This window comes from Phyllobates terribilis, unplaced genomic scaffold, assembly GCF_046119375.1.
Source record: "Phyllobates terribilis strain yellow unplaced genomic scaffold, ASM4611937v1 Scaffold_2__4_contigs__length_985480577, whole genome shotgun sequence".
Taxonomy (NCBI): Eukaryota; Metazoa; Chordata; class Amphibia; order Anura; family Dendrobatidae; genus Phyllobates; species Phyllobates terribilis.
The window spans coordinates 76,217,454-76,437,086 of NW_027362762.1; the positions used below are offsets into that span (position 1 = coordinate 76,217,454).

Sequence of the window (219,633 nt, forward strand, 5' to 3'; positions counted from 1 at the left end):
TGAGGGGACCATGCATACCAGGATTGGGGGATGAGGGGTACCATGCATACCAGGATTGGGGGGTGAGGGGGCCACACATACCAGGATTGGGGGATGAGGGGGCCACATATACCAGGATTGGGTGATGAGGGGGCCACACATACCAGGATTGGGGAATGAGGGGGCCACACATACCAGGATTGGGGGATGAGGGGGCCACATATACCAGGATTGGGTGATGAGGGGGCCACACATACCAGGATTGGGGAATGAGGGGGCCACACATACCAGGATTGGGGGATGAGGGGTACCATACATACCAGGATTGAGGGATGAGGGGGCCACACATACCAGGATTGGGGGGATGAGGGGACCATGCATACCAGGATTGGGGGATGAGGGGACCATGCATACCAGGATTTGGAGTGAGGGGACCATGCATACCAGGATTGAGGGATGAGGGGGCCACACATACCAGGATTGGGGGATGAGGGGTACCATACATACCAGGATTGGGGGATGAGGGGTACCATGCATACCAGGATTGGGGGATGAGGGGGCCACGCATACCAGGATTGGGGGATGAGGGGTACCATACATACCAGGATTGGGGGATGAGGGGTACCATGCATACCAGGATTGAGGGATGAGGGGTACCATGCATACCAAGATTGGGGGATGAGGGGTACCATGCATACCAGGATTGGGGGATGAGGAGTGCCATGAATACCAGGATAGGGGATGGGGGGTGCCATACATACCAGGATTAAGGGATGAGGGGGCCACACATGCCAGGATTGGGGGATGAGGGGAACATGCATACCAGGATTGGGGGTGAGAGGACAATACATACCAGGATTGAGGGATGAGGGGCCACGCATACCAGGATTGGGGGATGAGGGGTACAATACATACCAGGATTGGGGGATGAGGTGTACCATGCATACCAGGATTGGTGGATGAGGGGTACCATGCATACCAGGATTGGGGGATGAGGAGTGCCATGCATACCAGGATTGAGGGGTGAGGGGTACCGTGCATACCAGGATTGGGGGATGAGGGGTACCATGAATACCAGGATTGGGGGATGAGGGGTACCATGCATAACAGGATAGGGATCTGGGGGGGCCATGCATACCAGGATTCGGATGAGGGGCCATGCATACCAGGATAGGGATGAGGGGTACCATGTATACCAGAATAGGGATGAGGGGTGCCATGCATACCAGGATTAGTGGTGAGAGGTGCCATGCATACCAGGATTGGGGGGTGAGGGGTGCCATGCATACCAGGATTGAGGGTGAGGGGTGCCATGCGTACCAGGATTGGGGGTGAGGGGTGTCATGCATACCAGGATAGGGATGAGAGCAGCACATAACAGGATGGGGGAACAAGATGGGGGCAGCACAAATACCAGGATGGGGGCAGCACAAATACCAGGATGGGGGCAGCACATACCAGCATTGGAGACCATATACCAATAAAAATGCTCGCCACCCGGGCGTAGAATGGGCTCAATAGCTAGTTGCATATAATTGTCATAGGCAGGACCAACACTAGAGACCCCCAAATCACTCCAATCACTCTTGCCTTGACTAACTCCATCTGTCTGTATATGACATAGTCATCCATTTATTTCTAATCCCACTATAGCCACCCATCTGGGGGTGAACTTGTTGCCCAAAGCAGGGGTTTCAGCATTAACCACAAGACCCTCTACCCTTTCAATAAAGCATAATGTAGTTTGAACTCGATTGACTTATGTCTACCTTTAACCTTAAAAACTAAGAACTATAATAGTTGTCAGATATACAGTCACTCATTTAATTACCCCATGTCTTCCCTCTTCTCCATCAATTCAAGTAGTGATGTACAGCACTGCCCCATGTCTTCTCCCTTCTCTACTAATAACAAGTAGTGATGTGTAGCATTGCCCTATGACTTCCCCCTTCTCCACCAATACTTGTAGTGATGTACAACATTGTCCTTCTTCCCTGTGCTCCAATTAGTTGCACAAAAACATTTAAAGACCATAAGTCCCCATCTCAATAGCGCCCTAGACAGCTGCCCTCTTTGTCTACTCCTTTCAACATGAAATGATTGATAAAAGAAAATCTTAGATTGCATTCAGACAAAATAGGTGTAGTGTCCCTTTAATACATATGAATGGAACAGTGATGATGCGATGAAATTACTTACTCAGTGTCATCGCCAGGAGGAGTAAGAAACCCCCTGTGCCACCTGTAGCCAGGAGAGAGAAGGGTAATATCAGGAGGTCAATGGAGTTATGAAGAAGGACCACTGCCAGTGCTGCTCAAATCATTAAACCCTGACCAAAATTACAAAAAAAAAAAAAATCATGAAAAGCAAATCCAAGATCCAAGCAGTGCGCAGAGGGCGCAGAGACTTTGGAAGAGACACACTGCAGAGACAGACATCCAAACAGTGACCTCTCCTCCAATCTGGAGCGAACCCTGGAGTTCTGCTGCACAGTGGAAACTTGGTGCCAGTCTCCTGCCCTGTGAGAAGAGATCGGTGCCTTCCTTGCAATCCTAATTTACTGCACACAAAACAAGGCAGTTTTGGAGAAGCGCAAACTTAGAGCCAGTATTCTGCACAGTCAGAAGAAATCAGTGCCAGCTGTAAAAGTCTACAGCTCTAGGGTGCAGACAGAGCATTTCAAGAAATCTCTGCAGAACCATCTACATATCAGGCACAGGAAGGAAAGAAGAGCAGCTATAAGCAGCAGACACAGGAGGAGAAAGTCCTGCGCAAGCAACAGGCAATACAACTTTTATCTGGAGAGCTATAGAGTAAGGAGGCAAGTATATACCCAGAGAGAGGGGCATTGGAGGACTGGCTCCTGGTGTTCTGCCAGTAGGAACTACCTGAAAAGTGGAATTCTCTGACTTTATGATAGATTAGTTGCAAACATGGAGGATACAAATAAGCAGAGTCCTGGGATATCTCAGGGTCCAGGGAAGGAGGACATCAGATACTTAGCTAGAGGGTCCAGAAGCCAGATGGACTTTTTGCAGGAAGTCACCGAAGACCTGTCATTGGATAGTCTTCTATATGAGAAACCAGAAGACTCCTATGAGAAGAGAGGAGGACCATCTCCTGATAACAATGAGCTGGATAATGTCCTGGAGTGCATCCTGGACTCTTCTACATCAAGCCACCACCACCACCACCACCTGTGGTCTGGCTGTAGTATTCCTGAGGTACATGACATAGCAGATGTTAAGACTCTAGCTGAATCCAAAATTGGCATGGTCGATATCAAAGTTTGGACAGAAGCCAAAGCATCTGGAAAGAAAATGACTCAAGAGAAAGCCAGCCTGGAGGACTTTACTGGAAACGGGACATCTGTGAAAAGTGGTGTCTTAGGAGTTGTGCCCAGTAGACATCCAACCCTGGCACCTGAAGTAAATCTCATAACTATGCCAAACTTGGATATGAATGTATTATACCTATGTACTCAGGAAACTGAGTTGGTGAAAGCCGAAGGTCATGACCAAGGGTCTTCACCCCCAATCCCATCCCAGCAGTTGTCTCCATACACATCACAGAGCTCCAGTTCACACCCTGAGGATGCCCAGGTCAAGCAGGAAGGACCCGAGGGCTTATTATTTCATCCTAAAGAAGAAAGTCCTCTGCTCCAGGATTATAAATTATGCTCCTCTGTTCCTGCCACCCCTGAAACTAACCAGTCTTTGGACTTTATCCTTTGCAAAGCTGAGTCTGCAACAGTGTATCAACCCTTTAGACCCAACAGAGGTAAACCAGCTGAAAACAAAATCCATGTTGTACCTTCTTCTTCTAACCCAACTCAAGGCATCTACCATCTTTCAAGTCTTAATGGACAACAACAGCATGGGCATGGCTACCAGGCAGGAGGGATGAGAGAGACCTTCCTACCCCAGATTGATCTACCATATGTCCAGTACATCAGGTAACTAATAACTTGTGATTTTTAATATTGTTCATTGTGTTCGAAAATATTGACCTAGATTATTAGAAATAACATCATGTATTATAATATATTTGTCATTTCAATTCACATAATACATTTGAAAAATTAAAAAAATCACTTTTTTAAATAATTTATTTTATTTTTCTATAGTTTTTTTTTTTTAATGCTTTCGCTAAGGAGAAAATATTAGAATGGTGAGATCTCTTTTACAGGGGTAGCCAGGCTCTTTTTTTCTGATTCAATGGCATCTATGTAAATTAAAGGCTTATCCCATCCATTCTGGGCTCTGATGACCAGCGCTTGGTTAAAATATTAAAATCAGATGTCACTCACCCTCTCCCAGAGCAGCGCTGTTTACTGGCTACAGCGGTGACATCACGACTATAGCACACATCACCGCTGCAACCAATCACTCTAAACAGTGACTTAGTTGTAACACACACATAGCATAAACATCTCTTGAGAATCTCAAAATCATGTCTTATCTCAAAGATGGTGGTCATCTCATGCCAAAAGGAAAGGTAATAAAGGAGACATTGGCACATTCCCAATAGGACAGCCATAACTCCCATAGACCAGGGTTGCCAACCGTCCAGAAATTGCAGGACAGTCCGTAAAAATTGGTCACTTTTTTGCCCAATCCATAAAAGAAATTGAAGGGTTTTTTGTGATTTTTTTTTAAGCTGAAGAAACTTAAAGGGGATATCCAGGACTTCGTGAAAAACAAAAAATGTGCCCAAGCACTAACAGGCAGGTAGTTGCTACTTACAGACCGCTCCTGACGCCGATTCAGCAGCCTCTGCTGACGTCATGTCAACATTGCGGCAGCTTCTTTTCCACTCCGCTCCGTGCCGTTGACGGCGTAGGACTTCAAAGTCGTTCTGATTGACCACCAGATTCCCGTTGCCCAACTGGGGGAGCCGACTGTCAATCAGAATGACGTCGGAAGCCACGCTCCGTCGACAGAGCTAGGCGGAAAAAAAGCTGCTGCTCTGTCGACGTGACGTCATCATAGGCAGCTGAATCCCCGGCAGAGGATGAACGGCGCAGGGCACAACAGATAGGTAGGTAGCAATTTCCCGACTATTAGTGCTAATGCACATTTTTGTTTTTCCCAAATTTATCCCCTTTAAACAGATTATTTTGACTCCAATTATCATCAGTTTACAGTTTATAGTGAATGCAGCAAATGTCTTCATATCAAAATTATGGGCTGTAGCCATGATCACTTATAATCAGAATGATTTATTATGGTTTTCCAATGTCAATATAAAATAATATTGTCTGTCCATGATTTTTAGGTAAGCTGTCCAGAAAAAATTAAAAGTCAAGTCGTCATCACTGCTGCCATAGAGTGGCAGCGCTCAGTGAGTGTCAGACCCCCAGTAATGTAAGATTTAGCAAATCTTTAAAATAAGTCCTGGAGGCAGATTGTCAGGGAGATCTATGTCCGGCCCATAGATCTTAACAGCTCATATACATATTAAGAAAAACATGGATTTCTCTGGAATAAGACATCGGATCGCAGATATCAAGGTATCATTTTATTCAGCCTCCTATGACCTACATGCCTATATAGACGGCTTAATAGGGTTGATTCTCCTGACAGATTCCCTTTAAGGACCAAGTAGATTTTATTGTTTGCTCAATTGTCACATTCCAAAAGCCATCGCATTTTAACTCCTTCCTTATGTTCATTAGTTTTTTTCCTCACCCCTTCTTCCAAGAGTTAAAACTTTTGTGTTATTTTTCCGTCCCCATAGACATATATGCAGGACTAGTTGTATTTTCAATGGCACCTTCACTTTAACCGTATCATTTACTGAAAAACAAAAGAAGAATTATAAGTGGGGAAAAATTGGGCTAGAAATGCACAATTCTGCCATAGCTTTTTCAGCTTAATTTTTACGTCATTAAATAATGTACAGTAAAAATAAACTAACAATGTGAATCTCCAGCTCAGTTCCATTATCGTGATAGCAAACTTATATTTTTTCTTTTTTTTTTTTTTTTAACTGTTTTTATTATTATTTTTTTTAATCTTTACAAAGTATTGGTTTGTGTCCCAGAATTTATTTTTCATTTTTTGTTGATAGAGCTGTGTAAGGGCACTAGTTTGTATAAGCAACATTTCGGAGGTACATGCCACTTATTGATTGCTTTGTTTTGCATTTTGTTTAGGGAGGTGCAGTGGCCAAAAAAAAAGGAAAGTCTAGAATTTTGATTTTTGTTTTATATTATATTGTATGGCTTAAATGTTTATTTTTATGTACTTTGATGTCATTTAATATTTCCATTTCCATAACACTAGGTAATAGGACATCTCTTATGTTAATGTTTGAACATGGTAATTAATATTGTTAGTGCACACAGTGTCCACTTTCATATAACTGGCCCTTTGTTGCCTTACTTTGTTTTGTTACTTTATAGCGTTATTATTACATTTATTACTATTTAGTACTATCATTTTATGTGCATGCAGCAGTTTTTCCTATTAATACTATTGGTTTGCTTTATGTATCCATTCTTTTCATCTTGGGGCCATAGGTGGTTGCCTATATACTCTCCACTTTTGACAGAGGATGTGACTTATCATTTTTGTAGCCTTCCATGTCCCTACATTGTTTATTTCTATAATTTTCCCCGCACAACCTGCTTAGCATTGTCTTTTTTGGGCTTTGCCCCTTTAACCCATACAGCTAGAATCTCACCTCTTCTCCATTTGTTTACTACATACTGTGACATAGTCACTGGTAAAGTGCTGGAGGGGAGATATGTTTCCCTGAGGCTATATGCCTCAGTGAATTAAAACCGTTCAGTTTCCTCCAGCATGTTATGTGCAAGGAGGGGTTAAGTCACCATTGGTAAAGGGCATGTTTTTATGAGCACAACCATAGAGTGGGCGGGAGGTTGTTCTCCATATCTCCAACCCAGGGTGTGGTCTGGGGGGGTTTAAATACTCAGCCTGCTGAGACATTGGGTGGTCAGTGTCTGGAGAAGTAAGCTCCAGTGATGAGCTTGTGTTTGTTTTATCTGAACCATGTGGAGTTGCTGAACTCTCAGCAGGCGGATCCCTGCTACCACAAAGACTGTGCTTTTGTGTTACCATTTTGCTTTGTTTCCCTGTTTTGCCATGTTTTCTTTATTGGACTCAGTGTTGGTTTATGCTGCATTTTTAATAAACCAGAAGTTTTAAAGACACAGTGTTCCTGTGTCTACCTCTATGTGCAACTGAGTGAGCGATCTACCACAATATTTAATGTTCATCTATAAATTTATACCTTGCTAAATTATTTTCAGTGTAATTTCTGTTTTTGGACAGGACTTTCCTATTTACATGAAGGAATTCCCTATACTATGTATTTTAGTGGAACATAGGGCAGCTGCAGACAAATGTGTAAAAAAATCTTTCGAGTTTCATCCAGAAAACTCAGTCGGTTTATTTCTAATTTTCATCCCTGTGCCATGTGTATCCGTTTCTTACATCAGTTAGACATGGATATGACGCCGATACGGGCGGTTAATTCATACTGAACATGCTGGGCCATGTCTGTTCTCTTTGATTGGTGAGCCACGTAATAATCATTATGTTACACCTCTGATCAATACATGGTGACTAATGTATTATGCACTTTATTAGATATTCCATGTATGTTTTTATACTTGGGCCTCTATTCATTAAAATGTTTTCACCAAATCTTTCATTAAAGTGTTTTCTGGTGTGAAAACAGTTTGAAAAATTGCAACTTGAAGTTGCACGAAAATGTTGAGACTTTTGGCGTTTTCAAGCCAGTCCTGGTAAGAATAGGCAGAGCATAGGATGGAGGGGGCGTGGTGAAGCCCACCCAATAAATTCTTCAAAAGTTACGCCACTAATGCTTCTGAGCCAAAACATTGCCATTGTCTTTGTGGGTCATTAAGCCACCATTTTTTTTGCATTGTACCTTGCTGGGAGTGCTGCCTACAGTTTTTTAAATTTTAGATTGGTTGATACTGTGAATAGATTCCGACTCCGGTGTTTGCCGTGTGGTTTATCTGTTGCTGAGCTTCTTCTATATTTTACTTTTATTCTGAACGAAATGAAGACCAGGTCACTCTGCCACTTGATCTAATGTGATTCTTAGTATTGTTCTTGACTCCTCGCCTGTGATAACTTTCACTGTGCAGAACACAGGGACCCAGGATAACGGCACGTGGTGAAATTCTCCTATTACACAATGATCTTCCTCGATCACTTTTTAGCGCTTACATATTGTATCTATATCAAACTCCTTATAATACTAAAAGTAATATGATCTTATTAGATAGTTCTAACTCTTTCATATGCAGGGCGCACAGTTTAGAATATTGGTGACACTGTAAGAAGGAAGACTTGCCTAGGGCCAGGTGTGGAGCTTCGGCGCCAAAACTGCCAGGGTCCTGCCCAGTGTGCCAGGGGACGGGATTAAGAGTGCACGGGGGACTTCCTGGACAGTGCTGGGGGACAGAGGAGAGGGACGGAAGAGAGGAAGTCAGGTGTCTGGGTTCGCGCGAAAGAGACAGTTGGTTGTGGAGAGCAGACCCGCAGTTGGGGAGAAACAGTCGGACCTGCCGACAACGAGAGAGAGACGTACTGCCCTGTCCTCGGTGAAATAGAGACGTGCTGACCTGTCTGCGGTGTCGGACGAACGGGTGGCACAGCTTGCGGCAAAAACAAAGGACGTGCGGTCTGTACCGGGCCTACAGAAAGTGATCGTTCAGTTACCCGCATCACCACAGTTTTCCAGACATCTGACGGTGACCTACGGGTGAGGACGCACCCGGGATTAGTGATCCTAACGCAGTTTGTTGTACGCCGGAGGAGCTTGCTACAGCTCTTAAAGGAGTCGTGACTGCGGTCGTGTGGTCAAAGGACTGGGGGCCCAGTGTGTGAGACCCGAGACCGCCCACTGCCGCCAGAAGACAGACACCCTCCGGAGTGAGTGTCTGAAGACGGACGTAGTTATTGCTAAAGGACATATAAGTGCAAGCCTCCAGTAATCTACCTTCTCTTATTCAGCCTGAAGTTCTGGGACTGCGCTGTATTGTTCATCCTTTCCTTTTATAGTTAAACCACAATCGTTTATTGTCCGATTTTACCGTTTTATTGTTGTGTTACTTAAATTTACCTCCATGCGTGGAGAAACCAAATCTTGAATTAAACCTCTGCCATACTCTCTGCGTGCTGTGTGCGGCATCCGAGCCTTTTAACATTTGGCGTAGTCGGCAGGATGTCGTCCCCAGACTCAGTTGCAGGCATGGCAGACCAGGCCAGCGCGAGAGCCCCTACAGCTAGCCTACCCCTGGGCGCCATGTTGAATAATCTCCCAAAGTTTACCGGAGACAACATGATGCTGTGGGATTGGGTAGAACGGGTTAAGAGCATGTTACGGATGCACCCAATGACCCCTGATATACCAGCAGAGATAGCTTTGCTGGCTTTAGAAGGAGAAGCTCGATAGTCAGTAATGTTTTGTTCCCCCACTGACCGAAATACGGTGGAAAAAGTGGTACGGATCCTAGAAGAAATGAATGGGGACCCTACTAATGTGGCAGAGTTAAGGATGCGACTGTTCCAACAGGTGCAAAGGGAGGGGGAGACTGTGACCCAATATGTCAACGCCCTACAGAGTGTGTACACTTACATCACTAGGAAAACGAACCTAGAAGACGTGGGAGTGGGGCCCCCGGACCTAGTACTTAGGGACCAGTTCGTAGCCGGCCTCAGAGATGCGCAGCTGAGACAGGCCTTGCGAGAGCGCTTGCACACCAACCCGCGTATGACATTTCTGGAGGCAGGGGCAGAGGCCCACGTGAGGGAACAGGAGATGGGGGTAGTGACCCTGGCAGGGATGGTCCGGGGCAATGCAGTGCCCCCGTCGCCCACGGCCGAACCAGAATGGGCCCGAGAGATGCAGCGGGAGATCCAAGAAATGCGAGAAGAGTGGTACAATATTCGAGTGGCTCAATCAGTGAGAGCCGGAACAGTTGACCCGAGACCCCCGGGCGAAGTAAAGGACAAGCCCAGACCCCTGGTTGGAACAGAGCCCAATCGGGTGGCCCGACGACCCCCTGCAGACAGGGGACCAACGTGTTGGAATTGTGGGGGCATGGGGCATTACGCCAGGAGCTGTGCCAGTCGAGGAAGGCCTCTGTCCCGGCAGCCGTTAAACTGATGGGCTCCGGGTGTGAGGGACGCAACCCGGAGCGGAGGAAGGCAGTGAGTCCCGAAGACTTAATATCCATTGTGGACCGAGCTTGGCGGACAGGCGGTTCACTGCTTGATCGACACGGGATCTCAAGTGACCACCATGGGAGAAACTTATTTCCGTCAGCGGTACCCAGAGATGGCACAAAATGAAAGGAGTCCCTTGATAAAGCTCACAGCAGCTAACCAACTGTCCATTCCGATCACAGGAGTAGTGTGGTTACGCATCCGGGCGTGCAGACAAGATGTGGGAAGAAAAGGAGTCATCCTGACAGGCGGAGATGCCGGCCCAGGACCACCAGTGACCCTCGGTATGAACGTGCTGAAGGAAATCGGGCAGATCCTGATTAGGGAACCACGAGAGCTCATGCTAGGGCAGTGGAACTCTAGAGCCCCTCAAAGGAAGGCCCTCCAGCAGTTGATCAGGGTTTACTCAGGCGCAAGAGACCTCGTGTGGGGGAAAAGTTCTGGGAAAGGTGATAATGCCCGACACCAACACCCTCACCTTACCACCAGGACAGACAGTCCTCACTTTGCCCATCCGAGCCTGCACCCCACTAGAAGGGGTAGTGATTCAGATCGAGTCAACCACCGTGGACAAGGTGCCACCGGGTCTATTGGTAGCGCGGACCTTGGCTACCGTCCATAAGGGAAACGTGGTGGTACGATGCGTGAACCTGAATCCGAGTGAGCTCATTCTTCCTGCCAGGACCGAAATGGCCCAGATCCTGGGGATGCCAGAACAACTGGAACCGCCAGATGCGATACAATTGTCAGCCATAAGAGGGGATCCCTGGACCCTGGCGATCACCGTACGATCGGGGTCTCCTCGACCTCAGACTAAGGATGGTCGAAGGATCCTAGAACAGATGCGTGCTGATTTGACAGGGCTCACGACGGAACAGGTGTACCTGGTCGAAGAGATGCTGGGACGGTACCAGGACGTCTTTGCCCGACATGAGGACGACTTTGGATGTACCGAGGCCATCACCCATGAGATCCCTACGGGAAATGCTGCTCCAGTACGGGAACAGTATAGACAGATACCCCCGCAAATGTACCAGGAGGTGAAGGAAATGCTGGCCCATATGATACAGAACGGGGTGATCTGGGAAAGCCAGAGCCCGTGGGCGGCTCCAATCGTCCTGGTCAGGAAGAAGGATGGAACCCTACGATTCTGTGTGGACTACAGGCGGCTAAATGCTTGCACCGTAAGAGACTCGTACCCTTTACCCAGGATCGAGGAGTCTCTATCCGCCCCCAGGCAAGGCGAAATAATTCTCCTCCCTGGATCTGGCCAGCGAACACGACTGCGCCAAGACAGCATTCGTGTTGCCCATGGGACTCTTCGAGTTTAATCGGATGCCTTTTGGCCTAACCAACGCTCCCGGGACCTTTCAACGCTTGATGGAGAGATGTTTAGGCGATCTGAACTTTGAGGCCACACTGATCTACCTTGATGACATCTTCGTCTATGCGTCTACCTTCCAGGAACATCTACGACGATTGGAGCAAGTCTTGAGTCGCCTTCGAAATCACGGCCTGAAGGTGAAGCCACAAAAATGTCATATATTCCGCAAGCAGGTTGAGTACCTCGGGCACACAGTGTCCGGTGAAGGAGTCAGGCCCACTCGGGAGAAAGTGGCCGCCGTGCAAGAGTGGCTCACCCCGAAGACTGTAAAGGACGTGCGGGCCTTCCTAGGACTCGCAGGGTATTACCGCAGATTTGTGAAAAATTTCACGCGCATTGCTAATCCGCTACTGGAGCTCCTTCAAGGGATACCTGCGGGCTCGAAAAATCAAACAGTGAAATGAGGAAGAGAACAGGAGGAGGCCTTCAGGGCCTTGAAGATGGCCCTGACGGAAGCTCCCATACTGGCCTACGCTGACTTTTCTCAGCCCTTCGTTCTTCATACCGATGGAAGTCTCCTTGGTCTAGGGGCCGTGCTTTCGCAGGAGCAGGAGGGGAGAGAGCGGGTGATAGCATATGCGAGTCACTCCCTCCGAGACTCGGAGAAGAACCCAGACAATTACAGCTCCTTTAAACTGGAATTGTTGGCCCTAGTGTGGGCAATGACAGAAAAGTTTGCGGAGTACTTGTCGGGGTCTGAAGTGTTGGTGAAGACAGACAACAACCCGTTGGCTCATCTGGAGAACGTGAAGTTGGGAGCCCTGGAACAACGATGGGTGGCTCACATGGCTCGGTACCGGTATAAGATCACCTACCGGCCTAGGGCTGAAAACACGCATGCTGATGCCCTCTCCAGGGTGACCCATGAGCACCCCGACCATGACCGAGACGAAGAACTGGAGGCCGAAGAGGTGCCCAGCTTCCGGAGGGTTGGCAGCCCGTTGTCCGCTACGCAGGGACAGATCGGGGAAGTGAAAGAAGGACACATGTTGGGGCGGCCCAGGGACGAGTGGGTACGGATACTGCAAATGGATGGAGAGATTGCGCGGTTGCGACAGTGGGTGGCTTTGAAACAAGTCCCTAACCGCGAAGAAAGGGGGACCCTGACGCCAGAGGGGCTGAAGATACTGCGGCAGTGGGAGAGACTGAGCCTGCAGGACGGCTTGTTGTATAGACGGGTCTAGTTGGTACGGGAGTTCGGCCCCACTTGGCAAGTAGTGGTTCCAGAGAGTGTGATCGGGACACTGGCCAAGGAAGCACATGAGCGGGGAGCACACTTTGGACCCGAAAAGACCTTCCAGTGGCTGCAGAGACTGGTGTACCACCCCCAGCTAAGAGTTGCAGTGGAGAACGTCTGCCAGAAGTGCCGGAGTTGTGAGTTGGTGAAAACCCCAGAGCAGCGGGCTCCCGTCCAGACCATTGTGATGGCTGCTCCCTTAGAGGTGTTGATGATCGACTACCTGACCATTGGGCCGGCGCATCTCGGGTATGGACATTGCCTGGTCATGACTGACCACTTTACGAAATTCGCGGTGGTAACTCCTACCAGGGATCAGACAGCTGAATCTGCTGCCCAGGTTATCTGTCGGGACTTCATCAGGGTCTATGGCTGTCCGAAGAGAATTCACTCCGATCAAGGAGCCTGTTTCCAAGGACAGGTGATGGAGGAGCTGCACCGGCTATACAAGATCGAGAAGTCTAGGACCACCCCTTACCATCCGCAAGGGAATGGGTCTTGTGAACGCTTCAACAGAACTTTGATCCAGATGCTTCGAACCTTGGAAGAAGATCGGAAGGTACGCTGGCCAGAGTTTGTGGCCGAGCAGGTGTGGGTCTATAATAACCGGGTACATAGTGCCACAGGGTTCACCCCCTACACCCTGCTGTTCGGACAAAAGGGTAGGGAGATCACCAAGCTCGAACTAGATCCCGTGGAGGACTGGCCCCAGACGGGTCCATCTACCTGGGTCCTGGAGCATCGGCACCGGTTGCAGACTCTTCGGAGGTTGGTGCAGCAGAAGTTTAAGGAACATAGGCACCATGAAACGCCACCTCTTTGGGGGACAGCCCTTAAGTCGGGAGAAGGGGTGTTGGTACGGGACAAGAGACCCTGGGGCAAGCTGAGTAGACGGTGGAAGTCGACCCCGTATCGAGTGAAACGGAAAGTTAGTCCTGAAGGACCGGTGTATGAGGTTCAACCTGAGGGGGAAGAAGCGGCTCCAACTAGAATCGCTCATCGAAGCATGTTACGGCCCTGTTTGTCTAGCGATGAGGAAAAGAAGGAAGAACTCAGCACAAGGATGAGAGATCCCACACTCAGTGCACCCGTCTACGATGATGAGGAGGAAGAGATGATAGTGGCTGCGATCCCCAGTCTCACATCGCCCACAGCTTCCCACACGAGAGAGGAGGGCCCAACGCTCTGTCAGGCTGGGCCGGGCGAAGTTGGGAACCCAGCGACTCTCAAGTACCCTTTTCTCCAACTGCGTTACACCGGTCCGAACGATCCACAGCTGGTGTGCCGCCTATCCGCTACAATCAGGATCAGTTCATCTGGAAACGTATCATCCAAGAGTTCAGAGAGTGTGAGCGCCTGGTGAAAAAACTCTCGCCTGTGGAATGGCGAGCTCAAAGGGAGCGGGAGTGTAAGAAGGAAGACTTGCCTAGGGCCAGGTGCGGAGCTTCGGCGCCGGAACTGCCAGGATCCTGCCCAGTGTGCCAGGGGACAGGATTAAGAATGCACGGGGGACTTCCTGGGCAGTGCTGGGGGACAGAGGAGAGGGACGGAAGAGAGGAAGTCAGGTGTCTGGGCTCGCGCGAAAGAGACAGTTGGTTGTGGAGAGCAGACCGGCAGTTGGGGAGAAACAGTCGGACCTGGCGACAACGAGAGAGAGACGTGCTGCCCTGTCCTCAGTGAAATAGAGACGTGCTGACCTGTCTGTGGTGACGGACGAACGGGTGGCACAGCTTGCCGCAAAAACAAAGAACGTGCGGTCTGTACCGGGCCCACAGAAAGTGATCGTTCAGTTACCCGCATCACCACAGTTTTCCAGACATCTGACGGTGACCTACGGGTGACGATGCACCCGGGATTAGTGATCCTAACGCAGTTTGTTGTACGCTGGAGGAGCTTGCTATGGCTCTTAAAGGAGTCGTGACCGCTGTCGTGTGGTCAAAGGACTGGGGGCCCAGTGGGTGAGACCTGAGACCGCCCACTGCCGCCAGAAGACGGACAACCTCCGGAGTGAGTGTCTGAAGACGGACGTAGTTATCGCTAAAGTTCTGGGACTGCGCCGTATTGTTCATCCTTTCCGTGTTATAGTTAAACCACAATCGTTTATTGCCCGATTTTACTGTTTTATTGTTGTGTTACTTAAATTTACACTCCCTGCGTGGAGAAACCAAATCTTGAATTAAACCTCTGCCATACTGTGCTGTGTGTGGCATCCGAGCCTTTTAACAACACCATAAATACTCCATGTCCCAGCAATCAAAGTGCCATAGATGACCATCTCCAAGAGGTGCCCCCTATAAACATACAAAGCACCAAATTATTCCATGTAAACAGGTTTGTCATTTACGGTGTTTATTGTATGGTAAAAATTATGTGACCACATGATACTGCTGGCCAGTACGATTATAGAGAAACCAAGCTTGTATAGTAATAAAAGAAAAATCAGAACTTTGCAAAAAAAATTGTTTTTTTCGTGTTAAACCTTATATTCCTCAAAATCTTCATCAGGTCATGACCTGGAATGGCTTCCAACAGTCTTGAAGGAGTTCAAAGAGGTGCTGAGCACTTGTTGGCTGCTTTCCCTTCACTCAGTGAACACTCTCAATTGGGTTCAGGTCGGAATATTGTGGCGGCCATGTCCTCTGAAGCAGCTTCTATAGCAGCCTCTATCCCTCTCATTCTTGGTCACATAGCCATTACCTAACCTGGAAATGTTTTGGGTCATTGTCCTGTTGCAACACAAATGATGGTCCCCCTAAGAGTAAACCAGATGGGATGGCATGTGGTTGCAGAATCCTCTGGTAGCCATGCTGGGTAAGTGTGCCTTGCATTTAGAATAAATACCCAACAGTGTCACCAGCAATGCCATCGCACACACACACTCACCATCACACCTCCCCCTCCATGCTTCCCAGTGAGAATCACACATATAGAAACCATCCGCTCACCTTCTCTGCATCTTACAAACATATGACAGTCGCTACCAAAAATCACAAATTTTGACTCATCAGACTACAGTTCAAATTTCCACTGATCTAATGGTCAGTCCTTATGTTGTTTGGCCCAAACAAGTCATTTCTTGTTTGCAGTCCTCAGTAGTGGATTTTTTTTAGCAATTTGGCCATAGAGGCTGCTTCTTGGTCTCCTCTGGACAGTTGATGCTGAGATGTGTCTGCTACCAGATGTCTGTGCATCATTTACGAAGGCTGTTATTTGTGGTGCTGTCAATTTGTATTTTCTGAGGCTGGTAATTCTGATGAACTTATCCTTTGCAGCAGAGGAAATTTTTGGACTTCCTGTCCTGTGGCTATCCTCATGAGAGCCATTTTCATTATAACGATTGATTGTTTTCATGACTGAACTTGAACTTGAGGACACCTTCAGGTATCTAGCAATTTTCCAGATTGACTGACCTTCAAGTCTTAAAGTTGTGTTTGACTTTCTTTGTCTTTAGTGCGTTTAGTGATCCGTGCCAAATTCTGGCTTAGGGCACAGCACTGTATGGAGCTGTGTACCAATGCTGCCTCTGCAAAACACACGTCATGGTCATAAACACTTTCTGGAGGCCACAAATGAAATCCACAAATTAATTCTTGATAAGGTATAACTGTTCATTAGAAGCCATTCCAGGTGATTACCTGATGAAGTTGTTTGAAAAAAATGTCAAATGTGTGTAATCATCAGAGTAAAAGGGGTGATGCCTATTTTTATATCCAAAGGTCCGAAGATCCTGATCAAATGTCACAATATGGCTTTGACTCGTTACCACAGAAGATCTGTTTAATTTGTGGAGATGAAGCCTCTGGATGTCATTATGGGGTCCTCACCTGTGGAAGTTGTAAGGTGTTCTTTAAGAGAGCCATAGAAGGTAAGAATTCTATTACATTATTTTTAGATTTGAAATGAGTTTTCTTGGCTTAAAGTATTGACGTCTTATCCTTAGGATAGGTCCAACATCTGACACTTCCACCGATTAGCGGGTGACAGCCATATGTAAACAGTAAATGAAGTGGAACACCACAGCACCATTCACTGTGTAGTCGCTTTTCTTGGGTCCTGCAGCTTACTTCAAATCCACTTCCATAGGAGTTGAGCTGCAGTACCCAGGAATGGCCACTAGACCGTGAATGCTCCATGTGGTGGTGTTAAAGTAGAACTGCAAATAGATGACCATTGGGGATGCCGGTTGTCAGACCTTCTCCAGCCTCGGGTAGGTCATCAATATCTTAATAGAAGATGAAGAGAGTCAGTTCACCCACTGGAGGATTCGGAGGCATGGAACAATTGGTGCCTACACTGGTAGCAAAGATTAGGAAAGAAAGGTAAATCCAGCTTGCAGGATGATCAATGACTAAAGACGATTGTGTCTGAAACCCGTCTGCTTTTACAATTGTTATGTAGTTGCAGTTTTTTAAAAATAATTTTTCTAATAAACAAAATTTGAATTTTTAAATGGATGTCACTGGAAGCTGGATTTACCTTTACTAATCAACATCTTGAGCCTCGAAGCCCCTTTAATCTATGATGCTCAACCATTTTTTTTTCATCTTCCCTCTTTTTTACAATGACCACGAAATAGTGGGATCCAAATTACAAAAGGCATCAGGGATAAAGCTTGCTAATCAAGCATGTCGGGCACCAACCGTTACATTTTCCCCGTGGTGGCGTTGCAAGGAAACCCCGTTTACCTGGTTCTATTGCTGCTGATTACAGCAGTCTCAACAGTTTAAGCAAAAATATATAAATAAGTCACATTTTTATTATCTAATTTTTATGGGCCAGTAATGGACAGCCCCTTTAACTATTCTTGAATCCTCATAAGAATCAATATTTAGTTGCTTCTACTTTGTTTTAACCATATAGAAATGGGTTTTATAAACTGGACAACTTCTTTAATGAAGAGTGACTGTGCGTATCCCTTGTCATCTGCCAAAATTTACGTCCTTGGCCATTTTTTTTAAGCTTAATTTAGTTATGACACAGTTCGCTAAATATGTTACTTGTAATCTGCACCTTGAGTTCTTCAGAAAGCAAACTTTCTGTGATTTTCAAGGATGATTGCAATGGTAAGCACATTCCTCTGGAAGCAGATATGGTAGAAAAATAAGTTTAAGTAAAAGAAAAGTTCACTGTGATTGCGGTCCTTTTGGTCATGGTCTTGGACATAGGTAGTTGAGGCTGCGTTTACGTGTGTGTAGAAATATATTTTCCTTGGTTCATGAATTTAAGATGTTTCTTTGCAACTATATGTGATTCAAGCTGTGGAGTTTTATTTCCTTCTTTGTCTTTTGTGCAGGAAAGTAAATAACTACTTCTGTAGATGAAGTAGTGGCATGGTCAGCTTGGTCTCCCAAAATATTATTAGATCTTCCATAAGCCCAGGCTTTAACGCAATAATGGTCTCCTCAGTTTCAGCAACTATTATTCTCGCGATCACTGGCCAACTGAAGATACCAATGAACTACATTGGAGTGGAGGAACTTGAGCGGGGGTGGGACCTATTCATGAGGTTTAGAACATTGGTGAACAAGGGAGGATAAATCAAGAACAGGAGAAACCTCCATCACCCTTCTCTCCCAAAATACATGGGTAGTAAGAGGGGAGATCTAGCATTGGACACTAATGGCTGCAAATGAGAAGGAAGTGATGTTATAAATCAACAAATCAAAGGGAAGATATGTTGCTCATTCTTTTCTTAGGACTCATCTGGCTTGAATGATTGTAAGGGACTGGGAAAGATGTTACCCTCATTTTCTGTTTCCAGCAATGTAATTCTTCATTTGTGTAAGGGGGCAGTAAGACGACCGTATAAATCGGAAGGAGATCAGACCGCAGTGCACGGACTGGCCGGCGGCTCTCCCAACCCGAGTGTGACAGCTGCATAGAAATGCATGTAGCTGTCACGCTCAGGGTCAGGAGAGCCACTGGCCAGTCCGTGCACTGATCTTGTTCCAACTTATACGGCCGCCTGATGGTGCCCTTACGAACCTTAGTGCATCATTCTGCGAGATGTCTCCTGTGGATTTACATACAGTGCCGTGCAAAAGTTTTAGGCAGTTGAGAAAAATGATGTAAAGTAAGAATATAATTTATGTATATCAGTTAACAAAATGCAAAGTGAATGAACAAACGAGAAATCTAAATCACATCAATATTTGGGATGACCACCCTTTGCCTTCATCAGGGACGTAATATCTGACCAACATGTAGGTGGGGGCCCAGGTCAAAATTTTGCTCCGGGGTCTACCAGACTCTAGTTACTCTACTCGTCTTCATCAACAGTTTTAGGTACACTTGTACATGTGTAGCACCCTGAGGATTCGGCTGCTACAGGGGTATTACGCCTCAAGCCAGAGGTGTGATATTCCACTCCCGGGTAAGGATGGAGTGTGGAACTGAGCTCAGTTAGCTGCATGCACTACACACATCCCATTTCCGAGGAACAGACCGATGGTACTCCCACTAGAGAAATGTGCAGGTACGACAGTGTCTGTTCCTGGCTGGAGTGGGAGGGGGGTGGAACATCCCAGTAGTGTAGGGGCAGATAGGGGGAGCAGCCTGGGTAAAGTTAGGAGCTCATTGGGTGCTGGTCACCTGAGCTCACACATAGAGGGAGTATATAAGGTGGGCACCATCTTAGATCAGGGTCAGTAAAGAGTTGGCAACAGGGTACCGGATCCCAAGCTGGCAGAGGCTACAGCACACCTTAGCCAGGAACCGGAGGTCGTGGGCAGGATCTGCCACGATCACCCACTAAATCCACCCGGAAGGCAGACCACGAATAGGGTCAGGGAACCCAGAGACAAGGGTTTACCACCAAGAGGCCCGAGGGAGCCGGACATAGGTGGATCCCTGGTGGGGAAGGCCAGAGAAGAGGACAGGACAGAAAGGGAGCTCAGGACCACGCTCCAGAATCACCTGGGGGTTGGCCGAGTCCAGGACCTGGTGGACGCAGCACGGCTCGGGTGGTCACTTAAGGCCGGAGTGACCAGAACAACTGCAGTAAGTAAACAAACCCTGAACTGCACAGCCCGACTCTGAGTCTCATTTCCATCCCCGCTGCACCACCACAACCCCCATCCTCTGCGACTGACCCCCTGAGGCTATACCCCTCCCGTTGGGGGTTATACTACCTGAGCTGCACATACATCACCAGCCTCAGCGGACCCTGCTGCAGCGGCGGCCGTACTGACCGCAATTCAACGGGTGGCGTAGTCGACACAAAAGAACATCTAGTAACATCATAAGGACTGCCACACACTGAGCTTGACACCCTGGGCACGGACCGGGTCACAGCCACTCGGAGACTACAACCCCCATCTGATCCGGCTCCGGGTATCCGGGTGGCCCAGGGGGCGCGTCACATGTACATAGTTTCATAGTTTTTGAAGGAACTCAGCAGGGAGGTTGTTCCAAACATCTTGGAGAACGAACCACAGATCTTCTGTGGATGTCGCTTGTGCAAAAGTTTCTGTCTCTTCATGTAATTCCAGAGAGACTTAATGATGGTGAGATAAGGGCTCTGTCACTTCCAGGACTCCTGTGAAAAAACAAGACAGGCACCTGAGGAGCAAAAGTCAGGAAAGGACTCCAAGGAATGAGTAAAGGTGGGTGGTTGACCTATTGAGACTGACAGGAGACAGGGAAGATGTAGGCCTGTGTGTTGTAGAGTGTGGCCATCTTGGGATTGTGACGTCAATGGAGCAAACCTCACTGGGTATGGGGTGTGGAAACTGTGACAAGGAAGGTTGCTACTTAAGTCGGCATACTGGGTGTCACTAAGGAAAAGCTGGGCCTGCAAAGTTCCAGAAGTTATTTATTCTGTTACATCTGTTTATTGGAAGACTTTGTAAATACATTTCAAGTTATTTTAAAGACACTTCTTTGTCACTTCGGTGGCTTTTTAGGGAGCCTTTTAACCTCTGGCCATATTCCTCCTTAAACTATGATGAAATTGTGCCAAACCTTATATCTCTTGACATTGAATTTCCTTTTGACATTGAGTCTGTGCTTTCTACTCAAATTTTAAAATAATCCACATTTGCCAAAATGCAGACTTTTTGGTACTTTGTTTCTGTGCGGATTCAGCGAAATGGAGGTTTCTGGCCGCCATTTATCTAAACCATAATGTTCCATCAAATAAATTAAAAAATCCTCATCTCACCTCACCACTCACCTCTCCAGGCCCTCCGCTACTCACCATCACCTGTCCGATCCTTGTTGCATCTTCTCATATCCCGCCACTCGTGTTGGAATCTTAACACACTGCGTAGGACTTCCAGGTGTCATGGCTCCCGGGAGGGTTCTGCGCAGGCGATGCAAGAGATCAACGATGTCATTGCATTCTTTTTTCTTGGTAAATTGAGAGTGAAAGATTAGTCCCAAGAGGACAAACTAGCAGATTTCTTTGATGAGACATTTTACAAAATTGCCTATTTTGATGTGTACTTGATTTTGAGCTAAAAATAAAAACAATTATCAATCTTTAAAGATTACCTGTCACCAGGTGTAAAATAACCAGTTTTTGCTCTTATTTGAATCCCGCTGTTCTGTGTTTTTTCTTTTTTTTTTAATTCACCATCCAGAGATATGGGCCTTTTTATTTAGTGCTATTTTTATGGCCTTTACAAATCAGAGTGGCGCTAAAGGTAATAATGCAGAGCAGCCTAAAGACACGCCCCAGAGGATCCCGTGATCACCTTCTAAGGAGAATAAATAATTGTACCAAATAAAAAACCTATATCTCAGGAAAAAAGAAAAAAAACAGGTTACTAAGATGAACAGTGGAAATAAAACGAGAGTAAAAACTGTCTACATCAGAAAAAGGCACAAAAAATCAGCTCACCCTTGAGAAGATCCTTTGCACAGATACTTGTACAAGAGATCAGCAGAAGCAAAATCGATTTTCTAGTATCAGATTCCTCTGTTAAAAGACACAACTTTATTATACAAAAAATATATATTTAAAGAAGTTGCAACTTCACATCCAAAAAATCTTTAAAAACTAGTGCAGACGCATTTCAGACGACTGTCCTTAATCATTGCATGTTAAAATGTGAGTAGGACGGCATCTTAAGTCATATCCTGTGAAAACACCTGACTGGAAGAAACCAATCACCTATAGAACCAGCAAAGAGGCTGATATGACAGATCATTTATAATAGAGTTTTTCATATAACTAAAAACAATATCAATTAATGTAATACAGAGCTCTAAGAGTTAATCATAATAGTATATTAAATCCTGTTGAATATTAATGCCTAACGGAGATCTTGTTTGTAATACGTATTGCAGATCCACCAAGTCTCACGATTTAGTAGCTTGCGTTTGAAGTCTCCTACTCTATTATATTGTTTAACTTTCTCTATCGCGGTTACTTGCATTTGTACAGTGTTTTATTCACGGCATCTGAAAGGTGACTCCATATACGAACCTAGTGAAGACTAGGGGAATATAAATAAATAAATATTTTTAATGATATGTTTGGAGTGACACGATGTAGCATACAAAGTAGAATTAGTGGCAGTAGCTTTTCTGTAGGGAGAAATATTAATCACTCCTTCAGAAAAATTATGAGTCAATGTTATATCCAGAAAATGAATAGTTTCATCCTGAATAAGAGATGTAAATTTTAAGTTCATGTCATTTTCAGTAATGTATTCTAAAAATTCTTATGCCAGTACACTAGATCCACCCTATATTAGGAGCAGGTCATCAATATAACGACCGTACCACCTGATATGGGAGGAGAAGGGTTTGGCGTCGGAAAAATTAACCCTGAATATATAAGTATTAGTAATAGAAGGAGAGAAACCCGCCCCCATTGGTGCACCTTGTTTCTGGAGAAAAAAATTTCTATTGAAAGAAAAATAATTGTCTTAGGAATTCCACTGATGTGACCATAAATTCTTGTATTTGTGGAGAATAAGAACCGTATTTGAAAACATTTTTGATAGTGTTTGTGACGCGCCCCTGGGCCTGTGTCGCGCTGCGTTGCGCACGCGGGAGCTTACCCGGAGCCGGATCTCTTGAGGGTTGTAGTCTCGTGGCGGTGACCCGGTCCGTGCCCAGGGAGTCAAACTGGACGGCAGTAGATGTAGTATGACTACGCCACCCGTTGAATGCAGCTTATGGAGCTGCCGCTGCAGGACAGTCCGCTGAGGCCGGTGGATGGATGGTGCAGCGGGGATGGTATAACCCCCAACGGGAGGGGTATGGCCTCAGGGCAGCCGACGTGGATGATGGGGGTAGCAGGAACCACTCAGAGACGGTGCGGTGTAATTCAGGGTCTTTACTGGTAACAACGATAGACCCTCCCGGAGTACTTGCTAGCGAACGGGGCCTGGTCAGTCCTTGAGCAGATGGGATCTCCCCTGGCCAGGCGGAGTTGTAGGCCTCCCAAACTGACTGTACTCTTCTGGCTACCTTGCTAGAAGCGGATATAAGTAGCCCACGTCCCTGAGTGTACCGTGTGGTGCTCACCCGTATGGCCGGTGACTCGGGACCTTCTAATGGCTTCCGCTCCACGATGGCGGTGCTGGTCCCACGCGTGTGACCGTGCCTTCGGGCTTCTTGGCCAGAGGACCTGAAATCCCCTGCCTGACGGATTCTGCTGCTGGGTAGGAATTAGTCCCCACAGCCTCGGACTCCGGGTCCGGTAAGAAATCTTCTCAGTCAGGGCGAGCTCTGCAGCTGCCAGCCCCTGACTCGTAGTAGTATTGCTCCCACTGAGCTTCTGCTGTTTCTTCCTATGCTGCTTCTTGTCTCTACTCTCCTTGACTGCTCACCCTGCTTCAGCCCCGGGTTTATATAGGGGAAGTTCTTCCCCTCCCAAGACTGGGCAGGAGGTGTGGCATGCACAGGATCCCTGACCAAAGGACCTCCCACCTGCTCTCAGACATAATATCTCTATCACTGTGGCAACCAGACCCCTGGGGTGTCACATTCCCCCCTAGTGAAATTTAGTACTCCGGGACTAAACATATTTTAGAAAAACATAACAAGATATAACAATAACAATACAATAAAGAAACACATAAAGGTGGTCACGGCATGTCCGTAACCGGGTGCAGTCTTTGAAGAAAGCAAGGTGTCCATTTCACCAAAACAGGGAGACGTAACCAGGTAGGGGTCTGTCCTACCCCGAGTCCTTAACAGTCTCTAGTCCATCCTGGGTTACGCTCCAACTATGTACAAGGATTCCCGGTAAATCCACCAAGGATTCCTAAAAATAACTGGAAACACAAAATTATACACAAGCAACAATACACAGATAAACATAAATAAAACAATTTATACACTTCAAATCCTCCAGCGTGCGGGTAACTGGCCCCTAGTGGCCCTAGTGGACCTACGGAGCTGACTGTCTGGCCCTGAACTACAGGGTGTAGGAGCTGTCAAGGGTAAACTGGGCAGCTGTCTACCGGCTCTTTGTCTCACTAGGGGTACGGCAGGCTCACTATAAGCAGAGGGTTGATCCTCCTGTTCTGCTTGTGTGGAGTCTTCTGCCTCCTGGACCGGCTGCTCTACCAGCTCTACCTGTTGCTCCGTAGGTGCTTGGGATGCTGGTTGGAGGAAGGTGAGTACGGGTACCACAACTGCACCATTGACTTGAGTCCAAGACCGAGGGAAGTCCCCGAGCACAGTACTAACCATATCTTCCCTTTCCTCTACGGGTCGATGGTCTTCTTGTTCCTCTTCAGGGTTCCTCAGTTGTTCGGGACACTTCTTCAGGTGGTCCCGGGATACAATGGCTGTAGTTTCCCCTCCGTCTTTACTGATGGTACAAACCTTTGGGTTCTCGTGGCTTGAGGGCAGTACGGTGTACGGGTCCTTCTCCCACTGGTCGTCCAACTTGTGGAGCCGTCTCTTCCTCTTCAAGACCTGCTCTCCGGGTACCAGGGGAACAGCGGGAGCATACTGGTTGTAAGTTTTCTCTTGTCTTTCCCTAGCCTGACAGAGACTTCGCTCCACGCTCTCCTGTACTCTCCGGTACTGCTGCTGCCTCTCTGTGTCCCAGTCTGCTTCTGGTGAAGTGTCCTCGGGTGTCAGGACTCCCATTTCCAGGTCAACAGGTAACTTACCAGGTCTTGCCCTCATTAGGTAAGCCGGGGTACAGTTGGTGGAACCTACCGGGATGTGGTTGTATAGGTCCACCAGATCGGGCAGCTTCTCAGGCCACAGACTGCGTTCTTCCAGTGGCAACGTTTTCAGAAGATCCATTACCACCTGGTTCATTTTCTCACAAAGTCCATTAGTTTGCGGATGATAGGGTGTCGTCCTTATCTTCCGGCAGCCATACAGAGTGCAGAATTCTTGGAAGACCTCCGCTTCAAAGGCAGGTCCCTGGTCTGTCAACACTTGGTCCGGGTACCCGTGTGGACGGCAGAAATGCCGCTGGAAGGCTCTCGCTGCTGTTCGAGCTGTTAAGTCCTTGACGGGGACGACAACCAAGAACCGGGAGTAGTGATCCACGATGGTTAGTGCGTAGACGTAGCCACTTCTGCTTGGGGTCAGTTTTACATGATCCAAGGCTATCAGTTCCAACGGCTGCCGGGTGACGATGGACTGCAGGGGAGTCTTCTGGCTGGCACGATCCTTCCTTCTTAGGTTGCACGGGCCACAGTCTCTGCACCACTTCTCAATGGTTCCCCTCATGCCTACCCAGTGGAATCGCTCGCGCAGCAGGAACTCCAGCTTCTTCCACCCGAAGTGTCCAACTCCGTCGTGGTATGCCTCCATCACCATGGCTGCGTCTCTTCGTGGCACCACTACTTGCCAGAGTAGTTCATGCGTCCGGGAGTTAACCATTCTGCGGCACAACTTCCCCTTGTAAAGGAACAGTCGACTCCTCTCCGCCCATAGTTGTTTGGCTTCCTCCGGAGCGTCTGGTTCAAGGCAAGCCTCCGGGCGAGTCAGCATCTCCTTCACCAGTCGGACGGCAGGGTCGCTGTCTTGCGTTTCCGCCCAGTTGTAGTGAGGTAAGGGGTTCAACGTAGCAGCCTGCTTACTCCTTACCCGGTGGGAGTACTGGATAGTCCCATGACGGTGGAACGCAGGGAGTTCAACTTCTTCCAGTCCCTCCGGATCTTCTCCTTCGTCCGGCAGGTTGGGCATCCTGGACAGGGCGTCCGCGTTGGTATTGGAGCGTCCGGCCCGGTATTTGATTGTGAACTCGTAGTTGGACAGACGGGCCATCCACCTCTGCTCCAGGGCACCGAGTCTTGCCGTGTCCAGGTGTGTCAACGGGTTGTTATCCGTGTACACGGTGAACCGGGAAGAAGCGAGGTAATGCTTAAAGCGCTCGGTGACTGCCCATACTACGGCCAGGAACTCTAGCTTAAATGAGCTGTAATTCTCGGGATTCCTTTCGGTGGGTCGCAGCTTTCGGCTGGCGTAGGCGATTACTCGTTCCTTCCCCTGCTGGATCTGGGACAGTACGGCTCCTAGCCCGATGTTACTGGCGTCGGTGTAGAGGATAAAGGGCTGGCTATAATCCGGGTACGCCAGGATTTCGTCCCCCGTGAGGGCCATCTTCAGTTGGCGGAAGGACTCTTCTTCGAGCTCCTCCCATTTGAAGGGCGGCTTCTGGTTCTTGGCCTTCCGGGACTGGCCTATCAGGAGGTCCTGCATAGGTGCTGCCTTTTTGGTGAAACCGGGAATAAACCTTCGGTAGTAGCCTACCAACCCGAGGAACTGCCGCATTTCTTTTACGCTGGAGGGGCTTGGCCATTCCTTAACTGCGGTGATCTTATCAGGGTCGGGAGCCACTCCGTCAGCGCTCACCACGTGTCCCAGGTACTGCACCTTTGGCTTCAGGAGGTGACACTTGGAGGGTTTCACCTTTAGGCCGTAACTCGCCAGAGCTTCGAACACTTCCGCCAGGTGTTTCAGGTGGTCCTCATACGTCTTGGAATATACGATGACATCGTCCAGGTACAACAGGACCGTCTCGAAGTTTCTGTGGCCCAGACAACACTCCATTAGTCGTTGGAAGGTTCCTGGTGCGTTGCAGAGTCCGAACGGCATGCAGGTGAACTCGCTAAGTCCCATCGGGGTGGTGAATGCGGTCTTCTCCCGGTCCGCCTCTGCTACAGGAACCTGCCAGTACCCGCTAGTGAGATCCAAGGTAGAGAAGAAGTTAGCAGATCTTAAAGCAGCCAATGACTCCTCTATCCTTGGTAAGGGGTACGCATCCTTGTGTGTGATACGGTTGATTTTCCGGTAATCTACACACATCCTCATGGTGTTGTCTTTTTTTCTGACTAAGACTAGTGGAGCTGCCCAGGGGCTACAGCTATCCCTGATCACCCCAGCCTCCTTCATGTCTCTAAGCATCCCCTTGGCATGTTGGTAGTGTGCAGGGGGTACGGGTCGATACCTCTCTTTTATGGGAGGATGGTCTCCCGTGGGGATGTGGTGTTCTACCCCCTTGACTCGCCCGAAGTCTAACGGGTGTTTACTAAACACTCTCTCGTACTCTTGAACCACCCGATAGACTCCCTGTTTCTGATGTGAGGGAGTGGAGTCAGTACCCAAATGTAGTTGCTGACACCAGTCCTCCTTTGTTTTCTTAGAGCCATTACCTTCCTCCGGGTGAGATGGAGGCAAGGGTTCCACAGATTGTATAGCATTTTGGTTAATGGTATATAATTTGGCTAGCGTGGCATACCGGGGCAGGTACACTTCCCTCTTCCCGATATTGATTATGCGAACGGGCACCCTCCCATGGCGTACATTAACCACCCCCCGTGCTGTCAAGATGGTGGGCCTACTGTCTGAGTAAACTGGTTCTACCATTGCCTGGTAATCTCTACCTCTCAGACCAATAGCTGCCCGGCACCAAATCATCATTTCACTTTTTGGGGGCATGGCAATAGGAAAAGGGTCACACATTCTTACGCTACCAATCTCACCGCCGGAGAGTTCCACCTGTTGCCGTCGCATCAGTGCCCGGATCTCTTTCTGGAGCACCCGCTGCTCGCCGGAGCTGGCGTTCTTGGCAACCTGCTGTAAAAGGAAAATCACCTCTGCAAGACAATTTTCAATTACATTAGTTCCTAGAGTTATTTTTGGGTGACTCTCATGTTTGTCAATATCTACAATGATCAGTCCCTGTGCTGCCAGTTCGACTCTACCGATTTTGATGGTCACCTCTTTAAATCCGATCTGTGGCACGGGCTGGCCATTGCTGGCGATGATACTCAAGTCGTCGTCAGGGTAGCGGGTAATATCCGAGTCATTCCAGTACTGCTTAAAGAGCACGTACGGGATGGTGGTGACCTGTGACCCGGTGTCCAGTAGGGCACTCATGGGAATGCCATCCAGTACCACAGGCAAGACTGGACGTCCTCCCACATATCTGTCGCGCCAGTTCGATGGGCCTGGTGATCTTTTTCCTGGGGGTTGGCCCTCTACCCCAGGTTGTGCCCGTTTAAAGAACAGTACCTTGCCATATGTCCGGGTTGATTGCAGCGGCGGCAGATGGGTCGTCCGTCTTCGCTGTATCGGTCACTGGGTCTTCCTCTGGCCGGTGGGGTCCTCCTTGGTCAACGCCACGGGATGTCCTCCGGTCCGGATGCCAGCTGGATCTTCCCTGGGGTGGAAACCTGTAAAGACTGCACAGTTCGGGTTAGCGCAGCAACGCTCTTAGCTAGCTCTTGGACCTGATGGTGTAGGTCTGGAGCCGGGTCATTGTCCAAAGCCTGCGCATCAGCTCCCACAGGCCCTGCCGACAAGGGCGCCGCCTCCTGGTGGTAAGTGATAGCTGGGCGCCTGTGGGTCACAACGCCACCCGGTGCCGGTTCTCGGAGCACCCGGATGGCTCTGTCCTTGAACTGTGCAAAGCCCAGATGGGGATCCTGTAAGGCCATCGCCCGCAACTGGGTTCGGTGGGCATTACAATATAGTCCCTCTATAAATTGTTCGGTCAAGAGCCTGTCCTCGTTTCCCACTCCATCAGGGTCGGTCTGCTTAATGGCCCTCAGGGCCTCTTGTAGGTTTAGTGCATAGTCCCTTATACTCTCATGCGCTCGCTGCTTGCACCCGTAGAATCTAAGCTTAATCTCGGCTGAGGTGCGGGTATCAAAGGTGTCCTTCAGCCGGGTTAGTATCCCTGCGACAGTCTTCCTCCCAGGTGGCCAGGATTTTACTTCCCTTTTGGCTGCCCCGGTTAGTTGAGCCACCAGGATGCTCACTTTTTGCTCTTCTGTGAGGGGGTACACCTGGAAGAGGCTATCCAGCTTTTCTCTAAAGTCATGCAGGGTATGTGACTCCCCTGAGTACTGGGGTAGCCAAGCTGCTCCCGGGATATAGGGCATGGTGAAGGGCATAACTGCAGCAGCGGTGGCGCTGGCGGGGGTTGAGGCAATGAAGCTCTCCTCCGCATCCGACATCTTCCTCCCCCCTAGTGGACCGTGGCCTACCTTGCGATGATCCTGTTCCGTAGGCCGCGGCTCCGCAGTAGATCGTCAGGGTTGAGGACCTTCCGTCGCGCTCCGGTGACGTCGGCGTCTGCTGGGCTCCTTCCAGGACCTTACGCAACGTCCGGACGTGAGGCGGGGCTTCAGTTCTCGCGCGCTTTCGGAGTCCACGCCCCTCTTCTTCCCGCGCGGCGTCCTCAAGATGGCGTCCAACGGCGGGAAAACTCCACGGATGGCGGGAAGAAGGCTGAAGATGGCGCCGGATGGCGGGAATCTTCACAGATGGCGGGAAGAAGGCTGAAAATGGCGCCGGATGGCGGGAATCTTCACCGATGGCGGGAAAACTTCACGGATGGTAAGTTTTAAAAGTCTCTTTTTCAGGCACGCAGTACCCGGTGGTTGCGGGCACGAAATCCTGCCGACTACGCCAAAGTTGACGCGCCCCTGGGCCTGTGTCGCGCTGCGTTGCGCACGCGGGAGCTTACCCGGAGCCGGATCTCTTGAGGGTTGTAGTCTCGTGGCGGTGACCCGGTCCGTGCCCAGGGAGTCAAACTGGACGGCAGTAGATGTAGTACGACTACGCCACCCGTTGTATGCAGCTTATGGAGCTGCCGCTGCAGGACAGTCCGCTGAGGCCGGTGGATGGATGGTGCAGCGGGGATGGTATAACCCCCAACGGGAGGGGTATGGCCTCAGGGCAGCCGACGTGGATGATGGGGGTAGCAGGAACCACTCAGAGACGGTGCGGTGTAATTCAGGGTCTTTACTGGTAACAACGATAGACCCTCCCGGAGTACTTGCTAGCGAACGGGGCCTGGTCAGTCCTTGAGCAGATGGGATCTCCCCTGGCCAGGCGGAGTTGTAGGCCTCCCAAACTGACTGTACTCTTCTGGCTACCTTGCTAGAAGCGGATATAAGTAGCCCACGTCCCTGAGTGTACCGTGTGGTGCTCACCCGTATGGCCGGTGACTCGGGACCTTCTAATGGCTTCCGCTCCACGATGGCGGTGCTGGTCCCACGCGTGTGACCGTGCCTTCGGGCTTCTTGGCCAGAGGACCTGAAATCCCCTGCCTGACGGATTCTGCTGCTGGGTAGGAATTAGTCCCCACAGCCTCGGACTCCGGGTCCGGTAAGAAATCTTCTCAGTCAGGGCGAGCTCTGCAGCTGCCAGCCCCTGACTCGTAGTAGTATTGCTCCCACTGAGCTTCTGCTGTTTCTTCCTATGCTGCTTCTTGTCTCTACTCTCCTTGACTGCTCACCCTGCTTCAGCCCCGGGTTTATATAGGGGAAGTTCTTCCCCTCCCAAGACTGGGCAGGAGGTGTGGCATGCACAGGATCCCTGACCAAAGGACCTCCCACCTGCTCTCAGACATAATATCTCTATCACTGTGGCAACCAGACCCCTGGGGTGTCACATTTGTATGGCTAAATTATGTGGTATTGAAGGATATAATGCAATGACATCCACATACAGGTATCAGGCCACAGCGTTTCAAGTGATGAAATTACATGCGTCATGCATCTGGATTCGAACCCTTGGTTCTGTGTTCTGTGGTCAGCGTCTCTTTCCGCTGAGCCAAAGCAGATTCACCTTTTCTTTGACTGTTTTAGTTCTGTTATCTTTATTTCTGTCGGTTTTGGGTATCAGGTGTTTTTCATTTACTCTGTTTGTCTGTCCAATCACCTTTTGGGTGCAGCTTTAAATACCTTCCTCTACTGATGTTTCCTGCTGGTGATAGACTTTGTTGGATTCATTCACTTTGCTGTGGTTTGTATTGGCTGCAGTTGTTTTTTTGTGTGATTCATTTATACCTCAGGGAATTGCTATAGCCATTACATTACATTATCTTAGGGTGCCAACCTCCGCAGTCAGCGAGGGACAAACCAGGGTCAGAGAAGGGCTTTCTGCTAGTCTGAACTGGGACCTGTCATCTTCAGGTATTTGTCTTCCTGGTTTGTACATTACCTGTGTGAATGTGCTTTGGCAGTCATAATATTTGTTTGGTGTTTTTAATATGTCCTGGTAAATTGGAGACCAAAGGATGTAAATGTAGAACTAAGAGGAACTAAGTTTGTCACTATTGATCTCAATGGGGGAGGAATTTTACTTTTATGAATTTTGGGTAGGGAAACAAAAATAAGAATAATGGGAAATTGTACTAATAGATCTTCAGAGATTTTCCTGTCTAAGGCTCCTGAAGCTAAACCTTTGAAAGAAGTCGTTTTCTCCTAAAAAACAGTAGTGGGCTAGACTAGAGATGAGCGAACATGTTCGGAAAACATTCGCCAATCTCAAATTCGGCATGGACATTGCTCATTCGGATTCCTGAGCATTTTGGGCAAAAGTCGGCCCGAACCCGAACATTTCTGGTTTCCCACGTTGCTATCTGCATAACATAACATAGTTACCGCCAGTCACAGCGCTGCAGGATCACGCTGTCAGATGTCAGCGTGATCCCGCAGCTGTGACAGTGACCCACGGTAAAAAGCTTTCCAGGGGTCACAGGCGCCAGCTGATGAGACTACTTCTCCCATCAGCCGGCGCCTGCTCTCACTGTTAATAGTGAGTGCAAGCGCCGTTAATGAGAGGAGTAGTCTCTCGTTATTTAAATAAAAATAAACACCTAAGGCTAGGTCATCAATGTAAAAGTAGTGGACAACCTCTTTAAGAGCCATCTTAACAACAAGGAGTCCTGGAAGTGATGATCCGGCCCCCACAGAGGCCTGATCTCAACATCATCCAGTCTGTCTGGGATTACATGAAGAGAAAGAAGGATTTGCACAAGCGGCATCCACAGAAGATCTGTGGTTAGTTCTCCAAGATGTTTGGAACAACCTCCTGCTGAGTTCTTTTGAAAACTACGTACAAGTGTGTCTAGAAGAAGTGATGATGTTTTGAATGTAAAGAATGCTGCTGACACCAAATACTGATTTGATTTAGATTTCTCTTTTGTTCATTCACATTGCATTTTGTTAATTGGTAAAAATAAACTAAACTTCTATTTTTTAAATCATTCTTACCATGCATAATTTTTTTCCACACCTGCCTAAAACTTTTGCATAGTACTGTGTATGAAACAACTTCTGTAATTAAAGTGATCCTGTCAATAATTTTTAACGACTTCTTGCTCTAGAAGATGAGGCTAGAAGACAACATTGACTGAAGGTTGTAGTGCAGCGTGTGCCATCATACTCTCAGTCATCTCCTTTTGTTATGACTTATGAAAAGTGCTGAAAATCTGTACAAATCTTCTCGTGTTGCCTTCAGGTTCTTGGTCACTACCAAAGGTTTTAGAGCTTAAGAATAGGAAGTGAATATAAAGTGACTGAAAACTTAGGTTACTCCCCTCTCCGAGAACTGGAGATCATCATCCGCTCAGGGATCTCTGTTTTTTTCCACCACTGATGATTATTAATGCAAACTCATTCTCTCTATAATCTGACAGCTGCGGTGACTGTCGGCTCATGCTGCGTAGTAGCCGCACCATTGCATCAAACAGGTCGCTCCCTGTGATCTAACCCTATATAAAAATAGCCAAGTTTTTCTAAACCTTAGAAAACTCTTTAAATTACTCCAGAAACATATTTTAGTATTATCAATCTCTAGCAGTATTCTAGATTGCACAATTATTTAAATAAGAGTAATATTACCAGTAACAATATCAAAATCTACTGATTCTTATTCTTAATATCCTCAAAAATGTCCTTATAGTCTGAGACTACAACAAATCACCTTCTTCCCTTCCAATAGCTAAGTGCAGTGCTGAGCTCAATTATTCTGCAAATTTCACTTTGTTCTACTTTCAGCTGGAATTACATGAGAAAAAGAAAGACTCCAAGAGTCGTATCTGCTCATAAGTGTGCTGACGTATTAATCCATTGTTGCAGATCTGGAGGAATGCTGCATTACAATGAATCAATTAATTTTTTTGTGTGTGTTTTTATGCTTGGTAACAAGCTGGACTAGATAGATAGATGATAGATAGATAGATAGATAGATAGATAGATAGATAGATAGATAGATAGATAGATAGATAGATAGATAGATATGGGATAGATAGATGATATATAGATAGATAGATAGATAGATAGATAGATAGATAGATAGATAGATAGATAGATAGGTAATTATTATTATTATTTATTAGTTATTATTATAGCGCCATTTATTCCATGGCGCTTTACATGTGAAAAAGGGGTATACATAGCAAACAACAAGTACAATAATCTTGAACAAAACGTGACGGCGACTGGTACACGAGGAGCGAGGACCCTGCCCGCGAGGGCTCACAGTCTACAAGGGATGGGTGAGGATACAGTAGGTGAGGGTAGAGCTGGTCGTGCAGCTGTATTGGTGGAGCGGTGGTTACTGCAGGTTGTAGGCGTGTCAGAACAGGTGAGTCTTCAGGCTCCTTTTGAAGGTTTCCACAGTAGGCGAGAGTCTGATACGTTGGGGTAGAGAGTTCCAGTGTAGGGGGGAAGCACGGGAGAAATCTTGTATGCGATTGTGGGAAGAGGAGATAACAGGGGAGTAGAGGAGATCTTGTGAGGATTGGAGGTTGCGTGCAGGTAAGTAGCGGGAGACTAGGTCAGAGATATATGGAGGAGACAGGCTGTGGATGGCTTTGTATGCCATGGTTAGGGTTTTGAACTGGAGTCTCTTGAAGATCATCAAGAGAATGCCAAGAGTGTGCAAGGCAGTCATCAAAGCAAAAGGTGGCTACTTTGAAGAACCTAGAATATAAGACATATTTTCAGTTGTTTCACACTTTTTTGTTAAGTATATAATTCCACATGTGTTAATTCATAGTTTTGATGCCTTCAGTGTGAATGTACAATTTTCATAGTCATGAAAATACAAAAAAATCTTTAAATGAGAAGGTGTGTCCAAACTTTTGGTCTGTAATATAGATACATATGGATAGATAGATAGATAGATAGATAGATAGATAGATAGATATGGGATAGATAGATAGATAGATAGATAGATAGATAGATAGATAGATAGATAGATTTTTTGAAATCCTTCTCAAAAATTCAAAACTCCTAAAAAAAATTGTAGTTTTTAATCCAAAAACTCAGCGAGAAGACTAAGCAAATCCTAAGGCTATGTTCACACGTCACTTTTTTCCAAAGTTGTTTTAGCCAAGACTACAACATTTTACTATCCCAACAAAGTGAATGAAATTTCTGAAATTGCACACATATTGTTAATTTTTTTTTCTTGCTGATTTGAGCAGTTTCATATTTGCAGCATGTCAATTCATTCAGCATTTTAACAGAGTTTTTCAGACATGTAATGAATGAAAAAACCCCATAAAAAATGCACTCAAAAGTGCAGCAAAAAAGCACATAATTTATGCAGAGATTTTTCTTAGGCTATACAATCAGGCTATGTTCAAATGGCAATAAAAATACTTCATTTTTTACTGGGTTTTTTTGTAGATTTTTTGGGTGTTGAATACATGTGTGCTTTGTCTACAGTACATGTTTAATAAACCTAGGGGTTTTTTTTTACCAAAAACACCACAAAAACCAATGTGAAAATGAAGCAAAAACGTCTGTTGACACAACTGACATCTATAAGAAGTGAGAGTTGAGAAGAGGTTGTCCGTTGTCCGAGTAGTGGAAATTGGACAACCTGTTTAAGAATGTGTTGTTGTTTTTTTGAGGAGCTCCTTTCGCTGAAATTGGAGTGGAAACTGAGCAATTAGCTGAAAGTTTTTGAGGAGTTTTGGAGGAATTTTGATGAAGATTTTGAACATGGCGTCTTTAAGACACTGGCACAGCCGTTGAAGTTTTTGGACACAAAGTCACTTCAGCAAAAATCCAGAGGTTTTGTGGTTGTTTTCACGGCGGCTTTGCTGTTGGCGGCTTTTTACTATATAAAGCAGAACAAGGACAGCCATAAGTTTTTTAACCACCCCAGAATATAATATAATTAAGACACAATGTGATGACTAAAAAGACTTCATAATTTATTAAATATATTCAGAAAGACACACATTGCATAAATTCCATAAAAATACGAGACAAAACATACGAGACCGCTGCCCCCTGAGGAAGTACGGAAACACGCGTCGGGGCCTTCCTGACACTATTGGTTATCTCCTAGCTTTCCTAGCTTTCACTAAGTATGACCTATTCAGCTTAACCTGTGTGATATTTGCATTATTGTGTGATGGAATGTATGACTTTTGGTCTTTTGCACTGACTTTACATAGGTCATATGACTAATGTTACTGTGACTTTTTCAGCACACATGCTATTGTTACCAATGAATTGTATTGTTTAAGCTATGTGACTTCTGTTGCTACACCTACCCATGTTATGTCTCGTATTATATGGAATTTATACAATGTGTGTCTCTCTGAATATATTTAATAAATTATGAAGTCTTTTTGGTCATCACATTGTGTCTTAATTATATTATATTCTGGGGTGGTTGTCCTTGTTCTGCTTATTTGATATTTAGTGGTATGCCCCTTGTTTCCCATGAGGTCTTGTTCTCCATTGTCATTTTGTGGCTTTTTACTATATGTTCCATAAAATAAACCTGATACTCCTTTTAACAGGGTTTCCAAACCCTGAAGTGGTTAAAAGAAGTAAAAAAAGACTGAACATGTGTACAAGGAGTCATTTTTTCATGGACATGCCTATGTTCATTTTTTCAGTGTGTTAATAGGTTTACAGACACTTTCTTACTTCACATTAATGTAACAGCTACACTGTGATAGTGAGAGATACACGAATGGCCACTGAATGGCTGTCAATGACTGTCATATATCAGCAGGGCGAATCCTTTGGACTTTTCATCTAGGCGCTTCTGTCCACCGCAATAATACAATGCAGGGGCATCAATTATCAAAACCATCTATAAATAAATGTATCTTTCTTTGTCAATCAGAGCTCAGCTTTCATTTTATCAGGGCTGTGTAAGAAATTAAAGCTCAGCTATGATTAGTTCCTGTAGGCAACAAATATTTATTATCCCTGTACTGTGACATCACTGTGTGTATTATCCCTGTACTGTGACATCACTGTGTGTATTATCCCTGTACTGTAACATCACTGTGTGTATTATCTCTGTACTGTGACATCACTGTGTATTATCCCTGTACTGTGACATCACTGTGTGTATTATCCCTGTACTGTGACATCACTTTGTGTATTATCCCTGTACTGTGACATCACTGTGTGTATTATTCCTGTACTGTGACATCTCTGTGAGTATTATCCCTGTACTGTGACATCACTGTGTGTATTATCTCTGTACTGTGACATCACTGTGTGTATTATCCCTGTACTGTGACATCACTGTGTGTATTATCCCTGTACTGTGACATCACTGTGTGTATTATCCCTGTACTGTAACATCACTGTGTGTATTATCTCTGTACTGTGACATCACTGTGTATTATCCCTGTACTGTGACATCACTGTGTGTATTATCCCTGTACTGTGACATCACTTTGTGTATTATCCCTGTACTGTGACATCACTGTGTGTATTATTCCTATACTGTGACATCTCTGTGAGTATTATCCCTGTACTGTGACATCACTGTGTGTATTATCTCTGTACTGTGACATCACTGTGTGTATTATCCCTGTACTGTGACATCACTGTGTGTATTATCCCTGTACTGTGACATCACTGTGTGTATTATCCCTGTACTGTAACATCACTGTGTGTATTATCTCTGTACTGTGACATCACTGTGTATTATCCCTGTACTGTGACATCACTTTGTGTATTATCCCTGTACTGTGACATCACTGTGTGTATTATTCCTGTACTGTGACATCTCTGTGAGTATTATCCCTGTACTGTGACATCACTGTGTGTATTATCTCTGTACTGTGACATCACTGTGTGTATTATCCCTGTACTGTGACATCACTGTGTGTATTATTCCTGTACTGTGACATCACTGTGTGTATTATCCCTCTGCTGTAACATCACTGTGTATATTATCCCTGTACTGTGACATCACTGTGTGTATTATCTCTGTACTGTGACATCACTGTGTGTATTATCCCTGTACTGTGACATCACTGTGTGTATTATCCCTCTGCTGTAACATCACTGTGTATATTATCCCTGTACTGTGACATCACTGTGTGTATTATCTCTGTACTGTGACATCACTGTGTGTATTATCCCTGTACTATGACATCTCTGTGAGTATTATCCCTGTACTGTGACATCACTGTGTGTATTATCTCTGTACTGTGGCATCACTGTGTGTATTATCCCTGTACTGTGACATCACTGTGTGTATTATCCCTCTGCTGTAACATCACTGTGTATATTATCCCTGTACTGTGACATCACTGTGTGTATTATCTCTGTACTGTGACATCACTGTGTGTATTATCCCTGTACTGTGACATCACTGTGTGTATTATCCCTGTACTGTGACATCACTGTGTGTATTATCCCTCTGCTGTAACATCACTGTGTATATTATCCCTGTACTGTGACATCACTGTGTGTATTATCTCTGTACTGTGACACCACTGTGTGTATTATCTCTGTACTGTGACATCACTGTGTGTATTATCCCTGTACTGTGACATCACTGTGTGTATTATCCCTCTGCTGTAACATCACTGTGTATATTATCCCTGTACTGTGACATCACTGTGTGTATTATCTCTGTACTGTGACATCACTGTGTGTATTATCCCTGTACTGTGACATCTCTGTGAGTATTATCCCTGTACTGTGACATCACTGTGTGTATTATCCCTCTGCTGTAACATCACTGTGTATATTATCCCTGTACTGTGACATCACTGTGTATATTATCTCTGTACTGTGACATCACTGTGTGTATTATCCCTGTACTGTGACATCACTGTGTGTATTATCCCTATACTGTGACATCACTGTGTGTATTATCCCTGTACTGTGACATCACTGTGTGTATTATCCCTGTACTGTGACATCACTGTGTGTATTATCCCTGTACTGTGACATCACTGTGTGTATTATCCCTATACTGCGACATCACTGTGTGTATTATCCCTGTACTGTGACATCACTGTGTGCATTATTGTAACGGGTCTGGGAGGCGGAACCTCTGGGCTACTATACAAGGGAGCGGTCCTTGTAAGGGAGCGGGTGGCGACCAGGCAGGCAGTCACAGCAGGTGACCGGGACAGTCTCTGGGTGTACGGGCAGGAGGTCACGGCAAGTGATCAGGGCAGTCTCTGGAAGAACGGGCTGGAGGTCACGGCAAGTGACCGGGGCAGTCTCTAGGTAAAGGGTAGGTACGACCTGTGATGGCTGAACCTCCAGGTAGGCTAGCAAGGCAGATGGAGGATGTGTGCTCCCAGGTGAGCAAGCGAGAGTCTCTGGAATAGCAGGTGGTCACAGCACGTGACGGCGGAGCCTCCAGGTAGGCAAGCAGGCAGGTAGCGGAGAAGCGCTCCCAGGTGAGCGGGCAAGAGTCTCTGGAATAGCTGGTGGTCCCAGCACGTGACAGCGGAGCCCCCGGGCAGGCAAGCAGGCAGGTAGCGGAGAAGTGCTCCCAGGTGAGCGGGCAAGAGTCTGGAATAGCTGGTGGTCACAGCACGTGACAGCGGAGCCTCCGGGCAGGCAAGCAGGCAGGTAGCGGAGAAGCGCTTCCAGGTGAGCGGGCAAGAGTCTGGAATAGCTGGTGGTCACAGCACGTGACAGCGGAGCCTCCGGGCAGGCAAGCAGGCAGGTAGCGGAGAAGCGCTCCCAGGTGAGCGGGCAAGCTGGTCCATAGACAGACTGACCGGAGTTGTAAGGCAGACCGTCGGACCTCAGGCAAGCAGGCAGGTAGCTGATGTGCGCTCCGAGGTGAGCGGGCAAGTTGGTCCTTAGACAGACTGACCGGAGTTGTAAGGCAGACCGTTGGACCTCAGGCAGGCAACAGGAAATCAGGCAGGATTAGGACAGCAAGCTGGCAGGAATCTGGCAGGTAACTGGCAACGGGACCTGAGGGCTGAAGCAGAGTAGAACGGTGCAACAACATTGCTCGGGCACCTCCATTTTGGAGGAGGTGCCTTATATATGGTAAAGTCCTCCGGCCATTGGCCGGGGACTCCTTAGGACGGCGCGCGCGGCCCCTTTAAGAGGGAGGAAGGGTGCGCGCGCGTGCCCTAAGCACAGTGGCCGGGAAGGAGCGCGCGCTGCCAGCAGAGCGGGAGAGGGACGCCGGGTACGGAGCAGAGCGGTGAGGGGAACAGCGTCCCTGCCTAGCAGAGGGCAGGGACGCCGGCACTACAGTACCCCCCCCTTTAACCCCCCCCTTTTTTAGGCCAGATAGAAATTTAGCTAGGATGAGAGGGGCATGGATGTTCTCCCGGGGCTCCCACGTTCTCTCCTCAGGACCAAACCCCTTCCAATCTACCAGAAAAAAGGTCTTTCCTCTTACCCTTTTGGTGGCAAGAATGTTCTCTACCTCAATCTCGTCCTCAGCAGAAACCGGAGCAGGAGGCGTACCTGTAGACTTGGAAAAAGAGTTAAGCACCACGGGTTTGAGGAGAGATACATGGAAGGAGTTAGGGATCCGTAAGTTGGCCGGGAGTTTCACTTTATAGGCCACCGGGTTGATCTGACTGATGACCTCCAGAGGACCGATGAACCGAGGCCCTAACTTGTAAGAAGGTATCTTGAGTCGAACATATTTAGATGAGAGCCAGACTTTATCTCCTGGACGAAATTGTGGAGGATCCAGGCGTTTTTTGTCAGCGTGTCTTTTCATACGCTCGGATGACAGAAGGAGTGCGGACCGGGTACTCTCCCATATGGAGGAAAATTTGCTAACGAGAGATTCCGCAGCCGGGTTGTCCACAGAGGTGGAGACAGGAAAAGGAATCCGAGGATGCTGACCAAAGACTACAAAAAACGGGGATTTGGAGGAGGATTCGCTCTCGTGATTATTATAAGAGAACTCGGCCCATGGTAGGAGATCCACCCAGTCAGAATGGTGGGCATTAACGAAGTGCCGGAGGTAACTGGTCAGGTTCTGATTGATCCGCTCCACTTGACCATTGGACTGTGGGTGGTAAGCGGAAGAGAAGTCCAGGGTGACGTCTAGTAGTTTACAAGTGGCTTTCCAGAAGCGTGAGGTGAACTGTACCCCACGATCCGACACGATGTGGAGGGGCAGGCCATGAAGACAGAAGATGTGGCGGATAAAGTCTTTAGCCAGCTCGGGTGCAGACGGAAGGCCTGGCAGGGGAATAAAGTGAGCCATCTTGGAAAAGCGGTCAGCGACCACCCAAATGACCGTACAACCGGCAGAGACGGGGAGATCAGTTATAAAGTCCATTGCTATATGCTGCCAGGGGGCAGCAGGTACAGGAAGCGGAAGGAGGCGTCCGGCTGGCAGATGTCTCGGGACTTTGTTGCGGGCGCAGGACACACAGGCAGAAACAAAGTCTATTATGTCCTTGTGCAGGGTAGGCCACCAATAGTGCCGGGCAATAAGCTGGAGGGTCTTTTTCTGACCGGCGTGGCCAGCTAGTTTAGACGAATGGCCCCAGTGTAGGATCTTCTCCCGATCAGGTACTGAAACAAACGTCTTACCGGGAGGGAGACGATTTAGACTCACGGGAGCCACCTGATTTACTCTGGCGGGATCGATGATATGTTTAGCTTCTTCATCGAGATCGGACATCAGAAAGGATCGGGACAAGGCGTCTGCTTTGACGTTTTTGTCAGCCGGGCGAAAATGAAGAACAAAATCAAAGTGAGCAAAAAACAAGGACCACCGGGCTTGGCGCGGGTTAGGTCTCTGGGCATGCTGGAGGTAAGCCAAGTTCTTGTGGTCAGTGTAAATTATTACCGGATGAAGAGCCCCCTCGAGTAGGTAACGCCACTCCTCCAACGCCAGCTTGATGGCCAATAACTCTCGGTCTCCTATGGAATAGTTGCGCTCAGAAGAGGAGAAGAGTTTGGAGAAGAAGCCACAAGTTACCATTCTCCCGGAAGATGATTTTTGAGTAAGTACCGCTCCGGCTCCAGAGGAGGAGGCGTCAACTTCCAGGAAGAACTGCTTGTTGCCGTCCGGGCGATGCAGCACCGGGGCGGAAGAGAAGGCCTGTTTTAGGGAAAGAAAGGCCTCCTCTGCTTCGGGCGGCCACTCTTTGGGATTAGTACCCTTACGGGTGAGCGCGGAAATTGGGGCAGTCCGGGAAGAGAAGTGCGGGATGAAGAGGCGGTAATAGTTGGCGAAGCCCAGGAACCGTTGAATAGCCTTCATCCCCTCTGGTCGGGGCCATTTCTCGATGGCAGACAATTTCTCAGGATCCATTTGTAGGCCGGTCTGAGAGATAATGTAGCCCAGAAACGGAAGCGAGGTCTGCTCAAAGAGGCACTTCTCATATTTAGCGTAGAGATGGTTCTGCCTGAGCCTGAGCAGGACCTGACGAACATCCCTCCGGTGAGTCTGGAGATCCGGAGAGAAGACCAAGATGTCGTCCAGGTACACCACTACGCAGGAGTAGAGAAGGTCCCGGAAGATGTCATTGACCAACTCTTGAAAGACGGCAGAAGCGTTACAGAGGCCAAAGGGCATTACCAGATATTCATAGTGGCCGTCCCGGGTGTTGAATGCCGTCTTCCATTCATCCCCCTGACGGATACGAACCAGGTTGTACGCCCCACGGAGGTCCAGTTTGGTGAAGATTCTAGCCCCCCTCAGACGATCAAATAACTCCGGAATGAGCGGAAGGGGGTACTTATTCTTCACCGTGATCTGGTTAAGGCCTCTATAGTCTATACAGGGATGGAGAGAGCCGTCCTTCTTTTTGACGAAAAAGAAGCCTGCTCCCGCCGGGGAGGTAGATTTCCGGATGAATCCCCTGGCCAGATTCTCCTCAATATATTCGGACATCGACCGGGTCTCAGCAGCGGATAATGGATAAATACGCCCACGGGGAGGAGAAGTACCAGGTAACAGGTCGATAGGGCAGTCGTATGGTCTATGAGGGGGTAGTGTCTCTGCCTCCTTTTTATTAAAGACATCAGCATAAGACCAATAAGGAATCGGAAGTCCAGGTAGATTAGCTGGGGTAGGAGAAGGACGGACGGGATGAACGGGAACCAGACAGGTCTTATGGCAGCCCTGTCCCCAGCGAAGGACTTCTCCGGTCTGCCAGTCAAGAACGGGTGCATGTTTCTGGAGCCAAGGTAGGCCTAGCAAGAGGGCGTGAGAGAGTCCAGGCAGAACATGGAAGGAGATACTTTCAGAATGCAGCATTCCCACCTGCAGAGTAATGGATTCGGTGATGAGTTGGATGGGGCGTGGTAAGAGCCCCCCATCCACGGCAGCAACAGACAAGGGTACAGCCAGAGGTTTGGTGGGGATGCGGTATTTCTCTACCAGGGACTGTGAAATAAGATTCCCGGCTGCTCCAGAGTCCAGTTGGGCTAGTTCGAAATAACGGTTCTCCCCGTAGACGATTGAAACTGACAACAGCAGGGATGGAGAGGATTTATTCTTGTCTAGGTGGACCTCTCTGAGCGAACCTAGACACAGGCGTTTCCCGACCTCTCCGGGCAGGCACGGATCCGGTGCTCCTTACTGCCACAGTAGAAGCAGGTCCCCTCGGCACGGCGTAAGTCCTGACGGGTCTTGACCATCTTGGTCTGGTCGACCTGCATAGGCTCAGGAGGGTGTACCTGGTTAGAGACAGAAGGAGTGACGGGTTTCTGAAAAGTAGGAGCTAGACGTGGTAACCTCCTCTCACGGGTGACCTCTCTGGCACGCTCCTGGAACCGTAGGTCAATCCGGGTGGCAAGAGTTATTAAGTCATCGAGAGTGGTAGGAATGTCCCGACCGGCAAGTTCATCTTTAATACGGCCGGACAGACCCTCCCAGAAGACGGAAACCAGAGCGTCGTTATCCCAGGCCAGCTCCGAGGCAAGGGTACGGAACCGTATGGCATATTGGCCCATGGTGAGACTTTCCTGACGGAGGCGTAGCAACGATGATGCGGATGAGGTCTTCCGTCCGGGTTCGTCGAAGACTTTCCGGAAAGCCGTGAGAAAAGCAGGCAAGTTGGACACCAGGGGGTCTCCTTTCTCCCATAGAGGATTTAGCCAGGCCAGGGCCTCCCCGGTGAGATGGGACATGATGAATGCAATTTTGGCTCGGTCGGAGTTAAACTGGTGGGACAATAGTTCAAAGTGCAGGGTGCACTGATTTATGAAGCCCCGAGCCTGGGCTGAGTCGCCTCCGAAGCGAGGAGGTGCAGAAAGCCGAGGTCCGGGGTAGGATATCATGGTGTTAGTGGACAGCGGAGCTGCCGGATTGCGAGACATGGCACTGGCGGAGGTTGTTGGTGGAGCAGTCAGAGTGTTCAGGCGAGTATTGACATTCCGCAGGTGACCCAGGATGGACTCCTGTTGGGACCTTTGACGGGACAGTTCATGACACAGGTCCGAGAGCGAGGGAGCTTGGGTGCCACCGGGTTCCAAGGCCCGAGCAAACTGTAACGGGTCTGGGAGGCGGAACCTCTGGGCTACTATACAAGGGAGCGGTCCTTGTAAGGGAGCGGGTGGCGACCAGGCAGGCAGTCACAGCAGGTGACCGGGACAGTCTCTGGGTGTACGGGCAGGAGGTCACGGCAAGTGATCAGGGCAGTCTCTGGAAGAACGGGCTGGAGGTCACGGCAAGTGACCGGGGCAGTCTCTAGGTAAAGGGTAGGTACGACCTGTGATGGCTGAACCTCCAGGTAGGCTAGCAAGGCAGATGGAGGATGTGTGCTCCCAGGTGAGCAAGCGAGAGTCTCTGGAATAGCAGGTGGTCACAGCACGTGACGGCGGAGACTCCAGGTAGGCAAGCAGGCAGGTAGCGGAGAAGCGCTCCCAGGTGAGCGGGCAAGAGTCTCTGGAATAGCTGGTGGTCCCAGCACGTGACAGCGGAGCCCCCGGGCAGGCAAGCAGGCAGGTAGCGGAGAAGTGCTCCCAGGTGAGCGGGCAAGAGTCTGGAATAGCTGGTGGTCACAGCACGTGACAGCGGAGCCTCCGGGCAGGCAAGCAGGCAGGTAGCGGAGAAGCGCTCCCAGGTGAGCGGGCAAGAGTCTGGAATAGCTGGTGGTCACAGCACGTGACAGCGGAGCCTCCGGGCAGGCAAGCAGGCAGGTAGCGGAGAAGCGCTCCCAGGTGAGCGGGCAAGCTGGTCCATAGACAGACTGACCGGAGTTGTAAGGCAGACCGTCGGACCTCAGGCAAGCAGGCAGGTAGCTGATGTGCGCTCCCAGGTGAGCGGGCAAGTTGGTCCTTAGACAGACTGACCGGAGTTGTAAGGCAGACCGTCGGACCTCAGGCAGGCAGGCAGGTAACAGGAAATCAGGCAGGATTAGGACAGCAAGCTGGCAGGAATCTGGCAGGTAACTGGCAGGTAACTGGCAACGGGACCTGAGGGCTGAAGCAGAGTAGAACGGTGCAACAACATTGCTCGGGCACCTCCATTTTGGAGGAGGTGCCTTATATATGGTAAAGTCCTCCGGCCATTGGCCGGGGACTCCTTAGGACGGTGCGCGCGGCCCCTTTAAGAGGGAGGAAGGGTGCGCGCGCGCGCCCTAAGCACAGTGGCCGGGAAGGAGCGCGCGCTGCCAGCAGAGCGGGAGAGGGACGCCGGGCACGGAGCAGAGCAGTGAGGGGAACAGCGTCCCTGCCTAGCAGAGGGCAGGGACGCCGGCACTACAATTATCCCTGTACTGTGACATCACTGTGTGTATTATCCCTGTACTGTGACATCACTGTGTGTATTATCCCTGTACTGTGACATCACTGTGTGTATTATCCCTGTACTGTGACATCACTGTGAGTATTATCCCTGTACTGTGACATCACTGTGTGTATTATCTCTGTACTGTGACATCACTGTGTGTATTATCCCTGTACTGTGACATTACTGTGTGTATTATCCCTGTGCTGTAACATCACTGTGTGTATTATCTCTGTACTGTGACATCACTGTGTGTATTATCCCTGTACTGGGACATCACTGTGTGCATTATCCCTGTACTGTGACATCACTGTGTGTATTATCCCTGTACTGTGACATCACTGTGTGTATTATCCCTGTACTGTGACATCACTGTGTGTATTATCCCTGTACTGTGACATCACTGTGTGCATTATCCCTGTACTGTGACATCACTGTGTGTATTATCCCTGTACTGTGACATCACTGTGAGTATTATCCCTGTACTGTGACATCACTGTGTGTATTATCCCTGTACTGTGACATCACTGTGTGTATTATCTCTGTACTGTGACATCACTGTGTGTATTATCCCTGTACTGTGACATCTCTGTGAGTATTATCCCTGTACTGTGACATCACTGTGTGTATTATCTCTGTACTGTGACATCACTGTGTGTATTATCCCTGTACTGTGACATCACTGTGTGTATTATCCCTCTGCTGTAACATCACTGTGTGTATTATCCCTGTACTGTGACATCACTGTGTGTATTATCTCTGTACTGTGACATCACTGTGTGTATTATCCCTGTACTGTGACATCACTGTGTGTATTATCCCTGTACTGTGACATCACTGTGTGTATTATCCCTCTGCTGTAACATCACTGTGTGTATTATCCCTGTACTGTGACATCACTGTGTGTATTATCTCTGTACTGTGACACCACTGTGTGTATTATCTCTGTACTGTGACATCACTGTGTGTATTATCCCTGTACTGTGACATCACTGTGTGTATTATCCCTCTGCTGTAACATCACTGTGTATATTATCCCTGTACTGTGACATCACTGTGTGTATTATCTCTGTACTGTGACATCACTGTGTGTATTATCCCTGTACTGTGACATCTCTGTGAGTATTATCCCTGTACTGTGACATCACTGTGTGTATTATCTCTGTACTGTGACATCACTGTGTGTATTATCCCTGTACTGTGACATCACTGTGTGTATTATCCCTCTGCTGTAACATCACTGTGTATATTATCTCTGTACTGTGACATCACTGTGTGTATTATCTCTGTACTGTGACATCACTGTGTGTATTATCCCTGTACTGTGACATCACTGTGTGTATTATCCCTATACTGTGACATCACTGTGTGTATTATCCCTGTACTGTGACATCACTGTGTGTATTATCCCTGTACTGTGACATCACTGTGTGTATTATCCCTGTACTGTGACATCACTGTGAGTATTATCCCTGTACTGTGACATCACTGTGTGTATTATCTCTGTACTGTGACATCACTGTGTGTATTATCCCTGTACTGTGACATTACTGTGTATTATCCCTGTGCTGTAACATCACTGTGTGTATTATCTCTGTACTGTGACATCACTGTGTGTATTATCCCTGTACTGTGACATCACTGTGTGCATTATCCCTGTACTGTGACATCACTGTGTGTATTATCCCTGTACTGTGACATCACTGTGTGTATTATCCCTGTACTGTGACATCACTGTGTGTATTATCCCTGTACTGTGACATCACTGTGTGCATTATCCCTGTACTGTGACATCACTGTGTGTATTATCCCTGTACTGTGACATCACTGTGAGTATTATCCCTGTACTGTGACATCACTGTGTGTATTATCCCTGTACTGTGACATCACTGTGTGTATTATCTCTGTACTGTGACATCACTGTGTGTATTATCCCTGTACTGTGACATCTCTGTGAGTATTATCCCTGTACTGTGACATCACTGTGTGTATTATCTCTGTACTGTGACATCACTGTGTGTATTATCCCTGTACTGTGACATCACTGTGTGTATTATCCCTCTGCTGTAACATCACTGTGTGTATTATCCCTGTACTGTGACATCACTGTGTGTATTATCTCTGTACTGTGACATCACTGTGTGTATTATCCCTGTACTGTGACATCACTGTGTGTATTATCCCTGTACTGTGACATCACTGTGTGTATTATCCCTCTGCTGTAACATCACTGTGTGTATTATCCCTGTACTGTGACATCACTGTGTGTATTATCTCTGTACTGTGACACCACTGTGTGTATTATCTCTGTACTGTGACATCACTGTGTGTATTATCCCTGTACTGTGACATCACTGTGTGTATTATCCCTCTGCTGTAACATCACTGTGTATATTATCCCTGTACTGTGACATCACTGTGTGTATTATCTCTGTACTGTGACATCACTGTGTGTATTATCCCTGTACTGTGACATCTCTGTGAGTATTATCCCTGTACTGTGACATCACTGTGTGTATTATCTCTGTACTGTGACATCACTGTGTGTATTATCCCTGTACTGTGACATCACTGTGTGTATTATCCCTCTGCTGTAACATCACTGTGTATATTATCTCTGTACTGTGACATCACTGTGTGTATTATCTCTGTACTGTGACATCACTGTGTGTATTATCCCTGTACTGTGACATCACTGTGTGTATTATCCCTATACTGTGACATCACTGTGTGTATTATCCCTGTACTGTGACATCACTGTGTGTATTATCCCTGTACTGTGACATCACTGTGTGTATTATCCCTGTACTGTGACATCACTGTGAGTATTATCCCTGTACTGTGACATCACTGTGTGTATTATCTCTGTACTGTGACATCACTGTGTGTATTATCCCTGTACTGTGACATTACTGTGTGTATTATCCCTGTGCTGTAACATCACTGTGTGTATTATCTCTGTACTGTGACATCACTGTGTGTATTATCCCTGTACTGTGACATCACTGTGTGCATTATCCCTGTACTGTGACATCACTGTGTGTATTATCCCTGTACTGTGACATCACTGTGTGTATTATCCCTGTACTGTGACATCACTGTGTGTATTATCCCTGTACTGTGACATCACTGTGTGCATTATCCCTGTACTGTGACATCACTGTGTGTATTATCCCTGTACTGTGACATCACTGTGAGTATTATCCCTGTACTGTGACATCACTGTGTGTATTATCCCTGTACTGTGACATCACTGTGTGTATTATCTCTGTACTGTGACATCACTGTGTGTATTATCCCTGTACTGTGACATCTCTGTGAGTATTATCCCTGTACTGTGACATCACTGTGTGTATTATCTCTGTACTGTGACATCACTGTGTGTATTATCCCTGTACTGTGACATCACTGTGTGTATTATCCCTCTGCTGTAACATCACTGTGTGTATTATCCCTGTACTGTGACATCACTGTGTGTATTATCTCTGTACTGTGACATCACTGTGTGTATTATCCCTGTACTGTGACATCACTGTGTGTATTATCCCTGTACTGTGACATCACTGTGTGTATTATCCCTCTGCTGTAACATCACTGTGTGTATTATCCCTGTACTGTGACATCACTGTGTGTATTATCTCTGTACTGTGACACCACTGTGTGTATTATCTCTGTACTGTGACATCACTGTGTGTATTATCCCTGTACTGTGACATCACTGTGTGTATTATCCCTCTGCTGTAACATCACTGTGTATATTATCCCTGTACTGTGACATCACTGTGTGTATTATCTCTGTACTGTGACATCACTGTGTGTATTATCCCTGTACTGTGACATCTCTGTGAGTATTATCCCTGTACTGTGACATCACTGTGTGTATTATCTCTGTACTGTGACATCACTGTGTGTATTATCCCTGTACTGTGACATCACTGTGTGTATTATCCCTCTGCTGTAACATCACTGTGTATATTATCCCTGTACTGTGACATCACTGTGTGTATTATCTCTGTACTGTGACATCACTGTGTGTATTATCCCTGTACTGTGACATCACTGTGTGTATTATCCCTATACTGTGACATCACTGTGTGTATTATCCCTGTACTGTGACATCACTGTGTGTATTATCCCTGTACTGTGACATCACTGTGTGTATTATCCCTGTACTGTGACATCACTGTGAGTATTATCCCTGTACTGTGACATCACTGTGTGTATTATCTCTGTACTGTGACATCACTGTGTGTATTATCCCTGTACTGTGACATTACTGTGTGTATTATCCCTGTGCTGTAACATCACTGTGTGTATTATCTCTGTACTGTGACATCACTGTGTGTATTATCCCTGTACTGTGACATCACTGTGTGCATTATCCCTGTACTGTGACATCACTGTGTGTATTATCCCTGTACTGTGACATCACTGTGTGTATTATCCCTGTACTGTGACATCACTGTGTGTATTATCCCTGTACTGTGACATCACTGTGTGCATTATCCCTGTACTGTGACATCACTGTGTGTATTATCCCTGTACTGTGACATCACTGTGAGTATTATCCCTGTACTGTGACATCACTGTGTGTATTATCCCTGTACTGTGACATCACTGTGTGTATTATCTCTGTACTGTGACATCACTGTGTGTATTATCCCTGTACTGTGACATCTCTGTGAGTATTATCCCTGTACTGTGACATCACTGTGTGTATTATCTCTGTACTGTGACATCACTGTGTGTATTATCCCTGTACTGTGACATCACTGTGTGTATTATCCCTCTGCTGTAACATCACTGTGTGTATTATCCCTGTACTGTGACATCACTGTGTGTATTATCTCTGTACTGTGACATCACTGTGTGTATTATCCCTGTACTGTGACATCACTGTGTGTATTATCCCTGTACTGTGACATCACTGTGTGTATTATCCCTCTGCTGTAACATCACTGTGTGTATTATCCCTGTACTGTGACATCACTGTGTGTATTATCTCTGTACTGTGACACCACTGTGTGTATTATCTCTGTACTGTGACATCACTGTGTGTATTATCCCTGTACTGTGACATCACTGTGTGTATTATCCCTCTGCTGTAACATCACTGTGTATATTATCCCTGTACTGTGACATCACTGTGTGTATTATCTCTGTACTGTGACATCACTGTGTGTATTATCCCTGTACTGTGACATCTCTGTGAGTATTATCCCTGTACTGTGACATCACTGTGTGTATTATCTATGTACTGTGACATCACTGTGTGTATTATCCCTGTACTGTGACATCACTGTGTGTATTATCCCTCTGCTGTAACATCACTGTGTATATTATCCCTGTACTGTGACATCACTGTGTGTATTATCTCTGTACTGTGACATCACTGTGTGTATTATCCCTGTACTGTGACATCTCTGTGAGTATTATCCCTGTACTGTGACATCACTGTGTGTATTATCTCTGTACTGTGACATCACTGTGTGTATTATCCCTGTACTGTGACATCACTGTGTGTATTATCCCTCTGCTGTAACATCACTGTGTATATTATCCCTGTACTGTGACATCACTGTGTGTATTATCTCTGTACTGTGACATCACTGTGTGTATTATCCCTGTACTGTGACATCACTGTGTGTATTATCCCTATACTGTGACATCACTGTGTGTATTATCCCTGTACTGTGACATCACTGTGTGTATTATCCCTGTACTGTGACATCACTGTGTGTATTATCCCTGTACTGTGACATCACTGTGTGTATTATCCCTGTACTGTGACATCACTGTGTGTATTATCCCTATACTGCGACATCACTGTGTGTATTATCCCTGTGCTGTGACATCACTGTGTGCATTATCCCTGTACTGTGACATCACTGTGTGTATTATCCCTGTACTGTGACATCACTGTGTGTATTATCCTTGTACTGTGACATCACTGTGTGTATTATCCCTGTACTGTGACATCACTGTGAGTATTATCCCTGTACTGTGACATCACTGTGTGTATTATCTCTGTACTGTGACATCACTGTGTGTATCATCCCTGTACTGTGACATCACTGTGTGTATTATCCCTGTACTGTGACATCACTGTGTGTATTATCCCTGTACTGTGACATCACTGTGTGTATTATCCCTGTACTGTGACATCACTGTGTGCATTATCCCTGTACTGTGACATCACTGTGTGTATTATCCCTGTACTGTGACATCACTGTGTATTATCCCTGTACTGTGACATCACTGTGAGTATTATCCCTGTACTGTGACATCACTGTGTGTATTATCCCTGTACTGTGACATCACTGTGTGTATTATCTCTATACTGTGACATCACTGTGTATTATCCCTGTACTGTGACATCACTGTGTGTATTATCCCTCTGCTGTAACATCACTGTGTGTATTATCCCTGTACTGTGACATCACTGTGTGTATTATCTCTGTACTGTGACATCACTGTGTGTATTATCCCTGTACTGTGACATCACTGTGTGTATTATCCCTATACTGTGACATCACTGTGTGTTATATCCCTGTACTGTGACATCACTGTGTGTATTATCCCTGTACTGTGACATCACTGTGTGTATTATCCCTGTACTGTGACATCACTGTGTGTATTATCCCTATACTGTGACATCACTGTGTGTTATATCCCTGTACTGTGACATCACTGTGTGTATTATCCCTGTACTGTGACATCACTGTGTGTATTATCCCTGTACTGTGACATCACTGTGTGTATTATCCCTATACTGCGACATCACTGTGTGTATTATCCCTGTACTGTGACATCACTGTGTGCATTATCCCTGTACTGTGACATCACTGTGTGCATTATCCCTGTACTGTGACATCACTGTGTGTATTATCCCTGTACTGTGACATCACTGTGTATTATCCCTATACTGTGACATCACTGTGTGTATTATCCCTCTACTGTGACATCACTGTGTATTATCCCTGTACTGTGACATCACTGTGAGTATTATCCCTGTACTGTGACACCACTGTGTGTATTATCCCTGTGCTGTGACATCACTGTGTGTATTATCTCTGTACTGTGACTTCACTGTGTATTATCCCTGTACTGTGACATCACTGTGTGTATTATCCCTGTACTGTGACATCACTGTGTGTATTATCCCTGTACTGTGACATCTCTGTGAGTATTATCCCTGTACTGTGACATCACTGTGTGTATTATCTCTGTACTGTGACATCACTGTGTGTATTATCCCTGTATTGTGACATCATTGTGTGTATTATCCCTGTACTGTGACATCACTGTGTGTATTATCTCTGTACTGTGACATCACTGTGTGTATTATCCCTGTACTGTGACATCACTGTGTGTATTATCCCTGTACTGTGACATCACTGTGTGTATTATCCCTATACTGTGACATCACTGTGTGTATTATCCCTGTACTGTGACATCACTGTGTGTATTATCCCTGTACTGTGACATCACTGTGAGTATTATCCCTGTACTGTGACATCACTGTGTGTATTATCTCTGTACTGTGACATCACTGTGTGTATTATCCCTGTACTGTGACATTACTGTGTGTATTATCCCTGTGCTGTAACATCATTGTGTGTATTTTCTCTGTACTGTGACATCACTGTGTGTATTATCCCTGTACTGTGACATCACTGTGTGTATTATCCCTGTACTGTGACATCACTGTGTATTATCCCTGTACTGTGACATCACTGTGTGTATTATCCCTGTACTGTGACATCACTGTGTGTATTATCCCTGTACTGTGACATCACTGTGTGTATTATCCCTGGACTGTGACATCACTGTATGCATTATCCCTGTACTGTGACATCACTGTGTGTATTATCCCTGTACTGTGACATCACTGTGTGTATTATCCCTGTACGGTGACAACACTGTGTATTATCCCTGTACTGTGACACCACTGTGTGTATTATCCCTGTACTGTGACATCACTGTGTGTATTATCTCTGTACTGTGACATCACTGTGTGTACTACCCCTTTACTGTGACATCGCTGTGTGTATTATCCCTGTACTGTGATATCACTGTGTGTATTATCTCTGTACTGTGACACCACTGTGTGTATTATCTCTGTACTGTGACATCACTGTGTGTACTACCCCTGTACTGTGACATCACTGTGTGTATTATCTCTGTACTGTGACATCACTGTATGTATTATCCCTGTACTGTGACATCACTGTGTGTATTATCCCTGTACTGTGACATAACTGTGTGTATTATCCCTGTACGGTGACATCACTGTGTATTATCCCTGTACTGTGACACCACAGTGTGTATTATCCCTGTACTGTGACATCACTGTGTGTATTATCTCTGTACTGTGACATCACTGTGTGTATTATTCCTGTACTGTGACATCACTGTGTATTATGCCTATACCGTGACATCGCTGTGTGTATTTTCCCTATACTGTGACATCACTGTGTATTATGCCTATACTGTGACATCACTGTATGTATTATCCCTGTACTGTGACATCACTGTGTATTATGCCTATACTGTGACATCACTGTATGTATTATCCCTGAACTGTAAGATCACTGTGTGTATTATCCCTTTTCTGTGATATCTCTGTGTGTATTATCCCTGTACTGTGACATCACTGAGTGTATTATCTCTGTACTGTGACATCACTGTGTGTATTATCCCTGTACTGTGACATCACTCTGTATATTATCCATGTACTGTGACATCACTGTGTGTATTATCCCTATACTGTGACATCACTGTGTGTATTATCCCAGTGCTGTGACATCACTGTGTGTATTATCCCAGTACTGTGACATCACTGTGTGTATTCTCCCTGTACGGTGACATCACTGTGTATTATCCCTGTACTTTGACACCACTGTGTGTATTATCCCTGTAATGTGACATCACTGTGTGTACTATCTCTGTACTGTGACATCACTGTGTGTATTGCTCCTGTACTGTGACATCACTGTGGTATTATTCCTGTACTGTGACATCACTGTGTGTATTATCCCTGTACTGTGACATCACTGTGTGTATTATCCCTGTACTGTGACATCTCTGTGAGTATTATCCCTGTACTGTGACATCACTGTGTGTATTATCTCTGTACTGTGACATCACTGTGTGTATTATCCCTGTATTGTGACATCATTGTGTGTATTATCCCTGTACTGTGACATCACTGTGTGTATTATCTCTGTACTGTGACATCACTGTGTGTATTATCCCTGTACTGTGACATCACTGTGTGTATTATCCCTGTACTGTGACATCACTGTGTGTATTATCCCTATACTGTGACATCACTGTGTGTATTATCCCTGTACTGTGACATCACTGTGTGTATTATCCCTGTACTGTGACATCACTGTGAGTATTATCCCTGTACTGTGACATCACTGTGTGTATTATCTCTGTACTGTGACATCACTGTGTGTTTTATCCCTGTACTGTGACATTACTGTGTGTATTATCCCTGTGCTGTAACATCATTGTGTGTATTTTCTCTGTACTGTGACATCACTGTGTGTATTATCCCTGTACTGTGACATCACTGTGTGTATTATCCCTGTACTGTGACATCACTGTGTATTATCCCTGTACTGTGACATCACTGTGTGTATTATCCCTGTACTGTGACATCACTGTGTGTATTATCCCTGTACTGTGACATCACTGTGTGTATTATCCCTGGACTGTGACATCACTGTATGCATTATCCCTGTACTGTGACATCACTGTGTGTATTATCCCTGTACTGTGACATCACTGTGTGTATTTTCCCTGTACGGTGACAACACTGTGTATTATCCCTGTACTGTGACACCACTGTGTGTATTATCCCTGTACTGTGACATCACTGTGTGTATTATCTCTGTACTGTGACATCACTGTGTGTACTACCCCTTTACTGTGACATCGCTGTGTGTATTATCCCTGTACTGTGATATCACTGTGTGTATTATCTCTGTACTGTGACACCACTGTGTGTATTATCTCTGTACTGTGACATCACTGTGTGTACTACCCCTGTACTGTGACATCACTGTGTGTATTATCCCTGTACTGTGAGATCACTGTGTGTATTATCCCTGTACTGTGACATAACTGTGTGTATTATCCCTGTACGGTGACATCACTGTGTATTATCCCTGTACTGTGACACCACAGTGTGTATTATCCCTGTACTGTGACATCACTGTGTGTATTATCTCTGTACCGTGACATCGCTGTGTTTTTTTTCCCTATACTGTGACATCACTGTGTATTATGCCTATACTGTGACATCACTGTATGTATTATCCCTGTACTGTGACATCACTGTGTATTATGCCTATACTGTGACATCACTGTATGTATTATCCCTGAACTGTAAGATCACTGTGTGTATTATCCCTTTTCTGTGATATCTCTGTGTGTATTATCCCTGTACTGTGACATCACTGAGTGTATTATCTCTGTACTGTGACATCACTGTGTGTATTATCCCTGTACTGTGACATCACTCTGTATATTATCCATGTACTGTGACATCACTGTGTGTATTATCCCTATACTGTGACATCACTGTGTGTATTATCCCAGTGCTGTGACATCACTGTGTGTATTATCCCAGTACTGTGACATCACTGTGTGTATTCTCCCTGTACGGTGACATCACTGTGTATTATCCCTGTACTTTGACACCACTGTGTGTATTATCCCTGTAATGTGACATCACTGTGTGTACTATCTCTGTACTGTGACATCACTGTGTGTATTGCTCCTGTACTGTGACATCACTGTGGTATTATTCCTGTACTGTGACATCACTGTGTGTATTATTTCTGTACTGTGACATCACTGTGTGTATTATCCCTGTACTGTGACACCACTGTGTGTATTATCCCTGCACTGTGACATCACTGTGTGTATTAACCCTGTACGGTGACATCACTGTGTATTATCCCTGTACTGTGACACCACTGTGTGTATTATCCCTGTACTGTGACACCACTGTGTGTATTATCCCTGTACTGTGACATCACTGTGTGTATTACCACAAAGTACTGTGACATCACTGTGTGTAAAATCTCTATACTGTGACATCACTGTGTGTATTATTCCTGTACTGTGACATCACTGTGTGTATTATCTCTGTACTGTGACATCACTGTGTGTATTATCCCTGTACTGTGACATCACTGTGTGTATTAACCCTGTGCTGTGACATCACTGTGTATATTACCCCTGTACTGTGACATCACTGTGTCTATTATCTCTGTACTATGACATCACTGTGTGTATTATCCCTGTACTGTGACATCACTGTGTGTATTATGCCTGTACTGTGACATCACTGTGTGTATTATCCCTGTACTGTGACATCACTGTGTGTATTATACCTATACTGTAACATCACTGTGTGTATTATCCCTGTACTGTGACATCACTGTGTGTATTATCCCTGTACTGTGACATCACTGTGTGTATTATCCCTGTACTGTGACATCACTGTGTATTATCCCTGTACTGTGATATCACTGTGAGTATTATCCCTGTACTGTGACACCACTGTGTGTATTATCCCTGTACTGTGACGTCACTGTGTGTATTATCTCTGTACTGTGACATCACTGTGTATTATCCCTGTACTGTGACATCACTGTGTGTATTATCCCTGTACTGTGACATCACTGTGTGTATTATCCCTGTACTGTGACATCTCTGTGAGTATTATCCCTGTACTGTGACATCACTGTGTGTATTATCTCTGTACTGTGACATCACTGTGTGTATTATCCCTGTATTGTGACATCACTGTGTGTATTATCCCTGTACTGTGACATCACTGTGTGTATTATCTCTGTACTGTGACATCACTGTGTGTATTATCCCTGTACTGTGACATCACTGTGTGTATTATCCCTGTACTGTGACATCACTGCGTGTATTATCCCTATACTGTGACATCACTGTGTGTATTATCCCTGTACTGTGACATCACTGTGTGTATTATCCCTGTACTGTGACATCACTGTGAGTATTATCCCTGTACTGTGACATCACTGTGTGTATTATCTCTGTACTGTGACATCACTGTGTGTATTATCCCTGTACTGTGACATTACTGTGTGTATTATCCCTGTGCTGTAACATCACTGTGTGTATTTTCTCTGTACTGTGACATCACTGTGTGTATTATCCCTGTACTGTGACATCATTGTGTGTATTATCCCTGTACTGTGACATCACTGTGTGTATTATCCCTCTGCTGTAACATCACTGTGTATATTATCCCTGTACTGTGACATCACTGTGTGTATTATCTCTGTACTGTGACACCACTGTGTGTATTATCTCTGTACTGTGACATCACTGTGTGTATTATCCCTGTACTGTGACATCACTGTGTGTATTATCCCTCTGCTGTAACATCACTGTGTATATTATCCCTGTACTGTGACATCACTGTGTGTATTATCTCTGTACTGTGACATCACTGTGTGTATTATCCCTGTACTGTGACATATCTGTGAGTATTATCCCTGTACTGTGACATCACTGTGTGTATTATCTCTGTACTGTGACATCACTGTGTGTATTATCCCTGTACTGTGACATCACTGTGTGTATTATCCCTCTGCTGTAACATCACTGTGTATATTATCCCTGTACTGTGACATCACTGTGTGTATTATCTCTGTACTGTGACATCACTGTGTGTATTATCCCTGTATTGTGACATCTCTGTGAGTATTATCGCTGTACTGTGACATCACTGTGTGTATTATCTCTGTACTGTGACATCACTGTGTGTATTATCCCTGTACTGTGACATCACTGTGTGTATTATCCCTCTGCTGTAGCATCACTGTGTATATTATCCCTGTACTGTGACATCACTGTGTGTATTATCTCTGTACTGTGACATCACCGTGTGTATTATCCCTGTACTGTGACATCACTGTGTGTATTATCCCTATACTGTGACATCACTGTGTGTATTATCCCTGTACTGTGACATCACTGTGTGTATTATCCCTGTACTGTGACATCACTGTGTGTATTATCCCTGTACTGTGACATCACTGTGTGTATTATCCCTATACTGCGACATCACTGTGTGTATTATCCCTGTACTGTGACATCACTGTGTGCATTATCCCTGTACTGTGACATCACTGTGTGTATTATCCCTGTACTGTGACATCACTGTGTGTATTATCCCTGTACTGTGACATCACTGTGAGTATTATCCCTGTACTGTGACATCACTGTGTGTATTATCTCTGTACTGTGACATCACTGTGTGTATTATCCCTGTACTGTGACATTACTGTGTGTATTATCCCTGTGCTGTAACATCACTGTGTGTATTATCTCTGTACTGTGACATCACTGTGTGTATTATCCCTGTACTGTGACATCACTGTGTGCATTATCCCTGTACTGTGACATCACTGTGTGTATTATCCCTGTACTGTGACATCACTGTGTGTATTATCCCTGTTCTGTGACATCACTGTGTGTATTATCCCTGTACTGTGACATCACTGTGTGCATTATCCCTGTACTGTGACATCACTGTGTGTATTATCCCTGTACTGTGACATTACTGTGAGTACTATCCCTGTACTGTGACATCACTGTGTGTATTATCCCTGTACTGTGACATCACTGTGTGTATTATCTCTGTACTGTGACATCACTGTGTGTATTATCCCTGTACTGTGACATCTCTGTGAGTATTATCCCTGTACTGTGACATCACTGTGTGTATTATCTCTGTACTGTGACATCACTGTGTGTATTATCCCTGTACTGTGACATCACTGTGTGTATTATCCCTCTGCTGTAACATCACTGTGTGTATTATCCCTGTACTGTGACATCACTGTGTGTATTATCTCTGTACTGTGACATCACTGTGTGTATTATCCCTGTACTGTGACATCACTGTGTGTATTATCCCTGTACTGTGACATCACTGTGTGTATTATCCCTCTGCTGTAACATCACTGTGTGTATTATCCCTGTACTGTGACATCACTGTGTGTATTATCTCTGTACTGTGACACCACTGTGTGTATTATCTCTGTACTGTGACATCACTGTGTGTATTATCCCTGTACTGTGACATCACTGTGTGTATTATCCCTCTGCTGTAACATCACTGTGTATTTTATCCCTGTACTGTGACATCACTGTGTGTATTATCTCTGTACTGTGACATCACTGTGTGTATTATCCCTGTACTGTGACATCTCTGTGAGTATTATCCCTGTACTGTGACATCACTGTGTGTATTATCTCTGTACTGTGACATCACTGTGTGTATTATCCCTGTACTGTGACATCACTGTGTGTATTATCCCTCTGCTGTAACATCACTGTGTATATTATCCCTGTACTGTGACATCACTGTGTGTATTATCTCTGTACTGTGACATCACTGTGTGTATTATCCCTGTACTGTGACATCTCTGTGAGTATTATCGCTGTACTGTGACATCACTGTGTGTATTATCTCTGTACTGTGACATCACTGTGTGTATTATCCCTGTACTGTGACATCACTGTGTGTATTATCCCTCTGCTGTAACATCACTGTGTATATTATCCCTGTACTGTGACATCACTGTGTGTATTATCTCTGTACTGTGACATCACTGTGTGTATTATCCCTGTACTGTGACATCACTGTGTGTATTATCCCTATACTGCGACATCACTGTGTGTATTATCCCTGTACTGTGACATCACTGTGTGCATTATCCCTGTACTGTGACATCACTGTGTGTATTATCCCTGTACTGTGACATCACTGTGTGTATTATCCCTGTACTGTGACATCACTGTGAGTATTATCCCTGTACTGTGACATCACTGTGTGTATTATCTCTGTACTGTGACATCACTGTGTGTATTATCCCTGTACTGTGACATTACTGTGTGTATTATCCCTGTGCTGTAACATCACTGTGTGTATTATCTCTGTACTGTGACATCACTGTGTGTATTATCCCTGTACTGTGACATCACTGTGTGCATTATCCCTGTACTGTGACATCACTGTGTGTATTATCCCTGTACTGTGACATCACTGTGTGTATTATCCCTGTACTGTGACATCACTGTGTGTATTATCCCTGTACTGTGACATCACTGTGTGCATTATCCCTGTACTGTGACATCACTGTGTGTATTATCCCTGTACTGTGACATCACTGTGAGTATTATCCCTGTACTGTGACATCACTGTGTGTATTATCCCTGTACTGTGACATCACTGTGTGTATTATCTCTGTACTGTGACATCACTGTGTGTATTATCCCTGTACTGTGACATCTCTGTGAGTATTATCCCTGTACTGTGACATCACTGTGTGTATTATCTCTGTACTCTGACATCACTGTGTGTATTATCCCTGTACTGTGACATCACTGTGTGTATTATCCCTCTGCTGTAACATCACTGTGTGTATTATCCCTGTACTGTGACATCACTGTGTGTATTATCTCTGTACTGTGACATCACTGTGTGTATTATCCCTGTACTGTGACATCACTGTGTGTATTATCCCTGTACTGTGACATCACTGTGTGTATTATCCCTCTGCTGTAACATCACTGTGTGTATTATCCCTGTACTGTGACATCACTGTGTGTATTATCTCTGTACTGTGACACCACTGTGTGTATTATCTCTGTACTGTGACATCACTGTGTGTATTATCCCTGTACTGTGACATCACTGTGTGTATTATCCCTCTGCTGTAACATCACTGTGTATTTTATCCCTGTACTGTGACATCACTGTGTGTATTATCTCTGTACTGTGACATCACTGTGTGTATTATCCCTGTACTGTGACATCTCTGTGAGTATTAGCCCTGTACTGTGACATCACTGTGTGTATTATCTCTGTACTGTGACATCACTGTGTGTATTATCCCTGTACTGTGACATCACTGTGTGTATTATCCCTCTGCTGTAACATCACTGTGTATATTATCCCTGTACTGTGACATCACTGTGTGTATTATCTCTGTACTGTGACATCACTGTGTGTATTATCCCTGTACTGTGACATCACTGTGTGTATTATCCCTATACTGTGACATCACTGTGTGTATTATCCCTGTACTGTGACATCACTGTGTGTATTATCCCTGTACTGTGACATCACTGTGTGTATTATCCCTGTACTGTGACATCACTGTGTGTATTATCCCTGTACTGTGACATCACTGTGTGTATTATCCCTATACTGCGACATCACTGTGTGTATTATCCCTGTACTGTGACATCACTGTGTGCATTATCCCTGTACTGTGACATCACTGTGTGTATTATCCCTGTACTGTGACATCACTGTGTGTATTATCCCTGTACTGTGACATCACTGTGAGTATTATCCCTGTACTGTGACATCACTGTGTGTATTATCTCTGTACTGTGACATCACTGTGTGTATTATCCCTGTACTGTGACATTACTGTGTGTATTATCCCTGTGCTGTAACATCCCTGTGTGTATTATCTCTGTACTGTGACATCACTGTGTGTATTATCCCTGTACTGTGACATCACTGTGTGCATTATCCCTGTACTGTGACATCACTGTGTGTATTATCCCTGTACTGTGACATCACTGTGTGTATTATCCCTGTACTGTGACATCACTGTGTGTATTATCCCTGTACTGTGACATCACTGTGTGCATTATCCCTGTACTGTGACATCACTGTGTGTATTATCCCTGTACTGTGACATCACTGTGAGTATTATCCCTGTACTGTGACATCACTGTGTGTATTATCCCTGTACTGTGACATCACTGTGTGTATTATCTCTGTACTGTGACATCACTGTGTGTATTATCCCTGTACTGTGACATCTCTGTGAGTATTATCCCTGTACTGTGACATCACTGTGTGTATTATCTCTGTACTGTGACATCACTGTGTGTATTATCCCTGTACTGTGACATCACTGTGTGTATTATCCCTCTGCTGTAACATCACTGTGTGTATTATCCCTGTACTGTGACATCACTGTGTGTATTATCTCTGTACTGTGACATCACTGTGTGTATTATCCCTGTACTGTGACATCACTGTGTGTATTATCCCTGTACTGTGACATCACTGTGTGTATTATCCCTCTGCTGTAACATCACTGTGTGTATTATCCCTGTACTGTGACATCACTGTGTGTATTATCTCTGTACTGTGACACCACTGTGTGTATTATCTCTGTACTGTGACATCACTGTGTGTATTATCCCTGTACTGTGACATCACTGTGTGTATTATCCCTCTGCTGTAACATCACTGTGTATTTTATCCCTGTACTGTGACATCACTGTGTGTATTATCTCTGTACTGTGACATCACTGTGTGTATTATCCCTGTACTGTGACATCTCTGTGAGTATTAGCCCTGTACTGTGACATCACTGTGTGTATTATCTCTGTACTGTGACATCACTGTGTGTATTATCCCTGTACTGTGACATCACTGTGTGTATTATCCCTCTGCTGTAACATCACTGTGTATATTATCCCTGTACTGTGACATCACTGTGTGTATTATCTCTGTACTGTGACATCACTGTGTGTATTATCCCTGTACTGTGACATCTCTGTGAGTATTATCCCTGTACTGTGACATCACTGTGTGTATTATCTCTGTACTGTGACATCACTGTGTGTATTATCCCTGTACTGTGACATCACTGTGTGTATTATCCCTCTGCTGTAACATCACTGTGTATATTATCCCTGTACTGTGACATCACTGTGTGTATTATCTCTGTACTGTGACATCACTGTGTGTATTATCCCTGTACTGTGACATCACTGTGTGTATTATCCCTATACTGTGACATCACTGTGTGTATTATCCCTGTACTGTGACATCACTGTGTGTATTATCCCTGTACTGTGACATCACTGTGTGTATTATCCCTGTACTGTGACATCACTGTGTGTATTATCCCTGTACTGTGACATCACTGTGTGTATTATCCCTATACTGCGACATCACTGTGTGTATTATCCCTGTACTGTGACATCACTGTGTGCATTATCCCTGTACTGTGACATCACTGTGTGTATTATCCCTGTACTGTGACATCACTGTGTGTATTATCCTTGTACTGTGACATCACTGTGTGTATTATCCCTGTACTGTGACATCACTGTGAGTATTATCCCTGTACTGTGACATCACTGTGTGTATTATCTCTGTACTGTGACATCACTGTGTGTATTATCCCTGTACTGTGACATTACTGTGTGTATTATCCCTGTGCTGTAACATCACTGTGTGTATTATCTCTGTACTGTGACATCACTGTGTGTATTATCCCTGTACTGTGACATCACTGTGTGTATTATCCCTGTACTGTGACATCACTGTGTGTATTATCCCTGTACTGTGACATCACTGTGTGCAATATCCCTGTACTGTGACATCACTCTGTGTATTATCCCTGTACTGTGACATCACTGTGTATTATCCCTGTACTGTGACATCACTGTGAGTATTATCCCTGTACTGTGACATCACTGTGTGTATTATCCCTGTACTGTGACATCACTGTGTGTATTATCTCTATACTGTGACATCACTGTGTATTATCCCTGTACTGTGACATCACTGTGTGTATTATCCCTCTGCTGTAACATAACTGTGTGTATTATCCCTGTACTGTGACATCACTGTGTGTAATATCTCTGTACTGTGACATCACTGTGTGTATTATCCCTGTACTGTGACATCACTGTGTGTATTATCCCTATACTGTGACATCACTGTGTGTATTATCCCTGTACTGTGACATCACTGTGTGTATTATCCCTGTACTGTGACATCACTGTGTGTATTATCCCTGTACTGCGACATCACTGTGTGTATTATCCCTATACTGCGACATCACTGTGTGTATTATCCCTGTACTGTGACATCACTGTGTGCATTATCCCTGTACTGTGACATCACTGTGTGTATTATCCCTGTACTGTGACATCACTGTGTGTATTATCCCTGTACTGTGACATCACTGTGTGTATTATCCCTGTACTGTGACATCACTGTGTATTATCCCTGTACTGTGACATCACTGTGAGTATTATCCCTGTACTGTGACACCACTGTGTGTATTATCCCTGTACTGTGACATCACTGTGTGTATTATCTCTGTACTGTGACATCACTGTGTATTATCCCTGTACTGTGACATCACTGTGTGTATTATCCCTGTACTGTGACATCACTGTGTGTATTATCCCTGAACTGTGACATCTCTGTGAGTATTATCCCTGTACTGTGACATCACTGTGTGTATTATCTCTGTACTGTGACATCACTGTGTGTATTATCCCTGTATTGTGACATCACTGTGTGTATTATCCCTGTACTGTGACATCACTGTGTGTATTATCTCTGTACTGTGACATCACTGTGTGTATTATCCCTGTACTGTGACATCACTGTGTGTATAATCCCTGTACTGTGACATCACTGTGTGTATTATCCCTATACTGTGACATCACTGTGTGTATTATCCCTTTACTGTGACATCACTGTGTGTATTATCCCTGTACTGTGACATCACTGTGAGTATTATCCCTGTACTGTGACATCACTGTGTGTATTATCTCTGTACTGTGACATCACTGTGTGTATTATCCCTGTACTGTGACATTACTGTGTGTATTATCCCTGTGCTGTAACATCATTGTGTGTATTTTCTCTGTACTGTGACATCACTGTGTGTATTATCCCTGTACTGTGACATCACTGTGTGTATTATCCCTGTACTGTGACATCACTGTGTGTATTATCCCTGTACTGTGACATCACTGTGTGTATTATCCCTGGACTGTGACATCACTGTGTGTATTATCCCTGGACTGTGACATCACTGTATGCATTATCCCTGTACTGTAACATCACTGTGTGTATTATCCCTGTACTGTGACATCACTGTGTGTATTATCCCTGTACGGTGACATCACTGTGTGTATTATCCCTGTACTGTGACACCACTGTGTGTATTATCCCTGTACTGTGACATCACTGTGTGTATTATCTCTGTACTGTGACATCACTGTGTGTACTACCCATTTACTGTGACATCACTGTGTGTATTATCTCTGTACTGTGACACCACTGTGTGTATTATCTCTGTACTGTGACATCACTGTGTGTACTACCCCTGTACTGTGACATCACTGTGTGTATTATCTCTGTACTGTGACATCACTGTATGTATTATCCCTGTACTGTGACATCACTGTGTGTATTATCCCTGTACTGTGACATAACTGTGTGTATTATCCCTGTACTGTGACATAACTGTGTGTATTATCCCTGTACGGTGACATCACTGTGTATTATCCCTGTACTGTGACACCACAGTGTGTATTATCCCTGTACTGTGACATCACTGTGTGTATTATCCCTGTACTGTGACATCACTGTGTGTATTATCCTTGTACTGTGACATCACTGTGTGTATTATCCCTGTACTGTGACATCACTGTGAGTATTATCCCTGTACTGTGACATCACTGTGTGTATTATCTCTGTACTGTGACATCACTGTGTGTATTATCCCTGTACTGTGACATTACTGTGTGTATTATCCCTGTGCTGTAACATCACTGTGTGTATTATCTCTGTACTGTGACATCACTGTGTGTATTATCCCTGTACTGTGACATCACTGTGTGTATTATCCCTGTACTGTGACATCACTGTGTGTATTATCCCTGTACTGTGACATCACTGTGTGTATTATCCCTGTACTGTGACATCACTGTGTGCAATATCCCTGTACTGTGACATCACTGTGTGTATTATCCCTGTACTGTGACATCACTGTGTATTATCCCTGTACTGTGACATCACTGTGAGTATTATCCCTGTACTGTGACATCACTGTGTGTATTATCCCTGTACTGTGACATCACTGTGTGTATTATCTCTATACTGTGACATCACTGTGTATTATCCCTGTACTGTGACATCACTGTGTGTATTATCCCTCTGCTGTAACATAACTGTGTGTATTATCCCTGTACTGTGACATCACTGTGTGTAATATCTCTGTACTGTGACATCACTGTGTGTATTATCCCTGTACTGTGACATCACTGTGTGTATTATCCCTATACTGTGACATCACTGTGTGTATTATCCCTGTACTGTGACATCACTGTGTGTATTATCCCTGTACTGTGACATCACTGTGTGTATTATCCCTGTACTGCGACATCACTGTGTGTATTATCCCTATACTGCGACATCACTGTGTGTATTATCCCTGTACTGTGACATCACTGTGTGCATTATCCCTGTACTGTGACATCACTGTGTGTATTATCCCTGTACTGTGACATCACTGTGTGTATTATCCCTGTACTGTGACATCACTGTGTGTATTATCCCTGTACTGTGACATCACTGTGTATTATCCCTGTACTGTGACATCACTGTGAGTATTATCCCTGTACTGTGACACCACTGTGTGTATTATCCCTGTACTGTGACATCACTGTGTGTATTATCTCTGTACTGTGACATCACTGTGTATTATCCCTGTACTGTGACATCACTGTGTGTATTATCCCTGTACTGTGACATCACTGTGTGTATTATCCCTGAACTGTGACATCTCTGTGAGTATTATCCCTGTACTGTGACATCACTGTGTGTATTATCTCTGTACTGTGACATCACTGTGTGTATTATCCCTGTATTGTGACATCACTGTGTGTATTATCCCTGTACTGTGACATCACTGTGTGTATTATCTCTGTACTGTGACATCACTGTGTGTATTATCCCTGTACTGTGACATCACTGTGTGTATAATCCCTGTACTGTGACATCACTGTGTGTATTATCCCTATACTGTGACATCACTGTGTGTATTATCCCTTTACTGTGACATCACTGTGTGTATTATCCCTGTACTGTGACATCACTGTGAGTATTATCCCTGTACTGTGACATCACTGTGTGTATTATCTCTGTACTGTGACATCACTGTGTGTATTATCCCTGTACTGTGACATTACTGTGTGTATTATCCCTGTGCTGTAACATCATTGTGTGTATTTTCTCTGTACTGTGACATCACTGTGTGTATTATCCCTGTACTGTGACATCACTGTGTGTATTATCCCTGTACTGTGACATCACTGTGTGTATTATCCCTGTACTGTGACATCACTGTGTGTATTATCCCTGTACTGTGACATCACTGTGTGTATTATCCCTGGACTGTGACATCACTGTATGCATTATCCCTGTACTGTAACATCACTGTGTGTATTATCCCTGTACTGTGACATCACTGTGTGTATTATCCCTGTACGGTGACATCACTGTGTGTATTATCCCTGTACTGTGACACCACTGTGTGTATTATCCCTGTACTGTGACATCACTGTGTGTATTATCTCTGTACTGTGACATCACTGTGTGTACTACCCATTTACTGTGACATCACTGTGTGTATTATCTCTGTACTGTGACACCACTGTGTGTATTATCTCTGTACTGTGACATCACTGTGTGTACTACCCCTGTACTGTGACATCACTGTGTGTATTATCTCTGTACTGTGACATCACTGTATGTATTATCCCTGTACTGTGACATCACTGTGTGTATTATCCCTGTACTGTGACATAACTGTGTGTATTATCCCTGTACTGTGACATAACTGTGTGTATTATCCCTGTACGGTGACATCACTGTGTATTATCCCTGTACTGTGACACCACAGTGTGTATTATCCCTGTACTGTGACATCACTGTGTGTATTATCCCTGTACTGTGACATCACTGTGTGTATTATCCTTGTACTGTGACATCACTGTGTGTATTATCCCTGTACTGTGACATCACTGTGAGTATTATCCCTGTACTGTGACATCACTGTGTGTATTATCTCTGTACTGTGACATCACTGTGTGTATTATCCCTGTACTGTGACATTACTGTGTGTATTATCCCTGTGCTGTAACATCACTGTGTGTATTATCTCTGTACTGTGACATCACTGTGTGTATTATCCCTGTACTGTGACATCACTGTGTGTATTATCCCTGTACTGTGACATCACTGTGTGTATTATCCCTGTACTGTGACATCACTGTGTGTATTATCCCTGTACTGTGACATCACTGTGTGCAATATCCCTGTACTGTGACATCACTGTGTGTATTATCCCTGTACTGTGACATCACTGTGTATTATCCCTGTACTGTGACATCACTGTGAGTATTATCCCTGTACTGTGACATCACTGTGTGTATTATCCCTGTACTGTGACATCACTGTGTGTATTATCCCTATACTGTGACATCACTGTGTGTATTATCCCTTTACTGTGACATCACTGTGTGTATTATCCCTGTACTGTGACATCACTGTGAGTATTATCCCTGTACTGTGACATCACTGTGTGTATTATCTCTGTACTGTGACATCACTGTGTGTATTATCCCTGTACTGTGACATTACTGTGTGTATTATCCCTGTGCTGTAACATCATTGTGTGTATTTTCTCTGTACTGTGACATCACTGTGTGTATTATCCCTGTACTGTGACATCACTGTGTGTATTATCCCTGTACTGTGACATCACTGTGTGTATTATCCCTGTACTGTGACATCACTGTGTGTATTATCCCTGTACTGTGACATCACTGTGTGTATTATCCCTGGACTGTGACATCACTGTATGCATTATCCCTGTACTGTAACATCACTGTGTGTATTATCCCTGTACTGTGACATCACTGTGTGTATTATCCCTGTACGGTGACATCACTGTGTGTATTATCCCTGTACTGTGACACCACTGTGTGTATTATCCCTGTACTGTGACATCACTGTGTGTATTATCTCTGTACTGTGACATCACTGTGTGTACTACCCATTTACTGTGACATCACTGTGTGTATTATCTCTGTACTGTGACACCACTGTGTGTATTATCTCTGTACTGTGACATCACTGTGTGTACTACCCCTGTACTGTGACATCACTGTGTGTATTATCTCTGTACTGTGACATCACTGTATGTATTATCCCTGTACTGTGACATCACTGTGTGTATTATCCCTGTACTGTGACATAACTGTGTGTATTATCCCTGTACTGTGACATAACTGTGTGTATTATCCCTGTACGGTGACATCACTGTGTATTATCCCTGTACTGTGACACCACAGTGTGTATTATCCCTGTACTGTGACATCACTGTGTGTATTATCCCTGTACTGTGACATCACTGTGTGTATTATCCTTGTACTGTGACATCACTGTGTGTATTATCCCTGTACTGTGACATCACTGTGAGTATTATCCCTGTACTGTGACATCACTGTGTGTATTATCTCTGTACTGTGACATCACTGTGTGTATTATCCCTGTACTGTGACATTACTGTGTGTATTATCCCTGTGCTGTAACATCACTGTGTGTATTATCTCTGTACTGTGACATCACTGTGTGTATTATCCCTGTACTGTGACATCACTGTGTGTATTATCCCTGTACTGTGACATCACTGTGTGTATTATCCCTGTACTGTGACATCACTGTGTGTATTATCCCTGTACTGTGACATCACTGTGTGCAATATCCCTGTACTGTGACATCACTGTGTGTATTATCCCTGTACTGTGACATCACTGTGTATTATCCCTGTACTGTGACATCACTGTGAGTATTATCCCTGTACTGTGACATCACTGTGTGTATTATCCCTGTACTGTGACATCACTGTGTGTATTATCTCTATACTGTGACATCACTGTGTATTATCCCTGTACTGTGACATCACTGTGTGTATTATCCCTCTGCTGTAACATCACTGTGTGTATTATCCCTATACTGTGACATCACTGTGTGTATTATCCCTGTACTGTGACATCACTGTGTGTATTATCCCTGTACTGTGACATCACTGTGTGTATTATCCCTGTACTGCGACATCACTGTGTGTATTATCCCTATACTGCGACATCACTGTGTGTATTATCCCTGTACTGTGACATCACTGTGTGCATTATCCCTGTACTGTGACATCACTGTGTGTATTATCCCTGTACTGTGACATCACTGTGTGTATTATCCCTGTACTGTGACATCACTGTGTGTATTATCCCTGTACTGTGACATCACTGTGTATTATCCCTGTACTGTGACATCACTGTGAGTATTATCCCTGTACTGTGACACCACTGTGTGTATTATCCCTGTACTGTGACATCACTGTGTGTATTATCTCTGTACTGTGACATCACTGTGTATTATCCCTGTACTGTGACATCACTGTGTGTATTATCCCTGTACTGTGACATCACTGTGTGTATTATCCCTGAACTGTGACATCTCTGTGAGTATTATCCCTGTACTGTGACATCACTGTGTGTATTATCTCTGTACTGTGACATCACTGTGTGTATTATCCCTGTATTGTGACATCACTGTGTGTATTATCCCTGTACTGTGACATCACTGTGTGTATTATCTCTGTACTGTGACATCACTGTGTGTATTATCCCTGTACTGTGACATCACTGTGTGTATAATCCCTGTACTGTGACATCACTGTGTGTATTATCCCTATACTGTGACATCACTGTGTGTATTATCCCTGTACTGTGACATCACTGTGTGTATTATCCCTGTACTGTGACATCACTGTGAGTATTATCCCTGTACTGTGACATCACTGTGTGTATTATCTCTGTACTGTGACATCACTGTGTGTATTATCCCTGTACTGTGACATTACTGTGTGTATTATCCCTGTGCTGTAACATCATTGTGTGTATTTTCTCTGTACTGTGACATCACTGTGTGTATTATCCCTGTACTGTGACATCACTGTGTGTATTATCCCTGTACTGTGACATCACTGTGTGTATTATCCCTGTACTGTGACATCGCTGTGTGTATTATCCCTGTACTGTGACATCACTGTGTGTATTATCCCTGGACTGTGACATCACTGTATGCATTATCCCTGTACTGTAACATCACTGTGTGTATTATCCCTGTACTGTGACATCACTGTGTGTATTATCCCTGTACGGTGACATCACTGTGTGTATTATCCCTGTACTGTGACACCACTGTGTGTATTATCCCTGTACTGTGACATCACTGTGTGTATTATCTCTGTACTGTGACATCACTGTGTGTACTACCCATTTACTGTGACATCACTGTGTGTATTATCTCTGTACTGTGACACCACTGTGTGTATTATCTCTGTACTGTGACATCACTGTGTGTACTACCCCTGTACTGTGACATCACTGTGTGTATTATCTCTGTACTGTGACATCACTGTATGTATTATCCCTGTACTGTGACATCACTGTGTGTATTATCCCTGTACTGTGACATAACTGTGTGTATTATCCCTGTACTGTGACATAACTGTGTGTATTATCCCTGTACGGTGACATCACTGTGTATTATCCCTGTACTGTGACACCACAGTGTGTATTATCCCTGTACTGTGACATCACTGTGTGTATTATCTCTGTACTGTGACATCACTGTGTGTATTATTCCTGTACTGTGACATCACTGTGTATTATGCCTATACCGTGACATCGCTGTGTGTATTTTCCCTATACTGTGACATCACTGTGTATTATGCCTATACTGTGACATCACTGTATGTATTATCCCTGTACTGTGACATCACTGTGTATTATGCCTATACTGTGACATCACTGTATGTATTATCCCTGAACTGTAAGATCACTGTGTATATTATCCCTTTTCTGTGATATCTCTGTGTGTATTATCCCTGTACTGTGACATCACTGAGTGTATTATCTCTGTACTGTGACATCACTGTGTGTATTATCCCTGTACTGTGACATCACTCTGTATATTATCCATGTACTGTGACATCACTGTGTGTATTATCCCTATACTGTGACATCACTGTGTGTATTATCCCAGTGCTGTGACATCACTGTGTGTATTATCCCAGTACTGTGACATCACTGTGTGTATTCTCCCTGTACGGTGACATCACTGTGTATTATCCCTGTACTTTGACACCACTGTGTGTATTATCCCTGTAATGTGACATCACTGTGTGTACTATCTCTGTACTGTGACATCACTGTGTGCATTGCTCCTGTACTGTGACATCACTGTGGTATTATTCCTGTACTGTGACATCACTGTGTGTATTATTTCTGTACTGTGACATCACTGTGTGTATTATCCCTGTACTGTGACACCACTGTGTGTATTATCCCTGCACTGTGACATCACTGTGTGTATTAACCCTGTACGGTGACATCACTGTGTATTATCCCTGTACTGTGACACCACTGTGTGTATTATCCCTGTACTGTGACACCACTGTGTGTATTATCCCTGTACTGTGACATCACTGTGTGTATTACCACAAAGTACTGTGACATCACTGTGTGTAAAATCTCTATACTGTGACATCACTGTGTGTATTATTCCTGTACTGTGACATCACTGTGTGTATTATCCCTGTACTGTGACATCACTGTGCGTATTATCTCTGGAATGTGACATCACTGTGTGTATTAACTCTGTACTGTGACATCACTGTGTGTATTAACCCTGTGCTGTGACATCACTGTGTATATTACCCCTGTACTGTGACATCACTGTGTCTATTATCTCTGTACTATGACATCACTGTGTGTATTATCCCTGTACTGTGACATCACTGTGTGTATTATGCCTGTACTGTGACATCACTGTGTGTATTATCCCTGTACTCTGACATCACTGTGTGTATTATCCCTATACTGTGACATCACTGTGTGTATTATCCCTGTACTGTGACATCACTGTGTGTATTATCTCTGTACTGTGACATCACTGTGTGTATTATCCCTGTACTGTGACATCACTGTGTGTATTATCCCTATACTGTGACATCACTGTGTGTATTATCCCTGTACTGTGACATCACTGTGTGTATTATCCCTGTACTGTGACATCACTGTGTGTATTATCCCGATACTGCGACATCACTGTGTGTATTATCCCTGTACTGTGACATCACTGTGTGCATTATCCCTGTACTGTGACATCACTGTGTGTATTATCCCTGTACTGTGACATCACTGTGTGTATTATCCCTGTACTGTGACATCACTGTGTGTATTATCCCTGTACTGTGACATCACTGTGTATTATCCCTGTACTGTGACATCACTGTGAGTATTATCCCTGTACTGTGACACCACTGTGTGTATTATCCCTGTACTGTGACATCACTGTGTATATTATCTCTGTACTGTGACATCACTGTGTATTATCCCTGTACTGTGACATCACTGTGTATTATCCCTGTACTGTGACATCACTGTGTGTATTATCCCTGTACTGTGACATCTCTGTGAGTATTATCCCTGTACTGTGACATCACTGTGTGTATTATCTCTGTACTGTGACATCACTGTGTGTATTATCCCTGTATTGTGACATCACTGTGTGTATTATCCCTGTACTGTGACATCACTGTGTGTATTATCTCTGTACTGTGACATCACTGTGTGTATTATCCCTGTACTGTGACATCACTGTGTGTATTATCCCTGTACTGTGACAACACTGTGTGTATTATCCCTGTACTGTGATATCACTGTGTGTATTATCCCTGTACTGTGACATCACTGTGTGTATTATCCCTGTACTGTGACATCACTGTGTGTATTATCCCTGGACTGTGACATCACTGTATGCATTATCCCTGTACTGTGACATCACTGTGTGTATTATCCCTGTACTGTGACATCACTGTGTGTATTATCCCTGTACGGTGACAACACTGTGTATTATCCCTGTACTGTGACACCACTGTGTGTATTATCCCTGTACTGTGACATCACTGTGTGTATTATCTCTGTACTTGGACATCACTGTGTGTACTACCCCTTTACTGTGACATCACTGTGTGTATTATCTCTGTACTGTGACACCACTGTGTGTATTATCTCTGTACTGTGATATCACTGTGTGTATTATCCCTGTACTGTGACATCACTGTGTGTATTATCCCTGTACTGTGACATCACTGTGTGTATTATCCCTGGACTGTGACATCACTGTATGCATTATCCCTGTACTGTGACATCACTGTGTGTATTATCCCTGTACTGTGACATAACTGTGTGTATTATCCCTGTACGGTGACATCACTGTGTATTATCCCTGTACTGTGACACCACAGTGTGTATTATCCCTGTACTGTGACATCACTGTGTGTATTATCTCTGTACTGTGACATCACTGTGTGTATTACCCCTGTACTGTGACATCACTGTGTGTATTATTCCTGTACTGTGACATCACTGTGTATTATGCCTATACCGTGACATCACTGTATGTATTATCCCTGTACTGTGACATCACTGTGTATTATGCCTATACTGTGACATCACTGTATGTATTATCCCTGAACTGTAAGATCACTGTGTGTATTATCCCTTTTCTGTGATATCTCTGTGTGTATTATCCCTGTACTGTGACATCACTGAGTGTATTATCTCTGTACTGTGACATCACTGTGTGTATTATCCCTGTACTGTGACATCACTCTGTATATTATCCATGTACTGTGACATCACTGTGTGTATTATCCCTATACTGTGACATCACTGTGTGTATTATCCCAGTGCTGTGACATCACTGTGTGTATTATCCCAGTATTGTGACATCACTGTGTGTATTCTCCCTGTACGGTGACATCACTGTGTATTATCCCTGTACTTTGACACCACTGTGTATTATCCCTGTAATGTGACATCACTGTGTGTACTATCTCTGTACTGTGATATCACTGTGTGTATTGCTCCTGTACTGTGACATCACTGTGGTATTATTCCTGTACTGTGACATCACTGTGTGTATTATTTCTGTACTGTGACATCACTGTGTGTATTATCCCTGTACTGTGACACCACTGTGCGTATTATCCCTGCACTGTGACATCACTGTGTGTATTAACCCTGTACGGTGACATCACTGTGTATTATCCCTGTACTGTGACACCACTGTGTGTATTATCCCTGTACTGTGACACCACTGTGTGTATTATCCCTGTACTGTGACATCACTGTGTGTATTACCACAAAGTACTGTGACATCACTGTGTGTAAAATCTCTATACTGTGACATCACTGTGTGTATTATTCCTGTACTGTGACATCACTGTGTGTATTATCTCTGTACTGTGACATCACTGTGTGTATTATCCCTGTACTGTGACATCACTGTGCGTATTATCTCTGGAATGTGACATCACTGTGTGTATTAACTTTGTACTGTGACATCACTGTGTGTATTAACCCTGTGCTGTGACATCACTGTGTATATTACCCCTGTACTGTGACATCACTGTGTCTATTATCTCTGTACTATGACATCACTGTGTGTATTATCCCTGTACTGTGACATCACTGTGTATTATGCCTGTACTGTGACATCACTGTGTATTATGCCTATACTGTGACATCGCTCTGTGTTATATCCCTGTACTGTCACATCACTGTGTGTATTATCCCAGTACTGTGACATCACTGTGTGTATTATCCCTGTACTGTGACATCACTGTGTGCAGTATCTCTGTACTGTGACATCACTGTGTGTATTGTCCCTGTACTGTGAAATAATTGTGTGTATTATCTCTGTACTGTGACGCCATTGTGTGTATTATCCCTGTACTATGACATCACTGTGTGTATTATCCCAGTACTGTGACATCACTGCGTCTATTATCTCTGTACTGTCACATCACTGTGTGTATTATCCCTGTACTATGACATCACTGTGTCTATTATCTCTGTACTGTCACATCACTGTGTGTATTATCCCTGTACTGTGACATCACTGTGTGTATTATCCCAGTACTGTGACATCACTGTGTGTATTATCTCTGTACTGTCACATCACTGTGTGTATTATCCTGTACTGTGACATCACTGTGTGTATTGTCTCTGTACTGTCACATCACTGTGTGTATTATCCCTGTACTGTGACATCACTGTGTGTATTATCCCTGTACTGTGACATCACTGTGTGTATTATCTCTGTACTGTGACATCACTGTGTGTATTATCCCTGTACTGTGACATCACTGTGTGTATTATCCCTGTACTGTGACGTCACTGTGTGTATAATCCCTGTACTGTAACATCACTGTGTATTATGCCTGTACTGTGACATCGCTGTGTGTATTATCCCTTTACTGTGACATCACTATGTGTATTATCCCTGTACTGGGACATCACTATGTGCATTATCCATGCACTGTGACATCACTGTGTGTATTATCTCTCTACTGTGACATCACTGTGTGCATTATCCCTGTACTGTGACATCACTTTGTGTATTATCTCTGGAATGTGACATCACTGTGTGTATTATCCCTGTACTGTGACATCACTGTGTGTATTATCTCTGGAATGTGACATCACTGTGTGTATTATCTCTGTACTGTGACATCATTATGTGTATTCTCCCTGTGCTATGACATCACTGTGTGTATTATCCCAGTACTGGGACATCACTGTGTGTATTATCTCTGTACTGTGACATCACTGTGTGTATTATGCCTGTACTGTGACATCACTGTGTGTATTATCCCTGTACTGTGACATCACTGTGTGTATTATCCCTGTACTGTGACATTACTGTGTGTATTATCTCTGTACTGTGACATCACTGTGTGTATTATCCCTGTACTGTGAAATCACTGTGTGTATTATCCCTGTACTGTGACATCACTGTGTGTATTATCCCTGTACTGTAACATCACTGTGTGTATTATGCCTGTACTGTGACATCGCTGTGTGTATTATCCCTGTACTGTAACATCACTGTGTGTATTATGCCTGTACTGTGACATCGCTGTGTGTATTATCCCTGTACTGTGACATCACTATGTGTATTATCCCTGTACTGGGACATCACTATGTGTATAATCCCTGCACTGTGACATCACTGTGTGTATTATCCCTGTACTGTGACATCACTGTGTGTATTATCCCTGTACTGTGACATCACTGTGTGTACTATCCCTGTACTGTGACATCTCTGTGTATTATCCCTGTACTGTGACATCACTGTGTGTATTATCCCTGTACTGTGACATCACTGTGTGTATTATCCCTGTACTGTGACGTCACTGTGTGTATTATCCCTGTACTGTGACATCACGGTGTATTATGCCTATACTGTGACATCGCTGTGTATTATGCCTATACTGTGAAATCGCTGTGTGTTTTATCCCTGTACTGTGACATCACTATGTGTATTATCCCTGTACTGGGACATCACTATGTGTATTATCCCTGCACTGTGACATCACTGCGTGTATTATCCCTGTACTGTGACATCACTGTGTGTATTATCCCTGTACGGTGACATCACTGTGTGTATTATCCCTGTACTGTGAGATCTCTGTGTGTATTAGCCCTGTACTGTGACATCACTGTGTGTATTAGCCCTGTACTGTGACATCACTGTGTGTATTATCCCTGTACTGTGACATCACTGTGTATTATGCCTATACTGTAACATCGCTGTGTGTATTATCCCTGTACTGTAACATCATTGTGTGTATTATCCCTGTACTGTGACATCACTGTGTGTATTATCCCTGTACTGTGACATCGCTGTGTGTATTATCCCTGTACTGTGACATCGCTGCGTGTATAATCCCTGTACTGTGACGTCACTATGTGTATTATCCCTGTACTGTAACATCACTGTGTATTATGCCTGTACTGTGACATCGCTGTGTGTATTATCCCTGTACTGTGACATCATTATGTGTATTATCCCTGTACTGGAACATCACTATGTGTATTGTCCCTGTACTGTGACATCACTGTGTGTATAATCCCTGTACTGTGACATCACTGTCTGTATTATCCCTGTAATGTAACATCACTGTGTATTATGCCTGTACTGTGACATCGCTGTGTGTATTATCCCTGTACTGTGACATCACTATGTGTATTATCCCTGTACTGGAACATCACTATGTGTTTTATCCCTGTACTGGAACATCACTATGTGTTTTATCCCTGCACTATGACATCACTGTGTGTATTATCCCTGTACTGTGACATCACTGTGTGTATTTTCCCTGTACTGTGACATCACTGTGTGTACTATCCCTGTACTGTGATATCTCTGTGTGTTTTATCCCTGTACTGTGACATCACTGTGTGTAATATCCCTGTACTGTGACATCACTGTGTGTATTATCCCTGTACTCTGACGTAACTGTGTGTATTATCCCTGTACTGTGACATCACTATGTGTATTATCCCTGTACTGGGACATCACTTTATGTATTATCCCTGCAATGTGACATCACTGTGTGTATTATCCCTGTACTGTGACATCACTGTTTGTATTATCCCTGTATTGTGACATTACTGTGTGTATTATCCCTGTACTGTGACATCACTGTGTATTATTCCTATACTGTGACATCGCTGTGTGTATTATCCCTGTACTGTGACATCACTGTGTGTATTATCACTGTACTGTGATATCTCTGTGTGTATTAGCCCTGTACTGTGACATCACTGTGTGTATTATCCCTGTACTGTGACATCACTGTGTGTATTATCCCTGTACTGTGACATCACTGTGTATTATCCCTGTACTGTGACATCACTGTGTGTATTATCCCTGTACTGTGACATCACTGTCTGTATTATTCCTGTACTGTGACATCACTGTGTATTATCCCTGTACTGTGACATCACTGTGTGTATTATCCCTGTACTGTGTTATCTCTGTGTGTATTATCCCTGTACTGTGACATCACTGTGTGTATTATCCTTGTATTGTGAAGTCGCTGTGTGTATTATCCCTGTACTGTAACATCACTGTTTGTATTATCCCTGTACTGTGACATCACTGTCTGTATTATTCCTGTACTGTGACATCACTGTGTATTATCCCTGTACTGTGACATCACTGTGTGTATTATCCCTGTACTGTGACATCGCTGTGTGTATTATCCCTGTACTGTGACATCACTGTGTGTATAATCCCTGTACTGTGACGTCACTATGTGTATTATCCCTGTACTGTAACATCACTGTGTATAATGCCTGTACTGTAACATCGCTGTGTGTATTATCCCTGTACTGTGACATCATTATGTGTATTATCCCTGTACTGGAACATCACTATGTGTATTATCCCTGTACTGTGACATCACTGTGTGTATAATCCCTGTGTTGTGACACCACTGTCTGCATTATCCCTGTACTGTAACATCACTGTGTATTATGCCTGTACTGTGATATCGCTGTGTGTATTATCCCTGTACTGTGACATCACTATGTGTATTATCCCTGTGCTGGAACATCACTATGTGTATTATCCCTGCGCTATGACATCACTGTGTGTATTATCCCTGTACTGTGACATCACTGTGTGTATTTTCCCTGTACTGTGACATCACTCTGTGTACTATCCCTGTACTGTGATATCTCTGTGTGTATTATCCCTGTACTGTGACATTACTGTGTGTAATATCCCTGTACTGTGACATCACTGTGTGTATTATCCCTGTACTCTGACGTAACTGTGTGTATTATCCCTGTACTGTGACATCGCTGTGTATTATGCCTATACTGTGACATCGCTGTGTGTTTTATCCCTGTACTGGGACATCACTGTGTGTATTATCCCTGTACTCTGACGTAACTGTGTGTATTATCCCTGTACTGTGACATCGCTGTGTATTATGCCTATACTGTGACATCACTATGTGTATTATCCCTGTACTGGGACATCACTATGTGTATTATCCCTGCACTGTGACATCACTGCGTGTATTATCCCTGTACTGTGACATCACTGTGTGTATTATCCCTGTACTGTGACATCACTGTGTGTATTATCACTGTACTGTGATATCTCTGTGTGTATTATCCCTTTACTGTGACATCACTGTGTGTATTATCCCTGTACTGTGACATCACTGTGTATTATGCCTATACTGTAACATCGCTGTGTGTATTATCCCTGTACTGTAACATCATTGTGCGTATTATCCCTGTACTGTGTTATCTCTGTGTGTATTATCCCTGTACTGTGACATCACTGAGTGTATTTTCTCTGTACTGTGACATCACTGTGTGTATTATCCTTGTATTGTGAAGTCGCTGTGTGTATTATCCCTGTACTGTAACATCACTGTGTGTATTATCCCTGTACTGTGACATCACTGTCTGTATTATTCCTGTACTGTGACATCACTGTGTATTATCACTGTACTGTGACATCACTGTGTGTATTATCCCTGTACTGTGACATCACTGTGTGTATTATCCCTGTACTGTGACATCGCTGTGTGTATTATCCCTGTACTGTGACATCACTGTGTGTATAATCCCTGTACTGTGACGTCACTATGTGTATTATCCCTGTACTGTAACATCACTGTGTATCATGCCTGTACTGTGACATCATTATGTGTATTATCCCTGTACTGGAACATCACTATGTGTATTATCCCTGTACTGTGACATCACTGTGTGTATAATCCCTGTGCTGTGACATCACTGTCTGCATTATCCCTGTACTGTAACATCACTGTGTATTATGCCTGTACTGTGACATCGCTGTGTGTATTATCCCTGTACTGTGACATCACTATGTGTATTATCCCTGTGCTGGAACATCACTATGTGTATTATCCCTGCACTATGACATCACTGTGTGTATTATCCCTGTACTGTGACATCACTGTGTGTATTTTCCCTGTACTGTGACATCACTGTGTGTACTATCCCTGTACTGTGATATCTCTGTGTGTATTATCCCTGTACTGTGACATCACTGTGTGTAATATCCCTGTACTGTGACATCACTGTGTGTATTATCCCTGTACTCTGACGTAACTGTGTGTATTATCCCTGTACTGTGACATCGCTGTGTATTATGCCTATACTGTGATATCGCTGTGTGTATTATCCCTGTACTGTGACATCACTATGTGTATTATCCCTGTACTGGGACATCACTTTATGTATTATCCCTGCAATGTGACATCACTGTGTGTATTATCCCTGTACTGTGATATCTCTGTGTGTATTATCCCTGTACTGTAACATCACTGTTTGTATTATCCCTGTATTGTGACATCACTGTGTGTATTATCCCTGTACTGTGACATCACTGTGTATTATTCCTATACTGTGACATCGCTGTGTGTATTATCCCTGTACTGTCACATCACTGTATGTATTAACCCTGTGCTGTGACATCACTTTGTATATTACCCCTGTACTGTGACATCACTGTGTCTATTATCTCTGTACTGTGACATCACTGTGTGTATTGTCCCTGTACTCTGACATCACTGTGTGTATTATCTCAGTACTGTGACATCACTGTGTGTATTATCTCTGTACTGTGATATCTCTGTGTGTATTATCCCTGGACTGTGACATCACTGTGTGTATTATCTCTGTACTGTGTAGTTGCTGTGTGTATTATGCCTATACTGTGACATCGCTGTGTGTATTATCCCTGTACTGTGACATCATTATGTGTATTATCCCTGTACTTGGACATCACTATGTGTATTATCCCTGTACTGTGGCATCACTGTTTATATTATCCCTGTACTGTGACATCACTGTGTGTATTATCCCTGTACTGTGATGTCTCTGTGTGTATTATCCCTGAACTGTGATATCACTGTGTTTACTATCCCTGTACTGTGACATCACTGTGTGTATTAGCCCTGTATTGTGACATCACTGTGTGTAATATCCCTGTAGTGTGAAATCACTGTGTGTATTATCCCTGTGCTGTTATATCTCTGTGTGTATTATCCCTGTACTGTGACATCACTGTGTGTATTATCCCTGTACTGTGACATCACTGTTTGTATTATCCCTGTGCTGTTATATCTCTGTGTGTATTATCCCTGTACTGTGACATCACTGTTTGTATTATCCCTGTGCTGTTATATCTCTGTGTGTATTATCTCTGTACTGTGACCTCACTGTGTGTATTATCCATGTACTGTGAGGTCGCTGTGTGTATTATCCGTGTACTGTGACATCACTGTGTATTATGCCTATGCTGTGACATCACTGTGTATTATCACTGTATTGTGACATCACTGTGTGTATTATCCCTGTATTGTGACATCACTGTGTGTATTATCCCTGTACTGTGACATCGCTGTATATATTTTCCCTGTACTGTGACATCACTGTGTATATAATCCTTATACTGTGACATCACTGTGTGTATTATCCCAGTACTGTGAAATCACTGTGTGTATTATCTCTGTACTATGACATCACTGTGTGCATTATCGCTGTACTCTGACATCACTGTGTGTATTATCCCTGTACTGTGACATCACTGTGTGTATTATCCCTGTACTGTGACATCACTGTGTGTATTATCCATGTACTGTGACATAACTGTGTGTTTTATCCCTGTACTGTGGCATCACTGTGTGCATTATCACTGCAATGTAATATCACTGTGTGTATTATCCCTGCATTGTGATATTACTGTGTGTATTATCCCTGTACTGTGATTAGCTGTGAGTATTGTCTCTGTATTGTGACATCACTGTGTGTATTATCCTTGTACTGTGACATCAGTGTGTGTATTATCCCTGTACTGTGGCATCACTGTGTGTATTATCCCTGCACTGTGACATCACTGTGTGTATTATCCCTGTACTGTGACTTCGCTGTGTGTATTATTACTGTATTGTGACATCACTGAGTGTATTATCCCTGTACTGTGACATCACTATGTGTAATATCCCTGTACTGTGACATCACTGTGTGTAATATCCCTGTGCTGTGACATCACTGTGTGTATTATCCCTGTATTGTGACATTACTTTCTGTATTATCCCTGTACTGTGACATCACTATATCTATTATCCCTGTACTGTAACATCGCTGTGTGCAATATCTCTGTACTGTGACATCCCTGTGTGTAACATCCTTGTACTGTGACATCACTGTGTCTATTATCCCTGTACTGTGACATCACTGTGTGTATTATCCTTGCACTGTGACATCACGGTGGGTATTATCCCTGTACTGTGGCATCACTGTGTGTATTATGCCTATCCTGTGACATCACTGTGTGTATTATCCCTGTACTGTGACATCACTGTGTGTATTATCCCTTTACTGTGACATCACTGTTTTCATTATCCGAGTACTGCGACATCACTGTGTGTACTATGCCTATACTATAACATCACTGTGTGTATTATCCCTATACTGTGATATCTCTGTGTGTATTATCCCTGTACTGTGACATCACTGAGTGTATTATCTCAGTACTGTGACATCACTGTGTGCATTTTCCTTCTACTGTGACATCACTGTGTGTATTATCCCTGTACTGTGATATTTCTGTGTGTATTATCCCTGTACTGTGACATCACTGTGTGTATTATCCCTGTACTGTGACATCACTGTGTGTAATATCCCTGTACTGTGATGTCACTGTGTGTATTATCCCTGTACTGTGACATCACTGTGTATTATTCCTACATTGTGACGTCACTGTGTATTGTTCCTATACTGTGACATCGCTGTGTGTATTATACGTGTACTGTGACATCACTGTGTGCATTATCCCTGTACTGTGAAATCACTGTGTATTATCCCTGTACTGTGACATCGCTGTGTGTATTATCCCTGTACTGTGACAACACTGTGTATTATGCCTATACTGTGAAATCGCTGTGTGTATTATCCCTGTACTGTGACATCACTGTGTGTATTATCCCTGTACTGTGACATCACTGTCTGTATTATTCCTGTACTGTGAAAACACTGTGTATTATCACTGTACTGTGACATCACTGTGTGTATTATCCCTGTACTGTGACATCGCTTTGTGTTTTATCCCTGTACTGTGACATCACTGTGTGTATTATCACTGTTCTGTGACATCACTGTATGTATTATTCCTGTACTGTGACGTCACTGTGTGTATTATCCCTGTACTGTGACATCACTGTGTGTTATGCCTATACTGTGACATCGCTGTGTATTATGCCTGTACTGTGACATCGCTGTGTGTATTATCCCTGTATTGTGACATCACTATGTGTATTATCCCTGTACTGTGACATCACTGTGTGTATTATCCCTGTACTGTGACATCGCTGTGTGTATTATCCCTGTACTGTGACGTCGCTGTGTGTATTATCCCTGTACTGTGACGTCGCTGTGTGTATTATCCCTGTACTGTGACATCACTGTGTGTATTATCCCTGTACTGTGATGTCACTGTGTGTATTATCCCTGTACTGTGACATCACTGTGTAATATGCCTATACTGTGACATCACTGTGTGTATTATCCCTGTACTGTGACAACGCTGTGTGTATTATCCCTGTTCTGCGACATCACTATGTGTATTATCCCTGCACTGTGACATCACTGTGTGTATTATCCCTGTACTTTGACAACACTGTGTGTATTATCCCTGTACTGTGACATCGCTGTGTGTATTATCCCTGTACTGTGACGTCGCTGTGTGTATTATTCCTGTACTGTGATGTCACTTTGTGTATTATCCCTGTACTGTGACATCACTGTGTGTATTATCCCTGTACTGTGATGTCACTGTGTGTATTATCCCTGTACTGTGCCATCACTGTGTGTATTATTGCTGTACTGTGACATAAGTATGTGTATTATCTCCGTACTGTGACACCACTGTGTGTATTATCCCTGTACTGGGTGATCACTATTTGTATTATCCCTGCACTGTGACATCGCTGTGTGTATTATCCCTGTACTGTGACACCACTGTGTGTATTATCCCTGTACTGGGTCATCACTATTTGTATTATCCCTGCACTGTGACATCACTGTGTGTATTATCCCTGTACTGTGACAACACTGTGTGTATTATCCCTGTACTGTGACATCGCTGTGTGTATTAACCCTGTACTGTGACATCACTGTGTGTATAATCCCTGTACTGTGACATCACTGTGTGTATTATCCCTGTACTGTGGCATCACTGTGTGTATTATCCCAGTACTGTGAAATCACTGTGTGTATTATCTCTGTACTGTGACATCACTGTGTGTATTATCCCTGTACTGTGACATCACTGTATGTATTATCCCTGTACTGTGACATCACTGTGTGTATTATCCCTGTACTATGACATCACTGTGTGTATTATCCCTGTACTGTGACATCACTGTGTAATATGCCTATACTGTGACATCACTGTGTGTATTATCCCTGTACTGTGACATCGCTGTGTGTATTATCCCTGTACTGTGAAATCACTGTGTGTAATATCCCTGTTCTATGACGTCACTGTGTGTATTATCCCTGTACTGTAACATCACTCTGTGTTTTATCCCTGTACTGTGACATCACTGTGTGTATTATCCCTGTACTGTGACATCACTGTGTGTATTATCCCTGTACTGTGACATTATTGTGTGTATAATCTGTACTGTGACATCACTGTGTGTATTATCACTGTACTGTGACATCACTGTGTGTATAATCCCTGTACTGTGAGATCACTGTGTGTATTATCCCTGTACTCTGACATTATTGTGTGTATAATCCCTGTACTGTGACATCACTGTGTGTATTATCACTGTACTGTGACATCACTGTGTGTATAATCCCTGTATTGTGGGATCACTGTGTGTATTATCCCTGTACTCTGACATTATTGTGTGTATAATCCCTGTACTGTGACATCACTGTGTGTATTATCTATGTACTGTGACATTATTGTGTGTATTATCCCTGTACTGTGACATCACTGTGTGTATTATCCCTGTACTGTGACATCACTGTGTGTATTATCCCTGTACTGTGACATCACTTTGTGTATTATCCCTGTACTGTGACATCACTGTGTGTATTATCCCTGTACTGTGGCATCACTGTGTGCTTTATCCCTGCATTGTGATATCACTGTGTGTATTATCCCTGCACTGTGATATCACTTTGTGTATTATCCCTGTAATGTGACTTAGCAGTGTGTATTATCTCTGAATTGTGACATCACTGTGTGTATTATCCCTGTACTGTGAAATCACTGTGTGTAATATCCCTGTTCTGTGACATCACTGTGTGTATTATCCCTGTACTGTGACATCACTGTGTGTTTTATACCTGTACTGTGACATCACTGTGTGTATTATCCCTGTACTGTGATATTATTGTGTGTATAATCCCTGTACTGTGACATCACTACGAGTATTATCCCTGTACTGTGACATTATTGTGTGTACAATCTGTACTGTGACATCACTGTGTGTATTATCACTGTACTGTGACATCACTGTGTGTATAATTCCTGTACTGTGAGAGCACTGTGTGTATTATCCCTGTACTCTGACATTATTGTGTGTATAATCCCTGTACTGTGACATCACTGTGTGTATTATCACTGTACTGTGACATCACTGTGTGTATAATCCCTGTACTGTGGGATCACTGTGTGTATTATCCCTGTACTCTGACATTATTGTGTGTATAATCCCTGTACTGTGACATCACTGTGTGTATTATCTATGTACTGTGACATTATTGTGTGTATTATCCCTGTACTGTGACATCACTGTGTGTATTATCCCTGTATTGTGACATCACTTTGTGTATTATCTATGTACTGTGACATTATTGTGTGTATTATCCCTGTACTGTGACATCACTGTGTCTATTATCCCTTTACTGTGACATTATTGTGTGTATAATCCCTGTACTGTGACATCACTGTGTGCATTATCCCTGTACTGTGAAATCACTGTGTATTATCCCTGTACTGTGACGTCGCTGTGTGTATTATCCCTGTACTGTGACATCGCTGTGTGTATTATCCCTGTACTGTGACAACACTGTGTATTATGCCTATACTGTGAAATCGCTGTGTGTATTATCCCTGTACTGTGACATCACTGTGTGTATTATCCCTGTACTGTGACATCACTGTCTGTATTATTCCTGTACTGTGAAAACACTGTGTATTATCACTGTACTGTGACATCACTGTGTGTATTATCCCTGTACTGTGACATCGCTTTGTGTTTTATCCCTGTACTGTGACATCACTGTGTGTATTATCACTGTTCTGTGACATCACTGTATGTATTATTCCTGTACTGTGACGTCACTGTGTGTATTATCCCTGTACTGTGACATCACTGTGTGTTATGCCTATACTGTGACATCGCTGTGTATTATGCCTGTACTGTGACATCGCTGTGTGTATTATCCCTGTATTGTGACATCACTATGTGTATTATCCCTGTACTGTGACATCACTGTGTGTATTATCCCTGTACTGTGACATCGCTGTGTGTATTATCCCTGTACTGTGACGTCGCTGTGTGTATTATCCCTGTACTGTGACGTCGCTGTGTGTATTATCCCTGTACTGTGACATCACTGTGTGTATTATCCCTGTACTGTGATGTCACTGTGTGTATTATCCCTGTACTGTGACATCACTGTGTAATATGCCTATACTGTGACATCACTGTGTGTATTATCCCTGTACTGTGACAACGCTGTGTGTATTATCCCTGTTCTGCGACATCACTATGTGTATTATCCCTGCACTGTGACATCACTGTGTGTATTATCCCTGTACTTTGACAACACTGTGTGTATTATCCCTGTACTGTGACATCGCTGTGTGTATTATCCCTGTACTGTGACGTCGCTGTGTGTATTATTCCTGTACTGTGATGTCACTTTGTGTATTATCCCTGTACTGTGACATCACTGTGTGTATTATCCCTGTACTGTGATGTCACTGTGTGTATTATCCCTGTACTGTGCCATCACTGTGTGTATTATTGCTGTACTGTGACATAAGTATGTGTATTATCTCCGTACTGTGACACCACTGTGTGTATTATCCCTGTACTGGGTGATCACTATTTGTATTATCCCTGCACTGTGACATCGCTGTGTGTATTATCCCTGTACTGTGACACCACTGTGTGTATTATCCCTGTACTGGGTCATCACTATTTGTATTATCCCTGCACTGTGACATCACTGTGTGTATTATCCCTGTACTGTGACAACACTGTGTGTATTATCCCTGTACTGTGACATCGCTGTGTGTATTAACCCTGTACTGTGACATCACTGTGTGTATAATCCCTGTACTGTGACATCACTGTGTGTATTATCCCTGTACTGTGGCATCACTGTGTGTATTATCCCAGTACTGTGAAATCACTGTGTGTATTATCTCTGTACTGTGACATCACTGTGTGTATTATCCCTGTACTGTGACATCACTGTATGTATTATCCCTGTACTGTGACATCACTGTGTGTATTATCCCTGTACTATGACATCACTGTGTGTATTATCCCTGTACTGTGACATCACTGTGTAATATGCCTATACTGTGACATCACTGTGTGTATTATCCCTGTACTGTGACATCGCTGTGTGTATTATCCCTGTACTGTGAAATCACTGTGTGTAATATCCCTGTTCTATGACGTCACTGTGTGTATTATCCCTGTACTGTAACATCACTCTGTGTTTTATCCCTGTACTGTGACATCACTGTGTGTATTATCCCTGTACTGTGACATTATTGTGTGTATAATCTGTACTGTGACATCACTGTGTGTATTATCACTGTACTGTGACATCACTGTGTGTATAATCCCTGTACTGTGAGATCACTGTGTGTATTATCCCTGTACTCTGACATTATTGTGTGTATAATCCCTGTACTGTGACATCACTGTGTGTATTATCACTGTACTGTGACATCACTGTGTGTATAATCCCTGTATTGTGGGATCACTGTGTGTATTATCCCTGTACTCTGACATTATTGTGTGTATAATCCCTGTACTGTGACATCACTGTGTGTATTATCTATGTACTGTGACATTATTGTGTGTATTATCCCTGTACTGTGACATCACTGTGTGTATTATCCCTGTACTGTGACATCACTGTGTGTATTATCCCTGTACTGTGACATCACTTTGTGTATTATCCCTGTACTGTGACATCACTGTGTGTATTATCCCTGTACTGTGGCATCACTGTGTGCTTTATCCCTGCATTGTGATATCACTGTGTGTATTATCCCTGCACTGTGATATCACTTTCTGTATTATCCCTGTAATGTGACTTAGCAGTGTGTATTATCTCTGAATTGTGACATCACTGTGTGTATTATCCCTGTACTGTGAAATCACTGTGTGTAATATCCCTGTTCTGTGACATCACTGTGTGTATTATCCCTGTACTGTGACATCACTGTGTGTTTTATACCTGTACTGTGACATCACTGTGTGTATTATCCCTGTACTGTGATATTATTGTGTGTATAATCCCTGTACTGTGACATCACTACGAGTATTATCCCTGTACTGTGACATTATTGTGTGTACAATCTGTACTGTGACATCACTGTGTGTATTATCACTGTACTGTGACATCACTGTGTGTATAATTCCTGTACTGTGAGAGCACTGTGTGTATTATCCCTGTACTCTGACATTATTGTGTGTATAATCCCTGTACTGTGACATCACTGTGTGTATTATCACTGTACTGTGACATCACTGTGTGTATAATCCCTGTACTGTGGGATCACTGTGTGTATTATCCCTGTACTCTGACATTATTGTGTGTATAATCCCTGTACTGTGACATCACTGTGTGTATTATCTATGTACTGTGACATTATTGTGTGTATTATCCCTGTACTGTGACATCACTGTGTGTATTATCCCTGTATTGTGACATCACTTTGTGTATTATCTATGTACTGTGACATTATTGTGTGTATTATCCCTGTACTGTGACATCACTGTGTCTATTATCCCTTTACTGTGACATTATTGTGTGTATAATCCCTGTACTGTGACATCACTGTGTGTATTATCCCTGTACTGTGACATCACTGTGTGTATTATCCCTGTCTGTGACATCACTGTGTGTATTATCCCTGTACTGTGACATCACTGTGTGTATTATCCCTCTACTGTGACATCACTGTGTGTATTATCCCTGTACTGTGATATTATTGTGTGTATATTCCCTGTACTGTGACATCACTGCATGTATTATCCCTGTACTGTGACATTATTGCGTGTATAATCTCTGTACTGTGACATCACTGTGTGTGTAATCCCTGGACTGTGAGATCACTGTGTGTATTATCCCTGTACTGTGACATCACTGTGTATTATCCCTGTACTGTGACATCACTGTGTGTATAATCCCTGTACTGTGATTTCACTGTGTGTATTATCCCTGTACTCTGACATTATTGTGTGTATAATCCCTGTACTGTGACATCACTGTGTGTATTATCACTGTACTGTGACATCACTGTGTGTATAATCCTTGTACTGTGACATCACTGTGTGTATTATCTATGTACTGTGACATTATTGTGTGTGTTATCACTGTACTGTGACATCACTGTGTGTATAATCCTTGTACTGTGACATCACTGTGTGTATTATCTATGTACTGTGACATTATTGTGTGTGTTATCCCTGTACTGTGACATCACTGTGTGTATTATCTATGTACTGTGACATTATTGTGTGTATTATCCCTATACTGTGAGATCACTGTGTTTATTATCCCTGTACTGTGACATTATTGTGTGTATAATCTCTGTACTGTGACATCACTGTGTGTATTATCCCTGTACTGTGACATTATTGTGTGTATAATCCCTGTCCTGTGACATCACTGTGTGTATTATCCCTGTACTGTGACATCGCTGTGTGTATTATCCCTATACTGTGACATCATTGTGTGTATAATCCCTGTACTGTGACATCACTGTGTGTATTATCCCTGTACTGTGAAATCACTGTGTGTATTATCCCTGTACTGTGACATCACTGTGTGTATTAACTCTGTACTATGACATCACTGTGTGTATTATCCCAGTACTGTGAAATCACTGTGTGTATTATCCCTGTACTGTGACATCGCTGTGTGTATTATCCCTATACTGTGACATCATTGTGTGTATAATCCCTGTACTGTGGCATCACTGTGTGTATTATCCCAGTACTGTGAAATCACTGTGTGTATTATCCCTGTACTGTGACATCACTGTGTGTATTAACTCTGTACTATGACATCACTGTGTGTATTATCCCTGTACTCTGACATCACTGTGTGTATTGTCCCTGTACTGTGACATCACTGTGTGTATTATCCCTGTACTGTGACATCACTGTGTGTATTATCCCTTTACTGTGGCATCACTGTGTGCATTATCCCTGCACTGTGATATCACTTTGTGTATTATTCCTGCACTGTGATATCACTGTGTGTATTATCCCTGTACTGTGACTTAGCTGTGTGTATTATCTCTGTATTGTGACATCACTGTGTGTATTATCCCTGTACTGTGAAATCACTGTGTGTAATATCCCTGTACTGTGACATCACTGTGTGTATTATCACTGTACTGTGACATCACTGTGTGTATTATCCCTGTACTGTGACATCACTGTGTGTATTATCCCTGTACTGTGATATTATTGTGTGTATATTCCCTGTACTGTGACATCACTGCGTGTATTATCCCTGTACTGTGACATTATTGTGTGTATAATCACTGTACTGTGACATCACTGTGTGTATAATCCCTGTACTGTGACATCGCTGTGTATATTATCACTGTACTGTGACATCACTGCGTGTATAATCCCTGTACTGTGAGATCACTGTGTGGATTATCCCTGTTCTCTAACATTATTGTGTGTATAATCCCTGTACTGTGACATCACTGTGTGTATTATCACTGTACTGTGACATCACTGTGTGTATAATCCCTGTACTGTGACATCATTGTGTATTATCCCTGTACTGTGACATCGCTGTTTGTATTATCCCTGTACTGTGACATCACTGTGTGTATTATCTATGTACTGTGACATTATTGTGTGTATTATCCCTGTACTGTGACATCACTGTGTGTATTATCCCTGTACTGTGACATTATTTTGTTTATAATCCCTGTACTGTGACATCACTGTGTGTATTATCCCTGTACTCTAACATTATTGTGTGTATAATCCCTGTACTGTAACATCATTGTGTGTATGATCCCTGTACTGTGACATCACTGTGTGTATTATCCCTGTCTGTGACATCACTGTGTGTATTATCCCTGTACTGTGACATCACTGTGTATATTATCTCTGTACTGTGACATCACTGTGTATTATAACTGTACTGCGACATCATTGTGTGTATTATCCCTGTACTGTGACATCACTGTGTGTATTATCCCTGTACTGTGACATCTCTGTGTGTATTATCCCTGTACTGTGACATCACTGTGTGTATTATCCCTGTACTGTGACATCACTGTGTGTATTATCCCTGTACTGTGATATCACTGTGTGTATTATCCCTGTACTGTGACATTATTGTGTGTATAATCCCTGTACTGTGACATCACTGTGTGTATTATCCCTGAACTGTGACATCATTGTATGTATTATCCCTGTACTGTGACATCGCTGTGTGTATTATCCCTGTACTGTGACATCACTGTGTGTATTATCTATGTACTGTGACATTATTGTGTGCATTATCCTTGTACTGTGACATCACTGTGTGTATTATCCGTGTACTCTGACATCACTTTGTGTATAATCCCTGTACTGTGACATTATTGTGTGTATTATCCCTGTACTGTGACATCACTGTGTGTATTAACCCTGTACTGTGACATCACTGAGTGTATTATCCCTGTACTGTGACATCTCTGTGTGTATTATCCCTGCACTGTGACATCACTGTGTGTTATCTATGTACTGTGACATTATTGTGTGTTATCCCTGTACTGTGACATCACTGTGTGTATTATCCCTGTACTTTGACATCACTGTGTGTATTATCTATTTACTGTGACATTATTGTGTGTATTATCCCTGTACTGTGACATCACTGTGTGTATTATCCGTGTACTGTGACATCACTTTGTGTATAATCCCTCTACTGTTACATTACTGTGTGTATTATCCAAGTACTGTGACATCACTGCGTGTATTATCCCTGCACTATTTCATCACTGTGTATATTATCTATTTACTGTGACATTATTGTGTGTATTATCCCTGTACTGTGACATCACTGTGTGTTTTATCCCTGTACTGTGACATCACTGTGTGTATTATCCCTGTACTGTGATATTATTGTGTGTATAATCCCTGTACTGTGACATCACTACGAGTATTATCCCTGTACTGTGACATTATTGTGTGTACAATCTGTACTGTGACATCACTGTGTGTATTATCACTGTACTGTGACATCACTGTGTGTATAATTCCTGTACTGTGAGAGCACTGTGTGTATTATCCCTGTACTCTGACATTATTGTGTGTATAATCCCTGTACTGTGACATCACTGTGTGTATTATCACTGTACTGTGACATCACTGTGTGTATAATCCCTGTACTGTGGGATCACTGTGTGTATTATCCCTGTACTCTGACATTATTGTGTGTATAATCCCTGTACTGTGACATCACTGTGTGTATTATCTATGTACTGTGACATTATTGTGTGTATTATCCCTGTACTGTGACATCACTGTGTGTATTATCCCTGTATTGTGACATCACTTTGTGTATTATCTATGTACTGTGACATTATTGTGTGTATTATCCCTGTACTGTGACATCACTGTGTCTATTATCCCTTTACTGTGACATTATTGTGTGTATAATCCCTGTACTGTGACATCACTGTGTGCATTATCCCTGTACTGTGAAATCACTGTGTATTATCCCTGTACTGTGACGTCGCTGTGTGTATTATCCCTGTACTGTGACATCGCTGTGTGTATTATCCCTGTACTGTGACAACACTGTGTATTATGCCTATACTGTGAAATCGCTGTGTGTATTATCCCTGTACTGTGACATCACTGTGTGTATTATCCCTGTACTGTGACATCACTGTCTGTATTATTCCTGTACTGTGAAAACACTGTGTATTATCACTGTACTGTGACATCACTGTGTGTATTATCCCTGTACTGTGACATCGCTTTGTGTTTTATCCCTGTACTGTGACATCACTGTGTGTATTATCACTGTTCTGTGACATCACTGTATGTATTATTCCTGTACTGTGACGTCACTGTGTGTATTATCCCTGTACTGTGACATCACTGTGTGTTATGCCTATACTGTGACATCGCTGTGTATTATGCCTGTACTGTGACATCGCTGTGTGTATTATCCCTGTATTGTGACATCACTATGTGTATTATCCCTGTACTGTGACATCACTGTGTGTATTATCCCTGTACTGTGACATCGCTGTGTGTATTATCCCTGTACTGTGACGTCGCTGTGTGTATTATCCCTGTACTGTGACGTCGCTGTGTGTATTATCCCTGTACTGTGACATCACTGTGTGTATTATCCCTGTACTGTGATGTCACTGTGTGTATTATCCCTGTACTGTGACATCACTGTGTAATATGCCTATACTGTGACATCACTGTGTGTATTATCCCTGTACTGTGACAACGCTGTGTGTATTATCCCTGTTCTGCGACATCACTATGTGTATTATCCCTGCACTGTGACATCACTGTGTGTATTATCCCTGTACTTTGACAACACTGTGTGTATTATCCCTGTACTGTGACATCGCTGTGTGTATTATCCCTGTACTGTGACGTCGCTGTGTGTATTATTCCTGTACTGTGATGTCACTTTGTGTATTATCCCTGTACTGTGACATCACTGTGTGTATTATCCCTGTACTGTGATGTCACTGTGTGTATTATCCCTGTACTGTGCCATCACTGTGTGTATTATTGCTGTACTGTGACATAAGTATGTGTATTATCTCCGTACTGTGACACCACTGTGTGTATTATCCCTGTACTGGGTGATCACTATTTGTATTATCCCTGCACTGTGACATCGCTGTGTGTATTATCCCTGTACTGTGACACCACTGTGTGTATTATCCCTGTACTGGGTCATCACTATTTGTATTATCCCTGCACTGTGACATCACTGTGTGTATTATCCCTGTACTGTGACAACACTGTGTGTATTATCCCTGTACTGTGACATCGCTGTGTGTATTAACCCTGTACTGTGACATCACTGTGTGTATAATCCCTGTACTGTGACATCACTGTGTGTATTATCCCTGTACTGTGGCATCACTGTGTGTATTATCCCAGTACTGTGAAATCACTGTGTGTATTATCTCTGTACTGTGACATCACTGTGTGTATTATCCCTGTACTGTGACATCACTGTATGTATTATCCCTGTACTGTGACATCACTGTGTGTATTATCCCTGTACTATGACATCACTGTGTGTATTATCCCTGTACTGTGACATCACTGTGTAATATGCCTATACTGTGACATCACTGTGTGTATTATCCCTGTACTGTGACATCGCTGTGTGTATTATCCCTGTACTGTGAAATCACTGTGTGTAATATCCCTGTTCTATGACGTCACTGTGTGTATTATCCCTGTACTGTAACATCACTCTGTGTTTTATCCCTGTACTGTGACATCACTGTGTGTATTATCCCTGTACTGTGACATTATTGTGTGTATAATCTGTACTGTGACATCACTGTGTGTATTATCACTGTACTGTGACATCACTGTGTGTATAATCCCTGTACTGTGAGATCACTGTGTGTATTATCCCTGTACTCTGACATTATTGTGTGTATAATCCCTGTACTGTGACATCACTGTGTGTATTATCACTGTACTGTGACATCACTGTGTGTATAATCCCTGTATTGTGGGATCACTGTGTGTATTATCCCTGTACTCTGACATTATTGTGTGTATAATCCCTGTACTGTGACATCACTGTGTGTATTATCTATGTACTGTGACATTATTGTGTGTATTATCCCTGTACTGTGACATCACTGTGTGTATTATCCCTGTACTGTGACATCACTGTGTGTATTATCCCTGTACTGTGACATCACTTTGTGTATTATCCCTGTACTGTGACATCACTGTGTGTATTATCCCTGTACTGTGGCATCACTGTGTGCTTTATCCCTGCATTGTGATATCACTGTGTGTATTATCCCTGCACTGTGATATCACTTTCTGTATTATCCCTGTAATGTGACTTAGCAGTGTGTATTATCTCTGAATTGTGACATCACTGTGTGTATTATCCCTGTACTGTGAAATCACTGTGTGTAATATCCCTGTTCTGTGACATCACTGTGTGTATTATCCCTGTACTGTGACATCACTGTGTGTTTTATACCTGTACTGTGACATCACTGTGTGTATTATCCCTGTACTGTGATATTATTGTGTGTATAATCCCTGTACTGTGACATCACTACGAGTATTATCCCTGTACTGTGACATTATTGTGTGTACAATCTGTACTGTGACATCACTGTGTGTATTATCACTGTACTGTGACATCACTGTGTGTATAATTCCTGTACTGTGAGAGCACTGTGTGTATTATCCCTGTACTCTGACATTATTGTGTGTATAATCCCTGTACTGTGACATCACTGTGTGTATTATCACTGTACTGTGACATCACTGTGTGTATAATCCCTGTACTGTGGGATCACTGTGTGTATTATCCCTGTACTCTGACATTATTGTGTGTATAATCCCTGTACTGTGACATCACTGTGTGTATTATCTATGTACTGTGACATTATTGTGTGTATTATCCCTGTACTGTGACATCACTGTGTGTATTATCCCTGTATTGTGACATCACTTTGTGTATTATCTATGTACTGTGACATTATTGTGTGTATTATCCCTGTACTGTGACATCACTGTGTCTATTATCCCTTTACTGTGACATTATTGTGTGTATAATCCCTGTACTGTGACATCACTGTGTGTATTATCCCTGTACTGTGACATCACTGTGTGTATTATCCCTGTCTGTGACATCACTGTGTGTATTATCCCTGTACTGTGACATCACTGTGTGTATTATCCCTCTACTGTGACATCACTGTGTGTATTATCCCTGTACTGTGATATTATTGTGTGTATATTCCCTGTACTGTGACATCACTGCATGTATTATCCCTGTACTGTGACATTATTGCGTGTATAATCTCTGTACTGTGACATCACTGTGTGTGTAATCCCTGGACTGTGAGATCACTGTGTGTATTATCCCTGTACTGTGACATCACTGTGTATTATCCCTGTACTGTGACATCACTGTGTGTATAATCCCTGTACTGTGATTTCACTGTGTGTATTATCCCTGTACTCTGACATTATTGTGTGTATAATCCCTGTACTGTGACATCACTGTGTGTATTATCACTGTACTGTGACATCACTGTGTGTATAATCCTTGTACTGTGACATCACTGTGTGTATTATCTATGTACTGTGACATTATTGTGTGTGTTATCACTGTACTGTGACATCACTGTGTGTATAATCCTTGTACTGTGACATCACTGTGTGTATTATCTATGTACTGTGACATTATTGTGTGTGTTATCCCTGTACTGTGACATCACTGTGTGTATTATCTATGTACTGTGACATTATTGTGTGTATTATCCCTATACTGTGAGATCACTGTGTTTATTATCCCTGTACTGTGACATTATTGTGTGTATAATCTCTGTACTGTGACATCACTGTGTGTATTATCCCTGTACTGTGACATTATTGTGTGTATAATCCCTGTCCTGTGACATCACTGTGTGTATTATCCCTGTACTGTGACATCGCTGTGTGTATTATCCCTATACTGTGACATCATTGTGTGTATAATCCCTGTACTGTGACATCACTGTGTGTATTATCCCTGTACTGTGAAATCACTGTGTGTATTATCCCTGTACTGTGACATCACTGTGTGTATTAACTCTGTACTATGACATCACTGTGTGTATTATCCCAGTACTGTGAAATCACTGTGTGTATTATCCCTGTACTGTGACATCGCTGTGTGTATTATCCCTATACTGTGACATCATTGTGTGTATAATCCCTGTACTGTGGCATCACTGTGTGTATTATCCCAGTACTGTGAAATCACTGTGTGTATTATCCCTGTACTGTGACATCACTGTGTGTATTAACTCTGTACTATGACATCACTGTGTGTATTATCCCTGTACTCTGACATCACTGTGTGTATTGTCCCTGTACTGTGACATCACTGTGTGTATTATCCCTGTACTGTGACATCACTGTGTGTATTATCCCTTTACTGTGGCATCACTGTGTGCATTATCCCTGCACTGTGATATCACTTTGTGTATTATTCCTGCACTGTGATATCACTGTGTGTATTATCCCTGTACTGTGACTTAGCTGTGTGTATTATCTCTGTATTGTGACATCACTGTGTGTATTATCCCTGTACTGTGAAATCACTGTGTGTAATATCCCTGTACTGTGACATCACTGTGTGTATTATCACTGTACTGTGACATCACTGTGTGTATTATCCCTGTACTGTGACATCACTGTGTGTATTATCCCTGTACTGTGATATTATTGTGTGTATATTCCCTGTACTGTGACATCACTGCGTGTATTATCCCTGTACTGTGACATTATTGTGTGTATAATCACTGTACTGTGACATCACTGTGTGTATAATCCCTGTACTGTGACATCGCTGTGTATATTATCACTGTACTGTGACATCACTGCGTGTATAATCCCTGTACTGTGAGATCACTGTGTGGATTATCCCTGTTCTCTAACATTATTGTGTGTATAATCCCTGTACTGTGACATCACTGTGTGTATTATCACTGTACTGTGACATCACTGTGTGTATAATCCCTGTACTGTGACATCATTGTGTATTATCCCTGTACTGTGACATCGCTGTTTGTATTATCCCTGTACTGTGACATCACTGTGTGTATTATCTATGTACTGTGACATTATTGTGTGTATTATCCCTGTACTGTGACATCACTGTGTGTATTATCCCTGTACTGTGACATTATTTTGTTTATAATCCCTGTACTGTGACATCACTGTGTGTATTATCCCTGTACTCTAACATTATTGTGTGTATAATCCCTGTACTGTAACATCATTGTGTGTATGATCCCTGTACTGTGACATCACTGTGTGTATTATCCCTGTCTGTGACATCACTGTGTGTATTATCCCTGTACTGTGACATCACTGTGTATATTATCTCTGTACTGTGACATCACTGTGTATTATAACTGTACTGCGACATCATTGTGTGTATTATCCCTGTACTGTGACATCACTGTGTGTATTATCCCTGTACTGTGACATCTCTGTGTGTATTATCCCTGTACTGTGACATCACTGTGTGTATTATCCCTGTACTGTGACATCACTGTGTGTATTATCCCTGTACTGTGATATCACTGTGTGTATTATCCCTGTACTGTGACATTATTGTGTGTATAATCCCTGTACTGTGACATCACTGTGTGTATTATCCCTGAACTGTGACATCATTGTATGTATTATCCCTGTACTGTGACATCGCTGTGTGTATTATCCCTGTACTGTGACATCACTGTGTGTATTATCTATGTACTGTGACATTATTGTGTGCATTATCCTTGTACTGTGACATCACTGTGTGTATTATCCGTGTACTCTGACATCACTTTGTGTATAATCCCTGTACTGTGACATTATTGTGTGTATTATCCCTGTACTGTGACATCACTGTGTGTATTAACCCTGTACTGTGACATCACTGAGTGTATTATCCCTGTACTGTGACATCTCTGTGTGTATTATCCCTGCACTGTGACATCACTGTGTGTTATCTATGTACTGTGACATTATTGTGTGTTATCCCTGTACTGTGACATCACTGTGTGTATTATCCCTGTACTTTGACATCACTGTGTGTATTATCTATTTACTGTGACATTATTGTGTGTATTATCCCTGTACTGTGACATCACTGTGTGTATTATCCGTGTACTGTGACATCACTTTGTGTATAATCCCTCTACTGTTACATTACTGTGTGTATTATCCAAGTACTGTGACATCACTGCGTGTATTATCCCTGCACTATTTCATCACTGTGTATATTATCTATTTACTGTGACATTATTGTGTGTATTATCCCTGTACTGTGACATCACTGTGTGTTTTATCCCTGTACTGTGACATCACTGTGTGTATTATCCCTGTACTGTGATATTATTGTGTGTATAATCCCTGTACTGTGACATCACTACGAGTATTATCCCTGTACTGTGACATTATTGTGTTTACAATCTGTACTGTGACATCACTGTGTGTATTATCACTGTACTGTGACATCACTGTGTGTATAATTCCTGTACTGTGAGATCACTGTGTGTATTATCCCTGTACTCTGACATTATTGTGTGTATAATCCCTGTACTGTGACATCACTGTGTGTATTATCACTGTACTGTGACATCACTGTATGTATAATCCCTGTACTGTGGGATCACTGTGTGTATTATCCCTGTACTCTGACATTATTGTGTGTATAATCCCTGTACTATGACATCACTGTGTGTATTATCTATGTACTGTGACATTATTGTGTATTATCCCTGTACTGTGACATCACTGTGTGTATTATCCCTGTATTGTGACATCACTTTGTGTATTATCTATGTACTGTGACATTATTGTGTGTATTATCCCTGTACTGTGACATCACTGTGTCTATTATCCCTTTACTGTGACATTATTGTGTGTATAATCCCTGTACTGTGACATCACTGTGTGTATTATCCCTGTACTGTGACATCACTGTGTGTATTATCCCTGTCTGTGACATCACTGTGTGTATTATCCCTGTACTGTGACATCACTGTGTGTACTATCCCTGTACTGTGATATCTCTGTGTGTTTTATCCCTGTACTGTGACATCACTGTGTGTATTATCCCTGTACTGTGACATCACTGTGTGTATTATCCCTCTACTGTGACATCACTGTGTGTATTATCCCTGTACTGTGATATTATTGTGTGTATATTCCCTGTACTGTGACATCACTGCATGTATTATCCCTGTACTGTGACATTATTGCGTGTATAATCTCTGTACTGTGACATCACTGTGTGTGTAATCCCTGGACTGTGAGATCACTGTGTGTATTATCCCTGTACTCTGACATTATTGTGTGTATAATCCCTGTACTGTGACATCACTGTGTGTATTATCACTGTACTGTGACATCACTGTGTGTATAATCCTTGTACTGTGACATCACTGTGTGTATTATCTATGTACTGTGACATTATTGTGTGTATTATCACTGTACTGTGACATCACTGTATGTATTATCCCTGTACTGTGACATCACTGTGTGTATTATCTATGTACTGTGACATTATTGTGTGTATTATCCCTGTACTGTGAGATCACTGTGTTTATTATCCCTGTACTGTGACATTATTGTGTGTATTATCACTGTACTGTGACATCACTGTATGTATTATCCCTGTACTGTGACATCACTGTGTGTATTATCTATGTACTGTGACATCACTGTGTGTATTATCCCTGTACTGTGAGATCACTGTGTTTATTATCCCTGTACTGTGACATGATTGTGTGTATAATCTCTGTACTGTGACATCACTGTGTGTATTATCCCTGTACTGTGACATTATTGTGTGTATAATCCCTGTCCTGTGACATCACTGTGTGTATTATCCCTGTACTGTGACATCGCTGTGTGTATTATCCCTATACTGTGACATCATTGTGTGTATAATCCCTGTACTGTGACATCACTGTGTGTATTATCCCTGTACAGTGGCATCACTGTGTGTATTATCCCAGTACTGTGAAATCACTGTGTGTATTATCCCTCTACTGTGACATCACTGTGTGTATTAACTCTGTACTATGACATCACTGTGTGTATTATCCCTGTACTCTGACATCACTGTGTGTATTGTCCCTGTACTGTGACATCACTGTGTGTATTATCCCTGTACTGTGACATCACTGTGTGTATTATCCCTTTACTGTGGCATCACTGTGTGCATTATCCCTGCACTGTGATATCACTTTGTGTATTATTCCTGCACTGTGATATCACTGTGTGTATTATCCCTGTGCTGTGACTTAGCTGTGTGTATTATCTCTGTATTGTGACATCACTGTGTGTATTATCCCTGTACTGTGACATCACTGTGTGTATTATCCCTGTACAGTGGCATCACTGTGTGTATTATCCCAGTACTGTGAAATCACTGTGTGTATTATCCCTCTACTGTGACATCACTGTGTGTATTAACTCTGTACTATGACATCACTGTGTGTATTATCCCTGTACTCTGACATCACTGTGTGTATTGTCCCTGTACTGTGACATCACTGTGTGTAATATCCCTGTACTGTGACATCACTGTGTGTATTATCACTGTACTGTGACATCACTGTGTGTATTATCCCTGTACTGTGACATCACTGTGTGTATTATCCCTGTACTGTGATATTATTGTGTGTATAATCCCTGTACTGTGACATCACTGCGTGTATTATCCCTGTACTGTGACATTATTGTGTGTATAATCACTGTACTGTGACATCACTGTGTGTATAATCCCTGTACTGTGACATCACTGTGTATATTATCACTGTACTGTGACATCACTGCGTGTATAATCCCTGTACTCTGAGATCACTGTGTGTATTATCCCTGTTCTCTGACATTATTGTGTGTATAATCCCTGTACTGTGACATCACTGTGTGTATTATCACTGTACTGTGACATCACTGTGTGTATAATCCCTGTACTGTGACATCATTGTGTATTATCCCTGTACTGTGACATCGCTGTTTGTATTATCCCTGTACTGTGACATCACTGTGTGTATTATCTATGTACTGTGACATTATTGTGTGTATTATCCCTGTACTGTGACATCACTGTGTGTATTATCCCTGTACTGTGACATTATTGTGTTTATAATCCCTGTACTGTGACATCACTGCGTGTATTATCCCTGTACTGTGACATTATTGTGTGTATAATCCCTGTACTGTGACATTATTGTGTGTATAATCCCTGTACTGTAACATCATTGTGTGTATGATCCCTGTACGGTGACATCACTGTGTGTATTATCCCTGTCTGTGACATCACTGTGTGTATTATCCCTGTACTGTGACATCACTGTGTATATTATCTCTGTACTGTGACATCACTGTGTATTATAACTGTACTGCGACATCATTGTGTGTATTATCCCTGTACTGTGACATCACTGTGTGTATTATCCCTGTACTGTGACATCTCTGTGTGTATTATCCCTGTACTGTGACATCACTGTGTGTATTATCCCTGTACTGTGACATCACTGTGTGTATTATCCCTGTACTGTGATATCACTGTGTGTATTATCCCTGTACTGCGACATTATTGTGTGTATAATCCCTGTACTGTGACATCACTGTGTGTATTATCCCTGAACTGTGACATCATTGTATGTATTATCCCTGTACTGTGACATCGCTGTGTGTATTATCCCTGTACTGTGACATCACTGTGTGTATTATCTATGTACTGTGACATTATTGTGTGCATTATCCCTGTACTGTGACATCACTGTGTGTATTATCCGTGTACTCTGACATCACTTTGTGTATAATCCCTGTACTGTGACATTATTGTGTGTATTATCCCTGTACTGTGACATCACTGTGTGTATTAACCCTGTACTGTGACATCACTGAGTGTATTATCCCTGTACTGTGACATCTCTGTGTGTATTATCCCTGCACTGTGACATCACTGTGTGTGTTATCTATGTACTGTGACATTATTGTGTGTTATCCCTGTACTGTGACATCACTGTGTGTATTATCCCTGTACTTTGACATCACTGTGTGTATTATCTATTTACTGTGACATTATTGTGTGTATTATCCCTGTACTGTGACATCACTGTGTGTATTATCCCTATACTGTGACATTATTGTGTGTATAATCCCTGTATTGTGACATCACTGTGTGTATTATTCCTGTACTGTGACATCACTGTGTGTATTATCCCTCTCTGTGACATCACTGCCTATATTATCCCTGTACTGTGACATCACTGTGTGTATTTTCCCTGCACTGTGACATCACTGTGTGTATTATCCCTGTACTGTGACATTATTGTGTGTATAATCCCTGTACTGTGACATCACTGTGTGTATAATCCCTGTACTGTGACATCACTGTGTGTATTTTCTATGTACTGTGACATTATTGTGTGTTTTATCCCTATACTGTGACATCACTGTGTGTATTATCCGTGTACTGTGACATCACTTTGTGTATAATCCCTCTACTGTGACATTACTGTGTGTATTATCCAAGTACTGTGACATCAGTGTGTGTATTATCCCTGTACTGTGACATCACTGCGTGTATTATCCCTGCACTATTTCATCACTGTGTGTATTATCTATTTACTGTGACATTATTGTGTGTATTATCCCTGTACTGTGACATCACTGTGTGTATTATCCCTATACTGTGACATTATTGTGTGTATAATCCCTGTACTGTGACATCACTGTGTGTATTATCCCTGTACTGTGACAACACTGTGTGTATTATCCCTCTCTGTGACATCACTGCCTATATTATCCCTGTACTGTGACATCAGTGTGTGTATTATCCCTGTACTGTGACATCACTGCGTGTATTATCCCTGCACTATGACATCACTGCGTGTATTATCCCTGTACTGTGACATCACTGTGTGTATTATTCATGTACTGTGACATCACTGTGTGTCTTATCCCTGTACTGTGACATCACTGTGTTTATTATCACTGTACTGTGACATCACTGTGTGTATTATCCCTGTACTGTGACATCACTGTGTGTATTATGACGCGCCCCCTGGGCCATATTCTTTAGGGGGAATATCCGGAGCCGGATCAGATGGGAGTTGTAGTCTTCCGAGTGGCTGTGACCCGGTCCGTGCCCAGGGTGTCAAACTCAGTTGTATGTGGCAGTCCTACAGATGTTAATAAGTTCTTAATGTCGACTACGCCACCCGTTGTATTGCGGTCACTATGGCCGCCGCTGCAGCAGGGTCCGCTGAGGCTGATGGTGTAGGTGCAGCTTTTGATGGTATAACCCCCAACGGGTGGGGTATAGCCTCAGGGGGTCAGGTGCAGAGGATGGGGGTTGTGGTGGTGCAGCATAGATGTTAAAGGAAGACAGAGTCGGGTTATGCAGTTAAGGGTATTTACTCACTGCTGATGTTCCGGTCACTCCAGCTTCAAGTGACCTCCCGAGCCGTGCTGCATCCACCAGGTCCTGGATCCAGCCAACCCCCAAGCGAGTCCGGAGCGTGACCCTGAGCTCTCCTTCTGTCCTTTCTCTGGCCGTCCCCACTAGGGATCCACCCAGGTCCAGCTCCCTCGGGCCTTCTGTTGGGAGACCCTTGGCCTTGGGTTCCCTGACCCTCCACGTGGTATGCCTTCGGGGTGGATGTGGTGGGTGGCCGTGGCAGACACTGCCCACGGCCTCCGGTCTCTGGCTAGGGTGTGCTTTTGCCCCCACCAGCTTGGGATCCGGTACCCTAATGCCAACTCTTCACCCGCTGATGGACTTTGGGTTCTCAGAGTTCCTTTTCTGTTTCCCCCTCTGGGTCTCTCTTTCTTCTCCTCTCTCACTCTGGCTCAGGCTTCTCTGCTCTGCTCTTCTGCTCTCCAACAGACTCTTTGCAAAAGGCTGACTCACTCCTCCTCTACAGCAGACTGACCCTGTTCTTAGTTGGTGCCCACCTTATATACACCCTCTATGTGTGAGCTCAGGTGACCAGCACCCAATGAGCTCCTATCTTTACCCAGGCTGCTCCCCCTATCTGCCCCTACACTACTTGGGATGTACCACCCCCCTCCCACTCCAGCCAGGAACAGACTCGGTCGTACCTGCACATTTCTAAGTGGGAGTACCGTCGGTCTGCTCCTCGGAAATGGGATGTGTGTAGTGCATGCAGCCTACCGAGCTCAGTTCCACACTCCTTCCTTACCCGGGAGTGGAATATCACACCTCTGGATTGAGGTGCAATACCCCTGTAGCAGCCGAATCCTCAGGGTGCTACATTCCCCCCTGGTAAATCACAGCACGTCCTCGGGCTGTAAGACAAAAACATCACAAAACATACAAAATTTTTCATATAAACATAAACATATAAAACATATAAAACTTTATATAAATTAGCAGCATTAAACATTCTCGTCGTCTCTTGTTCCTCCTCCGGTCACTGGGCAACTGTTGACCGGGCAAAGTGCGACAGTTCCTTTCTTTAAGATGATTTAACAGTAAAACCAGTAGGGGGCGCTTTGGGACGCGCAACTATATACAAGGATATGGCCGCTCTCAGTCCTCGGCCAGTTAAGGAGGGAAAGGGAATGGCTGCTCACAGTCCTCAGCCTGTGGGATTAAGGGTAAACGGGTGAACAGTTCACATCAGCTGGTCCCAACGGGGACTATATTTGCAGTAACAGTTTCTTTATACCCCGATCGGGTAACTATTTACAGCACCTGCTCCGCTGTACTTAACGACGTCTTCCTCCTGCTCTTTCTTTGGGGATCTCAGCTTCAGACCCGTCCGGATCCTCTTGTTCTTCCTCCTCACACCGCAGCTCTTCCTCCGTCAGGCGATGCACATGGAGGGCGTAGGGACCTTTGGCACACTTGTGCCGGGTGAAGGTGACCTCGTCCCCGATGTAAAGGTCACGACCTCTGTGTCCCTCCGGTAGGTGGGACTCAACGTCTCTCCTGGTTACGAAGACGTCGCCTAGGGTGTGGTGGTCTCGGATGAAGCCCCACCCATGCTGCAGGTTAAACTTTATCACAGTCCCGGTGGTGCGGGGACTATGCGCTGCACGGGGGTCTCTCCTGGCCCGGCTCTTCTGTTCCGCGCTCTTTACTTGAGCTAGCTGTTCCCGGACCCGCCTCTCTCTCCGCTCCCTCTCGAAGTCCTCGAGCTGTTGGCAGCAGCACTCAGCACGCTCCGCTGCAGCTGCCCTGGTTTCTTGAGTGAACCCCATTAGATCTTCTCCGGTGGGGTCCCACTCAAATTGGGTCTCTTCAAGCGGGGGCGAGATCCTTATCACGGGCTTCGGAGCCGGAATCAGGGGTGCACACATGGCCCCAACTCTCCTCTGGTGCTCCAGTTCATAATATTTCTGGGGCCAGATGAAAGGCTGCCCGTCCGGCCACGTGTGCTGGGCAAACAAGTCCTCTCCCAGACGCGGCACCCTTGGTTTTACGGGTGCGGGCGCGGTGGTGGTGGCGCCCGGGTTGCCCAGGCCTTGCGGCCAGGCCTGGGGCACCTGGAAGGTGAAGGGCACCGTTAGGACGGCGGCGCCCTGGGCTACCTGGCCTTGCGGCCAGGCCGGAGGCTCCGCGGAGGTAGGGGGCGCTGTTGGTGATGCGACGCCCGGGAATTCTAGGCCCTGCGACCAGGCTGGTGTTACTTCCTGTTTTGCCACGCTCGGGGTCGGTGCGCATGGCGTCACAGGGGTCGCGGCGGCGGCTTCCGGTTGGGGCCTAGTCTGCGTCGGTGACATGGCGTCTTCGGGCACAGCAGGGGGACTTTCGGGCTCTGCGACGGGGAGCTGGGGCAGGTAAGCGGTGTCCCGGTTTGGGGTATAGACGTCCCCTTTACCTGCCTCCATGCGTTCGGCTCCCTTCTCGGCGCCGTCTCCGGCCTTGGGTCCTCCCGCGCCATCCTCAGAGGCGGTCTGTCTCCTCATCTTGGCTGGCGTGCTCCGGGTCTTGGTTTGCTGGGCCATCTCTCGGCTCCACTCCGCCAATGTCTCTCGCTGTACCCGGGCCATCCTCCGTGCGAGGCCCTCCAGGGCAGTCTGTGCACACTCCCGGTCTCGGGGGAGCTGTGCGAGGACCTCCACTAGGCCTAGTGGGGTCGTTGTTTCCAGCAGGCTCCTGACCAACGGGTCGGTGCTGCTCTGCTCTTCTTCCAGCAGGCTCCTGGCCAGCGGGCCGGTGCTGCTCTGCTCTCTCGCCATCTCCGGGTGAGCTCCTCCGTTACTCTTCTCCAGGCTTCTTGCCTCCGGGTGCGCTCGCTCCAGACTGCTCCAGGCGGCACCCATCTTTGTTCTCTCCTTTCGTCTCCTCCCACCTCGAGGGCGGTCCCGGGGCCACTCGGTGATTGTCAGCTCCAGGGGCGGTTCTTTCACGCTGACAGACACCTCTAGCATCACAGTCTCTGTTGGTGGGGGCGGTTTCCACTTTTGGCGCCATTTTCGGTCCTGGCCCACGATGGGAGGTGGCCTCCCACCACCCTCTGGCACGCCCATAATGGCGTCCGCTCTTCCAAGGCGGGAAACCTTTGGAAATGGCGGGAATCGCTTCCCAGTGGCGGGAAACTCTGCAGATGGCGGGAAAACGCTGTTAATGGCGGACAACCGGCTGGAATCGACTGGTGATGGGGTCCGATGGCGGGGACCCTCCGGAACCGGCAGGAGACTTCTTTTTGAGGTAAACTCATTCTTTTCTTCAGGCACGCAGTACCCGGTTGTTGTGGGCACGTAATCCTGCCGACTACGCCAAAGTTGACGCGCCCCCTGGGCCATATTCTTTAGGGGGAATATCCGGAGCCGGATCAGATGGGGGTTGTAGTCTTCCGAGTGGCTGTGACCCGGTCCGTGCCCAGGGTGTCAAACTCAGTTGTATGTGGCAGTCCTACAGATGTTATCAAGTTCTTAATGTCGACTACGCCACCCGTTGTGTTGCGGTCACTGTGGCCGCCGCTGCAGCAGGGTCCGCTGAGGCTGGTGGTGTTGGTGCAGCTAGATAGGATAACCCCCAACGGGAGGGGTATAGCCTCAGGGGGATCAGGTGCAGAGGATGGGAGTTGTGGTGATGCAGTGTAGACGGCAATCAGAGACAGAGTCGGGTTATGCAGTTTAGGATGTTTAGTCACTGCTGATGTTCTGGTCACTCCAGCTTCGAGTGACCTCCCGAGCCGTGCTGCGTCCACCAGGTTCTGGATCCAGCCAACCCCCAAATAAGTCCGGAGCGTGACCCTGAGCTCTCCTTCTGTCCTTTCTCTGGCCGTCCCCACTATTGATCCACCCAGGTCCAGCTCCCTCGGGCCTTCTGTTGGGAGACCCTTGGCCTCGGGTTCCCTGACCCTCCACGTGGTATGCCTTCGTGGTGGATGTGGTGGGTGACCGTGGCAAACGCTGCCCACGGTCTCCGGTCTCTGGCAGGGGTGTGTTTTTGCCCCCACCAGCTTGGGTTCCGGTACCCTGTGCCGACTCTTCACCCGGGGATTTAATTTGGGGTCTTAGAGTCCTTTTCTTCTGTTTCCCCCTCTGGGTCTCTCTCTCTCCTCTCTCACTCTGGGTCTCTCTTCTCCTCCGCTCGCTGACTTTCTCTCTGCAACTGACCCTGTTCTTAGTTGGTGCCCACCTTATATACACCCTCTATGTGTGAGCTCAGGTGACCAGCACCCAATGAGCTCCTATCTTTACCCAGGCTGCTCCCCCTATCTGCCCCTACACTACTTGGGATGTACCACCCCCCTCCCACTCCAGCCAGGAACAGACTCGGTCGTACCTGCACATTTCTAAGTGGGAGTACCGTCGGTCTGCTCCTCGGAAATGGGATGTGTGTAGTGCATGCAGCCTACCGAGCTCAGTTCCACACTCTTTCCTTACCCGGGAGTGGAATATCACACCTCTGGGTTGAGGTGCAATACCCCTGTAGCAGCCGAATCCTCAGGGTGCTACAATTATCCCTGTACTGTGACATTATTGTGTGTATAATCCCTGTACTGTGACATCACTGTGTGTATTTTCTATTTACTGTGACATTATTGTGTGTATTATCCCTGTACTGTGACATCACTGTGTGTATTATCCGTGTACTGTGACATCACTTTGTGTATAATCCCACTACTGTGACATCACTGTGTGTATTATCCATGTACTGCGACATCACTGTGTGTATTATCCCTGTACTGTGACATCACTGCGTGTATTATCCCTGCACTATGACATCACTGCGTGTATTATCCCTGTACTGTGACATCACTGTGTGTATTATTCATGTACTGTGACATCACTGTGTGTCTTATCCCTGTACTGTGACATCACTGTGTTTATTATCCCTGTACTGTGACATCACTGTGTGTCTTATCCCTGTACTGTGACATCACTGTGTTTATTATCCCTGTACTGTGACATCACTGTGTGTATTATCCATGTACTGTCACATCACTGTGTGTATTATCACTGTACTGTGACATCACTGTGTGTATTATCACTGTACTGTGACATCACTGTGTGTATTATCCCTGCACTGTGACATCACAGTGTGTAATATCCCTGTACTGTGACATCACTGTGTTTATTATCCCTTATAAGGCGGCGGTGTTCACACCGTGTAGTAACTGAGGCAGTGACCCAAGCAAGTCCAACATAACCAGCTTTTATTCAGCAACTCACGGGTAAACAGAAAGTCCTCCTGTTTGCAGCTGGGTAAACATGAGTCCATAAACAATGGCTGCCGTGGGCTATGGCCGCGCCGGGCCGCTCAGAGCCTGACGGGTGCAGAGCCTTCCCAGGCGTGGGTTCAGCCTCCCTCAGTCCTGCTGAGCTTTCCTGCTGTGCTCCTAACAGGTTCCAACACTGAACAGCACTAATCCTTAGTGCAGGGTTTTTTAAAGGACTTGTGGCAAGAGCCACTGGAAAACCCGGGTTGGAGGGAGGAGGTCGCCCCACTGCCTTTCTCTAACCTCCTCCAAGAAATGAAGGCCCTGCTGGGTTTTACTAATCTGCCTTAGCCAGATAGCCTGACCAGGTCAATGCTCACCTTCATTCCTGCATTGCAGCCGCAGGTGAGTTTGTGACTGCAATGCACTCCAATGGATTTAATAGGTATCTGTACACATTCTGGAGGATATATAATGTCCCTCCTATATGATCCCAGTCACTGCCTCACATATCCCCCCCCCCCTCTGTTCAAACTTGCGGGGTTGAACATTTGACACCATACAGGGTGCCCGGGACAGGACATCCGCCTTTGCCTGCGACTTCCCAGGGCGATGTTCTACAGAGAAACTGAAATTTTGCAGTGACAGGAACCACCTGGTGACTCGCGCTTTCCTCTCCTTGGCATTCCTCATCCATACCAAGGGTGAGTGGTCCGTCACCAAGTGGAACTGATGCCCGAGTAAATAATAATGTAGTGATTCCAAGGCCCATTTAATAGCCAAACACTCTTTCTCTACCACGCTATAGTTTTTCTCTGCCTGGACAAGTTTTCTACTCAAGTAGGTGACCGGGTGCTCTTCACCATTCACTTTTTGTGACAATACCGTCCCTAGGCCTACCTCCGGGGCATCTGTCTGTACAATGAAGGTGTCCTTGAAGTTGGGGCTGATGAGGACCGGCTGTCCACACAGGGCCACCTTCATGGACTGAAAGGCTTCTTCTGTCTGAGGGTTCCACCGAACCATTACCAATTTTTTTCCTTTCAAGAGATTCGTCAGGGCCGCCGTTCTCCCAGCAAAATTAGGTATAATACCCAAGGATGCCAAGGAATGCCCTCACCTATTTTGTACTTGACAGTTTAGGCCAGTTTTTTATGGCCTCAACTTTATTGATTTGGGGCTTGATAACTCCTCGGCCAATCACATACCCCAAATATCGGGCTTCCTCTAGCCCTATCGCACATTTTTGGGGTTTGCCGTTAACCCCGCGGCTTTGAGAGAATCCAGCACTGCTTATGCCTGGGATAGATGTGTATGCCAGTCGGTGCTAAAGATGATAATATCATCTAGATACGCGGACGCGTACTCCTGATGAGGCCTGAGCACTATGTCCATCAACCTCTGGAATGTAGCCGGGGCCCCATGTAACCCAAAAGGTAAGACCACATATTGATATAGACCATCTGGAGTTATGAAGGTGGTCTTTTCCTTCGCTGATTTCGTGAGAGGTACCTGCCAGTAACCCTTGGTGAGATCGAGCGTGGTAAATTACTGGGCCTGCCCCAGTCTCTCAATCACCTCATCCACCCTGGGCATTGGATAAAGGTCAAACTTCGACACTTCATTTAATTTCCGGAAATCGTTACAGAAACGAAACGATCCATCTGGTTTTGGAATCAGTACGATGGGGCTAGCCCACTCACTCCGTGATTCCTCAATGACGCCTAACTGGAGCATTTGTTTTACCTCAGCCATGATGGCTTGCCTCCGGGCTTCGGGTACCCGGTACGGTCTCATTCGCACCCTTACCCCAGGTTCGGTGACAATGTCATGTTGGAGAACTGTAGTCCTACCCGGTAGCTCTGAGAACATGTCGGTATTCTGGTGCACCAGCGAGCGAGCCTCCCGTCGCTGCTGTCTAGTGAGAGCATCACTTATCCTGACCTCTCCCCCGGACGAATCCCTGTCTGAAGGTAGAGAACTCTCTGACTGCATGCCCGAAGTGACATCTGTAACTAAACACTCTCGATCTTTCCAAGGTTTTAGCAGGTTTACATGATAAAGCTGCTCAGGTTTCCTCCTTCCGGGCTGATACACCCGGTAATTTACCTCCCCCACCTTTTCTCGAACATCATATGGCCCTTGCCACTTGGCCATGAGCTTACTCTCGGCTGTGGCTACCACTGCTAACACCCGATCACCCTTGTTAAAAGACCTGACCGTGGCTCTTTTATTATATGTGCTTCTCTGGGCTGCCTGGGCATCTAACAGATGTTCATTCACGATGGTAATGACCTCCACAATCCGGTCCTGCATACTAGCCTCGTGTTCAATTATACTCCTATGAGGAGTCGGCTCTTGTTCCCACCACTCTTTGGCTACGTCCAACAGACCCCTAGGGTGTATGCCATACAATAACTCAAAGAGAGAGAACCCTGTGGAAGCCTGGGGTACCTCACAGACAGTGAACATCAAATAGGGTAGCAACATGTCCCAATCCCTTCTGTCCTTAGAAACCACCTTTTTTAACATGGACTTGAGGGTTTTATTGAACCGTTCTACTAGCCCTTCGGTTTAAGGGTGGTATATCGAGGTGCGCAATTGTTTAATTTTTAGAAGTTTGCACAGTTCCCTTGTCACCTTGGACATAAAAGAGGTCCCTTGATCCGTCAGGATCTCCTTAGGTAGTCCAAGGTGACAGAACATGGCAAACTGCTCCCGTGCAATCAGTTTCGCCGAGGTGTGGAGTAGCGGTATAGCCTCCGGGTGGCATAGTCGACGACCACCAGTTTATGTTGGTGGCCATGAGCCGATTTTACAATGTGCCCATTGCAATCCATTCAAAAGGTACCTCTATCACTGGCAGGGGTACCAATGGGCTACGGAAACTGGCGGTGGGTGTGGTCAACTGACATACGGGGCAGGATTCACAGTACTTTTGGACCTCCGCGTAAATCCCCGGCCAAAAGAACCGCTGCAAGATACGCTGTTGTGTCTTTTTAACCCCTAAGTGTCCACCCAGCAGGTGTGTATGTGCCAACTCCTGAACCGTCCGACGGTACGACTGAGGTACCACTAACTGTTCCACAACCTCGTCCCTGATTTTGTCTACCCTATAGAGCCACTCACCGTTGACTACCATGCGTGGAAATACAGTATCTGCACCAGGCTGTTGAGCTACGCCATTTACCTCTAACACCCTTTCCCGCGCCCGAGTCAGAGTGGGATCCTGTAGCTGAGCTGTCCCAAACGTGCCCAGGGACACTTCCAGCTCGGGGATCGATGGGGTCTCCTCGACGTCTCCTGCCAGCACCTCTAGGGGAGACCTATCAGAGTCACACTCTGTCCCTAGGTTGGACACCCCTACGGCAGGTACCCCTGACTCGGGTTCGTCGGGTACAGCACCAGTAACAAATTTTACCGGGGTAGAATGGATTTTGTTTTACCACAGAGTCCAGAACAGGGGCAAGTCTCTTCCCAACACAGTCCCATAGGGAAGAGTTTTTACCACCCCCACTACATGTTTTATGTCGCCACATGGCGTGGACAAAACTACCTCTGCGGTTGGGTAATCTTGGAGGTCCCCATGGATACACATAACCCCGACTGTCTGTCCACTGGGGTTGTCTCTTGCCACCAGCAACCCATGTACCAAAGTCACTAGGCTCCCCGAGTCTAGGAGCGCCTCCGTGGGGTACCCATTAACCAGTACCTGGCACAGTTGAGGTTCACTGTCCGAGGGGTCGGCACTCGCAGTGCAGACGGTCTGGGCGTACATTGAGACCCGGCGGTTATACCCGCAGTCCATGGGTTCCGTAGTCAGGGGGCAGTTATCAACCACATGTCCTGGCCCCTGACACCGCCAGCACCTAAAGGTGGAGGTACTGTTCGGTCTTATGACCGTTTGGGAGGGAACCGGTCTCCTGTACTCTTACTCCACGGTACCCCTTCAGCACGGGTACAGTTCTGACTGTCCTCAGCAGAGGGACGCGACCACTTTCCCGGTTCCTGGGTTGGCAGGGATCGGCGTGACAGCCGCGAGGGGGCAGAGTTCGGATAAAGTCCTGAGTGGCTGAGTAGCGCTCGATCAGGCTGACCACCTGATCGAGGGTTCCGGGGTCCCCTTGCCCCACCCAACGTTTGATAGCGGCCGGCAGAGTCCTCACCAGCCGGTCGACCACCACCCTCTCCACCATCTGGGCTGGAGTCAAAGACTCAGGCTGGAGCCACCTCTTGACCAGCTGCAAAAGGTCATAAGCCTGAGACCGGGCGGGTCGGGTCTCCACATAGGTACATGAAAACACGCGCTGAGCCCTCATGTATGTATTGACCCCCAGTCGGGCAAGGATCTCACCTTTGAGCCTCTGGTAGTCCTGGGCGTCCCCCCGAGTGAGGTCGAAGTAGGTCTTCTGGGCATCGTCGACCAAAAACGGAGCCACCACTTCTGCCCACTGGCCGGCTGGTAGGTTTTCCCACTCTGATGTGTGCTCATAAATGGCCAGGAAGGCTTCCACGTCGTCCTCCGGTCCCATCTTCCTCAACGCAGAGCGAACCTTGTCCCGGGCCTCTCGACGTTCCGGAGCTGGTGCCGTCAGCGTCTCCCACAGAGCTGTGAGCTGCTGCATGATCAGCTCATTGGTTTGCTGTTGCTGCCACTGCGCATGGACCAATTGCCTTAACAGCTCCTCCATTTTGTCCACAGGTTTAGACTGAAAGGTGGCAGGCCGGATTGTGGTCATGCAGCTGCCGGTGAGGTATGCCTCAGTCACAATGCCCGCATTCTCCACCACACTGTAAGGCGGCGGTGTTCACACCGTGCTGTAACTGAGGCAGTGACCCAAGCAAGTCCAACATAAACAGCTTTTATTCAGCAACTCACGGGTAAACAGAAAGACCTCCGATTCGCAGCCGGGTTAACATGAGTCCATAAACAACGGCTGCCGTGGGCAACGGCCGCGCCGGGCCGCTCAGAGCCTGACAGGTGCAGAGCCTTCCCAGGCGTGGGTTCAGCTACACACAGTCCCGCTGAGCTTTCCTGCTATGTTCCTAGCAAATCCCAACACTGAACAACACTAATCCTTAGTGCAGGGTTTTTAAAGGATGTCAGGCAAAATGTATTTTTGTCCTAGTTTTAAAAATGAGAGATGTCTTAAATCTCCATCCCCTGGTCATTTGGAAGAGGCTACATAGAACTCACTCTGGCTTCCGCCCAAGCCAGGAATTTTTATTACCGCCATAAAATGTCAGCAAGCATACTGGTATTGTCATGGGTGTGTCACCGCGAAGATCATCGCGACTACACAGCCTGACTTCTCGCAGCTGAGTTTTTGGTGCTTTGTGTTTTTTGGTTGTGAGGGAGTTAATTCTCTCTCTCTGTGCTTGACGAGGCTCAGCCTCGCCCAGCTGCAGTTAATGCTGCAGTATTGGGATTCCTTCAAATACCTGCTGGTCTGATAGGGAAGTTGTCGGTGAAAGCATTTCTTGCAGACCTTCAGAGCGGATCGTTGTTAGGTGGAGTTCGGAGCGAGGAGTATGCGGTGTGGTTTCTTCCCTTCCTCCCTTTATCATTTATCTCCTAACCTGTTGTTGTTCCCTCTGTAATTGTGGTGTTAGTTTTTGTATGCAAGGTGGTTTTTGGTTTTCCCCTTGTACTGTCTCGTTTGTCTGGTACTGTGTTTTGGGCATTTTCTATCCTGTTCCCCATTGTTGTGATCAGGGTCCTTCTCAGGACTAGATTACTGAGGTTCAGGGATATTCAGGAGTTTAGGGTTACGCTGGCGGCCTGGACCTCTGTACCATTAACAGTACCTCCAGGTTGAGGGATTAGTCAGGGCCCGCGTTTAGGGTCAGCTCAGGCCTCTGACCCCCTGTACGCTGAGATAGCGCGACATTTTCACCACCGACAAAAAAAAAAAAAAAAAATTTCCCCCAACCACCATGGATCCAGTAGCCAGTCTAGCTCGGCAGTTGCAGAGTTTGTCCATGGAGTTGGCGGACGTTAAGTCCAAGGTTTTGTGTCTCCTGGACCAAGCCGGACCAGAATCTAAAGTAGCTCTCCCTGACAGGTTCACTGGGGGGCGGGACAAATTTTTTGTTTTCCGGGAGGCATGCAAGTTGTACTTTCAGCTGCGGCCTCGGTCATCGGGGAGTGAGGAGCAAAGGGTGGGAATTGTCATCTCGCTCCTACAAGGGGACCCACAATCTTGGGCGTTCTCTCTTCCCTCGGGCTCCCCAGTCAGTGGATAGGTTTTTCGCTGCTCTGGGACTCGTATATGATGACCCGGATCGGATCTCCCTTGCTGAATCTAAGTTACGTAGGATCCACCAGGGAGATCGTCCGGCAGAGGAATTCTGTTCGGAGTTCCGTAGGTGGGCCACGGACACCCAGTGGAATGACCCGGCTCTTAGGAGCCAGTTTTGTCAAGGGTTATCTGACAAGGCTTGTCAAGCATTCTCCTCCTTGAAAAAATGTTTTGCCTCAGCACCCATACTCATTCAACCTGATGCGTCACAGCCGTTCATTGTAGAGGTAGACGCTTCTGAGGTAGGGGTGGGAGCAGTTTTGTCACAAGGTTCGTCCCCTGGTAAGTGGCGTCCGTGCGCTTTTTTCTCCAAAAAATTGTCGTCCGCTGAGAGGAATTACGATGTCGGCAATAGGGAACTCTTGGCTATTAAGTTAGCTTTTGAGGAGTGGCGCCATTTTTTGGAGGGGGCAGTCCATCCGGTCACCGTCATCACCGATCACAAGAACCTGTTTTGTCTGGAGTCCGCAAAACGTCTGAATCCCAGACAAGCCAGGTGGTCGTTGTTTTTTACCAGGTTTAATTTTGTCGTTACATATCGTCCTGGGTCAAAAAATGTGAAGGCGGATGCCTTATCTCGTTGTTTCCCTGGGGCCGGGAATACGGATGATCCGGTTCCTATCCTTCAAGAGGGGGTGGTGGTGTCGGCAGTATGCTCTGAGCTTGAGGAGGAGGTATTGGAGGCTCAGGGGGACACCCCTGTTGGACCTCCAGGGAGACTGTTTGTTCCAGATCAGCTACGACAAAAGGTGATCGAGGCTCACCATAACTCAGCTTTGGCAGGACACCCAAGGGAGTAAAGCAACTGTGGATCTCCTCTCGCGTCGGTTTTGGTGGCCTAACTTACTTAAGGAGGTGGTAACTTTTGTTGCGTCCTGTGGGGTTTGTGCGCGCTCTAAGACCCAACATACCCATCCGTCTGGGGCCCTCTTACCTTTGAAGATCCCGGAGCGTCCTTGGACTCATCTGTCTATGGACTTTATTACGGACCACCCGCCGTCCTCGGGTAAAACGGTCATACTCGTTGTAGTAGACAGGTTCAGCAAGATGGCACATTTTATCGCTCTTCCTGCTCTTCCTAATGCTAAAACTCTTGCGCAGGTGTTCATTGGAGAGATTGTGAGGCTTCACGGGGTACCCTCCGATGTGGTGTCGGATTGGGGGTCTCAGTTTGTGTCCAAATTCTGGAAGGCTTTTGGTACTCGGCGGGGGATGCATTTATCGTTCTCATCGGCTTTTCATCCTCAGACCAATGGTCAGACGGAACGTCTGAACCAGAGTTTGGAGACATATCTCCGGTGTTTTGTGTCAGAGAACCAGGAGGACTGGGCTTCTTTCTTACCTCTGGCGGAGTTTGCTCTTAATAATAGGCGGAGCGAATCCACTGGTAAGTCCCCGTTTTTTGGGGCATATGGTTTTCACCCCCAGTTTTGTACTTTCAGTAGAGGGGGCTCTTCGGGGGTTCCTGAGGAGGAACGATTTTCGTCATCACTCGCTTCAGTATGGAGAGGGGTACTGAATAATCTGAGTACTATGGGGAACCGATACAAACGTATGGCTGATAGGAGGAGAGTGTCTGTTCCGGACCTAAGTGTGAACGATCGGGTATGGTCGTCTACCAAGAATATAAAACTCAAGGTTCCCTCCTGGAAACTGGGTCCCAGGTTCATCGGGCCGTACAGGATCAGTTCTATAATTAATCCGGTGGCATTCAGTCTTGACCTCCCCCCTACGTTTAAAATTCATAACGTGTTCCACAGATCTTTGCTTAAGAGATATGTGGCGCCAATGATACCGTCACCTTTACCTCCTCCTCCAGTGGTGGTCAATGGAAATTTGGAGTTTCAGGTATCGAAAGTCATCGATTCACGATTTAGTCGCCGGTCCCTTCAGTACCTGGTTCATTGGAAAGGGTACGGTCCTGAGGAGAGAATGTGGGTTCCTGCGTCAGATATTAACGCAGACCGGTTAATTCGGGCCTTCCACACGACTCACCCGGATAAACCTGGCCCTGAGGGTCCGGAGGCCCCTCGTAGAAGGGGGGGTACTGTCATGGGTGTGTCGCCGCGAAGATCGTCGCGACTACACAACCTGACTTCTCGCAGCTGAGTTTTTGGTGCTTTGTGTTTTTTGGTTGTGAGGGAGTTAATTCTCTCTCTCTCTGTGCTTGACGAGTTAATGCTGCAGTATTGGGATTCCTTCAAATACCTGCTGGTCTGATAGGGAAGTTGTCGGTGAAAGCATTTCTTGCAGACCTTCAGAGCGGATCGTTGTTAGGTGGAGTTCGGAGCGAGGAGTATGCGGTGTGGTTTCTTCCCTTCCTCCCTTTATCATTTATCTCCTAACCTGTTGTTGTTCCCTCTGTAATTGTGGTGTTAGTTTTTGTATGCAAGGTGGTTTTTGGTTTTCCCCTTGTACTGTCTCGTTTGTCTGGTACTGCGTTTTGGGCATTTTCTATCCTGTTCCCCATTGTTGTGATCGGGGTCCTTCTCAGGACTAGATTACTGAGGTTCAGGGATATTCAGGAGTTTAGGGTTACGCTGGCGGCCTGGACCTCTGTACCATTAACAGTACCTCCAGGTTGAGGGATTAGTCAGGGCCCCCGTTTAGGGTCAGCTCAGGCCCCTGACCCCCTGTACGCTGAGATAGCGTGACAGGTATACCCTGGATTTTCCCTCCAATCCTATTGTCTAACTGTACAAACTTTTAATGTCGATTTTAATAATGCACATGACTGTCACAAACACAGGGACCACATTTTAGAAATGTTCACCTTTTTCCAATTGTGATGGTGTGGTTTTCGTGGCTAGGAGACCACCAGGAACCTGGGAAATGGGTTCTGAGCTTCTCAGCGTCATAGAGATATCATATTTGATATCCATCTTCATGAATATTGGTGACGGCAAACATGATGTCTCCATCTTGGATGTGGGACACCCCCATACCAAGATATGAAATCTGAAGGATTGTTATGTCTTATGCAGCTGGGTGGGTTCACAAAACCGAGCCCCCGTGTGAGGTAAACAACATGGGTGTCTCCTAGTGTTTTGGCCCCTTTACTAAAAACCAGAACGGCCATTTTACTTCATTCTTACCCGGGACGTCAGACGCATGCACTCCTCGCTGCGTGGAAGAATCACATTTAATTTCCGGGGAGCCGTCCCCCCACAGAATCTGAGACCATCACCTCGTGGAGCAGGTTTTGCTATTACTTATCCCTTTTATTTTAATAACTGTTTTATGCATACATGTAAATTGTCTCTTTTATAATATCTTGTATATCTTTTGTAAACACTGCCCACTTTCGGGAGAAAATCATTATTATTTACCAGCTTTGTTCTTCTTGTCCTATGTCGAGCAAACACGTTCCTCACCCGCTAATGCACGTTACCTAACGGGTACCCGATCCACCTGTTAAGCGGTCGGTGGTGGCAGTATACCAGTATTTATGTGATATTGTGGTGTGAGGGTGGCTGGACGGAGGTATACATACGTTCCTGGAAGGTACTGGTGGTATATATACGTCCTGTCACATCACGTGCCACAATAGTCGACATAAATTAGAGCAGCTGCGCCCGTGCTTATCCTCGGTCAATACCGTATTTGACCAGCAGGATAAGGGGGCGCCAGAGGGCTGCAAGGTCTCACCAAGTGTGTTTTCCTGACAATTGGTGGCAGCGGTGGGATCATAGGACATTAGTGATCTGGTTTGAGCAATCATTCCTCTCACTAAAAACTTGCACGGTTCTTACTTGGACCCTGCACAAAAGTTTTGAAGATCGAACTCAGTGTTTATTAGATCTGAGACAATACTGTATGTGTAGCAGTTACCCCTACCCTTCTTTATTTTTTCTTTTCTATTTTATTTTGGTGATCATGGTCATAGTTGGGGAGCTCTGGTACAGACAGCAGAAAAAGGACACTCTTACTGGAATATGTATAACCAAAGGCATTGACCCCCTCGGCAAAAACAAAGAACAAATGGCTGCTGCACTGGCGCAACTGGAGGCCGAGCAAGCCCGTCTCCAGACCTCAGCAGGGCCAGGGGTCAGCCGAGATATGGACAGTACTGCTGCAGGGGTCCCACCTGTAGACGCACGCCGCGTCAGCGACCAGGGCAGCGTGGACCCCTATCTGCAGATGGCTCTACAGCAACTTCCTGCAGAGGATCATGAAGGACGGCTGAAAGTAATTCAGCAGCACCAGGAGGCTGCCGAGCGGAGATCCGAGCGAGAGGTCGAGCGAGAGGCTGAGAGAGCCCAGCAAGAGGCAGAGAGAGCCCAGCAAGAGGCCGAGCGAGCCTAGCGAGAGGCCCAAGCCCAGAGGGCCCATGAACTGCAGATGGCCCAACTCAGGATCCCAGCATCCACCTCACGGAACGGTGAGACCAACAATGCGACCCTGTTTAAGCCCCCCGTCCAGAGCATTTTCCTGTGATGGAAAAGGACGGCGACCTCGACACCTTTCTGAGGGGTTTTGCAAAGACTTGCAGACAATACCAGCTGCCTGAGGGCCAGTGGGCCCGATACTTAACTGCAGGGCTGTGAGGCAAAGCTCTGAATGTGTTTGTGGCTCTTCCTCAGAGCCTCGATGGGAACTATGATGCCATTAAGCAGGCCCTAATCCAGAGGTTCCAACTGACTCCTGAGGTGTACCGTAAAAAGTTCCGGAACCTCCAACGTGGACCGCACGACAGTTACAGCGATGTGGTGCATGGGCTCAGAACCAACTTTGAGCAGTGGATCCAAGGACTGTCAGCGACCACCTTTGAGCAGCTAAAGGATCTGATGGTGAAAGACCAGTTCCTGCATCTGTGTCCGACTGAGGTACGGCAGTTCGTGATGGATCGGGAGCCACCAGATGCCAATAAAGCAGCGCAGATTGCAGACACCTACGAGGCCAAACGGAGACCGGAGGTGCGGATGCCGGTGGTCGCCAGCTGGAAAGAGGGTAAGCCATCAACCACCATCCCTGCCCCTGCCAGCCGACCTTCCGGAGGCCTTTTTCCCGTTACCAATGCCCGGCCTGCATCTGATGCCCGCAGGTGTTATTTCTGCAACCAGACTGGTCATCTCAGCGCCACTTGCCCAGAGAAGCAGAGGAAGAACCCCCCATCCAAGGCCCCAGGGCCTAATGCATCAGTTCTTTTGGTGGGTGGGCCGGTTGGGAGGGCCTGTGAAAACTTGCAGTCTGTCATGGTGGGGGACACTGTCACTGTAGGCCTCAAGGACACTGGGGCCGAATGAACCCTCATCTGAACCGAACTGGTGTCCGCTGAAGAGCTTATTCCGGGAAAGACCCTGACTGTCACCGGGATTGGGGGCGTCCGATGCCCCTTGCCCATGGCCCGGGTTTTTATTCAGTGGGGTGCGGGGAGTGGGGTGAAGGAAGTGGGAGTATCTGAAAATCTACCTGCAAATGTTTTGTTGGGGAGGATGTTTGCTTATTATGTCCCTGACACCCCTCCCCGATCTGATACAGTTGGTAAGGTTAATGCTGATAATGTGAATGTCAATGCTTTACCTGCTGATAATGATGATGATGTATTGGAAGGTACAGGAGAACTCAGCCATGTCACTCTGCGGGGTGATATTGCTGAGGATCCCCTAGCAGGAGCAAGTGTCAGTGCTAAGGGTAATGGGGAGAGGCACGGGGACCATGAAGCAGGTGGTGCTGTGCCAGCGACCAGTGTCACAACAGATGGTGACCTGGCTGATGGTAGCTGCCCCATACGTAGCACTGTGCCTGAGGTAATGGAGGAGGATGGGGAAGTAGTACTCATAGCCGCGCAGGCTGATGGGACGGTGTTATTCCCCGGGGAGACGGCCTATATAGCCGCTGTTACCCACAGTCAGAGTGCCCAGAACGCAAGTAACGCCCTGCCTTCTGGACCCTCCTCGGACAGAGGAATAACAGAATCAGGTATGGACCCAGAGCCGGTCCCAGAGGGTCCCAGTGAGGACGTGGCCTTAACCTCACTTCTGGCTTCCTCCAGCCATGAGTTTCAGGCAGCTCTGCACTCAGATGCTAGCCTGGAGACGTTAAGGAGCCTCGTTGAGAAACCCACCTCCGAGTCGGATAAGGAGAGGGTATTCTGGGACCAAGGGAGGTTGTACCGGGAGACAGTTCCCTGTACACCCCAACAGGAGTGGCTGAGGGAAAGACAGCTGGTCGTCCCCTACCAATTCAGGGATGAGTTGTTGCGGATCGCCCATGAGATTCCACTCGCTGGACACTTGGGGGTCAGCAAAACCAAGGCCCGGCTGTCTCACCACTTTTATTGGCCCAAAATGAGGACGGATGTGGTGAACTACTGTCGCTCCTGTACCACGTGTCAAAGAGTGGGAAAGTCAGGGCCGGCTCCCAAAGCCCCCCTGATCTCTTTGCCAGTGATAGAGGAGCCTTTCCAGAGGATTGCTGTGGACATTGTGGGACCACTGGCCATACCCAGCAGCTCTGGAAAACGTTTCATCTTTACCGTGGTAGACTATGCTACCCGGTATCCGGAGGCAGTAGCCCTGTCCTCAATTAGGGCGGATAAGGTGGCGGACGCCCTCTTGGCCATCTTTTCACGAGTAGGCTTTCCCAGGGAGATGCTTACCGACCAGGGGACCCAGTTCATGTCTCGCTTAATGGAGGCCCTATGTAAGAAAATGCAGGTGCAGCATCTGGTATCTAGCGCGTATCATCCCCAAACCAATGGTTTGTGTGAGCGATTCAACGGTACCCTCAAACAGATGTTAAAAATGCTGGTTGAGACCCAGGGACGCGACTGGGAGCGTTACCTCCCACACCTGTTATTTGCTTACAGAGAGGTTCCACAGGCCTCGACGGAGTTCTCCCACTTTGAGCTCCTGTATGGCAGGCGTGTCCGAGGACCCCTTGGTTTGATAAGGGAATTCTGGGAAGAAGAACCGAGCTCCCCAGGAGTGTCCATCGTGGAGTATGTCATGCGCTTCCGTGACAAGATGCAGACCTTGACGCAGTTGGTGCATGACAATATGGCGCAAGCCCAGGCTGACCAGAAGCATTGGTACGACCAGAACGCCCGAGAGCGGACCTACCAGGTGGGTCAGAAGGTGTGGGTGCTGGTCCCCGTACCAAAGGACAAGCTTCAGGCTGCCTGGGAAGGCCCGTACGTCATTCACCAACAGCTCAACCCGGTCACCTACGTGATCACTCTTGACCACGCGCAGGGTAGGCGGAAGGCTTTTCACGTTAGTATGATGAAGGCTCATCAAGAACGTGGAGCCTGCGTCCTACCGGTCTGCAGCCTGCCCGAGGATGGGGAGGACGACCCCCTCTTGGACATGCTGGCCCAAGCGAAGGCCAGCGGTCCCTAGAGGATGTAGAGATAAGCGCCTTGCTATCCGCAGACCAGAGGTCTCAGATGCGAGCAGTGCTGAAACCCTTCCAAGCAGTGTTCACCAACCTGCCTGGCAGGACTGAAGTGGCGGTCCATGAAGTGGACACCGGGAATCATGCCCCACTCCGGCGGACAGCCTATCGAATCTCCGATGAGGTGCAGCATGTCATGCGCCAGGAGGTCGAGGAGATGCTGAAGTTGGGGGTGATTAAGCGGTCCAAGAGCGTGTGGGCCTCACCTGTAGTCCTGGTGCCAAAGAAGGACCGGACCACCCAGTTCTGTGTGGACTACAGGGGGCTCAACGCTATCACAGCCTCTGACGCACAACCAATGCCACGCATTGAGGAACTGCTGGAGCTGTTAGCCAGCGCGAGCTATCTCTCCATTATGGATCTGAGTCGGGGATATTGGCAGATTCCCTTGAGCCCCGGGGCCCAGGAGAAGTCCGCCTTTATCACCCCCTTCGGATTGTATGAATCCACGGTCATGCCTTTTGGCATGAAAAATGCCCCTGCCACTTTCCAGCGAATAGTCAAACCACCTGCTCCAGGGACTGGAGAGGTACGCAGTGGCGTACCTGGATGACATTGCCATCTTCAGTCCCACCTGGGAGGATCACCTCGAGCATCTGCAGAAGGTGCTCAGGCGCATTCACCAGGCGGGCTTGACCATCAGGCCAGGAAAGTGCCAGATGGGCGTGAACGAGGTCCACTACCTGGGGCACCGGGTAGGTGGGGGTACTCTGAAGCCAGAGCCTGGGAAGGTGGATGCTATCGTGTCCTGGCCCACCCCCAGGACCAAGAAGCAGGTGCAGTCCTTCTTGGGCACCGCAGGGTACTATAGACGCTTTGTACAAGACTATAGTAGCCTTGCGAAGCCCTTGACAGACCTCACCAGGAGGAGCCTACCCCATTCAGTCAAATGGACAGATGAATGCGAGGTGGCCTTTCGGGCTTTGAAGACTGCCCTGAGCAGCTCTCCTGTGCTAAAGGCGGTCGACGGCACACGGCCACTCTTCGTACAGACCGACGCCAGTGAGTTTGGCCTCGGTGCTGTACTCAGCCAGGTCGACTCGGGGAACCAAGAACACCCCGTGTTGTACCTAAGTCGGAAACTGCTGCCGAGGGAAGTGGCCTATTCCACCATAGAGAAGGAGTGCCTGGCCATTGTATGGGCCCTCAACCGTTTACAGCCTTACTTGTACGGGCGCCCCTTCACTGTCGTGACTGACCACAACCCCGAGTTGGCTGCACACCATGTCCGGTGCCAACGGAAGGTTGTTATGCTGGAGCCTCACCCTCCAGCAGTTCGACTTTACCGTTCAACACCGCAAAGGCAGCGAGCATGGCAATGCTGATGGGTTGTCCCGGCGAGGGGAGCCTCCAGAGATACCAGAAGGTCCTACCTCCATAGCGCAGTCTAAAAAGGGGGAGGTGTCAGGCAAAATGTATTTTTGTCCTAGTTTTAAAAATGAGGTGTCTTAAATTTCCACTCCCTGCTCATTTGGAAGAGGCTACATAGAACTCACTCTGGCTTCCCCCCAAACCAGGAATTTTTATTACTGCCATAAAACGTCAGCAAGCATACTGGTATACCCTGGATTTTCCCTCCAATCCTATTGTCTAACTGTACAAACTTTTAATGTCGATTTTAATAATGCACATGACTGCACAAACACAGGGACCACATTTTTGAGATGTTCACCTTTTTCCAATTGTGATGGTGTGGTTTTCGTGGCTGGGAGACCACCAGGAACCTGGGAAATGGGTTCTGAGCTTCTGAGCGTCATAGAGATATCATATTTGATATCCATCTTCATGAATATTGGTGACGGCAAACATGATGTCTCCATCTTGGATGTGGGACACCCCCATACCAAGATATGAAATCTGAAGGATTGTTATGTCTTCTGCAGCTGGGTGGGTTCACAAAACCGAGCCCCCGTGTGAGGTAAACAACATGGGTGTCTCCTAGTGTTTTGGCCTCTTTACTAAAAACCAGAACGGCCATTTTACTTCATTCTTACCCGGGACGTCAGACGCATGTACTCCTCGCTGCGTGGAAGAATCACATTTAATTTCTGGGGAGCCGTCCCCCCACAGAATCTGAGACCATCACCTCGTGGTCCAGGTTTTGCTATTACTTATCCCTTTTATTTTAATAACTGTTTTATGCATACATGTAAATTGTCTCTTTTATAATATCTTGTATATCTTTTGTAAACACTGCCCACTTTCGGGAGTAAATCATTATTATTTACCAGCTTTGTTCTTCTTGTCCTATGTCGAGCAAACACGTTCCTCACCCGCTAATGCACGTTACCTAACGGGTACCCGATCCACCTGTTAAGCGGTCGGTGGTGGCAGTATACCAGTATTTATGTGATATTGTGGTGTGAGGGTGGCTGGACGGAGGTATACATACGTTCCTGGAAGGTACTGGTGGTATATATACGTCCTGTCACATCATGTGCCACAATAGTCGACATAAATTAGAGCAGCTGCGCCCGTGCTTATCCTCGGTCAATACCGTGTTTGACCGGCAGGATAAGGGGGTGTCAGAGGGCTGCAAGGTCTCACCAAGTGTGTTTTCGTGACAAAGAACCTGTGGCAAGAGCCACTGGAAAACCAGGGTTGGAGGGAGGAGGCCGCCCCACTGCCTTCCTTTAACCTCCTCCAAGAAATGAAGGCCCTGCCGGGTTTTATTAATCTGCCTTAGCCAGATAGCCTGACCAGGTAATGCTCACCTTCATTCCTGCATTGCAGCCGCAGATGAGTTTGTGACTGCAATGCACTCCAGTGGATTTAATAGGTCTCTGTACACATTCTGGGGGATATATAACGTCCCTCGTATACAATCCCAGTCACTGCCTCACACCCTGTACTGGGACATCACTGTGTATATTATCCCTGTACTGTGACATCACTGTGTGTATTATCCCTGTACTGTGACATCACTGTGTGTATTATCCCTGTACTGTGACATCACTGTATTACCCCTGTACTGTGACATCACTGTGTGTATTATCCCTGTACTGTGACATCATTGTACTGTGACATCACTGTGTGTATTATTCCTGTACTGTGACATCACTGTGTGTATTACCCCTGTACTGTGACATCGCTGTGTGCATTACCCCTGTACTGTGACATCACTGTGTGTATTATCCCTGTACTGTGACATCACTGTGTGTATTATCCCTGTACTGTGACATCACTGTGTGTATTATCCCTGTACTGTGACCTCACTGTGTGTATTATCCCTGTACTGTGACCTCACTGTGTGTATTAACCCTGTACTGTGACATCTCTATGTGTATTATCTCTGTACTGTGACATCACTATGTATATTATCTCTGTACTGTGACATCACTGTGTGTATTATCCCTGTACTGTGTCATCACTCTGTGTATTATCCCTGTACTGTGACATCACTGTGTGTATTATCTCTGTACTGTGACATCTCTGTGTATTATCCTTGTACTATGACATCACTGTGTGTATTATCCCTGTACTGTGACCTCACTGTGTGTATTATCCCTGTACTGTGACATCACTGTGTGTATTATCCCTGTACTGTGACATCACTTTGTGTATTATCCCTGTACTGTTACATTTCTTTGTGCATTATCTCTGTTCTGTGACATCACTGTGTGTATTATCCCTATACTGTGACATCACTCTGTGTGTTATCCCTGTACAGTTACATTTCTTTGTGCATTATCTCTGTTCTGTGACATCACTTTGTGTATTACCCCTGTACTGTGACATCACTGTGTGTATTATCCCTGTACTGTGACATCACTGTGTGTATTAGCTCTGTACTGTGACATCACTGTGTGTTTATCCCAATGCAGTTACGTCACTGTTTTTTATCCTTTTACTGTGACATCACTCTGTGTATTAGCCCTATACTGTGACATCACTGTGTGTATTATACCCATACTGTGACATCACTGTGCTTATTACCCCTCTACTGTGACATCATTGTAAGTATTATCTCTATTCTGATTGCCTCTTCAGAGAGGAAGAGGACTATAACTCTAGAGCCACCTATTGGAAGTAGCAATCCTAAAAGTCAATATCGACCCTTTAATGAGGCTTATTACATGACTTAGGACAAAAGTCACACTAGAACCTCAGTTTGCAGACAATGTGTTTTGGTGTGCTGTCCCTCATCAGTGTAAAGTGTGAAATCTGGTTTGGCCGAGTTAGAGGAGTCTGACAAGGATCCAAGGGGTAACTTTTCTCCTTGTGAAGAGTGATATGCCAATCCTGGCATGCCAATGTGAGGAGACTTGTAAGCCTTGCAATGCTCCTCTGGGAAATGAAATGTGCAAATTGCCTCTAGAACTTTAGTGCCACCTATTGGAAGCAGCAATCCTAAAAGTCAATATTGATGCTTTAATGAGCCTTGTCACATGAATTAAGAGAAAAGCCAAACCAGAATCTCAATTTGCAGACTCTGTGTTTTGGTGTGCAGCCCCTCTTCAGTAAAAGACCTGGTTTGACTAGATGAGAGGCGTCTGATCGGGATCCACGGGGTAACATTTCTCCTTGTGGAGAGTGACATGCCAAGTCTGGCATGATAATGGGAAAGTCTTCTCACATTGGCATGCCAGACTTGGCATGTCACTCTCCACAAGGAGAAACGTTACTGTAGCACCCCGAGGACTCGGCTGCTACAGGGGTATTGCACCTCAGACCAGAGGTGTGGTATTCCACTCCCGGGTAAGGATGGAGTGTGGAACTGGGCTCAGATAGCTGCATGCACCACACTCACCCCATTTCCGGGGGACAGATCAACGGTACTCCCACCAGATAGATGTGCAGGTACGACAGCTTCTGTCCCTGGCTGGAGTGGGGAGGGGGGAGGAACATCCTAGTGGTGTAGGAGCAGAGAGGGGAGGGACTCTGGGCAGAGGTAGGAGCCCATTGGTTGCTCGTCACCTGGGCTCGGGTGTCAGAAGGGAGTATATAAGGTGGGCACCATCTTAGATCAGGGTCTGTTCTGTGCAGAGAGGAGCTCAGCCAGAGAGGGCTGACAGGGAGCTGTGGCTCAGTCTGGGCCCAGCTCCAGAGTCAGGCCTGGAGTGGAGGCCTGAAGCTGAGAGAGGGAGAGAGAGAGAAGTCAGAGGAAGAAGGAACAGAAACACCAGGAAAGGCCCAGAGACGCAAGAGAGAGGGAACCCTGAGATCCCACGAAATAACGGGTGAAGGGTTGGCAGAACAGGGTGCCGGATCCCAAACTGGTGAAGGCCAATTATCCTTAGCCAGGAACCGGAGGTCGTGGACAAGTTTTGGCGCGACCCCTCGCCATATCTACCAGGAAGGCATACCATATAGGGTCAGGGAAACCGGGAAAGGTTTCACCACCAGAAGGCCCGAGGGAGCTGGACAAAGGTGGATCCCTGGTGGGGACGGCCAGTAGAAAGGAAGAGAGGGGAGCTCAGGACCACGCTCTGGAACTGCCTGGGAGTTGGCCGAGTCCCACACCTGGTGGACGCAGCACGGCTCGGGTGGTCCTAGCTGTACACAAGGGACCTGATAAAGAACTGTGAGTAAAGCTGTGAAAACTGCAATTGCACGTCTCTGAGCTTCCTTGTCACACCACCACTACCACTATCATCTTTTCCTGCTTCATCAGCTGCCCTGAGGCTATACCCCTCCCGTTGGGGGTTATACCATCCACGCTGCACATCCGTACCACCGGCCTCAGCGGACTGCCCTGCAGCGGCGGCTTCATAGCCGCATTCAACGGGTGGCGTAGTCGGACACTAATACCATTATATCAATAACGCCACTTAGTTTGACCACCCTGGGCACGGACCGGGTCACCGCCACACGAAGACTACTACCCCCATCGGATCCGGCTCCGGGTATTCCCCGCGCGCACGCGCGCCGCACCCCAAACATGGCCCAGGGGGCGCGTCAACTTTGGCGTAGTCGGCAGGATTACGTGCCCGCAACCACCGGGTACTGCGTGCCTGAAGAAAAGTTCACATTTACCTCAAAAAGGAGTCTCCCGCCAATTCCAGAGGGTTCCCGCCATCATACGCCATCCGGAGTCGTTTACCGCCGTTTGCCCGCCATCTGCAGCCTTTGCCCGCCATCAGCGAAGTTTCCCGCCATCAGGAGACGATTCCCGCCATCTTGGACAGTTTCCCGCCCTGGCAGAGCGGACGCCATTGTGGGCGTGCCAGAGAGTGGCAAGAGACCACCTCCCATCGTGGGCATGGCCCCAGAGTGGCGCCAAAGGAGGGGACCGCCCCCACCAGCCGAGACTACCACCATGGAAATGTCCATCAAAGTGGGGGGTCTGCCCCTGAAACGGACTGTCACTAAGTTGCCCCGGGACCACTCCCAAGGGGGGCGGATAGAGAACAAAACGGAGAAGATGGGTGCAGCCTGGAGGAGTCTGGACAGATCACACCCGGGAATGGAGGAAGAGACAAGCGGTACCGACCCCGTGGTCCGGGGCCTGCTGCAGGCCGCCACCCCAGAAGGCCTGGTGGAAATCCTGGCACAGCTCCCCAGAGATCGGGAGCGTGCACAGACTGCGCTGGAGGCCTTGGCCCGGAAGATGGCCCGAGTACAGCAGGAAGCACTGGCCGAATGGGGAAGGGAGATGGCCCAGCAGGCTGGAACCCGCCACCAGAGGACGCCACCCGCAACGTGGAGCATGTCTGCCCCTGAGGATGGTGCAGGAGGGACGAAGGCCGGAGACGACGCCGTGGAGGGAGACGCAGGGATGGAAGCAGGTAATGGGGACGTCACCACCCCGAGCCCAGTAGCCGAAAGCCTGCCCCAGCTCCCCGTCTCAGAGCCCGAAGTCCCACTCACCGCGCCCGTTGCCGCACCGCCACTGCTCCCAACTAGGCCTCAAGCGGCCGGAGCCGCGGTCACGCCCCCTTCCGCGCCACGCCCCCTGACCCGGAGCGCGTCAAAACAGGAGGTGCCCCCGGCCTGGACGCAAGGCCGAGCACCCCCGGACGCTGCTGCCCTTACGGCGCCCTCAACCTCCACAGTGCCACCCCTGGGCGCCGATCTGTTTGCACAACATACCAGCCCGGACGGGCTGCCCTTCGTGTGGCCACCGGAGTACGTCAACCCCCGACTCCGGAAGGAAAGGCCCCTGTGCGAGCCACTGATCCCGGCTCCGGCGCCCGTCAAAATTGTCCCGCTCTCGTTGGAGGACGCCCAATTTGCATGGGATCCGACCGGTGAGGACCTCATGGGGTTCACCAAGGAAACCCGGGCGGCCGCAGCCCGGCGTGAGGAGTGCTGCGGTCAACAGCTAGAGGTCTTTGGGAGAGAACGGTGGGAGAGGCGAATCCGCGAGGAACAGCTGCAGGTCCAAAGCGCGGAGCAGAAACGCCGGGCCCGACGAAACCCCCGTGCGGCCCACGGTCCCCGCGCCAACGGGACCGTAATAAAGTTCCAGTTGGAGCATGGCTGGGGCTTTATCCGGGATCACCGAACCCCCGGCGACGTCTTTGTCACCCGCAGGGATGTCGAGAGCCACCTGCCGGAGGGACACCGCGGACGTGACCTCTACCCGGGTGATGAGGTCACCTTCACCCGGCAACAGTGTGCCAAAGGACCGTACGCCCTTCACGTACACCGGCTGACTGAGGAGGAGATACAGTATGGGGAAAGCCAAGAGGACCCGGACGGGTCTGAAGACTACCCTCAGGAAGGAGCACGAAGAGGACACCATTATTAGAGAGTGGTAAAGAAGGACTGTATATAGTTACCCGTCGGGGTACAAGAACTGTCGTAAAATTGGTGTTTGTGTGAACTGTTACCTGTGTGCCCTAATCCCCAACCAGGCTGAGGACTGTGAGCAGCCATTTCCCTATTCCCACTGGCCGAGGACTGAGAGCGGCCACCCTGTAAATAGTTGCGCTTCTTAAGGCGCCCCCTACTGGTTTTATAGAAGAACTGCTTTTCTACTTTGGAACTAGTGACTGTTGCACTTTACCTGGTCACAAGTTGCACGGTGGCCAGAGATCAAGAACGTGTTGGTCAAGAATGTTTTATATGACAAAGTTTTATATGATGCTAAAAGAGTTAATGGTATTTTATAAGTATGTGAAGAAAGTCTGATAATGTTTCCGTAATGTTTTATACCTGTAACGTTAAGAGAAAGAAGAAAAGAGTACCTCCCATAAAGGGATGAGTTGTTGGTTAACGTCTTATATGTGAGTTCACTTTAAAAATTTTGTATGTTGTAATTTGCTTTTGCTCTATTCCAGCCCGAGGACGTGCTGTGGTTTACCAGGGGGGAATGTAGCACCCCGAGAACTCGGCTGCTACAGGGGTATTGCACCTCAGACCAGAGGTGTGGTATTCCACTCCCGGGTAAGGATGGAGTGTGGAACTGGGCTCAGATAGCTGCATGCACCACACTCACCCCATTTCCGGGGGACAGATCAACGGTACTCCCACCAGATAGATGTGCAGGTACGACAGCTTCTGTCCCTGGCTGGAGTGGGGAGGGGGGAGGAACATCCTAGTGGTGTAGGAGCAGAGAGGGGAGGGACTCTGGGCAGAGGTAGGAGCCCATTGGTTGCTCGTCACCTGGGCTCGGGTGTCAGAAGGGAGTATATAAGGTGGGCACCATCTTAGATCAGGGTCTGTTCTGTGCAGAGAGGAGCTCAGCCAGAGAGGGCTGACAGGGAGCTGTGGCTCAGTCTGGGCCCAGCTCCAGAGTCAGGCCTGGAGTGGAGGCCTGAAGCTGAGAGAGGGAGAGAGAGAGAAGTCAGAGGAAGAAGGAACAGAAACACCAGGAAAGGCCCAGAGACGCAAGAGAGAGGGAACCCTGAGATCCCACGAAATAACGGGTGAAGGGTTGGCAGAACAGGGTGCCGGATCCCAAACTGGTGAAGGCCAATTATCCTTAGCCAGGAACCGGAGGTCGTGGACAAGTTTTGGCGCGACCCCTCGCCATATCTACCAGGAAGGCATACCATATAGGGTCAGGGAAACCGGGAAAGGTTTCACCACCAGAAGGCCCGAGGGAGCTGGACAAAGGTGGATCCCTGGTGGGGACGGCCAGTAGAAAGGAAGAGAGGGGAGCTCAGGACCACGCTCTGGAACTGCCTGGGAGTTGGCCGAGTCCCACACCTGGTGGACGCAGCACGGCTCGGGTGGTCCTAGCTGTACACAAGGGACCTGATAAAGAACTGTGAGTAAAGCTGTGAAAACTGCAATTGCACGTCTCTGAGCTTCCTTGTCACACCACCACTACCACTATCATCTTTTCCTGCTTCATCAGCTGCCCTGAGGCTATACCCCTCCCGTTGGGGGTTATACCATCCACGCTGCACATCCGTACCACCGGCCTCAGCGGACTGCCCTGCAGTGGCGGCTTCATAGCCGCATTCAACGGGTGGCGTAGTCGGACACTAATACCATTATATCAATAACGCCACTTAGTTTGACCACCCTGGGCACGGACCGGGTCACCGCCACACGAAGACTACTACCCCCATCGGATCCGGCTCCGGGTATTCCCCGCGCGCACGCGCGCCGCACCCCAAACATGGCCCAGGGGGCGCGTCATTACCCCTTTTATCCCTGTGCTGTGACATCACTGTATGCAATTTCCCTGTACTGTGACATCACTGTATGTAATTTCCCTGTACTGTGACATCACTGTGTTTGTTATTTCTGTACTGTGAGATCACTGTGTTTATTATTCCGGTACTGTGACATCACTGTGTGTATTATCCCTGTACTGTGACATCACTGTGTGTATTATCCCCTGTACTGTTTCATCACTGTGTGTATTATCCCTGTACTGTGACATCACTGTGTGTATTATCCCTGTACTGTGACTTCACTGTGTGTATTATCCTCTGTACTGTAATATGATTGTGTGTATTATCCCTGTACTGTGACATCACTGTGTGTATTATCCATGTACTGTGACATCACTGTGTGTATTATCCATGTACTGTGACATCACTGTGTGTATTATCCCTGTACTGTGACATCGCTGTGTGTATTATCCATGTACTGTGACTTCACTGTGTGTATTATCCTCTGTACTGTAATATGATTGTGTGTATTATCCCTGTACTGTGACATCACTGTGTGTATTATCCATGTACTGTGACATCACTGTGTGTATTATCCTTGTACTGTGACATCACTGTGTGTATTATCCTTGTACTGTGACATCACTGTGTGTATTATCCCTGTACTGTGACATGACCGTGAGTTATTGTTGTGCTGTGACATCATTTTGACCTTATCCTATCCATTGTCTCTATGCTGTTACACTGGGTGTATGATCCCATTGACTAATAACCACTAATACCATATAAACACTAATACTAATAATTCACCATTCTACTATACAAATTACCCTACTATTCTCTCTCTCACTTCAGGGCAGCACAATTACTTATGCGCTGGGCGGAATGACTGCATTGTGGATAAAATCAGAAGAAAGAATTGTCCATCGTGCAGACTGAGAAAATGCTGCCAAGCTGGCATGATTCTGGGAGGTAAGAGGCACAATCCGTGATAACCTGGCAGTACAGCTTAGAGAACTTAATATATTTCCAACATGTTATACTATAGTTTGCCTGCGTTATTTGGGGGTTTTAGTTCTTCTTCTTAATTTTCTTGTTTGCTGTTTTGACTTGTGTTTTATCATTTTTTTTGTCTATCTTCTTGATACATATGGAGCCCATGAACGTTCCCATAGGTCAACAATATATCTATGCACTGTCAAAAAGGTGAAAGAAAAAATTGATTGTAATTATGAAAAGTTCATACAAACTGTGATGCTGAGTTACTTTTCATGGAGAAGCCGTGTGCAACAGGGTAGTCAGGTTAGTCAGGAGGTCCGAGGTCAGATACAATGGGGGGCTCGCAATGCAGAGGGGCAATACAAAAGTGTGGTCAAGTAACAATCTGTGGTCCAATGTCAAGAGGGTACGTTAAGATAAAGAGATAAGAGGAACAGATAGTCAGAGGCCAAGTCCGGGTTCAGCTATCTGAGCTTAGAGAGAGTCAAGACTCAAGAGCAAAAGGGATAATCCACATGAATAGTCAAGAGAAATCCAAGGTCCGGCAACCAGATCAGAGAGAGACACAGAAAAAAGCACACACATAACAGAGCAAAGCTACAGTTGACAACGGTCTGCTCATAGATAGCCAGCTAAATAGCTAGTAAATAATCAAGTAGGGGAAGGATCTGGAGGAAAGCCCGCAGGCTAGGCCAGATTGAGCAGCAGGATTGTCAATCAAAATGTTGACAGCCCAGAACGTCACTCACAATACTGACAGTCCAGCGCACTCCATATCCTATAGGGCGGCTGAGCTGTCACTCACAGCGTCCCTAGGACACAGTGAATGATGAAACCGCGACGCAAACTTAGCCTTCCTTCTATGCAACATTAGATTTGGGGCCCAGCCGGAGAATCTTGATATCTAATTCTAGTTCCAGTACATTTTAGGACTCTGAGCCTTGTTTATCTGCAAATCTCTTTTACTTGGCGTAGTTTAATGGCGTAACCTACATGACCCAAGCTGTCAACAAAAGAACACCAAGAATTATAGCAGTTAAACAATATAACATTGGCTTGAAACAATAAGAAATGACCTTCTATTAATGGTTTGTGTACAGAAACAAAATATGAAAGAAAGTTGATTCAACTTTTTGATAGAACGAAAAATATTCACAAGTCCTCCTAAAACTATAAAAATAACCAGAAAACCAACAGAGTAGATGTAAATTCATTTTTATTGAATCCTGTGATATATCTGACTGTCGCACACAATATTTAAGACCTCACAGTTTGGCTTGTGATGCTAAATAGGAATCGTCCCTTTTTGAAAATGTTCTGAAACTGAATAGAATCCTGAAAACAATCTTTGATGTCTTGTAAAATAATAAAGCAATAAAATAAGAAACAGGAGGAAGTCTTTAAGGCAGTTTCCAATCTCAGGAAAGGGAAGTTCTGTCTTTTTGTTGATTACATTATGATCGTGCCAAGTTACATGGAGCCGTCACAGAGATTATTCTTCAGCGCGTTAAGCAAGGGATTGATACCATATGCCACACCGACAGCTGAGTTTGCTTGTCAAAGAACGATAACCACATAGAGCGTTATCAGAATTGGCATTGAAAGATTGGCAAGCTTGACCTAGAATTTAAGGATATGGACTACTTCGGAGGGAAACGGGGGGAGGGGGGGGCAATCATTTTTTTTAGTCAACCCCTTAATAACCAGGCCTATTTTTTCAAAACTGTCATGCGTCAATTTTTGTGGCAATAACTCTAGAATGTTTAAACATATCCCATTAATTTTATGATTACTTTTTCGTGACACATTCTACCTTATGTTAACGGTAAATTTAGGTCAAACAATTTTGGATTTATTTATAAAAATATCAGAAATTTGCCCAAAAATTTCAAAAGCTTAGCAATGTTCAAACTTCGACTGAGTATTCCTTTAATCCAGATCGACACCACACAATAAGGTTAATAAATACAATTTCCCTCATGTCTACCTTATATCAGCACCATCTATAAAATGTTCTTTTATTTTGTTAGCATTTTAGAAGGTTTGAACGTGTAGCAGCAATCTTTCATTTTTTTTTTTCAAGGAAATTTAAAAAAATTTTTTGTTAGAGACGTATTCAGTTTTGAAGTGACTTTTGGGAACTCATATATTGGAAAACCCCCCCAAGATGATAACATCTTAAAAACAGCGCCCCTTAACATATTCAAAACTGCTGTCAGGTAGTTTATTAACCCTTCAGGTGATTTTCAGGAATTAATGCAAAGTGACATGACAGGAAAGAAAAATGTTATTTTTACCTCTTAAATGTTGCTACCTTCTGAAGAGTTTACTACAGCCGGCAGACTCTAAGGCCATTATTTGGCCATGATTTGCAATGGCAACTATCAGGGCCACGTAATCATCATCTCAGGGTGCAACGGACCCCCACACTTTGATATCCATCTAAATGCCGTAGTCACAATTGACAGCAGCATCTAAGGGGCTAAATGGCCATGGTTGGTGCCAACTCCTTACTTGACTGATGCATCATGTTGTCAGTTATAGTCTACCACCGACAGCTGCTGGATTTTCACCTGTTGGGGGGATGCTATTCTCATAAAACAGGTAAATAAAAATATGTATGGGGGGGTCATCATTTTTGTAATTGAGTTTCATTACAAATTTTGTACCATTTGTCTTCTATTGCCGGGTAATGGATACTGCCAGCGGCAGAATGAGTTAAAGGGAATCTGTCAGTAGGATCAACCCTACTAAGCCGTCTATATGGGCATGCAGGTCATAGGAAGCTGAATAAAATGATACCTTGATATCTGAGATCCGATGTCTTATTCTTGTGAAATACCCTTTTTTTAATATGTAAATGAGCTGTTAAGATCTATGGGCCTTTAATCCATTAACAACCTATGGCATATATTTCTATTAGAGGAGCATCCATTACTGCTACAGTCCTTGAAAACATTATATAGTCTGATCATCACTGGCATTTCTTTCTTTCTCTCTTTATATTTTTCCACTCAAAATTGTGAGAATTATTTTTTCATTTTTCCTCATTATTGAGAACTCTCTTTAAATTCCAAATAAATTGGATTCATTCTTTGCTGTGGTAATGCCAGAGTTCTTCTTCTCATTCCAAGATCATACAGAGGATTATCCCAGTGAGAAAACTATATAAAGAAAAGAAGCTTGTACATATAAGTAATAACCCGTTCACGCAACGGGGAGGGTCCCAGCGGGGGGCTCGTCTCCTAACCGATCGTCATACTATCTCCTGTGAACATGCCATAAATTACTTTCTTTGGAATATTTCTTATTCCATTAACCCAAATGTATCTTGGTCCATCCCATCTTCTCTGCCGTTGCCTATTTTGTTTAGAAGTTTTAGTATTTCCTTTTCACATATTTTGCTACTTCGGTGTTTTTCGAACTTTTAGGCTATGTGCCCACGATGCAGAAATGCTCCGGATTTTTCCTGAGCGTTTCTGCTTCTCCCTGGCAGAAAAAAACGCATGCGGATTGTACATGCGGATTGTACATGCGGATTGTACATGCGGATTGTACATGCGGATTGTACATGCGGATTGTACGTGCGTTTTTCCTGCCAGGGACAAGCGGATGTGAAGCGTTATTCACATGCATTTCCGCATGCGGGTTGACAAGCGCTTTCCAGGCGATTTTAGCATCACTTGGAAAGTGTTTGACAACTTGGTCACACTATATAAATCCATGCAACCGGCATGGATTTATATAGTGTGACCCGAGAAAATGTAAAAAAATAAAAAATAAATCTATACTTACCTTCCGATGGACCCCGGTGTCTCGCTTCGCTCGGTGGTGACTGCCGGCAGATCGCGGTACACTGAAGGACCTGCCGACGTCAGAGTCGCATGACCCGTCACATGACTATGACGTCAGCGCAGGTCCTCCAGTCCGCCGCGATCTACTGGCATGGGAGGACGAGCACAGAGGGGGCCATCAGAAGGTAAGTATCATATTTTTTGTTTTTACAGGTTCTATGGTACCCGGGTCCGGAGGAGAGTCTCCTCTTCTCCAAACCCGGGTACCATCCACACATTGAACGCATGTAATCCGCATGTGCTTATCTAGTGAAGCGGAATCCATGCGTTCTAATGCAAGTCAATGGCGGCGAAAACGCAGCACTTCCGCAAAATAATTGGTAGTGCTGCGGATTTTTCCGCAATGATAATCCGCAGCGGAAATTTCTGCAGCATGTGGAAAGCACATCCGGATTATCATTGGGGAACATGGCAGACCTTCTACCATGCGTTTTTTAAGCGTTTCTGCAGCGTTTTTGCCGCTGCGGAAACGCTTAAAAAACACATTGTGGGCACACAGCCTTAGTTAGTAAAGTACAATTATCAGCATTTCATACGTTTTTACATTCTTATTGACAAATACAACACATTTTTTTTAAAAAAAAAACGAGAACCTCGCCCACAGCTGCCGCCCCGCGCCACGTTACAGACCGAGCAGATCGGAAGAGGAAGAGCTGCTCTGATCACGTGGTCAGCGATCACTCTGCGTCAGTGACGGATAGAACAGGCAGGTAGTTAGCAACTACCTGCATGTTAATTCTTTGGCCCCAAAAAAATAAAATACCGTATTTTGCGGATTATAAGATGCACCGGACCATAAAACGCACCCCAAAAATCTGGGGTGAAAAATAGGAAAAAAAAATATTTTAAAAATGGTGGTGCGTCTTATAGTCCATTTTAATGGTAGATTAATTGGGGGGCGGCTGTGGTGGAGCGGGGTAACAGGAGGAAGGATCGCTGCTTCAGGAGGCTGACGGTGGCAGGAGCGGAGCGATGCTACAGACACTGGGCCCTCATAAGATGTTGGCAGCGGGGAGTGGAGTCCCCTTTCCCGTACATTTCCCTGCAGTGGGCTTCCCACAACTGTCCCCCGTTAAGCTCACTTTGGATTATAAGACGCACCACCATTGTCCTCCCAAATATGGAGGAAAGCAAGTGCGTCTTATAATCTGAAAAATACAGATCTGAATAAACCCTTTAATAATAATATTACATAATACACTAATTATCCAGGAGAGCATAACACAGTCAGTATACAGCAGCGTCACCCATCACACCGGTTTTATTCGCCCTCTCCACTATCCGATCACACATAAACTGTGTATATGATGCTCGCTCCTACAGATTGGATATTTTCTGCACTTTTACATGTACGCTCTTCCTACATTCTTCCATTTTTTTAATATTCCTGATTGCCAAAAGTTCTTAAATGAATATTCTCAGTTGGTGATAAAAAAAAAATGAAAACCCCTTAGAAAATATCGTCTCGTTGGTTGTATATTATGTTGCTTAATAAGAGCAGTGGTAATTGAATAGCAGCTTATCTGTGAAGGTCAGGGCGCCCCCACAGATCAGACAACATCGGAACAACATCTGAACTCTGCGTGATTTAGAAAATCTGCATCACAAATAACTTTTCCATATAAATAGAGGGGGGAAAGCGGGAATTAGAGACTCAGAGAGATCTGATGTATGACCTGCAGAGCGTATAGCGCCCTCTGAATCCCGCTCTGACGCTGGTTTCCTGTTGCTGCCCGTAGGAGCTGGCAGTTCTAGGCAGCACCCTCCTGTGTGGGGGAGTCAGGCATCACCCTTTTCTGTAGTTCAAGACCCTCTATTGCCCTCCTTGACCATGTATTGAGGTGGTCCGCGAACACTATGGCTTCCTGAGAACCTGAAATAATGTCCAAAAAAATACAGAAAAGGTAAGGTGACTTAAAAGGGGATGTTTAGGATTTTAAAAAAATACAGCTAAGAGGAAGAAATTTAAAGGGAATCTGTGAAAAGATTTTTGCTATGTAATCTGACAGCAGCAGAGACCCTGAATCCAGTGATATGTCAGTGAGTGAAGCAGTTGTGATACAATCACAGTTTTCTCTGCAGTTCTCTGAATGCTGAGCTCTGCATAACCCCGCCCACACCTCTGATTGGCTGCTTTCTGTGTACACTGTGCAGAGGCAGAAGGCTGCCAATCAGTTGTGGGGGGGGGGAGTTGGACCAGGAGGCACGAGACACCTAGTCCTGTAGTGATAATCTCCTCCTGATAAAACACTATTTGTTTTGAAACAACAGCACACATCCTAGTAAGTGACACATCACTGGAATCAGGGTTTCTGCCCCTACATCATGATAATCATGGGTTACATAGCAAAAACCTGCTGAAAGATTCCCTTTAATGATAAAAAAAAAACCTGATAAATCCCCTGCTGCTCCAACTGCTCTTGTGGTCCCCATGCTGTGATGGTGGGCTGCAGAAGTGATGCCAGTATGTGTGGCACGCTATCATTGCAGGTCAATTACCAAAAACTGGCTGGAACCAGTTAAGTAACGGTGCAGAATGCCGGAGGATTTATTAAATACATAATTTTCTTAATTTTATTTGATCACAATTTTTCTTGTTGGATTTCTTTAAATTCCAGAAAACCTATTCAAAAGAATATATTAACATGTCGTGCCAAGGCATTAATCAGTACCTATGACACTGTCGGACACAACCAAGAGCGGCTGTGCTATGCGGTTTCCATTGCTCCCATTCACGTCTATGGACATTACAGAAATAGTCACTTTCCCGACTATGACGGGAATAACCCTTTAAGTACCATTGGGTTACTGACAACTCAGGGTAATTACTACTAAATGACCAGGTTTCTAGGGGCTTGCACTGAAATCATAGGGTTCCATAGCAAAACTAAAATGTGTCCAAACTAAAAAAAGAAAAAAATATAATGCAGTTCAGTTTATAATTACATTTTTATTTTATTTTTTTTTTACTTTTTTTTTACTATTATTATTTCTCCGCCTGTATGAGGATTTGTTTTATGCGAGAGCAATTGTTTCGCTTTTTATCGATTTTTACGGGTTCATAGAACTTGCTGTGTCATTTTTATTATTATTTTATTTCATTATTTTATTATTATTCATTTATTTATTTGTGATGGAAATATAGAAAACTGATGTTTTTGCTATTTTTTTTTTAATATTGACACTGTTTATAATTAGGAATAAATAACATGATTAATTAATTCTTCCCGTTATTACGGTCATGTGAATTCCTTATATGTGCAGGTTCTTTTATACAAAATAAGTGGCACTTTTTTCAGATTTGTTTTTGTTGGGGGACTTTTTTTATTCATTTCTTGCTACAGTTTTTTTTATATTGTACGTTTAGTTACAGGGAAAAATAGCCAACCACATTCTATGTAGACTGGAGGGAGGAGGAGCTCTGCTTCTAGCTCCTCCCTCCTCATCCCTCTCACCTTCTCCTCTCTACATAGAATCTTATAAGCACCAACCGTCATCTCCTGTCTCAGTAATGTAATAATCTGTCTTCACTGAATACAGAATAGAGAATTTTTAGAATGAATGATGAGTTCAGGAGGAGAAAGAAGCAGATTTCTCTGATGAGATATATTACAAAATGTCTTATTTTCATGTATATTATTGATTTTTAAAATTAAAATGATGGTTACTGCTTAAGAACAAATTTGATTCTGCTACATCTGTATGTAAGTTGCTATATTTAGTATATGTCATAATGTTTATGACGCACCCCCTGGGGCCGTGGGGTGCTCGGTAGCCGGGCCGGTCGGTTCTATTGGGCTAGTTACGGCGGCAGTGACCCGGTCCGTGGCCCAGGGCGATCAACAAACGGAAAGTCAATAGGGGAAATAAAGTTTTCGGAAATAAAGTTAGTGACGCCACCCGTGGTATGCAGCTATATGGGGCCACCACTGCAGTGCAGATCCTCTGGAGCTGATGGTGATGCAGCAGAGTTGGTTCAGCTCTCCACGTGCAGAGCTAAGCTCCAGGGCAGTGTAGAGGACTTGATGAGGTAGATGTTGTTGGCAGGGACAGTGTAGTGCAGGGCCGGTGACGCAGCAATAAATCAAGGACACAGTGGGGTGCAGTCTTCAGGCTTTACTCACAGTTCTTAAGCAGTTCCAGGTTACCGCTGCAGCTGGCTATAACCGCCCACGTCGTCCTGTGTTCTTCGGGGAAGTGATCCAGCCAACTCCCAGATATCTTGGAAGCACTTGAGCGAGACCCCTTTCTGTGTACCTCTCCAGGTCGTCTCCCTACGCTGGCTCTCGCCCTCCTGCCCTGCGCCTCACACACAGTGTCCCGAGCCAGTGGCCGCGGGCCTTGTCGGGCGACGTCCTGTCTGTCCCCTTTTGTCCTATAAGGCCACCTTTTCAGTGAATGTGTGTGGTTGTTGGCTACTTCACTTGAAGATACTGCAACCACTGGTTTGCTAGCTGAGTCTTGTAGTCCTCCACTAGTCTGGAGCAGGTCCCCTACTGCGACCTGATCTCTTCACGGTCAGCGTGAACTTGGGCGCATGGGTGGCATCCCGCACTCGCCGTGCCCCTAGGATCCCTTCTATCTCTGGAGCCCCTCTCACTGCTCCGGTCTTCTCTCCTCACTCTCTGAACTCCTGCTCCAAGCTCTGGAAGCAGGAAAAATGGACTCTTCTTAGTGATGGGTAGCTCCTGAACGAGCCGGCTCTAAGAGCCGGCTCTTTATAGTGAATCATATGAGTCGGCTCCTGGCAGGGAGCCAATTGAAATTTAAACGGCTCTTTGCCAGTTCACGTTCCACAGTCAGTCCCCTCTGGCCCCGCCCCTCCCTCCCCTCTGGCCCCGCCCCTCCCTCCCCTCTGGCCCCGCCCCTCCCTCCCCTCTGGCCCCACCCCTCCCGGCCCCTCCCTCCCGGCAGTAGTCACTCTGATCTTATCCAGGAGACTGAGAATGCCTGCTCCTCCTGCTGCCGCACATAGCACTGACTCACAGCCCCGCCCCCCTCCAATCTGTGACAAGCAAGCAGCAGTCAGGCAGTCAGGCACTTTATTAAAGGAACACTGACATCTGGATTTAGCCTGATTATAGTTATTTACCGCCAGCTTGTAAATCCTCGCTGAGCGAGGGAGAAACAGCGGATGTAAATGTGCGTCCCTTGTTCTCTCTCATTCACTTGAATGGAAGAGAACAAATGATCCAGCGATGCATATGGGCAGGGCAGGTAAGGATCTCCTCTGCAGACATACCATCGCTGGATTGAGCATCACTGGATCGCAGGCTCGGGTGCTGCATGGTCCATGCGGTCAGTCAGCGAGCGCTGGCCGACAACATGGTCGCATCCTGTGTGTCTTTTGCTGAATAGGGCTCCGGCACAGGACAACTTCCATGGAAACCCATGTAAACAGTTACATAGGTTTTTATGGAATACCAGCAGGATTGAAGCAGAATTTTTAAAATAAGTATATGGAGAATATACCTATTTTAAAAAGTTCTCTTCAATTAATGGCACTAATGCCCATGTGATCCAACCCCTTTAATGACATTATATTAGTGATGGCAAAAGACATTGGTCCTTGATGGGACACCAAAAAAACAGTCTTTTCCAAAACAGATAATAACAGAAGAAATAAACTGAATCAGTCCATCCAAGCTATGGCACTTAGTTTATCTATCCAATGGGCCCTAAAGACAATTTTAGGCTGCCTTCACACTTTGTGGATTTGCAGCAGAGTTTCCATGCAGATCATCAGCGTGGAAATTCCATGGCATTTACAGAAGCCAACAGTGGCAATGGTTTTTATCCAAAACACATTCTCACTTCGTGGAAAAATTCAGAATCTGACATGAGGTGTGAAATTGGCTTCAGCAGCAGCATGTCAGTATGTGCAGAATATCCGATATGCGAAATTCATTGCAGTCAATGGACGGGTGAATTCCGCAGCAAATTCCTTATCTAAATCCGCCTGGATGCAGATGCGACATTTGATACTGCAGTTTTTCTGCAGACTGTTTGCAGCAGAAAGCCCACAGCGAACTCGCCAAGTGTGAAGGTAGCTTTAAAATGTGGCACTGATAATTAGTATCTTGTTGGTATTTTGCATGTTCATTTTGTGTTTGTTAAAGTTTTTACAGCAAATAATATAAAATCTGGTTATTCTGGAAACTATTCTGTTTTATGTCATAAATTGGCACATGTGTAGATTTTTACTAAAAGGTATACAATCATGGGTTAAAACATACCAGAATTTGGCTTCAAATTTAAAGCCAAAGGTAATAGGAAATGAAGAGCCATTTTCGGAGCCAAAAGAGCCGGCTCACCAAAAAATCGCATTTTACCCATCACTAACTCTTCTAGATGTTTCTACCCTTCTTTTATACTGTTCTGTCAGTGCTCACCTAAACTACTTCCTCCACCCACCTCCTCTACTTAGTTCCACCTTCCTAACAGGAGCTATCTGGACCTTTCCTTATGAAGTGGTGTAGTGTTGGATGTGAGTGGTTGGGTCACTGGTAGTGCTCCCTCCTTACCTGAGAGTGGGGTACCACACCTCTGGGTGAGATGCAGTACCTATGTGGCAACTGGACCCGCAGGGGCGCCACATTTACGTATATCACTTACAGATCACTATGACATAATGACAAACCCTGACATTAATTTTGTAGCATTAAAGCAGATCTGTCACCAGGTTTCACAATATAAACTACATTCATAGATCTCTTAGACCTGATGAGACTATGGTACTTACTTTGAAATCCATGTCTGAGTGCCTGTATATTCCTGATATTTACATGAGCATTTTATGAGTCCAGCCAAAGAGTGAGAGAGCTCATGACCTCGAGTGTATTTGGTCTTTGACCACTCAGCTTGACTGACAGCTGCAGCTTGTATTGAACAGGGTGAGATTTCAGAAGTAGCAGGGTGGAGACACTAAGGAGCTGTAATCGGGCAAGATGGGTAGAGATTCAGCAGCAACAGAAAGGAGGGCCACTGAGGAGCTGGTAATCAAACAATGTAGAAGAGATTCAGAAGACGCAAGGAGGAGGATATAAAGGTATTTTAAATCAGGCTAGGTGGGTGGACATGCAGCAGCGGGGAGGAGGACCATTGAGGATCTGTCAGTCAGACTAGGTGGGAGGATATTCAGCAGCAGGCAGGAGGACATTGACAAGCTTTCAATCAGGTTAGGTAAGAATAGATTCAGCAGGGAGGAGGACTTTGAGAAGCTGTTAATCAGACAAGGAAGGAGGAGATTCAGCAGCAGCGGGGAGGAGGACACATAGGGTCGTTCAATCAGGCTTCGTGTGTGGAGATTCAGCAGCATGGAGAGCAGGGAAACTGATGAGCTTTCAATCAGAGATTTAGCAACAGCGGAGAGGAGGTACTGTCAAACAGGCTTGGTGGAAGAAGATTCAGCAGCAGGTAGGAGGGACATTAAGGAGCTGTCAATCAGTGTAGGTGGGAGGATATTCAGCTGATGAGCTTTCAATCTGAGATTTAGCAGCAGCAGGGAGGAGGACACTGAGGAGCTTTCAGTCAAGTTAGGTGAGAATATATTCAGCAGAGAGTAGCTTGTAATCAGCCTAGATGGGTGGATCTTGAGTTTAACCTTTTACATAAAAAATAACCATTCTGACATGGATTTTTTAATAGTAAGTAGACCAGTTTTATCAGGTCTAGGAGACCAATAATAACCTGCATTTCATGTGCACAGAAAACTTATACTGTAAAATCAATCAGTTTTATTTAAGACCAACGTCAGTATGGGCAGAGAGTGGCAAGTCGCTGGATGTAATGGCCAAGCAGCCTAGTTTTCCTCCAGACTTCTGAGCAAGCAATATGAAGAAGTTTGCCAGCATCAACTTTGCTGAAGATCTTCATCTGCATCTGAAGCTGGTGATATGCGCAGCAGGGTAGTGTAACTCCCCACAGGAAGAGTGTAGCTTCAGGGCAGCGTGTAGGGATGATGGGGGTGATGGTGCAAGGTGTCGCGGTGCAAGAAGAATCACAGAGTCCAGATGATGCAGTCCCAGAGCTTTTACTCACGGTTAAGCAGTTCCACTTACAGGGCCAGTGTAAGAGCCCACGACGTCCTGTGCTCACGCAGTAAGGGGCTCGATCGACCCTCAGGTATCCCTGGAGCATTTAGCAGGACCCCCTTCAGTGTGTCCTCTCTGGCCTCTCTCCTTGTACCTCACACCTAGCGGCACCTCTGTCCAGTGTCCTCGGACCTTAGCGGGCGACGTATGTTCCGTCCCCTGGGTCCTATGTGGCTACTTTCCTAGTGGCTGGTGTGGATGGCCTGCTGTCCTTAAAGTCCTGCAGCCTCCGGTTCCCAGTTGAGCCCTGTAGTCTCTGCTGGTTGAGGGATCCGGTTCCCTTCTCCTGGCCTGACGCCCCTACCTCCTGGCAGTGGCGGGCGTACGGGTGGCGGTTGCACGGCCCGTACCCCTAGGGTCCCTTCGGTTCCTGGAGCCTTCCTGCTCCCTCTTTCTCTCTCCCAGGGTCAGGCCTGCTGACTAGGCCCGCCTGTGGAGCAGAGCTCATACAGAGCCTCTGCCCCCTGTCAGCACCTCAGTCTGACTCTACCCACTTCTCACCAGACAGAACCCTGATCTAAGATGGTTCCTTACTTTTATACCTCCTACTCCAGTGCTGCCAGGATCTACGTCCTCCACCCATCCACTACATAGTTCCCCCTCTCTAGGTGGTTCCTCCCCACTCCAGCCAGGGATCATTGACAGTTGTGCTCTCCCATAGGAGCATTGTCGCCCTGTCCCCCGGAAATGTGGTGCAGTGGATGTAGTGTTAGGGTCCTGAGCCATACTCCTTCCTTACCTGAGAGTGAGACACCACACCTCTGGGTGAGATGCAATACCTCTGTGGCGACTGAACCCTCAGGGGCGCCACACACCCCCCTGGTAAAACACAGCACGTCCGCGGACTGGAACTGAGCAAAAGACAGATATATATTTATCAAAGACATACAAAAACTTTTAGGATGCATCCACATATAAGATGGTATACAACACTTCTTCCCTTTATGGGAGGCCTACTTCTTTCAACGTTGCTAGTTACATTTTCTTTACCAAACATATTATAAACACTTTCTTCACATGTTATAAAACATTTCTTCACATATATCAGACATTATAAACATCTCCTTTGCGTATAAAACATTATAAAACTTTTCCCTAGTATAAGCACATTGTTGTATATAAAACATTTTTCTTGGTAAGCATTCTTCATATCAACACATTTTCAAGTAAAACTTTTGGTCAACCGGTCACAGTGATGCCTGCAACCAGGTGTCCATTTTTCAATAAAGTGCGAACTTGCAAACACGAACATGAGGGACCCGTTCCAACCCTCAACGGAGGTCCTGGGGTGGCTGCAGGGCTTAGACGATCCAGATGCTGGACCTCGTCTTTGGCCACCTCCAACGGGTTTTTGTTCTGAGGTACTCGTTGTAGTTCTTATAAAACCAATAAGGGGCACCTTAAGAAGTGCAACTATTTACAAGAAGTGGCTGCTCCCAGTTCTCAACCGGTTAGTCTCTTAGACCCGTTCCGGGTAACTTAAGTGCACACAAGGAAACTTGTTAACTTTTGATTGCACCCTTCCGGGCAACTGGGTAAACTTGAACTCGCAGTGTCTCTGCATACCATAACGGGTAACTTATTTACATTTTTAAAGTTTTGCTCCACCTACTGTACTCAGTAAGGGTGCTCCCTGCGGGGAGGCTCTGGCCTATCACAGGCTGACCCAGCCGGGTCTTCAGCATGGTGGGACTCTGTCTCCACCCAGTGGACGTGTAGGGCATACCAGCCCCTGACTCCTCGGTGCCTGGTGTAGGACACGGTGTCCCCGGGATACAGGTCCCGATCTGGATGTCTCTCTGGCAGGCGGGATTCCACGTCTTTCCTATTTACAAAGAGATCCGTGTCTGTCAGCGGGTCCCAGACGAACCCCCATCCCGCGTCCAGGTTGAATTTCACCACGGTCCCGGTAATTCTGGGACCACGAGCCGCTCGCTTGTCATGGCGGGTCCAGGCCTTCTCCTCCATATTTCTGGCCTCGAGTTGCTCCCACCGCACACACCGTAAGCTGCGCTCCCACTCATACTGGATCAGCTGCTGGTGGCAGAACTTTTTGCGGCGTGCTGCGGCTGCCCTGGTCTCCTGGGAGAACCCCATCAGATCCTCCACCGAGTGCTCCCACTCGAATTGGGCCTCATCCTCCGGGACCTGGGAGACGGCGGCGGCGGGCTGTGGTGCGGGCAGGAGTGAAGGCCGCTGGTCCTCCACCTCCGCGGACCAGTCCCAGGGGAAGCGCCCATACACCCATTCGGGTGTCGGAGGGGGCGGCTCCTGCAGAGGGCCTAGGAGCGGGCCTAGGAGCTGATGACTGGAGCTGGTTCCGGGGTCTGGAGGGCACTTTGAACTTGTGCGCCCTGGTACGCGCATAGCGAGCACGTGGCGGTCTCGCCCTGGTTTAAAGGGCCCGGCTCTGGCGACGGGAGTGGGGCCGCTTCGGTGACACCCGGGATCTGCGACTCCACCAGGGGGTCCAGGGGCAGGTCCACGCTTACAGCGTCCGGCACAGGAGAACTTCTCCTACCTGCTCCTGCGGCTGCTCCTGTGTCAGACGCGGTCTCCTGACCTCGATCCTGGTCCTCGGAGGCTGGGGCGCTGCCGGTGCTGGGCAGCGTCGCTGGCTGCCGGGCCGCCATCCTCTATTCCATCTCCCTCTTCCAGTCCGCGATGGCGTCTCGCTGTGCCCTGGCCATCCTCCGGCCCAGATCTTCCATGCCGGCGCGGAGGAACTCGGTATCCTCCCGGGGGAGCTTGGCCACCAGCTCCTCCAGGGTATAAGGTGCTTCGGCCGGCAGCATGGCGCTGGCAGGGTCTCCGGAGCAGCCACGGTCCATCTCCTTTTCCGGGTGTGGCCTGCCTCGACTGGTCCAGACCACACCCTGTCTCTCAGTTTTCCTGCCTCCTCTCCCCTTTCGAGGGTGGTTCCAGGGCAGTCTGCTGTCGGTCACCTCCAAGGGCTGCCCCCCCACGTCGATGGACACATCCACATACATGATCACTGCTGGTTGGGGCGGGCTCCACTTTTGGCGCCATTCTGGAACCTGGCCCACGATGGGAGGTGACCTTTGGTTGTTGTTTGGCTGGCACATAATGGTGTCCGTTCTTCTTGGGCAGGCGCCACATTCAGTACAGTGAAACAGTCTCTAGGCACACAATACCCGATGATAACGGGCTGGTTTCGAATCCTGCCGACTACGCCAAAGTTGACTCGCCCCCTGGGCCATGGGGATACCCGGAGCCGGGCCTGTAGATGCTGGGGGTTGTAGTCACCGTGGCGGTGACCCGGTCCGTGACCCAGGGCGGTCAAACCAGAGTAGTCTATGTGTATCTAGTTTAAATAGTCTGACTACGCCACCTGTGGAATGCGGTTATTGAGAACCGCCGCTGCGGAGCAGTCCGCTGAAGCTGGTAATATGCCCCACAAGGTAGTGTAACTCCCCACAGGAAGAGTGTAGCTTCAGGGCAGCATGTAGGGATGATGGGGGTGATGGTGCAAGGTGTCGCGGTGCAAGAAGAATCACAGAGTCCAGACGATGCAGTCCCAGAGCTTTTACTCACGGTTAAGCAGTTCCACTTACAGGGCCAGTGTAAGAGCCCACGACGTCCTGTGCTCACGCAGTAAGGGGCTCGGTCGACCCTCAGGTATCTCTGGAGCATTTAGCAGGACCCCCTTCAGTGTGTCCTCTCTGGCCTCTCTCCTTGTACCTCACACCTAGCGGCACCTCTGTCCAGTGTCCTCAGACCTTAGCGGGCGACGTATGTTCCGTCCCCTGGGTCCTGTGTGGCTACTTTCCTAGTGGCTGGTGTGGACGGCCTGCTGTCCTTAAAGTCCTGCAGCCTCCAGTTCCCAGTTGAGCCCTGTAGTCTCTGCTGGTTGAGGGATCTGGTTCCCTTCTCCTGGCCTGATGCCCCTACCTCCTGGCAGCGGCGGGCGTACGGGTGGCGGTTGCACGGCCCGTACCCCTAGGGTCCCTTCGGTTCCTGGAGCCTTCCTGCTCCCTCTTTCTCTCTCCCAGGCTCAGGCCTGCTGACTAGGCCCGCCTGTGGAGTAGAGCTCGTACAGAGCCTCTGCCCCCTGTCAGCACCTCAGTCTGACTCTACCCACTTCTCACCAGACAGAACCCTGATCTAAGATGGTTCCTTACTTTTATACCTCCTACTCCAGTGCTGCCAGGATCTACATCCTCCACCCATCCACTACATAGTTCCCCCTCTCTAGGTGGTTCCTCCCCACTCCAGCCAGGGATCAGGGACAGTTGTGCTCTCCCATAGGAGCATTGTCGCCCTGTCCCCCGGAAATGTGGTGCAGTGGATGTAGTGTTAGGGTCCTGAGCCATACTCCTTCCTTACCTGAGAGTGAGACACCACACCTCTGGGTGAGATGCAATACCTCTGTGGCGACCGAACCCTCAGGGGCGCCACACATCCATAAATATTGTAATATCATGTATCCACTTACACAGGAGACCCTCTAAAGTCTTGGAGAACGACCGTTGTGTGGGATGATACATCGTATTACAATGTGGAATGTTTTTTCTTTCAGTTGATTTATATATGAAGTTTAATGTCAAATTGTTTTTCACTTGCAAGGAAAAGGTGTTCGTGAGCTCACTTACCAGAAGCCGAAATCCAGGGCATCGTGACCTGGAGATACTGGCTGGAAAATGTTATTATATCATTTTAGTTTATGAAGCGCTGGAAGAAAAAAAACATCAAAATAGTGTCTGCTGATAGATCTGTGATATCAGTTATGTAAGATATGTAAGTGGGATGGAGAAATCATCGTTAGTGGAGACGTCGCTGTGATGGATCATACATTGATTGTGCTCAGTTATAATAACCGTGACTCTGACATTTGTCCATAAATGAAACATCAACCTAGAAAGGAATGATAAGTGGAAGCAGAAGATAATTTTGTCTCCAGTATTTGCAGTGGTTTTTTTTTTGCATGTTTCTGAAATAGTGTCAGCCTCGTAGAAATTCTGCAGAGATCATGGACTAATCTTCTGGTCAGATCCATTTTCCACTTGTTGAAAGCATTTGGGGTGTCGATCAGCCAAGAGTCTTAAAGCACCACTCCAGCGTTTTCTATACTTTACCGCAGGAGCGGTGCCACTAAGTTCCGTGCCCCTAGTCTTATACTTACCAGTTGCCATCTTCAGCTGTTCCCAGTGGCGCTCTGGCCCCACATCGCCATCTTGTGACCGCAAATTCTGACTGATCAAAAGTTAGAGGTAACAGTCATAAGCTCTCAATATAAGTCCATGGTAGCCACCTTCTGGCCTCGTTCTGGCTCTCACAGACTTGTGTGACTAGAGCGATCCGGCTGGTCACAAATTGCTGGAGACTTACTGGAGAGGTGCCGAGAACAGATGAAGACGGCAGCTGGCGAGTATAAGACTAGGGGCAGGGAAGTTAGATTAGTGGCACCACTCCAGCATGCAATAAAAAAAATTGGAGTGGTGCTTTAACAATCATAATGTGTGATTCTTCAGACAGGATAGAGGGGAGAGGCTCCTGCTGCAGCCAGTTGTATTATAGCCACACACGTGAAAGTCAGGAGGAGAGTGGAAGAAATTTCAGATTTTCTTGTATACATACACATAATTTTTTTTTACTTTTGAGACAAATATGATCAAAGGATACAAAGGTATTAAGGAGGTTTGGATATACAGTGGGTACGGAAAGTATTCGGACCCCTTTAAATTTTTCACTCTTTGTTTCATTGCATCCATTTGGTAAATTCTAAAAAGTTCATTTTTTTCTCATTAAAGTACACTCTGCACCCCATCTTGGCTGAAAAAAAACCCAGAAATGTAGAAATTTTTGCAAATTTATTAAAAAAGAAAAACTGATATATCACATGGTCATAAGTATTCAGACCCTTTGCTCAGTATTGAGTAGAAGCCCCCTTTTGAGCTAGTACAGCCATGAGTCTTCTTGGGAATGCAACAAGTTTTTCACACCTGGATTTGGGGATCCTCTGCCATTCTTCCCTGCTGATCCTCTCCAGTTCCATCAGGTTGGATGGTGGACATTGGTGGACAGCCATTTTCAGGTCTCTCCAGAGATGCTCACTTGGGTTTAGGTCAGGGCTCTGGCTGGGCCAGTCAAGAATGGTCACAGAGTTGTTCTGAAGCCACTCCTTTGTTATTTTAGCTGTGTGCTTAGGGTCATTGTCTTGTTGGAAGGTGAACCTTCGGCCAAGTCTGAGGTCCAGAGCACTCTGGAAGAGGTTTTCATCCAGGATATCTCTGTACTTGGCCGCATTCATGTTTCCTTCAATTGCAACCAGTCGTCCTGTCCCTGCAGCTGAAAAACACCCACATAGCATGATGCTGCCACCACCATGTTTCACTGTTGGTATTGTATTGGGCAGGTGATGAGCAGTGGCTGGTTTTCTCCACATATACCGCTTAGAATTATCACCAAAAAGTTCTATCTTCGTCTCATCAGACCAGAGAATCTTATTTCTCATAGTCTGGGAGTCCTTCATGTGTTTTTGACCAAACTCTATGTTGGCTTTCAAATGTTTTGCACTGAGGAGAGGCTTCCATCGGGCCATTCTGCCATAAAGGCCCGATGGAAGCCTCTCCCATCTCCCTACTGCATCTCTGGAGCTCAGCCACAGTAATCTTGGGGTTCTTCTTTACCTCTCTCACCAAGGCTCTTCTCCCACGATTTCTCAGTTTGGCTGGACGGCCAGGTCTAGGAAGACTTCTGGTGGTCCCAAACTTCTTCCATTTAGGGATTATAGAGGCCACTGTGCTCTTAGGAACCTTGAGTACTGCAGAAATTATTTTGTAACCTTGGCCAGATCTGTGCCTTGCCACAATTCTGTCTCTGAGCTCCTTGGGCAGTTCCTTTGAGCTCATGATTTTCATTTGGTCTGACATGCACTGTGAGCTGTGAGGTCTTATATAGACAGGTGTGTGCCTTTACAAATCAAGTCCTATCAGTTTAATTAAACACAGCTGGATTACAATGAAGGAGTAGAACCATCTCAAGGAGGATCACAAGGAAATGGACTGCATGTGACTTAAATATGAGTGTCTGAGCAAAGGGTCTGAATACTTATGACCATGTGATATCTCAGTTTTTGTTTTTTAATAAATTTGCAAAAATTTCTGTATTTCTGTTTTTTTTTCAGTCAAGATGGGGTGCAGAGTGTACTTTAATGAGAAAAAAAATGAACTTTTTAGAATTTACCAAATGGCTGCAATGAAACAAAGAGTGAAAAATTTAAAGGGTCTGAATACTTTCCATACCCACTGTAACTGTGTCATCACTGACACTACACACTTCCTGATTCTATTGTGCCCTCAACTGCACTGTTTGAAGTCCTAGTTTATACTGTATCTAATCCTAATCTACTTCTTTCTGGACTACAGTACCCTCCACTGTACTACCCAATCCTAGCTAGCCCTATTATCTTACCTTATATCCTTGTATCTACGTCATAATTCATCACCCTAATGCTTTCCTTAATCTTGTCACAGTATCATAAAACATGCTTGTTAATAAACATAAGTCATCCACAATATTAATTGTTATAAAAGTCGTTATCAAAATATACACGTTCCACAACATTATTCACATTACAAGAGCATGCCTATTCCATTAGGAAGGGATGAAGGGCATTAATTGCCCCAAACACACCCTTACACATGTACAGTAAGCTACAGACACAAGGCACTAATTATACAGTACATCTCACGGATATCTATCTATATCTTTTCACATCTTTAACACCTTATAATAATCTGTAATTTCTATTCTGCATTCTATTCTGATGGGGTTTTCAGGGTGATGTGCAGTGTCAGTTTTCCGCCACACATAGCATTTTGCATTAAGCCCAAAAAGTTCTACTTTGGTCTCATCTAACCAGAGCATCTTCTTCCACATGCTCGCTATGTCCTCTACAATTTTTTTTTTTGCAAACTGCAAATGGGACTTCTTATGGCTTGCTTTAAAAAAATGACTTTCTTCTTGCCAATCTTCTCCATAAAGGCCAGATTTGTGGAGTATACGACTGAAAGTTGTCCTGTGGACAGATTCTCTCACCTGAGTTGTGGATCTCTGCAGATCCTCCAGAGTGACCATGGGCCTCTTGGCTGCTTCTCTAATTAGCGCTCTCCTTGCTTGAGATTTTAGCTCAAATGGACGGCCATGTCTTGGTAGGTTTGCCGTTGTTCTGTGCTCTTTACATTTTTGGATGATGCTCTGTGAGATGTTCAGAGCTTGGGCTATTTTTTTTTATAACCTAACCCTGTTTTACTCTTCTCCACAACTTTATTCCTGACCTGTCCGATGTGTTCCTTGTTTATCATGATACTATTTAATCCCTAATGTTCTCAAACAAACCTCTGAGGCCTTTACAGTACAGCTTTAGTTATACTGAGAATAAATTACACACAGGAAATTACTAATTATTTGACTTCCGGAGGTGATTGATCACTTGGGATTTTATTTAGGGGTTTCAGACTATAGGGCCTGATTACTAATGTAGATTACAATTTTCAGATTTATGTTTTTAAAGTTATTAGAAAAACATGTATCATTTCCTTTACACTTCACAAATGCTTGCTACTTTGTGTTGGTATATCACATAAAATCCCAATAAAATACATTTACGTTTGTGGATGTAAAATGAAAAAAATGTGTAAAAGTTGAAGGTGTATGAATATTTTGTCCAGGCACTGTACGGAATAACAAAAGTTACCTTACCATTTAAGGATGTCTATGTATTATTCTATCAAACCCACCACTTTTTCACTTTTTTATAAGATGGTCTAAACTCCACCTGGTTGCCTCTTTCATTCTGCTATCAGTAATATTGTGATACTACAAGAAGAAGACCACATTAATGCTGTGAGCATCAACAACAATAGGACATAGTGTAAAACCGCAATCATCGTTTTGGCTTTTTCTAGGTCATAAAAGATACGTCCAGTTTAACGCTCATTGTTTATCACCCATTATGACTCAGATTCTCTATAATTTGTTCTAATCAGTAATTATGTTACTTCTGCAGTTAATTGTAAAGCAAAACTCAATTTATATGCTCACGGGGATCAGTTGTTATCAATAAGCCTTTTATAAAAATGACCATGTGAACATATATCTCCAATCACAAACTACACGCCAACTCATTTATGGTGAGATGATTTTGGTGATGGAGTAGTGTAGCGAGTGACCTATGTACAGTGTTGCCTAAAAGTTTTTGAACCCTTCAGAATTTTCCATATTTCCAACAAGTCATATTTGTGACTTGTAGGATTGCTGCTTCCAATAGGTGGCGCTATAGAGTACAAGTCCTCTTTTTCTCTGAAGAGGCAATTTACATATTTCTGGATAAATTTAACCTAAAACATATTTTCACGCAAGTCTGAAGATAAAGAGAACCAAATCAAATGAGTAAAAAATATTAGACTTTGTCATTTTGTTTATTGAGGAAAATATTACAATATCTCATGTCTGCTTGAGTGGCAAAAGTTTAGGATTAGAAGATAATTTGAAGGTGAAGTTAGAGTCTGGTACTTCCAATCAATAGGTTGACAATCAGGTGTGAGTGGGCGATCTGTTTTTATAAAAGGACATGCATAATTTTTGAATGTTCTGATCCCACAACATTATTTTATTAATTGAACGTGTTCAAAAATCTGTAACAATTCAATAAAAAATGCAATAAAACAAAACAAAATGATGACAAAAAAAAATCTAAAAAAAAATAGTTATTTAGTATAAATAACATTTACTTGCCTATACATTACATTAAAACAGAAAAATAGATTTTCCTTTTTTTAGATATCCAAACTAGTGATGAGCGAGCACTAAAATGCTCAGTTGCTCGGGTCGAGCACATTGGAATACTCGGGTGCTCGACCCAAGCAACGAGCCCAATGTAAGTCTATGGGAAACTCGAGCATTTTTCAGGCGGCTCCCCCCCGGCGGTCTGCAGAGGGCCTAAAAATTGCCCAAATCGATGGGAACAGTGCTCAAATGACATGGGGACAGCATGGGGAAGACCCCTGGAAGCATTTCTGACTCCCAGGTCACTGCTGTCAACAATGTTGTCAGAGGTATTACGCCACTTTTACGGACTCACAATAAAACATACAAAAACGAAACCAAAATGCATTTTCCTGGGAAATATGTTAAGGAACATCCTTTCCAGGGTAATGACTTGTATATAAGGCAAAATAAATAACCAAAAATATTCCTCCACACCATAGGCTATGTTCACACGTAGCGTTTTTGAAGACAAATGCATTCACCAGGAAATGTCATTTTAACATTTTACAACCTTATCTGGCCATGTGGTGTGTGAGATATCATCAGACACATCCTGTTTAATTTATGAAGGAGGGACTCTGAAAGTCACAAAGCCTATTTTTATAGGGCCATCAGGCGGCCTTTACTATTCTTAAAGGGCCAGCAGTCGGCCTTTGCTATTCTTAGTGAGCCATCAGCCGGCCATGTTTTATTGTTCCAATTACTAAAGAGTGGGTCTCCTATACTGTTATTACATATGCAGTGAGAGGCAGGGCTGCCCAAAATTTGGACGCACCCCAATACCTCCGTTGAAAATTTGGACGAATACCCCTTTGAAAATTTGGATGCACCCCAATACCCCTTTGAAGAGACTTAGAGGAGGGCCTCCTGAAAACAATGTTCCCATTATTTAGCAGTGGGTCTCCCATTGTGTTTGCCTCTGCAGTGAATGCAAGGGTTGCCAAAATTTTGGAGGCACTCCAATGCCCCTTAGAAGAGACGTGAAGGTCAGAGGGACTCCCGAAAACAATGTTCCCATTATAAGGAAGTGGGTCTCCCATTGTGTTGGCCTATGCAGTGAATGCAAGGGCTGCCAAAAATTGAGAGGCACTCCAATGCCCCTTGGAAGAGACGTGGAGGAGGGCCTCATAAAAAAATGTTCCCATTAGAAAGGAGCGGGTCTCCTATACTTGTAATGCCCATGCACTAAGTGTATGGGCTGACAAACATTTACCCCTGGGGGGTATACATGAACATACTGTATAAAAATTTTTTTTACGGGCATCATAAATACCCTTTAAAAAAATGATGTGAATGTTGCATCATGGACCACGGTCACCCTGGTGATATGGTGGTGGAGGATGAGGATGAGGAGAAGGAGGAGGACAAGAGCAAATAGCCAAAATCAGGAAGCGTATACCCATGTGTGGGTGTGAAAAGGTGCAAAGGAATACACCTCCCAAAGAAAGACACGGGATTTGAGTTTATGTTACGTTTGCTATCATTCGGTGGTGTTGACAAGTCTGGCCCAATCCAGCCGTTGTTCATTTTTATAAGAGTCAGCCTGTCAGCATTTTCAGTTGACTGGCGGATGCGCTTATCAGTTATAATTCCACCAGTGGCACTAAAAACCCACTCTGATAAAACGCATGCGGCAGGGCAGGCCAGGACCTCCAAGGCGTAGAAAGCCAGTTCATTCCATGTATCCAGCTTGGATACCCAATAATTATAAGGCACAGATGAATCACGGAGGACTTTGGTACGGTCGGCAAGGTACTCCATCTTCATCTTCGCAATCCTTGTGAGAGTACCCCGCACCTCAGGGCCTGTGCGATGGGAGGGGCTGAGAAAATTCTCCCAGGACTTTGACAGTGTTCCCCTGCCTCTGCTGGATTGGAGTTGTGTCTCTCTCACCTGTAGTCCTTGGTTGTCCAACGAACTGTGACCTCTGCCGCCAGCGTTTTCAGATGGGAATTTTTTTAATAGTTCTGCAACAAGGGCCTTCTAGTACTGCCCCATTTTTGTAGACCTCTCCGCCTCAGGAATAAGAGATATAAAGTTCTCCTTGTAGCGTGGGTCTAGAAGTGTCACCAACCAGTAATGACTGTCACCCAAAATTTTGAGAACGCAAGGGTCATGGGAAAGGCAGCGTAACATAAACTCAGCCATGCGTGCCAGACTGCTAACAGGCAAGACTTCTGTGTCCTCACCAAGAGGACGACTGAACATGCTCTCCTCCTCTTCCTCTCTGCCCTTAGGCCATCCACGCTGAACAGACGGTATGACAGTTGTGCTGGTAGTACCGTCTATAGCGCATGAAACTAGCTCCAATTCTTCCTCCTCCTCTTCCTCATTGTCACCCAATCCACATTGGGATGAGATGAGGCTGGGCTGTGTGTAATCACCTTGTATGGTTCCTTGCTCCATTTCATCGTGCTTCACCTGCAATGCATCCTCTTTGATTGTGAGCAGAGAGCGTTTCAGAAGACAGAGAAGTGAGATGGTGATGCTAATTATGGCGTCATCGCCGCTCACCATCTTGGTGGAGTCCTCAAAGTTTTGGAGGATGGTACAGATGTCTGACATCCATGTCCACTCCTGAGGTCTTATGTGTGGAGTCTGAACTGAATACCGACGGCCTTGTTGATGCTGGTACTCAACAACTGTCCTTTTATGCTCACAAAACCTTCCCAATATTTGCAGTGTAGAGTTCCAATGCGTAGGGACATCACACATCAGTCTGTGAGCCGGAAGCTGCAAACGCTGTTGAAACACGGCAAGGGCGGCAGAAGCTGTAGGTGACTTTCTAAAATGGGCACACAGGCGGCGTACTTTAACAAGCCGATCCGGCAGCTCCGGTTAGGATTTGAGAAATTGCTGAACCACGAGGTTAAACACATGGGCCAGGCATGGTTGTCACACACGGCTGTAGGTTCAGCAGTGTGAGCCACAGATCTGCCTGCTCTTTCACAGCTGTCCACAACTCTTCAGCATTGTGCGGTTTGTCACCTAAGCATATTAGCTTCAGCATAGCCTGTTGCCGCTTGGCCGAGGCAGTGCTGCAGTGCTTCCAGCTATTGACTGATGTGGTCATTTCTGAAATGGAGGCTGAAGAGGAGGAGGAGGCTGCGGAGGATGAGGTGCAGGAGCTGTAGACTGTGGTGGCAACCCTGATTGACCTAGGGCCCGCAATCCTTGGCTTCGGGAGGACGTATTCCGTCTCAAGGTCCGACTGGGTCCCGGCTTCCACTATGTTAACCCAGTGTGCCATCAGCGAGATATACCGTCCCTGCCCACAAGCACTTGTCCACGTGTCCATGGTTAGCTGGACTTTCCCGGTAACTGTGTTGTTGGGGGCACGGCTAATGTTTTGAAACACGTGCTTCTGTAATGCAGGGACGGCATACCGGGAGAAATATTGGTGGCTGGGGACCGAATACCGAGGGACGGCGGCCGCCATCAGGTTGCGGAATGCTTCAGTCTCCTCGAGCATAAAAGGCAACATTTCGAGCGCAAGCAGTCACGAGATTTGGGAAGTTAGTAGTGTGGCCTGTGGGGCGTTGGCTGCGTATTTGCGCTTGCTTTCCAAGGACTGGGGTATGGACAACTCGATTCTTCGCTGGGACAAGTACGTGGACGTGCTTCCTGATGCTGCTACTTGAGAGTGTGCAATGACAGGTGCAGGGCAGGAGGCATCTTCACATGCACCATGAACAGGGGATTGGCTTGCATGCACAACAGCGGAAGAAGCAGTGGTGCCACCCACAGACACTGTTCCTGGACCCTGGGGTTCGGCCCACAAAGTTGGGTGCTTTGCTGCCATGTGCCTTATCATGCTGGTGGTGGTCAGGCTGGTAGTTTTGCCACCCCTGCTGATGCTGGCCTGACCGGTGGTGCAAATGGCCTTTTTGGGATTATCGGCAGAGTCTTTAAAAAACAATCAAACTCGGGAAGACCTAACAGTTGTACTGGCAACTTCCTTCGTGTTGGTGTTACGGGGAATGGTTGGCTGCCTTCTGTCTGTGGCCACCACACTGCTTCTTCCTGCCTGTTGGGATGCTCCGCCTCCCTCCCCCTGTGTGCTGCTGTCCTCGCTTTGCATGTCCTCCTGCCAGGTTGGGTCAGTTACTATATCATCCACCACCTCGTCTTCCACTTCCGCACCCTCGTCCTCCTCATGACTTTCTGGCAATTGTGTCTCATCATCGTCCACCTCTTGTGACACTTTCCCACCGTCGCCTTCGTGTGACTGTGGCTGCTCAAATATTTGGGCACCATTACATGCAATCTCCTCTTGTCCTGCTTCAAGTGGACCGGGCGAGAGGCCCAAATCTATAAATGGAAAAGTGAACAGCTCTTCAGAGTGTCCAAGTGTGGGATCAGTTGTCTCCGGGCACTCGGCATGGTGGGAGCAAGGAGGATCAGGGTGAAAAATATGCAGTCCAGACTCATAGCTACTGAGACTTGACCATGTGGAAGACAGGGTGGTGGTGGTGGCAAAGTGACTGGAAGCATTATCCGCTATCCAACCAACAACCTTTTGACACTGCTCTGGGTTCAATAGTGGTGTTCTGCGGTCCCCTAGGAATTGGGACAGGAAGGTCGGGCGAGAAGATGTGGGTGTTTGTTGTGTGAAACAATTTCAGCTTGCCCACGGCCTCGGCCTCTGCATGCACCATCACCATCACGTCCAGTTCCCCGTCCCTTGCGACGCGCATTGCCCATGTTAAATGGAGGACAATATCTTTCACTCTCACTACAAATGGCTGACAGACAAACCACAGTTTTAAATACCTGACCTGTAGGTAACTATTTTGAACAGCAAATCGGTGTTAAAAACTTTGCTGACACACTGAAACAAAATTTTAATGGAGGCCAGAAATGGCCATATTTTCAGCGCAATTATATATGATGGACAAACCACAGTTTTAAATAGCTGGCCTGTAGGTAACTATTGTTAACAGCGACAACTTTGTGTCAATCAGTTCACTGACACACTGCAGCAAAATTTCAATGGAGGCCAGAAATGGCAATATTTTCAGTGCAATTATATGTGTTCTGTGGATTGCTTTTTAAGCAAATAATGAGGATTAAGATCCAAAAAAAAATTATTCCTGACCCCTTAGACCTGGGCCTTTATATAGAAATATCTAACAGCAGCAGCAGCAGCAGCAGAAGGCAGAATTGGAATGGAGCCTCTTGTCCTATATGCACTGCAATCTGCTATATACACTGCCTGCCTGCCTATATACACTGCCTGCCTGATATCTCTGCAGATGGATTAGTCCTCAGAAGGACTGTTTGTTAACATGGATATGTGTAATGTACAGTTTTTCTCCCTACACTACCTAATACACAAGCAAATCTCTCCCTGACACAGCAGCAGCTCTCTCTACACTGTCTGATCCGGAGTGACCGTGACGAGTATGGCGGCGCCAGGTCTGATATAGACCTGATGACGCTGTGCGGCCATCCAATCACTGTAATGCCCACAACCAACATGGCTACAGCATTACAGTGCATGGCAGGCAATCCCTGCATGTTCATTGGCTCTGTAAAGAGCGCCAAACATGCAGGGAGGGGACCCGAGCATCCACCCGAGCATCTCGCAAGTACTTGGCGAGCTTCGAGCATCTCGAGTACTGAGTACTAGCGAGTATGCTTGCTCATCACTAATCCAAAAAATAATAAAAGGAAATTCAATAAGAAATGTGAACAGTATAAATAATTAATAAATCCTATGCCAAAAGTGCCCTTCTTCCATATTTGTGTAAAAAAATATATTCAGGTGCATCTCACTAAATTAGAATATCATCAAAAAGTTAATTTATTTCAGTTCTTCAATACAAAAAGTGAAACTCATATATTATATAGAGTCATTACAAACTGAGTGATCTATTTCTAGTGTTTATTTCTGTTAATGTTGATGATTATGACTTACAGCCAATGAAAACACAAAAGTGATTATCTTAGTAAATTAAAATAATTAACAAAAAATGCTAGCAAAGGCTTCCGAAGCGTTTAAAAAGGTCCCTTAGTCTGTTTCAGTAGGCTCCACAATCATGGGGAAAACTGCTGACTTAACAGATGTCCAGAAGGCAGTCACTGACACACTCCACAAGGTCCCAGAGTTCCAATTTTCATTTGGAAATCAAGGTCCCAGAGTCTGGAGGAAGAGTGGAGAGGCCACAATCCAAGCTGCTGGAGGTCTAGTGTGAAGTTTCCACAATCAGTGATGGTTTGCGGAGCCATGTCATCTGCTGGTGGAGGTCCACTGTGTTTTATCAAGACCAAAGCCAGCGCAGCCGTCTACCAGGACATTTTAGAGCACTTCATGCTTCCATCTGCCGACAAGCTGTTTGGAGATGGAAATGTCATTCTCCAGCAGGACTTGGCCCCTGTCCACACTGCCAAAAGTACCAATACCTGGTTTACACACAACAGTATCACTGTGCTTGATTGGCAGCAAACTCGCCTGACCTTAACCCCATAGAGAATCTATTATAGAGAATCTATGGGGTATTGTCAAGAGGAAGATGAGAGACCCCAGACCCAACAATGCAGGCGAGCTGAAGGCTGCGATCATAGCAAACTGGGCTTCCATAACACCTCAGCAGAGCCACAGGCTGATCGCCTCCATGCCACATTGCCACATTGATGCAGTAATTGATGCAAAAGGAGCCCCGACCAAGTACTGAGTGCATTTACTGAACATACATTTCAGTAGGACATTTCAGATTTGAAAAACATTTTTCAAGCTGTTGTTATAAAGTATTCTAATTTACTGAGATAATGACTTTTGTGTTTTCATTGGCTGTAAGCCATAATCATCAACATTAACAGAAATAAACACTTGAAATAGATCACTCTGTCTGTAATGACTCTATATAATATAGGAGTTTCACTTTTTGTATTGAAGAACTGAAATAAATTAACTCTTTGATGATATTCTAATTTAGTGAGATACACCTGTAAATGAAATGTTGAAATGGTAATCTTTATGAACTCGCCCACAGCACAAATACATATACAATTTTTCCCTTGTAAATACTAGACCTCATATAGCATCATTAATGAAAACAAAATTATGACAGCTGAATTGCAAAGAATGAATCCTACATAGAACAAGACCCTTTAGAAAATGAAATTATTATAGAAATTATTAAGAGTAATATAGTTTTTTTTTTTTTTTTCTTGCTGTGATTTGTACTATATTAAGAATTGTGATACATCTGTGAATAGCTATTATCTTGTACTTTTTTAGTAATTACACTACTTCATAAATGTGCACATCTTTTTATACTATTTCTGTATTTTTGTAATAATTCCCTTTTCTATGTTTTTATCTTCGGAATTTTTCATGAGAATGAATTACCGTAATAAACTTACTCTCGATCAGTATTGCATAGATTTTTTTAGTCTTAAAGGGTCTTGTTTTATGTAGGATTCATACTAATTTAAAGATTCATATTTACTATCGGGCCATAAAGGTTTTCTTGACTTGTAGAAGAAGCAAAACCTCAAAAAATGAAGTGCATCATTACAGGGAACCTGGCACCAGCGATCTGTCACTTACTGGGCTGCTTGCAGCAGTTTTGATAAAATCACAGTTTTCTCTGCTGCAGATCTTTCAGTTCTCTGAATGCTGAGCTCTGTATAACCCCGCCCACACCACTGATTGGCTGCTTTCTGTGTACACTGTGCATAGGCAGAAAGCTGCCAATCAGTGGTGGGGGTGGGGTTATACAGATCTCAAAATAAAGAGGACTACATAGCAGCAGGTTTACTAATCCTTTAGTGATAATCTCCTGATGATAAAACAGTGATTTTATAAATACTACCCCAAGCAGCCCAGTAAGGGACACATCACTGGAATTAGGGTATCTGTCGCTACATTATGCTGCTCTCAGATTAGGTGTCAAAAACCTGGTAACAGATTCCCGTTAAGGCCCTAGTCATTAAGGGGTTCATATAGTTTTATAAACTTCTTGTAGCGTTTATAATCCTTTATGCCAGATATGATAACCAGGGGAGGAGTCCTGAGGAGATAATTTGCATATTCCCACTGCATTTTGGGGTAAGTGAAGAGTCTCCGCGAGCTCAAAGAACACTGGATTTTGGCTGTTGGAGCTGAAAAGAGGACATCGGTAAACCAGGGGAGGAGTCCTGAGGAGATAATTTGCATATTCCCACTGCATTTTGGGGTAAGTGAAGAGTCTCCGCGAGCTCAAAGAACACTGGATTTTGGCTGTTGGAGCTGAAAAGAGGACATCGGTAAACCAGGGGAGGAGTCCTGAGGAGATAATTTGCATATTCCCACTGCATTTTGGGGTAAGTGAAGAGTCTCCGCGAGCTCAAAGAACACTGGATTTTGGCTGTTGGAGCTGAAAAGAGGACATCGGTAAACCAGGGGAGGAGTCCTGAGGAGATAATTTGCATATTCCCACTGCATTTTGGGGTAAGTGAAGAGTCTCCGCGAGCTCAAAGAACACTGGATTTTGGCTGTTGGAGCTGAAAAGAGGACATCGGTAAACCGCGCGCCTAACGGCGCACGCATTTTGAAGCATTTTTCACTGTTTTCAGAACATTAACAGTAAGAACATGGAAGAGTCCAGGAGCCATTTGGTGAGCTGCATATCCTGCTACATGTTCACAGACTTGCCAGTGGAAAAGCCAAACTTCACATGCCAGAAATGCAAGCTTGTGTCCCTGTTGGAGGAAAAGTTGCGAAATCTAGAAGAGAGGTTAACTACCTTGAAAATCATTAAGGAAGGTGAAGAGTTCTTAGACAGAGCAGAATTATCTCTTCATGATTCAGAAAGAGAAGAAATTCGAACTGCACCTGATGAAACAGAGGAATGGAAGCATGTGACCCACAGAAGCAGGAGGATCGAGAGGCAGTCAGCACCCATACTGCTCAGGAACCAGTACCAGGCTCTCACGCAGGAGAACCATGAAGAAATACAGCAAAATAAGACTTTGCCAGCAATGAATAACCTTGTAAGCCCTCAGAATCCTCCTGGATGGAGAAAGAAGAATGTTGTGAAGAAAAAACGGAGAGTGGTGGTCATGGGGGATTCCCTGTTAAGAGGAACAGAGGCCGCTATCTGCAGACCAGACATAACCTCAAGAGAAATGTGCTGTCTTCCAGGAGCAAAAATTAAAGATGTGTCTGACAGGATATCAAGACTCTTCAGACCTACAGATCACTACCCATTCCTGCTAATACATGTGGGGACAAATGACACCGCAAGAAAGGACCTGGAAACCATCTGCAGTGACTTTGAAGACTTAGGCAAGAAAGTGAAAGAATTGGGAGCGCAGGTGGTCTTCTCATCCATCCTCCCAGTGGATGGCCATGGAACAATGAGGTGGAATAAGATTCTACAGGTGAACAACTGGCTACGTCGATGGTGCCGTCAACAAGGATTTGGATTTCTGGATCACGGAATGAATTACCTATACGATGGACTACTTGCTAGAGATGGGGTGCACCTTACGAAGACTGGAAAACATGTATTTGGAAGTCGCCTTGCTACACTCATCAGGAGAGCTTTAAACTAGAACAATGTGGGAAGGGAAGCAAAAGGCCAGAAAAAGCCATACAGCTGACAAATACTATTGAGATCTCTGCTACTGGAAGTGGAAAGGAAGAACAAAGACAAAACAATTTAAATAATAAAAATATGGGAGGAAGAGAAACCAATCACAAACTAAAATGTTTTTATACAAATGCACAAAGCATGGGCAACAAACAAGGAGAATTGGAACTACTAATGCAGGAAAAGGAATATGATGTCATTGCAATCACTGAAACTTGGTGGGACGATACACATGATTGGAATAAAAGGCTAAAAGGATACAACTTATTTGCAAGAAACAGACTTGATAAACGAGGAGGAGGTGTTGCATTGTATGTTAGAAAAGCGTATATCTGCACAGAGATTGAAGCTTCAGAGACTGGGAGTTCTGTGGAAACTGTTTGGGTAAGAATACAAGGAGAGAACAACGGAAAGGACACCATTGTAGGCATTTACTACAGGCCACCTGGGCAAGCTGAAGATATGGATGAACTCTTTATGTATCAAATGACCAAGTTCTCCAAAAAATATGACGTAGTGGTCATGGGAGATTTCAACTATCCAGACATTTGTTGGGAATCTCTCTCAAGTAAAACTAACAGGTCAAGCAAATTCTTATCCTCTCTTGCTGACAACTTTATCTTCCAAAAGGTAGGGGAGAAAACAAGGGGATCTGCTACTTTGGATCTAATCCTTATAAACAGGGAGGAAATGGTTGAGGAGGTAAAGGTGGCTGGGACCCTAGGAGGCAGCGATCATGTTATTATAGAATTTTGGATAACTAGAGGAGGAAGACATGTGAAGACTCAAACTTCAAGGTTAGATTTTAGAAAGGCAGATTTTAAGAGACTCAGAAAGAGAATAGGAGGGATCCAATGGCTGGATGTCCTTAAGGACAAAAATGTCCAGGAAGGATGGGAAATTTTTAAAAATGAGATTCTCAAAGCACAATCGTTAACTATCCCAAAAAGTAGGAAGAATGGGAAGCATTTAAGGAAACCAGGATGGATGAACACAGAACTTAAACACATGCTAAAAAGAAAGAAAGAAATGTTTATTAAATGGAAAGAGGGAGGCATATCTAAAGCAGATTATAATGCAGTCTGCAGATCCTGTAGGGCACGTATCAGGTTAGCTAAAGCTGACAATGAATTAAGGCTTGCAAGAGATGTCAAAAGCAATAAAAAAGGATTTTGGGGGTATGTCAAAAGTAAAAGAAAAGTCAAAGATGCTATAGGATTTTTACAGGATGAAAATGGAGAAATGGTAAGAGAGGATGTTGAGAAGGCCGAACTTTTTAATTCCTATTTTGCATCTGTTTTCTCTCAGAAAGAAAATGTAACATCAACTGATCTTCACTGTCCTTTTAAAGGAATAGAGGAATCCAAGTTATCTGTAAACAGAAAGATTGTGAGGGAATATTTAGCTAACATAAATGAGTTCAAGTCTCCAGGTCCAGATGAATTACACCCCAGAGTACTGAAGGAGATCGTAGAAGAAATTTTAGAACCACTCTCCATAATCTTTGAAAATTCTTGGAGAACAGGAGAAGTCCCAGAAGACTGGAGAAGAGCAAATGTTGTTCCTATCTTCAAAAAGGGGAAGAAGGTGGACCCAGGGAACTATAGGCCGGTGAGTCTGACTTCTATACCAGGAAAGATCTTTGAACAAATTATTAAACAACATGTATGTAAGTACATGGATAAGAATGAAGTGATTAACCAGAGTCAGCATGGGTTTGTAACTAACAAGTCATGTCAGACTAACTTAATTTCCTTCTATGACAGAATCACTGACTGGGTGGATCAGGGAAATGCTGTAGATATAGTATATCTTGACTTCAGCAAAGCATTTGACAAAGTATCTCACACCATCCTTATTGAAAAAATGACCAAGTATGCAATGGACCAGGCAACTGTTAGGTGGATTCATAACTGGCTTAGTGATCGGACTCAAAGGGTGGTTGTAAATGGCTTCACATCCAGCTGGATGAATGTCTCAAGTGGGGTACCACAGGGCTCCGTCCTGGGACCTGTATTGTTCAACATCTTTATCAATGATTTAGATGAAGGAATTGAGGGTAAACTGATTAAATTTGCTGATGACACAAAGCTAGGAGGGATAGCTAATACTAGAGAAGAGAGAGAGAGGATTCAAAAAGACCTAAATAAACTGGAGCAGTGGGCAGCAACCAACAGAATGGTTTTTAACAGGGAAAAATGCAAAGTACTACATCTGGGCAATAAAAATGAAAAAAGCATATACAGAATGGGAGGAATAGAGCTAAGCAACAGTACATGTGAAAAAGACTTAGGTATACTAATAGATCATAGACTGAACATGAGTCAACAGTGTGATGCAGCAGCAAAAAAGGCAAATACAATTCTGGGATGTATTAACAGAAGCATACAGTCTAGATCACGTGAAGTCATTATCGGTCTTTACTCCTCTTTGGTCAGACCTCATCTGGAATACTGTGTACAGTTTTGGGCACCACATTTTAAAAAAGACATAGACAAACTGGAGCAAGTTCAGAGAAGAGCGACCAGAATGGTGACCGGTCTGCAAACCATGTCCTATGAGGAACGGTTGCAGGATTTGGGAATGTTTAGCTTGCAAAAAAGAAGACTGAGAGGAGACTTAATAGCTGTCTACAAATATGTCAAGGGCTGTCACATTGTAGAAGGATCATCTTTATTCTCATTTGCACAAGGAAAGACTAGAAGCAATGGGATGAAACTAAATGGGAGGAGACGCAGATTAGATATTAGAAAAAACTTTTTGACAGTTAGGGTGATTAATGAGTGGAACAGGCTGCCACGAGAGGTGGTGAGTTCCCCTTCAATGGACGTCTTCAAACAGAGGCTGGACAGACATCTGTCTGAGATGATCTAGTGAATCCTGCTTTGAGCAGGGGGTTGGACCAGATGACCCAGGAGGTCCCTTCCAACTCTACCATTCTATGATTCTATGATTCTATGATTCTATGATACTATTGAGAGGTAAGCGTCAGTAAGGGTTAAATATCACACTAAGGGAATTAAAACCATAATTATCTTGAAGTTAAGCATTAATCACAACAGGGGCACATGCATTAGCTGTAATTACCTTGGAGGATAAAACTAATTCTGCCAATTATTGGATTAGGTGCTTTGCAGTTAAATGTATAATAAAGTTTAAAATGGAAAACTGAAAGCGCATTATCAATAATGATAAAATAAAAAATGCGATAGTCAATAATGTATTTGGCCCATCAATAGACTTTTCCTAAAGATTTTGTACAGTTTGCCTGGAAATTCTCATCTCACCAATTTGGGATATGACAATGCCATCAATATGGCCAGGCCATGTGACGTACCCCCTGGGCTGCGGGGTACCCGGTGCCGGGCCTATGAATGCCGGTATGGGGGATATCACGGTGCCTGCCCCGGTCCGTGACCCAGGGCGGTTAGTAAAAAGGGAAATTTATAGGGGATTTGGAAAGTTCGTGACGCCACCTGTGGAATGCGGCAAAAGGGAGCCGCCGCTGCGGAGCAGTCCTCTGGTGTTACGGCAGCAGGGATAGTGTAGCTCTCCACAGGTAGAGCTAGCTCTAGGGCAGTGTAGGGGTAGATGGTGGATGGGGGGGAGAGATGGCAGGACGGTCCCGGAGGAAAGACGGACACTCACAGGGGGGTAAGCTTCAGTACCTTTACTGGTGATGATGCCGGCACGGTCCAGGGTACTCTGGACGAAGGGCGCACTTTTGGACTCTCCCCAGTGAGCGGGTATAAGGCCTCCTGATCCGTGACTTTACTCGTTAAGCTTCTGGCCTGCCTGAAACTAGGCCTAGCTTGGTTACTGTCTCTCTTTGCACCTGCTGACCTGGTGGTAGGGCCTTTTCTTGGAGATCACTCTTCCTGGTTGCCTGGTTGCTGGGGCCTCCATGACTCCTAGCCCTGATACTGTAATCAGAATTTGGTGAACCTGGGACCTGTAGTCCTCCAGGGGTTTCCGTGGTTCCTACTGGGTGTAAAGTGTCCCTGTAGGCACGGACCCGGTGTCCGGTATATATCTCGGTATGCCTGGTATGCTCCTCTGCCCCCTCGCTACTTCTTCCTTCTCCTCTCGCCTTCGGCCCACTCAGGGCCCTCACTAGACCTTCACACGTGCTGTAGGCCACGCTCTCTGCTCAACTCTGAGCTCACTACTCACTGAACTAACTCTAAACTCTCTGACTCACTAACTGAGCTGCCTGGCTCCACCCTCCCTATATATATCCCTATCAGGGCTCCATCTGCTTGTCTGAGGCGGTAGGGTGGAGGTGTGTGAATGTGTGAGGGCCTCTTGTGGAGAAGTCCATCCATGCACCCTTCTGGGTTCTGTAGCACCAATGCGCAGCAGGGCGCCACACATGCCTCCAACCTAAATTTTACCCACTCTACTAATCTTGTTTGATTTTGGAAAGGTTTTTAGGACTAGCAGGTTTTTACGACCAGCAGGAGGAATTTGTAGTTGTGTTTCCTCTTGCTGGTGTCCAAGTTGTTTGACCTACGGTTCTCGATGGTTATCTCCTCCTTTTTAGACCAGTAGGACCTTCTGGTTTGGCTTTCTGTCCTTAGTCTCTTACAGAGTGTACTAATTATCTTCTCATTTTTAGGCTCAATAGAAAGACTTTTCGGTTTGGTTTGCTCTCTCTTTATGGGTTTAACTTACTCTGCGGAATATCTACTCCTTTTTAGGTCCAACAGGAGAAATTTCTCTAGTGGCTTAAACTAAGGTCCCTGGTGATCATATGCTTCTTTTCAAGTCTAATAGAAGTGGTCTACAGACGGAAGTGGTCTAAGCTTCAGTCTAAGCTGATCACTCTCTAATTTTTACAACCACCACTTTTTTGCCTCCGCGGGTTAAACCTTGTGGTTTACTTTGCTATCTCTGATGCATTAGTCATTGGCTTGCATTCCCTGCTGATCTTGTATATAGAGTTCACACACAATATATAAATACGCTCTGTAGGTGATTTTTAGATTATTTCTATCATCAGATGTTTCAGTCTTAACACCCTCATACACATTAGACTAATGTCGATAGAACACACCAATATTTGACAGGTTCCGTCGACAGTCTAGTGTATATGGGGGCACTGGCCAACGGATGGTCGGGAGAGATGTCGATCAAGCATGTTCAATTTCGGTCTGACGATTGCATTGTTCTACTAGAGATAAGCTGCCGGCCCATGTGTCAGTTGACGGCTTTCTCATACAGAACACAGGAGCGCTCGGGTGAATGAGAGCTCCTGTGTATGGAAGGATCGGCTGAGATGGCTGTCAGTCGAACGATTGTCTGAAGCATCGTTCTTCCGACAGTCATCTAATGTATATGGCTGGCCTTACTATTCTGCATATTTTGTTAAGGACTGCAATTTACTACCAAACAAGCTCAGTACATTATCATGACATGGTAGCAAAATCTTCAACAGGCTGTAAACAACATCGCAAACACTACGTGGTCACATGTAAGCACATACAGTATAAGCATCCCCCAAAAGAATATTTAAAATCGTGTTTTGATTTTTTTTTTCAAAGCAAAGTATTTTAGTGCCCTAAGCAGATGAAGCCGATGGTGTGCACCCCCACCCCCCACAAATGAACCCTCTGAGCCATGTAAAGGAATGGGTCAGAGACTAAGGTAACAGGACCCCTAATACAGCCCCCCCCCCTCTTCCGATGGGTAAGGTAACATGCTCCGACGACCACTGCCAATAGAATTGTTACCGGTTTCACAAAAAAATACCAGCAGATGTAAAAAAGAGTGGTGTACTTTAGAGGCGAGGCTCAACAGGGAGTGTGTTTTCATAGTTAAATATGGAATCATTCATTGTTTGCTGACCATTTACACAATACCAGGGAAAAATAACAATATTTATCCCTGACATCCTTTATTTTAAATGTCAAACCCAAGGACAGTAATGATAACTAATATTACTTAACTATAATGGGGGCCATTTGGTTTCAATTAATGTGTGCAGCATTTGGTGGATATCCCAATGGCAGCTAATCAGAAAGCATTATAAAGAAATACGTACAATATGATGGTTTTTATATCCATCATGCAACAAATTCAGTTTGCAACAAAACTGATGGTGGTTCTGGTGCCATATTTCTGTATGGCTGTATGGCTAGTGGTTCTGGTGACATATTTATGTACTGATGGTGGTTCTGGTGTCAAATTCCTGTACTGATAGTGGTTGTACTATCATCAGTACATGAATACATCACCAGAACCACCATCAGTACATGAATTCATCACCAAGATTAGTAAAACAATCAACTGGAATGTCAAGGTCAGGCCTGATACATTTGTATCTCATGAACTTAAAACTCCCAGTATGTCATTGACAATAGTAAGGAGATGCTGGGAGTTGTTCTTATCAGTCATTATTGGATTGTGGATCATACAGGAACCACAGTACTGATGAGACGTAGTCAGTATTGACAAGTAAACATTTTCATCCAGGTACCTTATAGATTCTCTCAGTAGTTTCTTTCTTTTCATCTCCATCTTTTCCAGATGCCATGGTGACTTTTCAGATCCACAGCTCCTCTCTGCAGACTTCTCTCTTCTCCAGTCTTCTGCAGCACATCCCAACACGGTGCCCTTAAAATAAGTGTTATTAAAACGCCCTCTGCATAAAAATAGCTGTCCATATTATGATCTAAATAAACCTCCTATTGTATGTGGCCTTCACACTGTCTGCCCTTATGAGCTACAACCACCACACTGCCCGCCTTAATGAGATAAAACCGCCCCACTGTCTGCCCCTATGAACCACGGCTTATACCATGGCTGTCCCCTCTCCACTGTTTTCCTTTACACTCTCTATAGCTCCACACTGTCCCCTCGCCATGCTATCCTCTCTCCATACTGTGTCCCCATTTCATGCTGCCCCCTCTCCACATTCATACTGTACCCCTTTTTCACACTATGTCTTCATCCTGCCCACCACACTGTCCTTTCCAAACTGTACCCCCTCCTCACACTGTCCTCCTACACAGTATGATGGTCACCGTAGCGCCCATACAGTATATTATCCAAAACAGCTACCAATATACACTATGATGTTCATCACAGCCCCCCATGCAGTACGATGTCCACCACAGCCCCCTATTATATAGTATGATGGTCCCCACACCACCCCATGCAGTATAATGGCCCCAAAGTCACCAATACAGTATAATGTCCCCACAGCCCCTTGTATACAGTATAATGTCCCCCACTCTACCACACACAGTATGATATCTCCCACAGCCCCCAATATACAGTATAATATTTCACACAGCCCCATATACAGTATGGCCACCACAGCCCCAATATAAGGTCACAAACAGCACCCAATACAGTATAGTCACCCTCTTGTTATTTCCCCACAGACCCTCTTGCCAGCCCCAGCCAGTCACGAATACAATTGAGTGCAGGTAAGGAGCGACGGCCGGGGCACAGGCAGAGAGAGGGGTGAGGGGTGTCAGTGACTGACACTGTTCCCCTGTGTGCCCGTGCTCTGACCATCACTGTGCTGAATGCCTGCGGCCGGAGAAAGGTGACGGGTGGCCACAGACATTCAAAGATGTCTGGGTTTTTTTTTTTCTCCGAAATGCACCCTCCTTGGGTAGGCAAGAGGTATCGCCCTAGGCTGGTGCCTACACTACCTACCCCTTGTCCCAGGCTGAAATATATGTTTATACACTCCTCAAAAAAATAAAGGGAACACTTAACAGAATATAACTCCAAGTAAATCAAACTTCTGTGAAATTAAACTGTCCACTTAGGAAGCAACACTGATTGACAATCAATTTCACATGCTGTTGTGCAAATGGAATAGACAATAGATGGAAATTATTAGCAATTATCAAGACACCCTCAATAAAGGAGTGGACCGGCAGGTGGGGACCACAGACCACATCTCAGTACCAATGCTTTCTGGCTGATGTTTTGGTCACTTTTGAATGTTGGTTGTGCTTTCACACTCGTGGTAGCATGAGACGGACTCTACAACCCACAGAAGTTGCTCAGGTAATGCAGCTCATCCAGGATGGCACGTCAATGCGAGCTGTGGCAAGAAGGTTTGCTGTGTCTGTCAGCGTAGTGTCCAGAGGCTGGAGGAGACAGGCGAGTACACCAGGAGACGTGGAGGGGGCCATAGGAGGGCAACAACCCAGCAGCAGGACCTCTACCTCCGCCTTTGTGCAAGGAGGAACAAGAGGAACACTGCCAGAGCCCTGCAAAATGACCTCCAGCAGGCCACAAACAAGCATGTGTCGGCACAAATGGTTAGAAACCGACTCCATGAGGGTGGTATGAGGGCCCCACGTCCACAGATGGGGGTTGTGCTCACAGCCCAACACCGTGCAGGACACTTTGCATTTGCCACAAAACACCAGGATTGGCAAAGTCGCCACTGGCACCCTGTGCTCTTCACAGATGAAAGCAGGTTCACACTGAGCACATGTGACAGACGTGACAGAGTCTGGAGATGCCATGGAGAGCGATCTGCTGCCTGCAACATCCTTCAGCATGACCGGTTTGGCAGCGAGTCAGTAATGGTGTGGGGTGGCATTTCTTTGGAGGGCTGCACAGTCCAAACCAGAGGTAGCCTGACTGCCATTAGGTACCAAGATGAGATCCTCAGACCCCTTGTGAGACCATATGCTGGTGCTGTTGGCCCTGGGTTCCTCCTAATGCCGGACAATGCCAGACCTCATGTGGCTGGAGTGTGTCAGCAGTTCCTGCAAGATGAAGGCATTGAATCTATGGACTGGCCCGCCCGTTCCCCAGACCTGAATCCAATTGAGAACATCTGGGTCATCATGTCTCGCTCCATCCACCAACGTCACATTGCACCACAGACTGTCCAGGAGTTGGCGGATGCTTTAGTCCAGGTCTGGGAGGAGATCCCACAGGAGACCATCTGCAACCTCATCAGGAGCATGCCCAGGCGTTGTAGGGAGGTCATACAGGCACGTGGAGGCCACACACAATACTGAGCCTCATCAGGAGCATGCCCAGGCGTTGTAGGGAGGTCATACAGGCGCGTGGAGGCCACACACAATACTGAGCCTCATTTTGACTTGTTTTAAGGACATTACATCAAAGTTGGATCAGCCTGTAGTGTGTTTTTCCACTTTAATTTTGGGGGTGACTCCAAATCCAGGCCTCCATTGGTTAATAAATTTGATTTCCATTGATGATTTTTGTGTGATTTTGTTGTCAGCACATTCAACTTTCTAAAGAACAAAGTATTCAATGAGAATATTTCATTCATTCAGATCTAGGATGTGTTATTTCAGTGTTCCCTTTATTTTTTGAGCAGTGTTTATTGTAGGGGAAAAGAAAAAATTAAGATTTTGGTACCGTGTTAGCCAGTTGAAAAAATATTGATTGCTCTCAGTAGGAGAAACAAAATAATAATTTTGTAGTTATGATACCCTTTAATAGGTAACAAAAATAAAATAAGTGATGTTACAAAGCAAGCTTTCCAGACTACTTAGGTCTCTTCATTAGAGATGAGCGTTGTTCTACTCGAACTGTTCGCCAATCTCAAATTCGAGCTGTTTTGGGCGGTGTTCGAGCCGTTCGACGAACACGAACGATTTGAAAAAAATTCGGCTGTTCGAGGTTATGTTCGATAACTGTTCGTGCACCAAAATCGTAACTGGATTTTTTCACAGTAATGCTGAAAATTAATGTTAATACGCAGTTTGAGTGTACAGCGGGGTGGGGGGAGGGGCAGGGGATGGATCTCTGCAGGAATAACGAAGATCTCCATTTTTTTTTCTTTCCCGCATTTACAGTGGGGAGGTGCAATCTGTCAGCCTATCAGCAGCGCACACACGGAGCGAAGTGCTTTTTTTCACTCAAGCAAGGGCATGTGTCATTGGCAGTGTATGTCACATGTCCTTGCCCTATAAGACCCAGCCATTTTCCCCGTCGCCACCATTTTCTCACTGCTGCAGCTGAGTGTTAGACGGCACTGCTGCTGCTGTTAGCGCTATATTGTGTAACTGTGAATTGCAAGCGAATTTTCTCTTAAATAGACAGAAAAGTTTAGGGAGTAGGGACTAGTTTGTAATTCCAGCCCTTTTGAGGGCTAGGTTACAGCAGTTCCTAGCACTTTTTGCCAGGCAGGTCTGTTTTAGTGCTGTGCAAGTGTTTTTCACAGCATTTCGCTAAATCTAGCTAAGCAAATCCTTTTGGGCCTCTTGCAGTGTGTGTTAGTCAGTGGAGTAGCCTATCTGTGTTGCAAGCTACACCACCTGTGTATGTAATACGAATTTTTTACTGCACCTAGCCAAGTAAAACCTTTTGGGCATAGTAGCAGTGTGTGTTACTCATTGTATTAGGCCATCTATACCAAGCTCCACCAGCTTTGAAATTAATAATAATTTTTAGCTGCATCTAGCCCGGAAAATAATTTTGGGCATAGTAGCCGTGTGTGGTACTCATTGTATTAGGCCATCTATACCAAGCTCCACCAGCTTTGAAATTAATAATAATTTTTAGCTGTATCTAGCCTGGAAAATAATTTTGGGCATATTAGCAGTGTGTGGTACTCATTGTATTAGGCCATCTATACCAAGCTCCACCAGCTTTGAAATTAATAATAATTTTTAGCTGCATCTAGCCCGGAAAATAATTTTGGGCCTGTAGCAGTGTGTGGTACTCATTCTATTAGTCCATCTATACTAAGCTCTACCAGCTTTGAAATTAATAATAATTTTTAGCTGCATCTAGCCCGGAAAATAATTTTGGGCATAGTAGCAGTGTGTGGTACTCATTGTATTAGGCCATCTATACCAAGCTCCACCAGCTTTGAAATTAATAATAATTTTTAGCTGCATCTAGCCCGGAAAATAATTTTGGGCTTTGTAGCAGTGTGCAGCACTGATCCTATTAGGCCATCTATACCAAGCTCCACCAGCTTTGAAATTAATAATAATTTTTAGCTGCATCTAGCCCGGAAAATAATTTTTCTTCCCAATAGTGGTAGCAATAGAAATATGGGGCGCGCGCCTGGCTAACAAAAATATACGCTTCATAACAAAAAACACCAGCCTAGCGCACTGCATTAATAAGATGGCATCATCGTCTCTCCCAGTGCTAGGCCTACTACGCCGGCTAGCATCCCTATGCCTAAAACACAATGTATGGGTCCGTGCTAGCCACGATGCTGAGGGGTCTAACGCTGCTGCTAACGCTTTATCACAATTCAATTGGCAGATTTTCACAGAGCTCCCCCCCAACGCCCACCCATCGGGCAACAGTTGCCCACCCTCCCCATGGGATCTAGTGGCGAATAGTTGATGCCATTAATCAGAGCGTCAGTTGCCCCGTCGATGTGGCAAGCATACGGTAAGGCATGGGAAGAGCGGACGCGACTAGTAGCAGGCAGACGGGTTGACCAATGTGAACAAGCCAGATTACCAGTCACCATAGAATTTCTCCACCAGCTAATGATGAGGGGCATATCAGGGGCGTCAGCGCAGCGGTGTCTGACCGGAGTAGCATTTCACTTCCAACTACTGAATTGGGGAGATGTGACAAAGAGATTCTTCATCAGACAATCGATAAAAGGGTGGAAAAGGGGTCAGCCAAGTCAGGAGTGTAGACGTCACGTCCCGTGTCACTAAAACTGATTTCTCACATCATATCCCTAACACCATTAACATGACACTCACAATTTGAAGCAACACTACTGTCTACTGCATTTGCGATCGCCTTCTTCGGGGCGCTATGCATAAGCGAATTAGTCCCTCAATCCAAAATTACCACCAGTGGAGGCTTATTACACCAGGACGTAGTCATAGTCAATAATGCAATACGTCTACGCATACGCCAATCGAAAACAGTTCCAGCGGGCAGGGGCACTTGGGTACTTGGGTACTTCTACAACCCACAAACGGTACACTGAGTCGGGTAACAATAGTAAAAACATATATAACCATCAGATCACAAAGTAATTTCTTCCTATCACACTATTGATGGAACGCCATTATCAAGATACCAGTTCCAAGCTATATTTAATAAATGCCTATCATCGGCAGGGAACCACCCCAAAGATTACAGGACACACTCATTCCGCATAGGCGCGGCCACGGAAGCAGCAAGAGCAGGACTGTCAGAAACGGAAATTCAGAGGATAGGGAGATGGCGATCCACGTGTTTGGCGAGATACATAAGACCGGACTTGTTATCCTAACGTGGTTTGTTTCTTTTACAGGTGACGCTAAGCCAACAGTGTGGGTGATAGGCCACTCGTATATATATTGGGCAGAAAAAAGGGCGAAAGTCCGCCCAGGCGGGAGGAAATTAGAGTTTCATAACACATATTTCAACTGGAGAGGTATTAGAGGCCTGCAATGGCCACAGGTACTAATGGAGGTAATCAAGGTAGGGAGAGAGGCAAGAGGTCCGGTCATCTTAGTTATACAGGCCGGGGGAAACGACCTAGGTCATCACAAGAGCGCATAACTAATGGCAATAATGAAACTAGACACTGAGCGCTTCAGAGAATTTTTCACAAAACTAACTATAGTATGGTCAGAGATTGTGCCGATAGCGGTATGGCAAGGTGCGCGAGACATCACAGCCATCGAACGGACAAGGCGGGTAATAAATATTCGGATGGCAAAATTTAGAAGAGACAGAGGCGGTGTAGTGATACGACACCGACAACTGGAAGGAGATAAAGCAGGCCTCATACGGCCCGACGGTGTTCACTTAATGGATATTGGACTGGACATATTCCTTTCAGGACTCCAGGACGGAGTGGAACAATCATTAAGAGTGATGGATGGGGGTCAGAGTCCTGCATACGAGTACGCAGGAACCTCCGTGGCCTGGAAATAGAAAGGACATGTTGGAGAGTTACACTTGTTGACCAACTTGCCGGTGTGGAGACACAGGGCATGCTGCAACAAGCTGAATTATTTTAGAAATAAAATGCCTTTCTAATGGAATGAGTATAAAGAGTTAATAAAGCTGTGACCGATCCTCACCCATCCAGTTGTAAGAGTTACATTATTGTATTGTCAAGGAAAGGGGGGCGGTAGGGGGGCTGAGCATCTGGGTTTGGTTGGGGGCCCCCACAGTCTGCCTAGGCTAGATGCCATTAAAAATTCTTATTAGATACACAGGCGGTGTAGCTAGCTTCAGAGCTGGGCTACTACCCCCAAAGTATTGCCTAGGCTAGATGCAGTTAAAAATTCTACGCTGACTAGCAGACACTGAGGCTTTGGAGCAGACCTCTGAGTAAACAGCTCTTCAGACTCAACCATCTGTGTTACCCCAAGCCATAGTGTATGTAGTTTCTTACGGTTAAAAGGGGTGGGGGAGCGACCCAACCCACCTGGAATTGACGATGCCAACGTCACGTAAAACACAGCAAGGGGACTGCAAAAAGAGTCTGCATTTTTTCCAAACATTGTGGAACAGACACCACTTAAGTGTCATCAATTGCCCCAGAGTTGCTTAAAACGGTTGGTGAGGTGATTTTACCAAATACCGGTGTTCGACGAACCGAACCGAACCCGAACACTACGGGGGTGGCTCAACACTACTCTTCATCAGGCATGATATAACAAAATATCTGTGGACCAGGACACAACATAAACAATATGAAAGTTGTTATATTAAAAGGCAACTTCAAATCACAAAAACACCGACGCGTCTATGGACAAAAATGTATGGCAGTCTTTCATATCCTCCACACAGGACTAAATCTATCACAAGGATTTATGACTTACTAAAAAATCTGAGGAATCTGCTCCAGAGACAGTGAGGGCATCAGGTCTGGGACAAAAACAAAATCACAACTCTTATCTAATCTAATGAAGGATTCATTCTCTGAGCTCAGTTTGTTTTTTTAAATGTCCATTTATTATGTGATGTCTCTGCTCTTTTTGTGTACAGTATATTTTTGTGTTTCTTCAGATACTTTGTTATACCATGCCTGATGGAGAGACCTAAGTAGTCTGGAAAGCTTGCTTTGTAACATAGCTTTTAATGGCTAACAAGAGTAAAATAAGTTATCATAACTACAAGATTATTATTTTGTTTCTCCCACTGAGAACAATCAATTTTTTATATTGTAGGGGTTCACGCTCTCGGGCAGTCACTTGTATACATGTGGCACAGGGTTTTATATCAAAACAGCATGTACAGGTGCATCTAATTAAATTTGAATATCATCAAAAAGTTAATTTATTTCAGTTCTTCAATACAAAAACTGAAACTCCTATATTATATAGAGTCATTACACACAGAGGGATCTATTTCAAGTGTTTATTTCTGTTAATGTTGATGTTTATGGCTTACAGCCAATGAAAACAAAAAAGTCATTATCTCAGTAAATTAGAATACTTTATAACAACAGCTTAAAAAATGTTTTTAAAATCCAAAATGTCCTACTGCAATGTATGTTCAGTAAATGCATTCAATACTTGGTTGGGCTCCTTTTGCATCAATTACTGCATCAATGCGGCAATGTGGCATGGAGGCGATCAGCCTGTGGCTCTGCTGAGGTGTTATGGAAGCCCAGGTGGCTTTGATAGCAGCCTTCAGCTCGTCTGCATTGTGGGGTCTGGAGTCTCATCTTCCTCTTGACAATACCACATAGATTCTCTATAATAGATTCTCTATGGAGTTAAGGTCAGGCGAGTTTGCTGCCAATCAAGCACAGTGATACTGTTGTGTGTAAACCAGGTATTGGTACTTTTGGCAGTGTGGACAGGGGCCAAGTCCTGCTGGAGAAGGACATTTCCATCTCCAAAAAAGCTTGTCGGCAGAGGGAAGCATGAAGTGCTCTAAAATTTCCTGGTAGACGGCTGCGCTGACTTTGGTCTTGATAAAACACAGTGGACCTGCACCAGCAGAGGACATGGCCCCCAAACTATCACTGATTGTGGAAACTTCACACTAGACCTCCAGCAGCTTGGATTGTGGCCTCTCCACTCTTCCTCCAGACTCTGGGACCTTGATTTCCAAATGAAAATTGGAACTCTGGGACCTTGTGGAGTGTGTCAATGACTGCCTTCTGGACATCTGTCAAGTCAGCAGTCTTCCCCATGATTGTGGAACCTACTGAAGCAGACTAAGGGACCTTTGTAAATGCTTAGGAAGCCTTTGCAGGTGTTTTTTGTTAATTATTATAATTTACCGAGTTAATGACTTTGGTGTTTTCATTGGCTGTAAGCCATAATCATCAACATTAACAGAAATAAACACTTGAAATAGATCACTCTGTGTGTAATGACTCTATATAATATATGAGTTTCACTTTTTGTATTGAAGAACTGAAATAAATTAACTTTTTGATGATATTCTAATTTAGTGAGATGCACCTGTAGTTAATTGTCCTAAACGAAAAAAGCCTTCCATCAGTATCAGTTGAGAACATAATCAGTCCTTTTCTTCTGGCAGAATGAAACAACATAAATGAAGCAGCCTCACCAACCTTGGTATTCCCAGCAGCATCTCACACTGATTTTAAACGTGTTCACCAAACAAACACCTCTCTGTTTGGCTCTATCACACTACTCTTTGCAGAGCAGACTAACCAGCAGCTCTGCCTTTCTCCACTCTCAACACACTCCAAACTGTTGAGCTAACACAGCTGCTGTTAATAGGCCTGTAAACCCTGGACTGGATCATAGGATTGACTTTTCCCAGCCAGATTATTTTCGCTGCTCCAAAAACCCGGACCCAAAATCCAGTCACATTAAACCCTCTCAGTAACCTATTACCTGTACAGCTTACATTACAGACCTTACCTCTTGTTTCCCTGCAATATTTACACCTAAATGTATCAATTGATAACATAAATGACAATAGGGTAAACTTTGTCTTATTACCATTGATTGCGAAACCCTAAAAATACTTTCTAAATTGAAGTCTTCCACAACATTAAGATTGTGATTTACTTTATTTTATTTAGGTCGGAAATTCAAAAAGTTTCACAGAATGAAGCCAGGAAGAGAAATGGAAACGGTCATTCAGCAGCCCAGGCCTCTGGAAACTCAACAAGCTCTGACCCAAAGACTGTCTACATGTCAAACTCAAGAAATTCAGTATATTCCAGAACTGTTGCAGATATTGCAAAGTATAGAGCCAGAGGTGGTATATGCAGGGTATGATAACACTCAGCCAGAAACACCAAGTGCTCTGTTGTGTAGTCTTAACCAGCTGTGTGAACGACAACTCCTCTGTGTTGTGAAGTGGTCAAAATCTCTACCAGGTAAGCCGTCTCCCAGATACAGTGCTAGGATTTATAAAAAAAAAAAGTTTCATTAAATGCCTTAATACTTCACCAGAAGTGCCAAGCAAATACAACAATGCAGCACCCCAGATGCATCAAGCACTATAGTGCAGTGCCACTGACTGCAGTATTTGACACCCCCCAATTTTAGCACCATGAATCCCATTCCCACCCCTCCACTACAGGTAGCCTTACTTTTTCCCTTACCACCCCTTCTTCAGTGGAAGCATTATTAATTCCATTTCCATTCCCACCTCAGTGATCCCCTTCCCCTTCTCACCTCCCTCTGGTAGCCACATTGTCCTCTGTGTAGCAACCCTCTCTCACTGGGGGGCTTTTAGTTTCTTCTGACTCAATCCCACTAGTAGCATAATTGATCCCCTCAACTTGATTGTAAAGGGTGTAATCTGAATGTGTAATGTACAGATAGCCAGCCAGAGTCACAACACACCGAGAAGTTATGATCGAATTTACCTTGGTGCTTTTTCTACCCCTTTCTCCTGCTGCTCCAAAGCACACAGGAATTCATCTTGCAAGGCTTCTTATAGAACTCCAACTAGCAGCATCATTGATCCCCTCAGCTGACTGTAAAGGGTGTAATTTGAATATCTACTGTACAGACAGACAGCTAGAGTCAGAATTGTCACGCTGTCTCTGAATACTGGAGGTAGGGGGCCTAAGCTGACCCTAAGCTGGGGCCCTGACTAATCCCTCAACCTGGAGGTACTGTTAAAGGTACAGAGGTCCAGGCCGCCAGCGTAACCCCTACCTCCTGAAGATCCCTGCACCTCAGTAATCTAGTCCTGAGAAGGACCCCGATCACAACCAAAGGGAACAAGAAATAATATGCCCAAACACAGTATTTAGACAAACGAGACAGTACAAGGGAAAAACCAAAACCACCTTGCATACAAACAACTTCTCAACTACAACAGAGGGAAAACCAACGGGAAAGGAGATAAATGATAAAGCGAGGAAAGGGAAAAAACACTTCCAAATACACTTATCTCAGCAACTCCAAACACCACGATCCGCTCTGTCAGTCTGAATGAAATGCTTTCACCGACACCTCCCAAACAGACCAGCAGGTATATGAAGGAGTCTCACTACAGAAGTATTGATTGCAGCTGGGCGAGGCTGGACCTCATCTAGCCCAGAGAGAGAGAGAGAATTAACTCCCTCACTGCCGAGAAACACAAAGCACCAACAAGTCAGCTGCGAGAAGTCAGGCTGTGTACTCGTGACGATCTTCGTGGCAACACACCCGTGACAAGAATACACTGAGAAGTTGTGACCGGATTTACCTTAGTTGAGGTTTCTACCCCTTTCTCCTGCTGCTCCAAAGTACACAGGAATTCATCTAGCACTTCCTGCTTCTTATAGAACTTCCACTAGCAGCATCATTGATCCCCTCAGCTGACTGTAAAGGGTGTTGTCACCCAAGGTGTGGGAAAGACTAAGTGCAACACAAAGGGATAAGGGGAAGGGAGCCCAGACACTATGGAAAGGGGGAGTGTAGACCTCCTAGGCTGATCTGATATCATCCTGTCTCCCATATCATCCCTATATTGGTTCCTCACCAATCGCCGCACAGGAACCTAAAACCATGTATTTCCCTAGAGCTAGGCCCTGGCTAGGGAAGGGGGGGGTGAGCGCTAGTCAGTCCTCTCTAACAACTAAAGACAACAAGGTAGACAGAGAAGGGGGAAAGTAACTTAGCTTGAGCCGACTTCAGAGAGATTGCACCCACGTCCTCTTAGCACCAGAGAGGAAGTGAGAACTGCACTTGCTCCAAGCCTTCACAAGGAAACATGTGAATATCACCGGCGCCTCCCTAAAGCAGACTGAAAGTATTTAAACACCCAGGCCAGCATGTTGATTAGAGCAGGAGGGAGGTGGCTGCTGGGTCCTAGAGTAAGACAGCTTCTAAGAAGGTGTCTGTAATGCCAAACGAAGAGATATCCTGCAACCAACTGCAGGGTGACTGTCACATCTGACACACCCGTGGCCAGTGTAATCTGAATATCTACTGTACAGACATATAGCCAGCGTCACAACACACCGAGGAGAAGTTGTGACCGGGTTTACCTTAGTTGCTGTTTCTACCCTTTTCTCCTGCTGCTCCATAATACACAGGAACTCATCTCGCATTGCTTGTTATACAACGACATCCAGCATGAAGTAAGAGTTCAGTACAGATCTCCTTTGTGTTTCCATACTGCACACTCTCAAGCTGTCCCCATACATTGGTATCTCCCAGCTCAGAAGCAGGAAGTCTCAGACATTTGTCAAAGTAGTAAGACAGCAGAGAGCTCTTTAGCGTCCCTCTCTTTAACGGCCAGAACTTTTATTAATAATTAAAACTATTTTTTTTTTTAAAAATTCTATATATTTGAAAATAATATTTTATTTTGCTTTCCCTTTCCTTATATTTTCATGAAGTTTTTCAGAAGGTGATAGGTCCTGTTTAAGTTCTCCAATTCATCTCTGGTATATTCCTACTCTCGCTACACAATATCTGTAGTTCAAGTAAATAACAAATATCTTTTTACATAATAGCATAACTTTTAAGAAATAATTGTGATCTTTCTGAAGAATTAAATAGTCATTGATTGCGAATAAATGGGACTATAATGTGAATGATATAGTGGAGGAACTTGAAGCCATGATGGTGCTGCCTGTACATGGGCATTCGAACTTCAGCAAATAAGAGAGATGGCATTTACTTTGAGGAACCTGACGCCATTTTACTAACAGAATTAGGGATGAGAAGGAGAGTTCTCCTATTCAGTGATAAGGTGACACGGAAGCCCCATCTCAGTTTTTCCTATGGATCCTTACTTCTCTACTTAAACCTCAACTGTGAAGCCCGTTCCTCATTTATCGATGACCGCATAATCATCTAAGTAGATGTAAAATACAATGTCACTCCATTTACATTGCTATGTTACAACGAATTGTTATATTTTTATGGTTTCATTTTTGATTGTAGGATTTAGAAATCTCCACATTGATGATCAGATTATCCTCTTGCAATATTCGTGGATGAGTTTGATGGTGTTTGCCATGGGATGGAGGTCGTACCAGCATGTCAGCGGACAGATGCTTTACTTTGCCCCAGATTTAGTATTGAATGAGTAAGTATTTAATTTAGAACATACATTCACATAGACCCCTATGATGCTGTAGGCTTGGATCAGTAAAATTGTGAAGGGTCCGAGTTGCAGATGCAGATTATGGACAGTTAAAGAGTAACTAAACTTTCTTTTTTTAATTAAGTTATTGTCCAAGCAATTGCAAAAGTTATACATTTCTGCAACATACTTACTTTGCTTCCTTCTCTCCCAGTGCTGTTTCATATGCCCAATTCAAACTCCCTTAGAAGCTGCTTTCATCTGCTGCTCGGAGTAGGGGAATTTCCCCATCTGAGCCTCTCTGCTGTCCGCTCCAGTACTCAGTCAGGACAATGACCTTACTCTGTTTATGAACCAAGGACCATCCTGGCTGAGTAGCAGTTGAAAGCAGCTTCTAAAAGCATAAACTGACAATGTGAAACAGAACTTCATCTTGAAGTTTGGGAGAGAAGGAAGCAAAAGTATCTTACAAAAATGCATTACTTTGCAGAGCTGGAGGATAATTAAAAAAAAAAAGTAGTTACTCTTTAAACACGCATCCATTGCGCACAATAGAACCTATCAGCATAATTTTTGCATCTTTTTGATCCTAAAATGAAACCGTTTGTTTCCTCAGACAACGGATGAAAGATTCGTCTTTTTATACCCTTTGTCTCTCAATGAGACAGCTGCCACAAGAGTTTGTCAAATTGCAAATCACCCAGGAGGAATTCCTATGCATGAAGGCTCTGCTACTTCTGAACACAAGTGAGTAATATGTATATGCTGGGGCATGGGGAAAAAATTGGATTTTAATAAAAGATGGTGTCAACATAAAAAAAAATACTATTAGCGGTGACTGCTGACTATTCATGCGCAAGCTCTATGAGCTAGATGTTATTTTTTCAATCTACTGAAAACTTTCCTTTGAATTCCTGGCAAATCCATAATCACAGCTGCAAAATCAGAATGGGTTTTGCAGATATTCTTGCAGTTTTGTAAATGCCCCATTTCACTCAAAATATGTAATAAACAAAATTATTCTTTGAAAAGAGTCCTTCCATCTTAAAGAGCTATTCCCTTCTTAATGAGCTCTCCATAGGATATTTTGATGATTGCTTGGGATACAATCACTGGGGACCCCCGCTGATTCTAAGAACAAGAATCTGAACCTCCCCTTTTGGGACAGGTCCATCACTGCTCTGGTCATTGTTTGTTGGATTTCTGGGGAAAGTCATGTACAGCACTTGGTTATGTTCAGCGGTACTAAAGACAATGAACTGGTGGCACGTATTCTGAATATTCCACTAGGGTTTCATGTCTCTACCGGCACACAGCGCTCCTGCCGGCGATTCAGCGGCTTCCTCTGATGTCACATTGACAGAGCAGCTGCTTCTCTTCCGCTCTGTCGGCATGGAAATGACTGTTGAGGTCATGCTGATTGACAGCTGGCTCCCTGCTGACTATCTGCGGGGAGCCAGCTGTCAATCAGCATAATTTTGGCAGTCACACCCCATCAACAGAGCAGCCTCGGAAGAGGAAGAGCTGCTCTGTTGACGTGCAGCAGAATCGCCAGTCAATGACCACTCTGTGATGGCGCTGGGTAGAACAGGCAGGTTGTTGTCTCTGTTAACAACTACCTGCCTGTTAGTTTTTAAGCCCATAGTAAAAAAAAATAGTCGTGGACAACCCCTTTAAAGAATACTTTTGATGCTTTGTGATTGCAGAGATATTTATTCCTATTGCTTACATAGAAATGTTCTTTATTTTTCAGTTCCTTTGGAAGGTCTTAAAAGCCAAAGTCTATTTGATGAGATGAGGTCAAACTACATAAGAGAACTAGCAAAAGCGATCGGCATAAAACATAAAGGAGTTGTTGCAAGTTCCCAGAGGTTTTATCATCTTACCAAAGTTATGGACTCCATGCATGAAGTAAGTGCGTCCTTAACGATACCCCTTAAAGATTGTCTGTCCTTTAAATTTGTTTCGCTGATATCTGGTGCAGAACAGCAGAACATAGAGTCCTAACAATAGTGAGGCATTAATAAATAAGTAAAACAACCATAAAAGTAATATAAAGGAATCACAATAAGCCAGTAGCAGCCAACTGATACACCTGAAAAGTCATGTTACTGGCATCATGTAGATGTAAATTCTGGTAACTATAAAGACTAGAGATGAATGGATCTGGCAAAATTGGAATTTGCCAAATTGTGCGGATTTTTCCCAAGTAAATCGACTCGCAACAGAGTTATTGTCCTCGAATTGAATGTTCCATATTATACTCTGTGATGATCTCTCCAGAACCCGGAACATAATAAGTGTAAGATTTAAAACACAAACAAAAAAAACCTCTAATATTTCTCTTGTTGCCCCACTGCTCACTGCCTGCCGTCCAGTCCTTAGAGCCTCTTCATTCCATCACCCGCCCCATCTCTGGTGTCTTCAGTCTGGAATGGGACTTCCCAATGCAAACAGGCCTCGGACATCTCTGCGCATCATAATATAGCGATGTCGTAACGTCACGATGTGACCTGCGACTTTACGACACACAGTGACCTTTGAGGCTTGGTTGCGGCCGAAAGCGTTGTTCTAGAGTGAAGACACTGGAGATGCAGCGCAAGATGGTGGCAAGAAGAAGTCGTGAGGATGGGACGGTGGGCAGGATGGCCAAAGAGGTGTGTGATGAGGTGAGTATTGGGTTCTTTGTTTTTTTTGTTTTTTTTACAATTTACCAATCTTCTATGGTTCAGTAAAACGTCAGCCAGCTGGGTTACATTTTGCTGAATTTGTGCGAAGCAAATTACAAAAAAATCCATGTTTTGTAGAATACATATTTTTTAGAAAATTCTAGTAGAATTCAATTCCACTCGAATAAATTTGTCCATCTCTAATAAACACTCTCTAAACTTCTAGTAAACTCAATATGATAATCAATGACCCAATATATAGCATCAACGTTGAATATATGATAGAAAGTATATTTATTTTGATTTACTTATATAATGTCAAGGTCCATACATTGAGTGGGAGAGACAGCAAACTTCATTTATCTATCAGGGTTTGCCCGTAGTGTTACCATTAAAGGAGAATTGTTCCAGAAGACCCAAACTTCCAGGAATTTCGAAAACCTCTGATTGTGATATACAATTTTTTCTTATAAAACGATTGAATCGACCAATCAAGTCCATGTCGTAACTGACAGTGGACGGTCTGCATCAAATGTTTTGCTATTATTTTCACGTAAAAGACCTCAGGTGTGGTGTTTGCCAAAATTCCTCTTAAAGAAGACCAAACTTACATGTCTTGGAGTTCATAAACATGGGAGCACTTACTAGAGTGGACAAAAAAGGAGATGATCTCCAACCATAAAGATTGTGTGATGGGACAAGGCCAGATTAAATCTGCGACTGGTGCATGACATTGCGGACAATCATAAGATGACGGTCTACTTCTACAAAGCAATCTTAAGGCAATAACAGCAAACTGCTGGTGGTTACACAAGCCAAACTCATGGTGAGTGATCAGCAGGTTTCTTTTTAATAAGGAGTTATCTTTGTTAGACAACCCTTCTAAATGAGAAGGTATTTACTGCATGCCATCTTCTGTATGGATTTATACCTAAATTTGTGGTCACTAAGGTAACTGGAATAATATTACCTCTACGGCTCTGCGATGGGAAGCAGAAATATTAATCTTTGACTGCCTTTTAAGATTTATTCTGAAATTTGTTTGTACTTAGACTTTATAAAATTAAATTATATATGCAAAAGTCTTAGGCTACTTGTCTACCAAGAATCTTTGGTGTTAACCTGCGAATAGGCACTTCAGAAGGAAGAGGACTTGATCTCTAGTTCCACCTTAGCGATCCTAAAAGTCAATATTGACCTTTTAATGAGCCTTGCTACATGACTTATGTTAAGAAACCAAACCAGAAACTCCATTTTCAGACATGTGTTTCGGGGATATTGCCCCTCCTCAGTGCAAAGCAGGAAATCTGATTTGGCTAAGTGAGCAAGTGACAAGTCCACTTTACCGACATAGATGTAGATGTGTTCATCCTTAGCTTTTTGCTACTTACCTTTAGGACTCAAGTTACTTTGTAAATGAATAAATTCAATCCAATATAATAATATGGAAGCAAAATCCTCAACAGACGGCAACTCACATCACGACCACTGGCTGGCCACATGTGGACATGTGGTGCCCAGGGGATGGGGACTACTCGGCACCCAGGCCTTACTGCCTGGTCTTGGGGGATGTCGCGGTGGTCGGCTCCCAGGCCCGTACCCTGGGGTCTCTCTTAAAAAGGGGAAAATGAAATGTCAAAGTTCGTGATGCCACCTGTGGTGTCTGGTGAGGATCACCAGCGCTGCGGCAGTGCACTGAGACCGGTGTTACGGCAGCTTTGATGGTGTAGCTCCCCACAGGTGGAGCTAGGCCTCAGGGCAGTGATGTTTGACGAGGTGCACGATATGGCGTTGACCCAGCCGGGTCCAAGGAAGAACAGGGGACACACACACACGGTTTGCTTCTGTACCTTTTACTGGTGGAAATGCAGGTACCGTCCGGAGCACTGTAGGGTGAGGGGTGCACTGCAGGACTCTCCCCAGTGAGCAGGTGTAGGGCCTCCTGTTTCTTCGCCGCTTAGTGTTAGTCTCTGCCCTGCCTGGAGCTAGGCCTAACTTAGTCTCTGTTCTGCACCGGCTGATCCTGTGGTAGGGCCTTCTGTTGGAGTACACACTCCTTAGTATATGGGGCCTCGGTGACTCCTGACCCTGGTATAACAGTCAGCGTTTGGTATTCCTGGGACATGTAGTTCGCCAGGGGTTCTGGTTGTCTTCTGCTGGGTGTAAAGAATCCTGCAGGCTCGGACCCGGTGTCCGGTATATGGTTTCTGGGGTGAGCTGGTAAAGCTCCTCTGCCCCCAATGCTACTCACTCCTCTAGCCTTCGGCCTACTCGGGCCCTCACTAGGCTATACACAATGGCAGTTAGCTGGCTGCCTCTTCTGCTGCTCTCTGAGCGTCAGCAACGCGCTCCTAGCTCAGTTAACTCGAGCTGCTTGAGTCTGATTGAGCTCCACTGCAGACTGACCTGTTTCTCTGTGTCTCACTCTGCAGGAACTGGCTGTGTACCCCAGACTGTTCTGTCTTCACTCACTTCCTGAGGAGAACTAACTCACAGACTGACTCTGCCTAGCTCCACCCTCCGTATTTATATCCCTATCTGGGCACCCTCTTGTGGTCTGAGGTAGGGTGGAGGTGTGTGTATGCTCTGAGGGCCTCTTGTGGAGAAATCCTGAAATGCACCCCTCCAGGATCTGTGGCTCCATGCACAGCAGGGTGTCACAGACACATAGGACATAAACATCTTTTGACACAGCATTGCAAAATTGTGTATTTTTCAAAGCTGGTCATCTTGTGTAGAGAAAAGGAGGAGCAGATTTGTAACAAAGTTATTAGACATTAACCTATAAACCGCTTAATAGGGATATTACTGGAGCCCAAAACCAAAATCAAGTGATGTAGATACAGTATATGACTGTAAAAGAGGACTATGTCCTACGTTTGTCTGAAGGTTTCCTTGACCTCTGCATTCTACTCCTTATCTATTTCTGATTTTAGATGGCTAAGGAAATTCTTGGTAAAGAAGTAAGATAACAACAAGTAAAAAAAGAAAAAAATAACAACTGAAAATAACAAATAGTGTGTTCTGCCAACTTCTGAACAAGTGCTGCCCAAAACGCATGCAGTCTAGCTGAATTATATTGTATTGTTGTTTAAAAGGCGATAATCAGTGTTAGACCGGGGAGTCTTGGAGCCCAGCAGAGAAAAGGATCTCGAGGGCCACCCTCTATACAGAACATGTCTTCTGCTTATAATTTGCATTATATAATCTTTGCTTCATTAAGATCCAATAAATTATTTTTCATGATCCCAAAAGTAAAAGATCCTCATGGCAAATCATTGGCTCAAAAAGTGCTCATCTTCTGATGGAGATTTGGGGTTGTGTTTTTCTTAGGGGACCCAAGATATACAGTGAAGGAAATAATTATTTGATCCCTTGCTGTTTCTGTAAGTTTGCCCGCTGACAAAGACATGAAGAGTCTATAATTTTAAGGGTAGGTTAATTTTAACATTGAGAGGAGAGATAGAATATCCAAAAAAATCAAGAAAATCACATTGTATAAATTAGATACATTTTTTTGCATTTTGTAGTGAGAAACACCGTATTTTTCAGACTATAAGACGCACCTAAGTTTTAGAGGAGGAAAATATGGAAAAAAAATTTAAGCAAAAAGTGTGGTCATGATGCCCTGTTATGGGGGAGGGGGTCTGCTGCTGACACTGGTATTGGGGTAATGTCCCCCAATTCTGTTAATATCCTCCATCCTGGTATATATGGCCCCTCCTTCCTGGTATACGTGGCCCCCATTCCATCCTGGTATACCTGGCCCTCACCCCCATCCTGGTATGCATGGTCCCCTTACATCCAATCCTGGCATGCATTGTCCCCTCATCCCCCAATCCTGGTATGCATGGTCCCCTCACCCACCAATCCTGGTATGTATGGTACCCCTCATCCCCCAATCCTGGTATGCATGGTCCTCTCTTATACTTACCTTCCTTCCCTGTGCTCCAGTGCTGCTGTGTCCTCTTCTACCCCTTGATCCCCCATCCTGGTATGCATGGCACCCCTTGGTCCCCCATCCTGGTATGCATGGCACCCCTTGATCCCCCTTCCTGGTATACATGGCACCCCTTGATCCACCTTCCTGGTATGCATAGCACCCCCTGATCCCCACTCTACTATTCATGGCACCCCTTGATCCCCCATCCTGGTATGCATGCCACCCACTGATCCCCATCCTAGTATTCATGGCACCCCTTGATTCCCTATCCTGGTGTACATGACACCCATTTATCCCCCATCCTGGTATGCATGGCACCCCTTTATAGCCCATCTTGGTATTCATGACACCCCTTTATACCCCATCTTGGTATTCATGACACCCCTTTATCCCCCATCCTGGTATGCATGGCACCCCTTGATCCCCCATCCTGGTATGCATGGCACCCCTTGATCCCCCATCCTGGTATGCATGGCACCCCCTGATCCCCATCCTAGTATTCATGGCACCCCTTGATTCCCCATCCTGGTATGCATGGCACCCCTTTATCCCCCATCCTGGTAGGCATGGCACCCCTTTATACCCCATCTTGGTATTCATGACACCCCTTTATAGCCCATCTTGGTATTCATGGCACCCCTTTATCCCCCATCCTGGTATACATGGCACCCCTTGATCCCCCATCCTGGTATGCATGGCACCCCTTAATCCCCCATCCTGGTAAGTATGGCACCCCTTGATCTCCCATCCTGGTATGCATGGCACCCCTTGAGCCCCCATCCTGGTATGCATGGCACCCCTTGAGCCCCCATCCTGGTATGCATGGCACCCCTTGAGCCCCCATCCTGGTATGCATGGCACCCTCTGAGCCCCCATCCTGGTATGCATGGCACCCCTTGAGCCCCAATCCTGGTAAGCATGGCACCCCTTGAGCCCCGATCCTGGTATGCATGGCACCCCTTGAGCCCCCATCCTGGTATGCATGGCACCCTCTGAGCCCCCATACTGGTATGTATGGCACCCCTTGAGCCCCCATCCTGGTATGCATGACACCCCTTGAGCCCCGATCCTGGTATGCATGGCACCCTCTGAACCCCCATCCTGGTATGCATGGCACCCCTTGAGCCCCCATCCTGGTATGCATGGCACCCCTTGAGCCCCCATCCTGGTATGAATAGCACCCTCTGAGCCCCCATCCTGGTATGCATGGCACCCCTTGAATCCCCATCCTGGAATGCATGGCACCCCTTGAACCCCTATCCCGGTATGCATGGCACCCCTTGAGCCCCGATCCTGGTATGCATGGCACCTTTTGAAGCCCCATTCTGGTATGCATGGCACCCCTTGTGTTGTGATCTGCAACATGTACTAAGGAAAGAAAGGGGAAAGCTGTCCCTACAGTAAGACTAAGCTGAATCCCTACGATGTAGCGGGCTGCCTGTTCCTTGCGAATGGACCCGCCTAAGTCCTCGGCTAGTCTGAACGAAGACCTATAGAATAAAGAAAGGAGTCCCTAAAAGAACTAAGGACTGGAACAAAAATGGGACACCTCCTGAACAGAGAAAGTTGTTGCAGAACACAAAAAGACAAACTGACAAAAAGGTACTAGAGGTCCCAGAAGGACCAAGCGAACTGACAGAGAAAGGCACCGAAGCACCTGGCTAGCAAAACAGTCAAACAACACTGAAGTCCAGCACAGCCAAAAGGGCAGAGCTGGAATATAAAGGCAGATGGTCACTTGACCGCAAAACACAAGATGGAAAAAACAAACAGGAGGGTTCTAACACCTTGAGCCCCCATCCTGGTATGCATGGCACCCCTTGAGCCCCCATCCTGGTATGCATGGCACCCCTTTAGCCCCCATCCTGGTATGCATGGCACCCCTTGAGCGGCAGCAGGAGCCGCGCTGCGGTACAGTGTGTCGGCTATTAAGGAAAATGAATATTCATTGCTCTCCACGTCCATGGGCATGGGGAGCAGGGAATATTCATTTTCTTTAGTAGCGGGCACAGCGTAGGCTGCATCAGGCGGCTGCTGCCTCCTGTGTCACGCTTATCCCCCGCTGCCGCTCCCCCACACCCTCCACCATGCACAGCCATGTATATAGTATTCGGACTATTAGACGCACCCCCCACTTTCCTCCAAAATTTTGGAGGAAAAAGTGCGTCTTATAGTCCGAAAAATACGGTAAGTATTTGATCCCTCTGGCAAACAAGACTTAATACTTGGTGGCAAAACCCTTGATGGCAAGCACAGCAGTCACATGTTTTTTGTAGTTGATGATGAGGGTTGCGCACATGTCAGGAGGAATTTTGGTCCACTCCTCTTTGCAGATCATCTCTAAATCATTCAGAATTTGAGGCTGTCACTTGGCAACTCGGAGCTTCAACTCCCTCCATAAGTTTTCTATGGGATTAAGATCTGGAGACTGGCTAGGCCACTCCATGACCTTACTGTGCTTCTTTTTGAGCCACTCCTTTGTTGCCTTGGCTGTGCTTTTTGGGTCATTGCCTTCCTGGATGACCCAGCCACGACCCATTTTTAATGTCCTGGTGGAGGGAAGGAGGTTGTCACTCAGGATTTTACGGTACATGGCTCCATCCATTCTCCCATTGATGCGGTGAAGTAGTCCTATGCCCTTAGCAGAGAAACACCCCAAAACATAATGTTTCCACCTCCATGCTTGACAGTGGGGACGGTGTTCTTTGGGTCATAGTCAGCATTTCTCTTCCTCCAAACACAGCGAGTTGAGTTAATGCCAAAGAGCTCAAGTTTTGTCTCATCTGACCACAGCACCTTCTCCCAATAATTCACAGAATCATTCTTGTGTTCATTGGCAAACTTCAGACGCACCCGCACATGTGCCTTCTTGAGCAGGGGAACCTTGCGGGCACTGCAGGATTTTAAACCTTTAAGGCATAATGTGTTACCAATGGTTTTCTTGGTGACTGTGGTCCCAGCTGCCTTGAGATCATTAACAAGTTCCCCACGTGTAGTTTTAGGCTGATCTCTCACCTTCCTCATGATCAAGGATACCCCACGAGGTGAGATTTTGCATGGTGCCCCAGATCGATGTTGATTGACAGTCATTTTGTATTTCTTCCATTTTCTTACTATTGCACCAACAGTTGTCTCCTTCTCACCCAGCGTCTTACTTTTGGTTTTATAGCCCATTCCAGCTTTGTGCAGGTCTATGATCTTGTCCCTGACATCCTTAGAAAGCTCTTTGGTCTTGCCCATATTGTAGAGGTTAGAGTCTGACTGATTGAGTCTGTGGACAGGAGTCTATTATACTGGTGACTATGTAAGACAGCTGTCTTTAATGCAGGTAACAAGTTGATTAGGAGCGTCTAACTGGTCTGTAGGGGCCAGAACTCACAATGGTTTGTAGGGGATTAAATACTTATTTCTCACTGCAAAATGCAAGTTAATTTATCTAATTTATACAATGTGATTTTCTTGATTTTTTTTTTGGATATTCTATCTCTCAATGTTAGAATTAGGTAGGCTAATTCAGGAGAACAGCGGCATTTATGATAAGTGACAGGTCCTCGTTATATTTCAACCAGAATTTATCCATGGGGGTCATACTGTATATTAACCTATGGCTTTTTCTTATCAAAAACAGCTGGTCAAGCAGCTCCATCTCTATTGCCTCAACACCTTCCTCCAGTCCCGAGCGCTGAGTGTGGAATTCCCAGAGATGATGACAGAAGTGATATCTGCACAACTACCCAAGATCCTGGCCGGGATGGTAAAGCCACTGGTCTTTCACAAGAAGTGATCGTTTTCCCACCACTGATTTATTTATTTTACAATTGCAAAAGTTATTTGTGGTGACTCCGGTCACATCATGATTTGTTACAGTCTTTAAAGCACTAAAGATGGGCAGAAGAGCGAGCAAAGAAGCCTCTCTGACCAAGGATTCTACTCGGACTGGTTTTGTTATTTTCCCACCGGCTACACATTCAGTCATCACCCACCGATATCTTTATATGTCGCCTTATAAGTACAATGTTCTCTGCTTAAACTGTATGTAAAGTGAACCCGACGCATTAAAAAGATACAACATACAGATATTGTTACAGCTTTTTATGTCAGATTAGTTTGGGTCCTCTTGGAGTTTGGACTCTCTTGGACTTAAGGGCCACAGGCTTCTTACCAATCCCTACAGTTATAATACATGGAAGCCAAGCTGAATTGCAATTCATTTAAAGGGAATCTGTCAGCAGGTTTTTTCTACCTCATCTGAGAACAGCATGATGTAGGCAAAGAGACCCTGAATCCAGCGATGGATCACTTAGTTTACTCGGTGCAGCAGTTGTTACAGAATCAGAGTTTTTAGATTTAGCATGAAGCAGAGCTGAGGAAGCTAACCCCGCCCCTCACCAGGCTCTGCATTTACATTGCCTATTGACAGTTAGCTGCTTATCACAGGAGGGGGAGTGGTTGGACGAGTGCCCGCTCACCAGGTAGTCACAACAATGATAATCTCCTGATAAAACCTTCATTGTAAGTAAACAGCTGCCCCCGATGACGACTCATTTGAGGGCAGTGGTAGAAGTTGTGGGACAGCGCTGGTGTCACTCACGATTTCTATCTCCACCCCCTGATGATGTCTTCTTTCATAGAAGCTATCAGAGTGGGGAAGGTAGAAGTAGGGAGCTGGCGCTGCACTCACATCTGCCACAGCGTCCATCAGCCAGGATCCAGAATGTCTTCCGAGGGGAATGGCAATGCAATAAACTAGTGAGTTACTGCAGTGCTGTCCCCTGTGGCATTCTGTTCCAGTAGGAGTGATGAACGCTGCAGGGAGTGAGTGAAGCCCTAGTCTCCTGTGACATCATGTTTGAGGCTCCTCTCAAATGAAACATCACAAGAAGTACAGTAAAAAAAAACACATTTAGGGATTAAGTAGATAGGTTGTAGGGGTGTTCATGTCGCTGGTGCAGGCAATGCAGCTGCACCGGAGCCCGGAGGTGGAGGGAGGTCTGCCGCCATCATCGACTACTTCAGCTGGATACCATAAAAGAAGGGGCGCCAAAGCTCTCAGTGTCCACCCCTGAAAAGTTCATTATGGGAGGAGGTGAGCTGTGACATCACCTGTTATGAGTGGTGGATCCTGTGTTATCTACTGTTACCTACCTCTGATGATAATGAGACTGCTGAAAAGTATTCTGTAAAACAAGCAGGGAGAACTGTATGGGTGGTTGGTTCATTTACTTCCAATCTTCATCATGATCTCCAGGATATTGAGCTTCAACCAGTACCAGGTGGACATATTGGACTCTGATCTATAAGGCAAGCGAACATGCAATGATCTATACATGTTCTTTCCTCGGAATTGTACTTAGAATATATAAAGTGTATATGAGTATAAAGCAGTCCCATTTATTACAATTATATCACAGTTCTTCTATGTACATACATAAGTTTTAGTTTCTTTACAGCAAACTGGATTCAAAATGCAAAAAGAAAAAAAATTGTGTGCAAGACTTTACCAGGATTCTTAATCATTTGTGCAATTTCAGAAGACACGGGAAATCGGTCTGTTCCTTTCAAGTTCGGAAATTAATTTTTGACATATCCTGTGCGAGATGCAATTACCAAAATAACAGCCTATTCTATGTGGCTGCGGTCCCTGCACAATGTTCATAGCGAGCAATTTCAGGAACCGCTGGAGGCATTCAGCACATCATAACCCGCTTCATTCCTGACAGTCCACATTTATCTGCATAGAAAACCTGTGCAGCATTCAGGTAATGTACTCATAGATTTGACTCGCCCAGGGGGATATGGGGGAAACTCGGTACCCGCGCCTTGACCTTCTGTGGGCTGTCATGGCAGTCGGCTCCCGGGCCCGTACCCTGGGGTCACTCTTTAAAAGGGGTTTTGTTAACAGTTTGTCTCGTGACGCCACCTGTGGTTCCCGGTAATGAGTATCGGCGCTGCTGCAGACCTCCGGGGGTGGAGCGGGCCTCCGGGGCAGAGTTGATGGAAGGGATGCAGGTGAGAGGTGGCCCAGCCAGGCCAGGGGAGAATAACAGACACGCACACAGGGGATTCGCTTCAGTACCTTTACTGGTGTAGACGGCAGGTACGGACCAGGGTACTTGATAGGAAGGGTGCACTTCTGGACTCTCCCCAGTAGCGGATATAAGGCCTCCTGATCCGTTTCTTCCTCTCACTCTGAAGCTTCTGACCAGCCTGGAACTAGGCCTAGCTTCTGTACTCTTTCACTCTCCTAACCTGTATGCTTGGTGGTAAGAACTTTCTTCTGGCTAGCACTATCCCTGGACGCTGGGGCCTTCGTGGTTCCTAGTTCTTTAGATAATTGTACCTTCAGGTTGACCAGGGGTTTAAAATCCTCCTGGTATACCGGTTATTCCTACTGGGCATAGAGGACCCCGTAGGCACAGACCCGGTGTCCGGCTTGTGTACTGGGGTGAGCCTAAGATGTTCCTCTGCCCCATAACTCCTCTCACTCTTCTCCTTGCCTCCGGCTCCGCTCTAGGCCCCCAGGGCTTCAGCATGTGCTTTAGGCCCTGGCTGGCCCTCAGCACAGCAGGTGCTGCCCCTTCACTGATCTCTAGTGCCAGCACACTCTGCCTACCTAACTCCACCCTCCAGTATATATATCCCTAACAGGGCTCCCTCTGGTGGTATGAGGTGGAAGGGTGGAGGTGTCTGTTATGTAATGAGGGCCTCTTGTGGAGAAGTCCATCCATGCACCCTTTTGGGTCCTGTGGTATCTGTAATAGCAGGGTGCCACATATTTACCATGAGTAGCACAAATGTACACCTTGATAAAGGGGAGGACACTGACACCAGAGGGCCCCTGTGCAAGAAGTGCAAAGGGGTCCCTTCTTTAATGTCAACACAACCACACAAAGGAATAATACTGTATATCCTACATATTGAAAAAAAAATATCTAAAAGTGTAGGAAAGGTAAATCCAAACTACAGAGTTTACGTTGTTGCTGGCAGATGCTGAGCGTGTGTGCTCAGTGCTGCTCTCTGTGGACAGCACGCTCACTACACTCCCTGGTGTACAAGTGGCATCAGCAGAGAGGATCCAGGAAGGAGATGGCGCCCAACCACTGCGCACCTCCGCGATCGGCACAGCCATTGCGCATGCTCACCCGTAGGGCCAGTGCGCTTGCTTTGCCAGTGTGCGTGTGCACACGCAAGGGAGCATTCGCTCTAGGTAGCAGTGAGTGCTGTCCATCACAAGCTAGGGCAGTCCCAAAAACACAAAATTGAGGGGGCGTAACAGTTCCCCCAGTTTATTGCCATGCCATGGGTGCACCAAAGCCCCTTCATTTGCATATTGATTAAAGTTTTTCACACAAGCACCAATAACAGGTACAGTGCTAATAGGATTTTTATAGGGGTGAAGTCCCTATATCACTGTATAGTTAGCGTAAGGCCTGATTCAGATGTCAGTGTTTTTCGCATAGGCAAATAAATGGTATGTATGTTTTCCATCAGTGTGTCATCAGTGTTTTCCATCAGTGTGTCAGTGTTTTCCATCAGCGTGTCATCAGTGTTTTAGTGTTTTCCATCAGCGTGTCATCAGTGTTTTCCTTCAGGGTTTTCCATCTGTGTGTCATCAATGTTTTCTATCAGTATGTCCCATCTGTGTGTCATCAATGTTTTCTATCAGTATGTCATCAGTGTTTTCCATCTGTGTTCCATCAGTGTTTTTTTATCAGTGTGCCATTAGTGTTTTCCATCAGTGTGCCATCAGTGTGTGATCAGTATTTTCCATCAGTGTGTCATCAGTGTTTTCCATCAGCATGTCATCAGTGTTTTTCATCACCATGTCATTAGTGTTTTCCATCAGCATGTCATCAGTGCTTTCCATGAGTGTCACCAGTTTTTTCCATCAGTGTTTTATCAGTGTTTTCCATCCCATCAGTGTGTCATCAGTATTTTCCATCAGTGCGTCATCAATGTTTTCCATCAGCGTTTCATCATTGTTTTCCATCAGCGTATCATCAGTGTTTTCCATCAGCTTGTCATCAGTGCTTTCCATCAGAGTGTCACCAGTTTTTTCCATCAGTGTTTTATCAGTGTTTTCCATCAGTGTTTTCCATCCCATCAGTGTGTCATCAGTATTTTCAATCAGTGTGTCATCAATGTTTTCCATCAGCGTATCATCAGTGTTTTCCATCAGTGTGTCATCAGTGTTTTCCATCAGCATATCATCAGTGTTTTCCATCAGTGTGTCATCAGTGTTTTCCATCAGCGTATCATTAGTGTTTTCCATCTGCGTGTCATTAGTGTTTTCCATCAGTGTGTCATCAGTGTTTTCCATCAGTGTGGTCATCAGTAGTGTTGAGCATTCTGATACTGAAATATCGGGTATCGGCCGATATTCGCGGTATCGGAATTCCGATACTTAATTCCGATACTTTTGCAATATCGTATACCGGAATCGGAAGTTCCCATAATGCAATGAGCCATTTTCATTTTATTCAGCCAATGAGGATCCTAAGAAGTGTGGGCACATCCTGTTAGGCATGTAGGCATCTTAACTAATGGCATGGCTGTGATTGGCTGCTGAAATGATGTCATGATGCACTATAAAAGCCGCCGCCGCCATTTTGAGTTCACTCTGCTGTGAATTCAGTTAGGGATAGGACGCTGTTGTTCTGAGGGACAGTTTTAGCTACCTATTCGCTCTATACTGCTTTACCCAAGCTACTTTCTAAATCACTGTGCCTTGCAGTGCTAGTGCACAGTGCTCTGCATCTGTACTGTTCACCGCTGTCTGCAAGGTCTGGTGTGTGAGTGCAGCTCACCCTGTAGTGTGTGCTTCAACCCCGTCTGGTTGTAGTGCACTCAGTGTGTGTCACTGCCTCATACATTGTCCTTTTTTGCCAATTCATAATTTTTCCTGATATCTCCTATTAGTGTGGTGGTTCCATCCGTATTCAGCTAAATTTGTTCCAAACACACTATATAGGAGTAGATAGAGAAATTTTTTTGGTCTTGCAGCGCTAGTGCACAGTGCTCTGCATCTGTACTGTTCACCGCTGTCTGCAAGGTCTGGTGTGTGAGTGCAGCTCACCCTGTAGTGTGTGCTTCAACCACGTCTGGTTGTAGTGCACTCAGTGTGTGTCACTGCCTCATATATTGTCCTTTTTTGCCAATTCATAATTTTTCCTGATATCTCCTATTAGTGTGGTGGTTCCATCCGTATTCAGCTAAATTGATTCCAAACACACTATATAGGAGTAGATAGAGGAGCCTTTCTGCAGCCTTGTGCCCTGCAGCCCCAGCCAGATTAGTATTAGCCTATTTTTTGCAGCCTCATCTATTGCATTGTAGGTTACCTTCCTACATTGTAATAGCTACAAAAAGTTTGTGATACTATCGTTATTACATCTTTAGGCACATCCAGTGTCTTTTTGTGACAAAAAAAACCTAAATAAAGTTCACCAAACACTCCACTTTACAGTTGTGTAGGCCACATTAGCTCATATTAAAGTCTAGTCCACACTTTATAAAATTAGTGTTTCTTATACCTGTTAGCAGCTGTTCAGGAATAAGCACACTAAGCCCTTAGTACTTTTCTGCCTATCTTTATCAGTCTACCAAGATGAAGAAGGCAGGGAGTAAGGCATGTGGTCGTGGGCGTGGAGTTTCTGCAGGGAGAGGACGTGAGGATTCTGTGCCTGCAGGGAGAGGACGTGGGGATTCTGTGCCTGCTGCGGGCACCAGTGACTCAGCATCCCCCAGTTTTACCAGGGAACAGTCCTTTATGCGCAGCTTTGTAGGAGCTAGCCGTACCCCACTGCTGCGCGAGGACCAAATTGAAGCCGTTGTCGGATGGATGGCAGCTAACGCATCGACTTCAATTAGTTCCAGATCCTCTCAGGTCCTGAGCACTGAAGAGCACCCATCTGTCTCTTCACCACCTGCCAAATTGCCCAGGCAGTCAGAGAGCCCTGGACAGGAGCCATCTCTACTTCTGTTCTCTGAATCTCTTGGCTTGGAAAGAGGGGGCCAGCCAAGCAGAATTCTAGAATTTGAAGAAGAGGTAGTATGCAGTGATGCGCAACCGTTTTGTCTCTCTGAATCTGAAGAGGCGGGTGGGCCAGTGCCTATGGTCAGCAGCACACCTCAGTACGCATCTGATGATGAGACTCAGGTGCCACTTTCTGGTGCGTACTGTGCTGTCGAGACTACCCAGGAGAAGCAGTTGTTTGAAGAGGGTGGTGTAGATGATGAGGTCCTTGACCCATCATGGCGTGAGGGACAGGAAGGTGGTGGGAGCAGCTCTGAGGAAGAGATTCCCCGAACGGCCCAAAAAGGAGGGAGAGGGAGGGGGCAGACTTGGTTGCCTGTAGCCTCCACTTCGGCACCCATTAGGAGCATGGCTCTTCCAAAATCCAAAGCGGGCGCTCCCAAGACTTGCAGTGCCTGGTCCTTTTTTGACACAGTTGCAGATGACATTTGCTTTGTCAAATGCAAGCTGTGTAATCAGAAGGTGAAAAGAGGGAAAAGTGTCAGCAACCTCAATACCACAAATATGTGGAAACATGTGCGGACCAAGCACGTGGTGGAGTTACAAAAACACACTGAAGACCTAGGCCAACCTACAGCGCCACCTACCACCTCTTCAGCTCGTGTTGTAGCCTCTTCCTCCAGCTCACACACAGCTGGTTCAGCTTCCTCACAGGATCGCCATGGAAGAATCTCTGGCACTGTTGTACAGAGACACAGTGTAATTCCACCCACAGCACCACTTTCCCAGTCATCCTCACACTCCCAGGCCAGTCTACAGCCATCGTTAGCACAGGCATGGGAGAAAAGGCGCCCATACTCGGCAAACCACCCCCGAGCACAGGCTCTGAATGCTGGCATTGCTAAACTACTGGCCCTTGAAATGCTATCATTCAGGCTGGTGGAGACTGACACATTCCGTAACTTTATGGCATTGGCAGTCCCACAATACAACGTGCCCAGCCGCTTTTATTTCAGCAGGCAAGCCGTCCCTGCCCTGCAACATCATGTGGAGGGAAAAATTAAACATGCGCTACAAAACGCCGTCAGTAGCAAGGTCCACCTGACCACTGATGCGTGGACCAGTAAGCATGGACAGGGACGATACCTTTCCCTCACTGCCCATTGGGTAAATGTTGTGGAGCCGGGTACAAATCTTGAGAGTGGCGCTGTACGTGTTCTGCCAACTCCAAGGATTGCAGGAATCCAGTCTGTACACATTGACTCCTCCTCATACTCCAGTTCCTCTGAATCAGCGCTGCAGGAGCTGTCACGGTCTACCTCCACATCGACCCGTGAACGGTTACCTGTTATGATGACCGATATGAGCACAGCCGTGGCCAAACGTCAACAGGCCGTATTAAAATTAATTTCTTTGGGGAATCGAAGCCACACAGCGCAGGAGCTCTGGAATGCCATCAAGCAGCAGAGCGACGTGTGGTTTGTGCCAGCGAATCTCCAGCCAGGCATGGTAGTGTGTGACAATGGCCGAAATCTGGTGGCAGCTCTGGGCCTAGGCAACCTCACTCACATCCCATGTCTGGCACATGTGCTCAACTTGGTCGTGCAGAGTTTTTTGAGGGACTATCCGGATCTTGATGCACTGCTTCACAAGGTCCGCATAGAGTGCGCTCACTTGCGGCGTTCCAGCAATGCAAGATCACGCATTGCAGCTCTGCAGCGCCGATTACGTCTTCCGGAACATCGCATCATATGTGACCTACCCACCAGGTGGAATTCAACGTTACATATGTTGGAGACGTGTGAGCAGCAGGCAGCAGTAATGGAGTACCAGCTGCAGCAGGCGCAAACAAGTCGCAGTGCGCGCCGTTCACACTTCACCACCACTGAGTGGGCCTCTATGAAGGACATTTGCCACGTTTTGCGTGCCTTCGATTATTCCACGCGGATGGCGAGTGCAGATGATGCACTAGTCAGCATGACTATCCCCCTTATCTGCCTGCTTGAAAAAACACTGCAAGCACTAAGGGACGAGGTTTTGGAAGAGGTGGAGGATGAGGAGTCACAAATGCCATCTGCTTCTCTACAGTCTGCGCAACGTGGTTCCTCACAAAGGCCTAGGCAGGGGACACTTTGTGAGGAGGATGAGGAGGAGTCAATGGATGAGGAAGACATCTGTCCAGAGGAGGGAGGTACACAATGCTCTAGTAGTCAGTATCTAGAGCGAGGGTGGGGTGATGCAGAGCAGGCAGAGATCACGCCTCAAGTAGGGGACAGCGTTTCTTGGCCAGTTGGCAGTCTGCAGCACATGGTTGATTTCATGCTGCAGTGCCTGAGAAACGACCGCCGCATCGCCCACATTCTCAACACGGCTGATTATTGGGTGTCCACCCTCCTAGATCCTCGCTACCGGGACAACTTACAAAGCCTCATAACACCGTTGAACCGGGAGCGTAAAATGCGGGAGTACCAAGACGCACGGGTGCATTCCATCATGTTCTCCATTCCAACCGAGAGCAGTGCTGCTAGTGCTTTACAAAGCAGCTCAGTGCGTCGAGGCAGTGGAGGAAGCTCTGCACAAAGAGGGAGCAGAAGCAGCGCCTCAGCACAAGGCAAGACCACTATGGCCGAAATGTGGCAAAGTTTTGTGTCCCCGCCGCCACAAATGTCTACACCATCACAGACGGCTCCAGTCAGCAGGAGGCAACGTTTCCGTCAGATGGTGACAGACTACATGTCTTGCCCTCTTAGTGTACTCCCAGACGGCTCTTCTCCCTTCAAGTTTTGGGTCTGTAAGCTGGATACATGGCCAGAGCTTAGTCAGTATGCATTGGAGGTGCTAGCTTGCCCTGCTGCTAGTGTATTATCGGAACGCGTCTTTAGTGCCGCAGGTGGTGTACTAACAGACCGTCGCATGCGACTATCCTCCGATAACGTTGACCGGCTTACTTTTCTCAAAATGAACAAGGCCTGGATCTCTCATGAATTTGCCAGTCCTCTTCCAGAATAAATAATTTATTGGCAACAGTATCCAGGTCTCCTGTTCTGTTCATGTTTCTACCACCTGAACTGTAATCCCTGAGCTCCAACACCACCAGTTGGCGCTCGGAAGTGCCGTCTGCACAGTCAACACTTGCTGCGGTGTTATTGGGGTTCAGTAACGTCAGCTGTTCCCCTGCTGTGTTCACGGCAATTTCTCCTGCTCTGTCCATATTCACTGTGCTACTTATTTAAAACTTGCTCCAATTACACCTCTGGCTCCTCTCTGTTTTCATTCTTATCCCTGGGCTCCAACACCGCCAGTTGGCGCTCGGAAGTGCCGTCTGCACAGTCAACACTTGCTGCGGTGTTATTGGGGTTCAGTAACGTCAGCTGATCCCCAGCTGTGTGTCCGGCAAATTCTCCTGCTTTGTCCACATCCACTGTACTACGGATTTAAAACCTCCTCCAAATACACCTCTGGCTCCTCCGTTTTTAGTATTTACCCTGGGCTCCAATACCGCTAGTTGCTGCTCAGAAGTGCCGTCTGCACAGTCAATGCTTGCTCCAGTGTTATTGGTGTTCAGTAACGTCAGCTGATCCCCAGCTGTGTGTCCGGCAAATTCTCCTGCTTTGTCCACATCCACTGTACTACGGATTTAAAACCTCCTCCAAATACACCTCTGGCTCCTCCGTTTTTAGTATTTACCCTGGGCTCCAATACCGCTAGTTGCTGCTCAGAAGTGCCGTCTGCACAGTCAACGCTTGCTCCAGTGTTATTGGGGTTCAGCAACGTCAGCTGATCCCCAGCTGTGTGTCCGGCAAATTCTCCTGCTTTGTCCACATCCACTGTACTACGGATTTAAAACCTCCTCCAAATACACCTCTGGCTCCTCCATTTTTAGTATTTACCCTGGGCTCCAATACCGCTAGTTGCTGCTCAGAAGTGCCGTCTGCACAGTCAACGCTTGCTCCAGTGTTATTGGGGTTCAGTAACGTCAGCTGATCCCCAGCTGTGTGTCTGGCAAATTCTCCTGCTTTGTCCACATCCACTGTACTACGGATTTAAAACCTCCTCCAAATACACCTCTGGCTCCTCTGTTTTTAGTATTTACCCTGGGCTCCAGCACCGCCAGCTGGTTCTCGGCAGTTCCATTGGCTCTTGTACCTTCTGCTACCCATCCGGGTTCCAGTACCGTCAGCTGGTTCTCGGCAGTGACTTTGGCACGGGTACTCCCTCCTGCCCAGCCTGGTTCCAGCACACCAACTGTTTCCGGGTAGTGTCAACGTCACTTTGCCTCCAATGCGTTGTCCTGTCGTGTTGCGGTCGGGTTAGCCGACTCTATGGTGCCTGCAGTTTAGGTGACTCCTATGTGGGCTGCGGGATCTGGCAATGAAGGCTGGTTCCATAGTGCCAATAGGACAAGCACCCCCTGTAGGACTGTGGGTTTTGGTAACTGCGGCCGGCTCGCGGCCTTGAACTTTTTTTTACATGGGTGCCTTCCGCTACCCATCCGGGTTCCAGTACCGTCAGCTGGTTCTCGGCAGTGCCTTTGGATTAGGTGCCTCCTTCTCGGTATCCAAGTTCCACCAACGTCTGCTGGTCCTTGGTAGTGCTTTCTGGCACAGGTACCTCCTGCTTAGTAACCGAGTTCCAGTAACATCAGCTGGTCCTCGGTAGTTCCATTGGCTCTTGTACCTTCTGCTACCCATCCGGGTTCCAGTACCGTCAGCTGGTCCTCGGTAGTTCTATTTGCTCTTGTATCTTCTGCTACCCATCCGGGTTCCAGTACCGTCAGCTGGTTCTCGGCAGTGACTTTGGCACGGGTACTCCCTCCTGCCCAGCCTGGTTCCAGCACGCCAGCTGTTTCCGGGTAGTGTCAACGTCACTTTGCCTCCAATGCGTTGTCCTGTCGTGTTGCGGTCGGGTTAGCCGACTCTATGGTGCCTGCAGTTTAGGTGACTCCTATGTGGGCTGCGGGATCTGGCAATGAAGGCTGGTTCCATAGTGCCAATCGGACAAGCACCCCCTGTAGGACTGTGGGTTTTGGTAACTGCGGCCGGCTCGCGGCCTTGAACTTTTTTTTACATGGGTACCTTCTGCTACCCATCCGGGTTCCAGTACCGTCAGCTGGTTCTCGGCAGTGCCTTTGGATTAGGTGCCTCCTTCTCGGTATCCAAGTTCCACCAACGTCTGCTGGTCCTTGGTAGTGCTTTCTGGCACAGGTACCTCCTGCTTAGTAACCGAGTTCCAGTAACATCAGCTGGTCCTCGGTAGTTCCATTGGCTCTTGTACCTTCTGCTACCCATCCGGGTTCCAGTACCGTCAGCTGGTCCTCGGCAGTGTCTTTGGCACGGGTACTCCCTCCTGCCCAGCCTGGTTCCAGCACGCCAGCTGTTTCCGGGTAGTGTCAACGTCACTTTGCCTCCAATGCGTTGTCCTGTCGTGTTGCGGTCGGGTTAGCCGACTCTATGGTGCCTGCAGTTTAGGTGACTCCTATGTGGGCTGCGAGATCTGGCAATGAAGGCTGGTTCCATAGTGCCAATAGGACAAGCACCCCCTGTAGGACTGTGGGTTTTGGTAACTGCGGCCGGCTCGCGGCCTTGAACTTTTTTTTACATCGGTACCTTCTGCTACCCATCCGGGTTCCAGTACCGTCAGCTGGTTCTCGGCAGTGCCTTTGGATTAGGTGCCTCCTTCTCGGTATCCAAGTTCCACCAACGTCTGCTGGTCCTTGGTAGTGCTTTCTGGCACAGGTACCTCCTGCTTAGTAACCGAGTTCCAGTAACATCAGCTGGTCCTCGGTAGTTCCATTGGCTCTTGTACCTTCTGCTACCCATCCGGGTTCCAGTACCGTCAGCTGGTCCTCGGTAGTTCCATTTGCTCTTGTATCTTCTGCTACCCATCCGGGTTCCAGTACCGTCAGCTGGTTCTCGGCAGTGTCTTTGGCACGGGTACTCCCTCCTGCCCAGCCTGGTTCCAGCACACCAGCTGTTTCCGGGTAGTGTCAACGTCACTTTGCCTCCAATGCGTTGTCCTGTCGTGTTGCGGTCGGGTTAGCCGACTCTATGGTGCCTGCAGTTTAGGTGACTCCTATGTGGGCTGCGGGATCTGGCAATGAAGGCTGTTTCCATAGTGCCAATAGGACAAGCACCCCCTGTAGGACTGTGGGTTTTGGTAACTGCGGCCGGCTCGCGGCCTTGAACTTTTTTTTACATGGGTACCTTCTGCTACCCATCCGGGTTCCAGTACCGTCAGCTGGTTCTCGGCAGTGCCTTTGGATTAGGTGCCTCCTTCTCGGTATCCAAGTTCCACCAACGTCTGCTGGTCCTTGGTAGTGCTTTCTGGCACAGGTACCTCCTGCTTAGTAACCGAGTTCCAGTAACATCAGCTGGTCCTCGGTAGTTCCATTGGCTCTTGTACCTTCTGCTACCCATCCGGGTTCCAGTACCGTCAGCTGGTCCTCGGTAGTTCCATTTGCTCTTGTATCTTCTGCTACCCATCCGGGTTCCAGTACAGTCAGCTGGTTCTCGGCAGTGTCTTTGGCACGGGTACTCCCTCCTGCCCAGCCTGGTTCCAGCACGCCAGCTGTTTCCGGGTAGTGTCAACGTCACTTTGCCTCCAATGCGTTGTCCTGTCGTGTTGCGGTCGGGTTAGCCGACTCTATGGTGCCTGCAGTTTAGGTGACTCCTATGTGGGCTGCGGGATCTGGCAATGAAGGCTGGTTCCATAGTGCCAATAGGACAAGCACCCCCTGTAGGACTGTGGATTTTGGTAACTGCGGCCGGCTCACGGCCTTGAACTTTTTTTTACATGGGTACCTTCTGCTACCCATCCGGGTTCCAGTACCGTCAGCTGGTTCTCGGCAGTGCCTTTGGATTAGGTGCCTCCTTCTCGGTATCCAAGTTCCACCAACGTCTGCTGGTCCTTGGTAGTGCTTTCTGGCACAGGTACCTCCTGCTTAGTAACCGAGTTCCAGTAACATCAGCTGGTCCTCGGTAGTTCCATTGGCTCTTGTACCTTCTGCTACCCATCCGGGTTCCAGTACCGTCAGCTGGTCCTCGGTAGTTCCATTTGCTCTTGTATCTTCTGCTACCCATCCGGGTTCCAGTACCGTCAGCTGGTTCTCGGCAGTGTCTTTGGCACGGGTACTCCCTCCTGCCCAGCCTGGTTCCAGCACGCCAGCTGTTTCCGGGTAGTGTCAACGTCACTTTGCCTCCAATGCGTTGTCCTGTCGTGTTGCGGTCGGGTTAGCCGACTCTATGGTGCCTGCAGTTTAGGTGACTCCTATGTGGGCTGCGGGATCTGGCAATGAAGGCTGGTTCCATAGTGCCAATAGGACAAGCACCCCCTGTAGGACTGTGGGTTTTGGTAACTGCGGCCGGCTCGCGGCCTTGAACTTTTTTTTACATGGGTACCTTCTGCTACCCATCCGGGTTCCAGTACCGTCAGCTGGTTCTCGGCAGTGCCTTTGGATTAGGTGCCTCCTTCTCGGTATCCAAGTTCCACCAACGTCTGCTGGTCCTTGGTAGTGCTTTCTGGCACAGGTACCTCCTGCTTAGTAACCGAGTTCCAGTAACATCAGCTGGACCTCGGTAGTTCCATTGGCTCTTGTACCTTCTGCTACCCATCCGGGTTCCAGTACCGTCAGCTGGTCCTCGGTAGTTCCTCAGCCTTCTTGTACTTTCTGCTACATTTCCAAGTTCAAGCTTTTTGAAATGGTTCTTGGTAATCACTCTGGATCTCCCTGACGAGGACCCTGAAGACGAGGACCCTGAAGACCAACCCGAAGAAGACGAGGACCCCGAAGACGACGACCCTGAAGACGAGGACCCTGAAGACCACCCCGAAGAAGACGAGGACCCTGAAGACGAGGACCCTGAAGACCACCCCGAAGAAGACGAGGACCCTGAAGACCACCCCGAAGAAGAAGAGGACCCTGAAGACCACCCCGAAGAAGACGAGGACCCCGAAGACGAGGACCCAGAAGACCAACCCGAAGAAGACGAGGACCCCGAAGACGAGGACCCGGAAGACGACCACCCTGAAGACCACCCTGAAGAAGACCAAGAAGATGACCCTGAAGAAGTTGACCAAGAGGACAAAGAAGAGAAGACAAGTACCAAGATACAGAAGAACAAGAGACAGAAAACCAAGAAGCAGAAATACAAGAAGCTGCAGAACAAAAAGCGGAAGAACATTAAGCATAAGATTAAAATTCAGAGCAAAAGATAATATCTAAATTATAAGCAGAATATGACTAAGCAGTGTATAGGGGTGAGTCCGTTCCTCCTCGTGGTGCCCCTGGAAAAGACCTGCTGCTGCAGGCCAAACTGAACGCGGACAAATCCTGTTCTGAATCTTTTGTGACGGGCAGAACGAAAGGTGTAATGTCCAACCTTTTATAGATAACAACTACAGGAATGCCTGCCACAAATAAGAATATGATGAAGAAGAAGAAGATGAAGAAGATGAAGAAGTAGAATATGAAGAATGTAAAAAAAAGAATAATACGAAGAAGGTGAAGAAGAAGAAGGTGAAGAAGAAGTGGATGAAAAAGATGCTGAGGATGATGAAGGAGAAAGTGTGGGAGAAGTAAAAAAGAAGGTGAAGAGCATGGAAGTAGTGAAACATAAATATCTGACAAAATATAAAAATACTTAACATAGTTAATATTTCCGTAACTCAGAACATCTTAAAAAAATAGTAATTCCTGCTATTCCATTTGACTGGGCTAAACCTCTATGCCTTTATTGTCTCCCCCACCTCCCCCAATACATTCTACATTATTCTTAGTTGTTTTCCTTCATGTAGAATTAACCTACAAGGAAAGAAAGGGTTTATTTTCATTCCGATATTTCTGTCCCATTGACTTGCATTGGTTTCCGGTATCGGAATCGGCGATATCCGATACTTTTTCGGTATCGGTCCGATCCAATCCGATCCGATATTTCCCGAAATCGGAAGGTATCGCTCAAAACTAGTCATCAGTGTTTTCCATTAGTGTTTTATCAGTGTTTTCCATCAGCGTATCATCAGTGTTTTCCATCAGTGTGTCATCAGTGTTTTCCATCAGCGTATCATCAGTATTTTCCATCAGCGTGTCATCAGTTTTTTCCATCAGTGTGTCATCAGTGTTTTCCATCAGTGTGTCATCAGTATTTTCCATCAGTGTTTTCCATCAGTGTGTCATCAGTGTTTTCCATCAATGTGTCATCAGTGTTTTCCAACAGTGTTTTCCATCAGTGTTTTCCATCAGTGTTTTCCATCAGTGTGTCATCAGTGTTTTCCATCAGTGTGTCATCAGTGTTTTCCATCAGTGTGTCATCAGTGTTTTCCATTAGTGTGTTATCAGTGTTTTCCATCAGTGTGTCATCAGTGTTTTCCATCAGTGTGTCATCAGTGTTTTCCATCAGTGTGACATCAGTGTTTTCCATCAGTGTGTCATCAGTGTTTTCCATCACTGTTTTCCAGCAGTGTGTCATCAGTGTTTTCCATCAGTGTGTCATCAGTGTTTTCCATCAGTGTTTTCCATCAGTGTGTCATCAGTGTTTTCCATCAGTGTTTTCCATCAGTGTGTCATCAGTGTATTCCATCAGTGTTTTCCATCAGTGTGTCATCAGTGTTTTCCATCAGTGTGTCATCAGTGTTTTCCATCAGCGTTTTCCATCAGTGTGTCATCAGTGTTTTCCATCAGTGTTTTCCATCAGCATGTCATCAGTGTTTTCCATCAGTGTGTCATCAGTGTTTTCCATCAGTGTGTCATCAGTGTTTTCCATCAGTGTTTTCCATCAGCATGTCATCAGTGTTTTCCATCAGTGTGTCATCAGTGTTTTCCATCAGTGTGTCATCAGTATTTTCCATCAGTGTTTTCCATCAGTGTTTTCCATCAATGTGTCATCAGTGTTTCCCATCAATGTGTCATCAGTTTTTTCCATCAGTGTGTTATCAGTGTTTTCCATCAGTTTTCCATCAGTGTGTCATCAGTGTTTTCCATCAGTGTTTTCCATCAGTGTTTTCCATCAGTGTTTCATCAGTGTTTTCCATCAGTGTGTCATCAGTGTTTTCCATCAGTGTTTTCCATCAGTGTGTCATCAGTGTTTTCCATTAGTGTGTTATCAGTGTTTTCCATCAGTGTGTCATCAGTGTGTCATCAGTGTTTTCCATCAGTGTTTTTCATCAGTATGTCATCAGTGTTTTCCATCAGTGTGTCATCAGTGTTTTCCATCACTGTTTTCCATCAGTGTGTCATCAGTGTTTTCCATCGGTGTGTCATCAGTGTTTTCTATCAGTGTTTTCCATCAGTGTGTCATCAGTGTATTCCATCAGTGTTTTCCATCAGTGTGTCATCAGTGTTTTCCATCAGTGTGTCATCAGTGTTTTCCAACAGTGTTTTCCATCAGTGTGTCATCAGTGTTTTCCATCAGTGTTTTCCATCAGCATGTCATCAGTGTTTTCCATCAGTGTGTCATCAGTGTTTTCCATCAGTGTGTCATCAGTGTTTTCCATCAGTGTTTTCCATCAGCATGTCATCAGTATTTTCCATCAGTGTGTCATCAGTGTTTTCCATCAGTGTTTTACATCAGTGTGTCATCAGTGTTTTCCATCAGTGTGTCATCAGTGTTTTCCATCAGTGTGTCATCAGTGTTTTCCATCAGTGTTTCATCAGTGTTTTCCATCAGCGTATCATCAGTATTTTCCATCAGTGTGTAATCAGAGTTTTCCATCAGTGTTTTATCAGTGTTTTCCATCAGTATTTTATCAGTGTTTTCCATCAGCGTATCATCAGTATTTTCCATCAGTGTGTCATCAGTGTTTTCCATCAGTGTTTTATCAGTGTTTTCCATCAGCGTATCATCAGTATTTTCCATCAGTGTGTCATCAGTGTTTTCCATCAGTGTTTTCCATCAGCGTATCATTAGTGTTTTCCATCTGCGTGTCATTAGTGTTTTCCATCAGTGTGTCATCAGTGTTTTCCATCAGTGTGGTCATCAGTGTTTTCCATCAGTGTTTTATCAGTGTTTTCTATCAGTGTGTCATCAGTATTTTCCATTAGTGTTTTCAATCAGTGTGTCATCAGTGTTTTCCATCAGTGTTTTCCATCAGCGTATCATCAGTAATTTCCATTAGTGTTTTCCATCAGAATGTCATCAGTGTTTTCCATCAGTGTATCATGAGTGTTTTCCATCCCATCAGTGTGTCATCAGTATTTTCCAGCAGTGTGTCATCAGTGTTTTCCAACAGTATATCATCAGTGTTTTCCATCAGTGTTTTCCATCAGCGTATCATCAGTGTTTTCCATCAGCGTGTCATCAGTGTTTTCCATCAGTGTATCTTCAGTGTTTTCCATCCCAGTGTGTCAACAGTATTTTCCATCAGTGTGTCATCAGTGTTTTCCATCAATGTGTCATCAGTGTTTTCCATCAGTGTTTTCCATCAGAATGTCATCAGTGTTTTCCATCAGTGTATCATCAGTGTTTTCCATCCCATCAGTGTGTCATCAGTATTTTCCAGCAGTGTGTCATCAGTGTTTTCCAACAGTATATCATCAGTGTTTTCCATCAGTGTTTTCCATCAGCGTATCATCAGTGTTTTCCATCAGTGTATCTTCAGTATTTTCCATCAGTGTGTCATCAGTGTTTTCCATCAGTGTATCTTCAGTGTTTTCCATCCCATCAGTGTGTCATCAGTATTTTCCATCAGTGTGTCATCAGTGTTTTCCATCAGGGTATCATCAGTGTTTTCCATTAGTGTTTTCCATCAGTGTGTCATCAGTGTTTTCCATCAGTATTTTATCAGTATTTTCCATCAGTGTGTCATCAGTGTTTTCCATCAGCGTATCGTCAGTATTTTCCATCAGTGTGTCATCAGTGTTTTCCATTAGTGTTTTCCATCAGTATGTCATCAGTGTTTTCCATCAGTATTTTATCAGTATTTTCCATCAGTGTGTCATCAATGTTTTCCATCAGTGTGTCATCAGTGTTTTCCATCAGCGTATTATCAGTTTTTTCCATCAATGTGTCATCAGTGTTTTCCATCAGCGTATCATCAGTGTTTTCCATCAGTGTGTCATCAGTGTTTTCCATCAGTGTGTCATCAGTGTTTTCCATCAGTGTTTTCCATCAGTGTGTCATCAGTGTATTCCATCAGTGTTTTCCATCAGTGTGTCATCAGTGTTTTCCATCAGTGTGTCATCAGTGTTTTCCATCAGTGTTTTCCATCAGTGTGTCATCAGTGTTTTCCATCAGTGTTTTCCATCAGTGTGTCATCAGTGTTTTCCATCACTGTTTTCCATCAGCATGTCATCGGTGTTTTCCATCAGTGTGTCATCAGTGTTTTCCATCAGTGTGTCATCACTGTTTTCCATCAGTGTGTCATCAGTGTTTTCCATCAGTGTATCATCAGTGTTTTCCATCAGTGTGTCATCAGTGTTTTCCATCAGTGTTTCATCAGTGTTTTCCATCAGCGTATCATCAGTATTTTCCATCAGTGTGTCATCAGTGTTTTCCATCAGTGTTTTATCAGTGTTTTCCATCAGTATTTTATCAGTATTTTCCATTAGTGTGTCAACAGTGTTTTCCATCAGCGTATCATCAGTATTTTCCCTCAGTGTTTCATCAGTATTTTCCATCAGTGTTTTATCAGTGTTTTCCATCAGCGTATCATCAGTATTTTCCATCAGTGTGTCATCAGTGTTTTTCATCAGTGTTTTATCAGTGTTTTCCATCAGCGTATCATTAGTGTTTTCCATCTGCGTGTCATTAGTGTTTTCCATCAGTGTGTCATCAGTGTTTTCCATCAGTGTGGTCATCAGTGTTTTATCAGCGTTTTCTATCAGTGTGTCATCAGTATTTTCCATTAGTGTTTTCAGTGTGTCATCAGTGTTTTCCATCAGTGTTTTCCATCAGCGTATCATCCGTGTTTTCCATTAGTGTTTTCCATCAGAATGTCATCAGTGTTTTCCATCAGTGTATCATCAGTGTTTTCCATTCCATCAGTGTGTCATCAGTATTTTCCAGCAGTGTGTCATCAGTGTTTTCCAACAGCATATCATCAGTGTTTTCCATCAGTGTTTTCCATCAGCGTATCATCAGTGTTTTCCATCAGCGTGTCATCAGTGTTTTCCATCAGTGTATCTTCAGTGTTTTCCATCCCATCAGTGTGTCATCAGTATTTTCCATCAGTGTGTCATCAGTGTTTTCCATCAGGGTATCATCAGTGTTTTCCATTAGTGTTTTCCATCAGCGTATCATCAGTATTTTCCATCAGTGTGTCATCAGTGTTTTCCATCAGTGTTTTATCAGTGTTTTCCATCAGCGTATCATTAGTTTTTTCCATTTGCGTGTCATTAGTGTTTTCCATCAGTGTGTCATCAGTGTTTTCCATCAGTGTGGTCATCAGTGTTTTCCATCAGTGTTTTATCAGTGTTTTCTATCAGTGTGTCATCAGTATTTTCCATTAGTGTTTTCAATCAGTGTGTCATCAGTGTTTTCCATCAGTGTTTTCCATTAGCGTATCATCAGTGTTTTCCATTAGTGTTTTCCATCAGAATGTCATCAGTGTTTTCCATCAGTGTATCATCAGTGCTTTCCATCCCATCAGTGTGTCATCAGTATTTTCCAGCATTGTGTCATCAGTGTTTTCCAACAGTATATCATCAGTGTTTTCCATCAGCGTATCATCAGTGTTTTCCATCAACATGTCATCAGTGTTTTCCATCAGTGTATCTTCAGTGTTTTCCATCCCATCAGTGTGTCATCAGTATTTTCCATCAGTGTGTCATCAGTGTTTTCCATCAGGGTATCATCAGTGTTTCATCAGTGTTTTCCATCAGTATTTTATCAGTATTTTCCATCAGTGTGTCATCAGTGTTTTCCATCAGCGTATCATCAGTATTTTCCATCAGTGTGTCCTCAGTGTTTTCCATTAGTGTTTTCCATCAGTATGTCATCAGTGTTTTCCATCAGTATTTTATCAGTATTTTCCATCAGTGTGTCATCAATGTTTTCCATCAGTGTGTCATCAGTGTTTTCCATCAGCGTATTATCAGTATTTTCCATCAATGTGTCATCAGTGTTTTCCATCAGTGTTTTATCAGTGTTTTCTATCAGTGTGTCATCAGTATTTTCCATTAGTGTTTTCAATCAGTGTGTCATCAGTGTTTTCCATCAGTGTTTTCCATCAGGGTATCATCAGTGTTTTCCATTAGTGTTTTCCATCAGTGTGTCATCAGTGTTTTCCATCAGTATTTTATCAGTATTTTCCATCAGTGTGTCATCAGTGTTTTCCATCAGCGTATCATCAGTATTCTCCATCAGTGTGTCCTCAGTGTTTTCCATTAGTGTTTTCCATCATTATGTCATCAGTGTTTTCCATCAGTATTTTATCAGTATTTTCCATCAGTGTGTCATCAATGTTTTCCATCAGTGTGTCATCAGTGTTTTCCATCAGCGTATTATCAGTATTTTCCATCAATGTGTCATCAGTGTTTTCCATCAGCGTATCATCAGTGTTTTCCATCAATGTGTCATCAGTTTTTTCCATCAGTGTGTCATCAGTGTTTTCCATCAGTGTTTCATCAGTGTTTTCCATCAGCATATCATCAGTGTTTTCCATCAGCGTATCATCAGTATTTTCCATCAGTGTGTCATCAGTGTTTTCCATCAGCATATCATCAGTGTTTTCCATCAGTGTGTCATCAGTATTTTCCATCAGTTTGTCATCAGTGTTTTCCAACAGCGTATCATCAGTATTTCCATCAATGTATCATCAGTATTTTCCATCAGTGTTTTATCAGTGTTTTCCATGAGCGTATCATCAGTGTTTTCCATTAGTTTTTCCATCAGAGTGTCATCAGTATTTTCCATCAGCGTATCATCAGTGTTTTCCATCCCATCAGTGTGTCATCAGTGTTTTCCATCAGGGTATCATCAGTGTTTTCCATTAGTGTTTTCCATCAGTGTGTCATCAGTGTTTTCCATCAGTATTTTATCAGTATTTTCCATTAGTGTGTCATCAGTGTTTTCCATCAGCGTATTATCAGTATTTTCCATCAGTGTGTCATCAGTGTTTTCCATCAGCGTGTCATCAGTGTTTTACATCAGTGTATCATCAGTGTTTTCCATCAGTGTTTTCCATCAGTGTGTTATCAGTGTTTTCCATCAGTGTGTCATCAGTTTTTTCCATCAGTGTTTTCCATCAGAGTGTCATCAGTGTTTTCCATCACTGTGTCATCAGTGTTTTCCATCACTGTGTCATCAGTGTTTTCCATCACTGTTTTCCATCAGTGTGTCATCAGTGTTTTCCATCAGTGTGTCATCAGTGTTTTCCATCAGCGTATCATCAGTATTTTCCATCAGTGTGTCATCAGTGTTTTCCATCAATGTGTCATCAGTTTTTTCCTTCAGTGTGTTATCAGTGTTTTCCATCAGTGTGTCATCAGTGTTTTCCATCAGTGTTTTCCATCAGTGTGTCATCAGTGTTTTCCATCAACGTGTCATCAGTTTTTTCCATCAGTGTGTCATCAGTGTTTTCCATCAGTGTGTCATCAGTGTTTTCCATCAGTGTTTTCCATCAATGTGTCATCAGTGTTTTCCATCAGTGTTTTCCATCAGTGTGTCATCAGTGTTTTCCATCAGTGTGTCATCAGTGTTTTCCATCACTGTTTTCCATCAGCATGTCATCAGTGTTTTCCATCAGTGTATCATCAGTGTTTTCCATCAGTGTGTCATCAGCGTTTTCCATCAGTGTGTCATCAGTGTTTTCCATCAGTGTATCATCAGTGTTTTCCATCAGTGTGTCATCAGTGTTTTCCATCAGTGTTTCATCAGTGTTTATCATCAGCGTATCATCAGTATTTTCCATCAGTGTGTCATCAGTGTTTTCCATCAGTGTTTTATCAGTGTTTTCCATCAGTGTTTTATCAGTGTTTTCCATCAGTATTTTTTCAGTATTTTCCATTAGTGTGTCATCAGTGTTTTCCATCAGCGTATCATCAGTATTTTCCATCATTGTGTCATCAGTGTTTTCCATCAATGTTTTATCAGTGTTTTCCATCAGCGTATTATCAGTATTTTCCATCAGTGTGTCATCAGTGTTTTCCATCAGTGTTTTATCAGTGTTTTCCATCAGAGTATCATTAGTGTTTTCCATCTGCGTGTCATTAGTGTTTTCCATCAGTGTGTCATCAGTGTTTTCCATCAGTGTGGTCATCAGTGTTTTCCATCAGTGTTTTATCAGTGTTTTCTATCAGTGTGTCATCAGTTTTTTCCATCAGTGTTTTCCATCAGCGTATCATCAGTGTTTTCCATTAGTGTTTTCCATCAGAATGTCATCAGTGTTTTCCATCAGTGTATCATCAGTGTTTTCCATCCCATCAGTGTGTCATCAGTATTTTCCAGCAGTGTGTCATCAGTGTTTTCCAACAGTATATCATCAGTGTTTTCCATCAGTGTTTTCCATCAGCGTATCATCAGTGTTTTCCATCAGTGTGTCATCAGTGTTTTCCATCAGTATTTTATCAGTGTTTTCCATCAGTGTGTCATCAGTGTTTTCCATCAGCGTATCATCAGTATTTTCCATCAGTGTGTCAACAGTGTTTTCCATTAGTGTTTTCCATCAGTATGTCATCAGAGTTTTCCATCAGTATTTTATCAGTATTTTCCATCAGTGTGTCATCAATGTTTTCCATCAGTGTGTCATCAGTGTTTTCCATCAGCGTATTATCAGTATTTTCCATCAATGTGTCATCAGTGTTTTCCATCAGCGTATCATCAGTGTTTTCCATCAATGTGTCATCAGTTTTTTCCATCAGCGTATCATCAGTATTTTCTATCAGTGTGTCATCATTGTTTTCCATCAGCGTATCATCAGTGTTTTCCATCAGTGTTTTATCAGTGTTTTCCATCAGCGTATTATCAGTATTTTCCATCAGTGTGTCATCAGTGTTTTCCATCAGTGTTTTATCAGTGTTTTCCATCAGAGTATCATTAGTGTTTTCCATCTGCGTGTCATTAGTGTTTTCCATCAGTGTGTCATCAGTGTTTTCCATCAGTGTGGTCATCAGTGTTTTCCATCAGTGTTTTCTATCAGTGTGTCATCAGTTTTTTCCATCAGTGTTTTCCATCAGCGTATCATCAGTGTTTTCCATTAGTGTTTTCCATCAGAATGTCATCAGTGTTTTCCATCAGTGTATCATCAGTGTTTTCCATCCCATCAGTGTGTCATCAGTATTTTCCAGCAGTGTGTCATCAGTGTTTTCCAACAGTATATCATCAGTGTTTTCCATCAGTGTTTTCCATCAGCGTATCATCAGTGTTTTCCATCAGTGTGTCATCAGTGTTTTCCATCAGTATTTTATCAGTGTTTTCCATCAGTGTGTCATCAGTGTTTTCCATCAGCGTATCATCAGTATTTTCCATCAGTGTGTCAACAGTGTTTTCCATTAGTGTTTTCCATCAGTATGTCATCAGAGTTTTCCATCAGTATTTTATCAGTATTTTCCATCAGTGTGTCATCAATGTTTTCCATCAGTGTGTCATCAGTGTTTTCCATCAGCGTATTATCAGTATTTTCCATCAATGTGTCATCAG

General features: G+C 45.4%; 1 protein-coding gene across 1 annotated transcript; it reads left to right on the forward strand.

Annotated features, from left to right (window-relative positions):
- Positions 1-2,076: 2,076 nt before the first annotated feature.
- On the forward strand, positions 2,077-196,160 carry PGR (progesterone receptor). Its single transcript, XM_073662139.1, has 8 exons — positions 2,077-3,934; positions 16,546-16,694; positions 134,611-134,727; positions 182,021-182,320; positions 185,334-185,478; positions 186,092-186,222; positions 187,229-187,386; positions 195,716-196,160. The coding sequence occupies exons 1-8, from the start codon at positions 2,913-2,915 to the stop codon at positions 195,869-195,871; spliced, it is 2,178 nt and encodes a 725-aa protein (XP_073518240.1). The 5' UTR covers positions 2,077-2,912; the 3' UTR covers positions 195,872-196,160.
- Positions 196,161-219,633: the final 23,473 nt, after the last annotated feature.

Bases quoted from the DNA above. Each gene is read 5' to 3' on its own strand.
- PGR (XM_073662139.1), top strand. From the start codon at position 2,913: ATGGAGGATACAAATAAGCAGAGTCCTGGGATATCTCAGGGTCCAGGG. The intron at 185,479-186,091 runs GTAAGTATTTAA...TTGTTTCCTCAG, and splicing joins CCAGATTTAGTATTGAATGA to ACAACGGATGAAAGATTCGT. The intron at 187,387-195,715 runs GTAAGTGCGTCC...TATCAAAAACAG, and splicing joins TTATGGACTCCATGCATGAA to CTGGTCAAGCAGCTCCATCT.